The sequence below is a fragment of the Oncorhynchus mykiss genome, chromosome 15, assembly GCF_013265735.2.
Source record: "Oncorhynchus mykiss isolate Arlee chromosome 15, USDA_OmykA_1.1, whole genome shotgun sequence".
In the NCBI taxonomy this organism is placed as follows: domain Eukaryota; kingdom Metazoa; phylum Chordata; class Actinopteri; order Salmoniformes; family Salmonidae; genus Oncorhynchus; species Oncorhynchus mykiss.
Genome location: NC_048579.1, coordinates 39870583 through 40149528, shown reverse-complemented (window position 1 = coordinate 40149528; position 278946 = coordinate 39870583). Strand labels below are relative to the sequence as shown.

The 278946-nt window shown below is 42.4% G+C and overlaps 4 protein-coding genes and 2 pseudogenes across 13 annotated transcripts in view; 3 read left to right on the top strand and 3 right to left on the bottom strand.

Annotated features, from left to right (window-relative positions):
• Nucleotides 1-16928: 16928 nt before the first annotated feature.
• Nucleotides 16929-60065, bottom strand: LOC110490048 (interleukin-1 receptor accessory protein). Of its 2 annotated transcripts, none has more exons than XM_021563167.2 (11): nt 59321-60065; nt 57118-57212; nt 43766-44054; nt 43304-43499; nt 41535-41703; nt 41252-41323; nt 31600-31726; nt 31260-31408; nt 27626-27769; nt 27265-27408; nt 16929-19020 (listed from the first exon to the last, which is right to left on the bottom strand). In XM_021563167.2, coding segments are annotated over exons 1-11 (2160 nt in total). In that variant the 5' UTR covers nt 59323-60065; the 3' UTR covers nt 16929-18247. The 2 variants fall into 2 exon arrangements, with proteins under 2 accessions (XP_021418842.1, XP_021418843.1); XM_021563168.2 differs by lacking the exon at nt 16929-19020 and adding an exon at nt 25930-26770 and having other exon boundaries at nt 59321-60054.
• Nucleotides 60066-96452: 36387 nt separating this feature from the next.
• LOC110490053 (fibroblast growth factor 12) lies at nt 96453-212643 on the bottom strand. Of its 5 annotated transcripts, XM_021563178.2 has the most exons (6): nt 212525-212643; nt 212204-212358; nt 120020-120130; nt 112205-112308; nt 98002-98200; nt 96453-97252 (listed from the first exon to the last, which is right to left on the bottom strand). In XM_021563178.2, the coding sequence occupies exons 2-6, from the start codon at nt 212241-212243 to the stop codon at nt 97107-97109; spliced, it is 600 nt and encodes a 199-aa protein (XP_021418853.1). In that variant the 5' UTR covers nt 212244-212358; nt 212525-212643; the 3' UTR covers nt 96453-97106. The 5 variants fall into 5 exon arrangements, with proteins under 5 accessions (XP_021418853.1, XP_021418852.1, XP_021418850.1 ...); XM_021563177.2 differs by having other exon boundaries at nt 212204-212550; XM_021563175.2 differs by lacking the exons at nt 212204-212358; nt 212525-212643 and adding an exon at nt 164630-164989.
• Nucleotides 212644-220303: 7660 nt separating this feature from the next.
• LOC110490050 (protein MB21D2) lies at nt 220304-237087 on the bottom strand. Its single transcript, XM_021563172.2, has 2 exons — nt 236082-237087; nt 220304-223461 (listed from the first exon to the last, which is right to left on the bottom strand). The coding sequence occupies exons 1-2, from the start codon at nt 236335-236337 to the stop codon at nt 222197-222199; spliced, it is 1521 nt and encodes a 506-aa protein (XP_021418847.1). The 5' UTR covers nt 236338-237087; the 3' UTR covers nt 220304-222196.
• Nucleotides 237088-242506: 5419 nt separating this feature from the next.
• Nucleotides 242507-253426, top strand: LOC110490057 (annotated as a pseudogene).
• A 151-nt stretch (nt 253427-253577) lies between these two features.
• On the top strand, nt 253578-265006 carry cldn15lb (claudin 15-like b). 4 transcript variants are annotated; one of them, XM_021563182.2, is made up of 6 exons: nt 253578-254937; nt 260332-260599; nt 263645-263809; nt 263984-264065; nt 264285-264398; nt 264703-265006. In XM_021563182.2, the coding sequence occupies exons 2-6, from the start codon at nt 260383-260385 to the stop codon at nt 264797-264799; spliced, it is 675 nt and encodes a 224-aa protein (XP_021418857.1). In that variant the 5' UTR covers nt 253578-254937; nt 260332-260382; the 3' UTR covers nt 264800-265006. The 4 variants fall into 4 exon arrangements, with proteins under 4 accessions (XP_021418857.1, XP_021418856.1, XP_021418855.1 ...); XM_021563181.2 differs by having other exon boundaries at nt 253578-254941; nt 260357-260599; XM_021563180.2 differs by having other exon boundaries at nt 254620-254937; nt 260357-260599.
• Nucleotides 265007-271641: 6635 nt separating this feature from the next.
• LOC110490054 overlaps nt 271642-278946 on the top strand; it is a 32182-nt pseudogene continuing 24877 nt past the window's right edge. The window contains exons 1-3 of the transcript XR_005036297.1: nt 271642-271717; nt 271835-271928; nt 272097-272202. The product of XR_005036297.1 is annotated as an autophagy-related protein 16-1-like (transcript). The remainder of the gene's footprint in view (nt 271718-271834; nt 271929-272096; nt 272203-278946) is intronic.

Sequence of the window (278946 nt, the reverse complement as noted above, 5' to 3'; positions counted from 1 at the left end):
ATGGATGTGCCACCATTCAAGAAAAAAAGAGGACATAAGAGTTATTTTCAAAGGAGTGCAAAGGACTGTGAATAAGGTTCTTGGCAACTGCCAGTACACCACCCCTGGCAAAGTAGCTGGCAAATTTGAGTAATTTCATCTTAGATGTCTTTAATTAATCACATGATTATGAGTCATGAAGGTGTGTTCCATGTGTTAAGACTTTGGTGCTATCATGTCACGCAGGTGCGTGACAGCCATGAACAGACATACAGGCAGAGAGGGAGAGAACACAAACCAACAGGTAAGATAGTGAGAAGTGCCTCTCCAAGCTCATAGAGTTCATAGACTGAGGATCTGTCATAGTGTGAATCATTCTGAATGATCATATATGATCTCTGATAAAATGATAGCAGTTTAAGTCTAGAGGGTGTGTTGCGTGTGTTAACTTCATGCAGGGGAGAGGCAGCCAAGATGATATTTAATTTTTGATAATTGTGTAGAGTTTGACCTTTCATGCCTACATTTTTTTATTAAAGCAGTTTTTAACTTTGTATGTTAGCTCTGGTGAATTGGTTTCTATTTCAATCTCGCATGACACGGGCAATATTGGATTACTGCATTCAGCAATAACCGACTGAGATTAATTTCAAAGAGGAGTCATGATAGGAAATGCAACGTTTTGCAGCGACTGGAGCAGATTGAAGCAGCAACGTCGACGAATGTCATAACAACGGGGAAATGGACAGCCAAATACAGGAATTTTGGAATGACTGAAAACATCAGTGGTTGACCACATTGCAAATGCTCAAAGGGAATTGAGGAGCCTGAGTGTCTACATTGCCACAGGACGTACCTCAAGCACAATTAGAAATAAATCAACAAGTGGAGATGCTGCTGCAAGTTGAGAGAAATACAATCGCACAGGCAGTAGCGGTGAGTGGGTAAAAACATCGGGGAAGCCAATTCAGAAAGGAAAGCCATATTATAACCTATGTGTTGTGATAATTGCGTTGTTTGCTCTATAACCTGTTCGTGTATATGCCTTGACACCGCGATATGTAGAACTAAGGCCGAGACAATAAGAAGACAAGGTGGCAGAATAAATTCAACCACACATTTGTTTCATTGCAAAACTGGAGAGCAACATCTGTCCAGTGAAGTCCACAAAACATGTTGCATGTAACAAACAGTTACATAACCTACAGAATGGTCAAGCATTGTAATCTTTCTGACATTTTTGGACTAATAAATTGATTTAGAACCAAGGAGAATTACCGCAAGTAGCAAAGAAAACAGGAGCTGCCACATCATATTCCAAAACAGTTTTAACTTCAACATTTCAACATCTCATCACCTATGCTTAGTCTAATACAGTGACAACAAAAATAAACCAAAAAAAACGATTTAGTTGTGACAGTGTTTCCTTGCAAAGTTTGGATTTTGGATCCCGCAATGCGATTAGCCTCAGTTGCTGTGACCGCTACTATCTGTCCTGGGATCCTACCAGACCAAAACCTCTGAAGTATTTTGCCGTACCTAGCTACTAGCCTAGCTGGTAGCTACAGTGCCTTGCGAAAGTATTCGGCCCCCTTGAACTTTGCGACCTTTTGCCACATTTCAGGCTTCAAACATAAAGATATAAAACTGTATTTTTTCGTGAAGAATCAACAACAAGTGGGACACAATTTACTTTTTACCTTTACTTTCAGTGCAGCAAACTCTCTCCAGAAGTTCAGTGAGGATCTCTGAATGACCCAATGTTGACCTAAATGACTAATGATGATAAATACAATCCACCTGTGTGTAATCAAGTCTCCGTATAAATGCACCTGCACTGTGATAGTCTCAGAGGTCCGTTAAAAGCGCAGAGAGCATCATGAAGAACAAGGAACACACCAGGCAGGTCCGAGATTGTCATGTACTGTCATGTTGTGTCTTGTCTCTGTCCTTTCCCTTCACCCTGTCTCCCTCTGCTGGTCGTTGTTAGGTTACCTTTTCTCCCTCTCTTTCCCCCAGCTGTGCCTTGTCTCCTCCTAACCACCTCGTCACCCCTTTTCCCACCTGTTCCCTTTTTCCCTCTGATTAGTCCCCTATATCTCTCTCTGTTTTTGTTCCTGTCCTTGTCGGATTCTTGTTTGTTGTGTTTCATGCCTGAGCCAGACTATCGTCATGTTTGCTGTAACCTTGTCCTGTCCTGTCGGAATCTGCCGGTCTATCTGAGCCTACCACAGTTTGGTTATTAAAGAAGCTCTGTTTAAGTTAGTTCGCTTTTGGGTCCTCATTCACTCACCGTAACAGAAGAATCCGACCAAGAATGGACCCAGCGACTTCGGATCCTCTCCACTCAGCCGTCGGGATCCAGGGAGCGATGCTAGGCAGACACGAGCAGGAAGTGTCTGCTGCTCGACATGCCGTTGAGACCCTGGCCACCCAAGTCTCCAACCTCACAGAACAGGTTCACCATCTCCGCCTCGATCCACCGGCCACTTCCAGGGCTTTCGAATCTCCGGAGCCCAGAATCAATAACCCGCCGTGTTACTCTGGGGAGCCCACTGAATGCCGCTCGTTCCTCACCCAGTGTGATATTGTGTTTTCTCTCCAGCCCAACACTTACTCCAGGAGCACTGCTCGTGTCGCCTACGTCATATCTCTCCTTATTGGACGGGCTCGTGAGTGGGGCACGGCAATCTGGGAGGCAAGGGCTGAGTGTACTAACCAGTATCAGGACTTTAAGCAGGAGATGATACGGGTTTTTGATCGATCTGTTTTTGGGGAGGAGGCTTCCAGGGCCCTGTCTTCCCTATGTCAAGGCAATCGATCCATAACAGACTACTCTATTGAGTTTCGCACTCTTGCTGTCTCCAGTGGCTGGAACGAGCCGGCCTTGCTCGCTCGTCTTCTGGAGGGTCTCCGCGCAGAGGTAAAGGATGAGATTCTCTCCCGGGAGGTTCCTTCCAGCGTGGATTCCTTGATTGAACTCGCTATTCGCATTGAGCGACGGGTTGATCTTCGTCACCGAGCTCGTGGAAAGGAGCTCGCGCTCTCCGTCGCCCCCCTCTCCGCATCACTACCATCTTCCTCTGCCGGCTCGGGTGCTGAGCCCATGCAGCTGGGAGGTATCCGCATCTCGACTAAGGAGAGGGAACGGAGAATCACCAACCGCCTCTGTCTCTATTGCGGTTCCGCTGGTCATTTTGTCACTTCATGTCCAGTAAAAGGCCAGAGCTCGTCAGTAAGCGGAGGGCTACTGGTGAGCGCTACTACTCCTGTCTCTCCTTCAAGATCCTGCACTACCTTGTCGGTCCATCTACGCTGGACCGGTTCGTCAGCTTCCTGCAGTGCCTTAATAGACTCTGGGGCGGAGGGCTGTTTTATGGACGAGACCTGGGCTCGGGAACATGACATTCCTCTCAGACAGTTAAAGGAGCCCACGGCCTTGTTCGCCCTGGATGGTAGTCCTCTCCCCAGGATTCAGCGTGAGACGCTACCTTTAACCCTCACTGTTTCTGGTAATCATAGTGAAACCATTTCTTTTTTAATTTTTCGTTCACCTTTTACACCTGTTGTTTTGGGCCATCCCTGGCTAGTTTGTCATAATCCTTCCATTAATTGGTCTAGTAATTCTATCCTCTCCTGGAACGTCTCTTGTCATGTGAAATGTTTAATGTCTGCTATCCCTCCTGTTTCCTCTGTCTCTTCTTCACAGGAGGAGCCTGGTGATTTGACAGGGGTGCCGGAGGAATATCACGATCTGCGCACGGTGTTCAGTCGGTCCAGGGCCACCTCTCTTCCTCCACACCGGTCGTATGATTGTAGTATTGATCTCCTTCCGGGAACCACCCCCCCCCCCCGGGGTAGACTATACTCTCTGTCGGCTCCCGAACGTAAGGCTCTCGAAGATTATTTGTCTGTAGCTCTTGACGCCGGTACCATAGTCCCCTCCTCCTCTCCCGCCGGAGCGGGGTTTTTTTTGTCAAGAAGAAGGACGGGTCTCTGCGCCCCTGCATAGATTATCGAGGGCTGAATGACATAACAGTGAAGAATCGTTATCCGCTTCCTCTTATGTCTTCAGCCTTCGAGATCCTGCAGGGAGCCAGGTTTTTCACTAAGTTGGACCTTCGTAACGCTTACCATCTCGTGCGCATCAGGGAGGGGGACGAGTGGAAGACGGCGTTTAACACTCCGTTAGGGCACTTTGAATACCGGGTTCTTCCTTTCGGCCTCGCTAACGCTCCAGCTGTCTTTCAGGCATTAGTCAATGATGTCCTGAGAGACATGCTGAACATCTTTGTTTTCGTTTACCTTGACGATATCCTGATTTTTTCACCGTCACTCCAGATTCATGTTCAGCACGTTCGACGTGTCCTCCAGCGCCTTTTAGAGAATTGTCTTTTTGTGAAGGCTGAGAAGTGCACTTTTCATGCCTCCTCCGTCACATTTCTCGGTTCTGTTATTTCCGCTGAAGGCATTAAGATGGATCCCGCTAAGGTCCAAGCTGTCATTGATTGGCCCGTCCCTAAGTCACGCGTCGAGCTGCAGCGCTTTCTCGGCTTCGCGAACTTCTATCGTCGTTTCATCCGTAATTTCGGTCAGGTGGCAGCTCCTCTCACAGCCCTTACTTCTGTCAAGACGTGCTTTGAGTGGTCCGTTTCCGCCCAGGGAGCTTTTGATCTCCTCAAGAATCGTTTTACATCCGCTCCTATCCTTGTTACACCTGACGTCTCTAGACAGTTCGTTGTCGAGGTTGACGCGTCAGAGGTGGGCGTGGGAGCCATTCTTTCTCAGCGCTCCCTCTCTGACGACAAGGTCCACCCATGCGCGTATTTTTCTCATCGCCTGTCGCCGTCGGAACGTAACTATGATGTGGGTAACCGCGAACTGCTCGCCATCCGGTTAGCCCTAGGCGAATGGCGACAGTGGTTGGAGGGGGCGACCGTTCCTTTTGTCGTTTGGACTGACCATAGGAACCTTGAGTACATCCGTTCTGCCAAACGACTTAATGCGCGTCAGGCGCGTTGGGCGCTGTTTTTCGCTCGTTTCGAGTTCGTGATTTCTTATCGTCCGGGCTCTAAGAACACCAAGCCTGATGCTTTGTCTCGTCTCTTCAGTTCTTCAGTAGCCTCCACTGACCCCGAGGGGATTCTCCCTGAGGGGCGTGTTGTCGGGTTGACTGTCTGGGGAATTGAGAGGCAGGTAAAACAAGCGCTCACTCACACTCCGTCGCCGCGCGCTTGTCCTAGGAACCTTCTTTTCGTTCCCGTTCCTACTCGTCTGGCCGTTCTTCAGTGGGCTCACTCTGCCAAGTTAGCCGGCCACCCTGGCGTTCGGGGTACGCTTGCTTCCATTCGCCAGCGTTTTTGGTGGCCCACCCGGGAGCATGACACGCGTCGTTTCGTGGCTGCTTGTTCGGTCTGCGCGCAGACTAAGTCCGGTAACTCTCCTCCTGCCGGCCGTCTCAGGCCGCTTCCTATTCCCTCTCGACCGTGGTCTCACATCGCCTTAGATTTTGTCACCGGACTGCCTTCGTCAGCGGGGAAGACTGTTATTCTTACGGTTGTCGATAGGTTCTCTAAGGCGGCTCATTTCATTCCCCTTGCTAAGCTTCCTTCTGCTAAAGAGACGGCACAAATCATCATCGAGAATGTTTTCAGAATTCATGGCCTTCCGTCAGACGTCGTTTCGAACAGAGGTCCGCAATTCACGTCTCAATTTTGGAGGGAGTTTTGCCGTTTGATTGGGGCTTCCGTCAGTCTCTCTTCCGGCTTTCACCCCCAGTCTAACGGTCAAGCAGAACGGGCCAATCAGACTATTGGTCGCATCTTACGCAGTCTTTCTTTTCGTAACCCTGCGTCTTGGTCAGAACAGCTCCCCTGGGCAGAATACGCCCACAACTCGCTTCCTTCGTCTGCGACCGGGCTATCTCCTTTTCAGAGTAGCCTCGGGTACCAGCCTCCGCTGTTCTCATCTCAGTTCGCCGAGTCCAGCGTCCCCTCCGCTCAGGCTTTTGTCCAACGTTGCGAGCGCACCTGGAAGAGGGTCAGGTCTGCACTTTGCCGTTATAGGACGCAGACTGTGAGGGCTGCTAATAAGCGTAGAACTAAGAGTCCTAGATATTGTCGCGGTCAGAGAGTTTGGCTCTCCACTCAGAACCTTCCCCTTAAGACGGCTTCTCGCAAGTTGACCCCGCGGTTCATTGGTCCGTTCCGTATTTCTCGGGTCATTAATCCTGTCGCAGTTCGACTTCTTCTTCCGCGATACCTTCGTCGCGTCCACCCGGTCTTCCATGTCTCCTGCATCAAGCCCGTCCTTCGCGCCCCCGCTCGTCTTCCCCCCCCCCCCCCCATCCTTGTCGAGGGCGCACCCATCTACAGGGTCCGTAGAATTTTGGACATGCGTCCTCGGGGCCGTGGTCACCAGTACCTTGTAGATTGGGAGGGGTACGGTCCTGAGGAGAGGAGTTGGGTTCCCTCTCGGGACGTGCTGGACCGTGCGCTGATCGAGGATTTCCTCCGTTGCCGCCAGGTTTCCTCCTCGAGTGCGCCAGGAGGCGCTCGGTGAGTGGGGGGGTACTGTCATGTACTGTCATGTTGTGTCTTGTCTCTGTCCTTTCCCTTCACCCTGTCTCCCTCTGCTGGTCGTTGTTAGGTTACCTTTTCTCCCTCTCTTTCCCCCAGCTGTGCCTTGTCTCCTCCTAACCACCTCGTCACCCCTTTTCCCACCTGTTCCCTTTTTCCCTCTGATTAGTCCCCTATATCTCTCTCTGTTTTTGTTCCTGTCCTTGTCGGATTCTTGTTTGTTGTGTTTCATGCCTGAGCCAGACTATCGTCATGTTTGCTGTAACCTTGTCCTGTCCTGTCGGAATCTGCCGGTCTATCTGAGCCTACCACAGTTTGGTTATTAAAGAAGCTCTGTTTAAGTTAGTTCGCTTTTGGGTCCTCATTCACTCACCGTAACAGAGATACTGTTGTGAAGAAGTTTAAAGCCGGATTTGGATACAAAAAGATTTCCCAAGCTTTAAACATCCCAAGGAGCACTGTGCAAGCGATAATATTGAAATGGAAGGAGTATCAGACCACTGCAAATCTACCAGGACCTGGCCGTCCCTCTAAACTTTCAGCTCATACAAGGAGAAGACTGATCAGAGATGCAGCCAAGAGGCCCATGATCACTCTGGATGAACTGCAGAGATCTACAGCTGAGGTGGGAGACTCTGTCCATTGGACAACAAATCTGGCCTTGATGGAAGAGTGGCAAGAAGAAAGCCATTTCTTAAAGATATCCATAAAAAGTGTCGTTTAAAGTTTGCCACAAGCCACCTGGGAGACACACCAAACATGTGGAAGAAGGTGCTCTGGTCAGATGAAACCAAAATGTAACTTTTTGGCAACAATGCAAAACGTTATGTTTGGCGTAAAAGCAACACAGCTGAACACACCATCCCCACTGTCAAATATGGTGGTGGCAGCATCATGGTTTGGGCCTGCTTTTCCTCAGCAGGGCCAGGGAAGATGGTTAAAATTGATGGGAAGATGGATGGAGCCAAATACAGGACCATTCTGGAAGAAAACCTGATGGAGTCTGCAAAAGACCTGAGACTGGGACGGAGATTTGTCTTCCAACAAGACAATGATCCAAAACATAAAGCAAAATCTACAATGGAATGGTTCAAAAATAAACATATCCAGGTGTTAGAATGGCCAAGTCAAAGTCCAGACCTGAATCCAATCGAGAATCTGTGGAAAGAACTGAAAACTGCTGTTCACAAATGCTCTCCATCCAACCTCACTGAGCTCGAGCTGTTTTGCAAGGAGGAATGGGGAAAAAATTCAGTCTCTCGATGTGCAAAACTGATAGAGACATACCCCAAGCAACTTACCGCTGTAATCGCAGCAAAAGGTGGCGCTACAAAGTATTAACTTAAGGGGGCTGAATAATTTTGCACGCCCAATTTTCAGTTTTTGATTTGTTAAAAAAGCTTGAAATATCCAATAAATGTCGTTCCACTTCATGATTGTGTCCCACTTGTTGTTGATTCTTCACAAAGAAATACAGTTTTATATCTTTATGTTTGAAGCCTGAAATGTGGCAAAAGGTTGCAAAGTTCAAGGGGGCCGAATACTTTCGCAAGGCACTGTATCAGTATCAAGCTAGCAGGGAAGCAATTAGCCCATGTGGTTGGGACCGCGGCGGTGTCCCACGCTAATTGTGTCTGTATTCAATGCTGCTTTTCCCCCTGCAACCTGACCTGGCTGGAACTGCATTTTATAGCTACCAATGTTAGCCAACGCTGCTACAAACAGGATGTGCAAAGACTGCTTTCGTGCTCACCGCTGTGAGAGGATTTAAAGGAGGACACATATTTCTGCTTTTCGGATTTTACAATTTGTGTGAGCTCTTTTTATTCACTTAGTTCAGAATTATATGGAAGGAGAGAGACAAGGAAGCCTAGCTAGCCTAGATGGCTGGCAGCCTTAAATGGAGGTCGCTATTGAACGTTTTCAATGCTGCAGCAGCTGTGTTTATTTTGGTTTATTCCGGGACAGAGTGGACCGCCTAGACTTTCAATGTAACAACTGTTTGCTTGCAGAGGACTACAGGGGCAAAGTGGCTACTCTTATCAAACAAGTAGCGAACCTACACAAGCTACTGGGGAATCCATGCTCACCTAGTTTTTCTTCTTGTCTACCCCAGATGCCACTCTGGCCTCGAAAACACTGTCCTCTGGCAACGGGCGACAGCTTAGAGCAGCACAATCTTTTTATTATCAATGTCTCTCCGCCAATCATCAGTTCTTTGTGTAAGTGCTGTGCTTGTTATATGTCCTTCCCTATAAGCATGCTGAAAGTCTGTTGTTAATTTGTTTACTGTAAAATAACATTGTATCTGGTCAAACACCATTATTTCCAAAAGTTTACTAAGGGTTGGTAACAAGCTGATTGGTTGGCTGTTCGCATTTGTATTTATTAAGGACACCCCTTAACAGCGGGGACTGTGAATAGACACTGTCACAGAAACACATATGCATTGTAAGACACGCACTCTACACACACATACACATGGATTTTGCATTATAGATATGTGATAGTAGATAAGTGGCCTGAGGGAACACACTTAATGTGCTGTGACTCTTTCTGGGGTCCAGCAACATTAAGACAGAGATATACAATTTAAGATATTATGTAACATTTCATCACACTTTTCACAACACATTAAGTGTGTTCCCTCAGGCCACTTCTCTACTATCACATATCCATAATGCAAAATCCATGTGTACGTGTGTGCCTGTGTGTGTGTCTCTTCACAGTCCCCGCTGTTCCATAAGGTGTATTTTTATCTGTTTTTTAAATCTGATTTTACTGCTTGCATTAGTAACCTGATGTGGAATAGAGTTCCATGTAGCCATAGCTCTATGTAGTACTGTGCAATATTTTGTGTGAGCGGAATTACTTTTTCTTGCCTCCAGGACTGAAGGCACACACTTTCTAGTAGGCTTAGATTGAACATATTGCAAATAGGAGTGGCAATATCGCCCGCTATTATCCTCAGTAATTTTCCACCAAAGTTGTCAGACCCCGGTGGCTTGTCATTGTTTATAGACAAAAAAAAAAATTCACCTCTTCCACACACACTACGGATTTCAAAATGTCAATGCTTGTGTTTCATAATTTGGTCAGTTATCCTAGGATGTGCAGTGTCTGCATTTGTTGCTGACATGTCTTGCCAATGAAAAAATCATTAAAGTAGATGGCAATATGACATGGTTTTGTGATGAATGAGCCATCTGATTCAATGAATGATGGAGCTGAGTTTTACTTTTTGCCCAAAAATCAGAGCTTGGAGAAGCCTAATATCCATGACTAAACGGTCACATGGAATTTGACCACCTTCATGACTCATTACCGCCACACCGGCAGTCACAAGGTCACCGCAACAGCCCTAGGTGTTCCTAATGTTTGGTATACTCAGTGAATACAGTTGATGTCGGAAGTTTACATACACAGGTTGGAGTCATTAAATCTAGTTTTTCAACCACTCCACAAATTTCTTGTTAACAAACTATTGTTTTGGCAAGTCGGTTAGGACATTTATTTTGTGCATGACACAAGTCATTTTTCCAACAACTGTTAACAGACAGATTATTTTACTTATAAATCACTGTATCACAATTCCAGTGCGTCAGAGGTTTACATACACTAAGTGGACTGTGCCTTTTAGAAGCCTCTGATAGGCTAATTGATATAATTTGAGTCAATTGGAACAGTAAAACAAGTCCTATATCAACATAACCTGAAAAGCCGCTCAGCAAGGAAGAAGCCACTGCTCCAAAACCGCCATAAAAAAAGCCATGCTACAGATTGCAACTGCACATTGGGACAGAGATCGTACTATTTGGAAAAATGTCCTCTGGTCTGATGAAACATAAATAGAACTGTTTGGCCGTAATGACCATCATTATATTTGGAGGAAAAAGGGGGAGTCTCGCAAGCCGAAGAACACCATCCCAACCGTGAAGCACGGGGGGTGGCAACATCATGTTGTGGGGGTGATTTGCTGCAGGAGGGACTGGTGCACTTCACAAAATAGATGGCATTCATGAGGCATGAAAATTATGTGGATATATTGAAGCAACACTCAAAACATCAGTCAGGAAGTTAAAGCTTGGTCGCAAATGGGTCTTCCAAATGGACAATGACCCCAAGAATACTTCCAAAGTTATGTTAAAATGGCTTAAGGACAACAAAGTCAAGGTATTGGAGTGGCCATCACAAAGCCCTGACCTCATTGTTTCCCACAATAAGTTGGGTGAATTGTGGCCCATTCCTCCTGACAGAGCTGGTGTAACTGAGTCAGGTTTGTAGGCATTCTTGCTCGCACACGCTTTTTCAGTTTTGCCCACAAACTTTTTGTGGAAGGCTACCTGAAATGTTTGACCCAAGTAAAAAAAAAAAAATTAAAGGCAATACTACCAAATACTAATTGAGTGTATGTGAACTTCTGACCCACTGGGAATGTGATGAAAGAAATAAGAACTGAAAGAAATCATTCTACTATTATTCTGACAATTCACATTCTTAAAATAAAGTGGTGATCTGACCTAAGACAGGGACATTTTACTTGAATTAAATGTCAGGAATTGTGAAAAAACTGAGTTTAAATGTAGTTGGCTAAGGTGTATGTAAACTTCCGACTTCAACTGTATATCACAGAAACGTCCACCAAAAGGAAATATAAGAATCAAGATCAAACCTCAAAAGACCACTGGCCCATATGAATGTATGTAACCTTAGAAATAAGGTTCATGAAATCAATAACTTGCTAACATCAGATAGCATTCATATATTAGCCATTTTTGACACTCACTTAGATAATTAATTTGATGATACAGCAGTAGCAATACAAGGATATAACATCTATAGAAGTGACAGAAATGCTTATGGGGGATGTGTTGCTGCATATATTCAGATATAAAATTCTTTAAAGCCTTTTCTTTGGGTGTGTTGCTATAGGCCACCAAGTGCTAACAGTCAGTATCTAAATAATATGTGTGAAATGCTTGATGGTATATGTGATGGAAACAGAGAGGTCTACTTTCTTGGGTACCCGAATATTGACTGGTTTTCATCAAGCTGTCCGCTCAAGAGGAAGCTTCTTAATGTAACCAGTGCCTGTAATCTGGCTCAGGTTATTAATCAACCTACCAGGGTGTTTCTAAACACTACAGGAACAAGATCATTGACATGTATCAATCCCATTTTTACTAATACTGTAGATTACTGCACCCATTGGATGCAGTAATCACAATATAGTGGCTATATCCAGGAAAGCCAAAGTTCCAACAGCTGGGCCTAAAATAATGTTTACGAGATCATGAAAAAGATTTTGCTGTGACTCTTATGTGGATGATGTTAAAAATATTTGTTGGTCTGATGTGATTAATGAGGAGCATCCAAACACTGCACGTGATTAATTTATGAAATTGCTTTGTCCAATTATTTATAAACATGCACCAGTTAAGAAACTGACTGTTCGAACTGTTCAGGCTCCATGGATTGATGAGGAATTTAAAAAATGTATGATTGAATTTGGGGCAAAATGAGTGGCTATAAGTCTGGCTGCACATCTGACTGGCTTACTTACTGCAAATTGAGAAATTATGTGAATAACTCAACAAAAAGAAGAAGAAACTGTATTATTAAGCCAAGAACGATGATTTAAACAATTATGGAAGAACAACTTGAGCACTTTAAATTAAATCATGGGCAGAAAGACAAATTCAACTCTGTCTTTCATCGAATCAGATGGCTTATTCATCACAAAACCATTTGATTTTGCCATTTATTTTACTGAATACTTCATTGGCAAACTGGGCAAACTTAGGCAGGACATGCCAACAACGAACAGTGACAATTGTATTCATGCATAAAGAAAAATTAAATAAAAGCATTGCAGTCTGAATTTTGTAAAGTTCTATTTATTTATTTAATCAGGCAAGTCAGTTAAGAACAAATTCTTATTTACAATGACGGCCTACCAAAAGCCAAAAGGCCTCCTGCAGGGACGGGGGTTTTGGGATTAAAAAATAAAAAATAAAAAAATATAAATATAGGACAAAACACACATCACAACAAGCGAGACAACTCTGCATAAAGAGAGACATAAGACAACATAACAAGCAGCAACACATGACAACACAACATGGTAGCAGCACAAAACATGGTACAAACATTATTGGGCACAGACAACAGCACAAAGGGCAAGAAGGTAGAGACAACAATACATAACACAAATCAGCCACAACGGTCAGTAAGAGTGTCCATGATTGAGTCTTTGAATGAAGAGATTGAGATAAAACTGTCCAGTTTGAGTGTTTGTTGCAGCTCATTCCAGTCGCTAGCTGCAGCGCACTGAAAAGAGGAGCGACCCAGGGATGTGTGTACTTTGGGAGCCTTTAACAGAATGTGACTGGCAGAATGGGTGTTTTATGTGGAGGATGAGGGCTGCAGTAGATTTCTCAGATAGGGGAGAGTGAGGCCTAAGATGGTTTTATAAATAAGCATCAACCAGTGGGTCTTGCGACAGGTATACAGAGATGACCCGTTTACAGAGGAGTATAGAGTGCAGTGATGTGTCCTATAAAGAGAATTGGTGGCAAATCTGATGGCCAAATGGTAAAGAACATCTAGCCGCTCGAGAGCACCCTTACCTGCCGATCTATGAATTACAGTGTCACTTTAATAATGTTTACATATGTGGAGTTACTCATCTCGTATGTACAGTGCCTTGCGAAAGTATTTGGCCCCCTTGAACTTTGCGACCTTTTGCCACATTTCAGGCTTCAAACATAAAGATATAAAACTGTATTTTTTTGTGAAGAATCAACAACAAGTGGGACACAATCATGAAGTGGAACGACATTTATTGGATATTTCAAACTTTTTTAACAAATCAAAAACTGAAAATTGGGCGTGCAAAATTATTCAGCCCCTTTACTTTCAGTGCAGCAAACTCTCTCCAGAAGTTCAGTGAGGATCTCTGAATGATCCAATGTTGACCTAAATGACTAATGATGATAAATACAATCCACCTGTGTGTAATCAAGTCTCCGTATAAATGCACCTGCACTGTGATAGTCTCAGAGGTCCGTTAAAAGCGCAGAGAGCATCATGAAGAACAAGGAACACACCAGGCAGGTCTGAGATACTGTTGTGAAGAAGTTTAAAGCCAGATTTGGATACAAAAAGATTTCCCAAGCTTTAAACATCCCAAGGAGCACTGTGCAAGCGATAATATTGAAATGGAAGGAGTATCAGACCACTGCAAATCTACCAAGACCTGGCCGTCCCTCTAAACTTTCAGCTCATACAAGGAGAAGACTGATCAGAGATGCAGCCAAGAGGCCCATGATTACTCTGGATGAACTGCAGAGATCTACAGCTGAGGTGGGAGACTCTGTCCATAGGACAACAATCTGTCGTATATTACACAAATCTGGCCTTTATGGAAGAGTGGCAAGAAGAAAGCCATTTCTTAAAGATATCCATAAAAAATGTTCGTTAAAGTTTGCCACAAGCCACCTGGGAGACACACCAAACATGTGGAAGAAGGTGCTCTGGTCAGATGAAACCAAAATTGAACTTTTTGGCAACAATGCAAAACGTTATGTTTGGCGTAAAAGCAACACAGCTCAAAACTCTGAACACACCATCCCCACTGTCAAACATGGTGGTGGCAGCATCATGGTTTGGGCCTGCTTTTCTTCAAAAAGTCTGTGTTGGACAGGGAAGATGGTTAAAATTGATGGGAAGATGGATGGAGCCAAATACAGGACCATTCTGGAAGAAAACCTGATGGAGTCTGCAAAAGACCTGAGACTGGGACGGAGATTTGTCTTCCAACAAGACAATGATCCAAAACATAAAGAAAAATCTACAATGGAATGGTTCAAAAATAAACATATCCAGGTGTTAGAATGGCCAAGTCAAAGTCCAGACCTGAATCCAATCGAGAATCTGTGGAAAGAACTGAAAACTGCTGTTCACAAATGCTCTCCATCCAACCTCACTGAGCTCGAGCTGTTTTGCAAGGAGGAATGGGAAAAAATGTCAGTCTCTCGATGTGCAAAACTGATAGAGACATACCCCAAGCGATTTACAGCTGTAATCGCAGCAAAAGGTGGCGCTACAAAGTATTAACTTAAGGGGGCTGAATAATTTTGCACGCCCAATTTTTCAGTTTTTGATTTGTTAAAAAAGTTTGAAATATCCAATAAATGCCGTTACACTTCATGATTGTTTCCCACTTGTTGTTGATTCTTCACAAAAAAATACAGTTTTATATCTTTATGTTTGAAGCCTGAAATGTGGCAAAAGGTCGCAAAGTTCAAGGGGGCCGAATACTTTTGCAAGGCACTGTATGTCTCCGTAATCTAGCATGGGTAGGATGGTCATCTGAATCAGGGTTAGTTTGGCAGCTGGGGAGGAAGAGGAGCAATTACGATAGCGGAAACCAAGTCTAGATTTAACTTTAGCCTGCAGACGAGTGTCAGAGCCAGTTTAATACGATTCGATCATTGTCCTGTATTCTTTGCCTGTTTGATGATTCATCAGAGGGCATAGCGGGATTTAGTAGTTTGAAATGTTTTGGCAAAGTTAGCTTTTTCTCTGCCTTTTCTTCACGCAAATGAGCCTGTCCCGGGAAAGCAGTATGTCATTGACGTTGGGCTCGTCGGACTCCTTAAAGGAAAAAAAGGACTCTGCCAGTTTGTGGTGAGTAATCACAGTTCTGATGTCCAGAAGTTCTTTTAGGTTATGAGACGGTAGCAGCAAAATTATGTACAAAATAAGTTTAAAAATAAGTTACAAACAACACAGAGAAAAAAAACACAATTGGTTAGGGACACATAAAACGTGAGCCTTCTTCTCCGGCGCCATCTTTGCTCAGTGATTTGTTTGTGTTAATGTACAGTCATGGCCAAAAGTTTTGAGAATGACACAAATATTAATTTCCACAAGGTTTGCTGCTTCAGTGTCTTTAGATATTTTTGTCAGATGTTAGTATGGAATAATGAAGTATAATTACAAGCATTTCATAAGTGTCTAAGGATTTTATTGACAATTACATGAAGTTGATGCAAAGACTTAATATTTGCAGTGTTGACCCTTCTTTTTCAAGACCTCTGCAATCTGCCCTGGCATGCTGTCAATTAACTTCTGGGCCACATCCTGACTGATGGCAGCCCATTCTTGCATAATCAATGCTTGGAGTATGTCAGAATTTGTTTTGTTTTTTGTCCACCTGCCTCTTGAGGATTGACCACAAGTTCTCAATGGGATTAAGGTCTGGGAGGTTTCCTGGCCATTGACCCAAAATATCAATTTTTGTTCCCCAAGCCACTTAGTTATCACTTTTGCCTTATGGCAAGGTGCTCCATCATGCTGGAAAAGGCATTGTTCATCACCAAACTGTTCCTGGATGGTTAGGAGAAGTTGCTCTCTGAGGATGTGTTGGTACCATTCTTTATTCATGGCTGTGTTCTTAGGCAAAATTGTGAGTGAGCCCACTCCCTTGTCTGGGAAGCAACCCCACACATGAATGGTCTCAGGATGCTTTACTGTTGGCATGACACAGGACTGGTAGAGCTCACCTTGTCTTCTCCGGACAAGCTTTTTTCCGGATGCCCTAAACAATCGGAAAGGGAATTAATCAGAGAAAATGATGGGCAGTTCAAATCCCTGTACCTTTTGCAGAATATCAGTCTGTCCTTGATGTTTTTCCTGAAGAGAAGTGGCTTTTTGCTGCCCTTCTTGACACCAGGTCATCCTCCAAAAGTCTTTGCCTCACTGTGCGTGTAGATGCACTCACACCTGCCTGCTACCATTCCTGAGCATGCTCTGTACTGCTGGTGCCCCGATCCCGCAACTGAATCACCTTTAGGAGACGGTCCTGGCGCTTGCTGGACTTTCTTGGCCACATGAAGCCTTCTTCACAACAATTGAACCGCTCTCCTTGAAGTTTTTGATGATCCGATAAATGGTTGATTTAGGTGCAATCTTACTGGCAGCAATATCCTTGCCTGTGAAGCCCTTTGTGTGCAAAGCAATGCTGTTTCCTTGCAGGTAACCATAGTTGACAGGAGAAGAACAATGATTCCAAGCAACACCCTCCTTTTGAAGCTTCCAGTCTGTTATTCAAACTCAAACAGCATGACAGAGTGATCTCCAGCCTTGTCATCACCAACACTCACACCTGTGTTAACGAGAGAATCACTGACATGATGTCAGCTGGTCCTTTTTGTGGCAGGGCTGAAATGCAGGGGAAATGTGTTTGGGGGATTCAGTTCATTTGCATGGCAAAGAGGGACTTTGCAATTAATTGCAATTCATCTGATCACTCTTCATAACATTCTGGAGTATATGCAAATTGCCATCATACAAACTGAGGCAGCAGACTGTGAAAATGTATATTTGTGTCATTCTCAAAACTTTTGGCCAGGACTGTATACTTCTAAACCAATTTACTCCCACTCAATCTGAGCAGTGATTATGTAAATGTCTGCCTTGCTCATGCTCTAATTGGATCTAAGGTTGATCAAATCAATTTCCAGGTAACTTTAAAAATTTACATTTTTCTCAACGAGACCTGTTGAAATAATATGTGTAGTGGCTAAAGAGGTACTGTCTCTGCACTATTCAGGTGCAAGCTTAGACGATTCCCTTCAATGTGTGTGTAATTTGCCTCAATGGAAGGAAATTAGCACCTTCACTGAAAGCAGCCATTGAGAAAACAGCACGATATTCTCTCTCTCCCTCCCTTTTTCTACTCTCTTTTTCTGCACTTCAGCATTATGAATGTGCTGTACAGTATGTCGTCATTGAACTTGCCTCAATCTGTGATCCATATGGAAAAAGGGTACAGCTTTTGATAATAGAACCCTCATTCAATACAACACATTAATGTCATAAGGAAATACACTGTAATAACATTGCGACAAGGTTATATTTCCTGTAGAAATAATTCTATAGAGTTTTAATGAATTGCATATTTACTGAGACGGGAAATTGTTGTGTGGCACATCAGAACACAGTCTTAAAAAACTTGCATTGATAAAGTTGGATGGATTTCTGAACCAAATTTGAGTACCATTTGTCATGGGCTCAAAGGATCACCAAAGAAGGACACTAGATAGAGTATATTATGATAATCCAGAAACACTCAGCACAGTGCAGTTTGCTTGGACGGGTAGTTAGTATCTGTCAGTCAGTTCCAACATTCTCCAATCTTTTATGGTCCTCATTGTCCCAGAAGCCTGTCTGACTGGTTGCTAATCACCCACCTCCTTCCCCGAACAAAGTCACACACAGATAAACACATGGGTCGACAAACCAACCCAGGCCAGTGAATGGTGAACGGGTGACGTCTTCAATAGGTCAGTGAAGAACCAAATGAGATACAGAACAGACAATATTTAATGTCAAATGTTTGTCATTACATACCCATAAAATGTACTTTCCACATTTCTCCACTTAAGAAACAAAGTTGTCTCCTCTGCTATTCTAATCCGATATGTCCTTAGCATTTCGCAATTTGTAAGCTAAGTTTATTGCAGTTGCCCCTGTCTTCAGACAGTGTTCTACAGTGCACAGCCATGCCTGATATTGCTGCTTTTATTGTTATCTACTGTAGGTCGCACACACAGTTGTCAAAGTTCTGTGGTTGGCTAGGCGAAGGATGTGGTTGTTCTGCTGGAGTTTCAGTACTCTTAGGGTCAAGTCCCGCTTGGGTCTTTGTGCTGCTTGGATGAAGTTCTGGTTTCGGTCTCTGTACTGATTTGATGAAGTCCTGGTTGAGCTTTTGTGCTGCTTGAATGAAGTCCTAGTTGGGTCTTTGTGCTGCTTGGATGAAGTCTTGGTTGGGTCTCAGGTCTGATACTTTTTGCTGTGGGTTGATGTGTATGCTGGGTCTTCACAGCCGCCCTACCCAAGACGCCGTGGGGCTCTCTCACACACACTCCACAGTTCTTACCGTGGCCCGCCTTCGGCATCTCCCTGCTGCGCGCCTCCTGTATCCTCCACTTGCGCCCCCTGCCTCTGACACCGTTGCCTGCAGCACTCTTGCCATCCCTCTGTCTCTGTGGCTCGGCGGCATCCTGCGGCTGGCACTGCTGGCCCAAAGAAGTGGCCAGGTCGGAGTGGGACGAGGTGCTGTCGATGAGCCTCCTCCCCAGGGCCAGCGGTCTCACAGGCAGGGCCAGGCGCAGGCGCTTCCAGAAGCGAGAGGTGGACGACTCCGACTGGCGTCCCCTCCAGGTGATGGTGGCAGTACTGCGGCATAGCTGCTTGGCCTCAGTGCAAGAGGCCAGTAGTCTCGGGAGGGGGCTGTAAAGGACGGTGATGATGTGGGCATGGCAGGTGAGCTGGATGTAGAGGCCCAGGCGACACTCCAGCAGGCTGACACTCTTCTCTGTCAGGTAGGTGGGGCTCAGGACCACCAGGAGCCGGCGGCTTGACCGCATACACCTGAGGACAGCCTCCGACATATCTAGGGGAGAGAGACTCACCTTAGGAACCTACCAGGATGGCACAATGACACTATGGGCAACATTCAATAAAACCACATTGTGGTATTTAAAGATACACTATGTGCGTTTAGTTGCTGACTGTTTACATCAAATGTTGGATTGAATACGCAAATGTAAACATATCTTATCTCATTAAATCACACAAATACCTAATTTTAGGGAAACAAACATACAGTGGGGAGAACAAGTATTTGATACACTGCCGATTTTGCAGGTTTTTCTACTTACAAAGCATGTAGAGGTCTGTAAATTTTTGTCATAGGTACACTTTAAATGTGAGAGACGGAATCTAAAACAAAAATCCAGAAAATCACATTGTATGATTTTTAAGTAATTCATTTGCATTTTATTGCATGACATAAGTATTTGATCACCTACCAACCAGTAAGAATTCCGGCTCTCACAGACCTGTTAGCTTTTCTTTAAGAAGCCCTTCTGTTCTTCACTCATTGCCTGTATTAACTGCACCTGTTTGAACTCGTTACCTGCATAAAAGACACCTGTCCACACACTCAATCAAACAGACTCCAACCTCTCCTCAATGGCCAAGAACAGAGAGCCGTGTAAGGACATCAGGGATAAAATTGTAGACCTGCACAAGGCTGGGATGGGCTACAGGACAATGGGCAAGCAGCTTGGTGAGAAGGCAACAACTGTTGGCGCAATTATTAGAAAATGGAAGAAGTTCAAGATGACGGTCAATCACCCTCGGTTTGGGGCTCCATGCAAGATCTCACCTTGTGGGGCATCAATGATCATGAGGAAGGTGAGTGATCAGCCCAGAACTACACGGCAGGACCTGATCAATGACCTGAAGAGAGCTGGGACCACAGTCTCAAAGAAAACCATTAGTAACACACTACGCAGTCATGGATTAAAATCCTGTAGCGCACGCAAGGTCCCCCTGCTCAAGCCAGCGCATGTCCAGGCCCGTCTGAAGTTTGCCAATGACCATCTGGATGATCCAGAGGAGAAATGGAAGAAGGTCATGTGGTCTGATGAGACAAAAATAGAGCTTTTTGGTCTAAACTCCACTCGCCGTGTTTGGAGGAAGAAGAAGGATGAGTACAACACCATCCCAACTGTGAAGCATGGAGGTGGAAACATCATTCTTTGGGGATGCTTTTCTGCAAAGGGGACAGGATATCTGCACCGTATTGAGGGGAGGATGGTTGGGGCCATGTATCGCGAGATCTTGGCCAACAACTTCCTTCCCTCAGTAAGAGCATTGAAGATGGGTCGTGGCTGGGTCTTCCAGCATGACAACGACCCGAAACACACAGCCAGGATAACCAAGGAGTGGCTCCGTAAGAAGCATCTCAAGGTCCTGGATTGGCCTAGCCAGTCTCTAGACCTGAACCCAATAGAAATCTTTGGAGGGAGCTGAAAGTCCGTATTGCCCAGTGACAGCCCCGAAACCTGAAGGATCTGGAGAAGGTCTGTATGGAGGAGTGGGCCAAAATCCCTGCTGCAGTGTGTGCAAACCTGGTCAAGAACTACAGGAAACATATGATCTCTGTAATTGCAAAACCAAATATTAAATTCTGCTTTTCTGATGTATCAAATACTTATATCATGCAATAAAATGCAAATGAATTACTTAAAAATCATACAATGTGATTTTCTGTATTTTTGTTTTAGATTCCGTCTCTCACAGTTGAAGTGTACCTATGATAAAAATTACAGACCTCTACATGCTTTGTAAGTAGGAAAACCTGCACAATTGGTAGTGTATCAAATACTTGTTCTCCCCACTGTATATGATTTTGCGGGGAGGAGAGGTAGAGGTAGGCTCCTGCCTCTCCTCCCCACTGCTACTAGGATCCTGCCTCTCCTCCTCTCCTCCCCACTGCTACTATTTCTGTCTATTTAGAGGATACATTTTGGCTGAAGAGCACCCCTACAGGCACAAATTCTGTTTTGCAAAAGCTGTTTTGCTATCACAGACTGTAATATGTTCCGGGATTCTTCCTATGGCATTGAGGTGTACACCACATCACATCAGGCTTCATCAATAAATGCATCGATGACGTCGTCCCCACAGTGACCATACGTACATACCCCAACCAAAAGCCATGGATTACAGGCAACATCCCCACTGAGCTAAAGGCTAGAGCTGCCGCTTTCAAGGAGCGGGGCTCTAACCCGGAAGCTTATAAGAAATCCCATGATGCCCTCTGACGAACCATCAAACAGGCAAAGTGTCAATACAGGACTAAGATGGAGTCATATTACACCGTCTCTGTCGCTCGTCGGATGTGGCAGGGCTTGCAAATCATTAGACTACAAAGGGAAGCACAGTTGAGAGCTGCCCAGGGACATGAGCCAACCAGATTAACTTAACTACTACTTATGCCTCGAATCTATTCTTAACTACATTATGCCTTGAATCTATTTGATCGTGTCCAGAAACCTGCTCCTTTCAGTTATTATAGCCTTTAGCCGTACCCTTATCCTACTCCTCCTCTGTTCCTCTGGTGATGTAGAGGTTAATCCAGGCCCTGCAGTGCCTAGCTCCACTCCCATTTCCCAGGCTCTCTCATTTGTTGACTTCTGTAACCGTAAAAGCCTTTCATGCATGTTAACATTAGAAGCCTCCTCCCTAAGTTTGTTTTATTCACTGCCTTAGCACACTCTGCCAACCCGGATGTCCTAGCCGTGTCTGAATCCTGGCTTAGGAAGACCAACAAAAACCCTGAAATTTCCATTCCTAACTATAACATTGTCCGACAAGATAGAACTGCCAAAGGTGGTGGAGTTGCAATCTACTGCAGAGACAGCCTGCGGTGTTCTGTCTTACTATCCAGGTCTGTGCCCAAACTATTTGAGCTTCTACTATTAAAAATTCACCTTTCCAAAAACAAGTCTCTCACCGTTGCCGCTTGCTATAGACCACCTTCTGCCCCCAGCTGTGCCCTGGACACCATACGTAAATTGATTGACCCCCATCTATCTTCAGAGCTCATGCTGCTAGGTGACCAAAACTGGGACATGCTTAACACCTCGGCCATCCTACAATCTAAGCTTGATGCCCTCAATCTCACACAAATTATCAATTAACTTATCAGGAACAACCCCAAATCTGTAAACACGGGCACCCTCATAGATATCATCCTAACCAACCTGCACTCCAAATACACCTCTGCTGTCTTCAACCAGGATCTCAGCGATCTCTGCCTCATTGCCTGCGTCCGTAATGGGTCTGCGGTCAAACGACCACCCCTCATCACTGTGAAACGCTCCCTAAAACACTTCAGCCAGCAGGCCTTTCTAATCGACCTGGCCCGGGTATCCTGGAAGGGTAATGACCTCATTCTGTCAGTAGAGGATGCCTGGTTATTCTTTAAAAGTGCTTTCCTCACCATCTTAAATAAGCATGCCCCATTCAATTTTTTTTTAACCAGGAACAGATATAGCCCTTGGATCACTCCAGATCTGACTGCCCTTGACCAGCACAAAAACATCCTGTGGCGTACTGCATATAGCCTCCGCGATATGCACCAATTCAGGGAAGTTAGGAACCAATATACACAGGCAGTTAGGAATGCAAGAAATTTGCATCCTGTAGCACAAACAAAGTTCTGGGACACTGTAAAGTCCATGGAGAATAAGAGCACCTTCTCTCAGCTGCCCACTGCACTGAGGCTAGGAAACACTGTCACCACCGATAAATCCGTCATAGTTGAGAATTTCAATAAGCATTGTCCTACAGCTGGCCATGCTTTCCACCTGACTACCCCTACCCCGGTCAACAGCCCTACGCCCCCCACAGCAACTTGCCTAGCCTCCCCCATTTCTCCTTCACCCAAATCCAGATAGCTGATGGTCTGAAAGAGCTGCAAAATCTGGTCCCCTACAAATCAGCCAGGCTAGACAATCTGAACCCTCTGTGTCTAAAATTATCCCCTGAAATTGTTGCAACTCCTATTACTAGCCTGTTCAACCTCCTTTTCGTGTCGTCTGAGATCCCCAAAGACTGGAAAGCTGCCGCGATCATCCCCCTCTTCAAAGGGGGAGACACTCTAGACCCAAACTGCTACAGACCTATTTCTATCCTACCCTGCCTTTCTAAGGTCTTCGAAAGTAAAGTTTACAAACAGGTCACCAATCATTTCGAATACCATCAAACCTTCTCCGCAATGCAATCTGGTTTCCGAGTTGGTCATGGGTGCACCTCAGCCACGCTCAAGATCCTAAACGATATCATAACCTCCATCGATAAGAGATATTACTGTGCAGCTGTATTCATCGACCTGGCCAAGGCTTTCGACTCTGTCAATCACCACATTCTTATCGGCAGACTCAACAGCCTTGGTTTCTCTAATGACTGCCTCGCCTGGTTCAACAACTACTTCTCAAACAGAGTTCAGTGTGTCAAATCGGAGAGCCTGTTGTCCGGACCTCTGGCAGTCTCTATGGGGGTACCACAGGGTTCAATCCTCGGGCCGACTCTTTTCTCTGTATACATCAATGTTGTCGTTCTTGCTGCTGGTGATTCTTTGATCCACCTCTATGCAGACGACACCATTCTGTATACTTCTGGCCCTTCTTTGGACACTGTGTTAACTAACCTCTAGACGGGCTTCAATGCCATACAACTCTCCTTCCGTGGCCTCCAACTGCTCTTAAATATAAATAAAACTAAATGCATGCTCTTCAACCGATCGCTACCCACACCTGTCCGCCCGTCCAGCATCACTACATTGGACGGTTCTGACTTAGAATATGTGAACTACAAATACCTAGGTGTCTGGTTAGACTGTAAACTCTCCTTCCAGGCTCACATTAAGCATCTCCAATCCAAAATTAAATCTAGATTTGGCTTCTTATTTCGCAACAAAGCATCCTTCACTCATGCTGCCAAACAAACCCTCGTAAAACTGACTAACCTACCGATCCTTGACTTTGGCGATGTCATTTACAAAATAGCCTCCAACAATCTACTCAGCAAATTGGATGCAGTCTATCACAGTGTCATCCGTTTTGTCAACAAAGCCCCATATACTACCCACCACTGCGACCTGTACACTCTCGTTGGCTGGCCCTTGCTTCATATTCGTCGCCAAACCCACTGGCTCCAGGTCACCTATAAGTCCTTGCTAGCTAAAGCCCCACCTTTTCTCAGCTCACTGGTCACCATAGCAGCACCCACCCGTAGCACGTGCTCCAGCAGGTATATTTCACTGGTCACCCCCAAAGCCAATTCCTCCTTTGGCCGTCTTTCCTTTCAGTTCTCTGCTGCCAATGACTGGAACGAACTGCAAAAATCACTGAAGCTGGAGACTCATATCTCCCTCGCTAGCTTTAAGCACCAGCTGTCAGAGCAGCTCACAGATCACTGCACCTGTACATAGCTCATCGGTAAATAGCCCATCCAACTACCTCATCACCATGCTGTCATTTATTTTGCTCCTTTGCACCCCAGTATCTCTACTTGCACACTCATCTTCTACACATCTATCACTCCAGCGTTTAATTGCTATACTGTAATTATTTCGCCACTATGGCCTATTTATTGCCTTACCTCCCTTATCCTTCCTCATTTGCACACACTGTATATAGACTTTTTCTATTGTATTTACTGCGTTTGTTGTTTGTTTACTTCATGTGTAACTCCCTGTTGTTGTTTGTGTCACACTGTTTTTCTTTATCTTGGCCAGTTCGCAGTTGTAAATGAGAAAGAATAAAAGTTTTGCGATGACACAACAGTGGTAGGCCTGATCACCGACAACGACGAGACAGCCTGTAGGGAGGTCAGAGACCTGGCCGTGTGGTGCCAGGACAACAACCTCTCCCTCAACGTGATCAAGACAAAGGAGATGATTGTAGACTACAGGAAAAGGAGGACCGAACACACCCCCATTCTCAGCAACAGGGCTGTAGTGGAGTAGGTTCAGAGCTTCAAGTTCCTTGGTGTCCACATCACCAACAAACTGACATGGTCCAAGAACACCAAGACAGTCGTGAAGAGGGCGTGACAAAACCTATTCCCCCTCAGGAGACTGAAAAGATTTGGCATGGGTCCTCAGATCCTCAAAAGGTTCTACATCTGCACCATCGAGAGCATCCTGACTGGTTGCATCACTGCCTAGTATGGCAACTGCTCGGCCTCCAACTGCAAGGCACTACAGAGGATAGTGCGTACGGCCCAGTACATCACTTCCTGCCATCCAGGACCTCTATACCAGGCAGTTTCAGAGGAAGGACCTAAAAAAGACTCCAGCCACCCTTGTCATAGACCGTTCTCTCGGCTACCGCACGGCAAGTCTAGGTCCAAGAGGATTCTAACAACTTCTACCCCCAAGCAATAAGACTCCTGAACATCTAATCAAATGGCTACCCAGACTATTTGCATTGCCCCCCCCCCCCCCCTTTTACACCACTGCTACTCTCTGTTATTTTCTATGCATAGTCACTTTAATAACTCTACCTACATATACTTATTACCTCAATTACCTCAACTAACTGGTGCCCCTGCACATTGACTCTGTACCGGTACCCACTGTATATAGTCTCACTATTATTATTTTACTGCTGCTCTTTAACTACTTGTTACTTTTATTTCTTATTCTTATTCTTATTTTTTAAACTGCATTGTTGGTTAGGGGCTTGTAAGTAAGCATTTCCACTGTAAGATCTACACCAGCTGTGTTCGGCGCATGTGACTAATACAATTTTATTTGATATTCTGCAAAGCTAGATTTTTTCCAACGGTCAAATAAAATTACAGAATAGTTTTGATGTACTTTAAAGGAATGTAGTGTGAAAACGTACTAATCACTAACAAGTGGACTCCCCTCAAAACTGTGCACATTAATCACACTGATTAAAGACACAAATTAAACATTGCTATGGCATGTTCTACTGAATTTCAGCCTGTGTATTTTCCATTATCAAAAACAATGACAAATTCACATACTCATAGCTATCAGATATCACCTTCCAGAAATATATTTCAACCAGCAACTCCAAACACACAGTCATGTGAAAGATAATGCATAATATGACAAACAATGAAAATGTGATGAAATTAAATTACATGGATGAAATGGATATTGAGATATGAAAAAAAAGCATTTATTCGGATAACAAACATTTACATAATATGAAAGTATACAAAATGAGACAATGTGAGACTCTTTCAAATAAGCATTTAACAAAATGCAAAACAAATTGATGAATGGTTTCTCACTCACAAAAAGGAAACAAAATGAAAGTGTAATAATGGTGTGTGTGTATGTATGTGTGTGGGCGTGTGTGCGTATGTCACATATATGCTATGTCATTCTGTATTCTAAGTGCGAGTTGCGTCTCCACAATGTTATTATGCTCGCTGTGTGTCTATAGCTATATTCTGCAGTGGTATAGCGTTACTATCTTGGCTCTGTAGCTAGTCTTTAATCCTTCTGACAGGTAGCTCCACTCGGAGTCGCTTCCAGAACGTAGAGGACAGATCGCTGGATTTGTCCCCTTGCCATCGGACCAACGCCAGGGCTACTCTCGCTCGCCTCAGCTCGCGCACCCAGCCGCTCCGCCTCAATGGCTTATACTGGACCAGAATGACCCGCAGATGTCCACCCCACGCCATGCTGTCTAGCCCTGCCTTGAGCTCCAGTAGGGCCTGGGTCCCCTGGAGGCCGTATCCTGGGCTGAGCACCACCAGGACGCGGCGACTGCGGCCCACAAAGGTCAGCGTCTCGTCAGTGATGGCTGGGAAGGGGATCACACCATTCTCCCTCAGTAACACAGTGCTTCCGAGGGGGTCAGACTGAGCAAGGCTCTATGCAGATTCACTAATCTTGATCACATAATGAGGAGTCATTTGGGATGCAAGATTATTTGTAGATCAGTGATTCAGCACAGCGCCTTCATTCAGGCCAATCCTCTGAATCCTCTAATGGTAATAGCATGTGTCATTGTTAGGGCCAGGGGAGATTTGCTGACCATGTGACATGACCAGGGAAAATACCAGGCTCTGGTTGTAGGCTTTTAGAGAGTTTTTCCTGGTCAGGTTGTGGTCAGGAAACTCTCCGGTCTGTAATCATCTCCCTCACAATTCCTACACATTTCTACCCACTGGTTCATTCTTACACACTGTTCCCCTTTCTCTCATACACTCCTCATCCCGCTGTTGGACTGTTCCATACTGATATCAGAGCCTGAAGATAGACCATCCTATTCTGTCTAAGCTAGACCATACTCACTCCCTCCAGGAAGGCTGTCCCTGTCGAAGATGCAGACGGTATAGCCCAGCTCATTCTCCAGGACCCTGCGGAGTGTCAAGAGGACAAATTGCTCCTCCTCGCTATTCCTCGCGTACGAGATGTAGATGTCATACTCCTTGTCGTCTGAATGATGGAGGAAGCAGAAACACAGTAAGAAGGAAAACATTTATTTCAGAGATGTCATTATTAGGGTCAGGAGTTTCCTGACCACATTAGTTTTTCCAGGTTAGGTTTAATATGTTGGAGCTACATTTTCTTGGCCAGGTCAATTGGTCAGGAAAAACGAATGGCCCTAGTTGGTTATTCTTAGCAAGGTCTGTCTGTACAGTAGGTGTCCCACCTGTACAGCGTTCGTCAGTTCCAAACCAGGAGCGATAGAGCAGCAGCAGCTCCAGCCAGAAGATGTGGTAGACCACGAACAGCACCAGCATCAAGAACAGAGTCACGCCCAGGCCACAGCCCAGCTCCACGGATGGCAGGTATACTGAAAATTAAATTAGAGAATTGGGTGCCTCGGGCTGGCCTAGTTGGTAACACCATCACCTGTAGCATATACTTTACCACTATTCAAGACATTTTCACAGTGCAAAAGAATTGTGCAAAGTGCAAAAAATAGCATAAACCAAATGTTTTATTTAACTTACTGTATACTTAGGCAGGTGATTCCCATTGAGGCCAAAGTCGCAGTATGATTTAACACACATTTTGTAAACTGAGCAATACATCTATAGTTTCCTCTTTATACAGCACATTGTTGAAGAAAAAGTTAAAAATGTAATCACACTGATTACAATGAGGTTTATTGTAATTTTAGCACTTTGCACAATTATTTTGCACTACGAAAATGTTGCCCTCAGTCTGTGGTAGCCTTAAATCAAATTCAAACCGTCCTACCTGTATGTCTCATCCTGCTCTCCCTCACTGTTACGCCTGCTTATCCCCCCCAAAAAATAATAAAATAGGAAAGGCCTGTGTGATATAGCCAACTCTTCTAGCCTACAGAATTGGTGTGACCTACACTCACTGGAAATACTATTGATAATGATAATATACTGTACTTTGTTTGTTAATTCTTTAGAGCCTAAGAGGTTGGGGGAAAGGGGGGGGTGCTATGCTGACATATGGAATAGTTTTAAGATGGTCATACTATGGATTATTTAGCTTGTTTGTTTTTATTTAAAAATACACAAAACTACCTTCATAATTCCATATTACAGGTACTGGTTACCTTCAGACTGTCACGTTCTGACCTTAGTTCCTTTGTTTTGTCTTTGTTTTAGTTGGTCAGGGCATGAGTTGGGGTGGGCAGTCTGTTTTTCTATGTTGGGTTTTGAGTTCGACCTAGTATGGTTCTCAATCAGAGGCAGCTGTCAATTGTTGTCCCTGATTGAGAATCACAGTTAGGTAGCCTGGGTTTCACTTTTGGTTTGTGGGTGTTTGTTTCCGTGTAAGTGTTTAGGCGACACCGTACTGTTTCGGTTTTGTATATTTCACGTTTATTATTTTGTTCCAGTGTTCAGTTGTGTTTTTGAATAAATCTATATGGACACTTACCACGCTGCGTTTTGGTCCGATCCTTACTCCTCCTCAGACGAAGAGGAGGAAATCCGTTACACAGACGAGTCCCATGACACAATCTCAGCTTTCCACAGCGCAGTCCCATTCATGGTTCGGACGCTACTAAACAGAAGTTGGAAAATAGATGGTGCCGACTACCAACTTCAGATATCTGTAGCTTAAACTGACGGATGTTAATGGGATTTTTTTTATTATGTAACTTAGATTGATGCACCGGTGCTAGGGGGTTAAGCACCTTTCACAGGAGTCATTGCAGCCCAATGTGCTTCACAAGTTATTGCTTGAAATAATAAAACATAGTCGTACACTAAAGAATGTAGCATGTAAAAATAAAACAAGATAAGCAAGATATAAAACAATGGTAGAAAAATAATACTAATAAAGGAAACAAAGAGAATGTATCAAATGTAAAAGCGTTAAAACAGAAAAAAAAGGCAAACTTGTTAAAAAAAATCGAAATAATAAGAATATAGTTTTTTTAAAGAATGTACACTAAACAGTCCAAACCTCTGCTTACTTACCCTCTGCAGAGATCAATTTTTTTATTTATTCTATCATGGAATTGATCGGTGGTGGAAATTCAAATAATGAGGAGAGGCAAAGCCAATAATCAATCAACGTATTACTTTTATTAAAAACGTATTATAATAAGGAGGCTGGTCGCACCACCCATGAAGGTGAAATGGAGTGAGAGCCCCCTGTACAAAAAGTACAGGAGCATTTATATAGTCAAACTACCCCATGCAAGTGTGAGGGGAGACAACTTGGGTGAAAAGTTTGCCTCAGTCTGTCGCAACTGAGTGAGAACAATAGGGGCCAGAATGACAGGAAGTCACTCCATACATAATTCCTCTAACAACCGCTCAAAGGCTCCCCCAAGTTTGGCAAGCAAGTGCCTTTGACTATCGGCCCAGATGATGTATGGTCGTACTGGTCACACACACACAAAACATGAAACTTTCGCCCAGAAACAGGCTCCAAACAGAACAATAGCTTTATCATTGCTGTGCAGGATATAACCTTTACTCAGTCTCCAGTTAACTTAAGAGGAAACAGTTAGTTTCTTGGCTGAGTGCCCAGACATCATGGGGTCATTCTACACACACAGAACAGTTAGAACAGGCCTCTATTAACTTCTTGGTGACAGGGGGCAGTATTTTCAGGTCCGGATGAAATGCATGCCAAATGTCAACTGCCTGCTACTCATCCCCAGAAGATAAGATATGCATATTATTATTCGATTTGGATAGAAAACACTCTGAAGTTTCTAACACTGTTTGAATCATGTCTGTGAGTATAACAGAACCTATTTAGCAGGCGAAACCCAGAGGACAAACCATTCCGAATCATTGGGAATCCAGATTTCTAAGGGACCTTCTTGCAGTTCCTACTGCTTCCTGGATGTCACCAGTCTTTAGAAATTGTTTGAGATTTTTCCTTTGTGTAATGAAGAAGTACGGCCATATTGAACGAGGGTAACTTGAAGTGTACTGTTAGATAGAGGCGCGTGACCAGAAAGCTAGCTACAGTTCGTTTTCCTCCTGTATTGAACACAGATCATCACGTCTTCAATTTTATCGATTATTTCTGTTAAAAAATACCTAAAGTTGTATTACAAAAGTAGTTTGAAATGTTTTGGCAAAGTTTACAGGTAACTTTTGAGATATTTTGTAGTCAAGTTGCGCAAGTTGGAACCGGTGTTTTTCTGGATCAAACGTGCCAAATAAATGGACATTTTTGATATATATCGACGGAAATAATCGAACAAAAGGACCATTAGTGATGTTTATGGGACATATTGGAGTGCCAACAAAAGAAGCTCGTCATTTCTGCGTTTTGTGTCGCGCCTGCAGGGTTGAAATATGCTTCTCTCTCTTTGTTTACGGAGGTGCTATCCTCAGATAATAGCATAGTTTGCTTTTGCCGAAAAGCCTTTTTGAAATCTGACATGTTGGCTGGATTCATAACAAGTGTAGCTTTAATTTGCTATTTTGCATGTGTGATTTAATGAAAGTTAGATTTTTATAGTAATTTTTTGAATTTGGCGCTCTGCATTTTCCCTGGTTTTTGGCCAGGGACGCTAGCGTCCCACATATCCCAGAGAGGTTAAGGCGCGCACACACACTTTTCTATCTATATGAGTTTGTTAAAGAAACTAACTCAAGCCCAATGCCTAGGCTTAAAGACGTATATTTGAGTACAAAAGCATTAGTAAGGTTTAAGAGAAAATGTCCTCACAGATCACACAACAGTCCACAAGATCTACCACAGAGCACTAGCTACACACCACTTTCCCATAGTGACTAATACAATATTCAGCACATTTCCACACAAATTATCAACAAATGTCCTATTGTGTCATGCTATGCTCTGTCGTGTTTTAAATCATTCCTCACCCTCCTCTTCTAGCACTGCCCTGCGGGTGGCTACATCTCGGCCGTTGCGTCCGGAGCAGTTGTATTCTCTGGTCAGGTCCTCTGAGCTGAAGTCCTGGATGCGGAGCACATTCTCAACTGTCCAGTCCCCAAAGTAATCCAACACCACCCTGTAGGATAGAGAGATGTGGGGAGGAGAGAGGAGATGAAGGGAAGGAAAACATTGGACAGACGTAACAGAAGAATGAGAGGAGAGGATAGAAACCAACAAAAATAACAGTATAAAAGAATGGAGAAGAATAGAGATGAGAAGATAAAGTAACAGAAGAGACAAGAAAAGACAGAAGAGGATGAGACTTACCTAGAAGTGAATGAGATGCGGGGATCAGCTAGCTGATCTACAGTCTTCCCATCGATGGTCCACCAGGTCTCCCTGGGTCCTTCCAGGTAGGGCAATGACACCCTGCATGTGAGATTCACCTCTGACCCTGCAACAGTCACCACGGCGATCAATACTGCTGCATTACCATGGGAACAATGTCTACTGTGCTACTGTGTCACCATGACAATATCACCCAATCTCATCAACTCACAGAAAAATGCAAGTAACATTCTGTGAAATGATATTGATTGTACCCGATTGCCAGGAATCAAATGAATGTGGAACTGTCACTTTGGTCTGCACCCTGTGATGGGAAATATTATTATTGGCACACCAAAAAAACAGCTAAACTGGTACAACACTCTACACTAACTGGTGCAACAAATATTACCTACAACAAAACACACTGGGAAATATGTTAAATGAGGCCCAGAAGTCACAATACCATGCACTTACAATTGGTCAATAGGTTGGAAATGTACTGTATTCTATGTGGTGATATTATTCTAACATTTGAAATACAGATATTCTTTCCTCACATCTGACAATTTTCACACAATGCAGTGTAATATTTTGTCAAACGTTTACATTGCATGTTGAGTTGTTAAGTCGAGCCTTGCTGTTAGAAAACAAATCAAAGTATCCGGCTTTCTGTTATCACATATGCATCTCCCCAAACGCACTCGATAATCATTGCCTATCTCAACTTTCAAATTAGTGACAGCCAACACATAAGATAAGTTTATAAAACTTAGTTACAGTAACCACTAAGTTCTAAAACTGATCTGAAGTCAGTTATTAAAATGTTGGAGATGGAGAGGCCTCAATGTGAGATTCACCTCTGACCCTGCAACAGTCCCCAAGGCTATCAATACTGCTGCATTACCATGGGAACAATATCACAGCTACAGCCATGACTACAACGTTGTCACATTAAACATTTGAATAAAATTAAAAAGGAATAGCCAAAACTCTGATGTTAATGATTCAATGTGTCAATGTTGAGTATGATTATTTTTTCAATATATTGAGAAAACTCTGTCACAACCATATGCTTAGTATTAATTATAATTCGATGATCACAACAGCGAAAAGTGGGAAGTGATGGTCTGATCTTCAACTGAAATGGGGAAAGGATTGAATCTGAGTTGAATAAGTTTAACTTGATTTATCGTAATATGCACTGAGTGTACAAATCATTAGGAACACCTTCCTAATATTGAGAAGAACCCCCTTTTGCCCTCAGAACAGCCCAAATTTGTCAGGGCATTGACTCTACAAGGTGTTGAAAGTGTTCCACAGGGATGCTGGCCCATGTTAACTCCAATGCTTCCTACAGTTGTATCAAGTGGGCTGGATGTCCTTTGGATGGTGGACTGTTGGGCGTGAAAAACTGCACAGCATTACAGTTCTTGACGCAAACCGGTGCACCTGGCACCTTACCCCGTTCAAAGGGACTTAAACCTTTTGTCTTGCCCATTTACCATCTGAATGGCACACATACAAAATCCAATTGTTTCAAGGCTTAAAAATATTTATTTTACCTGTCTCCTCCCCATCTACACTGATTGAACACTACACTGATAGCTGTCACCTGGATTCACCTGGTCAGTCTGTCGTGTGTGTGTATATATGTACGTACACACACACACACACATACACGCACACGCACACACGCACGCTACCGTTCAAAAGTTTGGAGTCACTTAGAAATGTCCTTGTTTTTGAAAGAAAAGCAAATTTGTACATGTGTATATATATACACACTGCTCAAAAAAATAAAGGGAACACTTAAACAACACAATGTAACTCCAAGTCAATCACACTTCTGTCAAATCAAACTGTCCACTTAGGAAGCAACACTGATTGACAATAAATTTCACATGCTGTTGTGCAAATGGAATAGACAACAGGTGGAAATTATAGGCAATTAGCAAGACACCCCCAATAAAGGAGTGGTTCTGCAGGTGGTGACCACAGACCACTTCTCAGTTCCTATGCTTCCTGGCTGATGTTTTGGTCACTTTTGAATGCTGGCGGTGCTTTCACTCTAGTGGTAGCATGAGACGGAGTCTACAACCCACACAAGTGGCTCAGGTAGTGCAGCTCATCCAGGATGGCACATCAATGCGAGCTGTGGCAAGAAGGTTTGCTGTGTCGCATCCATGTCATCCAGAGCATGGATGCGCTACCAGGAGACAGGCCAGTACATCAGGAGACGTGGAGGAGGCCGTAGGAGGGCAACAACCCAGCAGCAGGACCGCTACCTCCGCCTTTGTGCAAGGAGGAGCAGGAGGAGCACTGCCAGAGCCCTGCAAAAATGACCTCCAGCAGGCCACAAATGTGTATGTGTCTGCTCAAATGGTCAGAAACAGACTCCATGAGGGTGGTATGAGGGCCCTACATCCACAGGTGGGGGTTGGCTTTACAGCCCAACACCGTGCAGGACGTTTGACATTTGCCAGAGAACACTGAGATTGGCAAATTCGCCACTGGCGCCCTGTGCTCTTGACAGATGTGACAGAGTCTGGAGACGCCGTGGAGAACGTTCTGCTGCCTGCAACATCCTCCAGCATGACCGGTTTGGTGGTGGGTCAGTCATGGTGTGGGGTGGCATTTCTTTGGGGGGCCGCACAGCCCTCCATGTGCTCGCCAGAGGTAGCCTGACTGCCATTAGGTACCGAGATGAGATCCTCAGACCCCCTGTGAGACCATATGCTGGTGTGGTTGGCCGTGGGTTCTTCCTAATGCAAGACAATGCTAGACCTCATGTGGCTGGAGTGTGTCAGCAGTTCCTGCAAGAGGAAGGCATTGATGCTATGGACTGGCCTGCCCGTTCCCCAGACCTGAATCCAATTGAGCACATCTGGGACATCATGTCTCGCTCCATCCACCAACGCCACATGGCACTACAGACTGTCCAGGAGTTGGCGGATGCTTTAGTCCAAGTCTGGGAGGAGATCCCTCAGGAGACCATCCGCCACCTCATCAGGAGCATGTCCAGGCGTTGTAGGGAGATCATACAGGCACGTGGAGGCTACACACACTACTGAGCCTCATTTGGACTTGTTTTCAGGACATTACAGTAGTGTGGTTTTCCACTTTAATTTTCAGTGTGACTCCAAATCCAGACCTCCATGGGTTGATAAATTAGATTTCCATTGATAATTTTTGTGTGATTTTGTTGTCAGCACATTCAACTATGTAAAGAAAAATGTATTTAGTAAGAATATTTAATTCATTCAGATCTATGATGTGATATTTTTGTGTTCTCTTTTTTTGAGCAGTATATATATATATTTATATATATATATATATATATATATATTTATATATATATATATATATTTATATATATATATATATATATATATATATATATATCTCTATCTATCTATATATATATATATATATATATATATATATATATATATATATATATATATATATATATATATATATATATATATATACACACACACACAGTGGGGCAAAAAAGTATTTAGTCAGCCACCAATTGTGCAAGTTCTCCCACTTAAGAAGATGAGATAGGCCTTTAATTTTCATCATAGGTACACTTCAACGATGACAGACAAAATGAGAAAAAAAAATCCAGAAAATCACATTGTAGGATTTTTAATGAATTTATTTGCAAATTATGGTGGAAAATAAGTTTTTGGTCAATATCAAAAGTTTATCTCAATACTTTGTTATATAGCCTTTGTTGGTAATGACAGTGTCACGGCCGTCCTCCTCTTCATCTGAAGAGGAGAGACGAGATGGATCTGAGGACCAATACGCGGCGTGGTAAGTGTCCATGGCAAATCTTTAATCAAGAAAGACTGAACACTATACAAACGAGTAACAAAAACAATAAACCAAATTCGACCGTGAAGCTACAGAATGAGACCTGTGCTGAAACAAGCCATCAACATAGACAATCACCCACAAACAAACAGTGCAACCCAGGCTACCTAAGTATGATTCTCAATCAGAGACAACTAATGACACCTGCCTCTGATTGAGAACCATACTAGGCCGAAAACATAGAAATGCCCCAAAACATAGAAAAACAAACATAGACTGCCCACCCAACTCACGCCCTGACCATACTAAATAAATACAAAACAACGGAAATAAAGGTCAGAACGTGAAAGTACCCCCCCCCCCAAAGGTGCGGACTCCGGCCGCAAAACCTTGACCTATAGGGGAGGGTCTGGGTGGGCGTCTGTCCGCGGTGGCGGCTCTGGCGCGGGACGCGGACCCCACCTCATCATTGTCTTAGTCCGCCTTATTGTCCGCCTCCGTGGCTTTCTCAGCATGACCACCCCTCTCAATGACCCCACTGGACAGAGGGGCAGCTCGGGACAGAGGGACAGCTGCTCGGGACAGAGAGACAGCTGCTCGGGACAGAGAGACAGCTGCTCGGGACAGAGAGACAGCTGCTCGGGACAGAGAGACAGCTGCTCGGGACAGAGAGACAGCTGCTCTGGGCAGAGGGGCTCCGGCAGCGGGGCCGGACAGGCGGGAGGCTCCGGCAGCGGCGCCGGACAGGCGGGAGGCTCCGGCAGCGGCGCCGGACAGGCGGGAGGCTCCGGCAGCGGCGCCGGACAGGCGGGAGGCTCCGGCAGCGGCGCCGGACAGGCGGGAGGCTCCGGCTGCGGCGCCGGACAGGCGGGAGGCTCCGGCAGAGGCGCCGGACAGGCGGGAGGCTCCGGCAGAGGCGCCGGACAGGCGGGAGGCTCCGGCAGAGGCGCCGGACAGGCGGGAGGCTCCGGCAGAGGCGCCGGACAGGCGGGAGGCTCCGGCAGAGGCGCCGGACAGGCGGGAGGCTCCGGCAGAGGCGCCGGACAGGCGGGAGGCTCCGGCAGAGGCGCCGGACAGGCGGGAGGCTCCGGCAGAGGCGCCGGACAGGCGGGAGACTCCGGCAGCGGCGCCGGACAGACAGGACCACCTGCAGGGAGGAGACAGAGAGACAGCCTGGTGCGTGGGGCTGCCACAGGTACCACCAGGCTGGGGAGCCCTTCAGGAGGCTTGGGGTTAGGAGGAGGCACCTGAAGGACCGGGCTGTGGGGGAGCACTGGAGCTCTGGTGCGCAACCTTGGCACCACCTCCCCAGGCTGGATAACCACTCTAGCCCGGACCGTCCAGAGTGCAGGCACAGGTTGAACCGGGCTGTGGGTAAGCACGGGAGATCTAGTGCTTACTACACGCACCTCTCCCTTCGGCTCCATTCCCACATTCGCCCGGCACGAGCGGAGCGCAGGCAGAGGACGCACTGCACCCTCCCAGCGCCCCGGAGACACAGCACGCAGAGCCGGCGCAGGATACCCTGGACCAAAACTGCGTACCGGCGACCAGACCCGCTGAGCAGGCACCATACGCCCTGGCTCGATGCCCGCACTCGCATGACACTCTCGGGGGGCTGTCCTATAGCGCACCGGGCTATGGACACGTACTGGCGACACCGTGCGCTTAACCGCATAACACGGTGCCTGCCCAGTATCGCGCTGCTTATAATAAGCAAGAGGGGTGAGCGCAGGTCTGCTACCTGGCTTAGCTCCACCCCTCGTGTGCCCCCCCCCAAAAAAAATTTGGGGCTGTCTCTCGTACCTGTCGCACTGCCGTGCTGCCTCCTCATATCGCCGCCGCTCAGCTTTCGCTGCCTCCAGCTCTGCTTTGGGGCGGCGATATTCCCCAGCCTGTGCCCAGGGTCCCTCTCCGTTCAGTATCTCCTCCCATGTCCAGGAGTCCTGTGATACCGGCCGCTGTTGTTGCTGCTGCTGCTGCTGCTGCTGCTGTCGTCGCTGTTTTCTACCACGCCGCTTGGTCCTTGGTTGGTGGGTGATTCTGTCTTTGTGTAGTGTTCACCAGATAGGCTGTATTAGGTTTCACGTTCCGTTTGTTGTTTTCGTATTCATTTAGTTATTTCATGTATCGTCTATTATTGATTAAAGAACATGAGTAATCACCACGCTGCATTTCGGTCCTCTCTCTCAACAAACGAAGAACGCCGTTACAGACAGAGGTCAAACGTTTTCTGTAAGTCTTCACAAGGTTTTCACACACTGTTGCTGGTATTTTGGCCCATTCCTCCATGCAGATCTCCTCTAGAGCAGTGATGTTTTGGGGCTGTTGCTGGGCAACACAGACTTTCAACTCCCTCCAAAGATTTTCTATGGGGTTGAGATCTGGAGACTGGCTAAGCCACTCCAGGACCTTGAAATGCTTTTTGCGAAGCCACTCCTTCGTTGCCCGGGCGGTGTGTTTGGGATCATTGTCATGCTGAAAGACCAAGCCACATTTCATCTTCAATGCCCTAGCTGATGGAAGGAGGTTTTCACTCAAAATCTCACAATACATGGCCCCATTCATTCTTTCCTTTACACGGATCAGTCGTCCTGGTCCCTTTGCAGAAAAACAGCCCCAAAGCATGATGTTTCCACCTCCATGCTTCACAGTAGGGATGGTGTTCTTTGGATGCAACTCAGCATTCTTTGTCCTCCAAACACGACGAGTGTAGTTTTTACCAAAAAGTTCTATTTTGGTTTTATCTGACCATATGACATTCTCCCAATCTTCTTCTGGATCATCCAAATGCTATCTAGCAAACTTCAGACAGGCCTGGACATGTACTGGCTTAAACAGGGGGACACGTCTGGCACTGCAGGATTTGAGTCCCTGGCGGCATAGTGTGTTACTGATGGTAGGCTTTGTTACTTTGGTCCCAGCTCTCTGCAGGTCATTCACTAGGTCCCCCCTGTGTGGTACTGGGATTTTTGCTCACCGTTCTTGTGATCATTTTGACCCCACGGGGTGAGATCTTGCGTGGAGCCCCAGATCGAGGGACATTATCAGTGGTCTTGTATGTCTTCCATTTCTTAATAATTGCTCCCACAGTTGATTTCTTCAAACCAAGCTGCTTACCTATTGCAGATTCAGTCTTCCCAGCCTGGTGCAAGTCTACATTTTTTTCTGGTGTCCTTTAACAGCTCTTTGGTCTTGGCCATAGTGGAGTTTGAAGTGTGACTGTTTGAGGTTGTGGACAGGTGTCTTTTATACTGATAAGTTCAAACAGGTGCCATTACAGGTAACGAGTGGAGGACAGAGGAGCCTCTTAAAGAAGAAGTTACAGGTCTGTGAGAGCCAGAAATCTTCCTTGTTTGTAGGTGACCAAGTACTTATTTTCCACCATAATTTGCTAATAAATTTATAAAAAATCCTACAATGTGATTTTCAGGAATTTTTTTTCTCATTTTGTCTGTCATAGTTGAAGTGTATCTATGATGAAAATTACAGGCCTCTCTCATCTTTTTAAGTGGGAGAACTTGCACAATTGTTGGCTGACTAAATACTTTTTTGCCCGACTGTATATATAAGGTTGAAGTCAGAAGTTTTCATACACCTTAGCCAACTACATTTAAACTCAGTTTTTCACCATTTCTGACATTTAATCCTAGTAAAAATTCCCTGTCTTAGGTCACCACTTTATTTTAAGAATGTGAAATGTCAGAATAATAGTAGAGAGAATGAATTATTTCAGCATTTCTTTCTTTCATCACATTCCCAGTGGGTTAGAAGTTTACATACACTTAATTAGTATTTGGTATTTAACTGGTTTAACTTGGGTCAAACGTTTCAGGTAGCCTTCTATAAGCTTCCCACAATAACTTGGGTGAAGTTTGGCCCATTCCTCCTGACAGAGCTGGTGTAATTGAGTCAGGTGTGTAGGCCTCCTTGCTCACACACACTTTTTCAGTTCTGCCCACACATTTTCTATAGGATTGAGGTCAGGGCTTTGTGATGGCCACTCCAATACCTTGACTTTCTTGTCCTTAAGCCATTTTGCCACAACTTTGGAAGTATGCTTGGGGTCATTGTCCATTTGGAAGGCCCATTTGCGACCAAGTTTTAACTTCCTGACTGATGTCTTGAGATGTTGCTTCAATATATCCACAGAATTTTCCTGCCTCATGAATGCCATCTATTTTGTGAAGTGCACCAGTCCCTCCTGCAGCAAAGCAGCACCACATCATGATGCTGCCACCCCTGTGCTTCATGGTTGGGATGGTGTTCTTCAGCGTGCAAGCATCCCCCTTTATCCTCCAAACATAATGATGGTCATTATTGCCAAACAGTTCTATTTTTGTTTCATCAGACCAGAGGACATTTCTCCAAAAAGTATGATCTTTGTCCCCATGTGCAGTTGCAAACCGTAGTCCGACTTTTATATGGCGGTTTTGGAGCAGTGGCTTCTTCCTTGCTGAGCGGCCTTTCAGGTTATGTCGATATAGGACTAATTTTACTGTGGATATAGATACTTTTGTACCTGTGTCCTCCAGCATCTTCACAAGGTCCTTTGCTGTTGTTCTGGGATTGATTAGCACTTTTCGCACCAAAGTAAGTTCATCTCTAGGAGACAGCATGAGTCTCCTTCCTGAGCGGTATGATGGCTGCGTGGTCTCATGGTGTTTATAATTGCGTACTATTGTTTGTACAGATGAACGTGGTACCTTCAGGCGTTTGGAAATTGCTCCCAAGGATGAAACAGACTTGTGGAGGTCTACAATTTTTTTTCAGAGGTCTTGGCTGATTTATTTAGATTTTCTCATGATGTCAAGCAAAGAGGCACTGAGTTTGAAGGTAGGCCTTGAAATACATCCACATGTACACCTCCAATTGACTCAAATTATGTCAATTAGCCTATCAGAAGGGTCTAAAGCCATGACATACTTTTCTGGAATTTTCCAAGCTGTTTAAAGGCACAGTCAACTAAGTGAATGTAAACTTCTGACCCACTGGAATTGTGATACAGTGAATTAGAAGTGAAATTATCTGTCAACAATTGTTGGAAAAATTACTTACTTGTGTCATGCACAAAGTACATGTCCTAACCGACTTGTCAAAACTATAGTTTAACAAGATATTTGTGGAGTGGTTGAAAAATGAGTTTTAATGACACCAACCTAAGTGTATGTAAACTTCTGACTTCAACTGTATATATATATATATATATATATATATATGCCTAGTTGGCATGTTGCTAACTGGTCTGCTTAAACCAATAGTTGTATATATATATATATATATATATATATATATATATATATATATATATATATATATATATATATGCTTTTCAGTATTTCCACATCATTAGCTTGTACACCATTTCTTTCACACATGCTTTGTCAATTCTCCTTTTATCTCTTCCTGTGTCAAGTTGGCTGGATGTCCTTTGGGTGTTGGACCATTATTGATTCACACGGGAAACTGTTGAGAGTGAAAAACGCAGCAGTGTTGCAGTTCTTGACACAAACCGGTGCGCCTGGCACCTAGTACCATAACGCATTCCAGGGCACTTAAATCTTTTGTCTTGCTCATTCACCCTCTGAATGGCACACATACACAATCCAATTGTCTCAATGATTAAACATCTTTCTTTAACCTGTCTCCTCCCCTTCATCTAGACTGATTGAAGTGACATCAATAAGGGATCATAGCCTTCACCTGGATTCACCTGCTCAGTCTATGTCATGGAAAGAGCAGTGTTCCTAATGTTTTGTACACTGTCTATATCTTGATCAATATATTGATATGCTGATGTATCTCATAGTCTATCTCTACCTACCTTGTTTGACAGGATATAATTGCTCCTTGGCAGGGTTGAGTATATTTGGCTGTTTGGGTAAACCACTGGAAGCTGAGAGAAACACAAAGCAGATATTACGCTTATTGAAAGTTTGACATTATCATATTGCAATATCAGATATTTATCCATAAAACCTTAACTATAGGAAATATTCAAAAACATATCACTGAATTGCTTTCATGGTCTCAAACATTAACAAAAGGATGTACAGTGCAACGTTCATAGTTACAAAACTTTCAGATAGTTGTGAAAAAGGCCTTACACACTGCGGTTACATTGACCACTCTGGTGAATTTGATGGCTCTTCCTTTGGTCTCATAAGTGACCACACAGTGGTACAGTCCTTGGTAGTGCTCCAACATTACATGGATGACCAGCTTGTCTCCTTTGAGCACACGATCGATGTTGAAGTTCCCGAACGCATTGCACCCCTGCTCAAGGTCAACACAGGAGGGGGGGGGGGGGGGGGGGGGGGGGGGGTAGAGCACAGTCGATCACAGGAGGTTGGTGTCACCTTAATTGGGGATGACAGGCTTGTGGTAGTGGCTAGAGGGGAATTAGTGAAATGGTATCAAACACATGGTTTCCATATGTTTGTGCCATTCCATGTGCTCTGTTCTGGCCATTATTATGAGCCGTCCTTCCCTCAGCCGCCTCCACTGTAGTAGATAATCTTTAGTAGAAGAGAGGAACCAAAGAGGTCCATTGACCTTTTGGGCATCTAGTGTATGTCCTGCCATGCTTTGTTAGAGGTTATATTTGTGAGACCAACTCCTTGCCCTTGTGGTTAGAGTTTCCGCCCTGCTTGGCACTCAGCATTAAGGAGATGGGTTGGGAGTAAGTCCCTGTGATAGACTGGCATCCTGTCGTATTGTAACGTGTTGTGTTCCACTTTTACAGTAATTTTATTGTCAACTTTTCTATAGTTGATTACTCTACAGAACATTCCGTCGTGTGTTTCTACACTGGGTACAAATTGACAATCAACATAAAACAAAGACAATGCAATTGTTTATACAACGTGTGGGTCTAATCCTGGATGATGATTGGTTGAAACCGCATTCTAGACGGATTTAATACAACTGTGATGGCCAAAACATAAGATATGTTCAGCAAATTCAAAGGTTTAACCTTAAAAGGTTCTAAAACTTAACAAAAAACTGTGGCCAAAACATTGGAGCGTCCTCAAATTTTGTAATCAGTGATGAAACCAGTTAAACTTTATAAATCAGTCTTGAAATGGCACATGTGCTTCAATTTTGAAAATAAAGGAACTTACTGTAAATGTACTATTCGGTATCTTAGCTGAATATTTGTTGTTAATTTTACAGCTAACAAATGCAGTAATTTGCTAGACCAGAAATGCCTTGAGGTCTACAGTAACATATTGTATACTGATATAGCAGCACATTACTGTATGATTTACTGTAGAAAGAAAAATACAGAAATCTGTTACAGTGTTGATTTTCTGGTGTATTGTAATGTTTTTAAAATTGTATAACTGCCTTAATTTTGCTGGGCCCCAGGAAGAGTAGCTGCTGCCTTGGCAGCAGGTAATGGGGATCCATAATAAATACAAATATGTGCATATTTGCATATCCCACAATTTAGACTGCCAAACAGCAAACACCTACTTAGACCCAAACATCTCTTCAAAGGAAGCTACTACATATAGTCTAGTTTTTACATTCTCTATGAAATTGGCTTTTAAATTATGTGTAATTCGAAATAGTGAGCTTTGAAATGTTGTATACATGTCCATTTTAAAGTGGTTAAAAATCATGAAATTTCGGTGACACTAGTTTGCTAAACCAAAAAATATATACAATCTGACAACAATGTTTTGACCCCTGGGGTATACTGATGATCGCACTGCTTTTTAATAAGGAATCTATTTTTTAAATTGTATCAAGTAATACACTTTCTTAGCTGCTATTTATATTAGGTACAGCATCCAAGTAACAGTACTAGCCATTCTCGCATATGGTAAATTAAATTAATTGTACACAGACAGACCGAGGGTCACCTTACATGGTACCAGGTGACAGAGTGGCTAGTGTTAGGCAGCTTGATGTGCTCCAGGTCAGGGCAGGTTAGGGTCCTGCCATCTTGTATGGGCGCGATGACTGGGGTGGGAGGTACAGCAGCCTTCACCTCACAGTTGGGGTCCTGTCCACTTGGCAACACCTCCAGACGCATGGCAATCTTGGCACACGATGTCCTGTTTCTGAGAGGGGAAAGCACGCGCACGCGCACACACACACACACACACACACACACAATGTTAAATCAGACAAACTGTGACTTTGTCATTTAAAACAAAAAAAAGATACTGTAGGTCGGGAGGTTTTGGCTCAGGATATGACGCACTTTCTGACCGTCTGGCAGATAATGATGATGGGTTCAAAAGATTAAAAGAATGACACATTTTTATACAAACATCTGCTCATAGACAGGTTTTCTTGGCACTACCGAGCCCAGTCTCCATCCTACCTCAGCATGCAGATGTACTGGCCCGCGTCCTGCGTGGTGGTGGGCTGCAGCCACAGCCTCTCCCTCTCCTTGCTGAGCCTCTGGTCGGGGTGGTGGAAGTCGATGGGTTGTTCCAGGTCCTGACCTGCAGCCACGTGGTACCACACTAGGTTGAGGCCTGCTGCCTGGGCCGAGCTATAGTTGTAGACAGTGGGGTGGGAGAAGAGAGGGCAGAGAAGCCAGCATGCCTCCCCCTCCATCACCCTCACGGCTCCATCGTCTGACTCGCCCCAGTCATGGCACTGGATCACTAAGAGGGATAGAGGGATTACTCTAGACAGACAAAACCACACCTCTCTCTCTCTCTCTTACATTGTACCCCACTTCACATGTTGTATTTAGGAACATTGGGCTTGGAGAAGTGGAATAGGGAGAAGGAGTGAGATGTGGGGCACTCTGCTGATATTGGGGGGCCTGTACTACTGTAGTCCTCATCATATGTTTCTGTAAAGGGGTGGAGGTAGGGGGGCTATGCTGGGCTGCACGACAGTTTGACGGTAATTCCCCTGTCAGATTCACACAGAGTATTAATCTGACTATTAAAAAAACACCTGCAAGTTTCCGTTTGCAGAGGTCTATACGCACCTTCTTAAACGATACTAACGGGAGAAGACATGCACCTGCGAGCTAAAATAAGCTTGTCCCACAAGAATAAACCAGTGATTTAGCTGATATTACGTTGATATCAGATGCTCCAACAGATCCATGGAAGATGCCATTTTCATATTCATATTCACACATATTCATATTCACACGGCTGTAACACATCTGGACAAGAGGAACATCTATGTGAGAATGCTCTTCATTGACTACAGTTTAGCATTCAACACTATTGTGTAATTCCTCCAAGTTTGACACCAAGCTTAGAGCCCTGGGTCTGGACCACACCCTCTGCAACTGGATCCTTGACATCATGAAAGGCAGACCACAGGCTGTGAGGATTGGCAACACCTCCTCCACACTGACACTTAACACAGAGGTCCCCCAAGGTTGTGTAATCAGCCCTCTGCTATACTTCCTGTTCACCCACAACTGTGTATCTTTGCACGACACAAACTCCATCATCAAGTTTGCTGACGACACCAGGGTTGTAGGCCTGATAACCAACAACGACGAAGCAGCCTATAGAGAGGAGGTAAGTGAACTGGCATTGTAGAGAGGAGGTAAGTGAACTGGCATTGTGGTGACAGGATAACAACCTCTCCCTTAAGCCAGTATTGTTAATTGAGGAGGATCCACATCAAATGGACTGCAGTAGAGAGTCAGCAGTTTTATGTTCCTTGGCGTCCACATCACCGAGGACTTGTCATGGACCAACAACACCACTCTTGTCAAGAGGGCACACATATCTACTTCCTAAGGCTGCTGAAGAAATTCAGAACGCCACCCCAGGTCCTCTCCAAAAACTACTGCTGCACCATCAAGAGCGTCCTGACCAGTCAGATCACGGCCTGGTAAAGGAATTGCTCTGTCCAGCATTCTCACATAGGTGTTCCTTTTGTCCAGGTGGGAAAGGGCAGTGTGGACTGCAATAGAGATTGCATCATCTGTGGATCTGTTGGGGCGGTATGCAAATTTGAGTGGGTCTAGGGTTTCTGGGAAAATGGTGTTGATGTGAGCCATGACCAGCCTTTCAAAGCACTTCATGGCTACAGGAGTGCTACGGGTCGGTAGATATTTAGGCAGGTTACCTTAGTGTTCTTGGGCACAGGGACAGGTTGAAAATGTCAGTGAAGACACTTGCCAGTTGGTCAGCGCATGCTTGGAGTACAAGTCCTGGTAACTGTCAGACCCTGCGGCATTGTGAATATTGACCTGTTTAAAGGTCTTACTCACAACAGCTATGGAGAGCGTTATCACACAGTCGTCCAGAACAGCTGATGCTGTCATGCATGCTTCAGTGTTGCTTGCCTTCGAAGCGAACATAGAAGTTATTTAGGTCATCTGGTAGGCTGGTGTCACAGGGCAGCTTGCGGGTGTGCTTCCCTTTAATCCGCACCTTAACACACACACACCTATGGTGACCGTATGGTGACTGTGACACTTATGGTGACCGTATTAATGTCACACCGGCGGTCACGAGTCATGATGGTAGTCATGTTGTGTTAGATCTTTTTATCAACTTAATTTCGTGTGAACATTACAAGATTTTAACTTCTATTTGCTATTTATGGCCTGTAGGCCTCATTGACCTGAGCTCATACAACTTGTTTTTGAGTTAAAAAAAGCATAATGTATGGACAATTTTGACTATAACAAATACTCAGATGAAACATATTGTACTATTTGTCACAGACTACTTTGTGTCGAAGTTTAACAAGGACTCTCTCCTCCTCACCAGTGTCATGATCAAAGATATGATCAAGAACCTCACATACAGTATATCGTTTGATCACTGTGCTGTCACAGAATGAATTGTGAGCAAGGCCTCAAAAAATGCGAGAGATGCGAGAAAAGGTCTATAAACAGTTGAAGTCGGAAGTTTACATACACCTTAGCCAAATACATTAAACTCAGTTTTTCAAAATTCCTGACATTTAATCCAAGACAAATTCCCTGTTTTAGGTCAGTTAGGATCACCACTTAATTTTAAGAATGTGAAATGTCAGAATAATAGTAGAGAGAATGATTTCTTTCAGCTTTAATTTCTTTCATCACATTCCCATTGGGTCAGAAGTTTACATACAGTCAATTAGTATTTGATAGCATTGCCTTTAAATTGTTTAACTTGGGTCAACTGTTTCAGGTAGCCTTCCACAAGCTTCCCACAATAAGTTGGATGAATTTTGGCCCATTCCTCCTGACAGAGATGGTGTAACTGAGTCTGGTTTGTAGGCCTCCTTGCTCGCACACACTTTTTCAGTTCTGCCCACAAATGTTCTTTCTATAGGATTGAGGTCAGGGCTTTGTGATGGCCACTCTAATGCCTTGACTTTCTTGTCCTTAAGCCATTTTGCCACAACTTTGGAAGTATGCTTGGGGTCAATGTCCATTTGGAAGGCCCATTTGCGACCAAGCTTTAACTTCCTGACTGATGTCTTGAGATGTTGCTTCAATATATCCACATAGTTGTCCTCCCTCATGATGCCATCTATTTTGTGAAGTGCACCAGTCCCTCCTGCAGCAAAGCACCCCCACAACATGATGCTGCCACCCCCGTGCTTCACGGTTGGGATGGTTTTCTTTGGCTTGCAAGCCTCCCTCTTTTTCCACCAAACATTAACGATGGTCATTATGGCCAAACAGTTCTATTTTTGTTTCATCCGACCTGAGGACATTTCTCCAAAAAGCACAATCTTTGTCCCCATGTGCAGATGCAAACCGTAGACTGGCTTTTATATGGCGGTTTTGGAGCAGTGGCATCTTCCTTGCTGTGCGGCCTTTCAGATTATGTCAATATAGGACTCGTTTTACTGTGGATATAGATACTTTTGTACCTCCTTCCTGAGGGCTATGAAGGCTGCGTGGTCACATGGTGTTTATACTTGTGTACTATTGTTTGTACAGATGAACCAGACTTGTGGAGATCTACAATTTTTTTTTGGCTGATTTCTTTTGATTTTCCCATGATGTCAAGGAAAGAGGCACTGAGTTTGAAGGTAGGCCTTGAAATACATCCACAGGTACACCTTCAATTGACTCAAATTATGTCAATTAGCAGATTCTTCTAAAGCCATGACATCAGTTTCTGGAATTTTCCAAGCTGTTTAAATGGCATTTTTTTGAGGAAAACAAATCTAACTCATTCATTGAATCAGATGGCTCATTTATCACAAAACCCACTGATATTGCCAACTACTTTAACCTTTCAAGGGCAGGCGGAACCCCTCGACAACCTTCCTCTAAACGGCAGTGCGCGAAATTCAAAAATATTTTTTAGAAATATGTAACTTTCACACATTAACAAGTCCATTACAGCAAATGAAAGATAAACATATTTTTAATATACCCATCGTGCACGATTTAAAAATGCTTTACAGCTAAAGCACAGCATATGATTATGTTAGGTCAGAGTCAAGTCACAAAAACACACACAGCCATTTTCCTGCCAAAGATAGGAGTCACAAAAAGCAGAAATATAGATAAAATTAATCACTAACCTTTGATGCGCTTCATCAGATGACACTCATTGGACATCATGTTACACAATACATGTATGTTTTGTTTGATAATGTGCATATTTATATCCAAAAATCTCAGTTTACATTGGCGTGTTATGTGCAGTAATGTTTTGATTCCAAAACATCCGGTGATTTTGCAGAAATACTCATAATAAACATTGATAAAAGATAGACTTATCCTCTATTCAACTGCTGTGTCAGATTTTTAAAAAACTTTACGGAAAAAGCATAATCTGAGAATGGCGCTCAGAACCCAAAACAGCCAGAGGAATATCCGCCATTTTGGCATCAACAGAAGCTAGAAAAAAACACTATAAATATTCACTTACCTTTGATCTTCATCAGAAGGCACTCCCAGGAATCCCAGTTTGACAATAGATGACTGATTTGTTCCATAAACTTCCGTAAAGCCACTTGTTGTTAGCATGTTCAGCCCATGGTTAGAGCGTTGGACTAGTAACCGAAAGGTTGCAAGTTCGAATCCCTGAGCTGACAAGGTACAAATCTGTCATTCTGCCCCTGAACAGGCAGTTAACCCACTGTTCCTAGGCCGTCATTGAAAATAAGAATTTGTTCTTAACTGACTTGCCTAGTAAAATAAAGGTAAAATAAAAAAAATTCAAAAGTCTTCATGAGGCGCAAACACTTCCGCCAGACAAAAACTCAAAGTTCCGTTACAGTCCGTAGAAACAAGTCAAATGATGTGTGCAATCAATCTTTAGGATGTTTTTAACATAAATCATCAATAAGGTTCCAACCGGAGAATTTCATTGTCTGAAGAAAAGCATTGGAACGAGAGCAAACTCTGTCGGGAGCGCGCTTCATGAGACCGAGGCTCTCTGCCAGACTCAGAGCTATTATGAGCACCTCCTTTATAGTAGAATCCTCAAACCAGTTTCAAAAGACAGTGACATCTAGTGGAAGCCCTAGGAAGTGCATCCTCATTCATATCTCACTAGGATTTCAATAGGCACTGTTTTGAAAATCGATTTCTCACTTCCTGTTTGGAATCTTTCTCAGTTTTTGCCTGCAAAATGAGTTATGTTATACTCACAGACATCATTCAAACAGTTTTAGAAACTTCAGTGTTTTCTATCCAATACTATATATAATAATATGCATATATTAGCATCTGGGACAGGGTAGGAGGCAGTTCAGTCTGGGCACGCTATTTATCCAAAAGTGAAATTGCTGCCCCCTATCCCAAAAAGGTTAACCTGTTATGGCTGCAATCCCGATACCGGGATCGATATGACAACTACCAGTGAAAATAGAGGGTGCCAAAATTCAAACCACAGAAATCTCATAATTACAATTCCTAAAACATACATGTGTCTCATATCATTTTTAATTTATTTTCATTGTTAATCCCACCAAAGTGTCCGATTTCAAATAGGATTTTCAGTGAAAGCACTACAAACGATTATGTTAGGTCTCCACCAAACCACAATAAGCACAGCCATTTTCCAGCAAAATATAGCATTCAGAAAAACCAGAAATAAAGAAAATTAATCACTAACCTTTAATTTTCTTCATCACATGACACTCATAGGACTTCATGTTACACAATACATGCATGTTTTGTTTGATAATGTTCATATTTATATCAAAATAATCTGAGTTTACATTGGCGTGTTAGATTCACCAGTTCCAAAAACATCAAGTGATTTTGCATAGCCACATCATTCAACAGAAATACTCATCATAAATGTAGATGATAATATACACATGGAATTATAGATATACCTCTCCTTAATGCAACCGCTGTGACAGATTTCAAAAAAACTTTACGGAAAAAGAAATGGATGCAATAATCTGAGACGGAGCTCAATTTAAAAACACTACAGCCGCAAAGATGGCATCAACATAAACAAGATATTACATGATAAATATTCCCTTACCTTTGATGATCTACATCAGAAAGCACTCCAGGAATCCCAGGTCCACAATAAATGTTTGTTTTGTTCGAAATGTCCGTTATTTATGTCCAAATACCTTATTTTGTTAGAGCGTTTGGTATACATATCCAAACGCAAATTCTGGTCAGCGTTATATCGGACAAAAACTTCAAAAGGTGATATTAACGGTCGAAGAAACATTTCAAACTAAGTACAGAATCAATCATTAGGATGTTTTTAACATATAGCTTCAATAAAGGATTACCAACCGGAGTATTCCTTCTAGTCTTCGTGAGCCATGGAACGCAAGTGGGTACCATGAGGAAAAAGCGCAATCACAAAATGGCTGCTTGATGGACAGCTGATATATTCTGCTCTCATTCACTCCCACAACAACATAGAAGCCTCATTACAAATTCTGTTAATGGTTTACATCTAGTGGAACCCCTAGGCAGTGCAACATCATTCATATCTCAAGGGTATTTCATTGGGGACTCTGGTGAATACATACAAAGCCCAGATATCTCACTTCCTGTTTTAATTTCTCCTCAGGATTTTGCTTGTCATATGAGTTATGTTATACTCACAAACATCATTCAAACAGTTTTAGAAACTTTAGAGTGTTTTCTATCCAACACTAATAATATACATACATATATTAGCAACAAACTAACATGGTCCAAGCACACCAAGACAGTCATGAAGAGGTCGCGACAAAATCTTATTCCCCCTCAGGAGACTGAAAATATTTGGCATGGGTCCTCAGATCCTCAAAAGGTGTTCTACAGCTGCAGCCAAGTCTAGATCCAAGAGGCTTCTCAACAGCTTCTACCCCCAAGCCATGACTCATGAACATCTGATCAAATGGCTACCCAAACCCCCTCTCTTTTACACTGATGCTACTCTGTTATTATCTATGCATAGTCACTTTAATAACTACATGTACATATTACCTCAATTACCTCGACTAACCGGTGCCCCAGCATACTGACTCTGTACCGGGACCCCCTGTATATATAGCCTCTCTATTGTTGTTTTACTGCTGCTCTTTAATTATTTGTTATTTTTATTTATTTTTGGGGGGGTATTTTTCTTAAAACACCTGTTGTAATTCGGCGCATGTGACAAATCAAATTTGATCTTTGATTTGATCTCTGTGAAATATGACTTCAGGTGTCACTGGTGTTGAATTTCCACCACAATATGTTAGAGAAATATCACAATGAATGATTCAGAACATGAACAATCATTTGTCTTGGTAAAATGTATTTTATAACACAGGAATTGAAAATTCATCACCAAAGAGTGTTTTCACCCACTTTGTTTGCAGCAGGCAGGTTACAACAAGCTAAAACCAAGTGATGAAATCACTGGCGACCGATATAATTGCACATAATTTGTGCAGAAGTAGAGAGATGTGGGTTTATTTTTACTACTTTCTCACTGTCTATTGGAGTATGCGTCTGTGTTTGCCCCTGGTCCCCAGTGCCCCTGTTTCATACAGTAGCAAGTGAGTCATGCTACAAGAAGACAGGTCGCAGGAGACAATGTTCGCGAATGGTTTAGAAAATTGATAAGTGGCAGTTGGGACATCGAGTGTCACGAAGTGTTGACCCTGAGGACCTGCATATACACACTTTAAATGGAGCTTGTTTCTCAATATAAGTACCTGGGTGTCTGGATTGATGACAAGTTATCCTTCATAACGCCTATAACAAATATGAATAAGAAGCTAAGATCCAAGATAGTTTTTTATATCTAAATAAATCATGCCTTAGTATTAAAAATAGGAGAAAGATTGTTCAAGCAACGCTTCTCCCTGTATTGGATTTTGGTGAAATTGTTTACATGCATGCAGCAACCTCTGTTTTAAAACCCTTGGACACAGTCTACCATTCAGCAATACGTTTTATCACAGGGGACAAATTTAGGACTGATCATTGTAGTCTGTATAAAAATGTGGGATGGACCTCTGTCTGTAATAAGAGAGCTGCATTCTCTTTTATTTATTTAAAAAGCAACCTGACAGAAACTCCCTCCATATGTAACTTCATTAATTAAGATAAGAATAATAAGTTACCAAACCTGTTCATAAGAATGGATAACACTAGAAATCCCTTCAGTCGCCACAGATTTAGGAACATCCATGTTTAGTTTTTTTGCCCCTACCAATACCACTGTCAGTCCAGCAACACTCAGTAAGAGGATTAGTAACCTCACAAGTTAAATTGCTATTGATAATAGCAACATAGGAGTCACTCAGAGTGCAACACGGGGAAGGGAATCTCCATTGCACTCTTCCAATGGTTAACACACGCCACTAATAAATAGAACCCTCCGTTCAGGAGAAAAGTTATTAGAAGTCATGAACCACGATCACACCACGTACGACTGGTCTAATACTTAAAGAGTACTTCCGTCATGAAGTTAGCTCCTCCATGGATAACATAGCTATGAAGTAGACTTCTTCATACCTACCGCCACTACAATAGTGGAAGACAGTGACTGGTAGTAAAACCACTACAGACTCCCTCGACATCAATTCTGACTGACCTCCAGGCATTGACCTGGAAATTACCTGACGACGTCAGACTAATTCTGAACAAGTTGTAATCTGCCAGGATACTTGGTTTCTTTCCCTTGTGCTCTTGCGTAAGCATAAACGCACGGACTTCTTCAAGTGCAGATACCCTACCCGGGTCGACCACACCAGAGGGGGGACTGCAACAGCGATCACCAACTGGACATCTGCTGTCCAGCCATGGAGTGGACTTCATTCTCAGAAACCCTACCCGGGTCGACAACCAGATGGGGACCACAACGATGGACCACAACCAGGACAACCCACGGTCATTTTTATGTTGGTTTGCAACATGCAGGTTTATCGCAAGATTGAACCCAACATGGGGGGACTGTCATGACGTTGGCCTGGGGGTATGTTTATGACAGTCATAAATACCTCTCCCCCCTTTTTCCTCTCTCTACCCTACTGATGTGACATTTGAAAATCCTTTGGTTAACATAGAGATTCTGGGAACATCAGAAGGTGGGGGGAAATTAACTATATTCTGGTAATCCGACCAATTGAACATTAGTGGTGGTACTTAATGAATATGATGTCAGTTCGGTTGTCATCTGAGACATTCTCATCAATGATAGGATGACATAAAGTCTGCACATTGTAGTTATCGGATTCACATGGAATTGTTGTTCAATTTAAATGTTTGAATATAAAATTATTGGTGAAGAGATTAAATTTAATTTTATCTTCCAAATGAGAGATTTGGGTTTTCATAAGGTTAGGGCTCTGCTCAATCAGTGGCCCGCCCCTGTGAAGAGACATGGGTTATAAAACTTTTCAAACACACCCTTCTCGCTCCACTATATAAAGCCTTGACGAAAATGTAACCTCCTGTTCCGAGGATGTGAGGACGACGGTCCATACGTTAAAAGGACTAACATGTCAACTACAGAACTAAGCCAACCTCAGCGTGAGCTTTGGTTGTGAATGGTATGAACTTTGAACTCTTATTTACTACAGAAGTGACACCTCCTAGCCGTTGAGTTAGCAACAGCAGCTGCAAACTTGGACTAGGAAAGAACAGACAGAGTATCCCGTCTACCACACAACAACGTTACTACAACGTATCCAATTTACCACCAGAGACATTCTTCAAAAGACAAAGGACTCGGTTGGGCAACACGGCCTTCCATCTACCACCAACCTACCGAAGAGCAGCTCAGAGTAAATATTTATTGCATTTTCCTTTTCCAAATGAGTGGTAATTTAGAATGCATCAGATACTGTATTTACGATAGAGACATCGCTTCTCCCTTTGTTCCTCAGTCTTCCCGCTCTTTCACTCAAACCCAGACCCTTTTCTTTGTGTAACCAGCTGTCATATCTGTTCCGCCCGCTAGGGACGTATTCCTTCATGATATAATTTGTAATCAAGGTATGATTCATTCTGTGTATATGTAATTATGTGTGATTAGTTAGGTATTTAGTAAATAAATAATTAAACCAAATTTTGTTAGCCAGGGTTCGTGAAGATAACCAAGAATTTACAACTTTCAGATGAGACTGAAATAAGGTGACGATTAATATTGACTGCTATTGATGTAAAATATTACTAGGTCTTTAAGAGTTTATTCTGAAGATAAAAGCTCTATAAATATTTGTTTGTGGTTCCCCGACTTTCTAGTTAATTAAATTTACATGATTCGCTCAATCAGGTAATATTAATTACAGAGAAAGGATTTTATAGAATAGCATGTCATATCAGTTAATCCGGCATAGCCAAAGACACGACAATGTGTATGTTTTAATATTCTGTTTTTATTGTAATGTGTACAGGGCTCTCTTTTAAAATAGATGTTTAATCTCAATGTGAGTCCCTGTTTAAATGAAGGTTCAATCAAATAAATACAGTGCCTTGCGAAAGTATTCGGCCCCCTTGAACTTTGCGACCTTTTGCCACATTTCAGGCTTCAAACATAAAGATATAAAACTGTATTTTTTTGTGAAGAATCAACAACAAGTGGGACACAATCATGAAGTGGAACGACATTTATTGGATATTTCAAACTTTTTGAACAAATCAAAAACTGAAAAATTGGGCGTGCAAAATTATTCAGCCCCCTTAAGTTAATACTTTGTAGCGCCACCTTTTGCTGCGATTACAGCTGTAAGTCGCTTGGGGTATGTCTCTATCAGTTTTGCACATCGAGAGACTGACATTTTTTTCCATTCCTCCTTGCAAAACAGCTCGAGCTCAGTGAGGTTGGATGGAGAGCATTTGTGAACAGCAGTTTTCAGTTCTTTCCACAGATTCTCGGTTGGATTCAGGTCTGGACTTTGACTTGGCCATTCTAACACCTGGATATGTTTATTTTTGAACCATTCCATTGTAGATTTTGATTTATGTTTTGGATCATTGTCTTGTTGGAAGACAAATCTCCGTCCCAGTCTCAGGTCTTTTGCAGACTCCATCAGGTTTTCTTCCAGAATGGTCCTGTATTTGGCTCCATCCATCTTCCCATCAATTTTAACCATCTTCCCTGTCCCTGCTGAAGAAAAGCAGGCCCAAACCATGATGCTGCCACCACCATGTTTGACAGTGGGGATGGTGTGTTCAGCTGTGTTGCTTTTACGCCAAACATAACGTTTTGCATTGTTGCAATTCAGTTCAATTTTGGTTTCATCTGACCAGAGCACCTTCTTCCACATGTTTGGTGTGTCTCCCAGGTGGCTTGTGGCAAACTTTAAACAACACTTTTTATGGATATCTTTAAGAAATGGCTTTCTTCTTGCCACTCTTCCATAAAGGCCAGATTTGTGCAATATACGACTGATTGTTGTCCTATGGACAGAGTCTCCCACCTCAGCTGTAGATCTCTGCAGTTCATCCAGAGTGATCATGGGCCTCTTGGCTGCATCTCTGATCAGTCTTCTCCTTGTATGAGCTGAAAGTTTAGAGGGACGGCCAGGTCTTGGTAGATTTGCAGTGGTCTGATACTCCTTCCATTTCAATATTATCGCTTGCACAGTGCTGCTTGGGATGTTTAAAGCTTGGGAAATCTTTTTGTATCCAAATCCGGCTTTAAACTTCTTCACAACAGTATCTCGGACTTGCCTGGTGTGTTCCTTGTTCTTCATGATGCTCTCTGCGCTTTTAACGGACCTCTGAGACTATCACAGTGCAGGTGCATTCATACGGAGACTTGATTACACACAGGTGGATTGTATTTATCATCATTAGTCATTTAGGTCAACATTGGATCATTCAGAGATCCTCACTGAACTTCTGGAGAGAGTTTGCTGCGCTGAAAGTAAAGGGGCTGAATAATTTTGCACGCCCAATTTTTCAGTTTTTGATTTGTTAAAAAAGTTTGAAATATCCAATAAATGTCGTTCCACTTCATGATTGTGTCCCACTTGTTGTTGATTCTTCACAAAAAAATACAGTTTTATATCTTTATGTTTGAAGCCTGAAATGTGGCAAAAGGTCGCAAAGTTCAAGGGGGCCGAATACTTTCGCAAGGCACTGTAAATAAATAAAAATGTAATTGTCTAAATTATTATTTTGGCCAAAACACTTGCAAACTCAAGTGCTCACTATCGAACACAACAGTGAGTGGACACTCAATAAAAGGCTTAGAGGCCAAGTGTTCGGTTTGAGATTCAGCCAGAGAATGTGCTCATTCAACCAGAAACAGAACGGGCCTGTGAACCTATTCTCGAATTCCCAATGTCAAGTCAACCTCAAGCTAGTCCTGCATCGAGTTGGATACCCATGGTTCCCCCGGGGTGAATGAAAACATTATTTCAATCCGTGAGTCTGACACGTTGCCAAGTTCACTTTTCCTGGATAGCCTAGCTCACGCGAAAATGGCTATCGTAGAAAACCGGATAAAGAAAAAGAAAAGGATATTATGATAAGGGAAACAGGTGCTGCGCGAGTGAAATCCCCAGTTTGGTAGGTCAACAAAGAGGAAGATGGATACACAGCCTACACAAAGAGCAAGCAGATAGGCCTATTTGTTTTCCATAATTCAGTTAATTATTACATTAATTCAGGCATATGCAGGCCATACAAAGTGTAAACCGGTGCGGGTAGTAATTTGAGTAGCCTACAAACTAAATGTAGCTTATTTTTGCAGCCTATATTTGATTCTGGGAATAGTTTGTTTAAGTTGTAATTAGGCCTAAACAATTTTATTATCTAAACCATATTGAATGTAAAGATCACATTGTGAAAATAAAAATATATAGTTCTTAATTCATGGCATGGTTTCCTTTTATCCAAATGTTGAATAGACATTAATTCATGCAGGGAAGGGGAATAGTAATAATAGCCTAATAGTATTCATTATAATAAAGCCTACTACTGTGAAGTCACAAATACAATTAATTAAAATAATGTCATATGGCAGGTAAAGGACGGGCTCTCGAAAACAATCCTATGCGAATGGGTCGTGTTGCGGAGAACAATCTGCCCTGATGGGTGGGGTTCCGAACTGATGTGGCCGGCATGAGGTGGGTGCGGCTCCAAAAAACTGACCTGTGCAGGACTCTACCCCCTACACACATAATTGTGGGATAGTTTAGGAAGGACTGGATAGGTGTAATAAATATGGTGTGAACTCCATTTAGCAAAGTGGAGCTATTCATATATTCACATCCAATATTTTATAATCTACATGAATTGCCTACGGAGGGTACTAGGGTTCATATTCGGAGTGTAGCATAATACTGACCAATCAAAACCTCCTTGTCGGAACTATCACTCACCTGAGTGGACACTGGATGGAGTGGTGGCTGCAGTAGTCCCACCTACTCCCACCATGGCAACTGAGATAGATAGAAGAGCTGTGATGAAGAGAGCCCTGGGGAGGGTGAGGGAAATCATTACCATATGTCTGCCTCGATCTCTACAATAACTCAGCTATTAATTATACAAATATTGATTTTGCACTCAGTCAGTTCTGTCAAACTTTGGAGGGGGTTGAGGGAAAGAGACAAAATGATGGGACAGGGTCATAGTAAAGGCAGATGAGGGAGAGAGAGAGGAGTTGACGGGAAAGAGAGAGAGAGACATGGAAGGACACAGAAAGAGACACAGAGATGCAGGGAAGGAGACTAGATCAGGATTGTGAGAGAGAAAGGAAGAAATAAGTGGAGGGAAGGAGAGAGTAAAGAGAGAAGAGGCGCAAAGGAGAGAAGAGGGATATCAAATTATGGTGATCTGCCACACATGAAAGGACTGAGGTAGGTAATGACATGTGGTGGCTCCCCGGAAGCACATATGGGTGCCTCCACCTCCACATTGATCACCGCTTTTTACTGCAACAGCACAGAGGGAGATGAACAAGAGGCTGCCTTCTGCCCAAAGTCTCTGTGCCACACTATCACGGACTGAGGCAGTAAAGAGAAATTGGCATGGCCTTGGCTTGGTCTGCCTATCCAGATACATTGGCACTGAACAGATGCTGAATTAAATACACATTGAGACACTTAGGGCGTAATTCAATCAAACCCACTTTGCAGTATTTAGAGCATAGCTCTTGATTCCCATGGTGACATAAAATCACAGAAGTCCTATCTAGAACCTAAAATTGTTCGTTGACTGTCCCCATAGGAAAAACCTTTTTGGTTCCAGGAAGAACCCCTTTGGGTTCCATGTTCAACTCTTTCCATAGAGGGTTCTACCTGAAACCCAAAAGGATTCTACCAGGAACCAAAAAGGGTTCTCCTCTGGGTACAGCCGAAGTACCCTGTTTGCAACCTTTTTTTTCTAAAAGAGTACAGTAAATTGTACAACAACAACCAGGTAGACTACCCACACACTGTATAGATACAGTTGTCAGAAGAAAACGTGTGCATGCATGAGCATTAGTTTGTGTAGTTAAAGAAACTGTGGAGGTGGTTTTGATTGAATTCCAGACAGACACAGTGGCACGTGGAAGAGAAATTTTAGAAACACAGATAAAGATGAGAGGTCTCTATGACCATGGCACAAAACATGGTCAAATATAAACACAGATACACTGAATGTAACATTATTATTATTATTTAAAGAACATTAAACTCACACAGACGTGTAATCTGAAAACAGATGTTAATCTTATTACTAGATTACAATATTGGTTTTCTTACCCATGTAAGCAGTCTATGGACAAGGTACGGAAACCAATATATAGGCCTAATTGTGAAATTTGGGTGAACCATCACTTTCAACTATCCCTTTATACTCACTTCAGTTAATTCTCAAAAGCAACATATGCTGACTTGTGTAAAATAATGTTAGGTTACTTCATTTGATGTACAATACAATTTTGGACACAACAGCATTTTAATTTTAGGCTAGGCTACTTAGGCTAATTTAACTCAAAACCACTCTCTTCTGCTTATCTGAGTGTCACAAATGACTGCTTTTCTTTTTCCAATTTTCTGGAAACATTGCCAATGCTGCCTGAATTGGCCTAGAATTTATCATAATCATTCAACCATGAGTTCGAAAGGGAGACGTTTTCTAATGAGTCACGAAATTACTTAAAAGGGGACATTCTAGGCTAATTCAGTTTGCATACATTAATTGATTCTGCTTCCACAAAAGAGCACCCATTATGTGTTTGAAAGAAAATCTCATTATCCGCTATGATCGATATCACGCTCTTCCTGAGTCCTCTGGCAAACTCGGAAAACAACGAGACATGCGCCAATGTTTAAGCAGGTCCGATCGGAATCTGATGGAGAAGAGGACGGTCTTTCTGTCAAAACTGACAAACTGTATGAAAATGCATAAATGAAAATGATTACAATATATGTACAGAGATGTCTCTGCTTGCAGTGTATGGGAAAATCATTATTGCTTGAATTGTTTGGATTATAGGCTAAATGTGGATAAAAAAGCAAGCTATAGGCTGCATGCAACTAGTACTGCAACAGTGCACAATGCGTAATAAACGAATGAATAGGTTGAGGTGATACTTACATCTCCACAAGTCCACCGGTTCACTCTGTAGCGCTGAAGACGGCAACGGGAACGCTGACACCCCGGGCAGGACAGAGTGGCTGTCGCAGGGTGAGGAGACTGTCTGACTCAGCTGCAGCCGGCTAACTTACGATCAGAGAGGAACACGGCGGCCGTGCCAGTACCGGGTTTGTTTTACAGTACCATTCACCACTGGACCATAAATCATATGACAAACGACAACCACACGGTCTTGGGAATCCTTCCAATCAAAGCGACACAGTCGAGCACCCTCGAGATGCGGCTCAGTAGTAGGCTAGAGTATATTACACATAAAACGTAGCCTACCTGTCCCTATGACGAATGACTGCCAGCCTTCGTAAACTACTTAGAGGTTCTGCGATATGCAAATCTCAGTGAGCCCCCGTTCGATGTCCCAGGTGCCACTTGTAATTTACTTTAAATGACACTCCTCGCATTTTTGTTGCTGGATTTAGGAATAGATAAAGGCTCAAACAAAGTTAATATTTCAATAAGCTATTGGATAACTCAGACACCATTCTTTCTTATAGATTTCAACATAAACTGCGTTATTGGTTTATAGTTACAGGCTAAGTGCTACGACAACATATTTACATTTAAGGAAATAAATAATTCAATAATTTTAGATTTTTCTTAGTGCTCTGCTTATTGCCATGAAGAAGGAAGTGAATCTTGTACCGTAAAGTTCAACTCCTCCCTCCACGGAAAACCCAAGTTGCGAAATCTCCAATATAGGCGTTTTTTCGTGTATTGAGCAGTGACTGCAGTCTATGGGTATTTCTCAATTTTAGTTGCGGTTTCAGCCTTGTATCAGCAGGTAGGAGTCAATCTGCTACGGTTTTTACCAAAATGTATTCACAATAGATGAGTCTACGTTAATACATTGCATTTAATGGGGGGAAGATCTGCCTCAAACTATTAATGTATAGAGAAATCTGTCATGGATAGGGATGTGCATTTTACCTTTTTTGACTGTACACGCATAATTAGAACTAGGGTGGCTGAAAGTGGAAAAAAACATGTGCACATTTATCTTTATGCTAACAGTGAGCAACAATGACTAATTTATCATAACCATTACAGATAACAAATCCTAATTGTTAAATTGATTCATAAACATTCAGTCAATAAAATAACGTTGTTATTCCGTCCTTAATGAGATCCCAAAACAACAACTGATCTGACATAATTGTTCTTTTAAGTACCCATGGACCATTCCAACTGTTGTTTCATTGTTTCATTATCCAATATTGGATGTCACGGCACTACAAATTCTCTCTCTGTTATAACAAATGGGATTTTTAACTTCCATTTCTGCAGAGTGGGAGAAAGAGAGTTTCTACAGGTATTTATGACCATCATAAAATGGCCAACTTTACCCCTCTCCTCTTCTGCGGGAGAGAGAGGGCGCTGTAGAGCAGACCCACTGTAACCTGATTCTTCAGATCTTCACAGGAGTCATGACAGTCCCACTCTGGTGGATTTAACTTGGAAGGATCCTGCAAGTTGCAACCCACCATAAGAATGAACCTTGGATGTCCGTCCTGGTTTGTGGATCAGCATAGCAGTACTCCCCCTGGCGGTTTACCCTGGAAGGCTTTCTTACAGCTGCAAACCATCACAAGAATGGCCAGGGGATGTCCTGGTTGGTGATCGCCGTTGCGGTCCCCCTCTGGTGGTTTACCCTGGTAGGCATTCTGCCAATGGAGCAGTCCACCACCAGGATGGGCAGCGGATGTCCGGATTGGGATTGTTGTTACGGACACGTCGTCTGGTCGTCCAGGCTGGTGGACCTAGGCAGTAACTTAGGCAGGTGTTAACAACAACACACACACACTCACAGAATACATAATTCAATTTCTTCCCAAATGAGCAGCGTTGTGGCACTAAGTTATGGTTGTACTTCCACCGCGTTACTTAGAGGTACCCAGCGTCATGGCTTCATTGCTCCAGACCACCACAAGGGGAGTTAGAGCCCTCATTATGCATTTGGGTAAAGCATTTAGAGGGCTATGTGTCTCACCACTTGGTTATTGCAAGGCTGAGCCCCAGTGATATCAAGACTTGGCAACAACAGATAGTCCAGTAAAAATGGCTGTGTTTAACTGGTGTAAATCTGAAACTGAAAGCCCGAACCACTGCTTTTAATCAGGGCAAGGTGACCGGAAACATGACCAAATACAAACAGTGTAACTATTCCCTCCGCAAGGCAATCAAACAAGCTAAGCGTCAGTATAGAGACAAAGTAGAATCTCAATTCAACGGCTCAGACACAAGAGGTATGTGGCAGGGTCTACAGTCAATCACGGATTACAAGAAGAAAACCAGCCCCGTCACGGACCAGGATGTCTTGCTCCCAGGCAGACTAAATAACTTTTTTGCCCGCTTTGAGGACAATACAGTGCCACTGACACGGCCCGCAACTAAAACATGCGGACTCTCCTTCACTGCAGCCAACGTGAGGAAAACATTTAAACGTGTCAACCCTCGCAAGGCTGCAGGCCCAGACGGCATCCCCAGCCGCGCCCTCAGAGCATGCGCAGACCAGCTGGCTGATGTGTTTACGGACATATTCAATCAATCCCTATCCCAGTCTGTTGTTCCCACATGCTTCAAGAGGGCCACCATTGTTCCTGTTCCCAAGAAAGCTAAGGTAACTGAGCTAAACGACTACCGCCCCGTAGCACTCACTTCCATCATCATGAAGTGCTTTGAGAGACTTGTCAAGGACCATATCACCTCCACCCTACCTGACACCCTAGACCCACTCCAATTTGCTTACCGCCCAACGATGCAATCTCAACCACACTGCACACTGCCCTAACCCATCTGGACAAGAGGAATACCTATGTGAGAATAATGTTCATCGACTACAGCTCGGCATTTAACACCATAGTGCCCTCCAAGCTCGTCATCAAGCTCGAGAACCTGGGTCTCGACCCCGCCCTGTGCAACTGGGTACTGGACTTCCTGACGGGCCGCTCCCAGGTGGTGAGGGTAGGCAACAACATTTCCACCCCGCTGATTCTCAACACTGGGGCCCCACAAGGGTGCGTTCTGAGCCCTCTCCTGTACTCCCTGTTCACCCACGACTGCGTGGCCACACACGCCTCCAACTCAATCATCAAGTTTGCGGACGACACAACAGTGGTAGGCTTGATTACCAACAACAACGAGACGGCCTACAGGGAGGAGGTGAGGGCCCTCGGAGTGTGGTGTCAGGAAAATAACCTCACACTCAACGTCAACAAAACTAAGGAGATGATTGTGGACTTCAGGAAACAGCAGAGGGAACACCCCCCTATCCACATCGATGGAACAGTAGTGGAGAGGGTAGTAAGTTTTAAGTTCCTCGGCGTACACATCACAGACAAACTGAATTGGTCCACCCACACAGACAGCATCGTGAAGAAGGCGCAGCAGCGCCTCTTCAACCTCAGGAGGCTGAAGAAATTTGGCTTGTCACCAAAAGCACTCACAAACTTCTACAGATGCACAATCGAGAGCATCCTGTTGGGCTGTATCACCGCCTGGTACGGCAACTGCTCCGCCCACAACCGTAAGGCTCTACAGAGGGTAGGGAGGTCTGCACAACGCATCACCGGGGGCAAACTACCTGCCCTCCAGGACACCTACACCACCCGATGTCACAGGAAGGCCATAAAGATCATCAAGGACAACAATCACCCGAGCCACTGCCTGTTCACCCCGCTATCATCCAGAAGGCGAGGTCAGTACAGGTGCATCAAAGCTGGGACCGAGAGACTGAAAAACAGCTTCTATCTCAAGGCCATCAGACTGTCAAACAGCCACCACTAACATTGAGTGGCTGCTGCCAACACACTGACTCAACTCCAGCCACTTTAATAATGGGAATTGATGGGAAATGATGTAAAATATATCACTAGCCACTTTAAACAATGCTACCTAATATAATGTTTACATACCCTACATTATTCATCTCATATGTATATGTATATACTGTACTCTATATCATCTACTGCATATTTATGTAATACATGTATCACTAACCACTTTGTTTACATACTCATCTCATATGTATATACGGCACTCAATACCATCTACTGTATCTTGCCTATGCCGCTCTGTACCATCACTCATTCATATATCTATGTACATATTCTTTATCCCCTTACACTTGTGTCTATAAGGTAGTAGTTTTGGAATTGTTAGCTAGATTACTTGTTGGTTATTACTGCATTGTCGGAACTAGAAGCACAAGCATTTCGCTACACTCGCATTAACATCTGCTAACCATGTGTATGTGACAAATAAAATTTGATTTGATTTGATTTGAAATCTGAACATTTGACCCCTTGATCAGCTCGCTCTCTGACAGAAAAAGCAAATAGCTTATTTTTTCTAGATATTGAAACAATAACTGAGATATGACTGTTCAGTCTGAAGCAGCAGATGTCATTTTCAGGATGCGTCAATACAGCACAGAAAGCTTAACACCAGACTGGTATTGTGGTTGTTCATTAGGTGATGGGAAATATGCAATGATAACGTTACCTGCACCATTTACACACTGCAAAGACTCCCTAACAATTTGTGACAGACATATTGTGTTCTTTCATCCTTCTGTAAAAAAAGCTAACCATCACACTGTTATGAAATATGATAATATATCGACTATGAAACAAATATGACATGGTCTGCTTATGAGTTCACATGAAAGAAAGTTAGATTAATTTAACTTAAAATAGCGAGAACGGCGTTCGTAGCTGAATGCTTTTGGTTAGCTTGAGAATAACAATTGCATGATTTATCATTCTACGGTATGTATGTATGTAATATGTTATGAATGTTATGAACCGACACTGAATCGTTGTCACATTCGTCGTAAGGAGGAGACCAAGGCGCAGCGCGATACGAATACATACTCTTTAATAAACTAAGAAACACTAAACAAACATACAAAATAACAAAACGAACGTGACGCTATATAAACCGAATGCTCTCACAGGCAACTACACATAGACAATAACCAACGAAATACCCAAGGAATATGGCTACCTAAATATGGTCCCCAATCAGAGACAACGATAAACAGCTGCCTCTGATTGGTTCTCAGTCTAGGCAACATAAAAACACCTAGACTGGAATATCCCATAAACGTACAAAAACCCTAGACATTTCAAAAACACATATATCACCCTCGTCACACCTTGACCTAACCAAAATAATAAAGAAAACAAAGATAACTAAGATCAGGGTGTGACAGTACCCCCCCCCCCCCCCCCCAAAAGGTGCTGACTCCCGGTCGCAAACCTAAACATATATGGGAGGGTCTGGGTGGGCATCTAACTTTGGTGGCGGGCTGGCTCCGGACGCCGCCCCCCTTCTTTATATTGAACCCTCCGCCCTTGTAGCACTGACCTGTGGATCTTCGCTGGAGGCTCATTACTGCAGATCATCGCTGGAGACCCCGGGCTGGGGACCGTCGCTGGAGACCCTGGGCTGGGGACTGTCGCTGGAGATTCCGGACTGTGGCCCATCATTTGAGGTTGCGGACTGTGGCCCGTCGTTGGAGGTTCCGGTCTGTGAACTGTCGACGGAAACTCTGTACTGGGTACTGTCGCCGGACGCTCTGGACTGGGTACTGTCGCCGGACGCTCTGGACTGGCGAGGTGCACTGTAGGCCTGGTGCGTGGTGCCGGCACTGGTGGTACCGGGCTGGGTACACGCACCTCAGGGCGAGTGCGAGGAGCAGGAACAGGGAGTACTGGACCCTGGAGGTGCACAGGAGGCCTGGTGCGTGGTGACAGGAACTGGTGGTATCGGGCTGGGGACCGTCGCTGGAGACCCCGGGCTGGGGACCGTCGCTGGAGATTCCGGACTGTGGCCCGTTGTTTGAGGTTCCGGACTGTGGCCCGTCGTTTGAGGTTCCGGACTGTGGCACGTCGTTTGAGGTTCCGGACTGTGGCCCGTCGTTGGAGGTTCCGGTCTGTGAACTGTCGCCGGAAGCTCTGGACTGGGTACTGTTGCCGGACGCTCTGGACTGTGTACTGTCGCCGGAAGCTCTGGACTGGGTACTGTCGCCGGACGCTCTGAACTGGGTACTGTCGCCGGACGCTCTGGACTGGGTACTGTTGCCGTACACTCTGGACTGGCGAGGCGCACTGTAGGCCTGGTGCATGGTGCCGGCATTGCCCTTCCTAAGGCTTCCATTTGATGTCAACAGTCTTTGGAACCTTGTTTGATGCTTCTACTGTGAAGGAGGGGGGAATGGGAGCTGAATGAGTCAGGGCTCTGGCAGAGTGCCATGAGCTGATCAAGCACGCTCACGTGAGAGTGACCTGCGTTCCACTGCAATTCTACAGACAAAGGAATTCTCCGGTTTAAACATGATTGAAGATTTATGATAAAAACATCCTAAAGATTGATTCTATACTTCGTTTGACATGTTTCTACGAACTGTAATATGACTTTTCGTCTGAACCTTCGCCTGGACTTGCCCGCGCCTCGTGAGTTCGGATTGTGTACTAAACGTGCAAACAAAAATGAGGTATTTGGACATAAATGATGGACATTATCAAACAAAACAAACATTTATTGTGGAACTGGGATTCCCAGGAGTGCATTCTGATGAAGATCATCAAAGGTAAATGAATATTTATAATGCTATTTTTGACTTCTGTTGACTCCACAACATGGCGGATATCTGTATGGCTTGTTTTTGTGTCTGAGCGCTGTACTCAGATTATTGCATGGTGTGCTTTTTCCGTAAAGTTTTTTAAAAATCTGACACAGCGGTTGCATTAAGGAGAAGTGTATCTATAATTCCATGCATTATAGTTGTATCTTTTATCAACGTTTATTATGAGTATTTCTGTAAATTGATGTGGCTCTCTGCAAAATCGCCGGATGTTTTGGAACTACTGAAAATAACTCGTCAATGTAAACTAAGATTTTTGGATATAAATATGAACTTTATCGAACAAAACATACATGTATTGTGTAACATGAAGTCCTATGAGTGTCATCTGATGAAGATCATCAAAGGTTAGTGATTAATTTTATCTCTATTTCTGCTTTATGTGACTCCTCTCTTTGGCTGGAAAAATGTCTGCGCTTTTCTGTGACTAGGCGGTGACCTAACATAATCGTTTGGTGTGCTTTCGCAGTAAAGCCTTTTTGAAATCGGACACTGTGGCTGGATTTACAACAAGTTTATCTTTAAAATGGTGTAAAATACTTGTTTGAGGAATTTTAATTATGGGATTTTTTTTTTTTTTTTTTTTTTTGGCACCATGCAATTTCACTGGCTGTTGGCGAGGTGGCACGCTACCGTCCCACATATCCCAGAGAAGTTAAGCTAATATAGCTACTAAAACTTCTCTAATTGCCAGCCCATTATGTCTGGCTCAAGAAATGAATACTGACCGAGTCTACTCACTCCTGAGGTGCAAGTGGACAGAAATAGCACGTTCGGCCCAATGCTGTATTTCTCAGAATAGCTAAACTGACTGGCCCATATGTATGGTCTGGCTCATAGCATTCGGTAATCGACACTACACTGACTATGTCAGAGAAACAACACAGAGGCAACCTCTATGTATTGTTCAAATGGCAACACAAACAATCAGCAATTCCTGTCTACAACTCTCATAATATAATCTGGGTCCATAATGTAATCTGCTTTTCAATTTCATAGGCTGAATTCAACATGAAGACCTCATTCTATCTTAGATTCCTCGCACGGGGGCATCAATATGTCGTTAATGTATTTTTATTACATACCACGTTCAATTATTACGCAATTAAATTAATCATATAACAATTAATTAAGTAGTAATCTGGGGCACCACAGGAAAAATTATTTAATGAGTTACTATAAAACAACTAAACTCTAAAGATATCTCTTACATCAGTCACAGTGAATTCATTAATTCTTATTTACCTTCAGTCTCATTCTTAATGTCGCAAAACACTTGAAAATCTGTACAAATCCTAGCATAAATGATGAATCAGTGATATACAATTTGGCTTAATTATTTTTTAATAACTAACTAAATAATCACACAGAATTACATAAACACACAAACAGGATAGCTTACACATTAATTACTACACAATGCAATGAAAAGTCCCTAGTGGACTAACCTGATATGATGGCTTGTTACAAAAATGAAAATGGAGGGGCATGTAAGAAAGAGTGGAAGAAGAGACATACAGTTAAATAATACGCTCATCGTATCATCGTGCAGCCATGGTCCACGTTTTTCTGGTCTCATAGAGTCTGAACATTCGTGACGTCCGGTTCAACACCCGTCCGCCTGCTTGGTCTAATGTAAATTTCGTTAGGAGGGGTTTTATGCACTCTGGCAAAAGGGGGCATTCCATGACGCCAACATAATGCTCACATGGGTGTGGTCACTGACAGGGTAGAACTTTTATATGAAAAACAATTCTCATTAAGAAGGCTAACGTCATATTTCATCTTCTCACAAATATTTTAACATTTAATCCTATAAATTCCACAACATTATCCAATCTTGGATGTCACAGTACTGCAAAATCTCTCTCTGTTGTATAACAAAGGGATTTATAACTTCCATTTCTGCAGAGTGGGAGAGAGAGAGAGATAGTTCCTGCAGGTATTTGCGACAGTCACAGAACGACCAACTTCAACCTTCTCCACCTATGAGGGAGAGAGAGGGAGCCGTAGAGCAAACCCACCTTAACCTGATCCTTCAAATCTTCACAGGAGAGTCATGAAGGTGTGAAGGTGTAAACTCGGCAGTAAAAAAACAAAACAGTCTTTTTGACCTCTCAAGCTTCCCTATCAAATCTAAAAATGTCAAGCAGGCAAGCTAAGAAAATTAACAACAATGACAAATGGTTTGATGAAGAATGTAAAATCCTGAGAAGGAAATTGAGAAACCTATCCAACCAAAAACATAGAGACCCAGAAAACCTGAGTCTATGCCTTCACTATGGTGAATCACTAAAATAATACAGAAACAGCATGTCAGAAATCAGCTCAATGTAATTGAAGAATCCGTGGACTCTAACCACTTCTGGGAAAATCACCATCATTACATGCATCAGCGCTCATTCAACTCACCTTGACTCCTTCAGCTTGTTGATTGCCCGATCTATATCTGTCTGTTCCTCTGTTGGTTCCCCGTGTCAGCATTATTGTTGTTTATGTTTCCCCTGTCCAAGCACTGTCCGTATTCTGTTCCTTTCATTTGGTTATTAAATGTTCACTCCCTGTACCTGCTTCTCGTCTCCAGCGTCTGTCCTCACAGAATACTGACACCCATATGTGAAGCAACAGGGAGTTTAATTATTTTTGGTGACGTCGGGTCCGGGTGCTGTCGCCGATGGAACTGGGGGTGCCTTAGTTGGCTCATCGGGCTTCCACGCCTTAGTTGGCTTGAAAGGATTTCTTGTCTCGGTTGGCTCTACAGGCGCCCATCCTATGTCATGCCTCCGCTAGCTCATCAGGCTCCCATGCCTCAGCCGGCTCGTTAAACTCCCACGCCTCAGCGGGATCATCAGACACTCACGCCTGGGCTCCCACGCCTCTGCTGGCTCGTTGGGCTTCTACACGACAGTCGGCTTGTCCAGCGCCCATGCCTCGGCTGGCCCGTCAGACTCGTCCAGGTGGGACATCAGGTGAGGCCCCTAGAGGGGGGGACCTGTCACACCTGCTCACGCTCTTCCTCTCTGGTGGTTGAGGGTGCCAGGCTGGCCTTCATTACGCGCACCTGTTACCATCATTACGCGCATCAGCGCTCATTGGACTCACTTGGACTCCTTCACCTTGTTGATGGCCCCATCTATATCTGTCCGTTCCTCCATTGGTTCCCCATGTCAGCATTATTGTTGTTTAAGTGTCCCCGGTCCAGACACTGTATTCTGTTCCTGTCCTTTGGTTATTAAATGCTCACTCCCTGTACCTGCTTCTCATCTCCAGCATCTGTCCTCACACATATAACAAAGAACAAACAGCAAAAACATGTACATGATCAAATACAAATCTTAGAATCAACTATTAATGACTACCAGAACCCACTGGTACTCCAATTACATTAAATTAACTTCAGGACAAAATACAAACCCTCCAACCCAAAAAGGCCCGTGGTGTTGATGGTATCCTAAAATAAATGATAAAATATACAGACTAGAGGTCTACCGATTATGATTTTACAACGCCGACACCGATACCGATTATTGGAGGACCAAAAAAGCCGATACCGATTAATCGGCCAATTCTTTTATTTTATTTATTTGTAATAATGACAATTACAACAATACTGAATGAACAATTATTTTAACTTAATATAATACATCAATAAAATCTCCAGTAAATAATGAAACATGTTCAATTTGGTTTAAATAATGCAAAAACAAAGTTTGAGAAGAAAGTAAAAGTGCAATATGTGCCATGTAAGAAAGCTAGTTCCTTGCTCAGTACATATGAAAGCTGGTGGTTCCTTTTAACATGAGTCTTCAATATTCCCAGGTAAGAAGTTTTAGGTTGTAGTTATTATAGGAATTATAGGACTATTTCCCTCTATACCATTTGTATTTCATTAACCTTTGACTATTGGATGTTCTTATAGGCACTTTAGTATTGCCAGCGTAACAGTATAGCTTCCGTCCCTCTCCTCGCTCCTCCCTGGGCTCGAACCAGCAACACAACGACAACAGCCACCATCGAAGCAGTTACCCATGCAGAGCAAGGGGAACAACTACTAGAAGGCTCAGAGCGAGTTACGTTTGAAACGCTATTAGCGCGCGCTAACTAGCTAGCAATCTCACTTCGGTTACACCAGCCTCATCTTGGGAGTTGATAGGCTTGAAGTCATAAACAGCACAATGCTTGACGCACAACGAAGAGCTGCTGGCAAAATGCATGAAAGTGCTGTTTGAATTCATGTTTACGTGCCTGCTTCTGCCTACCACCGTTCAGTCAGATACTTAGATACTTGTATGCTCAGTCAGATTATATGCAATGCAGGACACGCTAGATAATATCTAGTAATATCATCAACCATGTGTAGTTAACTAGTGATTATGATTAATTGTTTTTTATAAGATAAGTTTAATGCTAGCTAGCAACTTACCTTGGCTTACTGCATTCGCGTAACAGGCAGTCTACTTGTGGAGTGCAACGAGAGAGAGGCAGGTCGCTATTGCGTTGGACTAGTTAGCTGTAAGGTTGCAAGATTGGATCCCCCGAGCTGACAAGGTGAAAATCTGTATTTCTGCCCCTGAACAAGGCAGTTAACCCACCGTTCCTAGGCCGTCATTGAAAATAAGAATGTGTTCTTAACTCACTTGCCTAGTTAAATAAAGCTATAAAAAAAAATATATATAAATAAAAAATGCAGATTTCCGATTGTTATGAAAACTTGAAATCGGCCCTAATTAGTCGGCCGACCTCTAATACAGACCACAAATTCCAATTGGCTATACTTAAACTCTTTAACATCATCCTTAGCTGGCATCTTCTCCAATATTTGGAACCAAGGACTGATTTACAATCTACAAAAGTGGAGGCAAATCTGACCCCATTAACTACGTGGGATATGCGTCAACAGCAACTTTGGGAAAATCCCCTGCATTATCATTAACAGCAGGCTCATATATTTCCTCAGTGAAACAATGTTCCGAGCAAATGTCAAATTGGCTTTTTAACAAATTACCGCACGACAGTCCCCTTATTCACCCTGCACACCCTAATTGACAAACAAACAAACCAAAACAAATCCAATAATAAAAGCTCTGCTTTTAGCTCCTAAGCAACTTTGCAGTATTTCGTTTGTTATTTCATACATTATTAGCCCAGGACATTTTTTGTGTTATTACATACAGCCGGAAATAACTTTTGGTTATCAGAGCGGAGGTAACTCACCAGCATTACGATCGGGAATATGACTTTCCCCCAGATTCTTTGGTCATACCCCCCAGGGACAATTGCACTGATTCCAGAGGGTAATCCAAAACATTGCCAGTGGAGACGAGGTATTCGGAGTGGACTTCTAGTCCAACTCAGGAGGAGCGCACACCATCCACCGCTTCCGAGTATATTACTCGCTAATGTTCAGTCTATGGATAATAAAGTAGACAAGCTCAGGGTGAGAATCTCCTTCCAGAGAGACATCAGGGACTGTAACATACTCTGTTTCACGGAAACATAGCTTTCTCGGGATATACTGTCTTTGTCCATACAGCCAGCTAGGTTCTCAGTATATCGTGCAGACAGGAATAAAGAACTCTCTGGGAACAAGAATGACGGGGGTGTATATTTCATGATTAACCACTAATGGTTTGATAACGTACAGAAACTCAAGTCATTTTGATCACCCGACCTAGAATACCTCACAATCAAATGCCTCCCAAGATAATTATCTTCTGTTATAGTCACAGCCATGTATATTGCCCCGCAAGCCGATACCACGATGGCCCTCAAAGAACTTCACTGGACTTTATGCAAACTGAAAACCACATATCCTGAGGCCGCATGTATTGTAGCTGGGGATTTTAACAAAGCAAATTTGAGAAAAATACAGTTGAAGTTATACCAACACATTGACTGTAGCACTCGCTCTGAGAAGACTTTAGACCACTGCTACTCAACTTTTCATAATACCTACAAGGTCCTCCCCCACCCCCCTTCGGCAAATCTGATCCTCCCTTCATACAGACCATGCTAAGGACTATTCACTGCTGGTCTGACCAACCAGAAACCACGCTTCAAGATTGTTCTGATCACGGGATATGTTCCGGATAGCCTCTGAGAATAACATTAACGAATATACTGTGACTATTAAAACCTACCCTAACCAGAAACCATGGATAGATGGCAGCATTTGCGCAAGACTGAAAGCGCGAACCACCGAATTTAACCATGGCAAGGTGACTGGGAATATGACCGAATACAAACAGTGTAGTTATTATCTCCGTAAGGCAATCTAACAGGCAAAATGTCAGTATAAAGACAAAGTGGAGTCGCAATTCAACGGCTCAGACAGGAGACATAAGTGACAGGGTCTACAGACAATCACGGACTTAAAAGGGAAAACCGTCTCAGACATCGACGTCTTGCTTCCGGACGATCTAAACAGCTTCTTTGCCCGCCTTGAGGATAACACAGAGCCACTGAGCCTGCTACCAAGGACTATGGGCTCTCCTTCTCCGTGGCCGACGTGAGTAAGTTAAGCGTGTTAACCTTCGTAAGGCTGCCGGCCCTGACGGCATCCCTAGCTGCACCCTCAGAGCATGCACAGACCAGCTGGTTGGAGTGTTTACGAACATATTCAATCTCTCCCGGTCCCAATTTGCCGTCCCCACCTGCTTCAAGAAGTCCACTATTGTTCCTGTGCACAAGAAAGCAAAGAAAACTTAACTAAATTATTAGTGCCTGGTAGCACTCACTTCTGTCATCCTGAATTGCTTCAAGAGGCTAGTTAAAGTAAATAGTTGTGAGAAAATGTGTCTTATGCTTAGATACAATATAGTAAAGTAATCAAAATGGCACATGGGTCAAACGAAGGCTCAGCAATACCAGTGACCCAGTACCGGTCCTAGAAGTGTGGGATATTGTGCCAGTTAATTAATTGAGAAATGAACTGTGACAAATGGGTTAAGTTGATGGTGGAGTTGAAAGGAGGGCAATTCTACTGGAATCCGTTTACATGGCAGCATAGGCTGATACTGACCGGAGCCCCTCTCTCCGGGTGTAGTGGCAGAAGCAACATTGGAGAACTGGGTGGCCAGGCAAAAAAATGTAAGAAGAAGGGAGGGAAATTGAGAGAGAATAATTAGTACCCAAAAATGGACAGATGGTTGGTGGCGCTTGGTAAGTACAACCCCACCTTGATTGTTCAGACATCTGAGTATGTGGATCCAGAAAATGTAATGGAAGTCACACCCCCAGTAGCTGACTATGAGAGGGGAGTGTGTAGTGCACTGTATGGGTATAGTAATATAAGAAGGTCATACAGTGTAGGAACGGTAAATGAGGGGTCCTGGCGGAGCAATGGGGGGGGGGGGGGGCAAGCAGCAATGCAATGTCCATATAGTGTCCATATAACGTCGACCTCTATGGCATCCTCAGACCCGGAATGGCAAGCATGCTATTTACAGTTGCATGAGAAGTGGGACAGACAGGACCAGTTACCTGGATGGAGAGGTTCAGGGCCAGAGTACCTAGACCCGGCAAGTTTGGCTCCTCCATATATACCTTCACCTCCCTCTTACCAAAAATCGCTTACTCACAGACACCCTTCGACTCCCCCTCCAAAATAAGTAGGGATACATGGGACTCGGAAGGAAGAAAGTGGACCCGCCCAGAGTTACGGAACAAACACCCCAAGGTTTGACGGATCCCTTTAGGAATTAAAGGGGGGTCTTGCACCGAGGGTGTGGAGTATGTTTCTGGGTCAGATGAGTATAGGTGAATGAGTGGATGTGGAGTCAGAAGGGGAAGAAATACACAAAAAGCTAGACTCCGGTCCGGGGAGGACCCTGCCATGGTATGGGTCCCCGATTGAACGTACTGGTGATAGCGAAGTAGTAGGGACCTCTAAGCGCGGAGTGTTCAAGAATACACAAGCCAGTAGTAGTGCCTAGAACCTCATCTGGGGCAACCTGGAGGAAGATGGTTGAATATTTTGCCTCTATGATTACAGAACCCAGGGGGCAAATGGAAATGAGAAGGGGTGCACACCCGCAAGGGGCCGAGACCAGAGTGGGCCAGGGTCAGGGGGGGGGGGGGGGGGGGGGGGGGAATAGCAAAAGGGACAGAGGCAAAAAAGAGATGGCTCAGCCCCTAAGCAAAATCCCACCAATGTGCCCCTGGAAATAAAGGGAAGCATAGTGTTTCCCTGACAACCCCAAATAAGGATCACTCATCTGCGGGGCACACACTCAGTCCATTACCAATGCCGCCAATGGTCACCTGAATCATCCAGGGGGTTTAGTGCAGGAATATAGCTATTGGGCGGTACCTTGATTAGAGGTAGAAGGACAAGCCCGGGTAGCAGTAAAGGACCAGTAAAGGTTAAAAAAAATGTATCATTACTGGAGGTAACCTGCCCCAAAGCACGGAGAGGTTAGGAAATATGTGATACATGCAGTGAGACCAGAATGATGAGGATGGAGAGGAGGACCGATGAGGAAATCTGGGGTGTACGTTAGTGATTGCTGCTCCATCATTAGGGTTGCTACAAAGGCAACACAAGTATAAAAAGCAAAAACACAAAAGAGCTACTAGAAAGCATGCAATTAATACCTATTGGGGGACGGTGATGGGGCCGGATGGTAGGGAATACTATGTCCCTACAACAGAATAGACTGTAGTTATCATCCCAGATCTTGGGTGGATAAGATGGATGAGGGAACTTGTGAAACACAATTCACTTATGGGGATTATGTGAATTTTGCCAATCACCCCTCCTCAAAGCATTTATTGTCAGCTCAGGGCCTCACTCTCTCCCTTAAAATGTCCATAATTTAAGTGGCACATGTTACAGGAGATTATGAGAAAGATTATAAAGGAGCTGAAAGCAGACACTAAAACAAGGAGGAGAGTTAGAATTTCAGAGGGAGATGACTCTAGCTCTGAGATGTTAAATAGTAACAGCACCCGGGGCCTCAGTTCTTCCTCCACAGGAAGTGCTGGCAGTTTAGATCAAAGCTCTGGCAAATCGCTACAGAAGCTGGGTTACCGCAACCACAAGCGTTACCCATGACAACCTTGCTTCAGTCTGATGTGTTGCAAGAACTGAAAATATTATAGGCAGTGTTGCCTAAAAGAGACAGTAAAAAAATAAAAAAAAATAAAAAAAATAAACTACCTGTCTAGAGTTAAACATTTACTAGACACTTATGGCTTCTCTGAGGGGGCCCAATTATTGTGGGTACTTGAAGGCCTGTTAAAAACTAAAGATACACACCTTAAACAGAGAATAATAACCAATAGTGGCTACTACCATATAGCCTTAAAATGAGACTTAGGTAAGACTTAGGGATCTGTGAATGAAATGGTTATGAAGGAGCTAAAGGAAAGGAGATTGCCAATGAAGATGTACAGGCTTAAATAGCTATGTTACTAATGGATTTGCAACATTAAATAATACACAAGAAAGCACTTTGAACGAAGGAGATAACTGGCAGGGTAATGAGGAAGTAGATGCTATTGCTTAGATGAGGAGTATAATAGTGGAAGGGGGAACGGTAGAAAACAACTCCTGAAGGGAGAGGTCCCTGAGGAGGCTAAGGGAGAGCTGATCTCTGGTGTCCATATGGGTTTTGAAAACCAAGGGATGAAATGAACTAGGGAAAAGCTGAAAGCAATGGGATACAGAGTAAAAGGTATTCAAAACTGAAAAACTGTGTGACGTCAAATGTATACTGAACAAAATTATAAACACAACATGCAACAATTTCAACAATTTTACTGAGTTGCAGTTCATATAAGGAAATCAGTAAATTGAAATAAATTCATTAGACCCCAATCTATAGATTTGACATGACTGGTTAGGGGCGTAGCCATGGGTGGGCATAGGCCCACACAGTTAGGAGCCAGGCCAACCCACTGGGGAACCAGACCCAGCCAGTTTTTACAGACAAAAATACTCTTCAGTTTCATCATAAAGGAGCTGAAAGCAGACACTAAAACAAGGAGGAGAGTTAGAATTGGCTGGTCTCAGATGATCCCGCAGGTGAAGGAGCCAGATGTGGAGGTCCTGGACTGGCGTGGTTACACATGGTCTGCGGTTGGAGGTGGCTTCTGGTAGAGAAATTAACATTAAATTCTCTGGCAACAGCTCCAGTGGACATTCCTGCAGTCAGCATGCCATTTGCACGCCCCCTCAAAACTTGAGACATCTGTGCTCTTGTGTTATGTGACAAAACTGCACCTTTTAGTGTCATTTTATTATGTGATTAAGTAAATACCTAGAATAGGAAAAGCAGGCTAAATCAGCACTTCAAGGCAGACCCTATGACCAAACCTAAATCCCAATTACCATTACCTCTGGGGGCAGAGGTTGTGAATTTGAAGGGATTAGTAAGAAGGGGACATACTTACATATGATCAGGAAGGGCCTAAGCACTACTACAGCTAGGGAAGGACGGCATAACTAGCACGATATCTGAAGGTCTGAGGTGGTGCCAAGCTATTGGCGGCGAGTGTGCCACCTTACCTGGGACACCATTGCCAGTAGTCTGGAAGGGTCCTGGGACGGAAAGGCCAAGAAGGATACCGGGCGGGAACGATGTCCTGATAAGATTAGATTGAATAACAGCAGGACCAGTTAAAGTGGGGGATATAGTGTTTTGTTACCATTGCTGAGTTTAACCTACTCCCTAGGCTGAAGATAGTTGTTGAGTGGGAAAATTAGGGTGATGAAGTAACGATGCCCACTGACTGTACCTGTAAGTGGGATGGTGCCCGGCTGTTTAAGTGTGAAAAATGGCTGGAAGTACTAGAGAAAAAGGGTGACCATTGGAGCTAGGAGGGGGACTAACGCAATTCAGGGTCGCTTGATGATCTCAGGGAATAGGACGGGGGGCAGCCGGACAATTTTTGAAATAACTATTAAGGCGTGGTGGTACCACGCAAAGGTGTTTTTTCACTCTGTATGCAGATAGCACCAGGATTTGCTGAGTCAGAAAGACGAAACTGAAATCACCTAAAGTAAGCGGTAGTAAGGGTAAACAAAAGGACGCAAGCAAAGAACCTGTGAAAAGGATGAGTAATGAGGATGGAGAAGGAGGAAGAGCTGGGCATGCTGGGGAGCCTTCCACGAAGTGTTTGTTCTTCTTTAGACTCCCATTCTTAGACCACGAATCTCTCCTAAAGTGGGGTCATCCACCAAAGTGTAAATACTGTTTCCACGGGAGCATGGGCATGCTGTTTCTAGTACTTCGAGTGCTGACTCTGTACTTGATAGGGGAGCCAGGCCGGGAACAAACGCATTTCAGAGCAGGGATAAAGCCAACTGAAATATCAAATAAGGCTGCCTACATTGCAGTGTTTGAGACCCATGCACTCCCAATGATATGTGATTGGGGGCAGAGAATGAACTCTACAAAGGGGGTTTTGCTTTTTACTGTAAGCACTGGATTGTCAGCAGAAGATGGGAAAAGTTTGGGGGAAGTAGGGAAAGAGAAATGAAACTCGAGCTGGGTGCTCACAGAGACTAGTAAATTGGACGGTTGACGGTCACTTAAATGATGATGTTGGGTACCGGGTTTTGGACATAAACTGGGACCGTAGATACTTACACCGGGTCTCAGTGCACTGGACCGAGCTGGAAGATAAAGTCATACAAGTGACCTGGATTAAAAAGGAAAGGGAACAACCAAGGCTGTACTCAGATTGGTGTGTTCAGTATTTTAAAGGGGACAAGGGCACGCCTTTATGGGAAAAGGAGTGTATAGAAGCAGTGAATCAAGGCAAACATACCCCGTTCTAGTCTGTTCTAGGGTAACTTAAACTTGACATGCTCCAGAACAGAGAAATTGATTCATGTAAAACGGACCCAGAGTGAACCTCTTAAAGGAAAATCACAAGGCCGTAGGCAGACTACGGTAGACCCAGCTATATATAAATATTATGAGAATTGTGTTGACGCAATATTGAACATGGATAAAGGACTGCGGGTGGACAGACAACCATGCACCCCAGAGGGGTGTTGGGCCCCATTTACTGTAACAGTTACCCTTTGGGTGGTGGTAATTGTCCAGGATATCGCAGTATAGTGGGGGTAGGCATAGATAGTGAGATTAATAAAACCCTACCATGGATGTGGAAAAGACCTGTAACTTTATATCTACTTGATCCAAGCACACCCATAGAAGAATGGTAGAAAGTGAAAGAGAAATGTGGGTACAACGCCAGCCTAGTCCTGGGGACATTGAGGGGGTTAATAAAACACATTTCAGAGAATTGGATCGGTGTGTGAGTAAGACGATGGAGGGACGGGACTTCACCCGTCCTGTCTCAGCCTCCAGTATTTATGCTGCAGTAGTTTATGTGTCAGGGGGCTAGGGTCAGTCTGTTATATCTGAAGTATTTCTCCTGTCTTATCTGGTGTCCTGTGTGAATTTAAGTATGCTCTCTCTAATTCTCTCTCTTTCTCTCTCTCTCTCGGAGGACCTAAGCCCTAGGACCATGCCTCAGGACTACCTGGCCTGATGACTCCTTGCTCTCCCCAGTCCACCAGGCCGTGTTGCTGCTCCAGTTTCAACTGTTCTGCCTGCGGCTATGGAACACTGACCTGTTCACCGGACGTGCTACCTGTCCCAGACTTGCTGTTTTCAACTCTCTAGAAACAGCAGGAGCGGTAGAGATACTCTAAATGATCGGCTATGAAAAGCCAACTGACATTTACTCCTGAGGTGCGGACCTGTTGCACCCTCGACAACCACTGTGATTATTAATATTTGACCCTGCTGGTCATCTATGAACATTTGTACAGCTTGGCCATGTTATGTTATAATCACCACCTGGCACAGCCAGAAGAAGACTGGCCCCCCCTCATATCCTGGTTCCTCTATAGGTTTCTTCCTAGGTTCTGGCCTTTCTAGGGAGATTTTTCTAGCCACCGTGCTTCTACACCTGCATTGCTTGCTGTTTGGGGTTTTAGGCTGGGTTCCTGTACAGCACTTTGTGACATCAGCTGATGTAAGAAGGGCTTTATAAATACATTTTATTGATTGATTGATTGACTTCACCATGGATCCTTTAAAAGGTCATTCATGGGGAGGTACTAGATGCCTTATACGTCAAACAGGACCTACAGAGAAAGGATACTGGTTGTATAATTGCACTGGGTTTCTGCAGTTAACTCTGTTAAAAGTTATATACACTACCCAGGTGTTCTACCATGGATAAGAGTAGAGTATGGTGGGGATTCCAAACTACAGAGGTATTGAAGAAAATGTTAAACAGATTAAAGAAACAGTAGAAAAGGTTGTAGAAGGAGTAACAGTAGGTGCAGCAATAAACAAGATGTGCACCTGGAAATAAGATAAAGTATTGTTGCTAAGAAAGGTTAGAAAAATAGTAGAAGATAAGGATGAATATGTGTATCCTGATTAAGTATCTTACATTCAAAACAACCACCTCTAAAAGGAGTTAAAGGAGTTAAATGTTTTTCTTTGGATTTTCTCCTACCATATCTATTGAGTTATATTCTCCTACAATATTTAAGTGTTTTCTCTCCAATGGTATCAATTATATGCACATCCTGGCTTCAGGGCCTGAGCTACAGGCAGTTTACTTTGGGCACGTCATTCAGGCGGAAATTGAGAAAAAAGTGCCTAGCCCTACGAAGTTACCATGTAAAGGATTGGTGTCCCGACCTCGGGGCGGTTGAGCTAACATAGGCTCATGCGATTAACATGAGGTTGTAAGTAACAAGAACATTTCCCAGGACATAGACATATCTGATATTGGAAGAAAGATAAAATTTTTGTTAATCTGACTGCACTGTCCAATTTACAGTAGCTATTACAGTGAAAGAATACCATGCCATTGTTTGTGGAGAGTGCACAGTTATGAACTTGAAAATGCCTTAATAAACCAATTAGGCACATTAGGGCAGTCTTGAAACAACATATTGAACATAAATGCAATGGTCCATTGGATCAGTCTAAAACTTTGCACATACACTGCTGCCATCCAGTGGCCAAAATCTAAGTTGTGTCTGGGCTGGAATAATACATTAAGGCCTTTCTCTTGCATTTCAAATATGATGGTACAAAAAAGGCTAATTTTTGTTATTAAAGGGGTGGATCCTTTTAACCAACAATGCAGTTCAAGAAATAGAGTTAAGAACATGTTTACTAAATAAACTAAAGTAAAAAATGCAATAAAAAGTTACACAATAAAATAACAATAAAGAGGCTATATACAGGGGTACCGGTACCGAGTCAATGTGCGGGGGAACAGGTTAGTCGAGGTAATTTGTACATATAGGTAGGGTTAAAGTGACGATGCATAGATAATAAACAGCGAGTAACAGCAGTGTAAAAACTAATGGGGGGGATGGTCAATATAAATAGTCCGGGTGGGCATTTCCTTCATTGTTCAGCAGTCTTATGGCTTGGGGGTAGAAGCTGTTGAGAAGCGTTTTGGTCCTAGATTTGGAGTTCTGGTAACGCTTGGGTGACTGGAGTCTTTGACAATTCTTTGGGCTTTCCTCTGACACTGCCTAGTATATAGTTCCTGGATGGCAAGAAGCTTGGCCCCAGTGATGTACTGGGCCGCACGCACTGCCCTCTGTAGCGCCTTACGGTCAGATGCCGAGCAGTTGCTGTACCAGGCTGTGAATCAACTGGTCAGGATGCTCTCGATGGTGCAGCTGGATAACATTTTGAGGATCTGGGGATCCATGCCAAATCTTTTCAGTCTCCTGAAGGGGAAAAGGTGTTGTCGTGCCTTCTTGACGACTGTCTTGGTGTGTTTGGACCAAGATAGTTTGTTGGTGATGTGGACACCAAGGAACTTGAAACTCTCGACTACAGCCCGTCAATGTTAATGGAGGCCTGTGCTTCCCTCCTTTTCCTATAGTCCATGATCAGCTCCTTTATCTTGCTCACATTGAGGGAGAGGTTGTTGTCCTGGCACCACACTGCCAGGTCTCTGACCTCCCTATAGGCTGTCTCATCGTTGTCGGTAATCAGGCCTACCATTGTTGTGTCGTCAGCAAACTTAATGAAAGTGTTGGAGTCGTGTTTGGCCACGCAGTTGTGGGTGAACAGGGAGTACAGGAGGGGACTAAGCATGCACCCCTGAGGGTTCCCAGTGTTGAGGATCAGCGTGGCAGACATGTTGTTGCCTACCTTTACCACCTGGGAGCAGCCCGTCAGGAAGTCCAGGATCCAGTTGCAGAGGGAGGTGTTTAGTCCCAGGGTCCTTAGCATAGTGATGAGTTTTGTTGGCACTATGGTGTTGAACACTGAGCTTTGTAGTCAATGAACAGCATTATCACGTAGGTTTTTATTTTTCTCCAGATAGGAAAGGGCAGTGTGGAGTGCAATTGAGATTGTGTCATCTGTGGATCTGTTGGGGCGGTATGCAAATTGGAGGTGGTCTATGGTATTCTGGATGATGCTGTTGATGTGAGCCATGACCAGCCTTTCAAAGCACTTCATGGCTACCGACATGAGTGCTATGGGGTGGTAATCATTTAGGCAGCTTACCTTCACTTCCTTGGGCACAGGGACGATGGTGGTCTGCTTGAGACATGTAGGTATTACAGACTCGGTCAGGGAGAGTCCGTGAAAATGTCAGTGAAGACACTTGCCAGTTGGTCCATGCATGCTTGGAGTACACATCCTGGTAATCCATATGGCTCTTGTGAATATTGACCTGTTTAAAGGTCTTGCTCACATCGGTAATCGAGAGCTTTATCACACAGTTTTCTGGAAAAGCTGGTGCTCTCCTGCATGCTTCAGTGTTGTTTGCCACGAAGCGAGCATAAAAGGCATTTAGCTCATCTGGTAGGCTCGCATCACTGGACAGCTCGTGGCTGGGTTTCCCTTTGTAGTCTGTAATAGTTTCCAAGCCCATCCACATCAGACGAGCATAAGAGCCGGTGTAGTAGGATTCAATCTTAATCCTGTATTGACGCTTCGACTGTTTGATGGTTCGTCTGAGAGCGTAGTGGTCTGTCCCGCTCCTTGAAAGCGGAAGCTCTAGCCTTTAGCTCAATGCGGATGTTGCATGTAATCCATGGCTTCTGGTTGGTATTTACGTATGGTCACTGTGTGCACTTATTGATGAAGTCAATGACTGAGGTGCGATACTCCTCAATGCCATTGGATGAGTCTCAAAACACATTCCAGTCTGTGCTAGCAAAACAGTCTTGTAGCGTAGCATCCGCGTCATCTCATCACTTCCATATTGAGTCACTGGTATTTCCTGCTTTATATTTTGCTTGTAAGCAGGAATCAGGAGGATATAATTATGGTCAGATTTTCTAAATGGAGGGCGAGGCAGAGCTTTGTATGCGTCTCTGTGTGTGGAGTAAAGGTGGTCTGGAGTATTATTTCCTCTGGTTGCACATGTGACATGCTGGTAGAAATTAGATAAAACAATTTTAACTTTGCCTGCATTAAAAAGTCTCCGGCCACTAGGAGAGCCGCTTCTTTTCTTGTTTGCTTATGGGCTTATACAGCTGATTGAGTGCAGTCTTAGTGCCAGCATCGGTTTGTGGTGGTAAATAACGACTAAAAATGATACAGATGAGAACTCTATTGATAGATAGATAGTGTGGGTACAGTCTATCAGAAGGTAAACTACCTCAGGCAACCCCTTTTTCTCTGTCTTTTCTTCACGCAAATGATGAGGATTTGGGCCCGTTCCTGAGAAAGCAGTGTATCTTTCATGTCAGATTCGTTAAAGAAAAAATCTTTGTCAGGTTCGAGGTGAGTAATCGCTGTTCTGATGTCCAGAAGTAATTTTCGGTCATAAGAGACGGTAGCAGTAACATTATGTACAAAGAAGTTACAAAATAAGTTACAAACAACACAAAAAAACTAACAAATAGCACAGTTGGTTAGTCATCCCCTCCGGCGCCATTCTCAGGCTTACAGTGTGGATTTTGCCAGTGTGGATTTTGCCAGAGGACAAATTGCCCTAAGTGTAGTCACAATGCTTGCGAACCCAAGACACCGACTCAGGAAGTAGTTGAGTACTTGAATGGGTTGACTAGAGAGTTGTGGGAGTATAAAGGCTCACTGTACCCAGGAGATATACCACTAGCGAGGCTAGTTATGCAGAGAGATTTGGAGGATGGAGTGCCTGTTATGATTAGCATTTTGTGGCACATCATCATCAGAAAAGGCTAGACCAGGGATGGAAGGTTCCGGTGGAAAAGGAGAGGGAAAAGGCAGAGGACCTCAGACAGGTAGTAGCCCATCCCAAAGTGAGTCGTCGGCCGTCTCCCCACCATATGCACCATCGGGGAGCCGAGGACCAACCTATGTGGAAAGAGAGCAGTCTTTGTGGGAAAGGGAGCATTGAGAAATTAGAGAGCAAAAGTTGGAGAAAGAACTAGGGTGAAGACAGCTCTCTGTGAAGACAATGGGGAAATGTGACTTTTATGGTTCAGTAAAATAATCAAACATGGTGAAGCAGTTTACATAACTTCTAGTAGTACTTGTAAGGCCACTGGCAATGATGACCGTAATCACCATCTCTGCCTAGAGAGCGGACAGACACCTTGGTAGATGGCCTGAATCAACCAGGGTTGGGGATGGGGCTACTGGTGCCTTGATTCCAGTCCTGACTGAAACCGGTGAATTGCATGGAACCTCAGAGAACTGAGGATGGGACTTTTGGAGCCTTAACCTCAGTTTTCACAGGGGAGAATCAGTTCAGAGAAAGGCTGAAGAGGGAAAGGAAAGGGGGATGGCTAGTCTGTTGGCCTATCAGGAGATGAGTGAAGTGTTGGTGGAAGGGAATAAAAGGGCTAGGATAGAGGCTGGTGAGCTAGCGGCCCTCTCAGTTAAAACAGCAGAGGTCATGGAGATCTTAACAAAACTTTGGGCCTTAAGGCAAATAAGGGCCATTGCTGAGCTAGACACTGGAGGGAGAAACTGATGTTGAGTTGCTTGAGATAATGAGTCTTATTGTCAGGGGGACAGCACTCAAGGTGTGATCCAAGTGAGGATGGCATTTTGAAGAGTCTGCCCGGAATAAGAAGATTTTATTTTTCTTTGATGGTTTTTGAGTTGCTTAAACTGGCTATATTTTTAAAATAACTGGATTTTTTTTTATTTTTAGATTACTTTTTTTTTCAGACAACTCACTTCCCCGGGGACCTGTCAACAGGGGCTATTCATAAGTACAACAGGCTACAGATGGAAAGCTTAGTCTTAGGGAACCCTAGTGTTTAGAGTAAGGGGTATGTTCAGCCTAATCTGCCTGATCCAAATCAATTTGGCTATGTGCACCCTGTATGTGTACTTACTTGGGGCATGCCCGATCATGTTAAAGTACGAACAGTACATGATGGGACAGGAAGAGTGGTATATATTGATAACCCCAAGACACATTTGGTGTACAGTGTGAGGGAAAGAAAGGATAAAGAACCCAAGCCTAAAGACACTGAAAGAGACGCCCTCTACGTTCCAGGCTGGATCAATTTAAACCAAACCTGAGGAGGAGTGTACAGGACTATCAGATAAAGCAACATCTAGGAGGGGGGAAATGTGACAGTTTTAAGTAGGAGAAACTGTATTCGCCAAGGACTACAGAGGAAATCGCAAGTGGATACCTGCAAAGGTCAAAGACATGATCTGGAGATGCCATATCTACCAGTTGAGAAGATCAAATGTTCCTCTGGATGATACTCTTCCAAATGTGACCTTAGCGCCTGCACCTGCATACCTCCTGGATTACCTACTACTACTGTAAGTGATTGCAGCATCACCACAACGCCAAGCATTGTCAGTTCCTGCTCCAACCTGTGAAGGGAAACGTTATCCTAGACGGACTCCTATCCCACCACAGCGTCTGAACCTGTAAAAAGAAACAGAAATGAAAGAACAGAACAACACAAGAGTTGTGTGGACTGTACAAAGTTATCTTACAAGAACAAGAGCTTTGTTTTTTTTTAAAGGACTAAGTACTGTTATTCAAGCACATTAGAGTTGTAAGGGCTATTTGACCAAGAAGGAGAGTGATGGAGTCCTACATCACATGACCTGGCCTCCACAATCACCAGACCTCAACCCAATTGAGATGTTTTGGGATGAGTTGGACCACAGAGTGGAGGAAAAGCATCCAACAAGTGCTCAGCATATGTGGGAACTCCTTTAAGACTATTGGATAAGCATTCCAGGTGAAGCTGGTAGAGAGAATGCCAAGAGTGTGCAAAGCTGTCATGAAGGCAAAGGGTGGCTACTTTGAAGAATCTCAAATATAAAATATATTTTGATTTTTTGAACACTTATTTGGTTACTACACGATTCCGTATGTGTTCTTTCATAGTTTTGATGGCTTCAATATTATTCTACAATGTAGAAAATAGTAAAAATAAAGAAAAACTGTTGAATGAGTATGTGTGTCCAGACTTTTGACTGATATTGTATATCTCAAGCTTTTGACTGAACTCATTGAAACGGTACTCCTGTTTACCATTTGATTATTTTTGTTGTAAACATTTTGCGAAGGTGAGGAAAGAGAAGGTGAGGAGAGGACGTAGGGAATGAATCAAAGGACTCACCCTCAGACTGCACTGCAGCTTTCCAAATGCACCATCCAACCACAACCAGTAGGTGGTGAGCAATGCCTATCATGAGAAACCAACACAGGCTCTCTCCAATTCTCAGATAATGGAAATACCACCCACATGTTTTTCTTTTTTTGTGGCTTCAATTCGAATTGACTCAATACCTGACCACTACAAGGATGTGATCGGCATCCTGCCAGGGTATGAAATCTAGTCAGATCTTAGATCTGTTTGTGCTGTAACTTGGCTATATAGCACAAACAGATTTGGGTCCAGGCTATATTAAACCAGGGAGCTCATGTTATCAGATTTGTGTTCTGTATACGGCAGTTAAGCTTCAGGATATCAATTTAGGATTTAATTTCCTTATGCTCAGGCTTACAGGAGGAGCTACTGTTCAAGTGCAAGGGAATGTCATTGGGTGTGTGGCGGGCTCTCTATATCAGTTCAAGAGTCAATCGTCAGAGTACAACTACCTCTTTTTCTCAGAGTCAGTAGAAAATGATGCTCCTGCTTGGCTCTAGTTTAGCAAGTGGGCCATGTCGAACAGTGTGCCTGTCTACAAGCAGTTTCCTATGACTCTTTTAATACATGTCCTTTGCTAGACTCTGGTATCCAATGGCAGGGGGAAGGGGCTGTGCTGAGTATACATTACTGGTCGGTTATAAACCTTTTGCAACAAGGCACAGTGAGAACAGCCACGGTCAAGTAAAAGCACAGAAGAGTTTTCGGTTATGTGGAAATCTGTCGCTACTACTAGATAAATGCTTTCTGTTTTGGAATAGGGGCAAGTATAGGCTATCATTATCAAAGTGTAGTTAGAAAATGGTTTATTATGACATAATAGAAATTGATTTAGCAAAAAAAGTGTCGGTAACTTTTACTTTACTACGTTCCTTTGAAAGAAGTAATGCACATAGAACAATATTTCCATCTACCAGATGTAGCAAACATTGTTGGGACAAGGTTTGTCTCTGAGGGAGGTTCTCTATTTCACAATACAATGGCTCTTTAGGATGTCATCACATAATGCAAGCTGGCAAATCAAACCTCTTACTCCAGGCATTTATACAAATGTATTGCACTTTTCATTTCAAACATATCTCTACTTTTGGCACGTTTATTGACACGGATTGTTCAGGGAAATCACATTTAAATATTTGTATTTTCCTTTCTGTTGCTGTAGCTGAGTCTTTCATTCTGCCATTTGTGTCTTTAGACTTGACAGCCCTCTTGAAAATATTTTAGCTTACTGTAAGTAGACTGTAAGTTACAGTACATACAAGTAATTCGGGCCAGGAGTTTTTTCTGGCTATGTGATTGAAGCAGGAAAAACTTGGTCAGGTCTTATTATCAGGAAAAACTCCTGGCCTATTTCATTGCCTATCGCCTACTCATTGCCTATTGTGAATCACATAGCCTGATACACAATATGTTTATGTGTATCAAATAATATTCTGTGGAACTTTTTTTATTTTATTCATGGGGTGATTGTCATGCTAACGTTAGCCGTAAACCAAATTGACCCATTGTCAAGCCCCGCCCCAGAATTTTGGGCATTTGGTTGAATTGCTGAACAACCAATCGCTCCAGTGCATAGCAGTTGTCACTAACCAAGCTGAAGTCTGACGCCTAGGGCAAGCTCTCGTTTCCAAATGCATGGAAGCCAATGAGGCCTATGGCAACTAGAAAATTATATTTCCTGAAGAAAATGTGTTGTGCTTGATCCTCTTTAAGTGTTTTTCATGGTAATTAAAGAAGTTGTACCATTAGTGGTAGTGCCGGCAATAATGGTAGTAGTAATAGGGTTTTCATAGGCTAGGTGTTAGTTATAGTGACCTATAGGATGGTTTGTAGGTGTGGAGTTATACAGAGTTATAGTGGGCTAGTAGTAATGGTAGTGATAGTAGTGGTGACTGTGGCAGTAGTAGTAGTAACTTCAATAGTAGTGGTATTAGTAGTGACTATTGTAATTTGAAGCATAAAGCTTTATTGACGCAATCTAAGATGAGTCAGTCTGTACCAGAGCTAGTTAATGCAGACCAGTGCTAGACCAATGCTAGCTACGCCCTGGAGTAGAGCTGGACCATTATTAACCATTATCAGCTAACTATTAGTGCAGACCAGAGACAGTTAGCTACAGTACTAGCTACGCCCTGGACCTGAGCTGGACTAGAGATAGTGTGGTCCAGCGCTAGACCACAGCAAGTGCGAATGAGAGCTAGAAGGGGGATTTACAGTGCCTTGCGAAAGTATTCGTCCCCCTTGAACTTTGCGACCTTTTGCCACATTTCAGGCTTCAAACATAAAGATATAAAAATGTATTTTTTTTGTGAAGAATCAACAACAAGTGGGACACAATCATGAAGTGGAACGACATTTATTGGATATTTCAAAGTTTTTTAACAAATCAAAAACGGAAAAATTCGGCGTGCAAAATTATTCAGCCCCTTTACTTTCAGTGCAGCAAACTCTCTCCAGAAGTTCAGTGAGGATCTCTGAATGATCCAATGTTGAACTAAATGACTAATGATGATAAATACAATCCACCTGTGTGTAATCAAGTCTCCGTATGAATGCACCTGCACTGTGATAGTCTCAGAGGTCCGTTAAAAGCGCAGAGAGCATCATGAAGAACAAGGAACACACCAGGCAGGTCCGAGATACTGTTGTGAAGAAGTTTAAAGCCGGATTTGGATACAAAAAGATTTCCCAAGCTTTAAACATCCCAATCAGCACTGTGCAAGCGATAATATTGAAATGGAAGGAGTATCAGACCACTGCAAATCTACCAAGACCTGGCCGTCCCTCTAAACTTTCAGCTCATACAAGGAGAAGACTGATCAGAGATGCAGCCAAGAGGCCCATGATCACTCTGGATGAACTGCAGAGATCTACAGCTGAGGTGGGAGACTCTGTCCATAGGACAACAATCAGTCGTATATTGCACAAATCTGGCCTTTATGGAAGAGTGGCAAGAAGAAAGCCATTTCTTAAAGATATACATAAAAAGTGTTGTTTAAAGTTTGTCACAAGCCACCTGGGAGACACACCAAACATGTGAAAGAAGGTGCTCTGGTCAGATGAAACCAAAATTGAACTTTTTGGCAACAATGCAAAACGTTATGTTTGGCGTAAAAGCAACACAGCTCATCACCCTGAACACACCATCCCCACTGTCAAACATGGTGGTGGCAGCATCATGGTTTGGGCCTGCTTTTCTTCAGCAGGGACAGGGAAGATGGTTAAAATTGATGGGAAGATGGATGGAGCCAAATACAGGACCATTCTGGAAGAAAACCTGATGGAGTCTGCAAAAGACCTGAGACTGGGACGGAGATTTGTCTTCCAACAAGACAATGATCCAAAACATAAAGCAAAATCTACAATGGAATGGTTCAAAAATAAACATATCCAGGTGTTAGAATGGCCAAGTCAAAGTCCAGACCTGAATCCAATCGAGAATCTGTGGAAAGAACTGAAAACTGCTGTTCACAAATGCTCTCCATCCAACCTCACTGAGCTCGAGCTGTTTTGCAAGGAGGAATGGGAAAACATTTCAGTCTCTCGATGTGCGAAACTGATAGAGACATACCCCAAGCGACTTACAGCTGTAATCGCAGCAAAAGGTGGCGCTACAAAGTATTAACTTAAGGGGGCTGAATAATTTTGCACGCCCAATTTTTCAGTTTTTGATTTGTTAAAAAAGTTTGAAATATCCAATAAATGTCGTTCCACTTCATGATTGTGTCCCACTTGTTGTTGATTCTTCACAAAAAAATACAGTTTTATATCTTTATGTTTGAAGCCTGAAATGTGGCAAAAGGTCGCAAAGTTCAAGGGGGCCGAATACTTTCGCAAGGCACTGTAGGTGAGGAAGAGGATTGTTTAAGCTACAGATGCCAGGACAGAGAAGAGCTTGGACTAGGCTGAGCAGGAGATGCCCTCCTATAGGGGTGGGAGTGCCAAGAGACCTGAGGTGGCAGAATTCAGTGCTCGGGTTGGGGTGTAGGGTTTGAGAATATCCTGAAGGTAAGGAGGGGCAGTTCATCTTGCTGTTCCGTAGGTAAGCACCAATGGTCTTGTAATGGATGCGAACTTCGATTGGAAGCCAGTGAAGCATGCGGAGGAGCGGGGTGAGATGAGAGAACTTGGGAAGGTGGCTTGCAGCATTCTGGATAGGTTTCAGGGGTTTGATGACAAGTGGGGAACCCAGCCAACAGAGAGTTGCATTAGTCCAGACGGGAGAGGACAAGTGCCTGGTTTAGGATCTGCGCCGCTTCCTGTGTGAGGTAGGGTCGTACTCTACGGATGTTGTAGAGCATGAACCTGCAGGAGTGAGTCACTGCTTTGATGTTTGCAGAGAATGACAGGGTGTTGTCCAGGGTGTTGTCCAACCACCCTAAGCACACAGCCAAGACAACACAGGAGTGGCTTCGGGAAAACCTTTGAATATCCTTGAGTGGCCCAGCCAGAGCCCAGACTTGAACCCTATCCAACATCTCTGGAGAGACCTGTTAATAGCTGTGCAGCAACACTACCCATCCAACCTGACAGAACTTGAGAGGATCTGCAGAGAAGAATGGGAGAAACTATAGGTGCCAAACCTGTAGCGTCATACCCAAGAGACGTCAGACTGCAATCGCTGCCAAAGGTGCTTCAACAAGGTACTTAGTAAAGGGCCAGAATACTTATTTAAATGTGATGTTTCATTTTTTGAAATGAAATAGCAAACATTTCTAAACCTGTTTTTGTTTTGTCATTATGTGGTATTGTGTGTAGATTGATGGGGGAGAAAAACTATTTAGTCAATTTTAGAATAAGGCTGTTACGTAACAAAATGTGGAAAGAGTCAAGGGGTCTGAATACTTTCTGAATGCACAGAACACTCAGAAAAGATCCACTGATTACCAAAACAAGTAAAAAATGACCCTTCCCCTTAATTCTGGTTGATCTGCAAATTATGAGCAGTCAGCAGTTCACACATCAAGTAGGCCACTGGGAAGACAAGCACCACAGCTAGTGCAGTTAGTGTAGAGCAAAGCTAGCTAGCTACTAGACCTAGTTAGCACGGACCAGAGCAAGACCGATGATAGTGCGGACCAGAGCTAACTAGCTATTAACTACTCCCTGGACCAGACCTAGTGCAGACCAGAGCTAGCTAGCTAGCTCCTTGCTATGCTCCGGAACACATCTTAGTTGGTGCGGGCCAGAGAAAGACCAGAGCTTTGGTCCGGGGCATAGCTAGTAGCTAGCTAGCACTGGTCCGCTCTTGCTCTAGTATAGCTCTGGTCCACACTATCTAGGTGGCAGTGAATAAGAAAAATAATGAACAGTTTCTACAGTCGTGCTTGGCTTTCAACACGCTCACCTAATAAATTGTTTAAATGGCTAAATTATTGAACAGTGCACCAGAGGTACTTGCAACTGTAATTCCTGAAATGCAGAGTCTGTTACATTGTTTGCTCGCTGGTGAGCTAGCTCTCATTGACCACCATTGAAAATGCTGGTAACACTAGCTAGGTAGCCAGTTAATATAACTAAGACAGTCTACCACAACATACCTGCAAGTCTCCTGATTAGCAAGGGGTAGTCTGTGTTAACTTTCATTGTATATTAAAAACACAGTTTGGGATCATTGTGAGAGGTTTTCTCCATTGGTTTAAATGGAGAATTGAGCTTGGCCTGAATAGCAACAGTAGGAGGTCTGGGCTAGACAATGGGTCAATTGGGACTCCATAGGGAACATTACCTAACGTTGTAGGAACATTCACTGTTTGCTATGACAGTAGCAAGACATGGAGAGTGTGAAGATGTTGTTATCAGTTTTAATAGCTCCCTAAAACTTCTTAGTTAGTTCTTAACCTACCTCATTTGCACACACTGTATTTTGACTTTTTATATTGTATTATTGACTGTATGTTTGTTTATTCCATGTGTAACTCTGTGTTGTTGTTTGTGTCGCACTGCTTTGCTTTATCTTGGCCAGGTCGCAGATGTAAATGAGAACTTGTTCTCAACTAGCCTACCTGGTTAAATAAAGGTGAAATAAAAAAATTAATTAGTGTCAATCTGTTTATAATTGTCGTTTTGACATGGAGTATTGTTTTATCTGTCACAGTGTGAAGAAAAGCTGTATTTGTATTGGCCTTCATACATCTTTCATAACCATCTGCTGCTCTTAAGACAGCAAGACATTGAAGACACAGGGCCCTGAAGTGGATTTTTGCAGAATGTTTTATTTATCTCTATACTGTACCGGAGTGCTTGTGCTCACCCCTTTTTAAGTAGGTCTGGGAGAATGTAAAACATTCCACAGACTTGGACTGTGTATGTGTGCCATTCAGAGGGTGAATGGACAAGGCAAAATATTTAAGTGCTTTTAAACTGGGTATGGTAGTAGATCCCAGGCACAACGGTTTGAGGGTGTCAAGAACTGCGACGCTGTTGGGTTTTTCATGCTCAACAGTTTCCCGTGTGTATCAAGAATGTTCCACCACCTAAAGGACATCCAGCCAACTTGGCACAACTGTGAGAAGAATTTGAGTCAACATGGGCCAGCATCCCTGTGGAATGTTTTCGACACCTTGTAGAGTCCATTCACTGGCGAATTGAGGCTGGTCCGAGGGCAAAAGGGGGAGCAACTCAATATTAGGAATGTGTTCCTAATGTTTTGTACACTCAGAGTACGACTAGTACACTCTTAGAAAAAAAGGTGCTATCTAGAACCTGAAAGGGTTCTTCGGCAATCCCCATAGGAGAACCCTTTGAAGGTAGAGCCCTTTTGGTTCCAAAAGCCCACAGAGGGTTCTACATGGATCCCCCAAAAAGTTTTACTTGGAACCAAAAGGGGTTCTCCTATGGGGACAACTGTAGAACCCTTTTGGAATCCTTTTTTGTGAGAGTGTACAGTACCAGTCAGAAGTTAAAATACACATACTCATTCCAGGGTCTTTCTTTACTTTTACTATTTTCTACATTGTAGATTAATAGTAAAGACATCACAACTAGGCACACATATGGAATTATTAGTACCTAAATTAATCTCCAAAAAAGTCTTAAACAAATCAAATCAAATTATATTTGATATTTTAGATTCTTCAAATTAGCCACCCTTTGCCTTGATGACAGCTTTGCACACTCCATTATAAACTCAAATAAAGAAACGTTCCTTTACCAACAGCTTACAGCTTACAGGCGGTAGGCAATTAAGATCACAGTTATGAAAACTTAGGACACTAAATAGGCCTTTCTAAAGATGCCCAGGGTCCCTGCTCATCTGCGTGAACGTGCCTTTGGCATGCTGCAAGGATGCATGAAGACTGAGGATGTGGCCAGGGCAATAAATTGCTATGTCTGTACTGTGAGACGCTTAAGACAGCGCACAGGGAGACAGGACGGACAGCTGATCGTCTTCGCAGTGGCAGACCACGTGTAACAACACCTGCACAGGATAGGTACATCCGAACATCACACCTGCGGGACAGGTACAGGATGGCAACAACAACTGCCCGAGTTACACCAGGAACGCACAATCCCTCCATCAGTGCTCAGACTGTCCTCAATAGGCTGAGAGGCTGGTCTGAGGGCTTGTAGGCCTGTTGTAAGGCAGGTCCTAACCAGACATCACTGGCAAAAACGTCACCTATGGGCACAAACCCACCGTTGCTGGACCAGACAGGACTGGCAAGAAGTGCTCTTCACTGACAAGTCGCGGTTTTGTCTCACCAGGGGTAAAGGTCAGATTCGCGTTTATCGTTGAAGGAATGAGCGTTACACCGAGGCCTGTACTCTGGAGTGGGCTCGATTTGGAGGCGTAGGGTACGTCATGGTCTGGGGTGGTGTGTCACAGCATCATCGGGCTGAGCTTTTTGCCATTGCAGGCAATGTCAACGCTGTGCGTTACAGGGAACACATCCTCCTCCCTCATGTGGTACCCTTCCTGCAGGCTCAACCTGACATGACCCTCCAGCATGACAATGCCACCAGCCATACTGCTTGTTCTGTGTTTGATTTTCTGAAAGACAGGAATGTCAGTGCTCTGCCATGGCCAGTGAAGAGCCCGGATCTCAATCCCATTGAGCACGTCTGGGACCAGACGTTTGAGTGTAGTAGTTAAGAAGCTACACAGAACAATGTTGACATAAGCACACCCACACTCACAGAACGTGTTCTGCGGTTGTGAAGCCAGTTGGACGGACTGCCAAATTCTCTAAAACGACATTGGATGCGGCTTATGGTAGAGAAATGAACATGAACTTCTCTGGCAACAGTTCTGGTGGGCATTACTGCAGTCAGCATGCCAATTGCTCGCTCCCTCAAAACTTGAGACATCTGTGGCATTGTATTGTGTGACAAAACTACACATTTTAGATTGGCCTTTTACTGTCCCCAGCACAAGGAGCACCTGTGTAATGATCATCCTGTTTAATCAGCTTCTTGATTTGCCACACATGTCAAGTAGATGGATTAAAAGGAGAAATGCTTGTAAAGAAACTTGTGCACAAAATGTTTGAGAAATTAGCTTATGGAACATTTCTGGGATCTTTTATTTCAGCTGATAAAACATGGGATCAAAACTTTCCATGTTGCATTTATATTTTTGTTCAGCGTAAATAATTGCCTTTGATATAAACAATTCTTATGAGCATTTCTTGATCTTAGTCAACTAAGCGCATAATACTTGATTGCACATGGTATAACTATTATCGCTGGCATATTGCTTTATCATCTTTATGGAGTCAGATATATCATTTAATGGGCTAATTGCTTAATCCTATTACGAGTCACATGTGAGGAGTATATAAAATACAAACATATTAAATATTGCTTCACTACAATAGTCCTGCAAATTAGCCAATTTACCTTGCTTGCCTAAAACTATTGTGTAGTTTCATGACAGGAAATTGATTATTATTACATCAAATAGATGAACCAACATTCAAGACATTCTACTTAAACATTTAGAAATTAAACTTGCATAGTTTATATGTATCTAATTCAGATCAAAGGCATTCAAAAGCCACAGACTCCTGTTTAAACTACAGGAGCAATTAAATGCCACAGAGACTGTTGTTTGGTACCATTCTTTTTTATTGTTCAATTATATTTTTTTCATCCTGCTGTTTATTTGCAAAGTTGTTCTATTATATGATGCATATGAATGTGTTTCAATAAAAGGAGCAAACATTAGCAAACAAAGATAATTTACCGTAAATATGGCATTAATCTCACCCTTCAGTTTTACCCTCCATGGTCAGGGTGAGATCGACCTTTATGAGACATCCAAAAATAGTGGTACATATTTTATTTTTGCCCTCATACCATTGCCTGCATGCCATGGACCTGACCTAATTTCAATGAGCCCAACCCCAACCCTCCAACACAAGTAGTCGTAGTGCTGGTGTCATTTTTCCCCAATGGAAGACTTCTCAGAGGCAGTTGGAGTGATTGGATATTTTTTTCCCTTAGTGGAGTAGTAGTATACCGATGAAATGCAAAATCACCAATTTACACAAAGAAAATTCAGGTGGGAACCCCACCTTCAGGTTGGGCCTCCTTCAGCACAGCAGCCAATCAGAGACAACCTCATAGACCTCATGACTCCTTAATAGTCTAATTTGAATGTATCTAAAAACTCTCCTCCAGTGTTGGTGGACTGTGGTGAGTTATGATGAGTTGAACTGTTATGAGTATGGAGATAAGACAATAGGATATAGGGCAGTGTGTGTAGATATTCCCAGCAGCGGATCCAGAGTCTACAATGAATCAGGGCAGTGTATAACAGATTCCCAGTAGTGCAAATTATCACACAGGAATGCTGAGGTTCATACAATGACACATTGTATGATTTGGATGGTCGAGAATGCAGTCTGTGCTTTTAGTAGAGCACTCTAAAATATAAATAGCTATAATAAGTGGAGGTCCCAATGAAATATGAAGGAATTCCTGGATGATGTCTGAAGGTATAACTGGGCGTGGAACTCAGGTTTTGATGGCAGCAGTAAGTATCATGAAAGCTGACATCAGGGTTTGACCCTTGACCTCTTTCGTTAGCCTTAGCTGTCCCCTCACTCAGGATCCTTCAAGAGTGACCATCACAAAGCTCACATTCAAATATTTTTCTGGGTCTTTTGTTCAAATGCTCATTACTGTAGCAAACTATTAAAAAAAAAAAAAAAAAAAAAGCCTCACACCAAATACTAAGACTTCCTTTTCAGAGTTTCATACTCTGTACACTGTTTCTTGCCGTAAAAAAAATTATATGAATCCTTGACTACTGTACAGTATCAGAACTCTACATATGTCTGTCTCACAGAAACTTCTGTACCAGCGTGACTGCTCTGTGAGTGCAGGAGAACAGTGGCTGCACTAACAGCTCAAGTGGATAACCATAATACTAAACTGTACCACGTGACCAGCCTACCTTTGGACAGGTAGCTAAACCCCCTACCCCTTTTGGGTTGGAGGAGGGGAGTCATGGCGGGGTAAAGGCAGGGGTTTGGCACGGGGAGGTTTGAGGGTCTCTTCTACAGACACTGCTTTCATAGGGGAATAGGCGTGTATCACAAATCTTGCTCTCTGATTTGATATTCCCAATGAGCATCATATCAAATCAGAGTAGGATTTGTGATACACGCCTATTCCCCTATGAAAGCAGTGTCTGTAGAAGAGACCCTCAAACTCCCCGTGCCAAACCCCTGCCTTTACCCCGCCATGACTCCCCTCCTCCAACCCAAAAGGAAAATTATCGTAATGATAGGAGGGAGGGGGGAAAGAGTCTTAGGCCTAGAGTCAATCAGATCAAGCTTTAACCGGCGATAGCAGACACCCCCATATCTGATGTTTTGGCAGTGTCGGAGGTGTAACTGTGTTGGAGCTGTCAAATCTGTAAGCAGCTGCTCTTGATCATTGTCATGAAGCCACACCCGAGTTCAGAATGAGAAAGTGTAGGATATAGAGAAAATATGACGCTCAAATTGAAAATCTTTAAACTAAATTATGAGGATTTCTATCAGCCTAATCTCACATTCCTGTGTTCGAACTTGTAAACAAGGCTGCATGGGATTTCTCTTAATGGCAATGTCTGCTTTAGGTATAATGCCAGGAGCCGCATGTCGATTTGACAGCTCTAGCGCAGTTCCATCTCCGACACCGCCAAGACGACCGCTATGCGTATGCCGACAAAAGTCGATCAGATTGAATAGAGCCCTAAATCAATTACAATACAATTCTTATTCATGATTATAACAACACAATGAAAGTGCTGTCGCATTCATTAAATCAAGATGTGTGAACTAGCATGGTTTAAAACTTATTTTAGAGCTTGACTTTGAAACATTGACATTGTCATGATAAGGAGGATGAGCTTCCTGGTGCCACACTCGCATCAGGCTTTTGCATAAAATGTCAATTCAACGTCCTGATTTTAAAATATATTTATTTTTTATATTTTGTTGTGTTCTCATTTATCGTCGTTGTTGTTGTCGTTGAACAAGGTGTAAGAAATCAATGGAGCGATGTGCAGGCTATGAGCCACCGTCCTGCCCTGTGGAGTCCTGGCCCGCCACTTTTTCTCCTCCGTTTAGGAGAGCGGGAGCCTCAGTTCCCGAGTCTTTCCGTGAGCGGCCCTTCTCCTCGATGTCATGCAGCGATGGCTCTTTGTACATGCAAACTGCAGAAGGGGCGGGGGGAGCGGGTCAAGAGAGAGCAAAAGAGAGAGATAGAGAGGGAGGTAGAGAGTGAAGAGGAGTGAGAGAGAGAAGGGATATTTATACAGTATAGTAAAGAGATATAGGTGAGAGCAGGAGGACAGAGAAAGGAGGGGAGAGAGACAATATGAGAGAGAAAGAGAGAGAGCGTGAGAGAGAGAGAAAGAGAGAGGAGAGATAGGTATACAGTATAGTAAAGATATATAGGTGAGAGCAGGATGGGAGAGAGCGCGAGAGAGAAAGAGAGAGAGAAGGGATATACAGTATAGTAAAGAGATATAGGTGAGGGAGAGGGAGAGCGAGAGGAGATAAAGGACAGGGAGAGACAAAAATCAGAGGAGATTAATTGAGAGATTCAGCATTAGTTTATAGTAATTTTAGATAAATTAGTTTAAAAACAACATTAGAACCTACATTTGCTCCCCAGTGGGGTTGGGGTCAATTTGAATTGAAGTCAGTCAACTCAAGAAATAAACTGAAATTCTAATTCGATCATTGAAAAAAATGGTGTACATTTTCTATGACTTCTCAATAAACTGAAAAGGAGAAGCTATTTATTTCAAAAGTTAATTTTTTTTAAAATTTTAAATTCAGAACACTTCCTGAATTGTGTGACTGTTAAATAAACCTTGACTTGACTAATGGCAGGTGTTGCATTTGAATCCAGCCCTGAGTGTGGCTGGCTGGCAGTCAGACTGTGTTTCGATCTCACCTTCGATGGGTCTGGGCACAAAGTGTGAAGATGGCTTTGTCTTCTTCACCCGGTTGCCCTTCATGACCACGCCATCCTTGTTGAGGCCCATGTACCAGGCCCTGCCAGATTCGTGCTGCCGGTACAGTGTTGATGAGTAGATGACGTAGTAGTTCTCAAACACAGACTCCTTGAATTTCGCCTCTACTGTGAACAAGTCCTGAGAAGCAAAGAGTGAAAGACTTGAGATCAGGTATTACAGTGCTCAAAGCGCTATCCCACCGATTTAAAATACGCTGAACATCAATGGAATTTTTGGTTGAAAATGCAAAAAGTTGTCAACGTACACAAATTTGAACTGCATTTCAACCACCAATCAATGATAAGATTTCAAGTAGAATTCACATGTTGACAACTCAAATAATTATCCACCAAAAATGGACATTAATAGGCCTCCACTGCATCACAGTGGGTGGGTTTGAGCCCAGGCTCTGTTGCAGCCGGCCGCGACCGGGAGATCCATGGGGCGACGCACAATTGGCCTAGCGTCGTCCGGGTTAGGGAAGGCTTGTCCGGTAGGGATATCCTTGTCTTATCGCGCACTAGCGACTCCTGTGGCGGGCCGGGCGCAGTGCATACTGACCAGGTCGCTAGGTGTGGCTGGTGCGGCTGGCTTCCGGGTTGGATGGGTGCTGTGTTAAGAAGCAGTGCGGCTTGGTTGGGTTGTGTTTCGGAGGACGCATGGCTCTTGACCTTTGTCTCTCCCGAGCCCGTACGGGAGTTGTAGCGATGAGACAAGACAGTAACTACTAACAATTGGATACCACGAAATTGGGGTAAAAAATAATAAAAGAAACAAAAGAAAAAAGAAATTGACATTAATTTTAAGTTATGTCAGGTTTTTGCCTGAAGGGGTGTTACCAGTGTTGATGGAAGAAATTAGGAGGATTTCTACCTACATCCCTGTCCACTGGGTATTACAGGTTGGATATGTATAAAATCCAGTAAATTGGTGGAGTTTGAGCAGAATAATCCAAGTCGACCTCAAAAAGATCCTCCGTCTCACGACACCTACAGAGAGTAACATTTGGTCTAGATTTTTCCTTTTCGCCAGGCTTTGGAATTGGATGACTGTGCCATTGTGTACCCTCGAGCTGTGAACAGGTGGACATTATGGAGAATACGATTAATCACAGCACAAAACACATCAAGTACTGTGTACACACACACACCTGACACATACTGTAGACATGGATGAAAAGACAGCCATCGCCGTTTCCAGAAATTCAATTTGACAACATTATCTCTACCCTCACCCCTCCATTATTTCAGCCAATGGTAATGTTTCCATGAGCTCTGAGGGATGCTTTTGTGAGGAAGACAGCATGGAGGACAGTGGGAGAAGAAAGGGGGGGAGCAAAGGGAAATTGAGGGATAGAAAAGAAAAAGAAGAGAATATAGTAGGCTACACATTATGAAATAGACAGTGAACTTCAGTCAAAGGTCATGGCTTTTAATATCACCGTCTAACCTCCCAACCCAAATCACTCTATTCAGATATAAGATCACATCATTTGAATAAAAACGTACATTGTCTACAGTGGCGGTCGGTGCCGTTTAAGATGGAGGAGGACAACATTTTTTTTATGAGAATGGCCTTATTTCTATTACAGCATATTGGAGGTTTCTACAACCTAGCCTACAAATTAAAGTTTACAATGTACAGTGCATTCAGAAAGTATTCAGGCCCTTTTTCCACATTTTGTTACGTTACAGCCTTATTCTAAAATTGACTAAAAATAGTTTTGTTCTCATCAATCAACACACAAAAAAAGTATTTAGTCATCCACCAATTGTGCAAGTTCTCCCACTTAAAAAGATGAGAGAGGCCTGTAATTTTCATCATAGGTACACTTCAACTAAAACAGACAAAATGAGAAAAAAAATCCAGAGAATCACATTGTAGGATTTTTAATGAATGTATTTGCAAATTATGGTGGAAAATAAGTATTTGGTCAATGACAAAAGTTTCTCAATGCTTTGTTATATACCCTTCGTTGGCAATGACAGAGGTCAAACGTTTTCTGTAAGTCTTCACAAGGTTTTCACACACTGTTGCTGATATTTTGGCCCATTCCTCCATGCAGATCTCCTCTAGAGCAGTGATGTTTTGGGGCTGTTGCTGGGCAACACAGACTTTCAACTCCCTCCAAAGATTTTCTATGGGGTTGAGATCTGGAGACTGGCTAGGCCACTTCAGGACATTGAAATGCTTCTTACGAAGCCACTCCTTCGTTGCCCGGGTGGTGTGTTTGGGATCATTGTCATGCTGAAAGACCTAGCCACGTTTCATCTTCAATGCCCTTGCTGATGGAAGGAGGTTTTCACTCAAAATCTCACGATACATGGCCCCATTCATTTTTTCCTTTACACGGATCAGTCGTCCTGGTCCCTTTGCAGAAAAACAGCCCCAAAGCATGATGTTTCCACCCCTATGCTTCACAGTAGGTATGGTGTTCTTTGGATGCAACTCAGCATTCTTTGTCCTCCAAACACGACGAGTTGAGTTTTTACCAAAAAGTTATATTTTGGTTTCATCTGACCATATGACATTCTCCCAATCTTCTTCTGGATCATCCAAATGCTCACTAGCAAACTTCAGACGGGCCTGGACATGTACTGGCTTAAGCAGGGGGACACGTCTGGCACTGCAGGATTTGAGTCCCTGGCGGCGTAGTGTGTTACTGATGGTAGGCTTTGTTACTTTGGTCCCAGCTCTCTGCAGGTCATTCACTAGTTCCCCACGTGTGGTTATGGGATTTTTGCTCACCGTTCTTGTGATCAATTTGACCCCACGGGGTTAGATCTTGCGTGGAGCCCCAGATCGAGGGAGATTATCAGTGGTCTTGTATGTCTTCCATTTCCTAATATTTGCTCCCACAGTTGATTTCTTCAAACCAAGCTGCTTACCTATTGCAGACCTATTGCAGTCTTCCCAGCCTGGTGCAGGTCTACAATTTTGTTTCTGGTGTCCTTTGACAGCTCTTTGGTCTTGGCCATAGTGGAGATTGGAGTGTGACTGTTTGATGTTGTGGACAGGTGTCTTTTATACTGATAACAAGTTCAAACAGGTGCCATTAATACAGGTAACGAGTGGAGGACAGAGGAGCCTCTTAAAGAAGAAGTTACAGGTCTCTAAGAGCCAGAAAATCTTGCTTGTTTGTAGGTGACCAAATACTTATTTTCCACCATAATTTGCAAATAAATTCATTTAAAAAAAAAATCCCCTCATTTTGTATGTCATGTACATATGGTGAAAATTACAGGCCTCTAATCTTTTTAAGTGGGAGAACTTGCACAATTGGTGGCTGACTAAATACTTTTTTGCCCCACTGTATATCACATTTACATAAGCACTCAGACCCTTTACTCAGTACTTTGTTGAAGCACCTTTGGCAGCGATTACAGCCTCGAGTCTTCTTGGGTATGACGCTACAAGCTTGGCACATCTGTATTTGGCGAGTTTCTCACAATCTTCTCTGCAGATCCTCTCAAGCTCTGTCAGGTTGGATGGGACATGTCACTGCACGGCTATTTTCAGGTCTCTCCAGAGATGTTCAAGTCTGGGTTCAAGTCAAGGACATCCAGAGACTTGTCCCGAAGCCACTCCTGCGTTGTCTTGTCTGTGTGGTTAGGGACGTTGTCCTGTTGGAAGGTGAACAGTCGCCCCAGTCTGAGATCCTGAGTGCTCTGGAGCCGGTTGTCAGCAATGATCTCTCTGTACTTTGCTCCGTTCATCTTTCCCTTGATCCTGACTAGTCTTCCAATCCCTGCTGCTGAAAAATATCCCCACAGCATGATGCTGCCACCACCAGGCTTCCCCGTAGGGATGGTGCCAGGTTTCCTCCAGACGTGACGCTTGGCATTCAGGCCAAAGAATTCAATCTTGGTTTCATCAGACCAGAGAATCTTGTTTCTCATGGTCTTAGAGTCCTTTAGGGACATTTTGGCAAACTCCAAGTGGGCTGTCATGTGCCTTTTACTGAGGAGTGGCTTCTGTCTGGCCACTCTACCATAAAGGCCTGATTGGTGGAGTAAGGTGGAAAATTACAAACTCTATTAAATACATACGCTGTATATATTAAACCTTAAACCTGTACATTTCCACTGTCTGTTTCTGTCATGTAAGAAGAAGCTAGGGTTCTTCCAGTCTTGTCTTTGTGTAACTTAGTCACACGGTCAAAGACAAAGGGCCGTCTGAGAGTGACCACAAATTTTTTGGTCCATCCTGTACTTTTTGTATCTTTCAAGGGCACAGCTGTGTGGAGATATAAAGAGAACAGTGGTTAGTTTGAGCAGCAGCAGCTAGATAGTAAGAAAACTGCCGTTATCACTTGTTTGTACGCTATGTTCCCACCAGGCTCTCACACATCTGCTAGACTGACTCATAGACAAAGGTTATAAAAGACGCAAACACAGTTCCTTTTCATAGCAGCCACGTCCAAAAAGCATGAACATTTGCTCGTTGTATAATTCCTTCTAGAATCTACGCGCTCTCCTCCTCTCACCTTTTCAGTGCACAATACAACAGCTGTCTGTGACCCGGCGAAAAAACCTTTCCAAGCCATATCTAACCACAACACACAGCCTACATCATTGTCATCATATTAGCTATCGTTATAGTCAACTAGAACTAAGGCGTTCATAAACACGCTACAATCATGCAGTACAGTGTGTAGCAAGCAGTTTAGCCGTTACCCCGGCGGGCCCCGATGCCAATAAATGAATAATAACAAAAGCTTACCTTGACTTGGAAGTTCCAGTGTTGGATAGCCATAGTCAGCTAGCTAACATAGCATCCCTCTCTGTTTGAGCCGGGTGTTTGAGTAGGCTAAACTTGCTAGATGCAATTTCTAGCTAGGTAAGTGAAAGCGAAAAAAATACAAAAAATAGCTAGCCTTCTCTCTCTCTTGCTTCTCCTTCATTTTTGAAGAAATTAAGTTGTTCAAAACTGTTCAACTATTGTATTTTTCTCTCTGAGTCAACTACTCACCACATTTTATGCACTGCAGTGCTAGCTAGCTTTAGCTTATGCTATCAGTACTAGATTCCTACTATGATCCTTTGATTGGGTTGACAACATGTCAGTTCATACTGCAAGAGCTCTGATAGGTTGGAGGAAGTCCTCTGGAAGTTGTCATACTTACTATGTAAGTCTACAGAAGGGGATGAGAACCATGAGCCTCCTAGGTTTTGTAATGAAGTCAATTTACACAGAGGAGGACGGAAACTAGCTGTCCTCCGGCTACACCATGGTGCTACCCCAGTGAGTGCTGTTGAGGCTATTGTAGACCTTCATTGCAAACAGTGTGTTTTAATCAATTATTTGGTGACGTGAATATATTGAGTATAGTTTTATCTAAAAGGATAACTTTTTTATTGTGTCAATCAATCCGGGAAATGTCAAGAACTTTGAAAGTTTCTTCAAGTGCAGTCGCAAAAACCATCAAGCGGGATGATGAACCTGGCTCTCATGAGGACCACCACAGGAAACAAAGACCCAGAGTTACCTCTGCTGCAGAGGATAAGTTCATTAGAGTTAACTGCACCTCAGATTGCAGCCCAAATAAATGCTTCACAGAGTTCAAGTAACAGACATCTCAACATCAACTGTTCAAAGGAGACTGCGTGAATCAGCCTTCATGGTTGAATTGCTGCAAAGAAACCACTACTAAAGGAGCCCAAATTTGAGATTTTTGGTGCAAACAGCTGTGTCTTTGTGAGAGGCAGAGCAGGTGAATGGATGATCTCTGCATGTGTTGTTCCCACCGTAAAGCATGGAGGAGCAGGTTTGATGGTGTGGGGGTGCTTTGCTGGTGACAATGTCAGTGATTTATTTAGAATTAAAGGCACACTTAACCAGCATGGCTACCACATACCACAGCATTCTGCAGCAATACGCAATCCCATCTGCTTTGCGCTTAGTGGGACTATCATTTGTTTTTCAACAAGACAATGACCCAAAACACACCTCCAGGCTGTCTACGGGCTATTTGACCAAAAAGGAACGTGATGGAGTGCTGAATGAGATGACCTGGCCTCCACAATCACCCAACCGCAACCCAATTGATATGGTTTGGGATGAGTTGGACTGCAGAGAGAAGGAAAAGCAGCCAACAAGTGCTCAGCATATGTGGAAACTCTTTCAAGACCGTTGGAAAAGTATTCTTCATGAAGCTGGTTGAGAGAATGCCAAGCTGTCAAGGCAAAAAGTGGCTACTTTGAAGAATCTAAAATATATTTTGATTTGTTTAACACATTTCTGGTTACTACATGATTCCGTATGTGTTATTTCATAGTTTTGATGTCTTCACTATTATTCTACAATGTAGAAAATATTTTAAAAAAATAAAGAAAAACCCTTGAATGAGTAGGTGTGTGCAATCTTTTGACTTGTACTGTATATCCAATCATTTCTCTATCTCCTACAATGAAAGCAGTTCTTCCGCTTTAAGGTTTAATAACCCAGATTTCCCGCCTTAGGCTGCTTCCACTGGATGATAACATTTAAATAACAGTTATTTTGAGTTATACCTGCAGGTTGTGTTACTAAGCTCACTTTATACCGGAGAAGAACACTGACTAAGCAATAAGGCTTAGTTCCAGGCAGCGCAGGGCAAGCTGATGACAGCTATTGAAGCAGGAAGATAAAAGGCCAATATGCTGTAATAACCCAGTCCACCTCAAAACTGGAGGCCACTCACTTTATTGTGCTGTGATACCCATATCCTATCAAGATTATCCATGACATATCTTCTTTCTACCCGTCATGGTCTCCATCAATCGATTTCTAAAATGGAGGAGGGAATCGCAGCCGGAGCCTCCTTATTACACTCCCATCACCACCAATCATCACTAACTACAGCAACAAATGTCTAATCCTCCTGATAACACCACTGTCACACTTATGACATTACATAACGCAAACGTAGCTGTAGAAGACTGTAGCTACAAAGGTTATTTATTTCCTCGGCCACAGATCTTGATCAAGTAAAATGACAAAAAAGCGAACACACGTCAGTTTAACAAGCAAAACAGCAATCAACGCAATCACACCCCACGATTACACTTTTTCCTTTTGGTTCCTGGGTCGTTCAACTGAAAGAGTGCCTTTTGCATCCCTCTGATATTTTAAGTTTACATTGTGCACCAATATTACAAGCATTTGACATGTATCTTCATGCACCCTCTCTTGACTCCCAACTGTACCCAAGATCTCACCATCATTGCAAAGCCTTAGTTCATTTTGTTGCTTTGACAAAAGCGTGAACTGAACTCTCGTTTTAAACTATTAATTTAAAAATATTTTTTACAAAAGAAACATTGAACATCCAATAGTGTAAAAGCAGGTGGGCTGCTTCTACTCTTTTAGGACTTTTTCTGGTGTTTCGTGCTGGAAAACTGAGCAGGTCGAGCATAACACATCAACACTGTTTCTCATAGATAAACACAGGTGTGCATTGATTGTCATGAATCTTGCCCTGGAGGCAGCTCTGCAGAGTGGTCACTAGCTGGCACATTCATAGTCATAAAATCTGATTTTAAATCTAACTCTCACTCTAATGCATAACCCTAAACTAAGACCAAAAAAGCACATTTTTGTTTTCATATATTTTTACAATGTAGACAATGTTGACAATGTTGACATTGCAGCTAGCCCATCTAGCGGAAATCAAAGTTCTGCCTCCAGGGTAAGATTCATGACAATAAATGTCAACTTGCTCAATAGACAGGCTAGAAATGTTATAACAATTTCCTTGTTTGTTGTTCTTGCCACTCCTTGTTGCACACAACCACCTCCCAAAAAGGTTAAATTTACATTTTTTTTATTGTTGAACACAAAAGACTGTAAAAACACCAGCAAATCAGCTACAAGTGATTACAATTTTGGAAATTTGTTCCAAAGTATTCCCACGCATAATAAAGATGTTGTATATGTGACCATATACAAATGTAAACAAGGTTTGAAATGAGTGTTTTAGTCTATTATATCTGCTTGGGCTTTTTGTGGCCAATCTTTTTGTGACAAAATGTATTTGTAATTATGCTTCAGAACCCTGACCATCCGATCAAGAAAAAATCATCCACGGCTGAATCTGGCGTAGTGCACTACTGGGTGTAGGCCCATTTGTGAGGTGGGGAGATGAGGGGGGCTGTGGAAAGTTTTGACTGACATTTTAAATCGATTGTTTGTGCTATTACTGCTATAAACAATATCCAAGATAGTCAAGTAAGTTTTGACATTAATTCATTTGAAAAATGTACAGCAGAATTTATTATATTCACATCATGGGCAAAGCATAAAAACACGTTTGACTTTGATCTGAGAAAACACTGGCGATGCAGTAGACCCATGATAGTGGCTTGTTCGTAAAACAATGGTTGCTTGTTGACACTGAAAGAAACCCCCCTTCTCTGCATATAGAAAATCAAGAAACACATTTTTTTTTACCTTTATAGCCAGAGGCATCAATAATGAATTAGGGATGGACCCACAGCACAGTGGCATACAAAGCCAGTGGCCCCACTCTCGTCTTCTCTAAGAGCCACACAGATATACATGCACAACTGCTAAGAGGCCTGTTGTAGAGAGACTGTGCTTTAAGTTGGGATGTCAAACAAACTAATGGCTCCAACCTCTGCAATTCCACTCTTTAGGGAGTTGTCCTTCCCCTTTGAAATCTAATGTTGATCTTGGCCAGAATAACAATACCCAAGAAATACAGTATAGTGCTCCAAAATAAGGGGGTAATGGTATTTTCCATACCTCTAGGACACATCTGTTTAGTAGGTGTGTTATGCAGTGTCAGAACAGAAATGACAAGATTATGTTATAATACTGTTATTGCATCAAATGGTTGTTTTATACAACAGAATAGAGGGTTTTTATAACTCTATTGTGTCTGTGTGAACTGAAAGTGGGCCTCTGGGAGATTTAACACTGACAATGGATTTACGACGGATTGGTGATAAAGACCGCATTCCATAGCATGATTAGTGTCTGTGTGCCTGACTGGAAGGTACCATTGGAGAGATGGCTCGGGGCCAGACCCTGGTCTCTACAAAATGAGAAGTCTTTACAGCAGATACTGTTTTTTTTTTTTTTTTTGGGGGGGGGGGGGGTGGATGAGCTTAATATTGCGGAAAGAATATTGGTTCCAGCAATGTAATTGTCTGCATCATTTCCAATCCCCCATCACGCATGCATACACATACACATACCTATATAGACATACATACTTTTTTGAAGAATATACCTTTATTATTATTCCCCGCAAACCCTACCACCGATCCCCCAATTGGAGTAAACTAATAAAAACTTCGGCTTTTACCTTCAATGTATACATCTTATACACATTTTACAAACACAGTCTATTTTACAATTGTTATTTTTTGTTTGCTTTTAGTCCTTCCTCTATTTCTGATGTCCATCCAGTTCTATTTCTAACTGTGCTATTTCACAAAAGTTCTGAACCTATATTTGTTTTACAGACGCCATATGTTTTAAATGTTTTATTTTTGCTAACTTTCTGTTAAATTTTATTGGAGTGAGATCATTTTTCTTTTGGGATTTGTAAACCGAGTATGTCCAAATCTCCGCCAGACCATTTTATTGGTAAACTACATGGTAATGTAAAGTTTGCATTTTTTAGTGATCCAATACGAAATATTGTACACTTATCATAATTTTGTTTTAATCCAGAGTGAATAGCAAAAGTATCTAGATTCTCTATGAGGCCATGGAGAGACTAATTGTGGTTTTAAAAGAAAATATTAATCAGCGCACAATGACACCTTACTTTTTAAGCCCCGGATTTCTAATCCCTTAATATTATTGTTTGATCTAATCTTAACAGCTAACATTTCGATGGCAATAATAAATAGATATGCTGATAGTGGACAACCTTGTTTTACTCCTCTAGAGAGTTTAAAACTTTGAGATGTAGCCATTAGTTACTATTTTACACCTAGTTCGTCGTATAGAGGAGACCAAGGCGCAGCGTGATATGAATACATTCTTATTTTAATAAAGAAAGAACGCTAAACAAAACGACCGTGAAGCTACATAGACCGAGTGCTGACATGCTGACACATAGACAATAACCCACAAAACCAAAATGGGAACCTAAATTAGATCCCCTATCAGAGACAACGATAAACAGCTGCCTCTGATTGGGAACCAATTCAGGCCACCATAGACCTACATTTACCTAGACATACAAAACCCCATAGATATACAAAAACCCTATACAAGATCCAAAACACACATACCCACCCTCGTCACACCCTGACCTGACCAAAATAATACAGAAAACATAGATAACTAAGGTCAGGGCGTGACACCTAGGGTTACTGTACATAAATTTAACCCATTTTAAAACAGATTCCCCAAAATTGAAATATTCTAGGCATTCATATATAAACTCCATTTTGCTAGGATTTTTGCATCACAACACTGAAGTGTAAGAGGTCTCCAATTTTTTAAATGGACTGGATCTTTATATATACCACTTGGGTCCTTTTTCAGTAAAAATGATATCAGACCTTGTTGCGTGTCTGATAATCTACCATTTATATAGGAGTGGGTAAAACATGCTAATAACGGTCCTTTGAGTATTTCAAAAAAGGTTTTGTATACTTCCACTGGTATGCCATCCAGCCCTGGAGTTTTCCCATCCTTAAATGCCCCAATTGCATCAAGCAATGCCCACTCTGTAATTTGGCCTTCACATGAGTCTTTCTGTTCAGGTGTTAATTTTACAATATTATTAGGAAAAACATCCATACAATTAGTTTCAGTTAGTGGAGATGGAGGAACCTGAAACGAAAACATATTCTTAAAGTACTTTACTTCCTCTTTCAAAATATATTTTGGTGAATCATGCGTGACTCCATCATTTGTAACAAATATTAAAATATTTTTTTTGGTAGCATTTCTATATTGAAGATTGAAAAAGAATTTGGTGCATTTTTCCCCATATTCCATCCAGTTCACTTTATTTTTTATAATCTATTACACTGGATCTTTGAATAAGTTCCTCCATTTCTTTTTGATTTTCCTCTAACTTATTCTGTGCCTCTATGGTACCGTTTTTATTGCTATCTAACTGTACTGTTAGTCCTTCAATTTCCTTTGTTAATATGGACTCTTTTGATCTAAATTGCTTTTGTTTTATAGATGAGTACTGAATTGCATGGCCTCTAAAGGCACATTTAAAAGTGTCCCATACAATAAGGGGATCTGCTGTACAGTTATCAATTATTATGTCCTAGATCTAAACAATTTATCATCTAGTAGACTTTGATTAAATCTACATTATCCTCGCCCACGTGGAAATTCTGTAAGAGTAATATATATGCCAATTATGTGATGATCCGACCGCATTCTGTCCCCTATCAACACATTTTTAACTTTTGTTGCCAGAGAGAATGGTATAAGAAAGTAGTCAAGACGACTAGCTTGATTAAGCCTCCGCCATGTATATCTCACTAGGTCAGGGTATTTAAGTCTCCACATATCTACTAATTCCAATATATCCATGACATTCATGATTTCCTTAAGAGCCTGAGGGTGATAGTTTGTAGTGTGATTTCCTTTCCGGTCCATAGAGGTATTTAAGACCATATTAAAATCTCCCACCATAATAATAGAGTCTAGTGTTGCTTGTAGAGTTGATAAATTCGTATAAATATTTTCAAAGAAGCTTGGATCATCATTATTCGGACCGTATAGGTTAATAAACCATATCTGTTTATTGTCCAATAACATATTTAAAATAATCCATCTACCTTGATAATTTGTTTGGACAATTTGCACATTTGGATCAAAATGACTGTTAATTAAAACCATCACCCCTTTTGAATTTCTTTGCCCATGGGAGAAATATATTTTGCCCCCCCAGGACTTTTTCCACAAAACTTCATCTAAAATTGTTGAATGGGTTTCCTGTAAACAATATACATTATATTCCTTCTCTTTTAGCCAGGTAAATACTGATAGTCTTTTCTTATTATCTGCTAGGCCATTACAATTGTAACTGGCTATACTTATTTCACCACTTACCATAATGAGACAACTTTCAATTCTATTTATCAAAATATATGTTTGTAAACGTACCATTAAAAAGTAACATGATGATTGAGTGTCTATATAGCTGTACCATGATATTTGCATTGCTACTAAGTAAACCTCCAATTGGTCCCTACCATTCTACCCGCTAAAAGCCCTCCTCATCCCGAGCTGGGCCGTCATCCCAATTCCCGGCAGACCACCTCCGACACCCCGCATCCCATAGCCCTGAACAGACTGGGATCCATCCTTCGAAAAGAGCACACAGTGCCATTTACCGAATTGAAGTATATCAACTGCCAAATGCATTTCCATCACCCTCACTTCGATTTGTATTATATATAGCTGTGGATCATCCTTTATTGTCCCTAACATCTTTTACTCCTTTGCAACAGTTGTGGGATACACACATACACCCACACACACTCAACCCACACACACTCAACTCTTTCCCCCCACACAACCATAAACTCACATTCAACAGTTGCACCATCCCAGAGCCCATCTCAAGAAAGGTACTGATTTATAAATGCACTTACTGTTGCAGCTGCATGAGAAGGCCTGCAAGACCACGCAAAAAAAAAATGGGCAGAAATTGAGAGATTTTATTAACCATTGTCACATCCTAGATGGAGGTCAAATGTACACCTTTTCCCTGAAACACCCACAATACGGTCACCCGTATTGACCATATTCCCAAGCATCTCCATGCAGTCAGACTTTTGATTTTGTGCCACCAGGGTCACAATAATATACCCCCTCTCTGAATGTCCGAGTGTGACCCCCTCCCCATGGGTTACTGCAGCTTGTGTTTCCAGCACTGCCACTGCCTGGGTGGGGGCACCCCACCTGAATCCCCACCAGGGGATTCATAACTTCGTTCAGTCCGCCATTACCTGTCTGCCATTACCTGTCCGCCATAGAGGAATTTTTGATGCTGTTTGCTGTTAATTATTAGTATCTTTCATACAAATCTTAAACTTGTGACCCATTCCATGCATCTGTTGTTTGTCATGAACATCCAGGAGGATGGACTTTGCTATAAAATGCTGTGGCTCAAATCCGCTCGTTGGGCTTCTCAACGGTTCACCTACTGGTGGGTCGATAAGCTTCATTATTGCAATAAATAATAAATGTTATTAATACGTTTTGAATAAAGCAATTGACCTGGTCTCTCCTCATTATTGATTAGGATTTCTACGACAGGAATGAGTGTATTATGGTCAGAGGGCATTAATGAAATCGCAATTTAGAGAGCTGTTGCTATGTGTGTGTGTGTGTGTGTGTGTGTGTGTGTGTGTGTGTGTGTGTGTGTGTGTGTGTGTGTGTGTGCGCTGTACGATATCTCATGGTCTCCAGAGAACGACCCAAAAACAAACTGGGAAAATATGGGCCCGTATTTATCAAACATTTCAGAATAGGAGTGCTGATCTAGGATCAGATTCTCCCTGTCCATAATAATCTGATTCATTAACATCTAAAAACAAAACTGATCATAGATCAGCACACTTAATCTGAGACACTTGATGAAAACGGCCCTGAAGAAAGGATTATATACCACCAGACTGAAGGAAGAAAAGGTAACATAGGTGAAGTAAAAGGGAACATGAGAAGAGGAGGGAGGGAAAGGAGGAAGAGGAAGGAACAGATAGAATGTATGGATGGAAAGGAGGATGATAACAGGGATAGAAAGAGGATAGGACTTCACTGAGGCAGACACTAAATAGCCATTATCCATAAATAACCCAAAAGAGACAAGAGACTGAATCCCAAATGGCACCCTATTCTCTATGTAGTGCACAAATTTTGACCAGAGCCCAATGGGCCATGCTCAAAAGTACTGCACTATGTAGGGAATAGGGTGCCATTTGGAACACAAACAAACAGTGTTCAAATGCAGACCTACAGTGAATCTACACTGATTTGGTCCACAGTACTAAGTCAGTAATATCCAGTACAACAAAAATACCTGTTAATAAAGTTTTTCTAAACTGTAGAACAAGTTTTAATATATCTAGAATATAATTAATCACACACACAAACAAAAAAAAACACACTCAGTCTGTCAGGTATAGTAAAAGAGGCAGGACTTACTGAGGTGTAGAGGAAGCCCTCTCCGTTCATGGCTGCGTAGAGGCCGGCCTTCACCCCCTGGATGGCTACCACCCGCAGCCCCACCGGGATGAGGTTAAACAGAGCTGAGGGGGGAGGGAGAGCGAGAGAGAGAGAGACATGGAGAGAGAGAGAGAGAGAGAGAGAGCGCGAGAGAGAGAGCGAGAGAGCGAGAGAGCGAGAGAGCGAGAGAGCGAGAGAGCGAGAGAGAGAGAGAGCGAGAGAGAGAGAGAGACATGGAGAGAGAGAGAGTGAGAGAGCAGGAGGAAAAGAGGAAGACGGGAGGAGATATAATGGGAGAGAGAGATAGAGGGATCGGGAGAAAGAACACTCGAATGGATCCTTTAATAAAGGTCACAGTGTATTCCTAACCATCTACCCATTTAAATACCCTAGTGCTCATACATCAAAGCACTGTGTGACTTTTGAATTTCGGAAGGGTGTTGACTGAATGGAAACCAGGTTCAGTGTTATTTGGGGGTCATTGTAGTGAATAAGGTAGGACGTGGAAGAAAAGTGATCTATGGTGGATCTTTGGATGAATAAGGGAAAAGACAATAAGCGAATCAGATAAAAACCTCAGGTGTAGGAGGTAATGTGCCATTCAATTTCACTCAGTGAAAATTGACAGGCTCCTTGGTCGGCCCACAACCAAGGGTAGGTAACAACGCATCCGTCACGCTGATTCTCAACACAGGGGCCCCTCAGGGGTGTGCGTGCTCAGCCCCCTCCTGTACTCCCTATTCACTCATGACTGCACGGCCAGGCACGACTCCAACACCATTATTAAATTTGCCAATGACACAGTAGTAGGCCTGATCACCGACAACAACGAGACAGCCTATAGGCAGGAGGTCAGAGACCTGGCCGTGTGGTGCCAGGAAAACAACCTCTCCCTCAACGTGATCAAGACAAAGGAGATGATTGTGGACCACAGGAAAAAGAGGCCCGAGCACGCCCCCATTCTCATCAACGGGGCTGCAGTGGAGCAGGTTGAGAGCTTCAAGTTCTTTGGTGTCCACATCACCAACAAACTAACATGGTCCAAGCACACCATGACAGTCGAGAAGCGGGCACGAAAAAAACCTATTCCCCCTCAGGAGACTGAAAAGATTTGGCATGGGTCCTCAGATCCTCAAAAGGTTCTATAGCTACACCATTGGGAGCATCCCGACTGGTTGCATCACTGCCTGGTATGGTAATTGCTCGGCCTCCGAACGCAAGGCACTACAGAGGGTAGTGCGAACGGCCCAGTATATCACTGGGGCCAAGTTTCCTGCCATCCAGGACCTCTATACCAGGCGGTGTCAGAGGAAGGCTCTAAAAATTGTCAAAGACTCCAGCCACCCAAGTTATAGACTGTTCTCTCCGCTACCGCATGGCAAGCGGTACCGGACCGCCAAGTCTAGGTCCAAGAGGCTTCTAAACAGCTTCTAACCACAAGCCATAAGACTCCTGAACATCTAGTCAAATGGCTACCCAGACTATTTGCATTGCCCCCCTCCCCACCACTGCCACTCTCTGTTGTCATCTATGCATAGTCACTTTAATTAACTCTACCTACATGTACATACTACCTCAACTAACCGGTGCCCCCGCACATTTAACCGGCACCCCCCTGTATATATATTTATTTTTTTACTGCTGCTCTTTAATTACTTGTTACTATTATCTCTTATTCTTATCTGTATTATTTGAAACTGCGCTGTTGGTTAGGGGCTAGTAAGTCAGTATTTCACTGTAAGGTCTACTACACCTGTTGTATTTGGAGCATGTGACTAATACAATTTGATTTAATTTGAAATTGTCTTTGGAGGCAGAAAAAAAGTAATGCATAACAGAAGCCAGGAGAGAAGCGAAGCAAGAGCCCAAAAATGGTGTGTGTGTGTGTGTGTGTGTGCGTGTGACTTTGCATGCATGTGTGTGGATGTCTGAGCACTATGGGGGTGGATCAAAACAAATGCATGACGGAGTGGAATAAGTGTGAGTGTATGCGTGTGGGATAAAGAGACTGAGAAAACATGTTAGAAATGGCTGTGTAAGTGTTTGTGTACTCTGTTCAGAGGCATCATGCCCATAGGCCAGTGGAAGAGTTTTAGCTGCCAGTGATAGGCAGCACTCGCAGGAGGTATGTTTGTAAATTAATTTGATCAGGCTATGTAGCTTAATGATTCCTTCTTGATGAATAAATAAATGAGAACGTTTTATTGTTTCTCTGTAATACTAGCCACCTAGCAATGTTATGAAGATGGCTTTATCTAGCCAGGTAGATTGAGAACCTATCTCCCAACCTCATAACTAGCTACCAAGCCATTTCAGGCTATCAATCAAGTTACAGTAGGTTGTCTAACTACATGTAACTGCCAAAATAAAGGAAACACCAACATAAAGTGTCTTAATAGTAGGGCCACCACAAGCCAGAACACCTTCAATGAACCTTGGCATGGATTCTACAAGTGTCTGAAGACACCATTCTTCAATGAGAAATGTGGATTGGGGCATAGTCATCCTATGGGGATATAACCATTTAAGACAAAATAATGGTCTGCCCAACATTTTTATACATGAGCCTAAGCATGATGGGATGTTGATTAACTCAGGAACCACACCAGTGTGGAAGCACCTGCTTCCAAAATACATTGAGTGTACAAAACATTAGGAACACCTGCTTTTTGCATGACAGACTGACTAGGATGACTTCAGCTGAAATCTATGATCCCTTATTGATGTCATTTGTTAAATCCACTTCAATCACTGTAGATGAAAGGGAAGGAGACAGGTTAAAAAAAAAGACTTAAGCCTTGAGACAATTGAGACATGGATTGTGTATGTGTGCCACTCAAACGGGTGAATGGACAAGACACAAGATTTAAGTCCATTTGAACAGGGTATGGTAGTAGGCAGAGGTGGGACCAAGTCATTGTTTTACAAGTCCCAAGTAAGTCTCAAGTCTTAGCACTCAAGACCCGAGTCAAGTCTCAAGTCCTAAACTTTGAGTTGAGTTAAAAACAAGTCATAATGTGCTCTTCACCAAATGTAATATAATTTCATATTTTTAACATGAGTAATATAATAGTATATTACATTTACGCAAATCATTAATGCTTTTAAAAATATATATATACAGTGGGGCAAATAAGTATTTAGTCAGCCACCAATTGTGCAAGTTCTCCCACTTAAAAAGATGAGAGGCCTGTAATTTTCATCATAGGTACACTTCAACTATGACAGACAAAATGAGAGAAAAAAATCCAGAAAATCACATTGCAGGATTTTTAATGAATTTATTTGCAAATTATGGTGGAAAATAAGTATTTGGTCACCTACAAACAAGCAAGATTTCTGGCTCTCACAGACCTGTAACTTCTTCTTTAAGAGGCTCCTCTGTCCTCCACTCGTTACCTGTATTAATGGCACCTGTTTGAACGTGTTATCAGTATAAAAGACACCTGTCCACAACCTCAAACAGTCACACTCCAATCTCCACTATGGCCAAGACCAAAGAGCTGTCAAAGGACACCAGAAACAAAATTGTAGACCTGCACCAGGCTGGGAAGACTGAATCTGCATTAGGTAAGCAGCTTGGTTTGAAGAAATCAACTGTGGGAGCAATTATTAGGAAATGGAAGACATACAAGACCACTGATAATCTCCCTCCATCTGGGGCTCCAAGCAGGATCTCACCCCGTGGGGTCAAAATGATCACAAGAACGGTGAGCAAAAATCCCAGAACCACACGGGGGAACCTAGTGAATGACCTGCAGAGAGCTGGGACCAAAGTAACAAAGCTTACCATCAGTAACACACTATGCCGCCAGGGACTCAAATCCTGCAGTGCCAGACGTGTCCCCCTGCTTAAGCCAGTACATGTCCAGGCCCGTCTGAAGTTTGTTAGAGAGCATTTGGATGATCCAGAAGAAGATTGGGAGAATGTCATATGGTCAGATGAAACCAAAATATAACTTTTTGGTAAAAACTAAACTCGTCGTGTTTGGAGGACAAAGAATGCTGAGTTGCATCCAAAGAACACCATACCTACTGTGAAGCATGGGGGTGGAAACATCATGCTTTGGGGCTGTTTTTCTGCAAAGGGAGCAGGACGACTAATCCGTGTAAAGGAAAGAATGAATGAGGCCATGTATCGTGATATTTTGAGTGAAAACCTCCTTCCATTAGCAAGGGCATTGAAGATGAAACATGGCTGGGTCTTTTAGCATGACAATGACAGTGGCTTCGTAAGACAGTGGCTTCATAAGAAGCATATCAAGGTCCTGGAGTGGCCTAGCCAGTCCCCAGATCTCAACCCCATAGAAAATCTTTGGAGGGAGTTGAAAGTCCGTGTTGCCCAGCAACAGCCCCAAAACATCACTGCTCTAGAGGAGATCTGCATGGAGGAATGGGCCAAAATACCAGCAACAGTGTGTGAAAACCTTGTGAAGACTTACAGAAAACGTTTGACCTCTGTCATTACCAACAAAGGGTATATAACAAAGTAATGAGATAAACTTTTGTTATTGACCAAATACTTATTTTCCAACATCATTTGCAAATAAATTCATAAAAAAATGCTACAATGTGATTTTCTGGATTTTTTTTCTCATTGTGTCTGTCATAGTTGAAGTGTACCTATGATGAAAATTACAGGCCTCTCATCTTTTCAAGTGGGAGAACTTGCACATTTGGTGGCTGACTAAATACTTTTTTGCCCCACTGTATATGTCACTGGTCACCCCCAAAGCCAATTCCTACTTTGGCCGCCTTTCCTTCCAGTTCTCTGCTGCCAATGACTGGAACGAACAGCAAAAAAAAAATCACTGAAGCTGGAGACATATCTCCCTCACTAACTTCAAGCACCAGCTGTCAGAGCAGCTCACAGATCACTTCACCTGTACATAGCCCATCCAACTACCTCATCCACATACTGTTATTTATTTAATTATTTTGCTCCTTTGCACCCCAGTATCTCTACTTGCACATTCATCTTCTGCACATCTACCACTCCAGTGTTTAATTGCAATATTGTAATTATTTCGCCACTATGGTCTATTTATTGCTTTACCCCCTTATCCTACCTCATTTGGACACACTATATATAGACTTTTTCTACTGTATTATTGACTGTATGTTTGTTTATTCCATGTGTAACTCTGTGTTGTTGTTTGTGTCGCACTGCTTTGCTTTATCCTGGCCAGGTCGCAGTTGTAAATGAGAACTTGATCTCAACTAGCCTTCCTGGTTAAATAATGGTGAAATAAAATAAATAAAAATGCATACATTTTTGTATGGGTGGCCCCAGCAGAAATCGAGCACAGGATCCTGACGTTGCAAGTACTATGCTCTACCAACTTAGCCACACAGGACAGTGATCCCTGCATTAACTGTTCTCCTTGCATCACCCTCAGCTCCTACCTCATTTATCCTAAGATGCTCATAACTTGAAGGGATTTGGAAAAATGTAAAAGGCAATGTTCTCACTATCATGGTGACTGCAGTCACGGGAAAAGCTGTACATGTCAGCTCAATTGGAAATGACCTTTAAAAAACGAAATTGTCAGCTGTCCACAGCACTGCACTATGGATCGAGTACATGTCCTAAAAATGTTTTTAGGCTATACAGTGTTTGTTCACAATTACATTGTTTACGAACAATGGATTTAAGAAATCTTATATTTAAGGTGACAGTTGAACTACGCTCATGAAGCATTTATCAATTATATTCTTTAAGAATCAATGGCTATGTATCAAATAATTGATTATAGGTCCAAAAATGTATGTACCAATCCCATATTGTCCCTTTAACATCATATCCTTAAAACCCTCCTAAGACTTGGCAGCATTTCTCACCACTGCTTCCTGGATTCTGAGCCAAAGCCCAGAAAATAAAGCACTTTAATTTCGGCAGCCCATAAACCTCATGTTAACGCCAACATTATGGAACTCCACAATGCCAATCCTCACAAAGCAGGGCTGGGACGATCATTCATGGATCACGTAACAACGTTAAGCCTATCGGATGCACTGATGTGGGCTAGGCAGATAAAAGTTGTTGTTTTTAAATGGAGAGGAATAGGTGATATAATCCGCGAGGACACAAATCCAACGGGGTAAGGAGGGGATGCAAAAATAGTCCAGCATCGTGAGTGGGTGCAACTGAGCTCCTGTGTGAAGAAGGAGCCCTCTGGCTACACAGCTCACCAGGCATTAATCCTCTCTCTCTACACGAAAACACATATTGTACTGTACACCCACCATACATCCACTCTGAAAAAGCACAACTGGGCAGGCGGCTGGCTGCCTGTCATTTTGGGCCAGGAAACAAGAGACTTTTTGGACCAGCTACAACCTCTCCTTTCCTCTCTTCTCTTCTATCCTCCTCCTCTTATCAGCCCTTTTTACATCCTCTATTCTCTTTCCCCCATCTTTTCCTCTCTTCCCCTCTTATCAGCTTTCCTCTTCTCTTTCCTCCTCTCCTTTCTTCCTCTCTCCTCTCTTCATCTCATAGAGCTCATTGAGTTTACATCACATCCTTCTGACTTCTCTATTCCATCTATCTCTTCAAAATGAGTAGGAGATGTGAAAGAAATAAGCCCAACATATTGCCAGCTGTTTCTTCTTCTATTCTCCTTCCACTAAAGCTCTGGAGACTCATATGCTGTGATCTTTTCCTTCTGATACAATGAGAGGCCTTCTTCTTCTCTCCCCCTGGTACAGCAGAGGAGAAAGGGGAGGAAGTTTGACTTTTCTTTGCTGAATAGTTTTTTGTTCAGCAGAGTTACTGTGGGAACTATGGCTGCCGTCACCCACTCTTCTCTACCGTTTCACAACTGCCAGGTACAGTAGGTAATAGCGCCCCTGCAATACAGTATGTGCTGCAGCACTAACACACACTCTGACATAGATAGGGTAAAAAGTTGTTGTGTGTGAGTCAACCAAGCACACAGGTTAACTACTTACTTAATACTCTTCATATCTATTGAGACAGGTTGGATGTGTAGTCCTCTGTGGCTCAGTTGGTAGAGCCCAGCGCTTGCAATGCCAGGATTCGATAGCTTGGACCACCCACCATACAAAAATGTATGCACTTACTGGATAAAAGTAACTTACAGGGCCAACCCTTTGCTCTGGACATCGACTTTATCTGTCACTTTAGTGTCTGTCTGTCTGTCGGTTTGTGCGTGTGTGTGTTTGTGCGCGCACAACGTACACAAGTCACGGTGTACATGCACGTAACTTGTGTACCTCCAGGCTGATACTGCATGTAAATCAGGGAGGGGACAGATCACCTTCCTGCCAAACGGATGGAGGGGAATGATCCTGGCCCAACAGTTAATAGATTGTTTGAGAAAACAGAGTGGAGAGCGATGACAATTATAGTTGGGGTGAAGCGGCCCGCCTAGCTTAGAAATACAGCGACAGAGTGCGGGCCATCCATCACTCCTCTCTACTCAACTCCACTCTTTTCAGTGTGTCTGCACAGATGTAGCTGGTCACACACACAGAGTTGTTTGTGTTTGTGAAGGTGACACAAACGTAACCCTGTTCGACAGGTGTGTCAAGGTAATGCAGACAGGTGTGCGTGGAGTGGTGAGGCTTGCACAGGTGATCTCTGTGGAATTCTAAATTGTGGTTTGTTAATATCCATGTACACTAGCATGATGAAATGGCATTTGTTATCGTAACGGCTAGGCATTTTTTCGTACTCACGTGACCTCACCAGGACAAAGTGTATTGTACTTTAAGATTGTATGATAGGAGATGTACATGTTGGGAATTGTAATGTGTGTCATATAAACTCACTGTAGTCGCTGTTCTCGTCCTTGGTCCCATTTATGGTGCCGTCCGGCTTCATCTGCAGGTAGAAGCCCTGCTCGCTGAACAGTCGCGTCACAATGCCCTTCAGCTGCGGCTCTGCAACAACACAACACAACAGGGATAAGGGTTAGCTAGCTGCTTGGGTCATGTTCATTAAGCACCAAACATAATAAAATGGACTGAAACTGGGAGGAACTACCTGAATGTGTCCAATAAGAATAGTCATTTTTGTTTTCCATTGCAATGAACAAGGCCCAGGTTACTCAGACACCAAAACACTTGAATGCCATGCCCTCATACTCTTAATACCATTTTCAATGATTAGGGAGAGACCAGCAAAAACTAGACTATAACTAAGGCCCAGAGCACTTCCTGGTCTGGTCACGTGATCTGGAAAAACTCTTGGTCTTATAGTGTAAGCCTTAGTTTAGTACCCATTATTGCAGTACCGTGTGATAGGCTACATAATGAATTAAATGCCATGTGATACATGTGATGACACAGAAGCAAACAATGCCTCCCATCATGACAGAGAGGCAGACAGATTCTCTCTCGCCACCTCCTTAGACCATCACTCAATGGTAAAGAGAATAAAGAGGTAAAAAATAATAAAAGGAAGAGGTTAATCACGACAGTACTTTAGGGCCATTCAGAGCATGCAGACACCAACATAACACTAATCAGTGAAAAACCATCTCCCAGTCTTATAGATAAAAAAGGTTCAGTTGGTGGATCAAAACCGAACCGAAAAACAAACGGTCTAAGAAGCCACCTCCAAATCATGAACAAGGCACACAATGTGGGACAGATAAACTTGGCACTACAGCCGCTTGACGCCCAAATCATGCAGGAAGAGACAGAAGAAGACTAAAATACAGCACTATTTAGAGCAAGTCGTTGTGCCAGTTAAACGCTGATGATGAGGCAGACCCAGTGGATGATAGAAACACTGAAAGGTGGGGGGATACGTTAAATAGGATGCAGAAGTGTGTGGTCAGCGTCCTCTCATCTATCGGTGATAGATATGATACTCTTAAACCTCTGTCTAACTTGCTTGTAGCCGAACTGTGAGAATTGGCCCATTGGTGGATCAATAAAGCATTCTTCACCAACAATAGTTCACCTTAACATGGACACTGATAGCTCTGGTCTAGGTCGTTAGTGTGCCTTCCTTCACTTCATGTACTGGAGGAACCCGCACTACAACAATTTATTTTTTTGTCTTTTTTCACATGATAAGCTTAGAATAATAACAAGTTCTCATTTGCAGTTTCAGATGTAAGAAAACTTCACAATTGTAAGTTCACATGTGTGGGTGAAATAGTGTTTACTCTCCTCACATGTGAAAAGGTGGTTCCTCTCTAGGTTTCTTCCTAGGTTTTGGCCTTTCTAGGGAGTTTTTCCTAGCCACCGTGCTTCTTCACCTGCATTGCTTGCTGTTTGGGGTTTTAGGCTGGGTTTCTGTACAGCACTTTGAGATATCAGCTGATGTACGAAGGGCTATATAAAATAAATTTGATTGATTGATTGATTAACATGTGGAATTGCATATTCTGTAAAAAGGTTACTTAGCCTTGCTGATCATACAAAATAATAATTTCTTACTTCTAAGCTCATCCACTCCATTATTATTGTAGTCCTCCATAGTGTTGCATTCATATACATGTATACTTAACACTACCACAAGGGAGATGTATTCGGAGTGTTATTGCTGCAGGCACCACCTAATTTCTTTGTACATTGGTCCATGATTGTTGGATGAAGCCCAGTGAAAAGAACAGAGAAGCTAGCTCTCCGTGTCTCCTTATTTTTATCCTGTTTGTTGGTTTCTACCCATGGTTATGTTAAAAAAAATATATAGAGATAACATGTTTAACTAAACGGTGTTGAGTTCTGATAATTTTCATGTATAATTGAATTGTTTTGACCAAGTGAGGTTTTCACATTTACATGAGTGTAGCCAAGCTAAGTCGCTAGCAAGCTAGTTATGTTTGTATGCAAGTCAATGAGAACAAGATGGCGTTTCTGAAATATAGTTTATTTCCATTATAAATGTTTTGGCTCTTAAATAGTTCCATTTGTTTTTTTTTACAAACAAGAGCTCATATTGAGTGTATTTAAATGTGTACATATGAACCACGGTAAGTATATGTATTTTAGAAGGTTACTTTCTATGAAATGTGTATCTAATCATTGCATGTTAATTGCTAACTGCTAGCTAGCTTAGTGAAAGGTGATAGCTATCCTTCCATTTTGTCCTAGCTAGCATCTGTTATTGTTAGCTGTCCATTGGTTTTTGTTACATTTACTACACCGGCCTAAACTAAATATTTATGTATTTGAAAATGTGTGAATGTGTTTGCTTTTGGAATTAATGTAAACAGATACTTTTCTACAAATATATTTATTTTGAATTAGGTCTGTCTGAGTTCATCAGTTAACTGGAGTTAGCTTTTTGTAATTTTAGTGCACAATTTTTTTAAAAATTGCAATTAATCTCATGAAAGCATCAAAAATCCATTATCTATACAGCTCAAAACAACAATGCAATGTCAAAACAAGTTGACATTGAGGTTTCCATTTTTCTAAATCAATACTTTGGATATAAATCAACAAGTCAACATTATTGTAATGCTTTTTATAAAAAATAAATTCTTAGATTACAACGTAATTTGATCAAATTCTGAATATGCGATTATTCGTAATGTGATTATCTGAATTTATATTATTTTTTGACTTTCAGTTTGCTTGAACGTTTGCTAAGCTGCAGAACAATTTGTACTGAAAGACACCATTTCCCAAAACGTCCTTATACTGTATGTTCTTGAACAGACTTTAAGATAATATGTTTGCTCTGCTCAGTGGTTGTGCGGGGTGTGGCTTGAAGCAACGGGTTAAGTATTTAAAGGGAAGCAGTGCATTATTATACCACAACCCAACCCCTCCCCGTTTCTCCATGGTCGTTCAGTACAGTGTCCTTTAAATTGAACGTTCTATTACGTTTTTATGTACTGAACGCAGAGCTGCTCTGTGGTCACTGACCTGGTTTCCTGCGGACTGGTCTTTTCTTGCCGCTGCAGAACCGAACTTTGCTGAAGACAGTAAATATATGCCTCTCGCACAAGGAGCGGGGGTCTTTGCTGGGACTGGTGCGCCGTTTGGAAGTGGCGACCTTTTCGCTGTTTCCCTCTCTTGCTTGACGTTTCTGACGTATCAGGGAGCTGGCGAGCGCCGCCGCCATCTCCCAGGTAGATTAACCTGAGTGTAGACCACTTGAATCGTCTCAAAATCTTCTATGAGCGAGATGTTGTCAAGATATTGCTGAGGGTGCTGATTATGGCTGGTCCAATGCATGAGGTTGCATACGTGCGCCATGATGACAAATATGTAGTTAAGGTGAATAAAATGATAACTTGCTGAATGCTGAACTCAAACATATTTGTCATCCAAATAATGGAAACAACATCGATATAAATATAAAATATTGCACTGGCAGTCTTTACAAATAGGTAGGCTACTATATCTCTAAATACATTAATTAATAAATGTATATTGTGCAGATGTGTCCAAGGTATTGCTCTCTATCTCCAGTCCAGATTATTCCCAGGTATCCAGATAAAATGTCCCGTAAATAGTTTCATTATCCATCGTTTTCATTCCTCTTAAATTTCCAGTGCTCGACATTCCACAACTATCTGAGTGCAGTGGCAGCAGCGTACTGGATGTGCGCGGACACACTGCTCCCTCACTAGCCCCGCAGCCGGCATTGTCTTTCGCTCAACTACGGGCTCGACACGCGAGCCCCAGGTAAAAAATAATCCAAAATCGAAAACCCAATGTTCTCTGGAAAACGGAGAGTCACAACAAATTGGAGGACCGTCGAAAATCTATGTCGCCTTCATAATCACAGGTAATGAGTATCCTAAACTGACATAATTCAAACACATTGGGCACACACTGGTTGAATCAACGTTATTTCCACGTAAATTCTTTCAAATTAATATGAACCAATGTGAATTGACGTCTGTGCCCTGTTGGAAAAATCTAAGCACAAATCGCACGGTAGCCTGTAGTGAAAAGTACCATCAGAGCAACTGGTGAAGCCTGCTCTTCGTCGCCCGGTTTGCAAGCAGCCTTTCTTTTTCTAACTATGCAATCCTACGTGGTTGTGGTTCGGACAAGGAATTCTCGGAGGGCTGAGAAAAAGAGAGCGAGAATAACTTTTTTTTTTGTGCCAGTGTGTGTGAGGGAGAGAGAGCAGGAGGGAGGTTAAGAGAGTTAGCGAAGGGGGGGGGGGGGGGGGGGGGGGGGGGGTTCGGCATTGTAAACGAAAGCGATGGTGGGCTGCTTGGCTGGAGGTGCGAGAGCAGTTTACATGTGTTCGGTAACATAATTTTACCAAAGGCAATGAGAAAGGCAGGTCTCCATCACGTAAAGTGATCCATACTTCCTGGGCGCAATATAGCCTGGGGATGAGGTAAAGCAAACCTAGCCCCAGTGGTGTAAATGAAGTAAAACTACTTTATGATACTACTTATGTCGTTTTTTGGTATATGTACTTTACTATTCCTTTTTTGACAACTTTTACTTTACTTCATCCCTAAAGAAAATAATGTACTTATGTACTTCCATACATATCCCTGACTCCCAAAAGTACATTTTGAATGCTTAGCAGCACAGGAAAATGGTACAATTCACACAGGTATTAAGAAAACGGCCCTGGTCATCCCTACTGCCTCTGATCTGGCAGACTCACTAAACACATGCTTTATTTGTAAATGATGTCAGAGTGTTGGCTATCCAAAAATAAAAAACAAGAATTGTGCCGTCTGGTTGGCTTAATGTAAGGAATAAGAAATTATTCATACTTTTACTTGTAAGGGCTACTTTTTAGACTTAAGAATCTTTTAGCGATTACATTTACTTTTGATACTAAATAAATGTAAAACCAAATACTTTTAGACTTTTACTCAAGTAGTATTTTACTTGGTGACTCACTTTTACTTGAGTCATTTTCTATTAAGGTATCCTTACTTTTTCCACCACTGTCTAGCCCCTAGGCTAGTAACCTGTATCTGTACCTGTGGGGAATATTGAATGATCCCAAATGATCCATCGGATCCTCTAACCCTATTACAGGGGCTGAGTCACTGGCTTTACTGGGGCTCTCTCATGCCGTCCCTGGAGGAGGTGCGTCACCTGAGTGGGTTGAGTCACTGATGTGGTCATCCTGTCTGGGTTGGCGCCCCCCCCCCCCCCCCTTAAGTTGTGCCGTGGCGGAGGTCTTTGTGGGCTATACTCAGCCTTGTCTCAGGATGGTAAGTTGGTGGTTGAAGATATCCCTCTAGTGGTGTGGGGGCTGTGCTTTGGCAAAGTGGGTGGGGTTATATCCTTCCTGTTTGGCCCTGTCCGGGGGTGTCCTCGGAGTGGGCCACAGTGTCTCTGACCCCTCCTGTCTCAGCCTCCAGTATTTATGCTGCAGTAGTTTATGTGTCGGGGGGCTAGGGTCAGTTTGTTATATCTGGAGTACTTCTCCTGTCCTATTCGGTGTCCTGTGTGAATCTAAGTGTGCGTTCTCTAATTCTCTCCTTCTCTCTTTCTCTCTCTCGGAGGACCTGAGCCCTAGGACCATGCCCCAGGACTACCTGACATGATGACTCCTTGCTGTCCCCAGTCCACCTGGCTGTGCTGCTGCTCCAGTTTCAACTGTTCTGCCTTATTATTATTCGACCATGCTGATCATTTATGAACATTTGAACATCTTGGCCATGTTCTGTTATAATCTCCACCCGGCACAGCCAGAAGAGGACTGGCCATCCCACATATGCTCTCTCTAATTCTCTCTTTCTTTCTCTCTCTCGGAGGACCTGAGCCCTAGGACCATGCCCCAGGAATACCTGACATGATGACTCCTTGCTGTCCCCAGTCCACCTGACTGTGCTGCTGCTCCAGTTTCAACTATTCTGCCTTATTATTATTCGACCATGCTGGTCATTTATGAACATTTGAACATCTTGACCATGTTTTGTTATAATCTCCACCCGGCACAGCCAGAAGAGGACTGGCCACCCCACATAGCCTGGTTCCTCTCTAGGTTTCTTCCTAGGTTTTGGCCTTTCTAGGGAGTTTTTCCTAGCCACCGTGCTTCTTCACCTGCATTGCTTGCTGTTTGGGGTTTTAGGCTGGGTTTCTGTACAGCACTTTGAGATATCAGCTGATGTACGAAGGGCTATATAAAATAAATTTGATTTGAAATTTGATCTCCCAGAAACGTTTTCAACATACATCTGTAAAATTATAGTCTAGAACCTAAAGCTTTGTTTGTCTTCCTCTCAAGCTTCCATGTCTTCTCCCTGGACCTCCTCAATGTCCACCTCTTGAACATTAGACTGAGGCCTCATCTTCACTGTCACTTTCCAACCTTGTTGAGGACGGCTCATTGTCGTCCTCAAAAAGCATCAAATTTGCCTGGATGGCCACCAATTTTTCAACCCTTGTATTTGTCAGCCTGTTGTGTGTGTTCCCAAACAAGGACCAGTTGCGCTCTGAGGTGGCTGATATTGGTGGGATTTGGAAGATGGAGGCAATGGGGAAAGAGCCTCAGATCTACAAAGTCCCTTCCACCAGGTGGCTGATGAGACATGCTGGCACGACTGCCATATTGCTTCTCCATCCCAAAGCCCTTGCTTGGAAGTGTACTTCGCCAGACTGCCAAGAACCTTGCCCTCATCCAGGCCAAGGTGGTGAGACACGGTAGTGATGACACCATAGGCCTTGTTGATCTCTGCACCAGACAGGATGCTCTTGCCAGCATACTTGGGGTCCAACATGTACGCTGTGGCATGTATGGACTTCAGGCAGAAGTCTTCACGCTTTTTGATGCATTTCAGAACTGAAGTTTCCTCTGCTTGGAGCAACAGTAAAGTAGGCAGGGCAGTTTGGATTTCTTCTTACATCTGCAAGCGGAGTCTGAACATCAGACAGGATGGTATTGTCTCCCTCAATCTGTGCAATGGCTACTGCTATAGGTTTCAGGAGTTTCAGGCTGCTTACCACTCTCCCAAAATACATCATCCAGGAGGATCCTGTTGATGGGGCTGTCCATATCGGCAGACTGTGATATGGCCATTTCTTGGAGAGACATCAAACATGATGACAACACCACCCCAATGGGTGTTGGTGGGCAGCTTCAATGTAGTGCTCTTATTCTTCTCACTTTGCTTGGTTGCTGATATAACTTGATGACCCTTCACACACCTAACCATTTCCTTGGCACTCTTGTAGAGTGTATCCATTGTTTTCAGTGCCATGATGTCCTTGAGGAGCAGATTCAATGCATGCATGTTCTTAGCATTGTCTGTCACCAGTGCAAATACTGTTTGAAGTGATTCTGTTAGCTGTGTTGTTGGCTAGCTCCTCTGAACAACAGTGTCCTGACGAGTGAGCACATTTTCTATGCCAAGCAAAATCGTGCCTCATTAGCTCACTGTTATGGATGTATCCAAATGTCACTAGAAAACAGCTTATGCAAATGCTGCTACTTTCCTGTTATTCTGGCTGCACTTTTTGACTTGACTGTAAATTAGCCATAGTTAGTTAGCTAGCAAGCAAAGGTTAAGAACGTTGCCAGCCAGTATGGCAATGGAACATTTAGAATGAACGTCCATAGATTCAAAACAAAAAGGCTAAACGCTTGGGTCGCATCTCTAGCAACCGAACTGATAGAATGAACAACCAGGCTTTGGGTAGCAACACTATATTGGTGTCGGAACTAGATCTTGTAAAATGATTAAATAATATGAATAAATTCATCAAAATTTTTAATGAAAATGTCAATTATTATTTGAATATTATTGAATACCTATGCCAATCCATCTTCCAAACATTGGTTTCGAGGGCATTATCACTTAATCCAAATGAGTAGATGCAGCAGGGGAGTAATAAAGTAATTCAATAAACTTTTGCAAGTGAATCCTTAGCTGAGGCCGCCCGAGGCGCGGGAAGCTGACCTTTATTTAAACAGGTAGGCTAGTTGAGAACAAGTTCTCATTTACAACTGCGACCTGGCCAAGATAAAGCAAAGCAGTGCGACAGAAACAACAACAGACAGTTACACATTAAATAAACAAGCGTACAGTCAATAACAAAATAGAGAAAAAAAAGAAAGTCTATATACAGTGTGTGCAAATGGCATGAGGAGGTATGGCAATAAATAGGCCATAGTAGCAAACAAATTACAATTTAGCAGATTAACACTGGAGTGGATGATTGTGTGTAAGTAGTGATACTGGTGTGCAAAAGAGCAGCAAAGTAAATAAAAACAATATGGGGATGAGGTAGGTAGATTGGGTGGGCTATTTACAGATGGACTATGTACAGCTGCAGCGATCAGTTAGCAGCTCAGATAGCTGATGTTTAAAGTTAGTGAGGGAAATGTAAGTCTCCAGCTTCAGCGATTTTTGCAATTGGTTCCAGTCACTGGCAGCAGAGAACTGGAAGGAAAGGTGGCCAAAGCAGGTGTTGGCTTTGGGAATGACCAGTGAGATATACCTGCTGGAGTGCTATGGGTGGGTGTTGTTATCGTGACCAGTGAGCTGAGATAAGGTGGAGCTTTACCTAGTATAGACGTAAATATGACCCGGAGCCAGTGGGTCTGGCGACGAATATGTAGCGAGGGCCAGCCGGCTAGAGCATACAGGTCGCAGTGGTGGGTGGTATAAGGCACTTTGGTAACAAAACGGATGGCACTGTGATAGACTGCATCCAATTTGCTGAGTAGAGTATTGGAAGCTATTTTGTAGATGACATTGCCGAAGTCAAGGATCGGTAGGATTGTCAGTTTTAAGAGGGTAAGTTTGGCGGCGTGAGTGAAGGAGGCTTTGTTGCGAAATAGAAAGCCGATTCTAGATTTCATTTTGGATTGGAGATGTTTGATATGAGTCTGGAAGGAGAGTTTACAGTCTAGCCAGACACCTAGGTATTTGTAGTTGTCCACGTAGCTAGCAGCAGGCAACCTGGTCACGAAAATCAGAAAAGCAATCAAATTAAATCTTTTACCTTTGATGAGCTTCTGATGTTTTCACTCACGAGACTCCCAGTTAGATAGCAAATTTTCCTTTTTTCCAAAAATATTATTTTTGTAGGTGAAATAGCTCCGTGTTTTCTTCACGTTTGGCTGAGAAATCGACCGGAAAATGCGGTCACTACAACGCCAAAAATATTCCAAATTAGCTCCATAATATCGACAGAAACATAGCAAACGTTGTTTATAATCAATCCTCAAGGTGTTTTTCAAATATCTATTCGATAATATATCAACCAGGACTGGTGGCTTCTTAGTAGGATAGAGAGAAACAATGGGCCGCATTTGTCCTTTACGCACAAAACACTCTGAGAGACTTCAGCTGACCACTGACGCAATGTTGACGTTCAGGATCATTTTTCAAAATAAAAGCCTGAAACTATGTATTGTGACACTAGACACATTAGGGAAGCCATAGAAAAAGGAATCTGGTTGATATCTCATTCACTGCTCAATAGGGACGCAAAGGAACGCAGAGCTTTCTAAATAAGAGTCCCTTCCTGATTGGATTTTTCTCAGGCCTTCGCCTGCAATATCAGTTCTGGAAACTTTAGAGTGTTTTCTATCCTAAGCTGTCAATTATATGCATATTCTAGCATCTTGTCCTGACAAAATATCCCGTTTGCTTTGGGGATGTTATTTTTCCAAAAATGAAAATAGTGCCCCCTAGATTCGAGGTTAACACAATGTCCAAAGAAGGGCCAGATGTATACAGAATGGTGTCGTCTGCATAGAGGTGGATCAGGGAATCATCCACAGCAAGAGCAACATAGTTGATATATACAGAGAAAAGAGTCAGCCCGAGAATTGAACCCTGTGGTACCCCCATAGAGACTGCCAGAGGTCCGGACAACATGCCCTCCAATTTTACACACTGAACTCTTGCCTGCGAAGTAGTTGGTGAACCAGGCGAGGCAGTCATTTGAGAAACCAAGGCTATTGAGTCTGCCGATACGAATACGGTGATTGACAGAGTCGAAAGCCTTGGCCAGGTCGATGAAGACAGCTGCACAGTACTCTCTTATCGATGGCGGTTATGATATCCTTTAGTACCTTGAGCATGGCTGAGGTGCACCCGTGACCAGCTCAGAAACTGGATTGCACAGCGGAGAAGGTACGGTGGGATTCGAAATGGTCAGTGATCTGTTTATTAACTTGGCTTTCAGAGACTTTTTTTTTTCTATTTCAAAACGTTGTTGGCTGGCTAAAATATTAGAATCTCATCTAAGATCTTTCTTTATATATGAAATATATATTTTTTTAAGTTACAGTTCATATAAGGAAATAAGTCAATTGAAATAAATTAATTAGACCCTAATCTATAGATTTCACATGACTGGGCAGGTGTGCAGCCATAGGTAGGCCTGGGGCGATATAGGCCCACCCACTTGGGAGCCAGATCCAGCCAAACAGAATGTTTTTCCCCACAAAAGGGCTTTATTACAGACAGAAATACTCCTCCATTTCCTCAGCTGTCCGGGTGGCTGGTCTCAGACAATCCTGCAGGTGAAAAAGCCGGATGTGGAATTCCTGGGCTGGCGTGGTTACACATGGTCTACCAATGTAAGGCCAGTTGGATGTTCTGCCAAATTCTCTAAAATAACATATAACATTCAATTATCTGGCAACAGCTCTGATGGACATTTCTGCAGTCAGCATGCCACTTGCACAGTCCCTCAACTTGAGACATCAGTGGCATTGTGTTGTGTGACAAAACTGCACATTTTAGTGGCCTTTTTTATTGTCCCCAGCACCTGTGTAATGATCATGATGTTTAATCAGCTTCTTGATAAGCCACACCTGTCATGTGAATGGATTATCTTGGAAAATGAGAAATGCTCACCAACAGGGATGTACACAAAATTTGAGAGAAATAAGCATTTTGTACATATGGAACATTTGTGAACTTTCATAAAGCATTCACTTTTTTCCCCCCCAGTGTAAATGTTGTTCACAAACATGACTGATGATTTAAGCATATGTACTTTGGATGGTGCCCTGCTTCCATATATCTGGGCAACTCGAGAAAAAGCTGTTTTTGAAAGAATATTGATTAGTTTGTTTAGAAGCTGAGAATAAAAATGGGTTCCTTCTATTAAAAAAATGTATAAGTCATGCCTCTCGCTAAATAGTAGAAAGCAGATTATTCAGTCGGCGTTCCTACACGTCCAAGACTATGGCGAAATCGTCTACAGTACACTCAGTAAAGTATTCAGACCCCTTCCCCTTTTCCACATTTTGTTACGTTACAGCCTTATTCTAAAATTGATTAAATAAAAAAATTTCATGAATCTACACAATACCCCATAATGACAAAGCGAAAACAGGTTTTTAGAAATTTTGCAAATGTATTACAAATAAAAAAAAAACATACCTTATGTAAATAATTATTCAAACCCTTTGCCATGAGACTCAAAATTGAGTTCAGGTACCTCCTGTTTCCATTGATCATCCTTGAGATGTTTCTACAACTTGGAGTTCGCCTGTGGTAAGTTCAATTGATTGGACATGATTTGGAAAGGCACACACCTGTCTATATAAGGTCCCACAGTTCACAGTGCATGTCAGAGCAAAACCCAGGCAATGAGGTCGAAGGAATTGACCGTAGATCTGGGGAAGGATACCAAACAATCTCTGCAGCATGAAGGTCCCCAAGAACACAGTAACCTCCATCATTCTGAAATTCAAGAAGTTTGGAACCACCAAGACTCTTCCTAGAGCTGGCTGTCTGGCCAAACTGAGCAATCGGAGAGAAGGGCCTTGGTCAGGGAGGTGACCAAGAACCCGATGGTCACTCTGACAGAGTTCCAGAGTTCCTCTGTGGAGATGGGAGAACCTTCCAGAAGGACAACCTTCTCTGCAGCACTCCACCAATCAGGTCTTTATGGTAGAGTGGCCAGACGGAAGCCACTCCTCTAAAGCACCTAAAGGACTCTCAGACCATGAGAATCAAAATTCTCTGGTCTGATGAAACCAAGATTGAACTCTTTGGCTTGAATGCCAAGTGTCACATCTGGAGGAAACCTGGGACCATCCCTACAGTAAAGCATGGTGGTGGCAGCATTATGCTGTGGGGATGTTTTTCAGCAGCGGGAACTGGGAGATTAGTCAGGATCGAGGGAAAGATGAACTGAGAAATGTACAGAGAGATCCTTGATGAAAACCTGCTCCAGAGCACTCAGGACCTCAGACTGGGGAGAAGGTTCACCTTCCAACAGGACAACGACCCTAAGCACACAGCAAAGACAACGCAGGAGTGGCTTTGTTTACATCCCCACATTCCCTGAATGTCCTTTGAGTGGCCCAGCCAGAGCCAGGACTTGAACCCGATCGAACATCTCTGGAGAGACCTGAAAATAGCTGTGCAGCGACGCTCCCCAACCAACATGACAGAGCATGAGAGGATCTGCAGAGAAGAGTGGGAGAAACTCCCCGAATACAGGTGTGCCAAGCTTGTAGCGTCATACCCAAGAAGACTCGAGGCTGTAATCGCTGCCAAAGGTGCTTCAACAAAGTACTGAGTAAATGGTCTGAATAATTATGTAAATGTGATTTAGGGGGGGGGGGGGGGCAATTTCATCCATTTTAGAATAAGGCTATAACGTAACAAAATGTGGAAAAAGTCAAGCGGTCTGAATACTTTCTGAATGCACTGTGTATGAAAGCAGCTGCCACTTGATTAAATCAGTTAGATGCAGTTCATCACAGCACACTGCGCATTATTACAGGCGTCAGGTTGCATGTATCCAACTCATTTGTGCCAGTGTGAGTAAATAGGACAATTTTCCTACAACTTCCTCTCTGTGTGCACCTGAGTCAACCTACAGCACACAGTAGAGGCAGGAGATTATGATGATGGCCTTATCTCCCGTGGGATGAGGAGGGAGGCAATCAGTGCATTGTGTTTTTAAAAAGTGTTACTAAGTACACAAAATCCCTCTTGCGCGCCGGCCTACAAGCTATCAGCATTAAACATTCAAGTCGATGTGAATGTAAGCCAATGACATGTTTTTCCTGTTCTCAGAGAACACTGAGAACACTCTGGCCCAGAGTCAACACCTCCCAGTCCCCTTAAATCTATTATAGTGGAGTTCTTTTTGCTTTAAAAACATCTGCACAGCAAATCATATTTGAAATGATCTCAAATACTTTATCTGGGCTTGATTGAGCATTCCTGACACAATAGAACCAAGGAGTGCAAATTCTGTCCATCTGGCACTCCAGGCAGGATAAAGCAAACGCTAAAAGTATTTGAAATAGTTCAAATAGTATTTTAACCCAGGTCTGTTGAACAGGTTTGCATATTAAGTAGGGATGCAACAGTACACAATATTCGGTACGACCCCAATGGTTCAATATGCGCACGTGAACCGCGGAACTCCGGTTTTCCATGTCATTTTAATTGTCAATTATAATTTCCAAAACTTGCATATTACGATGCAGACTACACGCACATTGTACATTCAGATCCACAGAACCAGACGTGTAGCTTGTGGCCGTTAAGGGCTCCTGAGGGTTGACAAACTTTACTCCACAGCAACGTCTCAAAATGTAGTGACTAACTAATGGATGATTTGCAATCACATCTCAGTAGAAAACCTCCCTAAAGGGGCCCCATGAAGAGAGGGGGAACTAAAAACAAATATTCTCAGCCCCAACTGACAATGGCGAGTGCTAGTGAGACCGAGAGAAGAACATTTGAATTGGCACCGATGTCTTTCAAATCCGCTGTGGGGGAACATTTTGGATTCAGCCTTCAATACAATGACGAGGGTAAGAAGAACATAAAGTACAGTCTGCAAGCATTGCTTTGCCACTGTCGGCTACTTGAGTGGAAACACTTCTAACATTATGTGTCATTTACGTCGCCATCACCCAGCTGTGTCCATTGCAGGTGGAGCTGGCGCAAGGAGAGTCTACTCATTAGCGAAAACACAACAATCTCTCGCTGCTGCCTTCCAACAACAATTTGTGACAAATTCAGTAAGACACGAAATAACGAAAGCAGTGTGAGTATTCATAGCCAAAGATTTGCAGCCCTAGTTGGTGGTTACAAACTGAGGATTTCGTCACCTGATGAAAAAAATGTGACCGTGTTACAATATCCCCTCCCGCACACATTTCAGCAGCAAAGTAATTCCCAAACTCTATGAAACAGAGAAATTGAAAACAAATTGACACAGACACCCTATCTAGCCCTCCCCACTGATAGTTGGACTTCCAAAGCTACCTAACTGTGACGGTTCACTATGTACTGGATTGGGAGATGAAGAGCTACAGGTTGTCAAAGCTAAGAAGCACTTTTAATTGTAATGTTTTTCTCCCCTTGATTTCATACAGTAGAGACAAAAACCAGGTCTAGTCAGTCATGCTGCCATTTTTCTGAATGGAAAGTTTTAAAGAGTTAAAAATAAATAAAGAGTACATTGTTTAAAGGGTGATGTTTAAATTTTTTTCTTAAATATAAAGATACCGAAACTGTACCATTTCCGTGGCCCACAAACCGTGATACATACCGAAACGTGGGCCCACTGTACCATTGCATCCCTAATATTAGGTGTATGTGAATAAATAGCCTTAGCAAATAGTTGTGTAGACACTCACACACAAATGCAAATAATATGAGCATAACATAACAAGGCTACTATGAATACTATGAATCCTTGCAGAATAGAAACAAAATACTGTGTATGTTGATGGGTGAGTTATTAATGAGACATTGCCATCTAGTGTATGTTCATGAGAACTGTACTCCACTACAATGATCAGCAGCACTGTTTTTTTTTTTTTACCTTTATTTAACTAGGCAAGTCAGTTAAGAACAAATTCTTATTTTCAATGACGGCCTAGGAACAGTGGGTGCCTTTTCAGGGGCAGAACGTACCTTGTCAGCTCGGGGATTTGAACTTGCATCCTTTCGGTTACTAGTCCAACACTAACCACTAGGCTACCCTGCCGCCCCTGTTTGATCATATCTGAAGGATAAATTACTTTGTATAGGGTTTAAGGAGACACAGTATGTTTCCTGTAGCTTACAAATATACATATCTGAAAGATAGCCTTGCTCTTTCAGCCGGGCACCCACGCATATACCACATATCTCTAAGCTCCATTACACAACTAATGACTCAATTTGAGATTTGGCTTCTGTTTTTCAAGAGCGCACTGCACTCTCCCATCAGTATCCTAAATGTAAGTAAATCACTGTACTCTTACTGCTTTCTTTATGCTTAAATAATTACCATCTCTAATTTTACAATACAGTCAAGAACAAAATGTTATTGTATCGGAAATTCCCAACCTCCCCCCGAAAACCACACATACAAGAGGCTGGAAACAGCACAGGGTCAGCTGCTGAGCAGCACCCCTAGATCCGGTTAGGTGCCTTGCTCAAGGGCACAACGGCAGTAGCTGGTACACAAGATTTGCACCAGATTGCTCTCTGTCCACCCTGGGATGTGAACCAGCAACCCTTTGGTTACTGTCCCCCTCTCTAACCGAGAGACTGACACCACCGTTTTATGATTGAGAAATGTTACATAATGGATACCGCATCACGCTCTTCAACCATGTCTGGGCTAGTCTCTCGTCTCAAGCCGTGTCTATAAGTCGGATAATAAGCTATATCTAGGCTCATCATCACGTCATGTGTTGAGGGTGAAGTTGCCCTTAACCCCAGATCTAGGACCAGGTAAGGGGCAACTTCTACCTACTTAATCTAGCCAGATTGCTCATGTCAACCATTATGATGTTGTGACAAGTGATTTCAGTAGATTCAGAGGCTTGATTGCAACCAACAGGCAGAACTTAACGTGATCCTGCAGGTTACCGCTGGATTTCTTAAAATGCTACTAACGGGAGATTACATGCACCTGTGGGCTAAACTAAGCTTGATGGCAACAAAAAACCCACAAGGATAAAACAGCAGATAATTCATTACAGAAACAAACAGAAAAAAACTGGACCTGCTTGAATTTGTCCATTAGAAACACTCAGTTTGGAGTAAATGGTTTGTTGCAAAACATTTTGCTACAGAATTAAAGGAATGATTGCACCCCAAATGATTGTTGTTACCACATCAGGCGATTATGACACCTGACAGCTGGTCTAGGATCTATACTCCCGCCACAATGAAATATCGACCTATACGGAGCATTAGAAACCAAGGATACTGAATGTTAAAAAAAATAATAATATATGTATTTGAGTAAAATACCGCATTCATGTGCTAGTTGGAACTAGGAAACTCAAATGTCTGACTTGATAACTGGTTGTAGTTATAAATGTGCTGCGTTAGCTAGTCGGAAATTTCAGTTTCCTAGTACGCACTAGAACATAAACGCGGCATAAGCGTATAAAAGTAGTAAGCCTATATTTCCTTCATTCTTTACCTTAAAATGGCAAAATGCCATTCAAGATAGCTTAAGACTAAATTTTCATTTGATAAAACAATATAGATTATATAAATCATGATTTACTTGATTTAGTAACATTTAAAATATTAGCATTTTTGTATTTATTACGGATCCCCATTAGCAGCTACTCTTCCTGGGGACCAAACACATTAATGAACTTACATTACATATAAAACAAAATATAAAACAGTACATCACAAAACATTATTACACCACTACATATCTACAATACAAAATATAATACCACCATACAAAAATATTACAATGTACACGTGTGTAGAGTGCGTGTGCTAGTGCTTGTGTGCATATGCCTGTCTGTACCTTTGTGTGTCTCTTCACATCCCCGCTGTTCCATAAGCTGTGTTTTTTAAAATGTGATTATACTGCTTGCATCAGTTACCTGATGTGGAATAGAGTTCCATGTAGTCATGGCTCTATGTAGTACTGTGCGCCTCCCATAGTCTGTTCTGGACTTGGGGATTGTGAAGAGACCTCTGGTGGCATGTTTTGTGGGGGTAATCATGGGTGCCTAAGCTGTGTGTTAGTTAAACAGACAGCTCGGTACATTCAGCTTGGCAACACTTCTTACAAAAGCAAGTAGTGATGAAGTCAAGCTCTCTTCCACTTTGAGCCATGAGAGATTGACATGCATATCATTGTTAGCTTCCTGTGTACTTTTAAGGGCCAGCTGTGCTGCCATGTTCTGAGCCAATTGTAATTTTCCCAAGTCCCTCTTTATGGCACCTGACCACACTACTGAACTGTAGTCCAGGTGCGACAAAACTAGGGCCTGTAGGACTTGCCTTGTTGATAGTGTTGTTAAGGCAGATGAGCGCTTTATTACGAACAGACTTCTCCCCACCTTAGCTACTGTTGTATCAATATGTTTTAACCATGACAGTTTACTGACAGTTTACTATCTGAGGATAGCACCTCCGTAAACAAAGAGAGAGAAGCATATTTCAACCCTGCAGGTGTGACACAAAACGCTGAAATAAAAATATAATTCATGCCTTACCTTTGACGAGCTTCTTTTGTTGGCACTCCAATATGTCCCATAAACATCACCAATGGTCCTTTTGTTCGATTAATTCTGTCGATATAGATCCAAAATGTCCATTTAATTTGTCGCGTTTGATCCAGAAAAACACCGGTTCCAACTTGACTACAAAATATCTCAAACTTTGCCAAAACATTTCAAACTACTTTTGTAATACAACGTTAGGTATTTTTTTAACGTAAATAATCGATCAAATTGAAGACAGGGTGATCTGTGTTCAATACAGGAGGAAAACAAACTGTAGCTAGCTTTCTGGTCACGCGCCTCTATCTAACAGTACACTTCAATTGACGGCCGTACTTCTTCATTACACAAAGGAAAAACCTCAACCAATTTTTAAAGACTGTTGACATCCAGTGGAAGCGATAGGAACTGCAAGAAGGTCCCTTTGAAATCTGGTTTCCCAATGATAACCCATTGTCCTCGGAGTTTTGCCTGCTAAATAAGTTCTGTTATACTCACAGACATGATTCAAACAGTTTTAGAAACTTCAGTGTTTTCTATCCAAATCTACTAATATGCATATCTTATCCTAGCATTGTTTGCTTTCGCCAAAAAGCCTTTTTGAAATCTGACATGTTGGCTGGATTCACAACAAGTGTAGCTTTAATTTGCTATCTTGCATGTGTGATTTAATGAAAGTTTGATTTTTAGTGTTTTTTTTTTATTTGGCACCCTGCATTTTCCCTGGCTTTTGGCCATTATTGCAGAACACTCACATCACTCACTTGTGTGTATGGTGTGACATGCTTTCCTTATTAATACGTTTAGAAAAAAGTTATATCCTGATTGGTGATTGACCTTGTCTCTCCTCATTATTGATTAGAATTTCCATGGCAATGTGGAAGATGTCTGCAGTAGGGGGGAGTGAGGGCTAAGAGGGTTTTATAAATAAGATAATGAAGGAAGGCTTGCTCATTAAAGTTGAGAAAGCATCTATGATGAGTCAGGACAGGTCATTTCACTGAGCAGCCATTACAAACACAGGCTGTAAAACAGTGACCACTAAGGTCATTGAGTAAGGCCAGTGTGTCTTAGTATGCGGATGATTTAACACTATACACGTCAGCTACTTCCGGCGCCGACAGAGATGGCCGCCTCGCTTCGCGTTCCTAGGAAACTATGCACGCATGTTTTTTTACGTGTTATTTCTTACATTGGTACCCCAGGTCATCTTAGGTTTCATTACATACAGTCGAGAAGAACTACTGAACATAAGAGCAGCGTCAACTCACCATCAGTACGACCAAGAATATGACTTTCGCGAAGCGGATCCTGTGTTCTGCCTTTCACCCAGGACAACGGAATGGATCCCAGCCGGCGACCCAAAAAAACTACTTTGTAAAAGGGGGAAACGAAGCGGTCCTTCTGGTCAGACTCCGGAGACAGGCACATCGTGCACCACTCCCTAGCATTCTTCTCGCCAATGTCCAGTCTCTTGACAACAAGGTTGATGAAATCCGAGCAAGGGTAGCATTCCAGAGGGACATCAGAGACTGTAACGTTCTTTGCTTCACGGAAACATGGCTCACTGGAGAGACGCTATCGGAGTCGGTGCAGCCAGCTGGTTTCTCCACGCATCGCGCCGACAGAAAGAAACATCTTTCTGGTAAGAAGAGGGGCGGGGGCGTATGCTTCATGGTTAACGTGACGTGGTGTGGCCACAACAACATACAGGAACTCAAGTCCTTCTGTTCACCTGATTTAGAATTCCTCACAATCAAATGTCGACCGCATTATCTACCAAGGGAATTCTCTTCGATTATAATCACAGCCGTATATATTCCCCCCCAAGGAGACACATCGATGGCTCTGAACGAACTTTATTTGACTCTGCAAACTGGAATCCATATATCCGGAGGCTGCATTCATGGTAGCTGGGGATTTTAACAAGGCTAATCTGAAAACAAGACTCCCTAAATTGTATCAGCATATCGATTGCGCAACCAGGGCTGGATAAACCTTGGATCATTGCTATTCCAACTTCCGCGACGCATATAAGGCCCTGCCCCGCTCTCCTTTCGGAAAAGCTGACCACGACTCCATTTTGTTGATCCCTGCCTACAGACAGAAACTAAAACAAGAAGCTCCCGCGCTGAGGTCTGTTCAACGCTGGTCCGACCAATCTGATTTCACGCTCCAAGACTGCTTCCATCACGTGGACTGGGATATGTTTCGTATTGCGTCAGACAACAACATTGACAAATATGCTGATTCGGTGAGCGAGTTCATTAGAACGTGCGTTGAAGATGTCGTTCCCATAGCAACGATTAAAACATTCCCAAACCAGAAACCGTGGATTGATGGCAGCATTCGCGTGAAACTGAAAGCGCAAACCACTGCTTTTAATCAGGGCAAGGTGACCGGAAACATGACCGAATACAAACAGTGTAACTATTCCCTCCGCAAGGCAATCAAACAAGCTAAGCGTCAGTATAGAGACAAAGAAGAATCTCAATTCAACGGCTCAGACACAAGAGGTATGTGGCAGGGTCTACAGTCAATCACGGATTACAAGAAGAAAACCAGCCCCGTCACGGACCAGGATGTCTTGCTCCCAGGCAGACTAAATAACTTTTTTGCCCGCTTTGAGGACAATACAGTGCCACTGACACGGCCCGCAACTAAAACATGCGGACTCTCCTTCACTGCAGCCGACGTGAGGAAAACATTTAAACGTGTTAACCCTCGCAAGGCTGCAGGCCCAGACGGCATCCCCAGCCGCGCCCTCAGAGCATGCGCAGACCAGCTGGCTGGTGTGTTTACGGACATATTCAATCAATCCCTATCCCAGTCTGTTGTTCCCACATGCTTCAAGAGGGCCACCATTGTTCCTTTTCCCAAGAAAGCTAAGGTAACTGAGCTAAACTACTACCGCCCCGTAGCACTCACTTCCGTCATCATGAAGTGCTTTGAGAGACTAGTCAAGGACCATATCACCTCCACCCTACCTGACACCCTAGACCCACTCCAATTTGCTTACCGCCCAAATAGGTCCACAGACGATGCAATCTCAACCACACTGCCCTAACCCATCTGGACAAGAGGAATACCTATGTGAGAATGCTGTTCATCGACTACAGCTCGGCATTTAACACCATAGTGCCCTCCAAGCTCGTCATCAAGCTCGAGACCCTGGGTCTCGACCCCGCCCTGTGCAACTGGGTACTGGACTTCCTGACGGGCCTCCCCCAGGTGGTGAGGGTAGGCAACAACATCTCCACCCTGCTGATCCTCAACACTGGGACCCCACAAGGGTGCGTTCTGAGCCCTCTCCTGTACTCCCTGTTCACCCACGACTGTGTGGCCACGCACGCCTCCAACTCAAATCATCAAGTTTGCGGACGACAGTGGTAGGCTTGATTACCAACAACGACGAGACGGCCTACAGGGAGGAGGTGAGGGCCCTCGGAGTGTGGTGTCAGGAAAATAACCTCACACTCAACGTCAACAAAACTAAGGAGATGATTGTGGACTTCAGGAAACAGCAGAGGGAACACCCCCCTATCCACATCGATGGAACAGTAGTGGAGAGGGTAGTAAGTTTTAAGTTCCTCGGCATTCACATCACAGACAAACTGAATTGGTCCACCCACACAGACAGCATCGTGAAGAAGGCGCAGCAGCGCCTCTTCAACCTCAGGAGGCTGAAGAAATTCGGCTTGTCACCAAAAGCACTCACAAACTTCTACAGATGCACAATCGAGAGCATCCTGTCGGGCTGTATCACCGCCTGGTACGGCAACTGCTCCGCCCACAACCGTAAGGCTCTCCAGAGGGTAGTGAGGTCTGCACAACGCATCACCGGGGGCAAACTACCTGCCCTCCAGGACACCTACACCACCCGATGTCACAGGAAGGCCATAAAGATCATCAAGGACAACAACCACCCGAGCCACTGCCTGTTCACCCCGCTATCATCCAGAAGGCGAGGTCAGTACAGGTGCATCAAAGCTGGGACCGAGAGACTGAAAAACAGCTTCTATCTCAAGGCCATCAGACTGTTAAACAGCCACCACTAACATTGAGTGGCTGCTGCCAACACACTGACTCAACTCCAGCCACTTTAATAATGGGAATTGATGGAAAATTATGTAAAATATATCACTAGCCACTTTAAACAATGCTACCTAATATAATGTTTACATACCCTACATTATTCATCTCATATGTATACGTATATACTGTACTCTATATCATCTACTGCATCTTTATGTAATACATGTATCACTAGCCACTTTAACTATGCCACTTTGTTTACATACTCATTTCATATGTATATACTGCACTCAATACCATCTTCTGTATCTTGCCTATGCCGCTCTGTACCATCACTCATTCATATATCTTTATGTACATATTCTTTATCCCCTTACACTTGTGTCTATAAGGTAGTAGATTTGGAGTTGTTAGCTAGATTACTTGTTGGTTATTGCTGCATTGTCGGAACTAGAAGCACAAGCATTTCGCTACACTCGCATTAACATCTGCTAACCATGTGTATGTGACAAATAAAATTTGATTTGAGCTACGACGACAACTGAAATGACTGAAACACTTAACTAAGAGCCACATCTTCAATCTAGGCCTACTAGAAAGTCAGGCCTGGAGAGAACTAAAAGTAATTTCCCTTACCTAATAATAGTAAAGCCCCTTTATTGGCTCAGATAGCTGACCAATCAGCCAGTTACCAACCTTTAGTAAACATTTGGAGAAAATTTGACCAGATACAATGCTATTTTACAGTAAACAAATTGATAGACTTTCAGCACACTTATAGCAAAGGACATTCAATAAGCAAGGCACTTATACAAATGACTGATGATTGGCTGAGAGAAATTGATGATCAAATTATTGTGGGGGCTGTTTTGTTAGACTTCAGTGCAGCTCTTGACATTATTGATCATAGTCTGCTGCTGGAAAAATGTATGTGTTATGACTTTAGACCTCTGCTATATTGTGGATAAAGAGTTACCTGACTAACAGAACAGAGGGTGTTCTTTAATGGAAGCCTCTCCAACATAATCCAGGTAGAATCAGGAATTCCCCAGGGCAGCGGTCTACTTTCTTCAATCTTTACTAACGACATGCCACTGGCTTTAAGTAAGGCCAGTGTGTCTATTTATGTAGATGACTCAACACTATACACGTCAGCTACAGTGCCTTGCGAAAGTATTTGGCCCCCTTGAACTTTGTGACCTTTTGCCACATTTCAGGCTTCAAACATAAAAGATATAAAACTGTATTTTTTTTGTGAAGAATGAACAATAAGTGGGACACAATCATGAAGTGGAACGACATTTATTGGATATTTCAAACTTTTTTAACAAATCAAAAACTGAAAAATTGGGCGTGCAAAATTATTCAGCCCCCTTAAGTTAATACTTTGTAGCGCCACCTTTTGCTGCGATTTCAGCTGTAAGTCGCTTGGGGTGTGTCTTTATCAGTTTTGCACATCGAGAGACTGACATTTTTTCCCATTCCTCCTTGCAAAACAGCTCGAGCTCAGTGAGGTTGGATGGAGAGCATTTGTGAACAGCAGTTTTCAGTTCTTTCCACAGATTCTCGATTGGATTCAGGTCTGGACTTTGACTTGGCCATTCTAACACCTGGATATGTTTATTTTTGAACCATTCCATTGTAGATTTTTCCTTATGTTTTGGATCATTGTCTTGTTGGAAGACAAATCTCCGTCCCAGTCTCAGGTCTTTTGCAGACTCCATCAGGTTTTCTTCCAGAATGGTCCTGTATTTGGCTCCATCCATCTTCCCATCAATTTTAACCATCTTCCCTGTCCCTGCTGAAGAAAAGCAGGCCCAAACCATGATGCTGCCACCACCATGTTTGACAGTGGGGATGGTGTGTTCAGCTGTGTTGCTTTTACGCCAAACATAACGTTTTGCATTGTTGCCAAAAAGTTCAATTTTGGTTTCATCTGACCATAGCACCTTCTTCCACATGTTTGGTGTGTCTCCCAGGTGGCTTGTGGCAAACTTTAAACAACACTTTTTATGGATATCTTTAAGAAATGGCTTTCTTCTTGCCACTCTTCCATAAAGGCCAGATTTGTGCAATATACGACTGATTGTTGTCCTATGGACAGAGTCTCCTACCTCAGCTGTAGATCTCTGCAATTCATCCAGAGTGATCATGGGCCTCTTGGCTGCATCTCTGATCAGTCTTCTCCTTGTATGAGCTGAAAGTTTAGAGGGACGGCCAGGTCTTGGTAGATTTGCAGTGGTCTGATACTCCTTCCATTTCAATATTATCGCTTGCACAGTGCTCCTTGGGATGTTTAAAGCTTGGGAAATCTTTTTGTATCCAAATCCGGCTTTAAACTTCTTCACAACAGTATCTCGGACCTGCCTGGTGTGTTCCTTGTTCTTCATGATGCTCTCTGCGCTTTTAACGGACCTCTGAGACTATCACAGTGCAGGTGCATTTATACGGAGACTTGATTACACACAGGTGGATTGTATTTATCATCATTAGTCATTTAGGTCAACATTGGATCATTCAGAGATCCTCACTGAACTTCTGGAGAGAGTTTGCTGCACTGAAAGTAAAGGGGCTGAATAATTTTGCACGCCCATTTTTCAGTTTTTGATTTGTTAAAAAAGTTTGAAATATCCAATAAATGTCGTTCCACTTCATGATTGTGTCCTACTTGTTGTTGATTCTTCACAAAAAAATACAGTTTTATATCTTTATGTTTGAAGCCTGAAATGTGGCAAAAGGTCGCAAAGTTCAAGGGGGCCGAATACTTTCGCAAGGCACTGTATTTAAAAAAAAAAAAATAATAAAAAAATAATAAAAAAAAAAAAATCGGCCCTAATTAAATCGGCCATTCCGATTAATCGGTCTAGCTCTGACACCCATGCATACCCCACAAGTCCAGAACAGACTATGGGAGGCACGCAGTACTACATAGAGCCATGACTACATGGAACTCCATTCCACATCAAGTAACTCAGGCAAGTCAGTAAAATTAGATAAAAAAATAAAATAAATAAAAGATAACACTTTATGGAACAGCGGGGATTGAAGAAAAAAAACAAAGCCACAGACACATGCATACAAACACACGATAACATACACAAGTATTTTGTGTTGTAGATGTGGTAGTAGAATAGGCACCTGAGGGCACACAATGTGTTGTGAATGTATTGTAATGTTTTAAAAATTGGATAACTGCCTTAATTTTGCTGGGTCCCCGGAAGAGTAGCTCCTGCCTTGGCAGCAGCTAACGGAGATCAATAATAAATACAAATGTGTACCCCTCTATATTCCTTTGTGTTGAATTTCACAACTTACAGTATACGTACACCCCCTCCTCTCTCTCCATCTCTCCCTCACAACAATGTCACAGGGTGCTTTGGTAAACATTCCTTCATTCTTGCTCTTTAGAATATCTGTCGTTCATACGGTGTGCTTAACAGCAGCTCAAGCCCACATATAAATGGACAGTGCTTTTCTCACTCAAGAGCAGCAAGAGTAGCAGGATTCACTGTTGCATTGATACGAATTCCACTTCCTCAACCAACAACTTAGTGTTTCTCAAATAGATCAACACACTAAAAATATACACTCAGCGTACATATATGTATTACTTATTTCTGTGGGCCAGCATGTCTCGTCTGTCTCTCTCAACCCCCTACTCATTTTTTCTCTCTTCCTCCCACACCTCCTCTCTCCTCTCTTTTCCCCCACCTCTAAACATTTATGGGAAACCAAAACAAGACGTGGCTTGAATGACATCTAGCAAGTCAATGTTTGAAAACATCAAAACCTCAGTTGCAGCAGTAAAAACATTTCAGTGAGACTGCAGACTACTGCAATAATTACATAATGGAACATAAAGGCAGTGAAGGAGTGAGAGGCACAGTCAGTCACACCGTCGGCCAGGTGTCATGTTCCTGATGATGGTAGAAAGATTGCCCTGTCAGGGGATGCTGTGACAGACAGTTGCCATGGTAAGAGAACAGGGTCTCTCTCCCTCTGTATGATAGTGGTGAGACATAAGAGATGCAGATGGCCTTAAGATTAGTTCTGTTGCACCAGGTAAGCTTCATCAAGCACAGTGAAAAAGATGTCTAATATTATTTGAACCCAGTTCTGAACTGGATGTGATGTGTGTGGTTGTCTCACCTAGCTATCTTAAGATGCTATTTTAAGTCTCTCTGGATAAGCACATCTGCTAAATCACTTAAATGTCAAATGTAAATTTTTTACATACAGATCTCATATTAACAGTATTGATTCATAAAAAATATAGGTATACTGATGTCACAAATGTATCCTTTTTAGTTCTTTATTAAAATTATTATGTTACATTTGACTGTGTAAAACCTAAATCAGTACTACTTAATTTATCTGAGAGGTGCAAATAGTGTTTTTGGGACCACAACATGATTATTTGTCTCTCTGAAATTAAACCAAGACAAAGAAAACACATCTGTCATTGAACAAGCCCATGCCATGATTAGATAATGAAAACACACCAAACTCTTTCACAAGTTCTTTAAACAATAAAAGCTCATTTACCAACATTTCTGAAAATGTATATACACTGTATAGCGTTTTGGAAACTCTTCATAGCTCATTATCTGAGCAGAACTAACAAGGTCTCAATTAGGGCCATTTTATAATTTAAACCCAACCTGAAATAAAATGTCCTACTCTCCAAGGCATGTCTTCACCGTAGATGGAGTCCTAGAAATGTGGCCTTATTATGCCTACGTTGGTGTGTCCTCTCCAATTGAGTGAAACAAATCAAATTGTATTTGTCACATACGCAGAATACAACTGGTGTAGACTTGCTTACGAGCCCTTGCCAACAATGCAGAGATTAAAAATTAAATTGTAACACAAGAGAAATAAAATAAAAATACACCAGAATGGAGCTATATACAGGGAGTATGAGTTAGATACACTACATGACCAAAGGTATGTGGACACCTGCTTGTTGAACATCTCATTCCAAAATCATGGGCATTAATATGAAATTGGTCCGCCCTTTGCTGCTATACCAGCCTCCACTCTTCTGGGAAGGCTTTCCACTAGATGTTGGAACATTGTTGTGGGGACTTGCTTAAATTCAGCCCCAAGAGCATTAGTGAGGTTGGGCACTGATGTTTGGCGATTAGGACCTGGCTCGCAGTCGGCATTCCAATTCATCCCAAATGTGTTCGATAGGGTTGAGGTCAGGATTCTGTGCAGGCCCGTAAGTTCAACACCGTTCTCAACAAACCATTTCTGTATGGACCTCGCTTTGTGCACAGGGGTATTGCCATGCTGAAACAGTAAAAGGGCTTTCCCCAAACTGTTGCCACAAAGTTGGAAGCACAGAATCATCTAGAACGTCATAGTATGCTGCAGCGTTAAGATTTCCCTTCAATGGAACTATGAAAAACAGCCCCATTATTCCTCCTCCACCAAACTTTACAGTTGGCACTATGCATTCGGGCAGGTAGTGTTCTCCTAGCATCCGCTAAACCAAGATTTGTCCGTTGGACTGCCAGATGGTGAAGCGTGATTAATCACTCCAGAGAAGGCGTTTCCACTGCTCTAGAGTCCAATGGCGGCAATCTTTACACTACTCCAGCCGACTCTTAACATTGCGCATGGTGATCTTAGGCTTGTGTGTGTCTGCTCGGCCATGGAACCCCATTTCATGAAGCTCCCAATGTTTAGTTATTGTTCTGCCGTTGCTTTGAGAGGCAGTTTGCAATTCAATAGTAAGTGTTGCAACCGTGGACAGACGATTTTTACTCGCTTCCGCATTCGACGGTCCCATTCTGTGAGCTTGTGTGGCCTCCCACTTTACAGCTGAGCCATTGTTGCTCTTAGACGTTTCCACTTCAGTTTACCGGGACAGCTCTATCAGGGCAAAAATTTGACGAACGGACTTGTTGGAAAGTGGCTATGACAGTACCACGCTCTTCAGTTAAACCATTTTACTTCCAATGTTTGTCTATGGAGATTGAAAGTCTGTGCTCAATTTTATACAACTGTCGCAATGGGTGTGGTTGAAATGGGCAGAATCCACTCATTTGAAGGGGTGTCCACATACTTTTGTGTATATAGTGTACATACATAGGCAGGGTAAAGTGACAAGACTTGAGGATAGATAATAATAGCAGCAGCAAATTATGTGTAAAGGTGTGTGTATTTTTTATATATTGAAAATTTAAAACATACTTGCAGTGAAGCAGCTCAACAACTATCACATTAGTCATCTAAAGGACTCACATCCAGAGCGACACAGAGAAGCAACCAGGGGCAACATCCTGCTCAAGGGCACGTCGACAGATCTCCCACACGGTCAAAAAGGCAGACCCGAACCAGCCACTGACCCAAGCTCCCAACCGCCAGCTCTCCAACCCCCCCCCCCCCCCCCCCACAGTTCCCCAACAGCTGCCCCTCAACCATCCAAGTTCACATACACCTTTAGCCAAATACATTTAAACTCAGTTTCACAATTCCTGACATTTAATCCTAGTAAAAATTCCCTGTCTTAGGTCAGTTAGGATCACCACTATTTGAAGAATGTGAAATATCAGAATAATAGTAGAGAGAGAATTATTTATTTCAGCTTGGATTTCTTTCATCACATTTCCAGTGGGTCAGAAGTTTACATACACTCAATTAGTATTTGGTAGCATCGCCTTTAAATTGTTTAACTTGGGTCCAACGTTTTGGCTAGCCTTCCACAAGCTTCCCACAATAAGTCGGGTGAATTTTGTCCCATTCCTCCTGACAGAGCTGTTGTAACTGACTCAGGATTGTAGGCCTCCTTGCTCGCTCATGCTTTTTCAGTTCTGACCACGCATATTCTATAGGATTGAGGTCAGGGCCTTGTGATGGCCAATCCAATACCGTGACAAGGTTGTCCATAAGCCATTTTGCCACAACTTTGGAAGTATGCTTGGGGTCATTGTCTATTTGGAAGACCCATTCGCAACCAAGCATTTAACTGATGTCTTAAGATGTTGCTTCAAAATATCCATATCATTTTACTCCTCATGAAGCCATCTATTTTGTGAAGTGCACCAGTCCATCCTGCAGCAAAGCACCCCCACAACATGATGCTACCACCCCCATGCTTCACGGTTGGGATGGTGTTCTTCGGCTTGCAAGCCTCTCCCTTTATCCTCCAAACATAATGATGGTCATCATTATGGCCAAACAGTTCTATTTTTGTTTCATCAGACCAGAAGACATTTCTCCAAAAATTACAATATTTGTCCCCATGTGGAATTGCAAACCACAGGTTTTGGAGCAGTGGCTTCTTCCTTGCTGAGCGGCCTTTCAGGTTAAGTTGATATAGGACTTGTTTTACTGTGGATATAGATACTTTTGTTCCCGTTTCCTCCAGCATCTTCACAAGGTCCTTTGCTGTTGTTCTGGGATTGATTTGCACTTTTCACATCAAAGTATGTTAATCTTTAGGAGACAGAACACCTCTCCTTCCTGAGCGGTATGACGGCTGCGCGGTCCCATGGTGTTTATACTTGCGTACTATTGTTTGTACAGATGAGTGTGGTACGTTCAGGTGTTTGGAAATTGCTCTCAAGGATGAACCAGACTTGTGGAGGTCTACAAAAAAAATTCTGAGGTCTTGGCTGATTTCTTGGATCAGTCCCTGACTGAGTCTGCAATACCAACATGTTGTTTCAAGCAGACCACCATAGTCCCTGTGCCCAAGAACACTAAAGTAACCTGCCTAAATGACTACCGACCCGTAGCACTCACGTCCGTAGCCATGAAGTGCTTTGAAAGGCTGGTCATGGCTCACATCAACACCATTATCCCAGGAACCCTAGACCCACTCCAATTTGCATACCACCCCAACAGATTCACAGATGATACAATTTCTATTGCACTCAACAGAAATACCTGGACAAAAGGAACACCTATGTGAGAACCTATTCGTTGACTACAGCTCAGTGTTCAATACCATAGTGTCCTCAAAGCTCATCACTAAGTTAAGGACCCTGGGACTAAACACCTCCCTCTGCAACTGGATCCTGGACTTCCTGACAGGCCACCCCCAGGTGGTAAGGGTAGGGAACAACACATCCACCACACTGATCCTCAACACAGGAGCCCCTCAGGGGTGCGTGCTCAGTCCCCTCCTGTACTCATTGTTCACTCATGACTGCACAGCCAGGCACAACTCCAACACCATCATTAAGTTTTGCGATGACACAACAGTGGTATTACTAATCACCGACAACGATGAGACAGCCTATAGGGAGGTCAGAGACCTGGCCTTGTGGTGCCAGGACAACAACCTATCCCTCAATGTGATCAAGACAAAGGAGATGATCGTGGGCTACAGGAAAAGGAGGACCGAGCACGAGCACGTCCCCATTCTCATCGACGGGGCTGTAGTGGAGCAGGTTGTGAGCTTCAAGTTCCTTGGTATCCACATCACCAACAAAAAATCATGGTCCAAACCAGAGGTCGATTAATTAGGGCCGATTTCAAGTTTTCATAACAATCGGAAATCGCTATTTTTGGAAGCCGATTTTGCCGATGTCTTTTTTTTTACACCTTTATTTAATTATTTAACTAGGCAAGTCAGTTAAGAACACATTCTTATTTTCAATGAGGCCTAGGAACGGTGGGTTAACTGCCTTGTTCATGGGCAGAACGACAGATTTTTACCTTGTCAGTTCTGGGATTCAATCTTGCAACCTTAAGGTTAATTAGTCCAACGCTCTAACCACCTGCCTCCACAAGGAGCCTGCCTGTTACGTGAATACAGTAGAAGCCAAGGTAAGTTGCTAGCTAGCATTAAACTTATCTTATAAAAAGCAATCAATCATAATCACTAGTTAACTACACGTTTGATGATATTACTAGTTTATCTAGCGTGTCCTGTGTTGCATATAATCGATGCAACGCTGGGGGATGATTTAACAAAAGCGCATTTGCAAAAAAAGCACAATCGTTTCACGACTGTACCTAACCATAAACACCAATGCCTTTCTTAAAATCAATACACAGAAGTCTATATTTTTAAACCTGCATATTCAGCTAAAATAAATCCAGGTTAGCAGGCAATATTAACCAGGTGAAATTGTGTCACCCCAGAGTCAGGGTATATGCAACAGTTTGGGTAGCCTGGCTCATTGCGAACTAATTTGCCAGAATTTTACGTAATGTAACAAGAATATTTAGACTTAGGGATGCCACCCGTTAGATAAAATACCAAACGGTTCCGTATTTCACTTAAATAATAAACGTTTTGTTTTCGAAATGATAGTTTCCGGATTCTACCATATTAATGACCAAAGGCTCGTATTTCTGTGTGTTATTATGTTATAATTAAGTCTATGATTTGATATTTGATAGAGCAGTCTGACTGAGCGATGGTAGGCAGCAGCAGGCTCGTAAGCATTAATTCAAACAGCCCTTTTGTGCGTTTTGCCAGCAGCTCTCCACAAGCACAGCGCTGTTTATGACTTCAAGCCCATCAGCCTAATGGCTGGTGTAACCGATGTGAAATGGCTAGCTAGTTAGCGGGGTGCGAGCTAATAGCGTTTCAAACGTCACTCGCTCTGAGACTTGGAGTAGTTATTCTCCTTGCTATGCAAGGGCCGTGGCTTTTGTGGAGCGATGGTAACACTGCTTCGAGTGTGGCTGTTGTCGATGTGTTCCTGGTTCGAGCCCAGGTAGGGGCGAGGAGAGGGACGGAAGCTCTACTGTTACACTGGCAATACTAAAGTGACTATAAGAACATCTAATAGTCAAAGGTTAATGAAATACAAATGGTATAGAGGGAAATAGTCCTATAATAACTACAACCTAAAACCTCTTACCTTGGAATATTGAAGTCTCATGTTAAAAGGAACCACCAACTTTCATATGTTCTGAGCAAGGAACTCAAACGTTAGCTTTTTTACACGGCACATATTGCACTTTTACTTCTACAACACTTTGTTTTTGCATTATTTAAACAAAATTGAACATGTTTCATTATTTATTTGAGGCTAAATTGATTTTTATTGATGTATTATATTAAGTTAAAATAAGTGTTCATTCAGTATTGTTGTAATTGTCATTATTACAAATCATTTTTTTTTCCTTTTAAAAAAAAGTATTATTACTTTTTTTATTTATTATTATTTTTGTTATTATTATTATTTTTATTATTATTATTTTTGATTTTTTTTCTTTTTATTTAAAATCGGCCGATTAATCGGTACCGGCTTTTTTTGGTCCTCCAACAATCGGTATTGAAAAATCATAAATCGGTCGACCTAGTCCAAACACACTAAGACAGATGTGAAGAGGGAGCGACAGCGCCTATTCCCCCTCAGGAGATTGAAAAGATTTGGTATGGGTCCTCAGATCCTCAAAAAGGTTCTATAGTTGCATCACTGCCTGGTGTGGCAACTGCTTGGCCTCCGAATGCAAGGCACCACAGACGATAGTGCCTACAGCCCAGTACATCACTGGGGCCAATTTTCCTGCCATCCAGGACTTCTATACCAGGCAGTGTCAGAGGAAGGCCATAAAATTGCCAAAGACTCCAGCCACCCTAGTCATAGACTGTTCTCTCTGCTACCGCACGGCAAGTGGTACCGGAGCGCCAAGTCTAGGTCCAAAAGGCTTCTTAACAGATTCTACCCCCAAGCCATAAGACTCCTGAACAGCTAATCAAAGTGCTACACAAACCCCTCTTTTACACTGCTGCTACTCTGTTTATAATCTATGCATAGTCACTTTAACTCTACCTACATGTACATATTATCTCAATTACCTCAACTAACCGGTGCCTCCTCACATTGTGCCGGTACTCTGTATATAGCCTCGCTTGTTATTTTACTGCTGCTGTTTAATTATTTGTTCATTTTATTTTTTTTACTTATCACTTTTTTTCTATTTTGTTTTACTTCTTAATAAAGCATTTCACTAAGGTCTATACCTATTCTATTCGGCGCAGGTGACAAATCCAATTTGATTTGAAATTGCAAATTCCACAATGAGTCGTTTGGAAGGATTCAGTGGCTAACTGCAAGCATGGCAAAGCAACCACTAACGTTAGCCTGCTATTCAATGGAGTGGCTGTGTGGGTTCTGCCCCCCCCCCCCCCAGAGTTCCCACCATAAATACAGAGAATGCCGGATTTATGACGACAAAATTTGGCCACAAAGGACAGCTGCGCAACCTTCACAAGGCGAGTCCAAAAATGTTTTGTATGCTGCTGCATAAATTATATAGTATGCAAGGGAGATCTGCATACTGTAGCTAAGAAATTCATACTAAGTGTATGTTGTGTAGTAAGCCGTTTGTAGCCCACGTGCCTCACCCTAATAACTTGACCTATTTTAATCTACGCGGTATTGTAAATACATTGTTTGTGGCCCGGTGTGTGGTTGTTTGCAAACTTTTATACAGCTTTCACAGTGCAACTGATAGTGGTGGTGGCGCTTGGCTTGCACCTGCAAATTTAGCACACACAACATTCTATTGTGTTATATGACGTGCATCTTTTTTGACACGCAAAGTGCCTCACCCTAATTATTTGGTCTATTTTCACCTACTGTTCTAACTTGGTGGTGCACATGTAACCTGTTTTAGAAAAATCTTTGAATATAGTAAGAGCTTTCATTGGCTATTTATATGCCCCCTTTATTTATCCTACGGTTCTGACTTGTTGTACAGGGAGTACACTAAGAACGGCCCATGTTCTGAATTCTGTCGCTGTACATTTCAAAAGTGCTGAACAAATAGTTATATTGACTACGTCCGTCGTCACTCGCTCATTAACTTCTTGGTGACAGGGGGGGCAGTATTGAGTAGTTTGGATGAATAAGGTGCCCAGCGTAAACTGCCTGCTACTCTGTCCCAGATGCTAATATATGCATATTATTAGTTGTATTGAATAGAAAACACTGAAGTTTCTAAAACTGTTTGAATGATGTCTGAGTATAACAGAACTCATATGGCAGGCGAAAACCTGAGACAAATCCAACCAGGAAGTGGGAAATCTGAGGTTTGTAGTTTCATTTAAGTGATTGCCTATCCAATATGCGGTGTCTATGGGGCCATATTGCACTTCCCAAGGCTTCCAGCAGATGTCAACAGTCTTTAGAAAGTTGTTTGAGGCTTCTATTGTGGAAGGGTGTCGAATAAGAGCTGTTTCAACAAGTGGACTAGGCTGAGGCCAATCAGTTGTTTACGCCGTTCCTTCTTTTTCCTCTAATGAATACGCTATTGTCCGGCTGGAATATTATTGAAGATTTATTATAAAAATACCCTAAGGATTGATTGTAAACATCGTTTGACATGTTTCTACAAACTGTAATGGAACTATTTTGACTTTTCGTCTGGATTTTGCGCTCGGCATTGTGCCTTTGGAATAGTGAACTAAACGCGCAAAAAAAACGGTATTTGGACATAAATATGGACGTAATCGAACAAAACAAACATTTCTTGTGGAAATGGGAGTCCTGGGAGGGCATTCCGGAGAAGATCAGCAAAGGTAAGTGAAGATTTATAATGCTATTTATGACTTTTGTTGACTCCACAATTTGGCAGGTATGGCTTGCTTTTGTGGCTGAATGCTGTTCTCAGATTATTGAATATTGTGCTTTTGCCGTAAAGCTTTTTTGAAATCTGACACAGCGGTTGCATTAAGAACAAGTTTATCTTTAATTCTATGTAAAACATGTATCTTTCATCAAAGTTGATGATGAGTATTTATGTTATTTGATGTGGCTCTGCAATTTCTCCGGATGTTTTGGAGGCATTTCTGAACATGGCGCCAATGTAAACTGAGGTTTTTGGATATAAATATGAACTTGATCGAACAAAACATACATGTATTGTGTAACATTGAGTCCTGGGAGTGTCATCTGATGAAGATCAAAGGTTAGTGATTAATTGTATCTATATTTCTGCTTTTTGTTGGTTGGAAAATGGCTGAATGCTTTCTGTGACTAGTTGCTGACCTAACAATATGTTCTGCTTTCGCCGAAAAGCCTTTTTGAAATCGGTCACTGTGGTTGGATTAACGAGAAGTGTAAAATACTTATGGTTGAGGAATTTTAATTGTGAAATTTCAGTTTTTGGCACCCTGCAATTTCACTGGCTGTTGGCGAGGTGGGACGCTAGCGTCCCGAACAATCCCAGAGAGGTTAATGTCTTCATCGAAATTACGGCTTGCCTCTTATCCACTTGTCGTCCCCTTATGCCATAGTTTGTGCATTTCAATTGTCAGTAGAACCCACATTTGTTTAAGCAAGTCAGCCATATCAGCTATGTTTTTTTTAAAGGCAGTAAATGAGGCTGAATGAACTGTTTCACTGCCAGACAACGCTCAACTGAAAGCCAGGTGTAGCAGTGGTAAGGTGTTGGGACTCTGCTGTTTGAGTGCAATTCATGTAATTGTTTAGGTTTTGTGTAGTGGCTTTGCTGGCATGCATCCCACATTTTTTTGTTTTACCCCATCAAGATTCACATGCTAAAATCACCACTGCTCCTCTCCTCACCAGAGACCAGGGTTCAATTCCCACTCCAACCTCTCAATATTTTTCTCCCACTTGCCTGTATCACCTTTGATTTCCTCCCTGTCAAAATACCCTAAGATTATATGTCAATTTTGTTTTATTGAGGTCTTAGTATTAGAAGTAGAAAAACAGTTTGATGTAGTTATTTGAATGTCAGCTGCATGCATCTCTCTCTCATTATATATATATATATGTGGGGACACATGGCCAAAAGGTACAGTAGCATACTACACAGCCAGCTCCTGTGTCAGTCAATCCATTACTACATAGAAGTCTGCACCTATTTGGCGACTTTGGACATTTTCGCTGGGTGGAATACCAGCGCCCCAGAATACAATTCCTGAATGCAGTTACTTTCTTCCACTGTTTGAAGCAATCTATTCTACACACAATACACTATTGACTTGTGAAACTTTGCACTTGAAAGTCTAGGCTTACATACACCCATTAATGTATCCACACACTGACATACTCCAACGCACAAACATGTTTTCTGATAAAATCACATTGACTTACACATCAAATAGAAGATTATGAAATATGATCATATAAGTGGCATGGCTCATGTACATAGATGCTCACTCTGTATGAAATTACTGCCTCTCAGTAGCCCACTCCACTGATTTGAATATAAGGACTTTTAGATGTCGAGCTGGTCGCACTGATTGAGTAAAACTGCTGATAAAGAATGGTAATGAGTCAACCATAATGCCTAATTGTTTGTTTTCAAATTTACCTCTCTCACTGTTCCTCCCATTGAGAAAATGAGACTGTTAAAAGCACAGCGCTGCAGAAGCAAATCCCCCCACGACACTACTGAGAACAGACTGAAAGAAAGAAGTATGCAAGATGTCTCACCGCTCGTGGTTGTAGTCGACTTCGATCGCTTTCCACAGAGACACTGCAGCATATGCGCACCTTTCTTCAGGAAAAGCCTCAGAATCTTCATTGATTTGGGTTATTGTGTTCCTTCGTCAATTCACGCAATCTGACACGCTCTATTGCGATGGAGGTTATTGAAGCATAGCCACCTCAGGTCGACCACCGTGCTATCCAGATCTCTGGCTTCCCTCAGCAGATCGAAAACGGCAGCAAAGCCTCAACAAAGGGACGCGATGGATTAGACCGACACATCTTGAGATATTTTTCATTGATAACAAAAACACCCATGGCTCCATGAATTGCAAGTTATGCTGCAAGGACGTCAGAATAATTTCCCATAGCCCATGCCTCCTTTCGGTTTTACTCGCAGACAAAACGATGTCTCTTCTGGTGCAAGCGCGCACGCCAAAGTTAAACCGCAGAGTAGAGTGACAGGATCACCGTGGATGAGGTAATGCGCCTTGTTCATCCTTGGTGGTTGGCTATAGTGGTGCGAAAAGCCTGGGGCGCAAGAGATTCCAGGACATGTCAGTGAGAAGCTATTGATAATCGAAGTGGCTGCTGTTCCGGATTTTCTGGAAACCTGATTTGCCGTGGCTAAATTATACGATAGTTCTGCGCATGTGTATTATTTTAGGTAGACGCTGCCCACTCCGTTGCCTGCGTTGCTGCTCCTCAATGCTCCACTGCCGCTTCCCCAATGAGCGCCTTTGTCTGGTGTAGCCTACAAACTTCACGTTGTACATAGGAGGTAATGGTCGACATGTTTGAACTACTGCATTCCATGCCTCAGTCGGCTATTAAGAATAAGCTCTATTTCATGTCATTCTTTCAGGAAGGTAGTTAGGCTACATGCAGCTATTTACATGTGTACAAAATAAATTATCAACATGTTTGTACAAACTCGCAAACTCAAGGGCAAAACTAAAGTGGGGAGTTACAACAAACACAAGCAAGACACAGACAGTCTAATTAGCGATTTAATGTTATGTTTTAATCATCATTGCAAACATTGGCTAAGCAGGAGGCAGAGAGGCAGTCAAAGTAATCGTGTTCTTGTTCAGCAACTCTGGCTAGTAACTATGATATGGCATCAACTATAAAGATTAGCCTACATCGTCAAACAAAACACAGATTGTTTTTGCTCCAATGTGATTTGTAGGGACTATGTCCTGCTTGTGCAACTGCAATATATGTTACAACAGACAGAAGGTTGTATCCTTCATAATGACCTTGAATGTTTGTTCATTCAAATCGCCGCAGGGTTTTTATTTTAGCTGTTCAGAAGTATGAGGCAGAGACATAGGCTACACCATCATGGTTCAGAAGAAGGTGAGTAAAAGAGAGAAATGTGTATGAGTAGAATAACACATTCGCAGAACATGATCCAATCAGTAGCAATGAGAAACAGTTTTCCGGGGCACTGTTGATTATATGTGTGGCCAAGGGGAAAGGGGAGAGTGTGGTTACAGTCCGCAGACGTGTGCTGGTGGGTTTGAAGATTTTAAAGGCAAAGCGAGGAGTGGGTCCACTGTCTAGGGAGTATGTTTTTTTCTGAAAAAACAACTACCCTACTGGTATTTTATTTCACTGCCCAAGTTATGCATTTGACTATGAAATCACATTTTGCTTTTTCTATACTACAGGCAACATTAAGTATGCCAAGTGATAACATTAGATAAATTGTTTCTAGGAATATTTTTACATTGAAACGTAGCCTGCAGGTAGCCTGCACTGGGACCATAGGGCTATCGTCATGTGAATCGTTGGAACAGCTAAACAAGATGATCGTATCAGGAGAAGATCATAAGATCATGATATCTGGTTATTTTAGAAGATTGAAGCCAATTCATGGATAGTAGAATCGAACATAGAGGGACCTCCTTTTATCAAATCTGGGCCAGGTCTACATAAGGGTGCAGATTTTTTAAAAATCACAAAAGCTCTGACGAAGGCCGTGTGGCCGATACGTAAGCTTATTAAATATCGGTGATAATATCAAGAGCAGTGTGCGGTTTCCTTTTTCCTTCATCAAATCTGATTCTAAATCTAACCTTAACCACTCTGCTAAACCTAATGCCTAACCCTAACCTTAAATTAAGACCAAAAAGCTCATTTTTGTTTTCATGAATTTTTACGATATAGACAATTTTTACTTTGCTGCTGGCACATCTAGCAGAAATCGCACATCTCTGCCTCCAGGATAAGACTCATTCCAATAAATGTAAACCTGCCAGCTATAGGCCTATTATAGGCAACTAACGTCTATTCAGGTGAATGTGCTCACAGCTCCATGCCAGGAGGGGGCGGTATCATGCTGAGGGACTGAGGCAAATGCAGCTGTCACATGGGAACCCTGGCTCCCCATCACATCCATCTACATCAAAGGATGGGAGGTCGACGCTCTTATGTACTTGCGTACACGTACAGTCAACGCAACTAAACACCAAACAACACACAGCTCTCCATAGGGTACTACATTACCTTCATTCCTACTGCAGAGTCATTTTATGATTTCATAATATTGAAAAGTATGAAATCAATACTTATTTACTAAATATGATACAGAAAAAAATTGTGTTAATTACATTTTGCTTACAGTTTCATTGTGGTCCTATTGTAAACATTGTGCAACCTATCTCTGTGCCACACAGAATACCCTCCTCACTTTTTTCATGACTGCATGATGACAACCTGAACATGTATTTTGTTTCATCATAGCACTAGAAAATAGCCGTCAATATTTCCATAGTTTTGTCTCTTTATCTATGCCCAGGTACACACTAGATTTACAGGGTGATGAAATCTCTGACTTGAGTGTTCAAATGAGAAAAAGGAACTATGCTACTGCTACTGACTGCTATAGATACATCAGTCTTCATGGTCAAGGTCCGTTGATGCACACACACACACACACACACACAGGGAGAATAGGCAACGAACATCAACTCTCTCACAGACACACACCCATTAACACACACAGAGCAGCAAACACAGTCTCACACATTAGGCAGACAAGACAGAAGTGAATGACAAATTGTCAACGCACCCCACGCTTTTCACACCCTCCGGTCCTTTATTTCTGCCTCTCACATGTGCCTAATAATCTTGTATGCCTCATTAATATGGCTTTCATATATGGCTCATCGTTTCTCATCGTTTCTGCCCCCCGTTATGGATCCAACACATAGGCCTACCAGTGAACAGATGTGCAGACTATTGCCACTCACAGAATATTCTCATAAAAAGTAATACAATGTTGTGTGTGTATATGTGCAGGGGCACGTATGTTTGTCCTATTGGTGGTGTTAACACACAGATATTTCTGAGGTGAGACATTGTGGGCAGAGAGTTGTGAGATTTGAGAGGTGATCGGAGCTCCTTATAATTAATGTATTTTTATACAGTGCTGAGTATTTGTGTACTTTCTATTGCCGGCATTGAGAGAAGGGGGAGGAAGAAGTTTGGTTGGCAGATGGCAGGTGTGGACAAGTTGGAACTGGGTCAGTGTCACAGATACTTTAGAGAGCATCATCATCATCATCATATTACTGCTTACCCTCATCATACACAAGTTCTCATTTACAATTGCGACCTGGCCAAGATAAAGCAAAGCAGTTTGACACATACAACGACACAGAGTTACACATGGAGTAAAACAAACATACAGTCAATAATACAGTATAAACAAGTCTATATACGATGTGAGCAAATGAGGTGAGATAAGGGAGGTAAAGGCAAAAAGGCCATGGTGGCAAAGTAAATACAATATAGCAATTAAAACACTGGAATGGTAGATTTGCAATGGGAGAATGTGCAAAGTAGAAATACAAATAATGGGGGTGCAAAGGAGCAAAATAAATAAATAAATTAAATACAGTAGGGAAAGAGGTAGTTGTTTGGGCTACATTATAGGTGGGCTATGTACAGGTGCAGTAATCTGTGAGCTGCTCTGACAGTTGGTGCTTAAAGCTAGTGAGGGAGATAAGTGTTTCAAGTTTCAGAGATTTTTGTAGTTCGTTCCAGTCATTGGCAGCAGAGAACTGGAAGGAGAGGCGGCCAAAGAAAGAATTGGTTTTGGGGGTGACTAGAGAGATATACCTGCTGGAGCGTGTGCTACAGGTGGGAGATGCAATGGTGACCAGCGAGCTGAGATAAGGGGGGACTTTACCTAGCAGGGTCTTGTAGATGACATGGAGCCAGTGGGTTTGGCGACGAGTATGAAGCGAGGGCCAGCCAACGAGAGCGTACAGGTCGCAATGGTGGGTAGTATATGGGGCTTTGGTGACAAAACGGATTGCACTGTGATAGACTGCATCCAATTTGTTGAGTAGGGTATTGGAGGCTATTTTGTAAATGAACATCGCCAAAGTCGAGGATTGGTAGGATGGTCAGTTTTACAAGGGTATGTTTGGCAGCATGAGTGAAGGATGCTTTGTTGCGAAATAGGAAGCCAATTCTAGATTTAACTTTGGATTCTTATCAACCTACTAACTTACTTTCCCTGATATTTGGAAATTAAAACAGAAACAGTTTCATCCCCCCACTTAGACAAACACAAATTCCTTGCCAACCACACTCCGACCCCTCCAATCTAAGCCAGGAGCAATGTATAATAAAGAGCGAGCCATCCCACCAAGACCAAGCTACTACTGTACTCTTCATCGTCAATACCATCATCACAATTACCATTATAGTCATTCACATCATCCCTCTTCTCTTCCACATGATCATCCTCATCATTTTTTTAATTTTTATTTTTTTTAATTTCACCTTTATTTAACCAGGTAGGCTAGTTGAGAACAAGTTCTCATTTGCAACTGCGACCTGGCCAAGATAAGGCATAGCAGTGTGAACAGACAACACAGAGTTACACATGGAGTAAACAATTAACAAGTCAATAACACAGTAGAAAAAAGGGGAGTCTATATATACATTGTGTGCAAAAGGCATGAGAAGGTAGGCAAATAATTACAATTATGCAGATTAACACTGGAGTGATAAATGATCAGATGGTTATGTACAGGTAGAGATATTGGTGTGCAAAAGAGCAGAAAAATAAATAAATAAAAACAGTATGGGGATGAGGTAGGTGAAAATGGGTGGGCTATTTACCAATAGACTATGTACAGCTGCAGCGATCGGTTAGCTGCTCAGATAGCAGATGTTTGAAGTTGGTGAGGGAGATAAAAGTCTCCAACTTCAGCGATTTTTGCAATTCGTTCCAGTCACAGGCAGCAGAGAACTGGAACGAAAGGCGGCCAAATGAGGTGTTGGCTTTAGGGATGATGATTCACCATCATCCATCACAAAAACTAACCAGGCAATTTTATAGATTTTTTTATTTTATCTTTACACTATCCAGGCCTTCTATTCAAAACCCTAAAATGTTAAACAACTTTTTCCCATGAAAACCTCAACTTGTACAGGTGAATGACAACTATATTATGGTCTCTTAATGTTTCAGCTGTTACCATGTGCATAGGCATTATTACTGACTGGGTTCGAACTCGGGTCTGTGTCAGCCTGTTGAGCTAAAGCCCAGGCATTTGCTCTAGGTTGGAACTAACGCAAGTTTTCAGGACTCAGACAAAGTTACTTAAATGTTTATTTAACCTTTATTTACCCAGGAAGGGCTCATTGAGATTTGAAATCTATTTTTCAAGAGTGTCCTGGCCAAGATAAACAGCACCAAGTCATTACACAATTACAGACAGACATGAAAAACTACAGGTTATCTAGTAAAAAAACATAGAAGTCACAAGAGTACATCATAAATATCGTAAAACAGCAAATTAAAAACATTGACAGGTCAGGGAATCAGCCCCAAAATCCTTCATCAACAATTGAAAAACACCAATCGGGACAAGTTCTTCCAGTTTAAAAGTATTTTGTAAGGCGTTCCAAGCCAATGGTAAATAAAAGCCCTTTTTACCAAATTCATTTGGACATTTGGAACAGTTAAAGTCCTGCAAACGAAGAGAGTACCCACCACATGTCGGAACAATAGAAATGTCTGAACAATAGAAATGCCCAAATAAAAATGGTAGTAAACCCAGAATGGCTTTGTAAATAAAAGTATACCAGTGACTGAGCCTACAATTGACTAAAAGGCCAGCCACCCTTCTATATAAAGTGCAGTGGTGCGTAAGGGTTTTGCAGTTTAAAATTAATCTCAATGAACAGAGATGTAAGTGGTTCAGCTATGAAATCAGCTGCCAAGTTTAAAAAGCAGGGATCAAGAAGATCAGGACCTGCAGGTTCTCTCTGATCTAAGGATTTCAGTGCTTATGTACCTCCTGCACTGAGAATGTCAAAAAGCTAAACCTTTGACCTGCTCTCACTAGTTCATCCACACAGGGTTGTACAGAGACAGAGGGTACTGAATCAAACAGCCTACCAGATAATACAAAGTGCTTATTGAAACAATTCAGCATTTCAGTTTTGTCATATACAGCAACAGAGTCCTTCAATACACATGACGGTAATTCATTAACCTTACTCTTACCATACAGACTTAATTGCCTTCCAAAACTTTCTAGGGTCATTCAGGTTATCAGTGGCAACAGACATAACATATTCAGACCTGGCCTCCCCTAGAAGAAAATAACACTTGTTTTGTAGCTGCCTAAAAAGAAGCCAATCAGCATCAGAAAATGATTTCCTTGCTTTAGCCCAGGCTAGATTCATAGAATTACAAAACATTTTAAAATCATCAGACACTGGCTTTAACCAACACAAATCAAGATCATTTCACTTGTAAAGAAGTTTAGACATAAGGTGCAGAGAAGAAAATGCATCACTGAGAGCAGAGGGGAGTCTATAACAGTCAATCACAGTTATAGAAAGACCCTTTGAAACCTCAAGATTCAAAGCAAGAAATTCCAACTGTTTACAATTAGTCAGACTTTGCCACACTTACAAGGAATTTAGTCTTTTACATATATAGCCACACCCCATCTTTCTTAACTCGATCAGTGCGATGCACATTGTAACCATTTATACAAATATCCTTATCAAGAACAGACTTGCTGAGCCAGGTTTCAGAAAACACAATTACATCAGCATCAGTTGATTTAGGCCAAATCCTAAACCCATCAATTCAACAACAAGCTGCATACATTTAAATGAGAAATTACCAAAACCAGATCTAGATATTTCTATGAGGTTAGTCTCAATCTCATTTCCCTGAAAGGTAGTAATAGGTGAAAAGTTCAGAGGTCTATTTCTTGCTTTAGAAAACACCATTAGTTTAGTTTTGTCAGTATTGATGATAAGATCAATAAAAAGTGAGATACAGTGCTGTTTTTTGTCAACGGCTTCAGTGATATCGTTTAAAACCTTCATGGTAGCTGTAATTGTGCTATGCTTCTTCCTGAAGCCCGATTGGTACATTGATAAAATAAAATAAAATAAAATAAAATCAGACACCGGCTTTAACCAACAGTCATTTAAAAACTATTAGACTTTGGTAGTGACACAAGTTTATACTGTTCACATCATGCCACAAATGCATCAGGACTTGGACAAGTGGACCGAGTGAAAAAGAGTGAGTTCCCACAGACAAAATGTCTAATGGACGGGAGAGCACATTGTCAGATGTACTCACCCAGCGGCAATGTTTGTTTTTCAGTAAAGTCAGTGCACAAAGCAATATCATGAAAATTGACATTTTCTCTGAGAGATGTAAGAAATAGAGGCCAAGGAAAAGTAAGGGGAGAGAGGTACTGTGTGTATGTATGAGTCTGTATGTGAGTGTGTGCATGTGTGAGTAGATTGGGTGTGGGAGGTCGATTGAGAGAACGGGTTGCGGATTGTTTAGCTGCCAATCAGGCTGAGAGCGAAGAGGAGCAGCTTGGACGAGACACTCCTCAGAGGGAAAGCTAAGGATAGAACCCAGGCCAGCCATAGAGGGTTACTTGAGTAAACTTCAAGTAAAGGAGTGCAAATAGCAAAAAATATATATACCCGAGTTGAGGGAGACCCACGATCTTTACACCAGCAAAACTAAACAGTTTGCACAACACAACAAGGAAATTGTAGATTTGCTCCACCATAAATTAATAGGTTATTTGTAGGTTAAAATCTACTAGTGACAGTCATTTGTCTGTCACTAGTTTTTTGTAAGTTGTTGCCATCTTGGATTGCTATCTTGGATATCGCCATCGCACTGCACACTGCAATGTTACTCCTCATGTCAGTGTGCACTGAACCAACTCCATTGAACCAATTCCACAAGACTGCCTCAGCCTGTTGATATAAATCCTAGTCATCTAGGTAGGAGCTAATGCAAGTTCAGGTCTCAGGCAAAGTTACTCCTCACATGAGCGTGCACTGAATTAACTTTGTTACTACAGCTAGCTTACTGAACACTATCGCCAACTACTCCTTCTGAGCCTATGCGGATGGCTTGGAGCACGTGTCAAGCTCATTCCACGAAGGGCCGAGTGTCTGAGGGTTTTCGCTCCACCCTTGTACTTGATTAATGAATTAAGATCATTAATTAGTAAGGAACTTACCTCACCTGGTTGTCATAGGTCTTAATTTTAAGGGAAGAAAAAAAAACCTGCCGACACTCGGCCCTCCATGGAAGGAGTTTGAAACCCCTGGCTTGGAGTAGAGAAAACTCACCCTGCTCATCGCTGTCCGGTTTTGCTGTTCCTTCCTCCTTGTCTTCCTCCTCTCCCTTACTGTCTTTGGACAGCAACCGTCGTAACAGGCTACCAAGCGAACGAGTCATTTCTGGCTCCTCAACTCTCTCTGAGACATCCATAAAGACACAGTTTGTATCCCTTAATCTGCTATCGCCCCCCTTTGCCGCTGCTTACACAACCCCTCTGCACTTGTATAAGTCAGTTGTCCATGTCACTTGTAAAGGGATAGGTTAGCTGACCAGTCCTAGTCTACTCGGTGTGGGTCTGTCTGGCCATATTTAGCCCTGGCTGCAGCAACACTAAAACTCTAACTCCCTAAACCCCCACATCACCACCACCACTCTCTCCAGGCTCCTGTAGCACACACACACGCTTGCGTCCATACGCGCCTTGACTTTATGAGAAGGTTATCTAACACTGCAATGAGACACTGGAATCAACATTTTAACCTTTGTCAAGCGGGACAGCTGCACACCTCCCTGTCCAGTGTGTGCAACGCCATGCTTCAAACACAATTAGGAGTTATTCAAATGGTTTAACTATGTGGATATGTGATCCCTTGACCCCGGCACGCCATGCAATAGAAATGGATAGGGTCTATTCTTATAGTGTAAATGGGCATCACTGCATGGTGGGAACTATTTATATCTGTGTTTACGTGGAGAAAGTGCTGGTAGAGGAAATTCCCAGTGAGCAATGACAGAGGCAAGACATCAGAGACACTGGGGACATATTAAAGAGAGTGTCTTCGTTAGGTAACCAGGGTGTAGGTGGGTAAATATGGAAGTCAGTGTATGTTTGAACACTGTTTTTTTTTCTATGAGTGATCTTCAAGTACGTTTGTGTGGGTGGGGGGGGGGAATTCAATTACAAACCCATCATGATTCTGCATAAATTAGAAAATTCTAAAGACTAAGATGGCTAGTTTTTGCCAAAGTGTTTTATTTTATATCAATTTTACATTCTCGCCTGAATATTCTCATTACATAAATGCGTCCGGATTAAATTCAGGGAATTTTAGGAAATGTTACTTTGTTTTTTTCTAAAGTTATTTGAATACAACACAAAATATGTTGCTGTAGTCTGTCCATAAATCATACAATTGGTATACTTATTGAAGTTTACATTAAACTATAACATTTATTACGTACAAACACAGTGTCTGCGGACATGTGTCTCATTAACGTATCACCTTTTCAAGTTCCTGTAAAAACTCCAATCAGTTTTTAAATGAAGTTTTATTCACCAATGATGCATCATTTAGAGGAGGAGTCCTTAGATGAGCACATGCTAAGTAAATGTATTTGCTTATATGCCTTCACCAGGTTCTTATTCTCAGACACCCCCTATACCCAACTTAACCTTCTTGTTACTGAAACAGCTAAAAATCTCAAATTGGGAGAGAAAAAAACATTACCTTACCAACATGGGGGCATGAATGGGCTTCAGTGATGTTGTCAATTGTTTGATGACTCATAATAATCTGTATCCTATTGTTTACAGGTTGAGCTAAGGGCCCTCTCATTACCGAAACACACATTTCTCATTATCCCATCATTTTTAGGTCTGTTTCGGATAATGAGAACCTTAATTTCGATAATGATAATAAGCTAATTCTAATGTATAGTCAATGGGTGTGCTGTGCTGGTAACTCAATGTATTTACTAGTACCAGTCTTTAACCCTACTGTATATATTCTTGGTAAAACAAGTAGGGTTTGTCAAGAAATATGGGTTGTGTAAACCCCGTTTAATGTTCTTTAAGCCAAAATTGGAAGTTTGTCTTTCAGCAAAGAGCAACCCCAACATTTAAAAAATGATATCCTCCACTGTTTTCACACTTCCCAAGCTGTTGTTTGATATCCCAAGACCGTTTTTGGTTCCTTATCTCACATATTTAAGGGGTGGCAGGTAGCCTAGTGGTTAGAGCATTAGACTTGTAACCGAAAGGTTGCGAGATCAAATCCCAGAGCTGACAAGGTAAAAAATATGTTGTTCTACCCCTGAACAATGCAGTTAACCGACTGTTCCTAGGCCATCATTGAAAATATGAATTTGTTCTTATCTGACTTGCCTAGTTAAATAAAGGTAAAATAAATAATGTCCTGAATACAAAGTGTTATATTTGGGCAAATCCAACAACACATTACTGATTACCACGCTTGGCGGTGGCTGCATCATGTTATGGGCTCCCGAGTGGCTCAGCTGTCTAAGGCACTGCATCTCAGTGCAAGAGGCATCACTACAGTCCCTGGTTTGAATCCTGGCTGTATCACATCCAGCTGTGATTGGGAGTCCCATAGGGCGGCGCACAACTGGCCCAGCGTCGTCCTGGTTTGGTAGGCCGTCATTGTAAATAAGAATTTGTTCTGAACTGACTTGCCTAGTTAAATAAAGGTTAAATTGTCATCGGCAAGGACTAGGGAGTTTTGTAGGATAAAAGGAAACAGAACAGAGCAAAGCACAGGCAAAAACATGGTCCAGTCTGCTTTCCAACAGACACTGGGAAGCAAATTCCCCTTTCAGCAGGACAATAAGACCTTCCCAGCCTGGTGCAGGTCTACAATTTTGTTTATGGTGTCCTTTGACAGCTCTTTGGTATTGGCCATAGTGGAGTTTGGAGTGTGGCTGTTTGAGGTTGTGGACGGGTGTCTTTTATACTGATAACAAGTTCAAACAGGTGCCATTAATACAGGTAACGAGTGGAGGACAGAAGAGCCTCTTAAAGAAGAAGTTACAGGTCTGTGAGAGCCAGAAATCTTGCTAGTTTGTAGGTGACCAAATACTTATTTTCCACCATAATTTGCAAATAAATTCATTAAAAATCCTACAATGTGATTTTCTGGATTTCTTTCTCATTTTGTCTGTCATAGTTGAAGTGTACCTATGATGAAAATTACAGGCCTCTCATCTTTTAAGTGGGAGAACTTGCACAATTGGTGGCTGACTAAATACTTTTTTGCCCCACTGTACATATTACCTCAATTACCTCAACTAATCGGTGCCCAAGCAAACCCACTCTGTACTGGTACGTATGTAGCCTCACTATTGTTCTTTTACTGCTGCTCTTTATTTATTTGTTACCCTTAACCAACTGCATTGTTGGTTAAGGGCTTGTAGTAAGCAATTCACTGTAAGGTGTTGTATTCGACGCATGTGACATATACAATTCGATTTGAGTCGTGTGCACCCACGCAGTCGTGGGTGAACAGGGAGTACAGGCGGAGACTAAATACGAAACCCGAGGGGCCCCCATTGATGTGTTGTTGCTTACCCTCACCACCTGGGGTGGTCCGTCAGGCAGTCCAGGATCCAGTTGCAGATGGAGGTGTTCAGTCCAAGAGCTTAGGGATGACCTTGGAGGGCCCTACAGTAAGGTGAGCTGTAGTCAATGAACAGCATTCTCACATACAGTGCATTTGGAAAGTATTGAGACCTCTTCCCTTTTTCCACATTTTGTTATGTTACTGCCTTATTCTATAATTGATTAAACAAATGTTTTCCCTCAATCTACAAACATTACCCCATAATGACAAAATAAAAACAGAATTATCTGTTAAATATATTTGCATAAGTATTCAGACCCTTTGCTATGAGACTTGAAAATGAGCTTTAGGTGCAGCCTGTTTCTACAACTTGATTGGAGTCCACCTGTGGTAAAGTCAATTGATTGGACATGATTTGGAAAGGCACACACACTTGTCTACATAAGGTACCAAAAAATGTCTGCAGCATTGAAGGTCCCAAATAACACAGTGGCCTCCATCATTCTTAAATGGAAGAAGTTTGGAACCACCAAGACTCTTCCTAGAGCTGGCCGCCAGGCCAAACTGAGCAATGGGGGGAGAAGGGCCTTGGTCAGGGAGATGACAAAAGAACCCAATGATCACTCTGACAGAGCTCCAGAGTTCTTCTGTGGAGATGGGAGAACCTTCCAGTTGGCACCTAAAGGACTCAGACCATGACAAACAAGATTCTTTGATCTGATGAAACCAAGATTGAATGCTTTGGCCTGAATGCTAAATGTCCCATCTAGAGGAAACCTGGCACCCTCCCTATGGTGAAGCAGGGTGGTGGCAACATCATGCTGTGGAGATGTTTTTCAGTGGCAGGGACTGTGAGACTAGTCAGGATCAAGGGAAAGATGAACGGAGCAAAGTACAGAGAGATCCTTGATGAAAACCTGCTCCAAAGCGCTCATGATTTCAGACTGGGGCAAAGGTTTACCTTTCAACAGGACAACGACCCTAAAGCACACAGCCAAGAAAATGCAGGAGTGGCTTCGGGACAAGTCTCTGAATGTCCTTGAGTGGCCCAGCCAGAGCGCAGACTTGAACACAAACTATTGTGTAGATTGATTAGGGGGAAACTATTTAAAGCATTTAGAAAATGGCTGTAATGTAACAAAATGTGGAAAAAGTGGTCTGAATACTTTCCGAATGCACTGTAGTTGTTCCTATTGTCCAGATGGGAGAAGGCAGTATGGAGTGCATTAGAGATTGCACCATCTGTGGATCTGTTGGGGCAGTATGCGAATTGGTGGGTACATGTTGTCTGGGATGATGGTGTTGATGTGAGCCATGACCAGCCATTCAAAGCATTTCTTGGCTACAGATGTGAGTGCTATAGCCATTTAGACTGGTTAGCTTGGCGTTCTTGGGCACAAGGACAATGGTGATCTGCTTGAAACATTACAGACGGGGTCAGGGAGAGTTTGAAAATGTCAGTGAAGAGCCATTTTGCCACAACTTTGGAAGTATGCTTGGGGTCAGCTGGTCAGTGCATTCTCTGAGTATGTGTCCTGGTAATCTGTCTGGCCCTGCGGTTTTGTCACTGCTAACCGGTTTAAATTTGTTACATCAGTTACGGAGAGCGGGATCACACAGTTGTCCGGAACAGCTGGTGCTGTCATGCATAGTTCAGTGTTGCCTGCCTCGAAGCGAGCACGGAAGGCATTTATCTAAAAATCCCTGTTTTAGGTCAGTTAGGATCACCACTTTATTTGAAGAATGTGAAATGTCAGAATAATAGTAGAGAGAATGATTTATTTCAGCTTGGATTTCTTTCATCACATTCCCAGTTGGTCAGAAGTTTACATACACTAAATTAGTATTTGGTAGCATTGCCTTTAAATTGTTTAACTTGGGTCAACTGTTTCAGGTAGCCTTCCACAAGCTTCCCATAATAAGTTGGATGAATTTTGGCCCATTCCTCCTGACAGAGCTGTTGTTGTAACTGACTCAGGATTGTAGGCCTCCTTGCTCGCTCATGCTTTTTCAGTTCTGACCACACATATTCTATAGGATTGAGGTCAGGGCCTTGTGATGGCCAATCCAATATATTGACTAGGTTGTCCATAAGCCATTTTGCCACAACTTTGGAAGTATGCTTGGGGTCATTGTCCATTTGGAAGACCCTTTTGCAACCAAGCTTTAACTTCCTGACTGATGTCTTGAGATGTTGCTTCAATATATCCACATAATTGTCCTCCCTCATGATGCCATTTATTTTGTGAAGTGCACCAGACCCTCCTGCAACAAAGCACCCCCACAACATGATGCTGCCACCCCCGTGCTTCACGGTTGGGATGGTGTTCTTCGGCTTGCAAGCATCCCCTTTTTCCTCCAAACATAACGATGGTCATTATGGCCAAACAGTTCTATTTTTGTTTCATCAGACCAGAGGACATTTCTCAAAGAAGTACTATCTTTGTTCGCATGTGCAGCTGCAAACCGTCTGGCTTTTTTATGGCGGTTTTGGAGTAGTGGCTTCTTCCTTGCTGAGCGGCCTTTCAGGTTATGTCGACACAGGACTCGTTTTACTGTGGATATAGATACTTTTGTACCTGTGTCCTCCAGCATCTTCACAAGGTCCTTTGCTGTTGTTCTATAAGTGAAATAATCTGTCCATAAACAATACTTGGAAAAATTATCCTAATCGACTTGCCAAAACTATAGTTTATTAAAACAAGAAATTTGTGGAGTGGTTGAAAAACAAGTTTTAATGACTCCAACCTAAGTGTATGTAAACATCCGACTTCAACTGTATTTATTTTTGGTTATGGTCCTATACAGCTCATTGAGTGTGGTTTCAGTGCCAGCATTGGTTTGTGGTGGTTAGTAGACAGCTACAAAACATATACAGTGCCGTGGGAAATATTTGACCCTGTCTGTTTTTCTGCATTATTGCACATTTTCACATTGAATTTGGTCAGATCTTTTTGTGGGTTGTAGTGGTATATAGAGGGAGTCCAAGAGAAAAAAATGACACAAATTTGGTGCTTCTTTCATTTGTTTGGTGTGCAAGGTAACCAATCACGCAATCTTCAGGTGTGAAAAAGTTATTGCCCCCACCCCTAGTTAACTCAACCCAATTAAAGGGATAATTAGAGTCAGCTTTTTGATTACTTAGGTTAACAACCAGGACTGACTTGAGCCAGCCCTGCCCAATATAGATTTGACTAACTTCGGAGAGTTGTGAGCACACAGATTCTAGAGGCACATCATGCCACAATCAAAATACATTCCTGAAGACTTCTGTAAAAAAGTTGTTCATGGCTATCAGTCTGGAAAGGGTTACAATGCCATTTCTAAGAATATGGGGCTACACCGAACCATAGTCAGATCCATATCGAACAACATCCAGGGATCTCCAGGCCTCTCTTGCCTCGGCTAAGGTCAGTGTTCATGATTCCATCACCAGAAATTCAAAAATGGGATTCAATGGTTTCTGTCATTAGCAAGGCGGAAACCATTGCTCACTAAGAACATAAATTCTCATCTCAAGTTTGCCATAAAGCACTTGGATGATCTTCAAAAGATCTGGAACAATGTTCTATGCACAGATGAGTCAAAAGTGGAACTTTTTGGCTGATATGAGCCCGTTATATCTGGCAAAAATCAAACAATACATTCCACAGTAAGAACCCCATACCAATGGTCAAGCATGGTGGGGGTAGTGTCATGGTTTGGGGATGCTTTGCTGCATCAAGACCTGGACACATTGCCATCATTGAAGGAAGCATGAATTCTGTTCTGTATCAGATATGTCAGGCCATCCATCAGTGAGCTGAAGCTGAAGCGCAGCTGGGTCATGCAGCAAGACAATGATCCAAAACACACAAGCAAGTCTACATCAGAATGGTTGAAGAATAAGAAACTGAACGTTTTGGAATGGCCTAATCAGTCCAGACCTAAATCCCATTGAGATGTTGTGGCAGGACACTCGACAACCCAGAAATATCACTGAGTTGAAGACGTTCTGCATGGAGGAGTGGGCCAAAATTCCTCCACAACGCTGTGAGAGACTAACTGATGAAGTGTTTGGTTTAAGTTATTGCAAGTTATTACCGCTAAAGGTGGCGTAACCAGAGTCCAAGAGGGTTTTTCATAACTGGGTGTTGCATAACTTTAATAAATAAATTAAATATGTATACATATTTTGTGTTATTTGTTCACTCAGGGTCCCTTTTATATTATTTAAGGTTTTGGTTGAAGATCTGATCTCATTCAGTGTCAAATATGCAAAAATTTTGAAAATCTGAGGCAAATACTTATTCACGGCACTGTAAACTCGCTTGGTAAATAGTATGATCTGCATTCTGCAGCTTATCATGAGGTATACTAAATCAGGAGAGATAGATTACCTTAAATGGTATCAACAGCTGGTGCGCGATCTCTAAGGGACACACCCCCACCCCTCTCTTCACCTTAACGGTTGTAATTTCTGTCACGAACTCAGATACCTCCTGCTCCTCGACCTGTTGGTTAGGCCTGTTGTTTCTGAAGTTTTATTTTGTTTTATTTTTATTTTGTTCATAAGTGTTTGTGTCAACACCTGCTACCAACTGGCCAGCTAGCTTGCTAGGTTACAATGGAGCCCGCTTCACCTTGAATAGCTAACAAATATTTCCAGCACTGTAGAAGCTGTGTTTGTTATGCTCATGTCTTGGACAATATTGACAATCCGGAGTTCCAATGCAGCAATTGTTCGCTCGCGGAGGAATACATGAATGAGCTGGCTATCCTTAGCAAGAAAATGTCAATTTTGCGTGAACTTATGTGGAAAACGCAATTTTGAACTTTCTTGTTCTCAACTCCTGTGGCTGGATGCCACTCAGGCCTGATGGATGTATCCCTGCCTTGTCATCTGTCCCTATCCGAATGGCCTGTGCTACCTGGAACTTGCCTACCAAAGAAGTCATCGCCATCTGCTTCTCCAGCTTGTACTGGAATGGACAGAGAACAGCAAGAGGATTGCTCCAATCAGCACTGGTCCCATGTCACGGGTTGTGGAAACCGAATGCAGCAGCATGCTGCTAAGTGGACTAGAGCGTATGCGAGAGTTTTGCAGCACTGGTGCCCGATCCACCTGCGCCTTCATCGCTGGGATTGCCTGTGTCTGCGACGGCTGTGCTGACCCCAGCCACGCTGACTTCAGCAGCGGCTTTGTCGTTGAGTCCAGCTCCTTTCCCTCTCTGGATCAGACGGGGCACTACATACTGTGGAAGGTCTGGACCGATCACCGGGAGCAGCGGGCGTATTCTATCCGGCTTTTCGTAGGCCCATGAAAGGTTCAACAAATTGTGTGAGGGGTAGGAATGGGCAGATTTTTCCATCCCCTTTTCCCAGCTGTTGTATTGGGCAGTTCAATGGTGTGAAATGTCTCATTCCCTGAAGCAAAAACATTGTGTTATCCAGGAGCACCAGTACAGGACATCAATAAGCTACTACCAAACATTTTAAACCTGCATCAGGAAATGTAGTCTATCATAGCTCATGTGGGATTCAATGACATTTTGAAGGACAGCTCAGAACAGCTGAAGAAGGATTTTGAAGAATTGATTGGGTCACTGCTTGACACCAATAAATGCCCAAAAATATCTGGCCCTGTACACTCCCTAAATCGTGGCATTGAAAGTTTCAGACTTTCAGCCCTCCATACCTGGCATCGAGACTATTGCAGCTATATGGATGTAACATTGATTGACAATTTTGATACCTTCTGGAAACAAAGCTTGTTTTATAAGGAGAATGGGATCCACCCAAATTGTTTGGGATCCTGGATCATTTCACAGCATTATAAGGCCACGTTGAGTTGACTTATCAAGGACCAAAGCCCAGGTCAGGTAATCCCTACCATTGTGTAACTGAGTTGGCATAATGCTTCAGCAAATGTACATTATCCCAGGGGTGGTGAAAGACACAATGTAAGTAACCTAATGTATGTCTCTCTTAACTGCCCTGAATGCCTCTGCTGATCCTACAGCTAGTGTATGCAGTATGTTCCTATGAACCAGAGTAAGTATGTTAACTGAGGTGGTGTGCGCTAGTAGGAAGTCCATTGTCTGCAGCTCACTCTTGCACTAACATAAATAACATGAGCATGTCTACATCTGCTAAGCTTCCCAGTAAAGCAATGAAAACAATCATACATCCCAGGAAAGTGCTAAAAATAGCCCACGTTAACATACAGTACCAGTTAAAAGTTGACACCTACTCATTCAAGGGATTTTCTTTTTTTAAACTATTTTCTACATTGTAGAATAATAGTGAAGATATCAAAACTATTAAATAACACATATGGAATCATGTAGTAACCTAAAAAGGGTTAAACACTTGGCATTTGAGCCAATCAGTTGTGTTGTGACAAGGTAGGGGTGGTATACAGAAGATAGCCCTATTTGGTAAAAGACCAAGTCCATATTATGGCAAGAACAGCTCAAATAAGCAAAGAGAAATAACAGTCCATCATTACTTTAAGACATTAAAATCAGTCATGAGGACAGCCACATGAAAGGAAGACCCAGAGTTACCTCTGCTGCAGAGGATAAGTTCATTAGAGTTACCAGCCTCAGAAATTGCAGCCCAAATAAAAGCTTCAGAGTTCAAGTGACAGACACATCTCAACACCAACAAGAAGAAGAGACTTGCTTGGCCCAAGAAACACGAGCAATAGACATTAGACCGGTGGAAAACTGTCCTTTGGACTGATGAGTCCAAATTTGAGATTTTTGGTTCCAACTGCCGTGTCTTTGTGAGACACAGAGTAGGTGAACGACGGATGATCTCTGCATGTGTGGTTCCCACTGTGAAACATGGAGGAGGTGGTGTGATGGTCTGGGGGTGCTTTGCTGGTGACACTGTCTAATTTATTTAGAATTCAAGGCACACTTACAGTGCCTTGCGAAAGTATTCGGCCCCCTTGAACTTTGCGACCTTTTGCCACATTTCAGGCTTCAAACATAAAGATATAAAACTGTATTTTTTTGTGAAGAATCAACAACAAGTGGGACACAATCATGAAGTGGAACGACATTTATTGGATATTTCAAACTTTTTTAACAAATCAAAAACTGAAAAATTGGGCGTGCAAAATTATTCAGCCCCTTTACTTTCAGTGCAGCAAACTCTCTCCAGAAGTTCAGTGAGGATCTCTGAATGATCCAATGTTGACCTAAATGACTAATGATGATAAATACAATCCACCTGTGTGTAATCAAGTCTCCGTATAAATGCACCTGCACTGTGATAGTCTCAGAGGTCCGTCAAAAGCGCAGAGAGCATCATGAAGAACAAGGAACACACCAGGCAGGTCCGAGATACTGTTGTGAAGAAGTTTAAAGCCGGATTTGGATACAAAAATATTTCCCAAGCTTTAAACATCCCAAGGACCACTGTGCAAGCGATAATATTGAAATGGAAGGAGTATCAGACCACTGCAAATCTACCAAGACCTGGCCGTCCCTCTAAACTTTCAGCTCATACAAGGAGAAGACTGATCAGAGATGCAGCCAAGAGGCCCATGATCACTCTGGATGAACTGCAGAGATCTACAGCTGAGGTGGGAGACTCTGTCCATAGGACAACAATCAGTCGTATATTGCACAAATCTGGCCTTTATGGAAGAGTGGCAAGAAGAAAGCCATTTCTTAAAGATATCCATAAAAAGTGTTGTTTAAAGTTTGCCACAAGCCACCTGGGAGACACACCAAACATGTGGAAGAAGGTGCTCTGGTCAGATGAAACCAAAATTGAACTTTTTGGCAACAATGCAAAACGTTATGTTTGGCGTAAAAGCAACACAGCTGAACACACCATCCCCACTGTCAAACATGGTGGTGGCAGCATCATGGTTTGGGCCTGCTTTTCTTCAGCAGGGACAGGGAAGATGGTTAAAATTGATGGGAAGATGGATGGAGCCAAATACAGGACCATTCTGGAAGAAAACCTGATGGAGTCTGCAAAAGACCTGAGACTGGGACGGAGATTTGTCTTCCAACAAGACAATGATCCAAAACATAAAGCAAAATCTACAATGGAATGGTTCAAAAATAAACATATCCAGGTGTTAGAATGGCCAAGTCAAAGTCCAGACATGAATCCAATCGAGAATCTGTGGAAAGAACTGAAAACTGCTGTTCACAATTGCTCTCCATCCAACCTCACTGAGCTCGAGCTGTTTTGCAAGGAGGAATGGGAAAAAATGTCAGTCTCTCGATGTGCAAAACTGATAGACATACCCCAAGCGACTTACAGCTGTAATCGCAGCAAAAGGTGGCGCTACAAAGTATTAACTTAAGGGGGCTGAATAATTTTGCACGCACAATTTTTCAGTTTTTGATTTGTTAAAAAAGTTTGAAATATCCAATAAATGTCGTTCCACTTCATGATTGTGTCCCACTTGTTGTTGATTCTTCACAAAAAAATACAGTTTTATATCTTTATGTTTGAAGCCTGAAATGTGGCAAAAGGTCGCAAAGTTCAAGGGGGCCGAATACTTTCGCAAGGGACTGTAACCAGCATGGCTACCACATGATTCTGCAGCAATACGCAATCCCATCTTGTTTTGAAGAATCAAAAATACAAAATATTTTTTGATTTAACACTTTTTTGGTTACTATGTGATTCCATATGTATTATATCTTAGTTTTGATGTCTTCACTACTATTCCACAATGTAGAAAATAGTTAAAAGTAAAGAAAAAACCTTGAATGAGTAGGTGTCCCCACACTTTTGACTGGTACTGTATGTAGCTTACCTTGTTATGGCTGGGGGCAGTATTGAGTAGCTTGGCTGAATAAGGTGCCCAGAGTAAACTGTCTGCTACTCAGGCCCAGTTGCTAATATATGCATAGTATTAGTGGATAGAAAACACTCTGAAGTGTCTAAAACTGTTTGAATGATGTTTGTGAGTATAACAGAACTCATATGGCAGTCAGAAACCTGAGAAAAAAATCCAACCAGGAAGTGGGAAATCTGAGGTTTGTGGTTTTTAACTCTTTGCCTATCGAATAAACGGTGTCTATGGGGTCAAATTGCACTTCCTAAGGCTTCCACTAGATGTCAACAGTCTTTAGAACCTTGTTTGATGCTTCTACTGTGAAGTGGGGGCGAATGAGAGGGGAATGAGTCAGAGGTTTGCCAGAGAAGCATGAGCTGAACACGCGCATTCACGTGGTAGTTAGCTTGAGTTCCATTGCATTTCTGAAGACAAAGGAATTCTCCAGTTGGAACATTATTGAAGATTTATGTTAAAAACAGCCTAAAGATTGATTCTATACATCGCTTGACATCTTTCTACGGACTGTAACGGAACTTTTTGACTTTTCCTCTGGACCTAGTGATCGTGCGTCATGAATTTGGATTACTGGGCTAAACGCGCAAACAAAAAGGAGGGACATAAATGATGGACATGATCGAACAAAACAAACATTTATTGTGGAACTGGGATTCCTGGGAGTGCATTCTGATGAAGATCAAAGGTAAGTGAATATTTATAATGCTATTTCTGACTTCTGTTGACTACACAACATGGCGGATATCTGTTTGGGTTGTTTTGGTCTCTGAGCGCTGTACTCAGATTATAGCATGGTGTGCTTTTTCGGTAAAGCTTTTTTGAAATCTGACAGCGGTTGCATTAAGGAGAAGTGTATCTATAATTCCATGCATACTATTTGTATCTTTTATCAATGTTTATTATGAGTATTTCTGTAAATTGATGTGGCTCTCTGCAAAATCACCTGATGTTTTGGAACTACTGAACATACCGCGCCAATGTATACTGAGATTTTTTTTATATAAATATGAACTTTATCAAACAAAACATTATTGTGTAACATGAAGTCCTACGAGTGTCATCTGATGAAGATCAAAGGTTAGGGATTAATTTCTCTCTATTTCTGCTTTTTGTGACTGAAAAATGACTTTTTCTGTGACGAGGCACTCACCTAACAATCGTTTGGTTTGCTTTCGTCGTAAAGCTTTTTTGAAATTGGACACTGTGGTGGGATTAACAAGAAGTGTATCTTTAAAATGGTGTAAAATACTTGTATGTTTGAGGAATTGTAATTATGGGATTTCTGTTGTTTTGAATTTGGCGCCCTGCACTTTCACTGGCTGTTGTCATATCGATCCCGTTAGCGGGATCTCAGCCCAAAGAGGTTTTAAGAAAGAGGGTTCATGAAATCAATAATTTGCTAGTAATAGATGACATTCATATTCTGACTATCTCTGAAACTTACTTTAATTAATACCTTTGATACAGTGGTATAAATACATACTTATACCATCTACAGAAAATACATAAATGCTAATGGTGGAGGTGTTGCCGTTTTATATTCAGAACCACATTTCTGTAAAGCTTAAAGACGATCTCATGTTAAATACTGTTGAAGTAATTTGGCAACAGGTTCATCTGCCTCACCTAAAGCCCATTATTGTGGGAAGGTGCTATAGACCACCAAGTGCTAACAGTTAGTATCTGGATAACATGTGTGAAATAATTGATAATGTATGTGATATCAACAGAGAGGTGTATTTTCAATAGTGACGGGCTTTCATCAAGCTGCCCACTCAAGAAAATGCTTCACATTGTAACTAATGCCTACAACCTGGTTCAGGTTATCAGTCAACCTACCTGGGTAGTTACAAACAGCACAGGAATGAATTCATCAACATGTGGTGATCACATCTTTACTAATGCTGCAGAAATTGTCTTTAAAGCTGTATCCAAATGGATTAGCAGCAGCTAAAATACAAAATACATGAAGAAAATTACTTTAAAAACTGTTAAATCCATTGGATTGATGAGGAATTGAAACTTTGTATGGTTGAGAGGGATGAGATAAAATGAATGGAAAATAGGTCCGGCTGCACAACCGATTGGCAAACGTTCTGCAAATTGAGAAGGCGTGACTAAACTGAGTAAAAATAAGAAACTATACTATGAAACAAAGATAATTACATAAAGAATGATAGTAAAAAGCTTTGGAGCACCTTAAATGACATTCATTGAATCATTCATTGAATCAGATTAATCACAATACCCACTGATATTGCCAATTATATGAATTATTTTTTTATTAGCAAACTTGGGCATGACATGCCAGAAACAAATGCTGACTCTACACATCCAAGTATAACTGATCAAATAACGATAGACAAGCATTGTAATTTTTATTTCCATAAAGTCAGTGTGGAAAAAGGTGAAAAAATTGTTGTCCATCAACAATGACAAGCCACCAAGGTCTGACAACTTGGATAGAAAATTACTGAGGATAATAGTGGGCGATATTGACACTCCTATTTGCCATATCTTCAATCTAAGCCTATTAGAAAGTGTGTGCACTCAGGCACGGAGAGCAGCAAAAGTAATTCCGCTACCCACGAATAGTAAAGCCCCCCCTTTACTGGCTCAAATAGCCGACCAATCAGCCAGGTACCAACCTTTAGTAAACTTTTGGAAAAAAATGTGTTTGACCAGATAATGCTATTTTACAGTAAACAAATTGACAGACTTTCAGCATGCTTATATGGAAAGACCTTCATCAAGCACAGCACTTACTGTTAATTGGCTGAGATAAATTGATGATCAAAAGATTGTGGGAGCTGTTTTGTTAGACTTCAGTGCAGCTTTTGACATTATCGATCATAGTCTGCTGATGGGAAAATGTGTTATGGCTTTACACCCCCTGCAATATTGTGGATAAAGAGTCACCTGTCTAACAGAACACAGAGGGTGTTCTGTAATGGAAGCCTCTCGAACATAATCCAGGTAGAATCATGAATTCCACCAGGGTAGCCCCTTACTTTTTTCAATCTTTACTAATGACATTCCACTGACCTTGAGTAAAGCCATTTTGTCTATGTATACTGATGACTCAACACGATACACGTCAGCTACTACAGCGAGTGAAATCACTGCAACACTTAAAGAACTGCAGTTAGTTTCAGAATGGGTGACAAGGAATAAGTTAGTTCTAAATACTTCAAAAACTAAAATTATTCACTAAACCCTAAACCTCAACTAAATCTAGTAATAAATCATGTGGAAATTGAGCAAGTTGAGGTGACTAAACTGCTTGGAGTAACCCTGAATTTTAAAATGTCATGGTCAAAACATATTGATACAACAGTAGCTAAGATGGGGAGAACTCAGTCCATAATAAAGCACTGCTCTGCCTTTTTAACAACGCTATCAACAAGGCAGGTCATACAGGCTCTAGTTTTGTCGTACCTGGACTACTACTCATTAGTGTGGTCAGGTGCCATAAAGAGGGACCTCAAAACAGGGCAGCACTGCTGGCCCTTAAATGTACACAGAGAGCTAACATTAATAATATGCATGTAAATGTCTCAAAGCAGAGGAGAGATTGACTTCATCACTACTTGTTTTTGTAAGAAGTGTTGACATGCTGAATGCACCGGTGTCTGTTTTAAACTACTAGCACACAGCTCGGACACCTATGCATACCCCACAAGACATGCCACCCAAAGTCTCTTCACAATCCCCAAGTCAAGAGCAGACTATGGGAGGGTCACAGTGCTACATGGAACTCTATTCCACATCAGATAACTGATGCAAGAAGAATCACATTTAAAAAGCAGATAAAAATACACCTTATGGAACAGCAGGGACTGTGAAGAGACACACACACAGGCACTCATACACATGAAAAAACAAAAACTCTACACACACGTACACATGCTGTTGTATTGTAAATATGTGGTAGTGGAGTAGTGGCCTGAAGGAACACACTAAATGTATTGGGTAAAGAGTTATGAAATATCATGTAATATTTTTAATTGTATATAACTTCTTTAACGTTGCTGGAGCCCAGAAAGAGCTGATTTAGATCCTTAATAAATACAAATACCTAAGGCTGTCGTTTGGTCCAGACAATGCACGGAAAAATCTGCAAGATGCATATTGTCAATGTCCTTGTTCAGCTACGTCTCCGAGAAACAGAATATTACAGTTCAAGTCCCGTTGATAGGATAGTCTGAAGCGGAATTTGTCCAGTTTGTTTCGTAGTGAATGTACCTTCACCAATAGAATGGAGGGCAGAGGCATTATATTTGCTCGCCAACATCGTCTCGTCAGGATACCATCTCATCGGCCTCTTGCGCCGCTGCTTCCTCTTTCGAGTCCCGGTGATTAGGGTCTGGTCCAGAGTAAGCATAACGTCCAGAGCTGCCGACACGTTGAAGTAGAAATGGTCATCCAAATTTAGGTTAGTGATCGCTGTTCTGATATCTAGAATCTGTTTTAGGTCATAGGAAAGTATGGCAGATTCATTATTTACAAAAAAAGTTAAGATCACTGTAAAAAAAAAAAAAAAACATTGGTCAGGAGCCTGTAAAACGGCTGCTATCCATTGCAGCGCCAAACTTTATAGATAGATTATTATAATGATAACTATAATCATAATTTGTCACCAGGAGTCGATTGTATAATACACTACAATGTCCCAACAATGAATCATAGGTCAAGTGTAAATATTTATTTGCGTGTTTGTCATTGTCCAAAAGTCCTACTAACACTTCCAGGTGAAAATGATAGAGGAAAAAAACAACATAAAAAAAACGAAAAACTGGAGTAGAGGATTTGTCATAGATTTGTAAAGAAAACAGCCTCACCCTATAGTCCTTTAAAGGGGCAATCAGCAGTTGCTATTTTTTTCTTGAAGAATATAACTTAGAAATACCTCATGAGCTTAGTTCAACTGTCGTACCCAATCAGAAACCAAAATATAAACTTGTTTACTCAAATGCTTGTAAAAAAAAAAAGTTAATGTGGCCTCAAAACATGGTTCAAACTATAATTTGAATATCATGATGGCTGGTTAGCGCTTGCATCCATAGCTCTGTCTATGAATTTGAGTGGTTACAATTCTCCAGCACTATCCCTCAACTATTAACCAAAACAGGGGTGGGGAGTACACTTTGTTGATGTTTCAAATGCTGATTGCTGCTTTAAGATTTCCATTGGTAAAATGAAGAGACAAGTCACTACAGGAAAGAGTTTAGGCGAGGGATGGAGGGGGAAAAGCACATTGCTAACACACAGGTATAGTATAAAGTGCGTTCGGAAAGTATTCAGGCCCCTTGACTTTTTCCACATTTTGTTACGTTACAGCCTTATTCTAAAATTGATTAAATTAATTGTTTTCCTCATCAATCTACACACAATACCCCATAATGACAAAGCGAAAACAGGTTATTTAAAAAAATGTTTAAATACCTTACATAACTATTCAGACCTTTTGCTAAGAGACTCAAAATTGAGCTCAGGTGCATCCTGTTTTCATTGATCATCCTTGAGATGTTTCTACAACTTGATTGGAGTCCCCCTGTGGTAAATTCAATTGATTGGACATGATTCGGAAAGGCACACACCTGTCTATATAAGGACCCACAGTTGATAATGCATGTCAGAGCAAAAACCAAGCCATGTGGTTGAAGAAATTGTCATAGAGCTCAGAGACAGGATTGTGATGTCGTGGAAAATTACATATTTAGTCATGCTATCCCATATTTTACTGCTTAAAGAATAGTCTCTTGTTATATGCTAGTGTTTTTCTAACCTGATACAAACTTGTCTTTGTGTGACTTAGTCATAAGACTAGGCTTACAGCTAAGAGCCGTTTGGGTGCAACCGCAGCATGTGGGTTTACTGTCTACAGGAAGTCACATATGTGGGAAACTTGCAGAAAGGAGCACATTATAGTGTTTGCTGTTGTGAAGCTAGACAGTTGAGCCCTCGGGCGATCAACCTCGTGCTATCTTAAATCTGCACAGACAACTAATTGCCTTTTACACACCATCTGCTGCCAGCCACGCATACAAAAAGGATGTATTGCCTATAAAAGCAGAGGCCCGACTTCTTTGACGAAAAGATCATGATCATTAGAAAGCAAATTACACTCTTTTCTCCAAAGATCAGCTGTCCTGAATCTTTACAACACTGCCAGAACCTAAGATCAATGGAGACACTCACGGTTTTTAATCCTATATCTCTTGACACCACATTCATGAAGGCCTCTAAACCTTCAAGCCGCATACTGGACCTTATTCCAACTAAACCACTGAAAGAGCTGCTTCCTGTGCTTGGCCCTCTTATGTTGAACATAATAAATGTCTCTCTATCCACCGGATGTGTACCAAACTCACTAAAAGTGTCAGTAATAAAGCCTCTCTTGAAAAAGCCAAACCTTGACCAAGAAAATATAAAAAACTATTGGCCTATATCGAATCTCCCATTCCTCTCAAAACATTTTGAAAAAGCGGTTGCACAGCAACTCGCTGCCTTCCTACAAACAAACAATGTATACGAAACACTTCAGTCTGGTTTTAGACCCCACAGCACTGAGACTGCACTCGTGAAGGTGGTAAATTACCTTTTAAAGGCTCTGCATCTGTCCTAGTGCTCCTAGACCTTAGTGCTACTTTTGACACCATCAATCACCACATTCTTTTGGAGAGATTGGAAACCCTAATTGGTCTTCACAGACAAGTTCTTGCCTGGTTTAGATCTCATCTGTCGGAAAGATATCAGTTTGTCTCTGTGGATGGTTTGTCCTCTGACAAATCAATTGTAAGCGTCGGTGTTCCTCAAGGTTCCGTTTTAGCACCACTATTGTTTTCACTACATATTTTACCTCTTGGTGATGTCATTCAGAAACATAATGTTATCTTTCAGTGCTATGCGGACGATACACAGCTGTACATTTTGATGAAACATGATGAAGCCCCAAAAGTGCCCTCCCTGGAAGAAGTTTTACTTTCAAACTTGGACAAAACAGAGATGCTAGTTCAAGGTCCCAAGAAACAAAGAGATCTTCTGTTGAATCTGACAATTAGTCTTGATGGTTGTACAGTCGTCTCAAATAAAACTGTGAAGGACCTCGGCATTACTCTGGACCCTGATCTCTCTTTTGATGAACAGCTTTTTTCCATCTTCGTAACATTGCAAAAATCATAAACTTTGTCAAAAAATGATGCAGAGATGCTAATCCATGGTTTGTCGCTTCTAGATTAGACTACTGCAATGCTCAGTGCTACCCTCTACACTGGTTTTCTGTTAAGGTTACGGCTGATTTCAAGGTTTTACTGCTAACCTACAAAGCATTACATGGGCTTGCTCCTACCAATCTCTCCGATTTGATCCTGCAGTACATACTGTACCTACAAGTACGCCACGGAAATTGTTAGCAAACAGCTGGAGGCAGGGCTTTCTCCTATATAGAATGGTTTGCCTATCCATGTGAGAGATGCAGACATGGTCTCAATCTTTGTCTTTATTGAAGACTCATCTCTTCAGTAGGTCCTATGATTGAGTGTAGTCTGGCCCAGCGGTGCGAAGGTGAACGGAAAGACACGAGTGAGGAACAGCCCTTGCTGTCTCTGCCTGGCCGGTTCCCCTCTCTCCACTGGGATTCCCCGCCGCTGACCCTATTACGGGGGCTGAGTCACTGGCTTACTAGTGCTCTTCCATGCCGTCCCTAGATGGGGTGCATCACTTGAGTGGTTTGAGTCACTGACGTTATCTTCCTGTCCGGGTTGGTGCCCCCTCCGCTTTGTGCCATGGGGGAAATCTTCGTGGGCTATACTCGGCCATGTCTCAGGATAGTAAGTTGGTGGTTTACGGATATCCCTCTTTACGGATATCCCTCCACTTTAGCAAAGTGGGTGGGGTTATTTCCTGCCTGGTTGGCCCTGTCCTGGGGTATCGTCGGACGGGGCCAGAGTGTCTCCCGACCCCTCCTGTCTCAGCCTCCAGTATCTATGCTGCAATAGTTTATGTGTCGGGGGGCTAGGGTCAGTCTTATATCTGGAGTAATTCTTCGGTCTTATCCGGTGTCCTGTGTGAATTTAAGTATGCTCCCTCTAATTCTCTCTCCCACTCCCTCCCTTCCCAGAGGACCTGAGCAAAGACCATGCCTCGGGACTACCTGGCCTGATGACTCCTTGCTCTCCCCAGTCCACCTGGTCATGCTGCTGCTCCAGTTTCAACTGTTCTGCCTGTGGCTATGAAACCCTGATCTGTTCACCGGATGTGCTACCTTGTCCCAGACCTGCTGTTTTCAACTCTCTCGCTACCGTACCTGCTGTCTCGAATTCTGAATGCTCAGCTATGAAAAGCCAACTGACATTTACTCCAGGTGCTGACCCATTGCACCCTCTACAACCACTGTGGTTATTATTATTTGACCCTGCTGGTCATCTATGAATGTTTGAACATCTTGGCCATGTACTGTTATAATCTCCACCCGACACAGCCAGAAGAGAACTGGCCACCCCTCAGAGCCTGGTTCCTCTTTTTTTATTTTATTTTTTATTTCGCCTTTATTTAACCAGGTAGGCAAGTTGAGAACAAGTTCTCATTTACAATTGCGACCTGGCCAAGATAAAGCAAAGCAGTTCGACACATACAACGACACAGAGTTACACATGGAGTAAAACAAACATACAGTCAATAATACAGTATAAACAAGTCTATATACGATGTGAGCAAATGAGGTGAGATAAGGGAGGTAAAGGCAAAAAGGCCATGGTGGCAAAGTAAATACAATATAGCAAGTAAAACACTGGAATGGTAGATTTGCAATGGGAGAATGTGCAAAGTAGAAATAAAAATAATGGGGTGCAAAGGAGCAAAATAAATAAAATACAGTAGGGAAAGAGGTAGTTGTTTGGGCTAAATTATAGGTGGGCTATGTACAGGTGCAGTAATCTGTGAGCTGCTCTGACAGTTGGTGCTTAAAGCTAGTGAGGGAGATAAGTGTTTCCAGTTTCAGAGATTTTTGTAGTTCGTTCCAGTCATTGGCAGCAGAGAACTGGAAGGAGAGGCGGCCAAAGAAAGAATTGGTTTTGGGGGTGACTAGAGAGATATACCTGCTGGAGCGTGTGCTACAGGTGGGAGATGCAATGGTGACCAGCGAGCTGAGATAAGGGGGGACTTTACCTAGCAGGGTCTTGTAAATGACATGGAGCCAGTGGGTTTGGCGACGAGTATGAAGCGAGGGCCAGCCAACGAGAGCGTACAGGTCGCAATGGTGGGTAGTATATGGGGCTTTGGTGACAAAACGGATTGCACTGTGATAGACTGCATCCAATTTGTTGAGTAGGGTATTGGAGGCTATTTTGTAAATGAACATCGCCAAAGTCGAGGATTGGTAGGATGGTCAGTTTTACAAGGGTATGTTTGGCAGCATGAGTGAAGGATGCTTTGTTGCGAAATAGGTTTAACTTTGGATTGGAGATGTTTGATATGGGTCTGGAAGGAGAGTTTACAGTCTAACCAGACACCTAAGTATTTGTAGTTGTCCACGTATTCTAAGTCAGAGCCGTCCAGAGTAGTAATGTTGGACAGGCGGGTAGGTACAGGCAGCGATCGGTTGAAGAGCATGCATTTAGTTTTACTTGTATTTAAGAGCAATTGGAGGCCACGGAAGGAGAGTTGTGTGGCATTGAAGCTTGCCTGGAGGGTTGTTAACACAGTGTCCAAAGAAGGGCCAGAAGTATACAGAATGGTGTCGTCTGCGTAGAGGTGGATCAGAGACTCACCAGCAGCAAGAGCGACCTCATTGATGTATACAGAGAAGAGAGTCGGTCCAAGAATTGAACCATGTGGCACCCCCATAGAGACTGCTAGAGGTCCGGACAGCAGACCCTCCGATTTGACACACTGAACTCTATCGGAGAAGTAGTTGGTGAACCAGGCGAGGCAATCATTTGAGAAACCAAGGCTGTCGAGTCTGCCGATGAGGATGGGGTGATTGACAGAGTCGAAAGCCTTGGCCAGATCAATGAATACGGCTGCACAGTAATGTTTCTTATCGATGGCGGTTAAGATATCATTTAGGACCTTGAGCGTGGCTGAGGTGCACCCATGACCAGCTCTGAAACCAGATTGCATAGCAGAGAAGGTATGGTGAGATTCGAAATGGTCGGTAATCTGTTTGTTGACTTGGCTTTCGAAGACCTTAGAAAGGCATGGTAGGATAGATATAGGTCTGTAGCAGTTTGGGTCAAGAGTGTCACCCCCTTTGAAGAGGGGGATGACCGCAGCTGCTTTCCAATCTTTGGGAATCTCAGACGACACGAAAGAGAGGTTGAACAGGCTAGTAATAGGGGTTGCAACAATTTTGGCAGATAATTTTAGAAAGAAAGGGTCCAGATTGTCTAGCCTGGCTGATTTGTAGGGGTCCAGATTTTGCAGCTCATTCAGAACATCAGCTGAGCAGATTTGGGAGAAGGAGAAATGGGGAAGGCTTGGGCGAGTTGTTGTGGGGGGTGCAGCGCTGTTAACCTCTTTACAGTGGTTCATCCTTTAAAAGTTGCAGCATACTGCAGCACAGCTTGTATGGTGCCGCAGAATTCTATGGCACGTTATTTAAGTGTCAGCCATTGTAACCATTACAGTTAATTAGTGGTGGTTTGACCACCAGAGGGCATCTTTGACAAGCGTTGGATAGCCTTCAATAGCGGCCGTACTAGAGAATTGAAAACCTTTTTTTGTAAGAACATAGTATATGGGACTGATAAGAAATTTTGCTTAACTAATTTGATTAATATTATTGTGTTTCTATTCCAAGAAAAACAAAAAACACTCAGGGTTCCCGTTAGGATGGAACGGAAAATATGGTACATGACGGTAGGGAGTAGGCTACAATACTAAGATCATAACATTTCCACGCCCTAATTGTAGTGCAACCAATACCCAAACAGAGATTCAGTGAATGTTAAAATCTCATTGATTTATCAAGACCAGTCCCCATGCTTGTCTCAGAGCAGCGCAAAACGGTGCTAAAATAGTTGACCACAGCGGGTAGGCTATTACTTCAAACCCTATTGCGTCTAACTTCAACATGCTCTTTAAATAAATAAGACCTACACCACTTTTAACAGCACATTACTCAACACTAGTGAGACTCATATCGCCTACGGTTGGCCTACAGTATATGGAAAAATATTGACATATGGGTCTCCCGGTGGCATCCGGCACGGATAATAAACATGCATCTGTAGCAACGCATTTTGCACTGCAGTGTCTTAGACCGCTGCACCACTCGGGAGGCCCCATCCACAAAGTATCAAAATACAGAGAGGTGTTGGTCAAGGTATATTGTCCTGCTAACAGCCCATAATACTTACATCTGTCACTCAGCTTTATGTAGGTGCCGGGCTATATGACTGTGCCATCAACTTGATAATATATACGATATTTTGGAGGTTATTTAATTTTCAAAAAAGTGAAAGTGAGCGACTAATCAGAATAAAGACCAAAACATTTCTGTTTTTAGAGGGAGAGAAACGCTGGGCCAATTGTGCTCCGCCCTATGGGACTCCCAACCATGGTCGGATGTGGTACATAATAATAATACTTTTTGTTATATTATTTGTTTTGTCTTTCCTGGTGGATTAAACTGAAATTGCAACCAATCACGGCCGGTTGTGATACAGCCAACCAAACTAAGAAATACATTTGACGATAGAATTCATCCCCTACCCTCCTTCTAGGCAAGTCTATTGTCCAGCTACCTGCTAATAGCCATAATGACTCTGTTCAACGTAACTGTGTGTGTTTGAAAGAGTATTTTCTAGTAAGCAACCATTTGTTTACCTTCATTAGCCTACTATTTCTGTCATTCATGCATATTTATTCCTATAGTAATTCATTATGGACCCATAACTAAATAAACATCTGCATTTTGAAAGAGTATTTTTATCCTTATTTTATTAATGAAAGCATAAAGATTCTGATGAAGAAATACAGCACTGTACAGTATATGCTTTATCCGACATTTTGTGGTTGCATGACACGCAGCTTTATGTTGGTGCCGAGGCTATATGACTGTGCCATCAACTTGATTATTTAGCAGACATCACTTGCTTATATTCAGTCAACACATATATCTTAAGAATAACATGGAATATAATTGAACATTTTTGGTTTCTCCATGCTTGTCTCAGAATAATTAAAAAGAGTGCTGAATTAGTCGTCCACAGTTGATAGATAGATAGATAGATAGATAGATAGAGATAGATACACACACATACAGTGCCTTGCAAAAGTATTCGGCCCCCTTGAACTTTGCGACCTTTTGCCACATTTCAGGCTTCAAAACATAAAGATATAAAACTGTATTTTTTTGTGAAGAATCAACAACAAGTGGGACACAATCATGAAGTGGAACGACATTTATTGGATATTTCAAACTTTTTTAACAAATCAAAAACTGAAAAATTGGGCGTGCAAAATTATTCAGCCCCCTTAAGTTAATACTTTGTAGCGCCACCTTTTGCTGCGATTACAGCTGTAAGTCGCTTGGGGTATGTCTCTATCAGTTTTGCACATCGAGAGACTGAAATTTTTTCCCATTCCTCCTTGCAAAACAGCTCAAGCTCAGTGAGGTTGGATGGAGAGCATTTGTGAACAGCAGTTTTCAGTTCTTTCCACACATTCTCGATTGGATTCAGGTCTGGACTTTGACTTGGCCATTCTAACACCTGGATATGTTTATTTTTGAACCATTCCATTGTAGATTTTGCTTTATGTTTTGGATCATTGTCTTGTTGGAAGACAAATCTCCGTCCCAGTCTCAGGTCTTTTGCAGACTCCATCAGGTTTTCTTCCAGAATGGTCCTGTATTTGGCTCCATCCATCTTCCCATCAATTTTAACCATCTTCCCTGTCCCTGCTGAAGAAAAGCAGGCCCAAACCATGATGCTGCCACCACCATGTTTGACAGTGGGCATGGTGTGTTCAGGGTGATGAGCTGTGTTGCTTTTACGCCAAACATAACGTTTTGCATTGTTGCCAAAAAGTTCAATTTTGGTTTCATCTGACCAGAGCACCTTCTTTCACATGTTTGGTGTGTCTCCCAGGTGGCTTGTGGCAAACTTTAAACAACACTTTTTATGGATATCTTTAAGAAATGGCTTTCTTCTTGCCACTCTTCCATAAAGGCCAGATTTGTGCAATATACGACTGATTGTTGTCCTATGGACAGAGTCTCCCACCTCAGCTGTAAATCTCTGCAGTTTATCCAGAGTAATCATGGGCCTCTTGGCTGCATCTCTGATCAGTCTTCTCCTTGTATGAGCTGAAAGTTTAGAGGGACGGCCAGGTCTTGGTAGATTTGCAGTGGTCTGATACTCCTTCCATTTCAATATTATCGCTTGCACAGTGCTCCTTGGGATGTTTAAAGCTTGGGAAATCTTTTTGTATCCAAATCCGGCTTTAAACTTCTTCACAACAGTATCTCGGACCTGCCTGGTGTGTTCCTTGTTCTTCATGATGCTCTCTGTGCTTTTAACGGACCTCTGAGACTATCACAGTGCAGGTGCATTTATACGGAGACTTGATTACACACAGGTGGATTGTATGTATCATCATTAGTCATTTAGGTCAACATTGGATCATTCAGAGATCCTCACTGACCTTCTGGAGAGAGTTTGCTGCACTGAAAGTAAAGGGGCTGAATAATTTTGCACGCCCAATTTTTCAGTTTTTGATTTGTTAAAAAAGTTTGAAATATCCAATAAATGTCGTTCCACTTCATGATTGTGTCCCAATTGTTGTTGATTCTTCACAAAAAAAATACAGTTTTATATCTTTATGTTTGAAGCCTGAAATGTGGCAAAAGGTCGCAAAGTTCAAGGGGGCCGAATACTTTCGCAAGGCACTGTATATATAAAACAATATTTTGGAGATGATTTCATTTTTCTTTTAAACAACAGTGAACGATTGTAATCTGAATAAAGGCCAAAATAATATTTATAAAGGCCAAAATATTTATTTATGTTTTTAGAGGGAGAGAAGGATATCCTGGCCAGCCAAAACCTCCCCTGACCCGGATGACGCTGTACCAATTGTGCACCACCCTATGGGACTCCCAATCACAGTCGGATGTGATACAGCCTGGATTCGAACATGGGACTGTAGTGATGCTTGTTGCACTGGAAGATCAAGCAAGCAGAGTCCCAAGCATCCGCTCAAACTCCATGTTTGGGGGGCAATTTCTCGCCAGGGACCAGGCTCATATTTGATTTTTGATGGTAAATTTGGCTATTTACAAAGCAAAAGATACATAAAATATTGTAGCCTACACTTTATGGAATGCTACGTGTTCCACAATCATTCACTGTTGTCTACTTTTTTCAGGAAGAAATCATCAAGAGATATTGGACACTGTCAGAGAGGTGTTTCTGGGACCACATCGTTTCTTTCAAAGTAGGATTATAGCAATATCTTGTTATGTTTAGGCCTATTTACATGTATATTTCTAGTGTTGTATCTAATGTTGGCTGTCTTTTTTCTTCTCCAAATGCAAACAATGACCCCAAAACACCGGGTTTGCAATGCAAATGAGGGCATAAACTGGGTCATGACGCCAGCAGAGTAAGTAGACCTTTATGTAGTAAAATAAAGGTTAAATAAAAAATAAATAAAATACCTACAACACCTACGGTAGGCCTACAGTATATCTAAATAAAATATTTAATCTCTGCTTGTGGGTCTCCTGTTTGGCATCAACTGAAAACAATCCGTAACTCTGCCAAGCCTACAAGCAAAGATGAACTGGTCAAGGCCATCAAGACGTTTAGGCTAGAGAAATTGACGATACTACAATGCATCAAATACATTGATCATCTCAGCAAGGTTTTACCCATGGTTGTGGAGCTGGGTGGAAGTGCAACTAAAATGTAGTTTAAATAACCATCTGCAATTTGATTGTCTTTTTTCTAGTTATTTTATTAACAAAAACATAAAGATGCTGATGAAGAAATACTGTGCTGTTGCTTTGAGTTACAAATGTAACACTTTAGAGTACTTATGCATTGAATACATTACAAGCAGGGGGATGATCACACCTACAGTAGGCAGGCTATAAAGAGTCTATTGTCCTGCTAATCGGGCTACACCTGCTACAGTACAGTTTTCAAAATACCACCAGCTGTTTACAGCTTGTTTACATGTAAAGAATCTTGTTTACATTCTTTATTGTAACCACAATGTCACATAATTTGTATCTACCTTTCCAAATACTTTTAGAGTTTGGGATTTACAAATGTGTGCTTTTCATGTCATTTTTCGTTAAATCCAGTTCAGATTTAAGTATAACTTTTGACTGACGCCTTTAGTGCGAGGTCTAATGCTTTAATATTTAATAATATCTGCCTGCCAAATTTATATCTAAGAGGCATTTTTCACACCATTATTGGTTACATTGTTTTAGTTTGAACGTGCATACTGGCACTAAGAACAGTGGGAATGTTTCCGTAGTCAGCACCATTATTAGTGCAATGACCAATATTGTCCTGCTAATAACAGGGTTAATAATATATATGTGGGAATATCCAGGGGCTTTTATATAATTCTAAATTAATAATAATAATCACTTTGTTTAAAAATAACAATATTTGAGATGATTTATTTTTCAAATAACATAAAATGAACGAGAAAAAGGCCAATCTTGAACATGAGGTGAGACATTGTTACTAATTTGTAAATAAAGCGAGTTTGTTATTTCAAATAATTTATTTCTGTTTTTAGAGGGAGAGAAACCATGGATCTCCCAGTCGATGCTGGCATGGGTATTGAACCAGCATCTGTAGCAAAACAGCTTGCACTGCGCTGCGCCACTCAGGCGCTGTACACCGTGACTGTTCGAGAGTAGGCTACAGTACTACAGTAAGAGCAAAATAATCCTAACATTTCCACACCCTAATTGTAGTCTAAGTTTCTCTTAGAATAAAAACCTTAGTGTAACAACAGTTTTACTACGTAATACTGAAGTCATGCACAATTATCAGTTTCTATTTTGGTTTATGTTGCCCATTCATTGTTAGAGACACAGTAGCTCATGGGACCCAAAAGTATAATCAGTGCTCTAATTCTCCCTTGCTCTGGTCTGGAGCAATGAAGTAGTGACGCAGGGTACCGTACTAAACCACAACCTACCTCTAAGTCTTGCAGCATAATCGCAAAATGTTTAGTTGAGCCACCACTGTAGGCTTCTTCCTAGGTTCCTGCCTTTCTAGAGTGTTTTTCCTAGCCACAGTGCTTCTACATCTGCATTGCTTGCTTTTTGGGGTTTTAGGATGGTTTTCTGTATAGCACTTTGTTACATCTGCTGATGTAAAAAGGGCTTTAAATACATTTGATTGATTAAGCTTTCAATTCTGAACCATTCTTGGTGATGGTTGATTGCATAATTTTTGCTTATCTTATAAAATTGTTGTTTGAGATAATCTGCAGTCTCTCATCCCTTTGATTAGAATTTCTACGATAATTTAGTGACAGAGGTGGGATGGCTAACTCTGCTTGCTGATTGCTCCCGAGGAGAGCAAGGTTAAATTGTTAGTCATGGCTTAGGGTAGCCCACACTCCGCTTATGCGGAGCAGGAGGGATCCGCCTCGGACCTGCCAGGAGTGTCAATAAGTTGATATGTCATTCCGAACAGACAAAATAAATTAAGAGTGAGACTGATTTTCTTAAACACAACCTCCAAATTGGGGAAAGTTCACTTTTAAAAAGTCCTGTTCTTGGAACAGGTCACGTGTGTTGGAGATACCTGGACAGAGTCCTGATGAAAGCAATTCCAGAATAAGATCCTGAGGTACTATAGAGATACCAGGACATTGTCCTGAAGTAACATACCATGGGTTACGATCGTAAGATGTAATGCATGAGCTATGTTAAGAGATACCAGGACAGGGTCCTGATGAAAGTGTTCCAAAACAAAATCCTGAAGAAGTAAGAAAATATTCCTGCAGGTTAGAAAAACATTGTAGAAGACAATTGATTAATTCATGGACTGTTAACCTCTCTAGGGTAGGGGGCAGCATTCGGAATTTTGGATGAAAAGCATGCCCAAATTAAACGGCCTGCTACTCGGGCCCAGAGGATATGATGTGCATATATCTGGTAGATTTGGATAGAACACACTCTAAGGTTTCCAAAACTGTTAAAATAGTGTCTGTGAGTATAACAGAACTGATTTAGCAGGCGAAAACCTGAGAAAAATCCATTCAGGAAGTAGTTTCTTTTTTTTTGTAGTTTTCTATTCAATGCCATTACAGTATCCATTGACTTAGGACTCCATTTGCAGTTCCTATGCCTTCCACTAGATGTCAACAGTCTTTAGAAATCGTTTCAGGCTTGTATTCTTATAAATGAGGGATTAAGACCAGTCTGAACGAGTGGACCCTAACGTGTCGCAGAGTTTTTTCAGGCGCATGTGCATTTCTTGTTTACCTTTTATATTGACCGACGTTATTGTCCGGTTGAAATATTATACATCATTTATGCTACAAAAAAAACCTGAGGATTGAATATAAACATTGTTTGACATGTTTCTATGAACTTTACAGATGCAATTTGGATTTTTTGAGTTTGAGCCTGTGGATTACTGAAGAAAACGCGCTAACAAAACTGAGGTTTTTGGATATAAAGATACTTCTTCGAACAAAAGGAACATTTATTGAGTAAATGAAAGTCTTCTGATTGATGATCTTCATATGGTGGCAAAGGTAAGGGATTAATTCTATCTATATTTCTGAGTTTTGTAACGCTTCTGCTTGGCTGGTTACTGTTTGTAATAATTTGTCAACTAGGCTATGTTCTGGGCTAGGTATGCTTTCGCCGAAAAGCATTTTATAAATATGACACTGTGGTTGGTTTAACAAGAAGTTAATCTTTAAACCTATACAAAATATGTTTTGTTTTCTGAATTTTTATAATGAGCATTTCTGTAATTGAATTTGGCGCTCTGCAACTTCACTGGATGTTGGCCAGATGGGACGCTAGCGTCCCACATACCCTAGAGAGGTTAAAACAGTTGGTGATGATTGAGAAGCCAGCTATTACATTTAAACCCTACACGGAAATGTGCATAGGAGGAACTATCATGTGGGTGCAAAATTTAAAAAATGACACAGTAATTAAAAAATATTTTAGTGGAGAAGAAATTACTCTTTTTCAATTATAAGAAAGGAAGATGTTCCTAACCAAATACTGTTTGTTTTCTGTGTTTGTTTTTGTTTCCTGAGTGTGTGTGTATTGACGAGAGAGTTATATTAAGGACAGTATGGACCGTATTTTAGTAATATGTAATATGATTAATAGTAATATGATTAAGATTTAGCAAAGTGAAAACTAACCATGTTTATTTTTTTCTACCTTTGAAATGTTTCCCGAGGTTGTTGCCTTGGGAGAGCAGTTAGTATAATTCTGCAGTTTTATAAAGTATCCGGATTCTGCCATAAAGGGAGTTCCCAAATAAGTATGGCCTGGCCATTGTTTTGTTTGTTTTGCTATACGTTTTACCAGCACACGCACACACAACTCTCCATGTTGGATTTATTGTGTGGGATCTTTTTAATTTGGTTGTAAACTGGGTACACCGAATGATGAAAATGTTAGAAACGGTTTCTGAGGTACAGGGAAAGAAAATAAAACACTTAATGGGGTGGAATGACCTTTGTTCTGACTTCCTGGTGAGGCCCGATCACCCTCAATAGAAAGACTGAAGACATTGGGTGAGATTTAAATGGGATATGTAAACAATAGTAATTATGTAGAAGTTTATAATTTAGCAATAGTCCTGTGTGAGATTTGGAAAACGAGAAGGGAAAGAGAGAGGGCGTTGTCCCTGACACCTGTCTCTTGTCTATTTTACCATTACCTTATGGGATATACTTATTTCCTTATGGAGTTATCAAGAGTTGTAATTCTAATTTTATTTGTTATTGTAATTTGTTTATTTTTTATTAACGGGCAGTGTTGTCGTTGTTTTTTATTACCGAGCCCCTGGGGCCCTTTGGTAAATATGAAAAAAAATGAATCTTTACGTCTGCCTAAAAAAGGAAGTAAAATGTGTTGGTAATGGTTGAGGGTTACTCCAAATGGATTGAAGTTTTCCCCAACTGGAGTGATATATGTGTATTGTTGTTGTTATGTGTATTGCTGTTGTTGTTTGGTTGTTCTTGTTTTGGCTTTGTTTCGATACAAATCTCATCAGATTGGGTCGGGATGTCTAAGGATTGGCCCTCTAACTCCCTGACCCTGTAACTTTGCAGTGAGATCGCCAAGATGATGAGTATAAGCCTATTTGGGGGGGAAATGGTTTAAACAATGTATTATTTTCTCTCCTTGACATTTTTTTCAAATCTGTATTAAGAATATTGGTAGTAATAATACATTTGCCATATAGTAAATAATCAGAAATGCCCTAAACTAAACTGTTGTTCTGGTCTATCCTCTTTCGAGGTTATGGCGAAGGTGACCACAGATGGTGTCTAGATGCATGGAAGGAATAATTTGACCACAAACAGTGTGAACCTCAATCCCCCCTAACCGGCTGAAGAAATGGCTTTCACTACGACCCTGGGTCAACCGTGTCGTAATTGTTTATTTGGGGAATCAGGTTGATTGTGGAGGTCTGCACACAGTGAAATTTATAGTAATTTAGATTAAGAATATATTGATTTACCGATCTGTCATTAACGTGCCACTCACGACAATGTAAGACAGGGATAAACGGGGGCTGTAATGAGAAAAGTTAATAAAGGTAATCAGTAGTACAAACTGTCTATATATGGTCCCTTGTTTGTAAATCTACATTCTAACTGTGTTGGTGTGTGCTAAGTTGAGGGTCTTGAATTTGAGTGATAGTCTTCAGTGCTTCACATTGAGTCTGTCATTCTTCATTTGGGTTGTATAACATTGATAATAGGGGTTTTGTTTTATCATATTATCAGAATTCTAATGTTAAAGCGCATCAATACATATGGCTTTCTGGATGATACAGTACAATTGACCTGAGCATTAGTATGTTTATAACTATGTAAGTGGACTAGCAGTAGCGACTAACGTGTTATGGGTTAGATACAATGATTCATTGTGCAAAATGTATTTGTAACAGGAGGAAAAGTACATTCAGGGCATGTGTTTGAGACAGAATGTTTGCATAAAAGTGTACCAAATGATAGGTGACCATTGTTGTACATTTATACCCCAGGGTGAGGGTAACTTGACTGTTGCAGTGGAGCATCTAAAAGAGATCAGTGGTGATCTCGCAAATGAACACCAAATTTTGTTGTGGGAAATTACATAATTAGTCATGCTATGCCGTGTTTTACTGCTTCTAGATTTAACTTTCACACATTAACAAGTCCAATACAGCAAATGAAAGATAAACATCTTGTTCATCTACCCATCATGTCCGATTTTTTTAATGTTTTACAGCGAAAACACAACATTGATTTATTTATTTAACATATTTATGTTAGACCACCACCAAATCAACAAAAAAAGCCATTTTTTCCCAGCCAAAGATAGTCACAAAAGCAGGATTAGAGATAAAATTAATCACTAACCTTTTGAAAATCTTCATCAGATGACACTCATAACATGTTACACAATACATTTATGTTTGGTTCGATAATATGCATATTTATATCCACAAATCTCGGTTTACATTGACGCCATGTTCAGAAATGCCTCCAAAATATCCGGAGGAATTATAGAAAGCTACGCCAGATAACAGAAATACTCATCATAAACTTTGACTAAAGATACATGTTCTACATATAATTAAAGATACACTGGTTCTTAATGCAACCACTGTCAGATTTTTTTTAAACGTTACGAAAAAAGTCTACCATGCAATAATCTGAGATAGTGCTCAGATGTAAATATATTTCTCCGCCATGTTGGAGTCAACAGAAATACGAAATTACATCATAAATATTCCCTTACCTTTGATGATCTTTCATCAGAATGCAGTACAAGGAGTCCTAGTTCCACAATAAATCGTTGTTTTGTTCCATAATGTCCAATACTAGTGTCCAATTAGCTGCATTTGCTAGCACTTTCAGCTCACGTGCCCAAAAGCAAGGAGAACTTGGACGAAAACTTCAAAAATATATATTCCAGGTCGAATAAACTGGTCAAACTAAGTAGAGAATCAATCTTCAGGAAGTTATTTTCATATATATCCAATAACATTCCAGCCAGAGCATATTTATTTTACCTTTATTTAACTTATTTGAGCTGCTCTTGCAACATTATGGACTTGGTCTTTTACCAAATAGGGCTATCTTCTGTATTACCACCCCTACCTTGTCGCAACACAGTTAATTGGCTCAAACGCATTAAGAAGGAAAGAAATTACACAAATTAACTTTTAACAAGTCACACCTGTTAATTAAAATGCATTCCAAAATGTGCAAAGCTGTCAGCAAGGCAAAGGGTGGCTACTTTGAAGAATCTCAAATGTAACATACACTTTGATTGGTTTAACACTTTTTTGTTTACTACATGATTCCATGTGTTCTTTCATAGTTTTGATGTCTTCACTTTTTTTACAATGTAAAATGTAAAACTGGTACTGTAAGTGTATAACACATTAAGAACACCTTCCTAATATTGAATTGCCCTCCCCCTCCTCAGAATAGCCTCAATTCATTGGGGCATGGACTCTACAAGGTGTCAAAAGTATTCCACAAGAATGGCTCCAATGCTTCCCACAGTTGTGTCAAGTTGGCTGGATGTCCTTCCAGTGTTGGACCATTCATGATACACACAGGAAACTGTTGAGCGTGAAAAACCCAAGAGCATTTGCAGATCTTGACATAAACGCCTGGCACCTACTACCATACCCATTTAAAAGCACTTCAATCTTTTTTCTTGCCCATTCACGCTCTGAATGGCACACATACACAATCCATGTCTCAAGGCTTAAAAATCATTATTTAACCTGTCTCCTCCCCTTCATCTACACTGATTGAAGTGGATTTAACAAGTGACATCAATAAGAGATTCTAACTTTCACCTGGATTCACCTGGTCAGTCTATGTCATGGAAAGAGGGGTGCTTAATGTTTTGTATACAGTGTATGGAAAGAAACTCTTCATAAACTCAGCAAAAAAAAGAAACAGCCCTTTTTCAGGACCATGTCTTTCAAAGATAATTCGTAAAAAATCCAAATAACTTCACAGATCTTAATTGTAAAGGGTTTAAACACGGTTTCCCATGCTTGTTCAATTAACCATAAACAATTAATGAACATGCACCTGTGGAACGGTCGTTAAGACAACAACAGCTTACAGACGGTGGGCAATTAAGGTCAGTTATGAAAACTTAGGACACTAAAGAGGCCTTTCTACTGACTCTGAAAAACACCAAAAGAAGGATGCCCAGGGTCCCTGCTCATCTGCGTGAACGGGCCTTAGGCATGCTGCAAGTAGGCATGAGGACTGCAGATGTGGCCAGGGCAATACATTGCAATGTCCGTACTGTGAGACGCCTAAGACAGCGCTACAGGGAAACAGGATGGACAGCTGATTGTCCTCGCAGTGGCAGACCACGTGTAACAACACCTGCACAGTGTCATGACATGACCCTCTTTGGGTATAGCGAGTGGCTTCCCCCTCCCTCCCTCCTACACCCAGGTTCTGTTATCTCAGGTCGTAAGTTCCTGGAGGAGACTCTCTCCTCATTGCCATGCAGTATAGAGAGAGCGTTTCCCAGTAGAACAAAGGAACTTCTTCTACATCACAGAACTTGAGAACTGAACAATATCCATGTTTTGGAGATGGTGTAAACGGTCGGTGGAGAAGCCAGCTACGACACGGTCCATTTTGTTTCCTGTTTGTGTCCTCATGAAAGACAATACAGCTACATTAACATAACTCTGTTTATACAGGTGCCTCCGTTATGAGGTTTGTGTCTAATTAATGTATAAAATGAATGAGTAAAGATGAAACTATTTGTTAAATGATGTAAGGTGATGTTAACCCTTTTAATGAAAGATAATTGTATTCCCTTTAAAGTTTAACCAAGTCAGTGACCCGCCGCCGTGAGCACAGACATGATCTGGCGTCATGGGACAGCCCTTTTCTACTTTTATGAATAAAACCCCACCTGAAGAAATCCTCTTTAGACCACGTGTACCTCGGTCAGCTGAGGGGGTGAAGGTTGAGTAAAAAACCTCAGTATAAGCTAAGGTTGTAATGGTTGCTGAATTCCTAACCATACCACGTGGACCTTTGGCTACACGGGTGGAAATGGTTCAACTCGATCCCGACAGAATAAGAGCAAATCTTCAATACTAATTACTAGTCTGCAGCTAGAAGTTGTGTCAACCTGATACGCGAAGACCGACAACCACCGAAACATCTATGCTATAAGAACATTTCTGAATGGTACTCTGAAGTATCCATTCCAACCACGAAAGACTCCAGGGAAGCAGAGAGACGCTTGGATGAACTTTCCAACAGAAAGACAGACGATTCCAACAGAGATCACGACAACACACTGAGCGTAAATATATATTGATTGCAATTATTCCCGAATGAGTGAGCGTTCATCTGTAAAGGATTAGCATTTTAATTAATATAATTATCAACTGTGTAGTGACTCTTGTCTTTCACGCCCTTCTCACTCCATACCCACTTCCCTTTATCCACCAAGCCGTCATATCGGCTTAGCCCACTAGTGAACCTCCCCCATCATTTCCTTGGAACCATATCTACTGTTTGTTTGTTTATGCATTTATGTGATTGTTTAGTTAGTTAGTAAATAAATGATTAAGACAATTGGTGTATGGATGATTCATAGTAAAGGCTGGGTTCGTGCAGATAACCAATTATTACGACATTTGGAATAAGACTAACGTGAGGTAAATAATAATTAATTAATTAGAAGACTAATTGATCAGATGTTACATTAGGAAAATTATAACTTTGTAATCTGAAGATTTTCCTTGGTGCCAACTTCCTAGTTAATTACATTTACATGATTAGTTTAATCACGTAATAATGATTACAGAAAACTTCTTATGGCTTGGGGGCAGTATTTCGACATCTGGATGAGAAGCATGCCCAAAGTAAACTGCCTGTTACTCAGGCCCATAAAATAGGATGTGCATATAATTGGTAGATTTGGATAGAAAACACTCCAAAGTTAAAATAATGTCTGTGAGTATAACATAACTGATATGGCATGCGAAAACCTGAGGAAAATCCATCCAGGAAGTGGGATGTTTTTTGATGTGGGTAGTTTTCAATTGAATGCCTATAGAGTATCTAATGGGTTAGGACCCAGATTGCAGTTCCTATGGCTTCCACTAGATGTCAAAAGTCTTGTCTTTAGACATTGTTTCAGGCTTGTTTTCTGAACAATGAAGAAGAATGAGACCTTTGTCAGTCGACTGTAGAATCATGCAGTGCTGGTTTGCGCGAGTGACCGAGTGCCCGCCCTTCGTTGTTTTTCCTTTCTATTGAATACGCTATTGACCAGTTGAAATATTATCGATTATTTAGACAACTGACAACCTTAGGATTAATTATAAACATCGTTTGACATGTTTCGACAAACCGGTACTATCAGGATGTATTCGTCTGCATGTTTTGACCGCCTTTGAGCCAGTGGAGTACTGAACAAAACGTGCCAACAAAACTGAGGTTTTGGGATATAAAGAGGAACTTTATCGAAGAAAAAAACAACTAACATTTATTGTGTAGCTGGGACTCTTGTAACTGCAACCAGATGAAGATCTTCAAAGGTAAATTATTAATTTTATGGCTATTTCTGACTTTCGTGAAAAAATGTTTGTAAGCGGGGTGCTGTCCTCAGATAATCGCATGGTATGCTTTCGCAGCAAAGCCTTTTTGAAATCTGACAAAGCGGCTGGATTAACAAGAAGTTAATCTTTAAGCCAATGTATAAAACTTGTAATTTTATGAATATTTATTATGACTATTTCTGTATTTTGAATATGGCGCTCTGCAATTTCACCAGATGTTGTCGAAGTGGGTCACTAGCGGAACGCCTGCGCTAGAAAGGTTAAACGACAACAGGATCGGTACATCTGTTGACATCTAGTGGAAGACATAGGAACTGCGATCTGGGTCCTAACCCATTAGATATCTGTGGGACAGGTACAGGACGGCAACAACAACTGCCCGAGTAACACCAGGAATGCACAATCCCTCCATCAGTGCTCAGACTGTCCGCAATAGGCTGAGAGAGGCTGAACTGAGGGCTTGTAGGCCTGTTGTAAGGCAGGTCCTCACCAGACATCACCGGCAACAATGTCGCCTATGGACACAAACCCACCTTTGCTGGACCAGACAGGACTGGCAAAAAGTGCTCTTCACCGACGAGTGGCATGTTTGTCTCACCAGGGGTGATGGTCGTATTCGCGTTTATCGTCGAAGGAATGAGCGTTACACCGAGGCTCTGAAGCGGGATCAATTTGGAGGTGGAGGGTCCGGAAGGGTGGGTCAGAGTATCATTGTTGTCATTGCAGGCAATCTCAACGCTGTGCATTACAGGGAAGACATCCTCCTCCTTCATGTGGTACCCTTCCTGCAAGCTCATCCTGACATGACCCTCCAGCATGACAATGTCACCAGCCATACTGCTCGTTCTGTGTGTGATTTCCGGCAAGACAGGAATGTCAGTATTCTGCCATGGCCAGCGAAAAGCCCGGATCTCAATCCCATTGAGCACGTCTGGGACCTGTTGGATTGGAGGGTGAGGGCTAGGGCCATTCCCCCCAGAAATGTCCAGGAACTTGCAGGTGCCTTGGTGGAAAAGTGGGGTAATATCTCACAGAAAGAACTGTCAAATCTGGTGCAGTCCATGAGGAGAAGATGCACTGCAGTACTTAATGCAGCTGGTGGCCACACCAGATACTGACTGTTACTTTTGATTTTGACTCCCCCTTTGTTCAGGGACACATTATTCAGTATCTGTAAGTTACATGTCTGTTGTTGAATATTGTTGTGTTCAAACAAATATTTACACATGTTAATTCAGTTTGCTGAAAATAAACACTTTTGACAGTGAGAGGACGTTTCAGTGAGAGGGGGTATAGAGAGAAGTGGGGGAGAGTGTTTGTGTGCTTTACGAGAGTGAGAGAGAGAGTGTTTGTGGTATGGTCTATGGAAGAATTCAACATTCACCCTCTGTTCTGTGGCCAAGGATTGAAAGCATCACCCAGTCTGAGGTGTCACAGAAGCAAGCATGACAAGATGGGCCTTGCCCATCATCCACTCCAATCTGTCTACCTCTTTGTGGGCCTATTGTGAAGATATGGCCAATCAGAACTTGCGCAGTGGCAAAATATGTGATTGCTTAAGGTTATGTATTTAAGGTCTTTTATGTATCTCCTTTGGAATCAACTCCAATGTTAGTCCGTTATACAGTGCCTTTGGAAGGTATTCAGACCTCTTGATTCATTCAACATTTTGTAACATGACAGACCTTATTCTAAAATGTTTTACATTAAAAAAAAATCCTCAGCAATCTACACACAATACCTCATAATGACAAAGCAAAAACAGGTTTAGAAATGTTTGCTAATTTATTACAAATAAAAACCAGAAATACCTTATTTACCTAAGTATTCAGAACCTTTGCTATGAGACTCGATTTTGAGCTCAAGTGCATCCTGTTTCCATTGATAATCCTTGAGATGTTTCTACAACTTGATTGGAGTCCACCTGTGGTAAATTCAATTGATATGACATGATTTGGAAAGGCATACACCTGTCTATATACAGTGCCTTGCGAAAGTATTCGGCCCCCTTGAACTTTGCGACCTTTTGCCACATTTCAGGCTTCAAACATAAATATATAAAACTGTATTTTTTTGTGAAGAATCAACAAGTGGGACACAATCATGAAGTGGAACGACATTTATTGGATATTTCAAACTTTTTTAACAAATCAAAAACTGAAAAATTGGGCGTGCAAAATTATTCAGCCCCCTTAAGTTAATACTTTGTAGCGCCACCTTTTGCTGCGATTACAGCTGTAAGTCGCTTGGGGTATGTCTATATCAGTTTTGCACATTGAGATCTCTGCAGTTCATCCAGAGTGATCATGGGCCTCTTGGCTGCATCTCTGATCAGTCTTCTCCTTGTATGAGCTGAAAGTTTAGAGGGACGGCCAGGTCTTCGTAGATTTGCAGTGGTCTGATACTCCTTCCATTTCAATATTATCACTTGCACAGTGCTCCTTGGGATGTTTAAAGCTTGGGAAATCTTTTTGTATCCAAATCCGGCTTTAAACTTCTTCACAACAGTATCTCGGACCTGCCTGGTGTGTTCCTTGTTCTTCATGATGCTCTCTGCGCATTTAACGGACCTCTGAGACTATCACAGTGCAGGTGCATTTATACGGAGACTTGATTACACACAGGTGGATTGTATTTATCATCATTAGTCATTTAGGTCAACATTGGATCATTCAGAGATCCTCACTGAACTTCTGGAGAGAGTTTGCTGCACTGAAAGTAAAGGGGCTGAATAATTTTGCACGCCCAATATTTCAGTTTTTGATTTGTTAAAAAAGTTTGAAATATCCAATAAACGTCGTTCCACTTCATGATTGTGTCCCACTTGTTGTTGATTCTTCACAAAAAATATAGTTTTATATCTTTATGTTTGAAGCCTGAAATGTGGCAAAAGGTCGCAAAGTTCAAGGGGGCCGAATACTTTCGCAAGGCACTGTAAGTACTCACAGTTGACTGTGCATGTCAAAAGAAAAAACAAGCCATGAGGTCGAAGGATTTTTTGAGGGGGCATTACGGCCACGCAAAGGGAATGAAATTTGAGGCATTATCAAGTGGTTGTCAAATTGTGAATGAGACTGATAAAGTATGTACAGCCTGCTCAAAAAACAAAGCAGAGCTTTTCAAATCATCATTAGAGTCACATCATGCAGGCTTAGAATGTATTTAAAATCACAACATATAGCCCAACACTTGTATCACAACTAAAGTTACATAAATAACTATAAATTAAGCATATAGGAGTACCTGTTTCTTTGTTAACCACTCAACACAGAATAGCTTAATGTGCACACTCACTCAAATCATTTGGAGAAAATATCCTTTCTATTTTATTCAGACATGTTCAATTGTATTCTTCATACTATAAAATAATATTAAATAATTCCACAGAATTATTAGCAAATTTTGTCTGCTAATTGAACTATTTGAACACAGCCATACGGCATTGGCCAAACTCAGAGTATGCTATTCTGTTCTTCTGAAACAGACTACATTTTCTTCAAATCATGTTTCTTTAGACGTGTATAAAATAAATAATGGATTTATTAGACTTTTTAAAATGTAGATGTTCCAAAGGTCTGCATCAGTGGCTCGTAGGTTATGCGTGGAAACCAGGAGATACTAAATGTGTTTATGTTAATTAACGGTCAATTACCGTGAGACCAGCAGTTATTTGCTTGACAATCACGGTTGACAAAATGTTATGATCACCACAACCATAACCAACTGCGTTACCTCTAAAAACCAGCTTCTGGTTGGTCTTAAATATCCCTTTGGGTGCTGCCTGAAATTAGCACTCTGGATCATGTTAAGGACACACCTCAAATATTTCCACCCCGCCCATCTGTGCACAAGTGAGCTGATATAAGACAGGTAAATTGCAGAACATGGCGTTAGGGCTGGAAAACGCCATTGTGCCAGTTTTTACAATACGAAATTGCAAACTAACGTGTGTTTGACACTAGCGTCTCTAACGCCAACCAAAAATAGAGCCCCTGGTCTCCAACAGTATCTTTAAAATACTTAAGCTTTGCATGATTGAGCTTTTACTCATACTATGTAAACCCAGGCCTGATGAATAATAAAAAGTGTCCCTCCCAAGACAGGGTGGTAGAGGAGTTGAGGGAAAGGGAAAAAAACATAACATCGGTCTAATATTCAGCTGGAAATCTTTGACAAAGCAGCCACAACACTACTCTGCTTTGGGGGCCTGGGGACTTCCCACCTTTGGCAACCAAGTTTGTTTGGATTTTTTCTCCACTACATCTGGGCAATGTAACAGACAGACATTGATTGTGTAACCCAGCACCTTGTTTGACTGTGTGTGTCTGGCTTTTCCTGGCCTCTCTTAGCTAGCCGGCCAGCTGGTGGAGAGAGAGAGAGAGGGCGAGAGGGAAACCCTTTTGGCCCATCATCAGGGCCTCAAGTTACACTCTCAGCAGCAGAGGAGAACCTAAACACCCTCTCACAGACAGGGCTTGCCCCTATGTAAAACAGTAGGTAAGGGAAGGAGAGTTACTGTTGTGTGGTGGGTCTGGGTACTGTGACAACAAAACTAACCATTTCTGTTGTCTCTGTGTAATGGATCAATATCGATTTTATTTTTGTATGGAATTGTATTGACACAGCCTCAATGAAAATGATGTATGTGTCTGGAAATTCTGAATTCTGATTTTTTTTGCTATGTTTGTGATGCTGACCTGAAACAAATTAATTGAGTGAGTGGACTTTATAGGTCATTTTCCCGGACACATATTAAGCCTAATCCTGGCCCAAGAAGCACTTTCAATAGATTCTCCATTGAGCTTTGGCTTAGTTTCATAACACACCTAGGAACTGACTGACTTGACATACCAACCTAGTCTCAGAGCATTTCGTATTAATCTGTATGTAAATCCAAGAGGCTCCATTTAGTATGATATGTTGTGTTTCATATGGTATCTATTAATTTGTGAATGTCGATCACCCATTTCGTATGATATGTTATGAATTACAATGTGCATAACATGTTTCAAAATTGCAAAACATACATTATGTTACGAATTTACAAAACGTATGATATGTTACGAATTCTAGCTAGGTGGCTAACAGTTAACTAACTGTCTAACGTTATCTAGGCTAGGCTAGGTAGCCAATGTGCGGGGGCACCGGGTTAATTGAGGTAATATGTACATGAATGTATAGTTAAAGTGCGCAGATGATAAACAGAGGGGTAAAAGCTGTTGAGAAGCCTTTTGGTCCTAGACTTGGCTCTCCGGTACCGCTTACCATGCGGTAGCAGAGAGAACAGTCTATGACTGGGGTGGCTAGGGTCTTTGACCATTTTTATGGCCTTCCTCTGACACCACCTGGTATAGAGGTCCTGGATGGCAGGCAGCTTAGCCCCAGTGATGTACTGGGCCGTACGCACTACCCTCTGTAGTGCCTTGCGGTCGGAGGCTGAGCAATTGGCGTACCAGGCAGTGATGCAACCAGTCAGGATGTTCTTGATGTTGCAGCTGTAGAACCTTTTGAGGATCTCAGGACCCATGCCATATCTTTTCAGTCTCCTGAAGGGGAATAGGTTTTGATGTGCCCTCTTCACGACTGTCTTGGTATGTTGGACCATTCTAGTTTGTTGGTGATGTGGACACCAAGGAAATTGAAGCTCTCAACCTGCTCCACTACAGCCCTGTCGGTGTGAATGGGGGTGTACTCGGTCCTCCTTTTCCTGTAGTCCACAATCATCTCCTTTGTCTTGATTACGGGAAAGGTTGTTATTCTGGCACCAACCGGCCAGGTTTCAATCTTTACTAACGACATGCCACTAGCCTTGAGTAAAGCCAGTGTGTCTATCTATGCGGATGACAAACACTATACACGTCAGCTAGTACAGCAACTGAAATGACTGCAACGCTTAACAAAAAGCTGCAGTTAGTTTAAGAATGGATAGCAAGGAATAAGTTAGTCCTAAATATTTCCAAAACTAATAGCATTATATTTGGGACAAATCATTCACTAAACCCTAAACCTCGACTAAATATTGTAATGAATAATGTGGAAATTTAGCAAGTTGAGGTGACTAAACTGCCTGGAGTAACTCTGGATTTGAAACTGCCATGGTTAAAACATATTGATACAACAGTAGCTACGATGGGGAGAAGTATGTTCATAATAAAGCGTTGCTCTGCCTTCTTAATTAACAACACCATCAACAAGGCAGGTCCTACAGGTCCTAGTTTTGGCACTTCTAGACTACTGTTCAGTAATGGTGCCACAAAGAGGGACTTAGGAAGATTGCAGTTGGCTCACTGCTGGCCCTTAAAAGTACACAGAGAGCTAACCTTAATGACATGCATGTCAATCGCTCATGGCTCAAAGTGGAAGAGAGATTGACTTCCTCCCTACTTGTTTTTGTAAGAGGTGTTGACAAGCTGAATGTACGGAGCTGTCTGTTTAAAATACTTACACACAAACACACACACACACCTGAAATTGCCCTTGCCTCGTCTATATTCAAGTTATTTTTGCAAAGCTGTGTACAGAAGCATTTAGCTTTTAGCACATCTTATAATGCAATCAAGTACTGACAAAGTCATAGCCAAGATTTTCCAATTTAATCACAATATGAAATTCAATTAAAAAAGAGAATGGTGCAGTTCCTTGTCTGAAATGGCAGGTAGCCTAGTGTTGAAGACTTTTGGGCAAGTAACCAAAAGGTCTGGTTCAAATCCCTGTGCTGACTAGGTGACAAATCTGTCGATATGCCCTTGAGCAGGGCACTTAACCCTAATTGCTCCTGTAAGTTACTCTGGATAAGAGCATCTGCTAAATTATTAAAACATTTCTAAAATGAAACAGCATGTTAGAAAGGGTTTAATTCACCACGTGTCCATGTATGCTTCCAAAATAGCACTCTATTAGTTATATACTGCACTACCAATGGGCCTTGTCAAAGGTAGTGTGCTAGTTCCATATGGAATATGGTGCCATTTCAAATCACATTTTATTTGTCACATGCACCAAATAGAACATGTGTGAAATGCTTACTTTACAAGCCCTTAACCAACAATGCAGTTTTAAGAAAATACCTAAAAAAAAAATAAAAGTCAAGAATAACAAATAATTAAAGAGCAGCAGTAAATAACAATAGCTGGGCTATATACAGGGGGTACCGGTACAAAGTCAATGTGCGGGGGCACCGGTGTCGAGGTAAAATGTACATGTAGGTAGAGTTATTAAAGAGACTATGTATAGATAATAACAGAGAGCAGCAGCAGCGTAGAAGGGAGGGGGGCAATGCAAATGGTCTGGGTAGCCATGTGATTAGCTGTTCAGGAGTCTTATGGCGTGGGGGTAAAAGCTGTTTTTAGGGCCTTCCTCTGACACCGGTTGGTATAGAGGTCCTGGATGGCAGGACGATTGTCCCGGGTTATGTACTGGGCTGTACGCAGCACCCTCTGTAGTGCCTTGCGGTCGGAGGCCGAGTAGTTGCCATCCAGGCAGTGATGCAACCCATTCTCAAATAGATGTTCCTTTTGTCCAGGTGGGAAAGGGCAGTGTGGAGTGCAATAGAGATTGCATCATCTGTGGATCTGATCGTGCGGTATGCAAAATGGAGTGGGTCTAGGGTTTCTGAGATAATGATGTTGATGTGAGCCATGATCAGCCTTTCAAAGCATTTCATGACTACAGACTTGAGTGCTATAGGTCGGTAGTCATTTAGGCAGGTTACCTTAGTGTTCTTGGGCACAGGGACTATGGTGGTCTGCTTGAAACATGTTGGTATTACAGACTCAGACAGGGAGAGTTTGAAAATGTCAGTGAAGACACTTGCCAGTTGGTCAGCGCATGCTTGTGTAATACCCTTGGTAGAACCAAGTATTGTGTTTATTTGTTATAATTAATTCTGAATATTTAAGTGAATAGGTTGGTTTACTTTTAAAGTTTAAGTTTTGACCAATAAGGTCGCTAGTTAAGCTGTGGCCAATGGGAGTTGACCTGGTTAACGGAAGGCCTGGGAAAAAAAGAGAGGGAGAGAGACATTGAGAAAAGGATGGACATTACATTATGACTGTTGGTGAAGAAAAATTATAAAAGTGTCACATCTGCTCCTGCCACGCCCCCTGGTGGTCATCTGGTGCCTGCTTGACCTGCAGCCATTCCCACAGCGTGTGCTCCCCTTCCCTTCCCTTCCCTTCCCTTCCCTTCCCTGTGTGATTGTGTGATTGGAGACAGGTGTACTGGAGTCAGAGCAGATCCCTAGCTGCAATTCGTTCCATTATCAAGACCTCTACAAATACTCAGTTCTGCCACTTCCACTCTGCCAGAATGTAGTCTCTGTTCATTTTGCTGCCCTGACTCCGGTCCTGTCTCCTGTTCCACATCTTACCACCCTGCTACCCTGTTCTGAACTCACCACACCACCATTCCCTTGGATTCCCCTCCGGACCTGTTTACCCTGTCCCAACCCTGCACACTCCAACTTCAGCCTCCATATCTGGTTTCCTACAACTCATCCAAGCTTCACCGGATCTGCACTCCATATCTCCCTGTGTTACAATAAATACCTTGGTTCATTCATCTGTTTCCTCGTCTGAGTCTGCTCTTGGGTTCCCTGTGCTGCTCCACGTAACAAGACAAAAATAGAACAAAACCCATACATACCGAGTTTTGAAGGGAAATACCAATTTTATTTTATGAGTTATCATTTTGTTAAAGACTTAGTAAAGACTGAAGCTACCGTCTCATCGAGGAGGTATTTGACAGCCTCAAGTTTAGCCTAGCATCGTGTGACACCAAAAGAGAATTGCTTGGGGAAGATAAACGAGTTCATGTTTCCATGGGATATTGGTTACTGCTAAGGAGTACTATCTGCATTGATAGCTGTGCTTGCTGTGGATCTTGAGGAAACCTGCACGGAACAGCTCTACTTCACTGAGGAAATATCTACGAGTAGTGAGTAACCACAACGGTGGGGTACTTCTGGACTTTGTGTGTCGTCATTTTTTTTTTTTTTGCTCCAACGCCAGCCAACGGATTAAGCAAGATTTAACTAATTTGGACACTGGTTGTGCATGACTCATTGGGGTTTATTATTTGTATTTATTTTGATGTGGTGCATTGAAAATGTAATAAAACAAATCTTGAACCTTATGTTTGTTGACTTGGTGGAGTCATTTACTGTTTCAATTTAATGCATGGGAAAAAATATCCTTATACAATAACAAACATCTATAATCATTCTATCTGAAGTTAACCCCCTAGTTGTCATCATCCTAGATAGTTTACAATAGGGATTCTTATTGGAGATGTCCTTCTCACCTAATATCCCATCCGGCTGAGATATTCTGCGTAAGGTAATATCGTGAGAGTCAAATTCGAGCCTGGTGAGAGGGTTACACTCGGAGTACACGTTCTGGTAATTTGTCTGCCCCAGCGGCCTTGTGAATGTTGACCTGTTTAAAGGTCTTACTCACATCGGCTGCGGAGAGCGTGATCACACAGTCGTTCGGAACAGCTGATGCTCTCATGAATGTTTCACTGTTACTTGCCTCGAAGCAAGCATAGAAGTTAATTAGCTCATCTGTGTGGCTCATGTCACTGGGCATCTCTCTTCCATTTGTAGTCTGTAATGGTTTGCAAGCCATTACAGTTGGCCTGTCTTTTATAATCAGTTTAAATTTGGTTCAGTCAAAGAATGCCTAAACCAGCCTGATTTTCATCTACCTATTAAATACATGTGCTTCACGGGCCATGGCACATGTTCTCTGTCAATAGCCAATTCATGATGTTGTCTATTTGTGTGTGTCCGATGCCCCATACACATAGAAGGAAGGTTACTTGAAAATTCTAATGGGACACCTATAGATGATAGATGATATATATATATATATATATATATATATATAGGTGTCAATGTAGGCTAGAACACAGGCTGCTACATGTGTAAAGATAATGTGTGTGGGCCTTCAGCCTTGCCCATAGCCAGAGAATTGAGAGAACCCACCCTTCCCCTCCTCCAGAAACCCTACGCAGCTGTACATTTGGCAGGTTGACGTTTATTGTCAAGAATCTTGCCCTGCAGGCAGAACTAAGTGATTTCTGCTAGATGGGAAAATCAAAATTGGCTTTATTAAATACACGAAAATAAAAATAGCTTTGGTCTTAATTTAATACTAGGGTTAGGCATTAAAGTTAGCATTGTGGTTAAGGTTAGCGTTAGGTTTAAAATCCGACGTTATGACTTTGAGTCTGTGCCAGCTGACAGCTCCGTAGAGCTGCCTCCAGAACAAGATTCATTACAAAAAACGCTAACCTGCGTAAATTTGCTGCATCAGGGTTCTGTCAGCCATTCACTGAAAACAAAAGCAACGACGTAGCTTACAAGGGCAAGTCGTAGTAGGCTACGGATACTCTACGCCCGAGGCAACAGGAAACAGACACAGATGTTCGTAGCCAAATAAACCACACCTTATAAATCCACCACTGCCATTTTCATGTAGGCTAAGCTGCAAGGCGCCTGTCAAGTGTAGACGAGCACCAAGTACCGCAGTCTACTCATACAGAGGCGTGGGCCACGCACCCCCGCTGACACGCCACCAGACCCACTGATTCAATACACAGAACACACACACGCTGCGATTATTTCACACCCACACAGTCTGTTATTAAATAAGTAAAGAAGTTGCTTACCGGGTGCTTTGTCTGCTTTATCTACTTTAATGATCTCCATCTCCCGTTGTGATTAGGTTGATCAGGGAGGGAAGTTAGAGACGCTTCGTTTCTGGGAGATGTCAGAGCTGTTCTGGTCGGGATGTGGTTCTTCTTCCCTCCTGGTTTGTCTGCTTCTGTAATCAACAAGCGTGACCAGTGAGAACAGCTGGTTTATCAATGGCCGGACTGTCCGTGAGTCGATATTGTGTAGGGCAAAATGGCTAACTCGGATATTTTGGGGTGATTTCCGACCAAGCAAATTGACCGCTGTGTCTGTCCACGCGTGTGCATTAAGCCTACCAGTGTCCGCACGCTGTTTATCGGGAGCTGTCCTCTCGCCTTGGTGGTGAAGTCTATGCTGCAGCTCGGGCTCCTATGAAATACAGAATTGACGTCACGACAGACTCCCCTGTTGGAGTTTTAAGGTGACATGTTAGACAGTGGAGGGTCACTTCCACTATCGAATTTGTGCATCCGACAACAAACACCTGTTATTGTGCACTACCTGATATGTATTTTTATAGTCATCAAATAAAGCTTTTTGCTCTTTTACAAAAGTATTAGAACACCTACTCATTCAAGGGTTTTTATGTATTTTTTACTATTTCCTACATTGTAGAATAACAGTGAAGACCAAAACTTTAAAATAACACACATGGAATCATGTAGTAACCAAAAAAGTGTTAAACAAATCAAAATATATTTTATATTTGAGATTCTTCAAATTGCCACCCTTTGCCATGATGACATCTTTGCACACTCTTGGCAGCGTTGACTATCACAAGATGAGGGCCTCCCGGGTGGCGCAGTGGTTAAGGGCGCTGTACTACATGCTCTGTCGTAACCGGTCGCGACCGGGAGGTCCGTGGGGCGACAATTGGCCTAGCGTCGTCCGGGTTTGGGAGGGCTTGGTCGGTAGGGATCTCCTTGTCTCATCGCGCACCAGCGACTCCTGTGGCGGGCCGGGCACAGTGCGCGCTAGCCAAGGTTGCCAGGTGCACGGTGTAGCCTCCGACACATTGGTGCGGCTGGCTTCCGGGTTGGATGCGCGCTGTGTTAAGAAGCAGTATGGCTGGTTGGGTTGTGTATCGGAGGACGCATGGCCTTCATCTCTCCCGAGCCCGTACGGGAGTTGTAGCAATGAGACAAGATAGTAGCTACTACAACAATTGGATACCACGAAATTGGGGAGAAAAAGGGGGTAAAATAAAAAATAAAAAAATAAAAAGACTATCACAAGATAGGGTGCTATCAGATTCCCCCGAATAACATTTTCCTACTCTTTTGCGATTTTTATATTGACTCATTTGTGTTCAAAACACTCAGACGTTTGGTTCTCACATAATTTAGCTGAGCTCAGAAGTCCATTTGATCCCATTTATATAGGCCTAAGATTTCTGCTGTCGAGGCTGAAGATACACACTAAACTACAAGTCCTGTTCTTTTCCAGATATGGTCTCAAGTGATGACTCAAATGGGTGCAGGTGTAGGCTGGAGGAATTTAAACATGTTTGCAGGATTTTTAGCAAATGGGTTTAGTGTGTGAGTTTCCATGGTAACACAGGTTGGTACCCAAGTACAGTGATGTTACTTTTGTGTGACCTGTAGGCAGTAGGGGCTGAAGGGCTGCCTGGCTGTAAGTTGCTATGGAGACTATAAGTGATGACATATTACATTTTAGTGGCTCCAAAAAAGATTGAAATTGAAAATGTTATGGGCCTAGTAGGGCTAGATGTAATGTATTGCAGATAATATAAGCCTATATGGTACTGGTTTATGGTTCTCAATATTTCTAAGGGTGTGTCCTAAATATCACTATATTGCAGTGCAGTACTTTTTACCAAGACCCTTATGGCCCTATACAAAAGTATTGCACTATACAGTCTTAGAATTAGGTGTGACTCAAGGAACCCTGGAGATTCTCAAGAAACCCTGGAGTTCCTCAAGGATCCGTTGCAGTCAGTGGGTTCATATTTGCACAATTGGTTAGTTGAGGGGTTCTTGGAGGAACTTTCAATGTTTCAATGTTACAAAGGCTTCTGGAGGAACCTTTTTGCTGGGGCTTGCAGAGCACATTGAATTTATTTCGCAGTTGGATTTGTTGCGCTGCCGGACTCGAAAGCAGAGCTGGCATTATGGGCAGGCCTTAGGGGGCCTGGCCCGCCGTACTTCCTTGCCTGTCCAAATAAAAATAACAAAGACCCTAGTTTTGTCGCACCTGGACTACTGTTCAGTTGTGTGGTCTGCTGCCACAAAGAGGGATTTAGGAAAATGTCAGTTGGCTCAGAACAGAGCAGCACAGCTGGCCCTTAGATGTAGTACACATAGGGCTAACATTAATAATATGCATGTCAATCTCTCCTGGCTCAAAGTGGAGGAGAGATTGACTTCATCACTACTTGTGAGAGGTTGTTGGAATATACCGAGCTGTCTGTTTGAACTACTGGCACACAGCTCAGACACCCATGCATACCCCACTAGACATGCCACCAGAGGTCTCTTCACTGTCCCCAAGTCCAGAACAGACTATGGGAGACGCACAGTACCTACTAGAGCTATGTACATCAAGTAACTCATGCAAGCAGTAAAATTAGATGTAAAAAACGGATAAAAATACACCATATGGAACAGCGGGACTGTGAAGCAATACAAACATAGGCACAGACACATGCATACAAACACACGATAACATACGCACTATACACACACGTACACATGGATTTTGTGTTGTAGATATGTAGTAGCAGAGTAGGGGCCTGAGGGCACACACTTAATGTGTTGTGAAATCAATTGTGAATGTATTGTAACGTTTTTTTTTTATTGTATAACTGCCTTAATTTTGCTGGACCACCGGAAGAGTATTTTAGGGGATCCCATAATAAATACAAATAAACTCTTAAAAATGCTTGGTTGTTTGGATGATCTAACTGCTGAGTTGCAGGCATTGGGCCACTTAGTTGGAATGTTTTCTTTAAAAAGGGCCAGGTTGGGTTGTTGATGCTGGGTTATTGATGCTGGTTAATTCAAATATAACCCAGCGGGTCAGATGAGAAGACTCGGGGCGAGGCTTAGTAAAGGCGTCACTTTCAGATAGTTATTCTTGGCCACCCGTGAGAGTGAACATAATTCCTGTTTTTCGGTTCTGTTGTATTGTCATCCCATGTTAAGGTTAAACAGTGACAGTTTTGTAGCTTTAATAGGCTTACAGATGTGTATGAGTTGCTCAAGTGCCTACACAAATCCCAATGTTGGAATAGTTACCACTTTATTACTATATTACTATCATTGCATTTGGATGACTGTCATGGTTCTATATGTAATCAGCAATGTTAATATTATATTACAATGTTGCTACAATATATTATTAAAAAGGTTTAACAATTAACCCCTCCCATTACAAACAGGTTCCTGTTTGAACTTTTACACAGGCAGACCAGTATCAACATATAAACGTCAATCTGTGACCATTTTTTCACAAATCTAGCATCATGTGACAGGGGATCCTCAAATAACTTTTTCAGAGGGGTTCCTCGATGAACCTTTGTGACCTGGAACGGTTCACTGTGTGGCAATTTTTAAAACCCCAAAATGTTACCTTTTCTTCTAGAGTGTAGGGAATAAGGGGCTATTTGGGACGCACGCTAAAACCACTAATGGAGAGAAATTAGCATAGTGATATATAGAAAACTGTATCTTTTATGGTTTTTCCACTTTGCTGTGGGCTGTACATCATGTATTAATGTCTGTCATTGTTTACAAGGCTACTTTCTAAGGTTAGGATTGGGAGGGGGGAGCTCATCCTAGATCTGTACCAAGGAGAAACTTCCCCCTTGAGCATGTGATTGCAGAGGTTGGGGCTGGAAAAAAGAGGGGTGCGGCCGCACGGTTGAAGTCTAGGCCGCAGGTGTCCTGGCAGGTGCTGTGACAACAGGAAGCAAAAATAACCTGGCAGAGGTAGAGAAGTAGAGAGGTAGGGAGGAGAGGAGGCTGGTGGGGGTGTACACAAAATAGAAATAGATTGTGAGGACAAATTCCGAGAACACAGATATAATCAGTATAAATTCAGATTATATATCGTATGTGCCCCTAAAGAACTGTCAATTTCATCAACCCCTACCTTTCATAAGTGCTTTTTATTAATCTACAAGAGAAATTGAGGACCTATACAATACAAAAAGTCCCTGCGACCTGACTCATCCAACCATATTCACCATGCCATGCCCTCCCTGTTGTTACATCACATCTGGGGCCTGTTGGAACACCTCCTTTCCACCTTTCTTGAGTGATCTGACAAGGTTGGGTTGGTGAAAGCAACAGGGTGGTAAAACTGGCTTTCACTTTTCCAGGGATCGCATGTATAAGTGTGTGCGAACAGTGCTGTTGTCTGTCTCTACCTTACCTACCAACATTAGCCGTAAGAGCAGTCTGGGAGCAGAAGGTTGTCAATATTAGTCATCGTATCTCCTCTCCTCAAGAGGAAGAATCCCAGGCAAGGGACCTCTATTTCGTCCTTTGGCTAAGACACTGTGACGGGCTGAATCTCAAGTATTTCCCTGTGTACTCACTCCTTGCCTCTTTCTCTCCTTGTAAAATGTATTGGAGGAATAGTTATATACAGTGCCTTGCGAAAGTATTCGGCCCCATAGAACTTTGCGACATTTTGCCACATTTCCGGCTTCAAACATAAAGATATAAAACTGTATTTTTTTGTGAAGAATCAACAACAAGTGGGACACAATCATGAAGTGGAACGACATTTATTGGATATTTCAAACTTTTTTAACAAATCAAAAACTGAAAAATTGGGCGTGCAAAATTATTCAGCCCCCTTAAGTTAATACTTTGTAGCGCCACCTTTTGCTGCGATTACAGCTGTAAGTCGCTTGGGGTATGTCTATCAGTTTTGCACATCGAGAGACTGACATTTTTTCCCATTCCTCCTTGCAAAACAGCTCGAGCTCAGTGAGGTTGGATGGAGAGCAATTGTGAACAGCAGTTTTCAGTTCTTTCCACAGATTCTCGATTGGATTCATGTCTGGACTTTGACTTGGCCATTCTAACACCTGGATATGTTTATTTTTGAACCATTCCATTGTAGATTTTGCTTTATGTTTTGGATCATTGTCTTGTTGGAAGACAAATCTCCGTCCCAGTCTCAGGTCTTTTGCAGACTCCATCAGGTTTTCTTCCAGAATGGTCCTGTATTTGGCTCCATCCATCTTCCCATCAATTTTAACCATCTTCCCTGTCCCTGCTGAAGAAAAGCAGGCCCAAACCATGATGCTGCCACCACCATGTTTGACAGTGGGCATGGTGTGTTCAGGGTGATGAGCTGTGTTGCTTTTACGCCAAACATAACGTTTTGCATTGTTGCCAAAAAGTTCAATTTTGGTTTCATCTGACCAGAGCACCTTCTTCCACATGTTTGCTGTGTGTCCCAGGTGGCTTGTGGCAAACTTTAAACAACACTTTTTATGGATATCTTTAAGAAATGGCTTTCTTCTTGCCACTCTTCCATAAAGGCCAGATTTGTGCAATATACGACTGATTGTTGTCCTATGGACAGAGTCTCCCACCTCAGCTGTAAATCTCTGCAGTTTATCCAGAGTGATCATGGGCCTCTTGGCTGCATCTCTGATCAGTCTTCTCCTTGTATGAGCTGAAAGTTTAGAGGGACGGCCAGGTCTTGGTAGATTTGCAGTGGTCTGATACTCCTTCCATTTCAATATTATCGCTTGCACTGTGCTCCTTGGGATGTTTAAAGCTTGGGAAATCTTTTTGTATCCAAATCCGGCTTTAAACTTCTTCACAACAGTATCTCGGACCTGCCTGGTGTGTTCCTTGTTCTTCATGATGCTCTCTGCGCTTTTGACGGACCTCTGAGACTATCACAGTGCAGGTGCATTTATACGGAGACTTTATTACACACAGGTGGATTGTATTTATCATCATTAGTCATTTAGGTCAACATTGGATCATTCAGAGATCCTCACTGAACTTCTGGAGAGAGTTTGCTGCACTGAAAGTAAAGGGGCTGAATAATTTTGCACGCCCAATTTTTCTGTTTTTGATTTGTTAAAAAAGTTTGAAATATCCAATAAATGTCGTTCCACTTCATGATTGTGTCCCACTTGTTGTTGATTCTTCACAAAAAAAATACAGTTTTATATCTTTATGTTTGAAGCCTGAAATGTGGGAAAAGGTCGCAAAGTTCAAGGGGGCCGAATACTTTCGCAAGGCACTGTATCTACTAAGCCAAGTGGCTATATGGAGAGGCAGGACGTCTGAGATGGCGAGATGCTGAGGCTTCGGTTCTCTCCTTGTCTGACTGACTGAATTCCCTGGCTGCTACCGTGATGTTTCCTTCCCTATGAGACCAACAATGCTCCCTCCACTCCAGTCATCCCGACTGCTTCAATTAACCTTTCAGCCATCACTCATTGTACCTTATCTAAATCAACTTTTGTATTTCTTTTTTTCCACTTGTTTTCAGTATATGGGATTCAGCTTTAGCTGTGAATGTGTACAATATTTAAAAAAACTTACTATATGGATTGGAGGATATGATCCAAGCTTCTGGATTATCTATGACTTTCTCTCCTTCAATGGATGGGATGTGAGGAGAGAGGATGAGTGGAATCGAGGAAAGACAATTGCGAAAGAGCCAAGTACCAAGCAGCTACCACAGCTTAAGATGGGTAAACACTACACTAACAGCGCTGAGCCTCTCACAATCAACTCCTGGTGTTTTTTTTGTCTGGCCAACCGTGGTACACACACTAAACGATATGGCACAGACCAGGGTCACACACTACAACATTCTTCACTTGGTCGTGAGGATTCTCGATACCACGCTGTCTCGCGAAAATTATGTGATTAGATTTAACTTGGCAACAATGAGCTGTGGCTCAAAGCAGCCTCAAACGTTTTCCGTCAGACATTCCCGCTTGCCATATGGAGTGGAAATATCTAGCCAACATTTTGAATTGAATAGCATTGCTTGTGAACTTCAGAGCTGTAACGATTTGACACTTTGGCTTTAGTTATAGGCAAATACATACTAGTAGTAGTCATCGCTCCTGCTCGTGAGTCTACACATTCTGGGTGATGCAACGTCATCATCTCACTGGCTTCTTCTCTGGCAACCTCTCATTGGCTATTGCTGACCAGCGTTCTCAAAACGTGTTTTTCCAAATCTCACACTAAAAGAGCATTGCAGATTTTGTGCAGATAAAATCAAATATGTTTGTAAATATCGGGCCATCTGGGACTGCTCAAAGAGAAGATTGGTAGCCCTCAGATTGCGTCTCTGAACCGCTAACATTAAACGAGCGTCGGTGACGGCCGTGTGCCCCAAGTAGGCAATGACATGGGGATTTTGACAGCTAAATTGTAGCCAAAATCGAGAAGTGTACACCTGGCTTTACATATCTGTGCCTACATGCACCTTATTCGGTCACATAAAGAAGCCAAATTACCAATGTAATTACATTGCAATTGAATACATAGCTACAACTTGTTATACAACTGTAATACCTGTTTGTGTCATGTACAATTGCAAGGATTTGTACAATAACTCACAATGGAGACAATTTGCATTCTTAATGCTGAGTGCCAAGCAGAAAGGCATCAGTCCCGTTTTTTGAGTCTTTGGTATGACTCGATCTGGGATCGAACCCTCAACCTTCCCATTTAGGATGGACACCAAGGCAACCGAGTTGGTGTTTACAAATGTAATGCATATAAAAATGTAAATGAGTGCACAAACTACAAATAGGTATACTGTAATGGCAGGACCTAGAAACATGCAAAGTGGGACCCATTTTTCATATCACAGTGAGATGCACATGTCAAACTCATTCCACGGAGGACCGAGTCTCTGCGGGTTTTCGCTCCTCCCTTGTACTTGATTGATGAAATAAGGCCACTAGTTAGTAAGTAACTCCCCTCACCTGGTTGTCTAGGTCTTAATTGAAAGGAAATAATCAAAGTCCAGCTGACACTAGGCCCTCCATGGAATAATTTTGTCACCCCTGATGTAACTGATATAATTTGAATACAAAGAGCCAGACAACAGTGTGGGATCCTGTACATCTTTATTCATCACACAAATTGATATTGTTTGCAACATACTGTATCATGAATGTGCATCAGACAAGCAACTGTTAAATGTTATATAAATTGTTTAATACATTATTTTCAAGCAGTTTCTCTTTAGAGTTGTTGTTAAATATGTTTAATTACATTTTAGCTTGATTATAGTGTTACCATCTACACATAATTTGATCATTGGATCACTTGCTCTCCCTCTCATACAGTATGGTCACGTTTCAGGCTAACTACATTGCAGATATTGCATTGCATCAACCCATGGTCAATCGATTTGAACAGACAGGCATCAGATTGCTCATATGATGTGATATGACAGCTTTGTGAGATTTCGCAGGCGTATGCAACGTAGTCAGCCCGGTATGCAGCCAGTATGCCTTTAGAAAGGCATAGAACACATTATTCAGGCCACTCCAGTGATTAGTCCGAATTGATGGTAAGGCAGTGTGTTTTTTTATTTTATTATTTAACTAGGCAAGTCAGTTAAGAACAAATTCTTATTTACAATGACGGCCTACCCCGGCCAAACCAAGACGACGCTGGGCCAATTGTGCGCCGCCCTATGGGACTCCCAATCATGGCCGGATGTGATGCAGCCTGGATTTGACCCAGGGACTGCAGTGATGCTTCTTGCAATGAGATGCAGTGCCTTAGACCGCTGCGCCACTTGGGAGAAAATGATCCCTGCCGATGGTGAGGTTGCTCATTTAGTCCATGACAGGTTTGACTCAACAGGATTTGAAGAACCTCAGGCCATGCGATCTGTTGGTGCTGACAATGCCGCTGCCAGATTGGTCCATACAAATGATACAGGCAGGGTCCCACTGCTGCTTTACAATACTATGTACACAGTAGCTACGCCCATGTCCAATTAAAATACATAATTGTGTGTTTGTTCACTTAATTTGCATAACCAATCAATCATAAAACATCTTCATAAGGTCAGCAGCAATATGGAAAATAAGAATCACAGTCAAATGTTTCCAAGTTCCATATAACACAAACAAACAAAAGGACAAGGTCCCAGAGTTCTGGAATATCACAAATACGTAACAAATACACCATTTCACTGATCAGGAGTGTGTACGATGAGTGTTAGCACTTGTATGTGTGGTGTGGTGTTTTGTGTGTGTGTGTGTGTGTGTGTGTGTTTTTGTTTACTAATTGCACTTGAGGATGAAGATATGTGTATCACATTGCCGGTCAGATATCTGCAGGTTTTTGGCATATTCTGGATACGTCTGGAACTGTTCACTATACACATAGGACATGAATGCACAGAGAATCTAAAGTTAGAAACATCTTGTCATTGCGATACAGCTTATTGGAATAACAACTCTAAACCAGTAGGTATTAATTCAGAGCATTTTGCCCAATAGAGAAAAAAAAGACCATTGACATTGCCTTCCTAAAAGATATGCAACATTTCAGACTTCACATCACAACTTCCACCATAACTGTGTGCCTCTACATTCTGTGCAAAATAATACCAATTTCCACTCACACACATATCTACTCAACTCTCTTTATGTACAGTTATGGCGTTAGTACCATCAGTTCCCCTACAGGGACTAAGCCATTCCTTAACTTTCCGAGGAAAGACGCAGTACCTCTTCTTCCACCTGTTTCATGTAGTCCTGTAAAGGCCTTCTCAAGGTGACACGGGCACTGTAGGGTTGGTGGGGTGTGGGGACAGGTAAACAAAATGGGAAGACACCATTGCACAAAAGCACCTCACAATGCTCTGTGGCGACCGTTACTTGGGAAACCGACTAAATTGACGACTCGACCGATCGATCTAGTCAAAAGGAGAATGGGTGATGTGGGGGGAGGAGAAGAATAGCTTTTTTCTATTTTGAAGTCTCAGAAGAACTTGTCGTCGATGCGGAAGTGCGGCCGCGTCACGTCATCGGGGTTGATGAACACCGAGATGGACTTTCCAGGGTTCTCTGTCACCAGCTGCTGCAGCTTCTTAGCCAAGCGGTCATCCGGCTGGTGCTCGCCGCCCGCGTCCGACTGTGGTGACGGCAGGTTTGAGGCACTGCCGCGCCAATGCAGTTCCAGGGTCAGTCGGTTGGCCGCCTTGGCGTGCTCAATGGTAGTGCGCAGGTGCTCGGCCGGGTCGGAGCGCACCGAGCTGAGCTTGCGGGCGTGGAGCATGGCCATCTCGTCCGACAGGTGCTCTAGCATGTTGCACTGTGGGATGAAGTAGTTGGGGCACATCTTGTTGACCAGGCAGTTCTGCAGGTCGTCAATGAGGCCTAGCAGGAAGTGGGCTGAAAAGTCTTCCTGGGACAGGTAGGTGGCGGGGAGCCGATCGCAGGCCCACAACATCATGCTGCGCAGGTGGTAGGGGCTGATGGCCTTGGGCCTTGACAGCAGCTTGATAATGATGGCCTTGCACGCCTGGTAGGCCTGCATCAGGCTGGCCGAGATGCACTTCTTGAGCTGCACTTCGCTGCGGGCGAAAGACAGGCGCCACTCATTCTCCTTACGGCCCTTGTGGGAGCAGGCAGGCACCAGGTAGAAGCCGCTGATCACCTCCTCCTCTGTGATCTTGCCGTCCCAGAAGTGGTTCTCCATCAGCCAGCTCTGGGCCACCGCTGGCCATCCCTTGAAGGAGACCACAGGCACGATGTCATAGAGCATGCGGCTGCTGCCCACGCCCAGGATGACGGAGATGATTGTGCCGTTCCGCTCCACCTTCTCCACGCGGGGCATGCCGCGCTGGGGCTTCTTCTGGATCTCCACCAGGACCACGCTGATGGACTCGTAGAACCAGTCAGCCACCAGTGTGGGTGAGAAGAAGTAGTTGGTGGCGCCATTGATGTGGTCTACCACTGTGCAGCAGTCCTTCCACTTGTTGATGGTGCCCTCGTCGAAGAGGCGCAGGCTCAGCCACGAGTGGCACAGGGCTGAGTGGCGCATGTCCAGAGTGACCGGCTGGTTGCGGTCGTGCAGCTTGAGCGCAGGCACGAGGAGGGTAAAGTCCATGTCATAGTCGGTGCCACGGGCGTAAACACTAAGCTCGTCTAGGTCCATGTCGACCACGCCCTCCCGCACACCACCTGACAGCAGCAGGTACTCGTTGGCCACAGGGAGCTTCTGGTCCAGTTTCTGCACCATACCTGATGGGAGAAGAATAAAGGGGGATTAATAGTGGCCTGTGTGGTCCAGCGGTTAGAGTTGGCATGGGTTCGAATCCGGCCCACTGCCCTTAGACTCAACCTCCTCCTACCTTTCCTGTCTTTCCTTGCCTGTCCTATCTGTTCAATAAAATGGGCAAAAATACAAAAGGAGTGAGACTGTCCCACTCCTTAAAAAATAGGGGGATGAATAGACTGCATATAGCTAGCCTATGATTAGGTTTTAACAGTGCAAATTCTCTGTAATAAGGTAGCCTATGCCATTCCAAAGGAATGAGCATTACACCAAGGCCTGTACTCTGGAGTGGGGTCCGTCTTGGTCTGGGGCGGTGTGTCACAGCATCATCAGACTGAGCTTGTTGTCATTGCAGGCAATCTCAACGCTGTGCGTTACAGGGAGACATCCTCCCTCATGTGGTACCCTTCCTGCAGGCTCATACTGACATGACTTTCCAGCATGACAATGCCACCAGCCATACTGCTTGTTCTGTGCGTGATTTCCTGCAAGACAGGAATGTCAGTGTTCTGCCAGCACATCTGGGACCTGTTGGTTTGGAGGTTGAGGGCTAGGGCCATTCCCCCCTTAAATATCTGTGAACTTGCAGGTGCCTTGGTGGAAGAGTGGGGTAACATCTCACAGCAAGAACTGGTAAATCTGGCGCAGTCCATGAGGAGGAGATGCACTGCATTACTTAATGCAGCTGGTGGCCACACCAGATACTTACTGTTACTTTTGATTTTGACCCCCCCTTTGTTCAGGGACACATTATTCAACATCTGTTAGTCACATGTCTGTGGAACTTGTTCAGTTTATGTCTCAGTTGTTGAATCTTGTTATGTTCATACAAATATTTACACATGTTAAGTTTGCTGAAAATAAATGCAGTTGACAGTGAGGACGTTTCTTTTTTGCAGGGTTTAATTCCTTTTCATACATTTTTAATCTGTGAAATCAACATGGTTTAATTGAATCAATTAGTGCAGATTGAGCAGCTTGCTGTGGAACGGGTAAGATAGCTGTTTACATTTTTGATTAGTCAACTAAGTGCAGTCGCGAGATGTGACTGAAATTTCACAGGTGGGGAGAGAGCGGTGGACATGGAGGGGGCTTGGCTTGAGTCATGACATTTGTATTTGTAACTAAACATAACATCATTAACCCGTTCTCAAGATTTTAAAAAAAATAAAGTCAGGTCCCGGAACACTAGAGATCACTTTCGTGCCTGGTTTTGGAGTTGTTCCTCAAAATGTTTTGTTATTTTTCTGTTCTGTTCCCTGAACCGGTTCCAACCCGATACATTTACATTAAATAATATTAACACAGGCTAAATAAATCTCCCCTGTCATAGTCATCCTACCATCCCATAACATTTCAGATGTAAAAAAATAACTTGCCATTATCTTATGCATCGTTGGCCTCTGTGTTCTGTGTGCACTGCACTGGACTGAGCTAGCCTAGCATGCTCCGTTAGCATCGGCTGAGTTTATTTATGTGGACTGCAGTGCTCTGTCTCTTTTTTCTCTCTTCCTCTTCACTGATTCCAGAAAGTGTCTGTTCCCTCTCAGCAGCCATAATCCCCAACATAAGAGACAGGCCCGAGTGGCTCAGCGCTGTGGTCTACTGTCACTGTTTGTTTGAGACACTGTGACTTTGGGACACTAAGCGCAAGAAGCTTAGGTGTGTAGGCCTACAGTGCAAGTGTGTGTGTGTGTGGGCTTGTATTACTGTCTTTGAGGGTACCGGAAATCCCTAAAAGTCCCCACAAGGATAGTAAAACCAGGAAAATTCTCCCTCGTGGAAGTTTAGGGGTTAGCTTTTGGTTTAAAGTTACAATTAGAGTTAGGGTTAAGAGTCCGGGTAAGGATTAGGTTTAGGGATAATAGGATTTTGAATGGAAATAAATGTTAGGTCCTCACAAGGACAGTAAAACATATGCTGTGTGAGAAAGTGAGTGAGTGAGTGAGTGAGTGAGTGAGTGAGTGAGTGAGTGAGACTGTGTGTCAGTCTGCTGCTGTTTTTGTATCTTTTGCTCACATCATCTGAGTGAGTTTTCATGGTATCCAGGTTTCTGCACTGCTGCTGAACCAGTACACCACCACAACAGTTAGCCTAATATGCCAGTCAACTCAAAGTTATTCAAGTTAGTGCAGTGATATTCAAACTTTTTCAGCGGGGACCCTATTTCTTCCTGAAAAAATTTAGATTTTTATATCAACAAAACAAAAAAATCATTACATTTTAATGAAACTAATAAATTAATTTACTAAAATATATATATATATATATATATATATTTCATCTTTCTCAAAAACTTCTGAATATTGTCCCATACAATGATCTGTCATCTTAATTGTTTTATTAAAAAAATGGTGACACCACTGTAGTTCCCCCGAGACCCCAGTAGGGGTCATGACCAGACTTTGAATGCCACTGAGATAGTGGGCACGTTTGAGTGATAAGGCTAAAGCAACCGACTAGACTAAAGCCGAGGAGTGAAGTCAGGGGAGGTTCAACCGTGATAGCCGAACACTGACGTGGTTTTCCAACAGCAAGGCTCAGGTCAACATGGCAGTGTTGACATTGTTTAAAAAAGTTTTTCTTGTTGAAATAAATATGTCACCAACCACCATATCACACACTCACAAATGGAAATATGTGTGTGTTCATTGTACAATGAATTATTGAGAGAGAATCAAATATCACATTAATTTGTATATCCACTGCTATATATGAAATGCGGGAAAGTTGGTTCCTTTTTCAGCCATGTCATAGGGTGGCGTACAATTGGCCCAGCGTCGTCCGGGTTAAGGGAGGGTTTGGCCAGGGGGGCTTTACTTGGCTCATCACGCTCTAGCACCTCCTTGTGGCGGGGCGGGCGACTGCAGGCAGTCGAAAGGTGTTTCCTCCGACACATTGGTGCTGCTGGCTTCCGGGTTAAGAGGGCAGGTATTAAGAAGCGCGGTGTGGCGGGTCATGTTTTGGAGGACACATGACTCGACCTTCGAGCCCATTGAGAAGTTGCAGCGCTGAGACAAGATCGAAATTGGGGAGAACAGGGGGGTTAAAAAATATGACATCTTATTCTGGTCGCAACTGATACCTCTATCTGACCACCTCGTCATAATTCTGACCACTAAATTGTGTTAGGACTCAGCAAATAAATAAAACGTCCCTTTTTCAGGACACTGTCTTTCAAAGATAATTCGTAAAAATCCAAATAACTTCACAGATCTTCATTGTAAAGTGTTTAAACACTGTTTCCCATGCTTGTTCAATGAACCATAAACAATTAATGAACATGCACCTGTGGAACGGTCATTAAGACACTAACAGCTTACAGACGATAGACAATTAAGGTCACAGTTATGAAAACTTAGGACACGAAAGAAGCCTATCTACTGACTCAGGGCTCCTGCTCATCTGCGTGAACATGCCTTAGGCATGCTGCAAGGAGGCATGAGGACTGCAGATGTGGCCAGAGCAATAAATTGCAATGTCCGTACTGTGAGACGCCTAAAACAGAGCAACAGGGAGACAGAACAGACAACTGATTGTCCTCACAGTGGCAGACCACGTATAACAACACCTGCACAGGATAGGTACATCCAAACATCACACCTGCGGGACAGGTACAGGATGGCAACAACAACTGCCCGATTTACACCAGAAATGCACAATCTCTCCATCAGTGCTCAGACTGTCCGCAATAGGCTGAGAGAGGCTGGACTGAGGGCTTGTAGGCCTGTTGTAAGGCAGGTCCTCACCAGACATCACCGACAACAATGTCACCTATGGGCACAAACCCGCCGTCGCTGGACCAGACAGGACTGGCAAAAAGTGCTCTTCACTGACAAGTTGCGGTTTTGTCATCACGCCTGATGGTCGGATTCGAGTTTATCGTCGAATGAATGAGTGTTACACCGAGGCCTGTACTCTGGAGAGGGATCAATTTGGAGGTGGAGGGTCCGTCATGGTCTGGGGCAGTGTGTCACAGCATCATTGGACTGAGCTTGTGTAATGGCTAGCTAGTTAGCGGTGGTGCGCACTAATAGCGTTTCAGTCGGTGACGTCACTTGCTCTGAGACCTTGAAGTAGTTGTTCCCCTTGCTCTACAAGGGCCGCGGCTTTTGTGGCGCGATGGGTAACGATAGATAGCATTAAACTTATCTTATAAAAAACAATCAATCAATCATAATCACTAGTTAACTACACATGGTTGATGATATTACTAGTTTATCTAGCGTGTCCTGCAACATATAATCGATGCGGTGCCCATTCGCAAAAAAGGACTTCGTTGCTCCAATGTGTACCTAACCATAAACATCAATACCCATCTTAAAATCAATACACAGATGTATATATTTTTAAACCTGCGTATTTAACTAAAAGAAATCCAGGTTAGCAGGCAATATTAACCAGGTGAAATTCTCTTGCGTTCATTGCACACAGAGTCAATGTATATGCAATAGTTTGGGCCCCCTAATTTGCCAGAATTTTACATAACTATGACATAACATTGAAGGTTGTGCAATGTAACAGGAATATTTAGACTTATGGAAGCCACCCATTAGATAAAATACGGAACGGTTCCGTACTTCACTGAAAGACGGCATCCCCAGCCGGCATCCCCAGCCGCGCCCTCAGAGCATGCGCAGACCAGCTGGCCGGTGTGTTTACGGACATATTCAATCAATCCCTATACCAGTCTGCTGTTCCCACATGCTTCAAGAGGGCCACCATTGTTCCTGTTCCCAAGAAAGCTAAGGTAACTGAGCTAAACGACTACCGCCCCGTAGCACTCACATCCGTCATCATGAAGTGCTTTGAGAGACTAGTCAAGGACCATATCACCTCCACCCTACCTGACACCCTAGACCCACTCCAATTTGTTTACCGCCCAAATAGGTCCACAGACGATGCAATCTCAACCACACTGCACACTGCCCTAACCCATCTGGACAAGAGGAATACCTATGTGAGAATGCTGTTCATCGACTACAGCTCGGCATTCAACACCATAGTACCCTCCAAGCTCGTCATCAAGCTCGAGACCCTGGGTCTCGACCCCGCCCTGTGCAACTGGGTACTGGACTTCCTGACGGGCCGCCCCCAGGTGGTGAGGGTAGGCAACAACATCTCCTCCCCGCTGATCCTCAACACTGGGGCCCCACAAGGGTGCGTTCTGAGCCCTCTCCTGTACTCCCTGTTCACCCACGACTGCGTGGCCACGCACGCCTCCAACTCAATCATCAAGTTTGCGGACGACACAACAGTGGTAGGCTTGATTACCAACAACGACGAGACGGCCTACAGGGAGGAGGTGAGGGCCCTCGGAGTGTGGTGTCAGGAAAATAACCTCACACTCAACGTCAACAAAACTAAGGAGATGATTGTGGACTTCAGGAAACAGCAGAGGGAACACCCCCCTATCCACATCGATGGAACAGTAGTGGAGAGGGTAGCAAGTTTTAAGTTCCTCGGCATACACATCACAGACAAACTGAATTGGTCCACTCACACAGACAGCATCGTGAAGAAGGCGCAGCAGCGCCTCTTCAACCTCAGGAGGCTGAAGAAATTTGGCTTGTCATCAAAAGCACTCACAAACTTCTACAGATGCACAATCGAGAGCATCCTGGCGGGCTGTATCACCGCCTGGTATGGCAACTGCACCGCCCTCAACCGTAAGGCTCTCCAGAGGGTAGTGAGGTCTGCACAACGCATCACCGGGGGCAAACTACCTGCCCTCCAGGACACCTACACCACCCGATGTCACAGGAAGGCCATAAAGATCATCAAGGACATCAACCACCCGAGCCACTGCCTGTTCACCCCGCTATCATCCAGAAGGCGAGGTCAGTACAGGTGCATCAAAGCTGGGACCGAGAGACTGAAAAACAGCTTCTATCTCAAGGCCATCAGACTGTTAAACAGCCACCACTAACACTGAGTGGCTGCTGCCAACACACTGACACTGACTCAACTCCAGCCACTTTAATAATGGGAATTGATGGGAAATGATGTAAATATATCACTAGCCACTTTAAACAATGCTACCTTATATAATGTTACTTACCCTACATTATTCATCTCATATGCATACGTATATACTGTACTCTATATCATCGACGGTATCCTTATGTAATACATGTATCACTAGCCACTTTATACTATACTATGCCACTTTGTTTACATACTCATCTCATTTGTACATACTGTACTCGATACCATCTACTGTATCTTGCCTATGCTGCTCTGTACCATCACTCATTCATATATCCTTATGTACATATTCTTTATCCCCTTACACTGTGTACAAGACAGTAGTTTTGGAATTGTTAGTTAGATTACTTGTTATTACTGCATTGTCGGAACTAGAAGCACAAGCATTTCGCTACACTCGCATTAACATCTGCTAACCATGTGTATGTGACAAATAAAATTTGATTTGATTTGAAGAATAAAGGTCTTGTTTTCGAGATGAGTTTCCAGATTCGGCCTTATTAATGACATAAGGCTCATATTTCTGTGTGTTATCATGTTATAACTAAGTCTATGATTTGATAGAGCAGTCTGACTGAGAGGTGGTAGGCACCAGCAGGCTCGTAAGCATTCATTCAAACAGCACTTTAGTGCGTTTGCCAGCAGCTGTTTATGACTTCAAGCCTATCAACTCTCGAAAATTAGGCTGGTGAAACCGATGTGAAATGGCTAGCTAGTTAGCGCGCTAATTGCGTTTCAAACGTCACTCGCTGAGACTTGGAGTAGTTGTTCCCCTTGCTCTGCATGGGTAACGCTGCTTCGAGGGTGGCTGTTGTCGTTGTGTTCCTGGTTCAAGCCCAGAGAGGAGCAAGGAGAGGGATGGAAGCTATACTGTTACACTGGCAATACTAAAGTGCCTATAAGAACATCCAATAGTCAAAGGTTAATGAAATACAAATGTTATAGAGAGAAATAGTCCTATAATTCCTATAATAACTACAACCTAAAACTTCTTACCTGGGAATATTGAAGACTCATGTTAAAAGGAACCACCAGCTTTTATATGTTCTCATGTTCTGAGCAAGGAACTTAAACGTTAGCTTTCTTAGATGGCACATATTGCACTTTTAATTTCTTCTCCAACACCTTGTTTTTGTATTATTTAAACCAAATTGAACATGTTTCATTTATTTGAGGCTAAATTGATTTTATTTATGGATTATATTAAGTTAAAATAAGTGTTCATTCAGTATTGTTGTAATTGTCATTATTACAAATACTTAAAAAAAAAGGTAGGGGCGAGGAGAGGGACGGAAGCTATACTGTTACACTTGTTGTCATTGCAGGCAATCTCAACGCTGTGCGTTACCGGGAAGACATCCTCCTCCCTCATGGGGTACCCTTCCTACAGGCTCATCCTGACATGATTCTCCAGCATGACAATGCCACCAGCCTTACTGCTTGTTCTCTGCGTTATTTCCTGCAAGACCGCCAGCGAAGAGCCCTTATCTCAATCCCATTGAGCACAGCTGGGACCTGTTGGATCGGAGAGTGAGGGCTAGGGCCATTCCCCCCAGAAATGTCCGGAAACTTGCAGGTGCCTTGGTGGAAGTGTGGGGTAACATCTCACAGCAAGAACTGGCAAATCTGGTGCAATCTATGAGGAGGAGATGCACTGCAGTACTTAATGCAGCTGGTGGTCACACCAGATACTGACTGTTACATTATTCCATTTTTGTTAGTCACACGTCTGTGGAACTTGTTCAGTTCATGTCTCAGTTGTTGAATCTTGTTATGTTCATACAAATATTTATAAGAGCAGTTGACAGTGAGAAGACGTTTATTTTTTTTGCTTAGTTTATTATGTAGGCTACAGATCATAGTTAAGACCTCATCACAACCTGATAATAACCACCTGACTACAGCTTATTACCTACTGTAAAAAGGATTGCAAAGGATAAAGTTGGATATTGAAAAGCTTGTTTGTTACATTTCTATTCGTTTCCATAGGCACCAATTAAAGTTTCAATCTGCAACATATTCTTACATTTAAAATAGATCAAGCAATGCCAAAAAAACAATCTACATCACAATTCTTTGCACATCTGGACAGTAATTGTTTCATAATTAACCCACAGACATTGCATGCATAGAAAGACTTGGACAGAGTATATAAATGCACATTGGGATTTTTATTAATGCCTAATAAGAGTGGTGTAATCGGATAGATCCTCATCGAGGACCGCAGAGCAGAGAAGGCGATCTGGAGCATAGTGGCCTTCTTGAATAGTGGTGTGATGGGTCAGATCTGCAGTGAAGAGAATAAGAGACTTACAACTTTATCAATTTGAGATTTTAAAAGAAAACTAGAAAAAGGATTTTCCTGAAAAAAACTTTGTGTACTCAGCTGGCTAAAAGTATTTCTGTGGTACTTGTTGAAGAAGTCTGTTACAGTTATAGCTTAGAGAGGTCTTCAAAAAAGAGCAACTTGCTCATATACATACTTTGCATCCTCCTCCACCACAGCGGTCTGGGACATATTTTAGGATTTTACAGCGGGCCCATAACACATCAACCACCTGAGTTTCCAGGCTTTTCATGACTCTTACTGTAAGCAACACATACAGCAACACCGTCATTAGCTAAACAGATTTCAAAATGTCATAATGTTAGCTAGCTGCAGGAGATAAAAATGTTAACTTACCATGTCCATGGATGATTAGCTAGAGAGCTAATGTTAGCTAGCTAAAATTAGCCAGCTAGCAAAATTTCTCATGAAGATCTTCTCCCCAACAAACCGCCGCCTTACTTACAAAAGTAAAACAACAATGCAGGAGAATGTTATCAAAGTTTTTTGTGCATATTTCGAAGCTGTCATTGTTTTCCAGCTGTGTTGTGTTGTGTAACCTACCAGGCACTCTGTCCCAATGATGCTTGAGCAATGCGCTTATTGCTCAAGCTGCCTGCACCGCGCATGGAGATATATTGCTGCTAGCACCGATTCCAATCCAAATTTTAGTTGGAACAGATATGCCTACCTCCTCATTTAGCTACTGACAATGCTAATAACAATGCGTGCAGTAATTTGAATTGCTCAAAAGCTTTAAGAGACAATATAATTGTCAAGGTCAAATTCAGGTGCAATAATGTTTGACTATTTGACTATTTAAATAAATGGAATAAATATAGGGGTTTGTAAATCCTGGTGGATTGTAGTAGGATATTGAAATAAAATACATAGGCCTAGATCTTATCTGTCAGAAAGATATCAGTTTGTCTCTGTGAATGGTTTGTCCTCTGACAAATCAACTGTAAATTTCGGTGTTCCTCAAGGTTCCGTTTTAGGACCACTGTTGTTTTCACTATATATTTTACCTCTTGGGGATGTTATTCGAAAACATAATGTTAACTTTCACTGCTATGCGGATGACACACAGCTGTACATTTCAATGAAAAATGGTAAAGCCCCAAAATTGCCCCTGCTAGAAGCATGTGTTTCAGACATAAGGAAGTGGATGGCTGCAAACTTTCTACTTTTAAACTCGGACAAAACAGAGATGCTTGTTCTAGGTCCCAAGAAACAAAGAGATGTTCTGTTGAATCTGACGATTAATCTTAATGGTTGTACAGTCGTCTCAAATAAAACTGTGAAGGACCTCGGCATTACTCTGGACCCTGATCTCTCTTTTGAAGAACATATCAAGACCATTTCAAGGACAGCTTTTTTCCATCTACGTAACATTGCAAAATTCAGAAACTTTCTGTCCAAAAATGATGCAGAAAAATGTATCCATGCTTTTGTTATTTCTAGGTTAGACTACTGCAATGCTCTACTTTCCGGCTACCCGGATAAAGCACTAAATAAACTTCAGTTAGTGCTAAATACGGCTGCTAGAATCCTGACTAGAACCAAAAAAATATATCATATTACTCCAGTGCTAGCCTCCCTACACTGGCTTCCTGTCAAAGCAAGGGCTGATTACAAGGTTTTACTGCTAACCTACAAAGCATTACATGGGCTTGCTCTTACATATCTCTCTGATTTGGTCCTGCCGTACATACCTACACGTACGCTAAGGTCACAAGACGCAGGCCTCCTAATTGTCCCTAGAATTTCTAAGCAAACAGCTGGAGGCAGGGCTTTCTCCTATAGAGCTCCATTTTTATGGAACGGTCTGCCTACCCATGTCATAGACGCAAACTCGGTCTCAACCTTTAAGTCTTTACTGAAGAGTCATCTCTTCAGTGGGTCATATGATTGAGTGTAGTCTGGCCCAGGAGTGGGAAGGTGAACGGAAAGGCTCTGGAGCAACGAACCGCCCTTGCTGTCTCTGCCTGGCCGGTTCCCCTCTTTCCACTGGGATTCTCTGCCTCTAACCCTATTACAGGGGCTGAGTCACTGGCTTACTGGGGCTCTCTCATGCCGTCCCTGGAAGGGGTGCGTCACCTGAGTGGGTTGATTCACTGATGTGGTCATCCTGTCTGGGTTGGCGCCCCCCCCTTGGGTTGTGCCATGGTGGAGATCTTTGTGGGCTATACTCAGCCTTGTCTCAGGATGGTAAGTTGGTGGTTGAAGATATCCCTCTAGTGGTGTGGGGGCTGTGCTTTGGCAAAGTGGGTGGGGTTATATCCTTCCTGTTTGGCCCTGTCCGGGGGTGTCCTCGGATGGGGCCACAGTGTCTCCTGACCCCTCCTGTCTCAGCCTCCAGTATTTATGCTGCAGTAGTTTATTTTGTCGGGGGGCTAGGGTCAGTTTGTTATATCTGGAGTACTTCTCCTGTCCTAATCGGTGTCCTGTGTGAATCTAAGTGTGCGTCCTCTAATTCTCTCCTTCTCTCTTTCTTTCTCTCTCTCGGAGGACCTGAGCCCTAGGACCATGCCCCAGGACTACCTGACATGATGACTACTTGCTGTCCCCAGTCCACCTGGCCGTGCTGCTGCTCCAGTTTCAACTGTTCTTCCTTATTATTATTCGACCATGCTGGTCATTTATGAACATTTGAACATCTTGGCCATGTTCTGTTATAATCTCCACCTGGCACAGCCAGAAGAGGACTGGCCACCCCACATAGCCTGGTTCCTCTCTAGGTTTCTTCCTAGGTTTTGGCCTTTCTAGGGAGTTTTTCCTAGCCACCGTGCTTCTACACCTGCATTGCTTGCTGTTTGGGGTTCTAGGCTGGGTTTCTGTACAGCACTTTGAGATATCAGCTGATGTACGAAGGGCTATATAAATACATTTTATTTGATTTACGTGTTTTTTTGTTAAATTCTGAACAAATCTAAATTGCATTCAGTGGAACAGAAGAAAATGCACAGCACAATAAACAAACAGTTACCATTAAAAGACACACAGCAAGCTACCAGATATTATTCATTTAAAAAACATTATTTCATTGTACTGAAGTTTTACTGTATTTTAACGGCAGTACATTTTGTAAAGGTAGGCATATACTATATTATAGTGCATGTTTATCTTGCATGCTGGTAGCCTAGAACAAATATTATGGAAGTGAATGTGCACTTTTCAATTCGGTGGACTGCAACTACGAAAAGCATTACCATAGCCTGTACTAAAATCAAAAACATTTAAAAAGCATAGATCCTCTAAATTAGGAACCATCTCTGATAGCTATAGGGCCGCAGAGACTGTCACACATTTTAGCTTGCTAATGACCTAGCAAATTCGATGCCTTGGAGGTGAAATATAAAACATTTTTTAACTGGTATTTCATCACCTGCCGGATAAAACGTAAAATGGCCCTACTCCTGAAAAAGTTAATCGGACCGGACAAACTGAAGAGGACTCGGCCCGAGTACCATTAGCCTTGGCCCAAGGTAATATGATTATACCGGACTCGGGAAGAGCTCCGCCCGCATGAAGCTCCCTGAGTCCGAGTCTCAAACGGAATAGGCCCAGCTTCTTGACTGGGTCCATGAGAACCTAACCCGCTTTGGTGAACTCTGCCAGCTGTTATTTGCCAACTGTTCTAAACGGAATCATGCAAACCCTTCTGAAAAAGAACATTACTCCAATTTGTATAATTGTAATGGTTCCAGTGTCATATATTCAATGGGTGCATGGCCCACAAACACTATGCACATGTTTATTAATTGAGTAGCATTTAGATAACTGGTCAGTAGGTCGATCAGATGAATACATATTTTTCATCATGAAAAAAACGTATTTTGGATTAAATCTGGTTGTTATATGGGTATAAAACCTCCCGACCAGATTTCCACCACGCCGTATGCCCTCGAGCATTAGCAATCACAGACAGTTTGCGGGCAGTGCAGCCCTATGAATGATGTAAGGCTAAAATAATGAATTATTATATTGTTCAATTTATATAGGACTGGACAATGATGGGTCAGAGATTAGATAGATATTCGGGATTTATAGTCAGCCTCTTGATTTGATCTCTTGATCTACACTGATAGATTTGAAACAGCACACTTGCTTTTATTATTGCATCCATTCACCACTGATCAAACTAGCGGACTGTAGTTGTTACTGAGAATTGTCAAAAATACGTTTCGCATAATACATTTTTAAAAATCTGCCTCATTCTAGTAAAATGTCAGCTAAACAGACGTGATTTTCCCACCCACAATTTCTTACCGAGCATGGAGAAAATGAAATCCTTGGCGGTGTGAATCTCGAGCGCTCGCTGGTCGTCATATTCTCGCTGATCGTGTTTACTAAATTCCAGAATCAATCGGTTCAAATCCTCGATTCTGGCACCGGACCTGAAATCGAGCTCGGGGTAGCTTGGGATGATCTTGTTGTTATTGTTCGTGGAGCTGGGAGTCGCAGTGGGGCTGTTTCCCAAGCTATTTACGGACCCAGCCCGGCTGGTTAGCGCAGGGGCCGCCATGTTTGCAAGATATAAAAAACAACAGCAATGTGAACGCAGGCGTCCCAAGGCCCCACACTGGCTACCTCGGCTTCAGTTCAGAACATCGGCCGCTGCTTGCACCAAACAAATCGGAGTTCCTTTAAATTTTATGCGGGGTGTGCAAAGTGCTCTCATCGGCGTGGCTGTAGTTCAATGACTGTTGGGGGTGGCTGTCGAATCGTAGGCAAAGTAATTGTCATGGCTAATGTGAGAGTGATGAAGTCAAGTCGATGATGGTGCTGATGATGACGCTAGCCGAATCAGCTCCTCCAGAGCGACGAAGGAATTGCACTGGCACACGTATGTAGCTGATACGTTGCCCAGCCTATTATCTGACATCTGTTTGGAAGACCTTCTTTAAAGTTTTATGGCAGACTACACCTATTGGTGTATTGCCGCCAACTACTACACGGGGTATTGAAACAAAACCAAAATACTATTCCATTGATGGTTGTTTGAATACATAACTACCCACTCCTTCAGTCACATTCAAATAACGTCCTTACACAGGCTCAGGTACCCGTGAGGAAGGAGCATTAATCGAAAGGATTCCTTGTAACGCTCAGCCGCACTCACAATGATGCCTACTTTCTCCGATTTCCTTCCCTTTTGTGCTGTGCAGTTCATAACCAAATTAAAAGTCCAGGTTCTTAACATGCAACATGTCACCGAGGTAAAGACCGTTTGAAGTTGGATATTCGCGCAATAGCTTTCAAATCACTTGAGCCACAGACTCCAAATAAGTGTCATGATGTTGGAAAAATTGCACACAACATTGCACAGGTCTTATTTTCGAGATTTGGACATTAATTCGCTTTCCAAAGCTAATAAACATGTGGAAATGTGAGCAGCATTTTGTATTCCTAGTTGAATTAGTTAGGGAGCATAAACAAAATACAAACTTTTTTACATTCGAATTTCTATAGCTCCTTGGTCATGTGACCTAATGACTTCAAAGAAGGTTCAGAATGTCCACTGACTACCCTTCTATATTGCACACCCTTTTGTTTGTCCATTTTAATCTCACATGATTTTACATTAATATTTCTAATTTTAAAATTTCTATAGCTCCTTGGTCATGTGACCTAATAACTTCAAACAAGGTTCAGAATGTACACTCAGTGAGCCTACACATTGCAAACCCTTTAGTTTGTCCATTTTCATCTCACACGTTTTTACATTAATTTGTCAAAATGTAGAATTTCAATAGCTCCTTGGTCATGTGACCTAGTGACTTCAAACAAGGTTCAGAATGTCCACTGACTACCCTTCTATATTGCACACCCTTTAGTTTGTCCATTTTCATCTCACATGTTTTTACATTAATTTTTCAAAATGTAGAATTTCAATAGCTCCTTGGTCATGTGACCTAGTGATTTCAAAGAAGGTTCAGAATGTCCACTCACTGGGCCTATACATTGCACACCCTTTAGTTTGTCCATTTTCATCTCACATGATTTTACATTCATTTTTTTAAATCTAGAATTTCAATAGCTCCTTGGTCATATGACCTAGTGACCTCAAACAAGGTTCAGAATGTCCACTGACAATGCCTTCATATCTCACTCTGATGTTTGTCTACATTCCTCTCGTGCTATTAGACTTAAATCTGTAAGCTTTACAGGCCATCTACACCAAAAAATAAAATAGAGTTTTTGACCTAATTGTCACATAACAGCTAACCATTCATTATTGAAAATATAACTATCAAACCTGCATTACAAAGACCCCGCAGATGAAGGTGTCCTGCTATATGGTGTGAGTTATTTCCCCTCCTTTCCGCTTTATGTCCACCCAGTCATCTTTTCCTTGGCACGATCTTCTCATTTTGAAGTACTCTGTTTTTATGTAAACATAATGGAATTCTGATTAGTAATAGGCAAATGAATACGCAGGACAAATTTGTATGCTGTTATCCTTATCACTATAATCTAGTAGTAATTTAGTAGTAGAGGTAATTTCCTTTATGCCCCATTCTACACACAGCCTAAATTATAGGCACTGAACCATTTACAGTATAAAAGTAGCATATAGGATCCAACCCTATCACAGAGTGAATAAATGTAGAGCGTTTGTAGAGTTTAAGAAAAAATATTAAGTGACAGTTTCATTAGTACGTGCTTAAAGAAAGTCATATCACAAAGATCACAGATGACAGTGCCCACTAAATCTATGACAATAGAGAATGAATTGTAAGCACCAAAGTGTGTTTGTCAAAATAATATCTGAAAATGTCAGTTGTTGAACATAATACTTCTATTTGCAATAGCAATTTATGATATACTGTATGCAGTTGAGGAATATTCCATGTACCAACACAACATGAAGGACGGACATAAGACATTCCCACCTATAGTATTTTTTTAAAGATGTAAAAAATTATTTCACCTTTATTTAACCAGGTAAGCCATTTGACAACAAGTTCTCATTTACAACTGCGACCTGGCCAAGATAAAGCAAAGCAGTGTGACACAAACAACAACACAGAGTTACACATGGAATAAACAAACGTACAGTCAATAACACAATAGAAAAGTCTATATGCAGTGTGTGCAAATGAAATAAGATTAGGGAGGTAAGGCAATAAATAGGCCGTAGTGGAGAAATAATTACAATTTCACAAATAAACACTGGAGTGATAGATGTGCAGAATATTAATGTGCAAGTAGAGATACTGTGGTGCAAAGGAGAAAAAAATGTATATGAATAAAATAAATAACAATATGGGGATGAGGTAGTTGGATAGGCTATTTACAGATGGGCTGTGTACAGGTGCAATGATCTGTAAGCTGCTCTGATAGCTGATTCTTATTAAAGATAGTGAGGGAGTTATGAGTCTCCCGCTTCAGTGATTTTTGCAATTCGTTCCAGTCATTGGCAGCAGAGAACTGGAAGGAATGGCGGCCAAAGGAGGAATTGGCTTTGGGGGTGACCAGTGAAATATACCTGCTGGAGCGCGTGCTATGGGTGGGTGCTGCTATGGTGACCAGTGAGCTGAGATAAGGCCTAGTAAGGATTTATAGATGACCTGGAGCAAGTGGGATTGGCGACGAATATGAAGCGAGGGCCAGCCAACGAGAGCATACAGGTTGCAGTGGTGGGTAGTATATGGGGCTTTGGTGACAAAACGGATGGCACTGTGATAGACTACATCCAATTTGCTGAGTAGAGTGTTGGAGGCTATTTTGTAAATTACATCGCAGAAGTCAAAGATTGGTAGGATAGTCAGTTTTACGAGGGTATGTTTGGCAGCATGAGTGAAGAATGCTTTGTGAAGTAGGATGCCGATTCTAGATTTCATTTTGGGTTGGAGATGTTTAATGTGAGTCTGGAAGGAGAGTTTACAGTCTAGCCAGACACCTAGGTATTTGTAGATGTCCACATATTCTAAGTCAGAACCGTCCAGAGCAGTGATGCTAGGCGGGCGGGCAGGTGCGAGCAGCGATCGGTTGAAGAGCATGCATTTAGTTTTACTTGCATTTAAGAGCAGCTGGAGGCCACGGAAGGAGAGTTGTATGGCATTGAAGCTCGTCTGGAGGTTAGTTAACACAGTGTCCAAAGAAGGGCCAGAAGTCGTCTGCATAGAAGTGGATCAGCGAATCACCAGCAGCACGAGCGACATCATTGATAGTTGGTGAACCAGGCGAGGCGGTCATTTGAGAAACCAAGGCTATTGAGTCTGCCAATAAGAATGCGGTGATTGACAGAGTCAAAAGCCTTGGTCAAGTCGATGAAGACGGCTGCACAGTACTGTATTTTGTCGATTGCGGTTATGATATTGTTTCGGACCTTGAGCGTGGCTGATGTGCACCCATGACCAGCTTGGAAACCAGATTACATAGTGGAGAAGGTACGGTGGGATTCGAAATGGTCGGTGATCTGTTTGTTAACTTGGCTTTCGAAGATTTTAGAAAGGCAGGGCAGGATGGATATAGGTCTATTACAGTTTGGGTCTAGAGTATCTCCCCCTTTGAAGAGGGGGACGACCGCGGCAGCTTTCCAATCTTTGGGGATCTCAGACGATATGAAAGAGAGGCTGAATAGGCTAGTAATAGGGGTTGCAACAATTTCGGCGGATAATTTAAAAAAGAGAGGGTCCAGATTGTCTAGCCCGGCTGATTTGTAGGGGTCCAGATTTTGCAGCTCTTTCAGAACATCAGCTATCTGGATTTGGGTGAAGGAGATATGGGGGGGGGGGGGGGGGCTTGGGCAAGTTTCTGCAGGGGGTGCAGAGCTGTTGGCCGGGGTAGGGGTAGCCAGATGGAAAGCATGGCCAGCCGTAGAAAAATGCCTTTTGAAATGATCGCTTATCGTAGATTTATCGGTGGTGACAGTGTTTCCTAGTCTCATTGCAGTGGGCAGCTGGGAGGAGGTGCTCTTATTCTCCATGGACTTTACAGTGTCCCAAATTTTTGGGGAATTAGTGCTACAGGCTGCCAATTTCTGTTTGAAAAAGATAGCCTTAGTTTTCCTAACTGACTGTGTATATTGGTTCCTGACTTTCCTGAAAAGTTGCATATCGCGGGGGCTATTCGATGCTAATGCAGTATGTCACAGGATGTTTTTGTGTTGGTCAAGGGCAGTCAAGTTTGGGCTTTATCTGTTCTTAGTTCTACATTTTTTAATGAGGCATGCGTATTTAAAATGGTGAGGAAAGCACTTTTAAAGAGCAACCAGGCATCCTCTACTGAAGGGATGAGGTCAATATCCTTCCAGGATACCTGGGCCAGGTCGATTAGAAAGGCCTGCTAGCTGAAGTGTTTAAAGGAGCGTTTGACAGTGATGAGGGGTGGTCATTTGACAACGAACTCATTACGGATGCAGGCAATGAGGCAGTGGTCGCTGAGATCCTGGTTGAAGACAGCAGAGGTGTATTTAGAGGGAAAGTTGGTCAGGATGATATCTATGAGGGTGCCCATGGTTACGGATTTAGGGTTGTACCTGGTAGGTTCCATGATCATTTGTGTGAGATTGAGGGCATCTAGTTTAGATTGTAGGACGGGGTGTTAAGCATATCCCAGTTTAGGTCACCTAACAGTACGAGATCTGAAGATAGATGGGGGGCAATCAATTCACATATGGTGTCCAGGGCACAGCTGGGGGCTGAGGGTGGTCCATAACAAGTGGAAGAGGTGAGAGACTTATTTCTGGAAAGGTGGATTTTTAAAAGTAGAAGCTCAAATTGTTTGGGCACAGACCTGGATTGTATGACAGAACTCTGCAGGCTATCTCTGCAGTAGATTGCAACTCCGCCCCCTTTGGCAGTTCTTTGGTGTTAAACAATGGGGGCAAGAAATGTGAATTGTTTCGCTCTCAAGAAAAGGGTGCCATTGAAAGGAGTGATTTCTGGGGTAGCAGTAAATGTAAAAGTTGACCAACTGAAGGGGAGGATTCCCAGTGTTTGTGATGCTCGTCGTTTGGTGCGACACAGACGGGGTGGCGAGAGTGGTGACACAGAAGAGTCATCGTCTGTTCTTTTGAGTTTTGATGTTGTGTCTGTCCGACAAAGTGGTTAGGATACATAAGTTATCCTGTACAAACTTTTGTATCGAATACATTACGCTGTTACAGGTGTCAAGCTTATAGGCATGTGGCAGCAGTGTGTAGGAGGGAGGTTCCTAGGTGTGTGAAGAAGGGCATGAGACAAAGGAATTAGTAGCATTGGGGAAAGTAGTGGTGTTAATTGTTGGGGTGCCCATGGGGCTGGGGAAATGTCCAGTGTGAGAGGGGCAGGTTGAGCTTTCCAGGGTTAGAGTAGTGCATAAGTTGTCATATGCTGAGGCAACGAAGAAAGAGAGGAGTGGTGTGAGTAGTAAACAAACAAGTGATATATGTTTCAGTAAGATTGGATTTTTAGCATTTATAGCAATGGTTATCAACTGTACCGCAGGGATGGAATGTAAGTCACAAAAAATTGAGGTTTTGGTGGCAGCTGCAGAGAAGTTTTGGGGTGTGTGAGACTTGACATCAGAAGAGTTACAGGGTGTGTTAAGTGGTGATGTCCCATCCTTTCAGGTTGTTGGCATGAGGTAGGATTACATTTATTTAAATAGTGAAGTAGGGTGGTGTTAATATATATATATATATATATATATATATACATACATTTTTGTGAGTGTAGCGTTAGATGGTAGGGTATTTGTTTATTTCTTTTTTCACGCAAAGTATACGGGAGTTGTACTCCAGTCTAGTATGTGGCGGTAATGCAATATATTGGATGCCAACCGCCGTTAAATGTCATCGAAGAAGCCATGGCCCACTTATGTTTAGCGGTTTTAGAGTGTTGACCCGGTAGCGAATATAGGAGGGGTCATTCGGGTCACAAGCATGTCGTGGAGGGGGTGCATTTTAAGATGGGCTAGGGATGACGTTATTTGTATAGCAACGAGAGGAAACAGGTATGGTGTACAAAATAATTTTGACAATGGCTGAGCTATTCAACAACCTTGACCACTGATATATGTATTGTCAGTCGTGAAAAGATAGCTAAAACTCAGCTAGCGGCTGCCAGAGCTAGCGAAGTTAGTAGGTTAGCTTGACGATGAACAGCTCATCCCTTTGATATATGTTGCTAGTGGTACCACGGTCCACTAGCCTTTGCAACCTGTCAATTCACAGTTGTAGTACTATTTGGGGTTGCTTGTTACTTCAGTCTTCCCACTTAATTATTGTTTGAGTTGGCTATTCTTCTGTGCCATGCAGCTAGCTATTTTTTGGGAGCGCCCAAAAGTCCGTTTCACGAATTCTGCCATGCAAATATGAAATAATTACCAGATGCCTTACCTGTGTTCATTCACTGTTCGCACAGTATTTCTTAATCCTAGTCCTGGGGTCCCAAAGGGCTGCACATTTTTGTTTTTACACACTTTGCGTATTCATTAGCAACCACTAAGCTTAGCAAAGGAAAATGTTTTGTAATGAAAACTAGATACTATCAGACAAAATTCCGGTAGGTCTGTCCCTCCGTTTGGTTCCTAGTGAATACAACCCAGATTCCACTTATTGCTCATCAAACCTTTGATTAGTGGAATCAGGTAGTGTTAGGGCAATAACTCCACTCCCTAGGAACAGGATTAAAAAAAACACTGATTAAGCAGACACACTTTTCCAGAGCAACTTAGTCAGTGAGTAAGTTCCTCCCTTTACTTTCAAATGACTTCTCTAGAAAGAGGATTCAAACCATTTCTCCTTTTACTCAGATGTTATTATAGCTAACTAATTGACCAATCATCTCTCTTACTCTTCACTGTTCATTTGTTTTCCTAGAATCCCCCTCAACAGAGATGTGGCTTCAAGAAAGTAGTGAAGGAGTCAAAGACCAAGAAGGGGGTTATAGAGGAGATGGGGCCCTCACACACAGAGCCCAGTGAAGGGCTCATCCACAAGAGGGGTGCATCTCCCCCCTTGGAGCCCTCAGTGGCATTGTAAGGGCGTTCGTCTGTAGGAGGAGGAGAAGCGGACCAAAGCGCAGCGTGGTGGTTGTTCATATTTTAATAAATCACTACACATGAACAAACTAACGAAAACAAGAAATGTGAGAACGCAAAACAGTCCTATCCTGTGACGACAAACACAGTGACAGGAACAATCACCCACAAACACACAGTGAAACCCAGGCTACCTAAGTATGATTCTCAATCAGAGACAACTAATGACACCTGCCTCTGATTGAGAACCATACTAGGCCGAAAACATAGAAATGCCCCAAAACATAGAAAAACAAACATAGACTGCCCACCCAACTCACGCCCTGACCATACTAAATAAATACAAAACAACAGAAATAGAGGTCAGAACGTGACAGGCATACACGCACTCCAGGAGCTTTGGCAGACTGGTCAAGCCCCTGGCATTCACAATAGGGGTAGATTTTTAGGTCTTTCTTTTACTAAACAAACACTACTCAATATAACTGTATTTCTTGTTACACACTTTTACTGTTTCAAACACATAGACCTCTATAGGTCTATTGCCAGATTCAGCACAGCATTGACAGGAAATAAAGGGGATCAACACCATGTTAGTTTACAGGCTGTTCATTTGGCACAGCGGCCATCTGGCAGTATGAGTCACTGAAGTCCCGGGTCCAGAGCTACTTTGACGAGGTCCGGGCTGACTGGTTGGAGACACTACGGCCGCAGAAACGGGGGGATCTTCGCAAATGGGTGAGTCTTTTAGATTTTTTTTTAAATACCATGCCTCATTATTTTGTATACATCTTTATTGATACATTATACAGGAAATTTATCATTTTGCTGTCACAGTACTCGGCCTCTCCCCACAACATATACAAACAGTACAACATGCTGGGAGCAGCACAGGGTCCCTGGAATGGGGTTAGGGTGTATAGTCTCCCCCATTTGTAACTGAAAGGGATATGAGGGTTATGAGGAACAATTCCGGTGCGCTGGATTTTGTGTCGCTGATTAGTTGGACGAATTACAATTTTGCAGGGCTGGCATCTTTCAAGTTTCATAACGAAAGGGGTTGATTTGTCCCAAAGGTGGACGAGGATTTCAGAGGAGGGGGTGTGGACTTTGCCACTCGTACTAGGTCAAATATGTCAATGCTCCCCCTTTCTCCTCTTGCTGAACTGTTCACACTGATGTCTTAGCGAGTTGATTCCCTATGCTGGGTCGTGTTTATTACTACACGCAACAGAATAAAACATTTAAAAAAAAACATTTTGCAACGGAAAACTAGAATGTATGTTTATTATTGGACCAGGTTGTTCCTCCGTGTTTCAGTCAGTTTTATTCTGTTTGGTGCCTAATGAACACGACCCAGGTTTCACTACATTGTGTGGCCGTTTTGTCAAACCGTTTCTGTTACAGATCAACCAGTGGTGAACGGCTTGAGTGAGGGCCAACGTACTGTTGCAGGTTAGTCTGTACTGAAGCCCATAGATTTTTTTTGTGTCCTCTCAATAGTAACTAGTTGATACAGATAATGATGGTCACTTTCACTACTACCCTCTTTCTCAAGATAATGTATACTTTTTGTCTGTATGAGAGAGAAATTTGTCCTGCTTTATACCCAACCACTTTGATACACAAACACATTAGATTGGAGTTGCAGTGCAGTGCCCAAAGAGCAGTTTAGGGGTTTAGGTTCCTTGCTCAAGTGAACATCCTGCCATCTTTTACCACCCTTCAGCACCTCCACCCACCTCTTTCATTATCCACTAATCTCTCATTAATTCAGTCTTTTTCTACTCCTCTCTCAGGGATCATAGCTGCTAATGCTGTGGTTTTTTGCTGTTGGAGAGTGCCAGCGCTCTATGATCAAATACTTCACATCCAACCCTGCCTCCAGTGAGTAGGGGAGACTGTCCTATCCTATGGCAAATACGCTTAACTTGATCTCTGCCTCAGGAAGTGTTAATTGTTACGTTCCGCAGCAAGAAACATAAGGGGGAACAAACCAAGTCACTGACAACAACCAAAACTAAACAGGTGGGGTTTTACGAGGCGGTCTGAAGGACGCTCATGGGGGTGTCCACTGAAAGTTGACTAGCAACAACATTTGGAATTTAAAAAAACACACACCATGAGTGCCCACTAAATTTGCCCAAGAACACAGAAAAACATTTTAAACCCACACCAAACTTAAAGACAGGAAGCAAACCAAAAAGTGGAGCAAAACAGGGAAGATCAGAAAGGATTTTGTTTAGAAATCAAAATAGGCAGAGCCAACTTAAGGTCTTAACCCTCCACATAACTGGAACACTGGGCCAGCCGCTCTTAAATATCATCTGGGTCAGCACAGGCGACGCACCTTCCAACTAACAAGATGGACAAGCCAACTCGTTTGTCAGTATACGTTACACCTGAGGTGACACCAATCGGCGCACCCAATGTGCAATTCGTTCTAAAGTCCAACTTCAACTTAAATGGAAAAACCTGTAACCGTAATCAAGTGTCAGGATTAGGGCCCTGAGTTTTTCTTCACCACGCACCAGGAAGAGCAGATAATGGGGATCTATAATAAATACAAATATGTGACCTAACCAGGAAAATCTCAGAAGCCCTTGTTCTAGGCTGTAGTTTTTCCTGGTCCCGTCAATCATGACAATTTATTACTAGTAGCACTGACAGAGGCAGAGATCCAGTTTATTTGACTTATGTAATAGATTTTGTAATATTAATTTAACTCCTGAGCTCTTACAGTAAAAACTGCATATAAAATATTAAGAAATGTACAGCTTTTACAGCCCAAATATAATCTGAAAAGACTTGTCCAATAAGAGTGCGGACAGTAGCAAACCCTAGCAAAACAAATTCAGGTAAATCGCTCCCCGGTTTGACCTGTTTAGTTCCTAATGAACACTTCCCTGATCATCTCCTGTCTGTACCCTACCCACAGAAACCCTGTGTTTCCCCATGCTCCTGTCCACGTTCAGCCACTACTCCTTCTTCCACATGGCGGCCAACATGTACGTCCTCTGGAGCTTCTTCTCCAGCATCGTCTCCATGCTAGGCAGGGAGCAGTTCATGGCCGTTTACATGTCTGCAGGTACCAGCGCACGTGTGAGAGATTGTAATAGACAGATTACTAGTCCTGAAGTACAGACTTATTTACAGATAAATAATCAATCATCTCCTCATTGCCAGGTGTTATCTCTACGATGTTCAGCTATGTATGCAAGACGGCCAGCGGGCGCTTAGGTCCCTCTCTTGGAGCGGTAAGCACCAACATTTTAGACTTCCTGCGGAATTCCTCTTTACTTCCTGTCTCTGACAGCACTTTCTGTCCTCCAGTCAGGAGCCATCATGACAGTCTTGGCTGCCGTCTGTACCAAAATGCCAGAGGCTAAGCTGGCAATCATCTTCCTCCCCATTTATGCTTTCTCTGCAGGCAATGTGAGTGAACAACCCTTACAGCACACTTAACCACACAGTTAACCTTCCAATTTTCTATCCTTGAGAAAATGGCGCATTTCTATGTTTTGTAGTACAAAAGATGGAGGAAGGTAAGTCTTTCCGAATTACGTCATCAACCAATGAGGAGGCAATGTCTACTAACAATTGGTCAAAATCACACAAATAATGTTTTTCCAATGACGATTTGTATCTTCCTCAATTTTTTTCCCTACAAACATAAACACCATTTTCACATTCTGTATGTTGATGTCCCTAAGTACCCCCCTTACTAGATCTGACTTTGCTGATAGCTACTTTATTGAGGAAAATTTACTTGTCCTTCCTAGCTATCTTAAGATGAATGCACCATAACTGGAAGTTGCTCTGGATAAGAGCGTCTCAATGACTAAAATGTAAGTGTGAGTCCAGGAAGTTCTTTGTTGTCCTATTTATTCACACCATCTGTTTTCTCTTCTCCTGTCCAGGCATTGAAAGCCATAGTAGTCATGGACACAGCTGGCCTAGTTTTAGGATGGCAATACTTCGACCACGTGGCCCATCTAGGCGGAGCTCTTTTTGGCGTGTAAGTCAACTTTAAGTCCATCTATCTGTCTGCTCTCACACACTCATCCCCATTTAAACTGGCTGTTGCACAGGGCAGCAAAAAAACATCTCAACATCTAGGTCAAGCTAGCTGTCTTTGACATCTTCTCCACTATACCCTGGCTTTGCTGATTTTGTTTGGGAGGCCCCCCACCCCCCCAAACTGCTCAGGGGCGCCACTCTTCTTACCGACGTTGATCCCAACCTATCATGAACATGTGGTATTGGGTCGGGTACTTCGACAGCTGAAAATGTATGAATTAAGATCTATTATTTTAGTCTCGTTTGAGCTCTGTCCATTCTACCTCTCTTCCTATATACAGTGCATTTAGAAGGTTTTCAGACCCATTGAAATTTTCCACATTTTGTTACAGCCTTATTTTAGAATCGAGTAAACATTTTATTTAATCCATCTACACACAATACCCCATAATGTCAAAGTGAAAACAGGTTATTTAAAAAAAATGTTTTAAATCCATTGATCCATTACTGTTTCCATTGATCCATTCCTGTTTCCATTGATCATCCTTGATTGGAGCCCACCTGTGGTATATTCAATTGAATGGACATGATTTGGAAAGGCACACACCTGTCTATATAAGGTACCACAGTTGAGAGTGCATGTCAGAGCAGAAACCAAGCCATGAGGTCGACGGAATTGACCCTAGAGCTCCGAGACAGGATTGTGTCAAGGCACAGATCTGGGAAGGGTACTAAACATTTCTTCAGCATTAAACGTCCCCAAGAACATAGTGGCCTCCATCATTATTTAATGGAATAAGTTTGGAACCCCCAGACTCTTCCCAGAGCTGCCGCCCAGTCAAACTGAGCAATTGGGGGAGAAGAGCCTTGTTCAGGGAGGTGACCAAGAACCCGATGGTCACTATGACAGAGCTACAGAGTTCCTCTGTGGTGATGGGAGAACCTTCCAGAAGGACAACCATCTCTGCCGCATTCCACCAATATGGCCTTTATGGTAGAGTGGCCAGACGGAAGCCACTCGTCAGCAAAAGGCACATGACAGCCCGCTTGGAGTTTGCCAAAAGGCACCTAAAGGACTCAAACCATGAGAAACAAGATTCTCTGGTCTGATGAAAACAAGATTTAAATCTTTGTCCTGAATGCCACGATTCAAATATGGAGGAAACATGGCACAATTCCTACGGTGAAGCATGGTGGTGGTGGCAGCATCATGCTGTGGGGATGTTTTTCAGCGGCAGGGACTAGGAGACTAGTTAGGATCGAGGGAAAGATAAACGGAACAAAGTACAGAGAGATCCTTGATGAAAACATGCTCAGGACCTCCGACGGGCAAAGGTTCACCTTCCATCAGGACAATGACTAAGCACACAGCCAAGACAACGCAGGATGGCTTTGGGACCAGTCTCTGAATGTCTTTTGAGTTGCCCAGCCAGAGCCCGGACTTGAACCCAGTGAACCCAGTGAACCCAGAACCCAAAGCTCTATGTTTGTCTCTCACTCACTCATAAAAATGCAATTTGCATTTCAGTGCTCTCTCGCTTTCTCTCTCAAACACACACACTACATAATAATGCAGGGATTTTGTGTGTTTTTGAGAGAAGAGTTACACTATGGCCTGTATTCACAAAGTGTTGATCTAGGAGTAGTTTAGCCTTTTAGATCATAATGATTATAGGTGAAGACGGTCACGGGAGCCTACAGGTCACCATTATCTCCCCAAATGCTGAGGTGGAGGACCCTAACACCCTAAGATACAAAAACCATGCCATCACGCAGCCTTATTCTAAAATTGATTAAATTGTTTTTTTTCCCTCATCAATCTACAATACGGCATAATGACAAAGCAAAAAGGTTGTTTATTTTCATGCAAATATATTATTTAAAAAAATATATATCACATTTACATAAGTATTCAGTCCCTTTACTCAGTACTTTGTTGAAGCAGCTTTGGCAGTGATTATAGCCTCGATTCTACTTGGGTATAACGTTAGATGCTTGGCACACCTGTATTTGGGGAGTTGTATTTCCTGTTCTCTGCACATCCTCTCAAGCTCTGTCAGAGTTAATGGGGAGCATTACTGCACATCTATTTTCAGTTCTTTCCAGAGTTGTTCGATCAGGTTCAAGTCCGGGCTCTGGCTGGGCCACTCAAGGACATTCAGAGACTTGTCCCGAAGCCACTCATGTGTTTTCTTGGCTGTGTGCTTAGGGTCGTTGTCCCGATGGAAAGTGAACCTTCGCCCCCCAGTCTGAGGTCCTGAGCACTCTGGAGCAGGTTTTCATCAAGGATCTCACTGTACTTTGCTCAGTTCATCTTTCCCTTGATCATGACTAGTCTCCTAGTCCCTGCCGCTGAAAAACATCACCACAGCATGATGCTGTCAACCCACAATGCTTCAGGTGTCACATCTGGAGGAAACCTGGCAAGGCCAAATAGTTCTATCTTGGTTTCATCAGACCAGAGGATCTTGTTTCTCATGTTCTGAGAGTAATTTAGGTTTCTTTTGGCAAACTCCAAGCAGGCTATCGTGTGCCTTTTACTGAGGAGTGGCTTCCATCTGACCACACTACCATAAAGGCCTGATTGGTGGAATGCTCTAGAGATGGTTGTCTCTCCCTCCTCCACAGAGGAGCTCTGACAGAGCTCCAATCAGGTTCTTGGTCACCTCCCTGACAAAGGCCCTTCTCCCCCGATTGCTCAGTTTGGCCGGGTGGCAAGCTCTAAGAAGAGTCTTCGTGGTTCCAAATTTCTTCCACTTAAGAATGATGGAGGACACTGTTATTGGGGACCTTCAATGCCGCAGAATTGTTCTGGTACCCTTCCCTAGATCTGAGACTCAACACAATCCTATCTCGGCGCTCTACGGACAATTCCTTTGAACTTATGGCTTGGTTTTTCCTTTGACATGCACTCTCAACTGTGGGACTTTTTTTTTTTATAGACAGGTGTTCCATTCCCAATCAATTGAATTTACCACAGGTGGCCTCCAATCAAGTTGTAGAAACATCTCAAGGATGATCAATGGAAACCGGATGCACCCGAGTTAAATTGAGTTTCATAGCAAAGGGTCTGAATACTTATGTAAATATGGCATTTTTTTATATATACAGTGCCTTGCGAAAGTATTCGGCCCCCTTGAACTTTGCGACCTTTTGCCACATTTCAGGCTTCAAACATAAATATATAAAACTGTATTTTTTTTGTGAAGAATCAACAAGTGGGACACAATCATGAAGTGGAACGACATTTATTGGATATTTCAAACTTTTTTAACAAATCAAAAACTGAAATTGGGCGTGAAATTATTCAGCCCCCTTAAGTTAATACTTTGTAGCGCCACCTTTTGCTGCGATTACAGCTGTAAGTCGCTTGGGGTATGTCTCTATCAGTTTTGCACATCGAGAGACTGACATTTTTTCCCATTCCTCCTTGCAAAACAGCTCGAGCTCAGTGAGGTTGGATGGAGAGCATTTGTGAACAGCAGTTTTCAGTTCTTTCCACAGATTCTTGATTGGATTCAGGTCTGGACTTTGACTTGGCCATTCTAACACCTGGATATGTTTATTTTTGAACCATTCCATTGTAGATGTTGATTTATGTTTTGGATCATTGTCTTGTTGGAAGACACATCTCCGTCCCAGTCTCAGGTCTTTTGCAGACTCCATCAGGTTTTCTTCCAGAATGGTCCTGTATTTGGCTCCATCCATCTTCCCATCAATTTTAACCATCTTCCCTGTCCCTGCTGAAGAAAAGCAGGCCCAAACCATGATGCTGCCACCACCATGTTTGACAGTGGGGATGGTGTGTTGCTTTTACGCCAAACATAACGTTTTGCATTGTTGCCAAAAAGTTCAATTTTGGTTTCATCTGACCAGAGCACCTTCTTCCAAGTTTGGTGTGTCTCCCAGGTGGCTTGGGGCAAACTTTAACCGACACTTTTTATGGATATCTTTAAGAAATGGCTTTCTTCTTGCCACTCTTCCATAAAGGCCAGATTTGTGCAATATACGACTGATTGTTGTCCTATGGACAGAGTCTCCCACCTCAGCTGTAGATCTCTGCAGTTCATCCAGAGTGATCATGGGCCTCTTGGCTGCATCTCTGATCAGTATTCTCCTTGTATGAGCTGAAAGTTTAGAGGGACGGCCAGGTCTTGGTAGATTTGCAGTGGTCTGATACTCCTTCCATTTCAATATTATCGCTTGCACAGTGCTCCTTGGGATGTTTAAAGCTTGGGAAATATTTTTGTATCCAAATCCGGCTTTAAACTTCTTCACAACAGTATCTCGGACCTGCCTGGTGTGTTCCTTGTTCTTCATGATGCTCTCTGCGCTTTTGACGGACCTCTGAGACTATCACAGTGCAGGTGCATTTATACGGAGACTTGATTACACACAGGTGGATTGTATTTATCATCATTAGTCATTTAGGTCAACATTGGATCATTCAGAGATCCTCACTGAACTTCTGGAGAGAGTTTGCTGCACTGAAAGTAAAGGGGCTGAATAATTTTGCACGCCCAATTTTTCAGTTTTTGATTTGTTAAAAAAGTTTGAAATATCCAATAAATGTCGTTCCACTTCATGATTGTGTCCCACTTGTTGTTGATTCTTCACAAAAAAATACAGTTTTATATTTTTGTTTGAAGCCTGAAATGTGGCAAAAGGTCGCAAAGTTCAAGGGGGCCGAATACTTTCGCAAGGCACTGTTTTTTTTGTTGTTGTTGTAATCCATTTGCAAAAATGTCTTGGCCTGGTTTTTTTTTTTTTTTAATGGGGTATTGTGTGTGGCTTGATTGGGGGGGATTATTTAATCAATTTTAGGATAAGGCTGTAACAATGTGGGAAAGGGTCTGAATACTTTACGAATGCACTGTACAGCGTCAACCAATAATGTCACATCTGCATTTTTTTATATGATACACATGTCTACAGTCGACTCATTATTCTCTAACCCCTGCACACCACAAATGTTTTTATTTTTGTGTGTAAAATGATAGTTTTTCGCACCTCTTGTTTATAATTTCATCCAGCTATGAAAATGGAAGATAATGGACTTAAATACACTGAGTATACAAACCATTAACCTCCCCCACCCTTTGCCCTTCAGAACAGTCTCAATTTGTCTGGGATAGGACTCTGCAAGGCGTTGAAAGCGTAACAGGAATGCTGGCCCATGTTGACTCCAATGCTTCCCACAGTTGTCAAGTTGGCTGGATGTCCTTTGGGTGGTGGACCATTCTTGATACACACGGGAAACTGTTCAGCGTGAAAAACCCAGCAGCATTGCAGTTCTTGACACAAAACATTGCGCCTGGCACCTACTACCATACCCCTTTTTAAAGGCACTTAAATCGTTTGCTTGCCCATTCACATTCTGAATGGCTCACATACACAATCCATTTGTCAATTGTTTCAAGGCTTAATTATTATTTAACCTCCTCCCCTTCATCTACACTGATTTTGAAGTGGATTTAACAAGTGACATGAAGGGATCATGGCTTTCACCTGGTCAGTCTGTCATGGAAAGAGCAGTTAATGTTTTGTAGATTCAGTGTATGCACAGGAATATTTGTTTTCGATTAATTTTTGTTATTGGAATCAAATAAAATGTTTATTTAAAAAAGGAGTCTTGTGTTCTAGGCTATGGCTCTGTGATCTGTCCATTTGTACTGTATTTACCATGGTAGGATTGTATTTCTATTTACTATTTCCTTAAAAGTGCTGCATGTCTATCAAACTGAGAGAGGTGATGGACTTTGCTCCCTCTTCAGTCCTTCACCCACCAGTAAACCATTAACTAAGCCATAAAGCTTTTCAGTAGCAGGAATTACAGATAGTTGGGCAGGCTTTGTACTGCTGAATCACTGTTGTCATCTGGTTACAGGAAGGAAGTCACTCATGCCTTTATCAGAAGTCATGTGCCTTTTTGGTTTTTAAGCAGGATGTTGTTTCATGATGTCATATTAATCTGAACTTGGCATAAACAGGCATTTGAATTTAGCTTTTTAAGCATTTTTGGCTTAAATGGTCATCTGGGATTCACTGTAGTTTTGGTGCTGGTAGGTTAGGATATTGATGTAACATAAAAGAAAATTACCAAAGTCCACAAACAGTCATTGGGGAAAAAGCCAGAGACACTGTCTGTTAATGTTTGTAGATGAGGAGAGGAAGTCTTCTCTCATTTACTCTAGACTCACTTTTCCACATTTGTGATATATTTTTTCAAGTATGAGAATGGCCAATGTTTATGCTGCCCTTAGTGTCAAAACAGTATTTAGCTAATTATCACCGCTGTCTTTTGCTCAGAAGGAGATTCTCCTTTAAATGTGCTCCCCAAATAGCACCCTGTTCCCTTTATAGGAGACTATTTTAGACCAGGGTGCATAGGACTCTGGTCAAAAGTAGTGCACTATACGTGTATAGGGAATAGGTTGCCATTTGGGATGCACCCTTAGTCATTTTGACCGTAACTCTGTATCATTGTGCCCTTAACTGCAAATCACAGGGTTTGGTTCAATTCCATTTAAATTCATTCAAAAGTCAAGAATTAAAAAGGTGCAGTTTTATTTTGTGTGAATTTCACTTCACTTGACAAAGTTTAAATGGGAATTGACCCTGGTGTATAATGCAATTGTCTGTTTGAGAAAGTGAACAGTAGTTTCTCTGTGAGTTTTAGATGTGTTTCTTCTCAGTGTGTTTGTGCGTAAGGTTCTTGAGGTTTGGACCAAAGTAGTGCAAGATATAGGGAATGAGGTGCCATTTGGGATGTAACCCATTAAACCCACAGTGCAGCTCTGGGGTAGAGTAGTAGGCCACGTGCAGAGGTGAGCATGTGTGCTCATGGTGGGAGATCGTTTTGAAGGGTCATTGATCCACCCGATACCCAAATCTCACCTCAGTGGGACCACATCCTCTGTTCCAAAAAAATACCCTTCACTTTCTCTTCCTCCATCTTACCTATTCCATAGCCAACTAGGGAAACAGACAACTGATTTTAAACACCTGAATAGAACAAGTGGATAGAAATACAAACTGGACTCGAACAATAGAGGATACAAAATACCACTCAACAGCACAGTAGACACAGCAACAAAGACCGAAAGTTCAAGTCATTCTCATCACAGAAACAGTAGGTACATTGGTTTACTTTTCCATTTCTTTGTTTGAGAGATTGGTTTATAAGGGATGGTGTAACATAGTCTTAGCAAATAATTAAATTCCTTGTTATTAGATTTCTCTAAACATTTTAGATGAATTGAGTTTAAATTGATCAATGTTATACATACTCATTTCCTCTAGACTCACTTTTCCACATTTGTGATATATTTTTTCAAGTATGAGAATGGCCAATGTTTATGCTGCCGTTAGTGTCAAAACAGTATTGAGCAAATTATCACCGCTGTCTTTTGCTCAGAAGGAGATTCTCCTTTAAATGTGCTCCCCAAATAGCACCCTGTTCCCTTTATAGGAGACTATTTTAGACCAGGGTGCATAGGACATTTTGAATTGAACTGTTTTGTTTGATGTGCTAACTTTCAATGTTCCTTCCATTCGATCACTTTACTAAAGATAGATTTAGTTTGTGACTTACAAATATATTTCCCCTGAAGCACTGATAGGTTCACACTACCCAGCTGGGGAAAAATGGTGAACCATGTCCCCATTACATGCTTTTGTGGTTGTAAACTGGTTTTCTGGTTGAGAGGACCAGATCAGTTTACAACCGTCTGTTACAACCAGGTAAAGATGCCTTTTTCATGCCTTCAGAAAGTATTCATACCCCTTGACTTATTCCACATTTTGTTGTATTACAGCCTGAATTCAAAATGGATTAAATGTTTTTTCTCTCACATCGACATCCCATAATGACAAAGTGAAAACATGTTTTGGGAATTTTTAGCAAATTTATTGAAAATGAAATACAAAAATATCCCAACGTACATAAATATTCACATCCCTTTGAATTGACACTCCAAATTGAACTTGATGTCACTACAACTTGGAGTCCACCTGTGGCCAATTCAATTGTTTGGACATGATTTAGAAAGAAACACACCTGTCTATATAAGTTCTGACAGTGCATGTCAGAGCAGGAACTATTCCATGAACCCCAAGGAACTGGCTGTAGATCTACGAGAGAGAATTGTGATGAGACATAAAATACAGTTGAAGTAAGAAGTTTACATACACTTAGGTTGGAGTCATTAACACTTGTTTTTTCAACCACTCCACAAATTTCTTGTTAACAAACAATAGTTTTGGCAAGTCGGATATGACATCTACTTTGTGTATGACACAAGTCATTTTTGCAACAATTGTTTACAGACTGATTATTCCACTTATAATTCACTGTATCACAATTCCAGTGGGTCAGAAGTTTACATACACTAAGTTAACTGTGCCTTTAAACAGCTTGGAACATTCCAGAAAATGTAATGGAAGCTTCTGATAGGCGAATTGACATCATTTGAGTCAATTGGAGGTGTACTTGTGGATGTATTTCAAGGTCTACCTTCAAACTCAGTGCCTCTTTGTTTGACATCATGGGAAAATCAAAAGAAATCGGCCAAGACCTCAGGAAAAAAATTTGGGGACCTCCACAAGTCTGGTTCATCCTTGGGAGCAATTTCCAAATGCCTGAAGGTACCATGTTTGTCTGTACAAACAATAGTACTCAAGTATAAACACCATGGGACCACGCAGCTGTCATACCGCTCAGGAAGGAGACATGTTCTGTCTCCTAGAGATTAACGTACTTTGGTGTGAAAAGTGCAATCCCTGAACAACAGCAAAGGACCTTGTGAAGATGCTGGAAGAAACAGGTACAAAAGTATCTATATCCACAGTAAAACAAGTCTTATATCAACATAACCTGGAAGCCCGCCCAGCAAGGAAGAAGCCACTACTCCAAAACTGCCATTAAAAAGCCAGACATGGGGACAGACATGGGGACAAAGATTGTACTTTTTGGAGAAATGTCCTCTGGTCTGATGAAACAAAAATAGAACTGTTTGTCAATAATGACCATCGTTATGTTTGGAGGATAAAGGGGGATGCTTGCAAGCTGAAGAACACCATCCCAACCATGAAGCACGGGGATGGAAGCATCATGTTGTGGGGGTGCTTTGCTGCAGGAGGGACTGGTGCACTTCTCAAAATAGATGACATCGTGGGGCAGGAAAATGATGTGTATATATTGAAGCAACATCTCAAGACATCAGTTAAAGCTTGGTCGCAAATGGACAATGACCCATACTTCCAAAGTTGTGAGAAAATGGTTTGATGACAACATAGTCAAGGAGTGGCCACCCCAAAGCCCTGACCTCAAACCTATAGAGAATTTGTGGGCAGAACTGAAAAGCATGTGTGAGAGCAAGGAGGCCTACAAACCTGACTCAGTTACACCAGCTCTGTCAGCCAAAATTCACCCAACTTATTGCAGGAAGGTTGTGGAAGGCTACCCGAAACATTTGACCCAAGTTAAACAATTTAAAGACAATGCTACCAAATACTAATTGAGTGTATGTAAACTTCTGACCCACTGGGAATGTGATAAAAGAAATAAAAGCTGAAATAATTAATTCGCTCTACTATTATTCTGACATTTCACATTCTTAAATTAAAGTGGTGATCCTAATTGACCTAAGACAGGGAATTTTTACTAGGATTAAATGTCAGGAATTGTGAAAAACTGAGTTTAAATGTATTTGGCCAAGGTGTATGTAAACTTCCGACTTGACCTGTATATCTGGGGACGGGTGTAAAACAATTTCTAGTGTTTCCAAGAGCACAGTGGTCTCCATCATTGGGAAATGGGAAAAATATGGACTCTGCCTAGAGCTGGGCAAGAAGGACCTTGGTTAGGGAGGTGACCAAGAACCCAATGACCACTCTACAGAGTTCCTTGGCTGGGATGGGAGAACCTGCCAGAAGGACAACAGTCTCTACAGCACTTCGCCAATCTGGGCTTTATGGAAGAGTGGCCAGATGGAAGCTACTCCTCCGAAAAAGGCACAAGACCGCTCGCCTGGAGTCTGCAAAAATGCCTGTGAAAGACTGAGATCATAAGGCAAAAGATGAGACAAAGCACTATGTCTGGAGAAAACTAGGCACAGCTCATCACTTGTCTAACACCATCTCTAACACCATCTCATGGTGGTGGCAGCATCATGCTATGGGGATGCTTTTCACCAGCAGGGATTGGGAGACTGGTAAGGATAGATGGGAATAATGAATGGGGCCAAATACAGGAAAATCCTTGATGAGAACCTGCTTCAGAGTGCAAACGACCTTAGCCTGAGGGGCAAGGTTTACGTTCCAACAGGACAATGACCTCAAGCATACAGCAAAATCAATGCTGGAATGGCTTCCAAACAATACTGTGAAAGTTCTTGAGTGGCCCAGTCAAAGCCCATACTTGAATCCCATTGAAAATCTGTGGAAAGACTTGAATGTAATTGTTCACCCCCACTCCCCAGAAAATCTGCAAGGAAGAATGAGAGAAAATCCCCAAATGTACAAATCCAAATGTACAAAGCCGATACAGGGACGACTCAAAGCTGTAATCACCATCAAAGGTGCTTCTGCAAAGTATTAAAAGGGGTGTGAATACTTATGAATATTTAATATTTCTGTATTTCATTTTCAATAAATTTGCTAAAAGAATTTAAAACATATTTTAACTTTATCATTATGGGGTATAGTGTGTAGATGGGTGAGAAAAAATATATATTTAGTCCATTTTGAATTCAGGCTGTAAATCAAGGGTTATAAATATTTTCTGAAGTCACTGTATGTTGGTGGTTCAGATAACGTGGTTTAGCGACCAGAAAAATACTTACCCTTTTTTTTTAAATATATTTTTATAGAACATAAAGAAATACAAATTACAAATTGAACAGATACATCCTTTTATCCCACCATACTTATTGAAACATCTCCCTCGCTTTAACAACAAAAGCAGCATACATACAAAAATAAAATAAATGTACGATTGGAAATAATAATATAGAAATATACACAAGTACACATATACAAAAATAAAAAATATCACAACATACTATCCCTTCCTACCCACACCCTCCCGTATCCCGTTAGCCAAAATACTTACTCCTGATCAATAGAAAGCAACTGTTCAAAAAAGGAAATTAAAGGCTGCCATCTCAAGAAACAGTTATCAGTACATCCTCTCAGTGTATATAATTTTTTCTACGTGTAGAAAAGACAGATCTTTCAACCGAGATGATGCAGTGGGAGGTTTGAAGGATTCCCAGTTAAGCAAGATCTGCTGGAGGGCTATAAGGGAGGCAAACACTACAACGTCCGCTTTACTTTTAGTGAGACTATGCAACAAAGATGGAACTCCAAATATAGCTATTAGAGGACGAGGCTGCAGGTCAATATCTAGAATTTTCGAGAGAGTATTAAAAAAGGATGACCAATACTCAGACAGCTTAGAAGACAAATAAAACATATGGGTGTAGTCTGCAGGAGTGAATGAACATCTATTACTTGTCATTCGTGTCTGGGAGGAGTTTACTCAGTTTTTTATTGATGTAGTGAATTCTGTGCAAGACTTTGAACTGAATGAAACTTAACCGAGCACATGAGGATGTGGAGTTAAGCCTAAGAAGAGCCTCCTCCCACCAGTCATCTGCAAGGTCATGTTCAAGTTCACTACCCCAGTCTGTCATGATTTTGTTTATTTGAGAGGGTTCAGAGGACAGCATAATGTCATATAATCTAGAAATCAGACCTTGCCGATTCCACGGGAGGGACAAAATCTCCTCTAGCAACGTCTTGGGAGGTATTTGAGGAAAGGTAGGAAAATGAGAGCGAACAAAGTTACGGGTTTGAAAATAGCGGAAAAGATTAGAATGAGCAAGATTAGATTTAGCTACGAGATCATTAAAAATGACAAACTTCCCATCCAAAATACATCTTCGAAACAAACCAAACCTCTCTCACGCCACAAAACAAACACCTTGTGGTGTTTGGAGGGTACAAATAGGTGGTTGATACAGATAGGGCTTAGAAGAGAAGGGGCAGAAGTCTAAAATGTTGACGAAATTGTCTCCAGATCTTCAATATAGAGTGCACAATGGGGTTTCCCGTATACTTTAAAGGACACAGGGACAGTGGGGCACAAGCAAGAGCAGAAAGGGAGGATTATTGGCAGGAGTGTGCCTCTATTGAGCACCTGTTGGTACCTAGATCATTACACCAGATCATAATGTTTTGAAAAATGGCTGCCCAATAGTAAAGCAGTAAATTTGGAAGTGCCAATCCTCCATTTTGTCTTCTCCTTTGAAGTATTGCTCTACGTATCCTAGATGATTTGCCTGCCCAGATAAAATAACTGATGAGCCTATCCAAATTAACAAAACGCCCTTATACAACTATCATACAACCTGACCATGGTGACATACAATATATCATATTGAAGACAGTGCAACCAGTTTTGCCTACTGGAATATAGTTAACACTACAGTGTAGGTTCATAACTAATACATAACAAAAATAGTTTGTTGTGCCTTCTCTCTTCCCAGTAAATCAGCCATCAGGACGGACCACCATGCTTTTAGCCTTCCAGATCCTGGGTCTGTCTTTAGGGGTGATTGGCTGGTGTCTGGAGAACAGCTGCACTAGTTCCCATTCCTGGAGGGTACGCAGCCATTCTGGGGCTGTCACAACCAACAACTGGCAGTTCGAGGGCCTGTGGATGACCTGCGCAGCCACGTCCCTGGGCTCTGTGCAATGCCAGAGGTACAAGACTGTACTGGGGCTACCAGGTGAGAGACATGCAGGGCTCAGTGCAATACTCACATGCAGTATTAAAGGGGCAATATGTAGTTTAAACAACAAAATGGTATTGGTAAACAGCTGAGGAATGGTGTTAGAGAAATGTAACCACTTTCAAATTCAAAGACAGAGCTATGGATTCAGGGACGGACCATCCAAACTATAGTTTTAACCATGTTTTGAGGCTATATAGTCTTTGTTTGCAATTACATTGTTTAAAAATTAAAAAAAAAAAACATTTTGGGTTTTGATGGAGTACGACAGTTGAACTAAGCTCATGAGGCTTTCATAATTTTTAGTCTTCAAAAAATCTATGGGTTTATGTTATTAATTTAAAAGTAAATAATTTGATTACAGATTGCCCCGCCAGGATTTATTTTTCTTTGATCAAATACAAATCTTTGAATGTTGTAAAAATCTTCTTCGGTTGTCACATAAACATACTTCCTTCCCTGGTAGATGCCTTCCAAAATGTTGTTCCAAAATGAGTAGTATGTATGCACGGACAGTAGTTTGTGGGCAAAAGCACTGTGTAAACATTGCAATGGTGGTTTTCGATTAAATTCCAGCCAAGATTGACCCAGCAGTTAGATATCGGCTGCTGATTAAAATACTCGATGTAGTTTTACCCTTGTCTAAAGTGACTGTGCTGCTTTGATAATTGTCCATACAACACAAATTCATTAAGAAACTGAGCAAAGATCTAAAGAAGAATTTATATAACAAAAGTATTGTGTGGATCAGACTGACATAGAGTATATGTGAAATCAATTATAGTAGGCCTGTAGTACAGTGTCCATATTAGGACAGCCAAAGTCTTAAGCAGGACTTTTTGAAGCTGTTCTCATATTGACAACGTAGTACGGTAGTATTTTTTACTTCCTTTCCTACATGACTGTCACTTTCAACTGCCGACCACCACACTGAGGTATGTAGGCCATATGGTCTTAGTTTCAGGCCATGAAGGTAATAGGGGTTGTAAATCGCACAAGTATCATTGCATCATCACTCGGTCAATCATTGACAGTCACACTGACCTTGGTTTCCTTTCATTGTGTGTGTGTCAAATCAAATCAAATTTTATTGGTCACGTACACATGGTTAGCAGATTTTAATGAGAGTGTAGCGAGATGCTTGTACTTCTAGTTCCAACAGTGCAGTAATATCTAACAAATAATCTAACAATTCCCAACAACTACCTAATACACACAAATTTAACAAGTAATCTAACAATTCCCCAACAACTACCTAATACACACAAATCTAAAGGGGTGAATGAGAATATGTACATATAAATATATGGATGAGCGATGGCCATAGGCAAGGTGCAGTAGATGATATAAAAAACAGTATATATATGTGAAATGAGTATTGTAAGATATGTAAACATGACTAAAGTGGCATTATTTAAAGTGGCCAGTGATTGGTTCTCAATACAGTATATACATGTGATATGAGTAATGTAAGATATGTAGACATTATTAAAGTGGCATTATTTAGAGTGTGTGTGGGTGGGTGTGCCTCTATTACACTGCAACAGACTCCTAGATAACCACACATTCATAAGAGTGAAGAACTGTAGTCAGAACCATAGTCGCCTCACCACCAAAGGTCGGAGTGCTTTCATTGTTACAGAGAGAGATATTAAAAGAGTATTGTCTAACCTGAATATTCTAAGGAGACACCAATGGCAAACACCAATGGCAGGTACTGTATCTATGTGAAACTCCTGATTTAATAGTTGAGAAAGTCAAACAGTGGGTCAGGATGGGTGTCATCGCTTTCGATGAACCAGTCTAAACCAATTTCGATGAACCAATCTGTCATATTGTTTATCTCCTTAGACCACACCTAAGCTCTAAACCCTGGTCACCGTCACCTTATAGGTGAAGCCTCTATGGTTTTTACACGCCTCCTATTGATTTACAACCCCTGTGCATAGACTAAAGTTCTCTACATTTGAGACAAGACAACAGACACCCAGCACATTGGAGACCGATCAAGGACATACAACAACTTGCATATCTCGTGAGGCCATTTTCAATCATTCTGTGTGTCTAAGGGTTTCAACCTCAAGTTTAGAAGCCTTTTCTCACACCTGTGTGTGTGTGCTCTGGGTGATCATGTCGACGGCAGTGGAACTAACTGGGTTTTTGTTGTGCGTGGCAAGCTGGCTGCTCACCGGCTCCTCACTAGCCAATGACTACTGGAAGCTGTCCTCGGTGTCTGGCAGTGTCATCATATCCACACGCCAGTTCCAGAATCTATTTCATTCATGTGCCGAGAACAGCGCCGGCATTAGGAACTGCAAAGACTTTGAGTCTATGCTCGCTCTGCCTGGTAGGTACTGGACTGACTACTACTCCCAAACTGGACTAATAGATCATCTCCAAAACCTGTCTCCAAACAATAACGGCAAATTAGATTGACATCCCTGGTCAAAGGGAACTCTAAAGGGAAATGTTTCCTGCTTCTCTATGTCACTGGCCAACTCAAATGGTTATTGTTATGTGATGCAATTTTTCTGTGTAAAGGTCAATCAATTACGTACAACAACCTTAAATAGTCAGTTTTGTTAGATTCCTGATGTTGCCAAACGTTTTAAGAATAAGAGGAACACAATGTCTTCATATTTTCAATTGAGTGTCTCTTCAGCAAACATGAATGATCCATGTATTGGTACAGTTATGTCTTTTAGACACATCCTACATCAGAGTTGAAGCCTCCATTTGTGTGTTCTGTAGGTGACATACAGGAAGTTGATATCAGGCTTTAGCAGTGTCTAACAATTAAAAAAGGCCACCAGCACTCGCTTGATAGCAGCAATTGAAGTCTGTTTATTTTCTTTAGGCAACATGTCCCACTAGTACACCCTGCAAACATTTCTGCTATGCCTTCTTCAGTGCGTGTGTGTGTTGTTAGACATGCAAGAGGATAGAGTTGAGCACATTTCCCTCCCAAGTCTCAGTCTACTCAGGCTCTCTATCGATCTAATGTCTGTTGTTGACTGGAACTCTGTCGCTTCCTGTGTTCAGGCTACATACAGGCATGTCGAGCCCTGATGATCATCGCTCTGCTCCTGGGTCTAGCGTCCATCATTGTGTCAGTGCTGGGGCTGAAATGCACAAAGATCGGCAGCACTTCTGAACAGGCCAAGGGCAAAATCGCTCTGACAGGCGGAAGCTTGTTCATCTTATCAGGTGAACTCCCAACCAACTCTCAACTGCCAGCATCATCATCTTTATTCAGTTCTCCTCTAATCTTAGTACCAATCTCTCTCTCTCGCTTCTTCTCTCCCCCCCCCCCCCCCGCCCCACTCTGCATCTCTCTTTCTTCTGCTGTTTATCAACCATCTCAATCTGCCTCTCCTGCAGGTCTTTCCACCTTGACTGCTGTGTCATGGTACGCTGCACGGGTGGTGCAGGAGTTCCATGATCCATTCTTTGCAGGAGTAAGGTGAATACACATCCCAAAAGCTGAAAGTACTGCCTGCAAATTGCCGTCCAAATTAGGGCCAGGAGTTTTTTCCGGTCACGTCACGTCACTCAACCAATCAATTAAAACAATTTTCATAAAAACCTTTTATTGAAGGAATCATCCTGATTTGTGTACACACACACACACACAGACACACACACACACACAGGTAAAATTGATTAATTCTCTGTCCATTAGGTTTGAACTGGGTGCAGGTCTATACATGGGTTGGGGAGCTGCCTGTTTGGCCATTCTAGGTGGTGTCATGCTCTGTTGTTCCTGTAAGAGGGGTCCATCAGGACCCACCACAGGGTGAGTAATTGCATCCACAAAGTTAAGTCCCAAATTGCACCCTAATCCCTATATAGTGCACTATAGGGCTCTGGTCCATTTGGGATGCAAACAAAGACACTTCCTACTCCCAAAGTTATTGGCAAGCTAACCATTATCCTACCAAAACCATGGTCTTGGTTGGAAAAAGTGAGGACAACACTATCGCAGGTCTCCAGGCAGGTGATGGGCTAGCCAACACTAGTTAGCTAGCGATTTCCCATCTGTTACATGAGCTAGTCAAAGAAATCATTGTCCAATCTATTGTACCCTACTTGTCTTACAGGGGATATTCATACAACTACTCCAAAACAAGCGGTGGACAACAGATCTATAGGGCACCACATGTGTCAGAGTCTGGGAGTTCAAAAGCTTATGTTTAAAGCAGTTTAAAATGTGTTTCTTTCAATCTAATTTGTTTGTTTGTCTGTTTCCATTTGTTTCTTCGCCGAAGTATGAATTTACTGGTTTGAATTTGCCATTATATATTTTTGTTGCTTTGTTTTTGTTGTCTTGAGTTGAGTCACTGTGAATATTAATGAAATGTTTATTACTTTGAAATGTATTGAAAATAAAAACATTACTCTGTTGATGATTATTGTTTTATTGATATTGGTTATCCAAATTAATGGAAAATATAAGCTATTCCACAACTCCAAATGAATGGAAAAGATACCCACTGGGCACAGACGTCTAATCCACATGGGTTCAACGTAATTTCATTGAAATGACGTGGAAACAACGTTGATTCAACCAGTGTGTCGCCAGTGGGTAAGCATCGAATACAGTACTTATCTGAATTTTATAGTCAATCCTGTGATTCGAAACTGACTACAGCCATATGTTCAAATGTCTTGTGATCGCTCAGCTTCCTGCAGGACATCTAAATAAATACTCCACTCAATATAAAAACAATTATATTCTGTTATTTACTATTTAACATTTCATCTGATATGTGTCTAACCCAGATACTTGGGTCAGAATCTGTTGTACAAATCTACAGTTGGACTGTAGATTTGCTTCAGACAAGGTAAAATAATTGGTTAATGTAACCGGCGTCACTGTGCTACATTACCTGTTTCACTTCCTCCATCAACTTGCCTCTGACTGGGCTTGAACCACACTCTTAGGAAAAAAAAGGTTATTTAGAGTTCTATATAGAACCTTTTGGTTATTTGGTAAAAAATGAAAGACCCCTTTTCAGAAAAAGGTTAAATCCTTAAGGTTCTATAATAAAAAATGTTTGAACATCACTGTCCACCAACTGCCATTTAACCAGCATGACCACTGTCTGGTTTCAGAAGACTGTTGTTGAAAATACCAATAAGCATTCCAAAATGTTTTATGGTAAGCAAAAGTATATTTTTTTATTGAAATATATGAAGTCAATCATTTGATCATCTATAGGCTAGAATAAATAAGGTCAAATGACCAGTGGAAAAAATATCAGAATTGGGATGCCTGACTAAATGCAGCCATAGAGCTACATACCCAGCCTGACATTGGCAATTAGCTAGTTGTTATTTTTATTTCAGTGTGGAGTCAGATGGGGGACTATGTTTCATGACACTATAACAAGAGTGGACTGAGTGCTGCTAAACTCTGAATGTGCATGATGGGCTTACAGAGGTAATACCCTCTCCCTCAATGTCAACAAAACAAATGAGCTGATCGTGGACTTCAGGAAACAGCAGAGGGAGCACGCCCCCATCCACATTGACAGGGCCGCAGTGGACTAGGTGGAAAGCTTCAAGTTCCTTGGTGTACACATCACTGAAATCTTAAATGACCCACCCACACAGACAGTGTGGTGAAGGCACAACAGCGAGGCAGAATAAATTCAGAAGGCGATGTCAGTACAGGTGCATCAAAGCTGGGACTGAGAGAGACTGAAAAACATCTATCTATCTCAAGGCCATCAGACCGGCCTCCAACCAGTACCCTGCCCTAAACTTTAGTCAATGTCACTAGCCGGTTACCACCCGGTTACTCAACCCTGCACCTTAGAGGCTGCTGCCTATTTACATAGACATAGAATACTGGTAAGTTCAATCATGTTTACATACTGTTTTACCCACTTCATATGTATAGACTGTATTTTAGTCAAGGCCTATCCTATTTAACTGTTGCTGTCCATATACTATTCTATCCTACGTATTATTCAGGTGTACTACTACTATATATACAGTACCAGTCAAAAGTTTGGACACATACTCCTATGGTTTTTCTTAATTTTTAAGACATCAAAACTATGAAATAAAACATGTCCCAAACCATCTCAATTGGGTTGAGGTCGGGGGATTGTGGAGGCCAGGTCATGTAATGCAGCACTCCATCACTCTCCTTCTTGGTCAAATAGCCCTTACACAGCCTGGAGGTGTGTTGGGTTATTGTCCTGTTGAAAAACAAATAATAGTCCCACTAAGCAAAACCCAGATGGGATGGCATATCGCTGCAGAATGCTGTGGTAGCCATGCTGGTTAACTGTGCCTTGAATTCTAAATAAATCACTGACAGTGTCACCAGCAAAGCACCATCACACTTCCTTATTCATGCTTCATGGTGGGAACCACACAAGATCATCTGTTTACCTACTCTGCATCTCACAAAGACACGGCTGTTGGAACAAAAAATCTCAAATTTGGACTCATCAGACGAAAGGACAGATTTACACTGGTCTAATGTCCATTCCTCATGTTTCTTGGTCCAAGCAAGTCTCTACCTCTTATTGGTGTCCTTTAATAGTGGTTTATTTGAAGCAATGTGACCATGAAGGCCCGATTAACGCAGTCTCCTCTGAACAGTTGATGTTGAGATGTGTGTTTCTTGAACTCAATTCCAGTTACAGAGTTACAGTTCATATGAGGAAATCAGTCAATATAAATAAATTCATTAGGCCCTGATTTATGGATTTCACATGACTGGGCAAGGGCTCAGCCATTGGTTGGTCTGGGAGGGCATAGGCTTAATTAACCACTTTGGAGCCAGGCCCACCCACTGGGGAACCAGGCCCAGATATTCAGAATTAGTTTTTCCCCACAAAAGTGCTTTATTACAAGTCAGAAATTCTCCTCAGCACCCCATCCACTCCCCCTCAGACGATCCTGCAGGTGAAGAAGCCAGATGTGGAGGTCCTGGAGAGGCGTGGTTATATGTGGTCTGCGGTTGTGAGACCGGTTGGACGTACTGCCAAATTCTCTAAAACGACGTTGGAGGTGACTTTTGGTAGAGAAATTAACATTCAATTATCTGGAAACAGCTCTGGTGGACATTCCTGCAGCCAGCATGCCAATTACACGCTCCCTCAAAAATGTAGACATTTGTGGCATTGTGTTGTATGACAAAACTGCAGATTTTAGAGTGGCCTTTTGTTATCCACAGCACAAGGTGCACCTGTGTAGTGATAATCCTGTTAAATCAGCTTCTTGATATGCCACACCTGTCAGGTGGATGGATTATCTTGGTAAAGGAAAACTGCTCACGAACAGGGATGTAAACACATTTGTGCACAAAATTAGAGAGAAATAAGGTTTTTGGGGCATATGGACAATTTCTGGGATCTTCTATTTCAGCTCATGAAACCAACACTTTACATGTTGTATTTATATTTTTGTTCAGTATATTAGCACAAAACAACCAGCTGTCAGTAGTCTCCGGAACATCAGGTAGAGAACGGTCTGGAATTGACCAATGGGAAAACGTTTAATGGCATAGACAAATAGGTTTCAATCAAGAGCGTCTAACCTATAGCAGAGCCCTTTTGACACACCCTCTGCATCGAGTCCAGTACCAGACTCAGACGAAGATTTTTATGAATAAATTAAGATAGACCAAAGTCTGTCGTTTTCCAACTAGAACAAATGAGTCATACTGGGTAGAACATGCCAGGAGGTGGGCAGAGCCAAGCACGAGCTAGCGAGATCCTAGTGCGCGTGTGCAATAACTCAATTTGCCTTTGCACTCCTTTTAATAATTGCGATTTTTTACAACTTTGGCAAAGGGTAAAGTCTATAGAACTTGGACAATCATAGCAAATTCTAGTTTTGGGAACAAAAAACGGTATTGTGATCAAATGCTTAATCGATGAGAAAACTGTCTGAATGACAAAATACATCTCTTTCGATCTTCTCCCACTGCCGGTCAGTGGATTTGGTAGTGCAAATTTATACATCCGGTGAAATATTTGTGACTCAGCTACATACTTGTTTTTTTTGTTACCAAAATGTGCAGTCCGCAACACAACGTCTAGCCGGCGGGAAATTCAAACGGGAGCTGTGTTCGAATACCCATACTACATATTATATATATTATATATATATATATATATATATATATATATATATATATCATATAATATTAGTTCATTTTAGTATTCTGTAAACGAACGGTATCCTTTCAGCTGAGCATACTAGTGTTACATCTGTCTACCGGAAGTTGATTCAGTTGATATGCAACCTCTTGCTACCAAGACATTTTTGTGTTCTTAAATTCAATCTGGAATGCCAGTGTGCTTTTAAATTCAGAGCATTTTCAGATTGTCAGTTCGTAAATTCTGAATGTTTTCCCTCTCTGAGTGTTCAGAGCGCACACTGGCAGAAGGGTAGGGTTCTGACCATCACAATGGCACTGCAGTCAAGCAAACAAGCTAACTGGCTAGCTATTTGACACAAATGAGAAAACACCTCATTCTGACCATTTCACTCGCCATAGCAGAGCTGATTAGACTGTTTTCATGTTATCCAGAGCTTTGGTAATTGTGCTACTGGCAACAATTTAATGATGCTTTTTTTGCCGACGTTTACTGACACCCGCCATTAAACAGGTGTTGAGCGTTTGTGAATTCCTCAATTATTCTGCACTCTAGCACACAGACGAGAGTGCTCTAAAATCGGAGTAGGTAGCCAGAGTGAATTTATGTCCATTGTGAAAGCAAAACGATGATACCACTTAGCTATGAATGACGTGAATAATCAAGTCAATAAACGTTGCATAGTTAGATAGGTAGCCTGGTGGTTGGAGCATTGGACTAGTAACTGAAAGGTGGCAAGATCGAATCCCTGAGCTGACAAAGGAAAAATCTGTTGTTCTGCCCCTTAACAAAGCAGTTAACCCACTGTTCCTAGGCCGTCATTGAAATTAAGATTTTGTTCTTAACTGACTTGCCTAGTTAAATATATATATATATATATATATATATATATATATATATATATATATATATATATATATATATATATATATATTTTAGTTGATATAATGGAAAGCTCAATTTATTAGTAGCCAACATACCGGTAGTACCTATGCTGTAATGATATGCAATGTGATTCGTAAGGATAGCGTTGCCAATATAACGTGTAGTGTAAATCATTTGAAGATGCATTACTTTAATACTTTGCTCAACATTTTCTTAACATTTGTCATAGTTAAGGCAATTAATTTGTATCCGCTATCGTCGGACTTCGGCTGCATATTTAACGCCATTTTCTTCAAATCTGAAAATGTTGCGAAGCCACGTCCATTTCCTGAAGAATTGCATTGTGGGCCCTAGAAGTACGGAAATAGTTTCCTCTGTGTGTTTTCTTTGTAATTTAGCGAACGTAGTATGCCATCCGGGAACTTTTGACATACTAACCCTATCCATTCTTTGAAAAATAACCATACTACATACTCAAATTACGTTACAAATAGTACGGGTATTCGAACGCTTTCTAAAAAGAAGGAAAGCCAAAATGGTTGTAAAGTTAATTGAAGCTGGGCCGACTGGAGTTGGTTAGCGAGATAGGCAGTTAACCTTGGGATATTCTAAACTGAAAAACAACAATACAGCAAACACGGAACTGTTCATTTGTGTCTGAAGAATCGTTTAGATGGTGTGTTGATGGTTCAAGTTTTTTTCCCTAAATATTTTGGGCTTTTGTCTCGACTGACGAATATCGATTGCCCTGATTAGCTACCATTTGCTTATTGACTGTGGTTTTCATCAACTTTTTTCACAGCATCAACTAACGCCAAGTTAACACAATTAGGCAGTTGAAAACTACAGCATGTCAGGATCTGAGTGGATTTGTAAGTAGCTAGTTACTAATATTGTCCATTCCTCTTGTTGCTAGTTACCAGCCTAACTAATGACTTTGTGTTTGAAAACAGCTACCTAACGTTAGCTTTAGCAGATAGACTTCTAGCTATCTTGTCGTGCTATAGACGTACTGTAACGTACAAACAACTTTATTCCAACGTTAGCTAGAAAACACTAACTACAAAGTAACTTTAATATTTTTAGTTAGCTGGCATGTGTTGCTTAATGTTAGATAGTTCACGTTAGTTTGCTAGCATGAGCCTAGTTAGACCAGGGAGGGCTACCATAATCTGCAACATTGACAGCTTAATTAGGATTTTTTTGATGGTGTATTTGTAGTCACTTTAGCACTACCTATATGTACATAGTTACCTCAATTACCACCTACCCTGCACATCGACTTTGTACTGGTACCCCCATGTTATTTACTCTATTGTTATTCACTGTGTATGTATTCCTTGTCACTATTTTGTTTTCTATATTTATTATTAACTCTGCATTGTTGGAAAAGGACCCGTAAGTAAGCATTTTACTGTTAGTGTACACCTGTTGTTGACGACGCATGTGACAGCTAAAATGTTTTTGCCTTTAGACCAACCAAAGCCATTTGTGGTTGAGATACAGGCTTTGAATTCAACCTTCGACTTTGGTCATATAGCTAACTATAGCAAATATTATATTGGCAAGATGGGCGAGTGGCCGCTTTAACAATGGATATAGATTTCCTCAAAGATGGGAAGTGAGATCAGGTGGGACCATTGTAGCCAATTGACCTCAACAAAAATTCCTCACTTCGTGGTCTTATTTTTGTGGACCGATTTTGGGCGTAGTAAACCCTATCGCTCGCCCCTTCCGCTCTGTCTCTATTCCCCGTTTGACTTTTTTCAGAATATTGATATTCCACCTAAAATATGGTATTTTGGAATATTACAGAATAAAATGGAACATGGATGTATTCTAACAAGGATAAAGCAGCAATACTCACCTTGCCCATTTATTCTTATTAGACTTGGCTTTACTTGATACATTATTGGAAGCTGTGGTGTGCTTAGATGCTTTTACCAGTCATTTGTCTTGAAATGGGTTCATGAGGCTGGGCGTGATGGATGTATTGACTTCTTGGTGGGTGGGTGTGTGTGCAGGTGGTGATGGCAGAGCGTCGCAGAGCAGCTGAAGCAGAGGGACCGTGTGCAGCGGCAGGCCTTCGAGGAGATCATCCACCAATGTTAGTGCCCATACCATGTCTCCGTGTTCAAGATGCTGTTTATTGACTGGTTTTTGTTTCTGCTGCCTGTGCAGTTTCCCAGAAAGTGTTTGAAGGACATATTTGTGGTGTTATCAGATAACCATCTCCTGGAGAAGTCCAATCTACAGGCTGTCCTTTCAGAGAGATACCAGTTGGATAAATATGACTTTCAGAACAGACATGATGGCAGGTAGGCCAGAAATACCTTGCTTGTGAAAAATTCTAAACGGAATCCTTGGGACGACTGTCACCCTGTTGAAGATTAAACTGTTAAGGTAAGGTTTAAAGTAAGGGTAGGGATGTCCCAAGGATACCGGATAGTACTAACTTGGCTAAGCATCTGTGTTTGGTTCCTCAGCCCGGGGGTGGACTCAAGTCGCAGCGACACCTTACAGCAGGAGATGGCCCAGATGCGAATCAGGCACTAGGGGGTGCTGACAGAGCTTCATAAGAAACGGGGAGAGGTTAGCCTGTTTATTATACCTGCCTGTCCAAAGTCCAGGCCAAACCTTCCTCTGGAGAACTACACTGTAGGCTTTCACTCTGACCCTGAACTAGCACAGCTGATTCAGCCAATTTACTTTCTGGGGAGCAGCTAATTAGTAGAATTGTGCGTGCTAGATTAGGGCTGGGGCGAAATCTGGAGGGTAGCTCTCTGGGAGGAGGATTGGGGCACCCCTTGGCCCGTGTCTGACAATGTTCCTCGCTGTCAAATCCTTACTTCCTCATTTCCTCTCAAAACAGACTGGGCCCGGTTTCCCGATAGCAATGGAACTTAGGCTTCAGGTGTTTTAGCGATGCATCTTTAAGACAAGGGGCGAAGATGTAACATCCGTTTCCCAAAACACCACGCAGAGAATTTTTGCGAAGTGCATCTTTGAGGTGTGTCCATACTGGTAGGAACGAAAGGGAACGCTGCTCTCGGATCAGCTTTCTCCATTCAAATATTTTATTAATCCACAATGGTGACAACGGATCAGCTCCAAGAAAGATATCGCCTATGACTGCATATTGAGGCGGTTTACTATAATGCTTACCCTATAATGCAGTAGTTCAAGATTAGGCACATTGCACATGTTATATATTGAGACAAATTACAGACCGTAGCAAAATATAACTCAGTTCATTGAACATGAAATGTATTTTAATGATTGAAATGGGCCTATAGCCTACAATATGTTAAAGCAGTCATCTCGGTTTTAATTTGAACCATGCCAACCATGCCTAGGAGGACATGAACAAGGACAATGTAATGATTTGACCCCCAGAAACTTTTTCAGACAACCCTTTTCCAGGTGGTTTCCTCATGCACACTAGTGCAGGAGGGAGGGGGGGGGGGGGGGAATTCAAATGCTAGGCTGGAGGTCCGAAGTACTGATGGTTTTCTGTTCTCTAACTGATAAGTAATCAGTCCCTGACTAGAGGGGACATGGCTATGAAGTCTTTGATTCAACGGAGAAACCACAACTTTAGTGAGGGAGGTGCAAACTCAGCCATTTGGGCACAACAACCAGACATCATCGCTGTAAAGCACATGTCAAACTCATTCTACGGAGGGTCGAGTGTCTTCAGGTTTGTCTAGGTCGTAATGGAAAGGTAAAAACCAGAAGACACTAGGCCCTCCATGGAAAGAGTTTGACACCCTGCTATAAAGGTCCCTTGGTTACCTCTCAAGTATTAACATGTATTCATTAGTGGAAACCTTAGCGTAACTTGCTTCAGCTAGGTTCCTCCCCGTTTCGGCCTGTTTGCTTCAGTTAGCCTCCTAGTGATCCTAGGTCTAACATTATCCCGGTATTTTGCAAATGTTCCATCCAAGAACTATCCTGCCAAAATCATAAGTGTCATTCTAAAGCATATAAAACCATCGGACGTAATCGTGTGCTATTCTAAGGAGTTATACAAAAATCTAAAATGTTATTGTTCGTTAACCTAAAAATATAATTGTAATTTCAAAGCAAAGTCATTGATTATTTTTGTTGTTGGGGTTTGAAACAGCCTGAATCAGAGGCAAAAATAGAACGGTTTAAATGAACAAACCACTTTATACACTGAACAAAAATAGAAATGCAACATGCAACAATTATGTTTTTACTAAATTACAGTTCGCATAAGGAAATCATACCTTTAAAAAAAGTTGCCATGGCTCAGAACCAGTCAGTATCTGGTGTGACCTCCATTTGCTTCATGCAGAGCCACACATCTTTTTCGCATAGAGTTTATTAGGCTGTAGAATGTTGTCCCACTCCTTTTCAAGGCTGTGCCTCTACCAATTGGATATCACAAAATTGGCGCAGAAATGGGGTATATAAAAAAAGATGCCGTGCATACCAATATAACGATCTATTTTGAAGTTTCAAAGGAAGATAACAAAATAGCCATATGCAAAGTTTGTGCTGCTATTATTTCCAGAGGGGAGAAGGTGAAGTCTTTCAATACTACAAACATAATTGCTCATTTGAAAGTCCATCATCCCCAGACGTTCAGCGACTTAGAACAAAAGCAGAAAAAAAATTAGGCGCACTTCCATTTGAGACTCAACTCGAAGGCGAAATCCATAAACGCTAAGAAAATGGAATTCATTGCCCTTGACAATCAACCGCTCTCTGTGGTGGATGATGTCGACTTCTGCCGACTGGTTGATCACCTCGAGCCCTGGTACACACTACCAAGAAGGTGCTATTTTTCAGATGTTGCCCAACCAGAGTTGCACAGTATTGTTGAAAGGCCCAAAGCAAGTAGTTCATGGATGGTCGTCACTGCTATTAGCTTCACGACTGACCTTTGGACCAGCGATGTCAGCACCATGCGCATGCAGAGTCTGACAGCACAGTGGGTCAACGAGGATTTCGTACTGAGGGAAGCCGTATTGCATGCTCAATAATGTGCTGGTTCTCATACCGCTGCTGCAATTTCAAATGGCATGAGAACATGTTGGAAAGAAACACTCCTAGCTCCATTCGAACAACGGACTCGAGAAATAACCTCAACTGCGTCTGCAGCAGACATGATACCCTCTGTCATGGCATTGAAACACCTGCTCAACAAAACCCCACAGTCAGTCTGCAGTTAACTTGCAAAAGTACTCTACAAGAGGCCGTGAACAAGCGATTCGGTGGCATTCTCTCTGAGCTTCTTAATTGTGTCGCCTCAATGCTAGGTACAAGAACCGCTACTTCGATGCAGACAAACAGGGTTTACGTGAAATGTTCGACACAGCTGGACGAGATGGAAACGGACAGTGACAGTACACACCGAGGATGAGGACCCACGGACTGACAGCTGAAACCTCACTGTTTGACATGTATGATGAAATCCTGGTTGAGAATGAAACAAATGAACAACGAAAAAGCACAGCAGGTAAGTGAGAGGTTTTCCTTGTAATAGGGACATATGTAAATGCCAACAAAATTTCAACTATTTAACTGTACTAGAATGCTTAAAAGGCTGCTAAAATTTTTAAAATTGGTTATTTGTATCGGGTGTTTTGGCAAGGAAAATATCAGTATCAGCCAAAAATGTCATATCGGTGCAAACCCAGTTTCATCAGCTGTCTGGGTGGTTGGTCTCAGACAATCCTGCAGGTGGTGGAGGTTGTGGGTTGGCGTGGTTACACGTGGTCTGCGGTTGTGATGCAGGTTGTACAAACTGCCAAATTCTCTAAAACAACTGCTTCTGTTAGAGAAATGAACATTAAAGTATCTGGCAACATTTCTTTTGGACGTTCCTGCAGTCAGCATGGCATGCTCCCGCAACTTGCGACATCTATGGCATTGTTGTGACAACTGCACATTTAGTGGCCTTTTGTCCCCAGCACAAGGTTCACCTGCATAATGATCATGCTGATTAATAAGCTTCTTGATAACCCATCCACCTGACAGGTATGGCATATCTTGGCAGAGGAGAAATGCTCACTCACAGGAATGTGAACAGATTTGTTGGTCTTGTTTTTCAGCTCATTTTGGTGACAACGGATGGCACTGTGATAGACTACATCCAATTTGCTGAGTAGAGTGTTGGAGGCTATTTTGTAAATTACATTGCAGAAGTTAGATTGGTAGGATAATCAGTTTTACGAGGGTATGTTTGGCAGCATGAGTGATTTAGGCTTTGTTGCGAAATAAGAAGCCGATTCTAGATTTTATTTTGGGTTGGAGATGCTTAATGTGAGTCTGGAAGGAGAGTTTACAGTCTAACCAGACACCAAGGTATTTATAGCTTCATAGTCCAAATATTTTATAGTCCACAAGTCCGAACTGCCCAGAGTAGTAATGCTAATCGGGCTGGTGGGTGTGGGCAGCGATCGATTTGAAGAGCATGCGTTTCGTTTTACTAGCATTTAAAAGCAGTTGGAGGCCACGGAAGGAGTGTTGTATGGCATGTCCAAAGAAGGGCCAGAAGTATACAGAATGGTGTCGTCTGCGCCCTCCGATTTGACACACTGAGCTCTATCAGAGAAGTAGTTGGTGAACCAGGCGAGGTAGTCATTTGAGAAACCAAGGCTGTTGAGTCTGCCGATAAGAATGTGGTGATTGACAGTCGAAAGCCTTGGCCAGGGTGATGAATACGGCTGCACAGTAATGTATCTTTTTGATGGCGGTTATATCGTTTAGGACCTAGAGCGTGCCTGAGGTGCACCCGTGACCAGCTCGGAAACCAGATTGCAGAGCGGAGAAGGTACGGTGGGATTCGAGATGGTCGGTGATATGTTTGTTCACTTGGCTTTTGAAGACTTTAGAAAGGATATAGCAGTAGCAGTTTGGGTCTAGAGTGTCTCCCCCTTTGACAAGGTGGATGACCGCGGCAGCTTTCCAATCTTAAGGAATCTCAGACGATACGAAAGCGGTTGAACAGACAAGTAATAGGTTGCAACAATGGCGGCGGATAATTTTAGAAAGAGCCCAGCTGATTGGTTGGGATCCAGATTTTGCAGCTCTTTCATTCAGACATCCGCTGTCTGCATTTGGGTGAAGGAGAAGCAGGGGGACGTGGGCCAGTTGCTGCGAGGGGTGCGAAGCTGTTGGTTGGGGTAGCCAGGTGTAAAACATAGCCAGCCGTAGAGATACTTATTGAAATTCTCGATTTATCAGTGGTGAGTGTTTCCTAGTCTCAGTGCAGTGGGCAGCTGGGAGGAGGTGCTCTTATTCTCCATGAACTTTAGTGTTCCCGAAACCTTTTGGAATTTGTGCTGCAGGGTGCAAATTTCTGTTTGAAAAAGCTAGCCTTTCTTAACTGACTGTATAACTATAAGAAATCTCAAATGTGTCATTACATCCTTCTCGTTTGGCTAGATTTCATTATCAAGCTTCTTGGTACTGCAGAGACATTCAATCCCCTCCTAGTTCAAGATCCCTGTTGCTCAAGTTGTTTTGTGTGTCAGATAGAAATGGCTCCCCTTGTGTGCGCTCCCGGTAATACTGTGTACCCTGGTATGGTATGAAAATCTGGATACCGCCCAACCCTAGTAGGCGTAGGCTACTTAACATTTTAAGATTTTTGGGAAACCTTTCCATTTAACATTATCGCTATATTTTTCCTGTTCCATGTTTGAAAGCTGGATGTTTATTTATTTTCTTGTTTCAAAGTAGCCTAGCCAAAATCCCACCGTAGAAATGTGGAGGCAATTATTTTATAAAGTTGTCCTCATATGCGCTCTCCTGTTCAATTGGATTTTCAAATCAACTTTTTAAAATGTTGTAGCATTCAAAGGCATTTTCCTAGTTATATTAGCATCCCATGATAGTGGTTGCATCTTTAGATCTCTGCTTTATCTAAATGTTGAATCTCTGTCCATGAAACCGCCGACAAGTGTTTTCTCGCAAATTGCAATATTCGCATGTAGGCCTACAGCTATGTAGGCTGTACGCCAACATCCGTTCAAGATGACGGCAGGGCATTTATGCTGAGCGTTTTGTCCATTTTTTTGTTTCAAGTCTAACAAGTTTTTATTACTTAGCAAAACTGTTATTGGCTGTGGGAGTTGTCATTTTAACAGGCAAAATCCTACAGGATCAAAGTGTTAAAATCGCTAGTAAACCAAGTAGTGACATCTGCTGTTTTCTACCAGATTTGTGCCGGTGTGTTGCCCTCCCTGATAGCCGAGTGAGGATACATCTGCACTGTGACTGTCTAGACATGTAGAGCCGAATAGCCTTGGATACTCCTCGACAGTCAGGCTTTTCATGTGTTCCGCCAATCTACCGGAGTCCTCTGACTCCTCTCCTGCCTTCCTGTGCTGTGTGATGGAGGTCGGAATCTGAGCTGACATAACGTGATTTGCCGGTCTACATGGCCCGCATCTACCCCACTCTGCAGTAGCCAACTGCAAGGCGACTGGACGCATTTTACCAGATCCACACACTGGTTGAAATCCCTGTCAGCACATTACTGCAGCGACTGTTGAATGTGCTGCCGTTCTAAGGCAGCAATGCTCGGGCACACACATGGCCTCTGACTACTAGACCTGTAGGTTACAGCTGAACATTTTTTGAATTGTTTGATTCAATGGTTTAAATGGGTGTTTCTCTACATATGGTTTTAATTGCTGCCAACATGGGTTATGGCTCATTGCGTAGTCTATCAAAACAATCTTATCTCCATACCCCAGTGATACTGCCAAACCCTACCTTGTCTCATGATAGCTTTTATCTTTCAAATTTAGCATTGAAACTGCAGTTATTGAACGCTGTAAACTTGATTTAAATGATCATTGTGCAGTTGCTTGCTTTAGACACTAAAATGCTGAGGTGCTCCCTCGGGTCATAGTCAATTGAAACTTTACACAGTTCTGTTAGCAGGCATTCCTGCGTGAACTTTATGCATGCAACTGGGATAGGATCGCGCTTATTCCAGACATTGCGGTAGCACTATTTTCATTTCACGTTTTCTACTATCTGTGATTAACACGCCCCTCTCAAAAAGTACTAGGTAAAAAGTAGAGACAGACAATCCCTAGTTTACAGGATAATTATCTGATTTGATCCATAAACAAAACGCACAATGGGCCAAAGCCAGACAGGGTAATTCCAAGGCCGACTGGCAGTTATTCAGGGTACTGAGAAATGAATGCACCTTGTTAAAACAGAAATGCAAATCTAGCTTCTATTACGAATCAACCAAGGCAAACCTCAATAAACCAAGGAAATTATGGAAAACCATGAATGCTAACACAAACTCTGGTCTTCTGCTGAAGTTGTCAGTCCCATCCA

Bases quoted from the DNA above. Each gene is read 5' to 3' on its own strand.
- LOC110490048 (XM_021563167.2), bottom strand. The intron at 31,727-41,251 runs GTAGGTAGAGAT...TGACTGTTGCAG, and splicing joins ATTATATCCTGTCAAACAAG to GGTCAGAGGTGAATCTCACA. The intron at 19,021-27,264 runs GTGAGTATGGTC...TCTCTCCCCTAG, and splicing joins GGACAGCCTTCCTGGAGGGA to ATATGTCGGAGGCTGTCCTC.
- LOC110490053 (XM_021563174.2), bottom strand. From the start codon at position 123,275: ATGGCGGCGGCGCTCGCCAGCTCCCTGATACGTCAGAAACGTCAAGCA. The intron at 120,131-123,076 runs GTCAGTGACCAC...GTGTTGTTGCAG, and splicing joins ACCAGTCCGCAGGAAACCAG to AGCCGCAGCTGAAGGGCATT. The intron at 112,309-120,019 runs GTGAGTTTATAT...CTCCCCCCTCAG, and splicing joins GGACGAGAACAGCGACTACA to CTCTGTTTAACCTCATCCCG.
- LOC110490050 (XM_021563172.2), bottom strand. From the start codon at position 236,337: ATGGCGGCCCCTGCGCTAACCAGCCGGGCTGGGTCCGTAAATAGCTTG. The intron at 223,462-236,081 runs GTAAGAAATTGT...TTCTCCCATCAG, and splicing joins TTTCATTTTCTCCATGCTCG to GTATGGTGCAGAAACTGGAC.
- cldn15lb (XM_021563182.2), top strand. From the start codon at position 260,383: ATGCTTTTAGCCTTCCAGATCCTGGGTCTGTCTTTAGGGGTGATTGGC. The intron at 264,066-264,284 runs GTGAATACACAT...TCTGTCCATTAG, and splicing joins CCATTCTTTGCAGGAGTAAG to GTTTGAACTGGGTGCAGGTC. The intron at 264,399-264,702 runs GTGAGTAATTGC...CTTGTCTTACAG, and splicing joins CCATCAGGACCCACCACAGG to GGGATATTCATACAACTACT.